Here is a 288,358-nt window from a genome sequence, read left to right on the forward strand (position 1 = left end):
AGAGTAAAAAGCTTAAGGAGGCGATAGTACAAAGAACACATGACCAATCAAGTTTGCAAAGCAGTGAAGAAAGCATGAGAGATGGTTAAAAAGATAGAGGCGTTAAGACATGAAGTTAATTCTATAAAAGAATATAGACAGCACCTACTGAACTTCTTAGATGAGGTCAAAGATCATTATGAGCAAGTCAAACATTTTTATGGATATAATTCTAGGATAATAAATCTCATGTAACAAAAGTTGTATAAAATCAATAAAAATTTTTTAGTGTTAAAATTTGTCTGAGAGTAAATATCTCCCAATTGCATTCATGGATAATGTGCATTACTTTTTTTATTTATTTTTAAAAAATAAAAAATAAAATTTTCAACATAAGGCATTCTGATTTTTAAAAATTTGTGGTAATAAAGATTCAAAAATAGCTTACCCACAAAAAATTTTGACTTAACTTACTCGCCATTCATATAACACCATAGCTCAAACAAGAATCATAGAATAAGAATAAGCTAGTCGATTTGAAAAGATGTAGAAAGCTTAATAAAAACTAAAAAGGGATATTGATGAGATAATGGACATGCTCAAAAACTTTGATAAAAGAAAAATGACAGAAGAAAATTTTAGCTTTTAAGAACAATCACTAGATATGATGGATCTTATATATCCTTTAGGGTTTGAGTCACAACTAACTCAACCTTTTTAAAGACCTAGAGTGTAAATTCTTACTCTTGAAAGATATCCTAACTCTTATCCAAGAATGACATCCACACTTGTTTCAGGATAATTTCAAAATTTCACTAATTTTGTTATGATTGAAAAACCACTTGAGCTAATCTTGGTTCATGACTTGGATGGTCTCAAGGAAAGAGAAAAGTTAGGGATAGAGACACCTAAAAAAGTGAAAGATATCAGTGTCTAACTGAAGATGAAAATATTAGAAGAAAGATTTAGGGCTGTAAAGGGAATGAAATTTTATGGCTCCACAGATGCAACCGAGCTTTATTTGATCCCAAATGTGGTTATTCTACCTAAATTTAAGGTCTTTAAATTTGGAAAATATGATGGCAAGAAATGCTCAATAACTCATGTCACCATGTATTGTCGTAAGATGGTAGCACATGCTCGTGATAAGAAGTTGCTGATGTACATGTTTAAAGATAGTCTTACGAAATTTACAGTTAGATTGTATGTTCAACTAGACAGAACTCATATTCATTTCCTGGTAAAAGCTCACAAGGGCGTTCTTTACACAATATCAGTATGTCATGGATCTAGCTCTAGATCATCTATCTCTACAAAGTATGAAAAAAAATAAAAAGCTTTAAAAAGTATGCATAGAGATGGAGAGATATGACCACACAAGTGTAACTTCCCCTCACTGAGAAAGAAATAACTGTCTTTTTTGTGAACATTTTGAAAGTACCTTACTATGAAAGACTGATAGGTAATACAACCAAGAACTTTGTAGATATGGTGATATCAGGTGAGATTATTAAAAATGCTATAAAAAATGGTAAGCTTGATGCAGGAGAGACAAACAGAGCAAAGAGAGGCAGTGCTCCCAAAAAAAAAAAAAAACCTAAGCGGTGAATTATATGGCGTAATAGTTCAAAAGCTTTGTGCCATACCTAGTACCAGTCTATCAAACTCATTACCTTTCCATAATAATGTTAAATCCATTTCTTATCCGTATTAGACATACTAGCCATTACAACAACCAACTTATCCACTTCAGTTTCAGCCATCATTTCAGACACCTACCCATTCATACAATCATTCTTTTACACTTACTAGACCAGAATGGAGACCCAATCCAAGTAGTGGTCTGAAAGTACTAAGAAATACCCAAGAAAAAACTACTTTTGAACTTATCCCTATGACATACATCAATTTATACCTTTGACTTGTTAAGAAACATTTATTAGACTTTGTTATTGTCGGACCTTTGAAACCTTCATTTTCTAAATGGTATGATCCCAATGCACATTGTGATTATCATTATAGAAACCTAGGTCATTTTATAAAAAATTATACTATTTTGAAATGTAAAGTGTAAGGTTTAATTAATGAAGGGGTGTTAAATTTTGATACCACCCAATAAGGGACTTCAAATGTTAATGGGAACCTTCTATCGAACTATACTAGACTATCAATAAATGTTTTGATTGATGGACAAGCAAGCTACATGAAAATAGGAATAGATAAAGTTAAAACTCTGATGACTAAAGTGTTTAAAGCTTCAGTCAAGCTAATATGTTGAAATCAATAGACCTTCACAAATGCTCTGGAACAATTAACTTAACTGAGAGCTATGGCTATCATAAAGGGGTTTTAAGGCATTCTATTAAGAATTGTGACCAATTTTATCAAGAGGTGCAAAAATTGATGGATATAGGTCATGTAGTATTTTATGAAGAAAAAAAAAGATTTGATGAAAGCTAAAGTGTCTACCATTAATAAGTTTGTGCATAAACTAAAAATAATCTATTATGTTGAAAAGCCAATCCTAAGGCCAGAAAAGCCTATCTTCCAACTAATAGTGACAATTAGAGTTCTTACCTTATTTTTATATCAAAATGATAAAAAAATACCATAAAAGTATCATTATGATGTTGTGATCAATCTAGATACTACAAACGTAATGGGCATAGGAGGTATGACTCGAAGTAAAAGATGTTACAATCCTAAAACACTAGAGAAAGCATGAAAAGAAAAAGTAAAGGTCAAAAAAGAAGAGAAAAGTTAGAGTAATCCTATGATAGTCTCCGATAAAAAATGCCAGAAGTTGGTCTCTGAGAATAAAACTTGTGAATTTTTAAACTAATAAAATATAGTGAGTATAGCATGATAGAATAGTTGAACAAGATACTAGTTATAATTTTGCTATTATCATTATTGCCAAGCTCAAAGTCTCATCGTAATACTTTATTGAAAGTGCTTAATCAAGCATATGTGTCCCATAATATATCTGTTGAATACGTGAAACAACTTGTCAATAATTTGATATTTTCAAACTACATCTCTTTCAATGATGAAAAGATTCCTTCTAAGGGACAAGAAGTACTAAGGCTCTTTACATTACTATAACATGCAAAAGTCATATAATGGCTAAAATTTTGATAGATAATGGTTCATCAATTAATGTTATGCCTATGACTACTTTGACAAAACTACCTGTTGATGGATTTTACATGATGCTTAGTCATATGGTAGTTCAAGCTTTCAATGGGACCCAAAGAGAGGTGCTGAAAGATATTGAAATGCCATTGCAAGTTAGCCCTTACATTTTCAATGTAAAATTTCAAGTTATGGATCTTTCGCTCATATAGTTATTTATTGGGTAGGCCATGGACTCATATGATAGGTGTTGTTCCATCCTTATTACACTAGAAAGTCAAATTCATTATTGATTGAAAGCTCACATGTGTGGTAGGAGAAGAAAATTTACTAATAACTTAATTGATAAATATTCTTTATGTAAAAGTAATAGATGAAGCCCTTGAGTGCTCTTATAGATTTTTTGATATTGCTAAAACAACATATGTAGCTGAAGGATCTAAATTATATTCACCGTACTTGTCTACGACTACTAAAATGGTCGTTAAATAGCTCACTAGAATGGGATGACAACCTGGAACAGGACTGGGGAAGAACTTGCAAGGAATCATAAAGCCACTAGGATTATATGACAAGAAAAATAGATTTAGCTTGGGATATAAACCAACAAGAAAGGACAGAATGATAATGGTGAACAAAAAAAAAAGAAAATGGCTAATCTCGAGGGATATGAGCCAAAGTCAAAGCCAATGGTCATTTTGTACCTTTATGATTCTTTTCATTCAAGAGGATATATTTTTCCAAATTCACTTGAAGCCCCACGTGTAGAATTGATGGAAGCTTTTTCTAAGCTGACCATTCATATAGTGGATAAGAAAAAAAAAGAGCCAAAATGAAAAATTGTTTGTGTGCCTATATCCTTCAAATTTTGAGTTGAATAATTAAAAAGTCATAGAGTTGCTTGTTATTTTATCGACTTTTGAAAAGTAATGTGTTGTGAAACTTTAAATCCCTAATTGCTTATTTTATGAGCATTAAGAGATCTTTTATGTTATAATTCAAGTTTATCATTTTAATAAAAGACTTAGAAGATGTATCCATATTTCTTCTATTATTTTCATTTTCATTTGCTTTCCATTTTTCCTTTATCATTTTCTTGCCATTTCACTTTTGTGTGCCAGTATTTTCTTTATGCCACCCATTTGTATGGTCTCAAATAATGAACACAAAGATAATCACGACAATAATCTCAGATTCAATTTCAAAAGCCCAATTTATGTTGACGAACTTGATGATGAAAAAGATTCATATAATTACATATTACCTTTTGATTTATTAAAATTAATAGAACACGAAGATAAAACAATTAAGCCCTATCAAAAAATTATCGAATTAGTAAATTTAAAGAATGATGAAAATAGAAAAGAGGTTAAAATTGATGTGTCTCTTTTATCAATTGAAATCCAAAAGCTAAAAAAATTGCTTCGAGAATATATGAATGTGTTCACATGATTTTACTAAGATATGCCAGGACTCAGCACTAATATTGTAGAGCATAAATTACCTTTTAAACCAAAATGCAAGTTGGTATAGCAAAAGGTAAAGTGTATGAAGCTGGAGATGCTGTTTAAAATTAAAGAAGAAGTCAAAAAGCAATTTGATGCTGAATTTTTGAAGGTGGTAAAATATCCTGAATGGGTAGTCAACATAGTGCTAGTTCTTAAGAAAGATGAAAAGGTGAGAATGTGTGTTGATTATTGAAACCTGAATAGGGCAAGTTCTATAGATAACTTTTCTTTGTCCTATATTGATACTCTAGTGGATAATATTACCAGGCATTCCACATTTTCCTTTATGGATGGCTTTTCAAGCTATAATTAGATCAAGATGGCTTGTGATGATATGGAAAAAATAACATTTATGACCATGTAAGGGACATTCTATTACGAAATTATACCTTTTGGGTTAAAAAATGCTGGCACTACTTATCAAAGAGCAATGGTGACTCTATTTCATGACATGATGCACAAATAGATAGAAGTATATATGGATGATATGATTGTAAAATCTCGTAAAGGAAAGGATCATGTAGTTAATCTTAAAAAGTTATTTGATAGGCTAAGCAGATTCTAGCTAAAGTTGAATCATGTCAAATGTACATTTGGTGCTAAGATAAGAAAACTATTGAGCTTTATGGTCAGTGAAAAAGGAATTAAAATGGATCTGGATAAGATATAGGCCATCCAGAACTTATCTCCTCTACGTACCCCAAAAGAAGTGTGAGGCTTTTTAAGGAGATTGAATTATATTACTTGTTTCATCTCTCAACTCACAAGTGCAATTTCATTTTCAAGCTTCTTAGAAAACATAACCCAGAAGAATGGAATGATGAATGCTAAGAAGCTTTTGACAAAATTAAAGAATAATCAAATCTACCCATTTTGGTGTCATCCGTTATGGGGAAACCTTTAATTTAATACTTAACAGTGTATGAAAATTCAATGGGATGTGTGTTAAGGCAAAGAGATGAAACCAACAAAAAAGTACAAATAATCTATTACTTGAGCAAGAAGTTCACTGATTATGAGTCCAAGTATTCACTATTAAAAAAGATATGTTGTGCGTTGGCCTGGATAGTTCAAAGGCTTAGACAATACATATTTTATCATACTACTTAGCTCATAACAAATTTGGATCCCATTAAGTATATCTTTGAGAAGCCTTCATTGATAGGAAGAATAGCACAATGAGAAGTTATACTTTCAGAATATGATATTGTTTATATGACTTAAAAGGGTATTAAAATGAGTGCAATAGTTGAGTTTCTTATCGATCGTGCAACCAAAAATTATGAGCCCATGAAACTTGATTTTTCTGATGAAGATGTGATAGTCATTGAAGAAAATAAACATGTTGGGAAGTCTTGGAGAATGTATTTTAATGGAGTTGCTAATGAGGTCATGGTATTATAGTAATTTTGATATCTCCCAATGAACACTATTATCCCATCATGGCTAGATTGAATTTCAACTGCATAAATAATATGGCTGAATATGAGACTTGTTATGGATCTGCAAGCAGTAATTGAAAGAAAGATCAAAGTGCTTAATGTATTTGGAGATTCAGCCTTGGTCATTTATCAGTTATGAGATGAATGAAAAATGAGAGATTCCAAGTTGCTTCGATATCATAAATACATATCCAAGTTGGTTAAACAATTTTAAAAAATTTAGTTTGAGCATTTACTTAGAGAGGAGAACCAAATTGCTGATGCATTGGCTATTCTAGTTGTAATGATCAAAATAGATGTAAATAGTGAGATCTAACCCATCAAGTTGGATATGAAAGATGTACCAACACATTGCTCAAGTGTCGAAGAAAAAATTGATGGGAAGCCATGGTATCATGACATTATGCAATACATAAAAAATCAATAATACCCAAAGTATGCAACAAAAAATGATAAAAAGGCAAACAAAAGGTTAGTTATGAGTTTTTTTTCTTAATGGAGATGTCCTTTATAAAACGAGTTGAGATCAAGTGTTCTTACGATGTGTGAGTGCAGCTGAAGCAAAAAGAATTATTGAAGAAGTACATGACGAAGTCTATGGGGCATATGTAAATGATCATATGATGGCTAGACAAATCATAAAAATTGATTATTATTGGTTGACAATGAAAGTTGACTATATTATTATGCTAGGAGATGTCATAAGTGTTAGATTTATGTAGACAAGATTCATTCTCCTCTATTAGCATTACACATTTTAGCACCTCCATGGTCGTTCTCTATGTGGGATATGGATGCCATTGGTCCTATCACTCCAAAAGCTTCGAATAGACATAAATTCATCTTTGTGATGATTAATTAATTCAAAAAATGGGTAAAAATAGCATCGTATGCTAATGTGACTTGATCCATGGTATACAAGTTCATAAAAAAAGAAGATAATATGTAGATATGGGATTCCATAGATGATTATTTTTGATAATGCCAAAAACTTGAACAGTAAAATGATGAATAAAGTGTGCACTCAATTTAAAATCCATCATTACAATTTCGCATCATATCGTCTAAAAATGAATGAGGCAGTAGAAGTTGTAAACAAGAATATCAAAAGAATCTTGGAAAAAATGACTAATACTTACAAAGATTGACATGAAAAGTTATCTTTTGCCTTGCATGCTTATAAAACATAAGTTCAAACATCTATTAGGGCTATCCCTTTCTTTTTGGTTTATGTAATAGAAGCTGTGCTGCCAGTTGAAGTAAAAATTCTCTCATTGAGAGTTCTGATGAAAGTAGAGCTAGAGAAAGTAAAATGGGTTCAAAATCACTATAAGCAGTTAAACCTCATTGAAGAAAAAATACTTACAGCATTTTGCCATGGTCAATTGTATCAAAAAAAGATGATGAGAGCACATGATAAGAAAATTCACCCTTATTGCTTTCGAGAAGGAGATTTAGTGCTAAAAATAATCCTTCCAAATCAATATAATAATCAAGAAAAATGGACACCAAATTGGGCAAGCTTGTACATGGTGAAAAAGGCTTTTTCTAGTAAAACATTGATTTTAGTAGAAATGGACGAAAGTGATTTACCTACTCCAATAAATTCAGATGCTGTAAAAAATATTTTACTTGAAAAAAATGAAAAAAAAAAGAAAAAAGTTAATAAAAATGACATATCTAAGCTGAAAACCTATAAAAGACAACTAAGACGTGGAAGAGAAGCATTATTAAAAGAAAACTTTACAGCACATAGGCAAGTGTAGTTTGACAGATTCTAAAGAATCAAGGAAGTCATCTGGTTGAGTTTTGGAGAAAGAAACCAAGAATAATTTGTTCATGATTATCTTGTAATCATTACCTGGGTACCTTTGTTCTTACCCAAACACTTTTGTTGCCATGTACTTGTTATTAGTTCAATGAAATATGCTTTCTTTCCTTTGGAAATAATGTATATCTATTGTTTTATCTCAATTCATCATCTTTGTTCACCTTACCAATAAATAGGAGAAATGTGTGATTGTATAAGTTTTTGTCTTGAAATTAAAATGATGAAAATAATAATATGGAATATCTCAACATTACCTTTTAAAGTCTAAAAAGGCAGATGAAAATGATGAGAAAAACATGACAAAACATTGATATTATAGACTTCTAAAAAAGAAAAATATTGTTAAAAAAGAATACAATGGTTAGATGTTAGAAACAATTTGGTCCCATGGCAATTGTTGAGAAACAAAAAGGTGAGAGATTTCAAGAACTTTGTAACACAACTGGAAATGAATGATTTTGATTGCATTACATCTAAAGCACTCAGTGCATGCATCCATGAGCAGTTATAATAAGGATGATGACTTTTCCTAATGAAAAACAAGATTTTGATCTTTAAGTAAAGATAATAATCAAACAAGAAATTTCAAAGGAGAGAGATTTGCTTGTTTAAAGATGAAAAATCAATTTCGAGAAAAGATGAAATTTTTAAAGTTGTTGAGCCTTTGCTTATAGGAGCCTTTTCCAGAATAAAATTTTTAAAGCTGTAGAGTCTCTACTTAGAAGAGCTTTTCTAAGATAAATTTTTTAAAGTTGTAGAGCTTCTATTTAGAGAAGCTTTTTTCAAGATGAAAAATTTAAAGTCATAGAGCCTCTGTTTCAAGGAGCTTTTTTCAAGATGAAATTTTTAATGTCGTAAAGCCTCTGCTTGGAGGAGCTTTTTTCAAGATAAAATTTTTAAAGTCGTAGAGCTTCTGTTTAGAGGAGCTTTTTTCAAGATAAAATTTTTAAAGTCGTAGAGCTTCTGTTTAGAGGAGCTTTTTTCAAGACGAAATTTTTAAAGTTGTTGAGCTTTTACTTAGAGCAACTTTCTCAAGATGAGTTTTTAAAGTTGTTGAGTCTCTACTTATAAGAGCTTTTCTAAGATGAAATTTTTAAGTTTTAAAATTGTTGAGTTTCTGCTGAGAGAAGCCCTTTTAAATTTAAAAAAAAAAAATTTTGAACATTTGTTTAGAGAAGCCTTTTCAATTTTTGACAAATAAAAAAAAGATTTTATGCTCAATGTTTCTTTTTTTCGAACAAAATGATTGCTTGTTTGTCTTTGTCTTATTCATGATTCTCAGAAATAGACAAAAAGGGACAATTATTATATCCATTTTGTCCGATACTACTACTACTAGTATTATTATTATTATTATTATACTTTTTTTCCTTTTTCTCTTTTTCTTTTCTTTCTGATCTATTTGACAAAATCTAGGTGCATTAAATGCACCTTCCCCCAAATCCACAATCTCAGCCACCGCCAACCATTGGCAACCACCTGACACCTTGCCTAACTTAGCAGCATAAAATTTGACCACCAAAAGTCTATTAAGTCAGTTAAAAATCTAGGATTTGAATCTAAAAAAATATAGGATTTGATCCTAGAAAGCTTTATAAATAGCGTTTATTTCCTACACAAAAAAGGGAAGAAAAAAAAAACCTTGCCAAATTTTTTAAAAAAAGTGTTTTGTAAAAAAAAAAAGAAAATACCAAACAAAAACCACAGTCCCTAAGGTAGGGGAACTTAGCGCCAACATAAAAGAAAGCAATGAAAAAAAAATTTTTGGATGAAACTTTCAATCTTGATCTAGACCATACATGGTGATTTCTCACAGAAAAGAGGTCAAATCAAGACTTAGGAGGCCATAGGGATTTTTCTAGTGAAATTTTAGAATTTTTTGATCACCTACAAATGCGATCAGCAACTACCAATGACGATCGGCACGACAAACAATGACCGACAGAGGGCAACTAAAGAGAGAAGGTCTAAGAGAGGAAAAAAGTAAAAAGAGAAAAAACTAGAAAAAATGATTTAAAAAGATTTAGGCTTTTTTATAGAAATTGTCAAAAGCCAAAATGCTGTCATTTCAATAAGCGTCAAAACGACGTCGTTTTTAGACTTAAGGATCTGCGTGTTAGCCCATGACCCGACCCAAGGTTTATGCACCCAACCTAGTGACCCACTTCTCCCTTTGACTTCTGACTGATCAAATTAAACTGGCCCAAATTGGATCAGACTGGTACCAAATCGTTGAACCGACCAAACTAACCCAGACCAATATTGATCAAACCATTGACCGATCCAGTTCAAGTTATTTTTTTTTTTAAATTTTTATATTATTTTTATTATTTTAAATGTTATTATTAGTATTTATGCATATTAAAAAGTTTAAATTTGTTAGAATAAATTTTTGTTGAAATAATAAAAAATAAATAATGAAATATATAGTTAAAATTTTTTATAATTTTGTTAATTTAAAAATAAATCTTACAAAATAATTGATAAAAAATTAATAAAAAATAGTATGAATAAAGAAGAGTAAAAAAGTCAAAAAATGAAAATTTTATCCGATGATGAGATTCAAAGGCATTTCAAGTAGTGATACCTATAAAATCTCTAAGTGAAAAGATTATTTTTTTAATACTACCAACGTATTGAAATATTTATAAAAAGTTTTCATTATAATAGAAAATTTCCTTTTTTTTGCTAAAGTAGTAAATAAATTAACTAATTTGTTAAAAATAAAATAATAAAGTAATAATAAAGAATGGGAAAAAAGGAAATATTATCCAAGGATGGGATTTTAAAAGTATTTTGAGTAGTGATGCTTTACGAAATCTCTAGGTAAGAAGATTTTTTTAAATGTTGCCATGTATTAGAATATTTATAAAAATCTTTAATATGATAAAATTTTCTCTTTTCTTCATTAAAAAAATTTAATAATAATTCAATAAATAAAGTCAATAAAATTTAAAAAATAAAATAAAATATGTGTATCAACATATTAGCATTTTGCATTGCATGCATAGTATAGTTTTTATGAAAAGTAAATTCGAGCATCCAAGGTTGAGATTCTAAAGTATTTCGAGAAGCGATCCCTAAAAAATCTCTAGGTGAGAAAGAATTCTTCTAATTTTACCAACATACTAGAACATGTTAAGAACTATTTCAATAAAAAGGTTCTAATTTATTTTTTCTGAATAAATATGTAATAATAGATAATAAAAAATATTAAAAAAGAAAAAAGAACCAAAATTTTAATAAAAAAATCAAGGAAATTATTTTTCAAACACTAAAAATAAGATTATTTTTATCAAAATCAATGGATAACACGTAAGTAATTGGTACTATTTTAAACGGGTGCAATGTGGGTGTAATCCTTTTCCACATATAACCAACTTTCGGATCCAGACTATTTCGTTGATCCTAAAATTATCTTTTTAATAAATTTTAATTAATTTTAAGATTTTATTAAAATGATATGTTTTAATAGGTGGCCAATCGCATCTAGCCAAAAAAAATTAGATGCAGCTTTATTTTCTCTTTTTTTTTCCTTTCGTTTTCAAATTTGTCGAACGGACACAAAACCGTTATGACAATATACAAATTGAATATTTATAAATTTTCTTAAAACATAATCCATACAAAGTAAATTCTATAATCATTCCAAAGTAAAATTTCATATTTTGACAAACAATGGATATATAAATATTTTATTATAAAATTATATTTAAAAATCAAAACAATATCAAATCATATTTCAAACTCTTAACAAAGAAATCATATATATATTTTGCATGCTTATCCTGATTTACAAAACAAATGGACAAAACAATATATATTATATATTTCTACTTTAAATATATTAAGGTTGATTTTTAGGGACATAAAAACCGAAGGGATATCAAATCACTTACTTGATGCTTTAAATCGAAACTTAAACAGAGCAAATTACTTAATTCTCTTAATATCTTAACAATTTAAGATATATTTAAAAATAAAAATTTAACCCAAAACATAAATTTAACAAAGAGAACCTTCCTTGGGTCATCCTAGGCAAATTGGGTTATGTGGTAACCTTTTCGACAATTTGAAAGTATTTTCTTTTAGCATATAAAACATTTTCTTTTAATATAATAAAATGTTTAAAATTGAGTAAAAATATGAAATTAAGGATTAAAACATAAAAATCAGTAGTAATATAAATTTTTACAAATATTTAATTTTTAACATTTAATAGTAATTATTTTTTTGTAAATCTAAATATAATTTAATAGCCTTTTAATAATACTAATATATGTAATTAATACAATAAAACATATTAAAACAAGTAAAAATTCATTAAAATATGGCAGGATGATATTGACAAATATGGCAGAAAATTGGTGACTTTTGCCTACCCTTATACTCAAATCACCTTTGATGAGTTCACCGGAGAACATATGAAGCGAAGTGAAGCATTCACAGCTATTCAAAACTATCTCAGTGGAAAGTCCACTGCGTCTGCTAAGAGGCTTAAGGCTGATGCTGTCAAAGATAGCCAGTCTCTAGTCCTTAGCATGGATTATAATGAGGAAATTGCTGATGAGTTTCAAGGGGTGAAAATTTGGTGGTCTTCAAACAGAACTACTCCAAGATCAATGCAATTCTCAGTTTTTCCTGGAGTGGATGAGAAGAGGTACTACAAGCTCACAGTTCACAACAGGCACAAAGAATTCATTACCGAGTCTTCTCTTCGTCATGTGTTAAACGAAGGGAAAGCAACTGGAAGAAAAAACCGCCTGCGAAAGCTCTACTGTAACATTCCTAGCAAGCACTGGAACAGTTACAATCAGATCAAATGGAGCCATGTAGCTTTTGAGCATCCTGCTACATTTGATACTTTGGCAATGGATGCAAAGAAGAAAGAGGAAATCAAGAATGATCTCATCAAGTTTAGAAGCGGGAGAGATTATTATGCAAGGATTGGAAAGGCTTGGAAACGCGGATATCTCCTTTATGGTCCTCCAGGCACTAGCAAATCAACCACCATTGCCGCTATGGCTAATTTTTTGGAGTATGATGTTTATGATCTTGAACTTACTGCAGTCAAGGATAACACAGAATTGAGAAAGCTTTTGATTGAGACATCAAATAAATCAATCGTAGTGATTGAGGACATTGACTGCTCTCTTGCTCTTACTGGCCAAAGAGAGAACAAGAAGGAGAAGTCCCAGAAGAAAAAAGATGATAAAGAGATGGGTCCAATCACTGAGATGGTAAAAGAAGAAGAGGAGACAACAGATAGTAAGGTTACTTTATCAGGGGTTTTGAATTTCATTGATGGACTTTGGTCATCATGTGGGGGTGAAGACTCATTGTTTTCACCACTAATTATCTGGAGAAGCTTGATCCAGCTCTTATAAGGAGAGGAAGAATGGACAAGAAGATAGAAATGACTTATTGTTGCTTTGAAGCATTCATGGTGCTTGCAAAGAATTACTTGGAGATTGATTCTCATACACTCTTTGAAGAAATTACTCATTGTTGTGTACAACCAGGATGACTCCTGCAGATGTTGCCGAGAATTTGATGCCGAGGTTGGATAATGAGAATGAAGAAATGCGTTTGAATAGACTAATTGAAGCTCTTAAAGCTGCAAAGGAGGAAGAACTAGGAAAGAAGGAAGAGGAAGAAGCTAGTAGGCCAAAGGAGAAGTAACAATCCAATAAAGAAGGGGAAGAAAAGAATGGTCCGCTGAATCTGTCAAAGAAGATGAAAACATCAGCTAATGAAGTAAAAGAGAATTGTGTTGCAGCCAACGAAGTGATACAGAAATGGTGTCATTCCATGAAGCTGATCACAAGTCGTGAAGATGGGGTTTGGCTTTCGAGCAAGTTAGTGGCAATTCTAGTAGCTTTCCACAAGCCTAGCATTTGAATAAGTCTATTAGAGACTTCAGCAGGATATTGTAGCCATTAGCCAGCTGAATTGTATTTAATTTGTCTTTTAATGTGATTTCTAGTTCATGATAACATATGGCAGAAACATATACCAAGTAGACGTTTTGCTCGGAATGGATACAATAAATTGCCTTAAACTATCTATTGTTAATATTGTTTTCTCCTCTATCAGAAATAAGGAAGAACAATAGAAAAAAAGAAAAACTTGTGTGCATCTGACGCAGCCATGAAATAATTTATAAAAATTGGTCTTGAATTATTTGTGAAACAAAAATTATTATGGTAATTTGCTGAAAGATTTACTTTGGTAAATTGTCATCCTTTCCTGTTACTTTATTTACCTTTAAAGAAGTTAATTATTTCGAGCTTTGATCAAGAAAAACTTCCATTGAATACTTGCTAAAACTTTTTCGAAGGTGTATTTATTGTGGCAGAGATCAGTGGCTCCCTCAACAACCATTCAATGAACAGGGCTACTTTTTGACCATATGTGAAAGAAAATTCTGACCACGTCCAGCCATTATGACATATTTGTCATGTTACACAGTGGTGCATCAAACTCAGAAATTAATTGCCCCCTAACAATTTTCTATTAGGTAGGCCACCATGACATATTTGTCATGTTACATCATGGTGCATCAAACTCAGAACTTAATGTCCCCCTAACAATTTTCTATCAGGTAGTTTGTTCCTGGCGTATTTGGGGATTTCGTCAGTAATATCTGTTCAATGAAATTCTAATGCCCCTAAAAGAAAAAAAATCCCTGTGAGCCTTATAGGTTCCGAAATTGAAATTCAAGTCATCAAAGCTCTTATTTCCTGTTAATGGAGAGCTTTTATAAGCTCCGACGCCGAATAGATTAATGCTGACTAAAACAAGCAAGTTGGAGACTTTTACAGTGAAAATAAATGACTGTGATTTGTTTCTCCAAAGGACATTAGGAATTTTGGGGAGAAAAATATCAGTACTCACAGTGTGAAAAGTTCAAACTTGTACAGCAAATAGCGAGCACTCATCTCCACACTATATAACACTCAATAGTAACTCAGTTCAGCAGCTCATAACTTCAATAGTTACTAGTTACAAAGAGTTCCGAGAAGGAAAAGGAAAAAAAAAAAAAAACAGGACAGTGATGATGATGATGATGATGGGAGAAATGTGGTCTTTTGTACGATCAGCCATGGTAAGAACAACTAATCGATATCAGAGTTGTGGTTGGAGAAACATGATGCAGAGGTTTTCATGCTTTGCCCTTTATGAAGCATTAAAAAATCTACGATTCTTGATGACCAAAAAGTCTGTTTTCCTTGAAATTTAAAACTATAGTAAGGTTTTTTTTTTTTTTTTTTTACCAAAAAAAAAATCAAGTTTTTCATGGCTGCTTCGTAAAACATATATGAAGCAGCAATGAAAAACTTATTTTTAAGAAAAATTAAAAATTTAGAGTTTTTCTTATATATTTATAAAAAATAATTAATTAAAAAATTTTACATTGATAATTTAATTATTTACATTATATTAATTTTTTTTTATGATTGTTCTTACTTTTAGCTATGTTTATAATTGTCATTACTTTTTCTTAGTATATTATGACATTTTTTACTTATTAAGTCAAATTATGTTAATTTTACGTTTTTTCCACTTTTTTTTAGATATTATCTACTTGTTTTTTATTCTTTAATTATTTTCCTTATATATTTAAAAAATAATAATTAGTTACAATTTTATATTATCAATATAATTATTTATGTTACAATAATATATTCTTACAATTGTTCTTATCTTTCGTATATTTCGAATTATCATAATTCTTTCTTAGTATGTTATAACATTTCTTACTTATTTTATGTCAAATAATATTAATTTTATGTTTCTTCTTACTTGTTTACATTACTAATTTATTTTATAATTTTTAGCTATTTTCCTTATATATATATATACAAAAACAATAATTAATTAAAAATTTACATTACCATCATAATTATTTATATTATAATAATATAATTTTATTATTGTTCTTATTTTTTATTATGTTTAGAATTGTCATAACTCTTTCTTAGTGTTTTATAATATTTCTTATTCATTTTACGCCAAATGATACTAATTTTACGTTTCTTATTTATTTGCATTATCAATTTATTTTTTTAATTTTTAACTATTTTTCTTATATATTTATTGGAATAATGATTAATTAAAATTTTATGTTGTCAACATAATAATTTATTTTATAATAATATATTCTTACAATTGTTTATATTTTCAACTATGTTTAAAATTGTCATAATTGTTTTTTAATGTATTATGACTATTCTTACTTATTTTACATCAAACAATACTAATTTTATGTTTGTTTTCACTTGTTTACTTTATCAATTTATTTTTTAATTTCTATCTATTTTTCTTAAATATTTATAAAACAATAATTAATTAAAATTTTACTTTATCAATATAATTTCTTACATTATAATAATATTTTATTATGGTTGTTCTTATTTTTCATTACGTTTAGAATTGTTATAACGCTATTTTGGTTTATTATAACAATTCATACTCATTTTATGCTAAATGATATTAATTTTATATTTTTTTCTCACTTGTTTACGTTACTAATATGTTTTTCTAATTTTTAAATATTTTTCTTATATGTTTTAAAAAAATAATTAATTAAAAATTTGAGTTAGCAACTTAATTATTTACATTACAATAAATTTTTTTTATTATTGTTTTTACCTTTAATTACGTTTAGGATAATAATGGCTCTTTCTTAATGTGTTACGATTTTTTTTTTCAGTTTTACATTAAATGATACTCATTTTACATTACCTATTTATTTTTTAATTATTAGCTATTTTCTTTATGTATTTAAAAAGTAATAATTAAGTAAAATTTTACGTTGTTAACATCTTACTACTTTATTTTTTAATTTATAGCTATTTTCTTTATATATACAAAAATAATTATTAATTAAAATTTGACATTATCATCATAATTATTTATGTTATAATAATATATATGTTTATTCTTACTTTTCGATTTGTTTATAATTATTATAATTCTTTCTTAATGTGTTATGATTTTTTTTACCTATTTTACGTCAAATGATATGAATGCTATATTTTTTCTTATGTATACATGGTATCTATATTTTTTATTTGTTAGATATTTTTCTTATATATTTATAGAAATAATAATTAATTAAAATTTTACGTTGCTATGTTAGTTATTTACATTTCAATAATATTTTTTTATGGTTGTTTTTACATTTTATTAAGTTTAGAATTATTATAGTTCTTTTTTAAGTGTTACAACACTTTTGACATATCTTATATTAAATAACACAAATTTTATGATTCCTCTCACATGTTTACATTAATAATTTTTTGATTAATTTTTTAAAAATATCATTTATTTTACATTAATTTTTATCCTTAAATGTTTTTTTAACTATTTTCTTATATATTTATAAGAAAATAATTAATTTAAAATTTACATTATTAACTTAATTATTTACGTTAAAATAATTCTTTTAATGTTTCTTCTTACATTGAATTATGTTTAAAATTTTTATAATTCATTTTTTAACATGTTAAGATACTTTTATCTCATTTTACATAAATTAATACAATTTTTATTATTTCTCTCATTTGATTATGTTAATAATTTTTTTATTTTTATTTTAAAATATAAATTCTTTTACATTAATTTTTATCTTTGAAAGAAATTTTTTGTTAATATTTTAAATTTCTTTAGAATTATTTTTATAATATTTTAAACTATTTTTGAAGATGCAAATTACTTTAAAAATTTTTAAAAAGGAATATTTTTAATTATTTTTGTTTTTTTTGAAGTAATTTCATAAATATGTAATAAAGTGAAAAATAAAAACTATTACATAAAGTGAAAATTATTGAAATTATATATAAGATTTTATAAATTTTATTTTGCAATCTCATTACTTGAGAAATATGTTTTATCTTTTTCTATTTTAAAATTTAATCAATAGTTGATATTTAATTATATAAATTTAATGATTATTATTTGTTGACCTTATTCTAAGGACTAGAAAACTTAAACTTATTATAAAAATCTCTTTCATCCCTTTGCCCCAAACAATATGTTAACTGCTGATTAATAAAGAATATTCTTTTGAAAAATTTAGGCAAAAAGATCAAAAGAATTTAAAACAAAGATTTAATTATAATCAATTAAAATTTTAAATATTTATTTTCATCAAATAAAATTTTATTAAATGAAAATTGATTAATCATTACTATTCATTTTATCAACTCAACGATTAATTAAAACAAAAATAGATATTTAAGTTTTTAATTAAAAAATATTCAAAGATTTAATTGATTTTAAATAAAAAATAAAAAATTAGTTAATTATAATAATTTATTAAAAAATCAAATAATTATAAAAAAATTAAAAAACCTTTTTACCCTTTTTTAAAAAAAATTTCCTTTCAACACATCTGAAAAAAAATGCAAAGGGTTTGTCCGTGTTCACTCATCGTGACATCATATTCAATATATCATGTGTACCAAATCCTAAGGCTGCCCGACCAGTTAGAGTTCTTAGGGTCTAGGATCGGACTTCGAGTCTATTTATTAATTATGATGAAAAAATTGGTGATCAGATATTATTACCCGAAAACTACACTTATCTAAACTGATTTTCAAGAATCAAACACACCTAGGTTTATTCTAATGTTCAATTTTACATATATTCTAAAAATTCATTATGATATATATATATATAAGTTTATATTCATATTTATAAAATATTTTAAAAATAAAATTATAAAATTTTGAAATTAAAATGATTACTAACTCGAAAAGTAACTTATTCTTTTGTTGTGTAGTGGAAGTGGTACTAGTACACTTGTGAAGGAAAATAAGATAGAAGTCCAAGCTGGCGGCTATCATTATTGATTTAATTACCCCACTAAAAAACTTTTCCTGGCTGACAAAGTTAAAGAAAAATAAGTAAAGACTGAGACCTTGGCTTCCTTATCCATTGTTGTTTCTTGAATGATGTTGGAAGCTAGTCAGAAGATTTGGTGGGAAAATTTATAACTTAAATCATCAAGCCACAAGCAATTATCTCTTTTCTATATATTTTTAGCAGCTGATACATGCATTTTTACGTAAAAAAAATTTCAATAATTTTCAAAAAAAGAAAAAAGAAAAAGAAAGAGTAGAGCAAAAATCATGGTGAAGGGAGAAATTTGGTTGAATCTAGGCTTAACCATGGCACCCATAATATTCATGTATGCCATGTCCCGACAATACTTCCCTCCTCAACTTCAGGTCTATGTCTTTCGATATAGTAAAAAGCTCTCGAATTTTACGTATCCTTACATTCATGTAACCTTTGATGAATTCATATGTGAAAGGATGAAAAGAACTGAGGCCTTGTTGGCAATTCATAATTATCTCAGTGGCAAGACATCTGCCTTTGCTAAGCGACTTAAGGTTGATATTGTTAAAAAAAGGTAAATAAGAGAAAAAAAATAAAAAAAAATTTTGATTTTGAGGCATGAAAAATATTTTTTTAAAGATAATTATGTTTTTATAATATAATAAAACCTTAAACTCTCCAATCAAAAATAATAAAAATAATTATATTGAAAAATTTATTTATAATGAATGAACAAATATAACTTCTATTTAGATTATTATAATCTTTTGTATAATCATTGTTGGGCCTAAATTAATAAACACAATAACGCAAAAGTAATATATCGTAATAAACCCAAAGTAATAGATAACAATTAACAATTAACAACGTATGAAAAATAAAGCACACCAATATTTACGTAAAAAATCCTCCAGTGTAAATAAAAAAAATCATAGACCACTAAAAAAATCTTCACTATCAAATAATTGATATACGAAATTCTTTTTTAAAACTAGAGCTAATCAACAAGTAGATAGATAATTGAAGAAATCTTATCAAATAGGTGACTTAATAAATACACTATGGATTTGTTCCTAGAGAGCTTCAAACCCGATCTTTACTGTTCAGAATGTAGAACTCTAAATCATAAACCTGCTGACAAAATTTCAACTTAATTGGATCATAGATTGACTTCCGTTCAACCAACTCTCCTTTCTCTCTTTTCTTTCTATTTTTTTGGCTTTTTTTCATTCTCTTGGTTTCAACGCCACCACATTCTGTTTCTCTATTACTCAGCCCCCCTTTTTATTGTTTAAGGCTTTATATAAGTAGGGTTTTCTTAGGTCAAAGACAAAAAAAAAAAAGGCTTTAGGCCTTTTACTTGGCCAAAACCAATGGAGCTAGACTTCATTATTCCTAACAATTTCCCATTCCAACCCTAGTAGGAGGAGATTTAATACTATAACAATTTCATTTGAAAATTACCCTGGCCAAAGAACACATTTCGGTCAAGTTACTACAGAGCTCAAATTTTTTCTTAAAAAATATCTTAGTCAATATATCTGCTACATTCTCATCAGTATAGACTTTTTTTAATAGTATCTGCTATTCCTCAATCACCGAACGTAACCAATGATATCTAACATAAATGTGCTTCATTCTAGTATGATACATGGCATTCTTGCTCAAATCTAAAGTATTTTGGCTATCACAAAATATCACATACCCTTTCTGATTTAATCTTAATTTAAAAAGAAAATGTTTCATCCAATGCATTTTTTTACTTGCTTCGATTGTTGTAATATACTTAGCCTTTGTAGTTGATAAGGTAACACACTTCTGCAACTTAGATTACCAAGAAACAGCTCCTTTTACAAAAACGAACAAATATCCTGAAATAGATTTCTTATCATTAAGATCACTTGCTATATTAGCATCAATAAACCCTTTTAAAACTGGTTATGAAACTTCATAACTTAAGCATATTTTAAGGTACCCTTCAAATATCTAAAAATTCATTTCAATGTTTTTTAGTGAACCATTCCTAGATTAGAAAGAAAATTGGTCACTACACCAACTGCATGAGTAATGTCAGGTCGTGTACAAGCCATAAGATACATTAAAGAACCAACTACAGAAGAATAAAAAATTCTAGACATAGTGAGTTGCTCTTCTTTAGTCACCGGACAAGATGTCTTACTCAGATGAAAATGGTTGGCAAGTGAATTGCTAACTGATTTAGCATGTTGCATGTTGAATCTACTAAGCGCTCATTCAATATGCTTTTCTTGTGACAACTATAGCTTTCCAACTTTTCTACCCTGGATAATGTCTATACCGAGATCTGTTTTATTGGATCTAAATCCTTCATGTCAAAGCACTTAGGCAATTATTCTTTCAACTTGTGAACCATACTAGTATCTTGTCCCACAATCAATATATCATCAACATATAATAAGAGAATAATGAAGTTATTATAAAATTTTTTTTGACATATACACAAGGATTTGCTGTCATTTTTTTATAGCTGTGGCTTATCATAAAAGAATCAAACTTTTTGTACCACTGTCGCAGAGCTTGTTTTAAGCCATACAAGCTTTTTTTAGTTTGCAAACTAAGTGCTTTTTTTCATTCACTTTAAAACCCTTAGGTTGATTCATATAAATGTCCTCTTTCAAATTACCATGCATGAATGCAGCCTTGTCATCAAGTTACTCAATCTCAAGATGCAAACTAGCTGCTAATCTCAGTACCACTCGAATAAAATTTATTTTCACAACTAGAGAGATGATCTCATCAAAATCGATGCTTGGTTTCTGAAAAAAACCTTTCACCATCAATCTAGCTTTGTACCTCACTAGTTTGTTACTATCCTTTTTCAACTTGAACACCCATTTATTCTTCAATGGCCTCATCCCTTTTAAAAGTTTAACAAAATCATATGTACTATTTTTTCACAATGACACCATTTTTTCTTTTATTACTTTTAACTAGTGCTCTCTATCCAGAGTAGTCTACACATCTTAGAAGCTCTCTAGCTCATCTTAACTAATAGCTAACTTGGATAACTGGTATATGACTTGTGCTCTCTAGTAGATCTTTTGGCTGAGACTCTGTTTCACTAGATGTTGAAAGGTAGCTCTCCTTGTTTAACACTTTCTAGTGGAGATGATTGCTCACTCTACTCAACACTTTCAGGTAAAAAAGATTGCTCATTCTATTCAAAATTGATTGCTTCTGACTCATCACTAATTGTGGCTGGCTCATTCATATTCTCAAGTTCTGTTTTTTGCTCATTTTGACCATCTGTGGCTCTTTTCTATGAAACCCTTATTGGTATTAAAACATCACACTCAACAGTAACCTGTATAGTCTTTTTATTTTTTTCAAGGTTTGCTATGGTTTTTTTTTATGGAAAAGTATATTTCTGCTTTCAACTGTCTTTATTTTCATTGGATCCAATATCCTGTAGTCAAATTTTTTTATCACCATACCCTATAAACACACATTATGTGGCTTTACTGTCAAGTTTTGACCTTTGTTTTTCTGGCACATGCATAAATGCTTTACAATCAAAAACTTTCAAGTGAGAGTATGAAATATCTTTTCCTGTCCACACTCTTTCTGGAATGTCAAAGCCCAAAGAAACTGATAATGTTTTGTTAAGTAAATAATAAGTTGTGTTGACTGTTTCACCCTAGAATAGCTTTGGTAATTTTACCATCTTCAACATACATTTAATTCTTTTCACAATGGTGCAATTCATCCTTTCAGCTACACCATTATGCTACGGTGTTCCAGGTTTTGTCATCTTCTGCCTAATCTTTTGCTTTAAATAATACTTTTCAAAGTCTTCAGGTGTGTATTCCCTACCATTATCAGTCTGAATACACTTTAAAGGTAACAATGTCATCATTTCCACTATGGTATGAAAATTTTAAAAATATTACAACACCTAGCTTTTGTTTTTCAACATATACACCTAAGTTTTACGAGAAACATCATCAATAAAAGTAGTAAAATACCTGCTATCACCTAATGACTCAACCTCAATATAACCACATACGTCATAATGAATCAATTTTAATTTATTTATTTTTCTCTAAAAACTCTTAAGAAAAGAAACCCTACGATGCTTGTCAAATAAATAACGATCACATGAATCAAGAGACATACTTTTAGTCAATAGAATAAGAGATTGCTTTGCCAAAACTTGTAATTTTTATCACTCATGTGTACCAGCCTCTTATACCACTTGTTTACTGAGGCATCATCCTCAATGGCATTTATCTAGTTACTGTTCAGTTGCATCTATATCTTATACATTGTATAGTATAGTTTTTCCTTTGTAACTACTATAGATCATTCGAGAAGCTTTCACTGCCCATTCTTTTATTGACTCTTATATCATTCTTTATCAAGGACATTAATAGCAAACAAGTTCATTCTCATTTCTGAAATGTGTTTGATATCTCTCAAAGTCAACATACAACCTGTACTAGTTTTTACAATAGTATCACCCATCCCAACAATCTACGGTACACTATTGTTTCCCATCTTAGTGTAATCAAAGTCTCTTACTTGGTAAGTTGTAAACAACTATTTCTTAAGAACACAATGATATATCACTTTTATGTCAATTATCCACTTAATGTCGATATCACCAGCATGATAACAATTACTATGTGTACAAATCAAAATAACTGATTAATATTTGAATTCACTGTTGCAACATTACCATCATCTGAACTCTTATCTTTCTTATATTTTCTCATACTTTAAGAGCTTGCAGTATCACTTTATATAACCTAGTTTACAACAATGAAAACACTTAACTTTATCTTTGGACTTAGATCTATGTTTAGACTTACTATAGCATTTCAAGTTCTGACTTTCGTCAATGTTTCTACCCTTGTTCTCTATAACCAAAGTTTGATTCTCAATGTTTAAATCTTTTCGTCTTGTTTTTTTATTAAGTATATTATCATTTACCATCTCCAATATCACTTTGTAATTAAGAGCTCCATTAAGAACAATCACAGCTAGAGTATTCCAGCTGTTTGGCAATAAACCTAAAAGAAACAACGTATTCATTTTATCATTCATTTTAAATTTTATAGTAGTCATCTGATTAAATATATCTTGAAAATCACTCAAGTACTTTATAATCGATCGTCCATCTCTGTACTGTAAAGTTGTAAGCTTTTTAATAAGCATAACTTTATTTATACATGTTTTTCTCTCATACAATACTGTCAATTTTTTTCAAATAGTATAGGTATCTGTCTTCTGCACTACATGATGGAATACGCTAGTATCAACCTATTTTTTTATTATAACCAACATCTTTATGCCTAACTTCATCTAGTTTTTATCTTTCATATCTATTGATTTAGCCAAATCACGTAATATCGACTCATATAAATCATTGTAGTATAAATAATCTTCCATCATAAGCTTTCAAATTAAATAATTTAATGCTGTCAATTTTATCATAGAACCTGTATCACCTTTCATGATCTCAAATAGAATTTATTTCTGTCTTGGGCTACTTTTTTAACTATGTCTCAAAATAACCCTTGCTTTTATATCACTAGTTGGGCCTGAATCAATAAACACAACAACATAGAAGCAATATATCGCAATAAACTCATAGTAATAGACAACAACCAATAATCAATAATGCAAGAAATATAAAACATAAAAAATCCTATAGTGTAGAAAGAAAAAATCACGGACCACTAGAGAAATCTCCACTATCAAATAATGCATATACAAAGTTCTTCTCTAACTAAGACTAGAGCTAATCAATAACTAGAGAGACAATTCAAAAAATCTCATCAAATAGATAACTTAACAAATACACCATAAATTTTTTCTTAGATAGTTTCAAACATGATCTTCACCGTTTAGAATGCAAAACTCTGAATTATAAACCTGTTGAGAAAATTTTAGCTTAATTAGACCACTAATCGACTTTCGTTCAACCAACTCTCCCTTTTCCATTTTCTCTATATTTTTCCTAGCTTTTCTTTTTTCTCTTGGTTTCGACACCACCACCTTCTATTTCTCTATTACACAGCCCCTTTTTATTTTTTAAAGCTTTAAATAAGTAAGGCTCTCTTAGGTTAAAGTAAAAAAAAAAAAGACTTTAAGCCTTTTAATTTGCCAAAACCAATAGGGCTAGACCCCACTCTTCCTAATAATTATGACCTTTATGAATAATAATCTATTTATATTCAAAGAGGTATGACCATTTGTCATATGATAATTATTTTTGTTCAAATATAGTTATTAAAAATATGAATAAAATTAATTTTTGTATTAATTTTAGTTATCAATAATTAAAAATTTCTATCCAATGTGAGATATACCATAATCTAAACTATAAACAATCCTTCACTAGTTCAAAATGTTTGTGCTTAATTTTTAACTTTTCACACAAATAAATATTATGAATATAAGAAAGTTTCGATTTAAACCTTCATTTAGCATATATATCTTAGAATTCTAACGAAGTTGATGGCATCCGCTGATTAGACCTCAACTTCTAGTGTTAGAATTAAAGATATAATACACATAATACTTATTTATTCTTTTGTTAGAGGTTTATAACTTTCTTTAAAACTATTATGGCTAGGTGTTTATTTTATTCATAAATATTTACAGTTGTTTACATATCAATAATTAATTAAAAATTGACATTATAATAGTAATTATTTACTTTATAATAATATATATGATTATTCTTACTTTTTGATGTGTTTAAAATGTCATAATTCTTTCTTAGTGTGTTATGACTCTTCGTACCCATTTTACGCTAAATGGTATGAATGTTATGATTTTTTTCATCTATTCATGTTATCTACATTTTTTATTTTTTTTATATATTTTTTTTATATATTTATAAAAATAATAATTAATTAAAAGTTTGCATTGCTATATTAGTTATTTACATTTCAATAATATTTTTTTACAATTGTTTTTACATTTCATTGAGTTAGAATTATCATAGTTCTTGCTTAGGTGTTATAATACTTTTAATATATTTTATGTTAAATAATGTAAATTTTATGATTCTTCTCACGCGTTTACCTTAATAAATTTTTGATTAATTTTTTTCTAAAATACCATTTATTTTACATTAATTTTTATCCTTATATGTCTTTTTAACTATTCTGTTATATATTTATACGAAAATAATTAATTTAAATTTACTTTATTAAATTAATTATTTATGTTAAAATAATTCTTTTGACATTTCTTCTTATATTCAATTATGTTTAAAATTTTCATAATTCATTTTTTAGCGTGTTAAGATACTTTTATCTCATTTTACATTAATTAATATAATTTTATTATTTTTATCATTTGATTATGTTAATAATTTTTTTATTTTTATTTTTAAAATAGAAATTCTTTTAAGTTAATTTTTTTCTTTGAAAGAATTTTTTATTAATATTTTTAATTTCTTTAGAATTATTTTTATAATATTTTTAACTATTTTCAAAGATGGCAATTACTTTAAAAAATTTTAAAAAGGAATATTTTTAATTATTTTGATTTTATTTTGAAGTAATTTCATAAACATGTAATAAAGTGAAAAATAAAAACTATTACATAAAGTGAAAATTATTTAAATTGTGTATAGGATTTTATAAATTTTGTTTTGCATTCTCATTACTTGAGAAGTATGTTTTGCCCTTCTCTATTTTAAAATTTAATCAATAATTGATATTTAACTATATAAATCTAATAATTATTATTTGTTGATAATGCTAAAAAACTTAAATTTACTATAAAAATCCCTTTCATCCCTTTGCCCCAAAGAATATTTTAACTTTTAATTAATAAAGAATATTCTTTTGAGAAATTTAGGCAAAAAGATCAAAAAAATTTTAAAGAAAAATTTAATTATAATCAATTAAAATTTTAAATATTTACTTTTAACTAACTAAAATTTTATTAAATGAAAATTGATTAATATTCATTTTACCAAATCAACGATCAATTAAAACAAAAATAGATATTTAAGTTTTTAATTAAAAAAATTTAAAGATTTAATTGATTTAAACTAAAAAATAAAAAAATTAATTAATTATAATACAATTTTAAAAAAATCAAATAATTATAAAAAATTTTTAAGATATTTTTACCCTTTTATAAAAAAAGAAATTTCGTTTCAACACATGTGAAAGAAAATGGAAAGGGTTTGTCCATGTTCACTTATTGTGACATCATATTTAATATATCATGTGTACCAAATCCTAAGGTTGCTTGACCAGTTAGAGTTTTTAAGGTCAAGCATTGGATTTTGAGTCTATTTATTAATTAACCTAGGAAAATATTGAACATAGTGACTCAAATCTCACAAGAAATTTGTTTAAAACTTGTTAGATATTATTTAATGGACAAGAAGACTTGCAGAAGAAGAATTTTAAAAGAAAATAGATTCTTAATAGACAAGTTTGTATGGTTATAAATATGTGAAGTCTCTGTAGGGTTAGGTATAAGAAAAAGATGCAAGAGAGTTATAAGATTTTTATGGGATAGATACCTTATAAGACTATTACAGATTGACATCTTATGAGAGTATAGGTTTGTATAGTGCATAAGAATGGACTAGAAAAGATTGAGAAGATCCACATAGGTATGATATATGGGTATATATGGATATGCATTTGGTTGTGTTGAAATTGTTTACATAAGTATGTGTTTATTTAGGTTGAGAATACTCAATAGGACTAGAGAAGATTGAGAGGGTCTATGGGTATTGATTGTTGAGTAATTGATATGTTTTTATATATATTTATAATTCTTTACAACTAATGGATCTCATTTCTTATCCGTGGACGTAGGTTACTTAAACCAAATTACATTAAATTGTTGTCTCTTGTCTGATTGATTGATTATTTGATTTTGCATCCACTAGTGTGATGGGATTGAGGCTTTTAGCCTAACAAGTAGTATCAGAGCTGAAGGTTTAAGACGTGAGAAGAGTTGAAGGTTTGAGCTATAAAAAGAGGTAAGTTTAGAAGAGCTCAATTCAAGAAAAGAGTTTGAGTTTATATTTTAAAATTTGAGGATCAATTTACATGAAACGAGAAGACACACAAGAGAAAATGATTATGAGACTTTCATTGCAGGTGAAGCCAAACATATCTAACATAAAGATAAATGATTTGATGAAATTTGAGTTAAGGTGGAGATTATTGAGAATAGTGACTCAAATCTCACAAGAGATTTGTTTAGGATTTGTTAGATATTATTTGATGGATAAGAAGACTTGCAGAAGGAGAATTATAAAAGAAAAAAGATTCTTAATAGGCAAGTTTGACTTGCAGAAGAAGAATTCTAAAAGGAAATAAATTTTTAATAGGCAAATTTGTATGGTTATAAATAAGTGAAGTCTTTATAGCGTTAGGTATGTAAAAAGGATGTAAGAGAGTTGTAGAGTTTTATAGGATAGACACCCCATAAAACTACTAGAGATTTACGTCTTATGAGTATGTAGGTTTGTATGATGCATAAGAGTGAACTAGAGAAGACTGAGAGGGTCCACATAGGTATGATGTATGAGTGCATATAGATATGTGTTTGGTTATATTGAAATAGTGCACATGGGTATGTGTTTATTTGGGTTGAGAATACTCAATACGACTAGAAAAGATTGAGAGGGTCTATGGATATTGATTGTTGAGTGGTTGATACGTTTTGATGTATGTTTGTAATTCTCTATAACTAGTGGATCTTATTTCACATTCATGAATGTAGATCAATTAGACTGAATCATATTAAATTATTATATTTTGTATGATTGATTGATTGTTTGATTTTGTTTTCACTGGCTTGGTTGATTGGAGGCCATTTGGCTTAACAAAAAAATTTGAAGCAACTCCTTAACTTTTTCAAAAGTATACTTCATCTTAAATGAGCAGAATAATTTTCTAATACCAACAAATTGGTGATAAGATATTATCACCTAAAAACTATACTTATCTAAACTAATTTTCAAGAATCAGACATAAATAGGCTTATTCTAATGTTCAATTCTACATATATTCTAAAAACCAGATATATATATACATACAAGTTTATATTCATATTTATAAAATATTTTTAAAAATAAAATCATAAAATTTTTAAATCAAAATTATTAATAACTTAAAAAGTAACTTTTTCTTTTATTGTGTAGTGGAAATGGTACTAGTACACTTGTGAAGGAAAATAAGATAGAAGTCTAAGCCGTCGACTATCATTATTGAGAAGTCCAAGCCGGTGGCTATCATTATTGATTTAATTACCCCACTAAAAGACTTTTCCTTGTTGGCAAAGTTAAAGAAAAATAAATAAAGACTGAAACCTTGACTTTTTTATCCATTGTTGTTTCTTCAAGGATGTTGGAAGCTAGTTAAAAGATTCAATAGCCATGGTGGGAAAATTTATAACTTAAATTACCAAACCACAAGCAATTATCTCTTTTCTATATTTTTTAATAGCTGACACATGCATTTCTACGTAAAATAATTTTCAATAATTTGCCAAAAAAAGAAAGTAGAGCAAATATGATGATGAAAGGAGAAATATGGTTGAATCTAGGCAATAAAAATGATAAATTTGATGCATTTTCATGACATTTCTTTTGTGAACCACCGTTATATACTTTTACCTTTTCACATCTTTTCACTATATCCATTCTTTGATTTTGAATAATGAATGTTCAGATAGTCATGATAATAATTCAGATTTGATTTTGAAAAATCATTCATGATGATCTTATTAATAAGTTGAGATTGTTGATTCATTGAGATTGCTGAATAAAAAGAAGATAAATCTAGTAAAAAATTTAGAAGTAATGCAACATATGATCTTTACAATTGTTCATTCACAAGTCTGCTCTCAATCAATAAATATTATTCATTGAGAGTATTCATGTTTGAGATGAGAAATGGTCATTTTTATTCTATCCTTAAAAAAAAATTACCATTTGCTACCTTATTTAAACCTCTTAAAATTTTTTTTTGAGGAACCTTAACCAAGGATCACCCCACATTGGGGGCAAAGTTTGAGAAGCTTGTTTATCCTTAGTGATTTCAAGGGCAAAGCCCTGTGGTGCTCAAATTTTTCTTGAAAAATAATGAAAAAAAAAAGAAAAAAAAGATTAGAAAAGAAAAAAAAAAGAAAAAAATGAAAAAGAAATTGATGGGGTTAAGGTGCTTTACATGAAGAAATGATTCTTGGTTTGATTACCCTTCAAATACAATTTTGGATTGTTTTATCGATTTCTTTTATAACCTTTTACCCTAGCCTATGTTACGTCTCTTCAAAATTTATTTGGATCGAATGCGAATACTTGAATTTGAGAATCATGAATTGAACTAAGGTAAATTTGCCAATGGATTGTTTGGGATTTTGATTGAATTATCATTAATGGATCAAAGAAAAAAGAAATAAGAAGAAAAGATGAGAAAGAGGTATGAAAAAAAATTGATGAAAAATGAAAAAAAAAACAAAACAAACAAAAAGCACAAAAAAAGAGAAAAGGGAGAAAAAAAAGAAGACTTAAACTGAAAACTCGAAAGGTTGGTTTAAGTAAAGATGTAAACTTAGAGAAACAACTTCTTGTGAAGGTCCCAAGAATAAAGATGATTAGCTCAAAAATAAAAGATATTGATGGAATGTGTTTTTGAAAGAGAATTCTGAGTTAGAGTTCAAAAATTGTCTGAACAATAATTATTTTAGATGTTGATATCCTATTTGAATAGTCATAGTTTTTACCTTTGTTCACCTTTCATTTGTTGTTGACCATATTTCTTTTTGATAATGAAAATCCATTTTTCTTATTCTTTACCTAGTGTACATCCTTTAAATGAATTAAGGAAGTGAAAGAAGCTCAAATAGGTGATTTGAAAACGGCAAATGAGATGATTTAGTGATGAATATAATAATGGGTTGGTCAACATAACTTGTGAGTTGGGATTAGATATAAAAAATAACATGGATTAAAAGATGGGATGTGTTTTGAGATCGTTAATGCTGATAAGTTAAGAAAGAATATATGAGCTAGTGGAGTCTTGAGAACCTTACTATCGCAATTGTAATTTCATGACATTGATTTAGTAATACCTATATTACATGCATTTTGTTAAATCCATGATAATCGCATTTACATCACAATTGGGGCATGCATGTGGAACACATTTGAATCATTGTATGACATTTGCATTTGCATCATTTAGTGAAAATCTGGATTGTTGTATTTAGTAGGCATTTGCATTATTAGTATGATGTTTATTTTTGTTGGGAGAAAATATTTGTCTTTTGATTCCTCGAATGAGAAAGATATTTCATTTTTGGACAAGGAAAAGTTTCTAAACTTCTAAAGTTCTAGAGCTTGGTTTAAATGAGCTTTTTTAAATATGAATCCTAAAATTTTTTGAATAAGAATCTTTGAATTCTGGAGATGAGCCTTGAAATTTTTGATTTGAATCCATGAATTTGTTTATCTAAAACTTTAAATTATTTGAATACGAGTCATTAAATACAATTTGTGAATCCTTACAAACTTGAAAATTCTTATGAACTTGAAATTCTTAAAAGCTTAAAACTCTTGCAAAACTTGGAATTCTTGCAAATCTTTGTGAATCTTGATTTTTTGCAAATTTTGAAATCTTTGTGAATTTTTTGCGAAACTTGGAGTATTGGGATCTTTCAACTTTTGTTGTGGAACCTTGTAAATTTTTGAATTGTCAAATTGTGAATATTTGGATTTCAGGCTAGAAATTTTGAATTTTATTTTCAAACCTATGGTTCAATCTTAGTCATTCGTTTTGATCTCGACTCAGTCCAAATCATTTTATTTTCAGATCTACGGTTCAATCTTGGTCACTCATTTCAATCTTAATTCAGTCCATATCATTTTATTTTTCTAACTCATGATTCAATCTCGGTCACCTATTTTTAGTCTTGGCTTAATTTAGATCATTTTTACTTTTTTGTCTTATAGTTTAATCTCGGTCACTTTTTCTGATCTCAGCTCAGTCCAAATTATTTTATTTTTCTGACTTGTGGTTCAATCTCGGTCACTCGTTTCAATCTCGACTCAATCCAGATTATTTTATTTTCTAACCTGCGATTTAATCTTGGTCACTTGTTTCGATATCAACTCGATCCATATCATTTGATTTTTTTGACTTGTAGTTTGATTTCGATCATCATCTCAGCTCAATCCAGATCACGATTTAATCTTGATCACTCATTTCGATCTCGGCTCAATCCAAATAATTTTATTTTCAAACATGTGATTTAATCCAGGTCACTCATTTCGATCTCGACTCAGTTCAAATCATTTTATTTTTAGACCTATGGTTCAATCCCAATCACTCATTTCAATCTTAGTTCAATCTAAATCATTTTAATTTTCTAACTCGCAGGTCAATCTCGATCACTTTCATCATCGTATTTTGACACACTTCTATTGCTTTTGACCTTAACATAGTTAAGCTATTCTCACATCCTGATTCGACTTCAGTTTTCAGGTCTTGATAGAATGGTTATCTAGATTTTTGCATCATTTCTGTTTCATAGGGATGTGTAAAGATGGGCAACTGTAGATATCCATTTTATCTAAGGTACAATCAATTTCTTGATTCGAGTCTTTTCAAGATCGTCGAGTATTTACTATTATTATTATTATTATTATTATTATTATTGTTGTTGTTGTTGTTGTTGTTGTTGTTGTTATTAAAAAGGGTTAAAAATCTCAAGAATGAAATCAGGGATCTTTGAAATCAATCCTGAAAACCTGTTTGCATGAAATTGGAAATAAATCAAGGCATTGACTGGAATCATTTTTAAAACCTAATCTCAGATGATCAAACTGGTGATTGAAAGTGAATTAATGCTTGCTAAATTAAAGGGAATTAAATTCTTTTATAAACTAGAATTGATCAACATATAAGGGGGGCTTTGGATTCATCCTAGGTTACTTTATTTTGGATTCATGTTGTCTGAATATTTTGTCGGTTATTACAAGAAGTTCTTTGGATTTTGGTTCTGGAGTCTTCGTTTTTTTAGGTTTGGTTTATTTTTTGGGAACTCGATTTGAGTTTTTGGGTTTGATTCCCTTTTTTGTTGGTTTCTGAGATTTTTGTTGGAATGTTCTATTAGTTTTGAGATCTTCTAATTTAAATTTGAAAGAAACTGAGTTTTTCTAGAAAAAGAATTAGGTTTTTTAGGTTTAGAATGAATTTTTCGATGGAGGGGTTTGACTTTTTAGGTGAGATTCACGACAGTCAGATTTTGGGTTCATCTGGTTTTTAGAAAAACTTGAAGTTTAGGATGGCTGTTTTAATTTCATGGCGACAAAAATCTAGATTTTTGGCTAGAATCTGGGATACTTTAAAGTTTTTGGTAGAGGGTAAGAGAAAGGTCAAAGAAATATTTTTAGAGAGACAAGGGAATAAGCTGGCTTTTAAGGAAAGAATCAGAATTTTGGTTTTCATATGACATCAAAATGACAGCATTTTGAACAACTTTGACTTGTGCATGAACCTGTTGACCTGCGCATGACCTGTGTGTTGGGCCCAACCCGATCATCGGTTTTCTTTTTTCTTTTCATTTTCTATTTACATTTCTATTTATTTTTTTTTATAGATTTTCTTATTTATTTCATTTTACTTGTTTTATTTTTTATTAAGTATTGTACTTATTTTTAAATTAAATGATTTAGTACTTTTATAAATTTCGTTCTTTAAAAAAATAAAAAATGTGTAATAAAAAAATATTTTTAAAAACGAATTTATGAATTCTACCAAACTATTTTCTTCATGAATTTATATTTTTTGTAGAATTTATTAAACTATTGAAGAATTTCATAAATTGATTACATAAAAAAATTATTATTAAAATATTTTGTATCCTACCAAACTATTAGAAGATTTGTATCTTAAATTAAATCTTACCAAATTATTGAAAGATTTAACATATTTTATAAAAAATAATCTTATAATAAAATCTCTCTAAACTATTGGAGAATCTGCATCAAAGTAAATCTTATCAAACTATTGAAATATTTTGCTGATCACTTTTTTAACTAAAATTTAAATGAATTCGACGACGAAGCTTCTTCAATGTGGGACACTAGTCTCCCTGAATGCTTTTGAGGTGAGAGAATGATCTTAAATTACTACCAAACTATTGGAATAATTTTCAGACTAATTTTTAATATTAAATATTTTGGTAAATCATAAATATGGTTAAGGCTTGGATAATTTGAAATCAAATTGGTACTATCATTTGGATGGTCACTGTGAGGGTGCTATAACCTACCTTATGCATAATCACACTCTTAAATATGAAATCTAGTGTCATGAACTAAAATCTATTATTTAAAGATACTTACGTCAATCTTGGGACTCTTTTTTAAATATGACAGATTTGATCAAGTAGCTAATCACACCAAAACAAAAAAGATTAGTGATGACTCCTTAAGTTTATTTTTAATGATAGGTCAACGGATATATACATTAAGACACATAGCATCTTAATACACATAATATAATTTCTAGTTCAATAAACAATTTCCAAATTTTTTACTTTAAATTACTATAAAAGTAGTTCATTAACAAGTACAATACACAACAAGAAACAAACAACAAAATAATCAACAATTTTCACCATCTTTAGCTTTTTAGGTAACATAGTGATCTAAACGGGGGATCAATTGGATTTCTACAAATTTTTTCCAAGCAATGATTTCAAGATAATTGAATGAGGACTTAAAAGAAATATAAAAAATATGGTATAGTTAACAATAAATAGATGAACTTGAATAAAATATAAATAACAATGAATGTAAAAGGTGTAGGGATAGATAAATAAAACACAATAATTTATAGATGTTTAGTATTTCTTCATAAGGCATGTATGTCCCTTCTTTTGGCTATTCACACCAAGCTTCAATTCACTAATCTTGAATTGAAAAAATACAATCTTATCTTTTTCTAAGGCTTAAGATTGCAACCTAAGACTCCTTCCTTTTCTAGGCTAAGTAGCAACATCTCAACCTCACAAATTTAAGAAGATACCTCACCTCTTGATTACAAAATTACTAAAATAAAATGCAAACAAAAACACCTTTCTAAGATTTAATGTTTGCCTTATGAAGTAAAAAAAAATTCATAAATGAATGCAATAAAAATGTATTGGATATAACAAATACAAAGATATAGACTTTAAGCTCTAAAACTCTTGGTTTCTTTTAGAGATTTTGATGTATGGCTTGTTGGTACTTTTCTCTCTTGTTTCTTTAGACTTCTTGATTTATTGGAATATCCAATTTATAGAGGAAATGAGTTTGTAGCCGTTGGGATGGTTTAGTTGAGAAAATGCCTATTTAAAAAAAAAAAAACTAACCTTTAAAGACAAATTATGAAGAACCCAATCAATCTTGTAATGGAAATGATCGATTGGTTCATGTAGAAAAGGCCAATTTCATGCTTAAAACAACCACTCGATCAATCCTTTCATACAAAGCATCAATCTTGCCTATGGGGTAATTGACCCCCTATATAAGGTTATCGATCTTTTTTGGCATTTTGAAAACCAATTTGCTTTTTGACCAAAAATCAATCCTTTACAAAGAGGATCAATCTTGTCCTTTAAAACCCTGACTAATTGATCATATACTATAAAGGATCGATTGGTTTTGCTAAAAATTTATCTTGGAAGCTTTCTAGATGAAAAACCAATGATTCCCTAAAGGAAGAGATTGATCTTGTAAGCCAGGGGATCAATTTATAACCTAAGGGATCGATTCTTTTTTTCTCAACATGCACCCAAAATGTTTTCAAATAAGGAAAGAAGTTGGTTTTTTATGTTAAAACATTCTTCACTTGATAAAACACTTACAAACATTTTCTTCTTAAGTTCAAAACATACTTCCAAGTTTTAGTAGATTAAACATTATTTTGTAAACAAATTTTATATTTAGTACAAGATAATAAAAGATAAAAAGCAATGTACTAAATAATTCATCTTGCAAAATCACTATCAAGTTTATTTAATTTAATGTTTTATCATTTCAAAATAAAGATCAATTTAAAGCTAACAATCTTTTTCTTTTTTATATAACAAAACTTGAAGATAAATTTGCTTGATAAGAAATATTGAAAAATATTTTAGGGTTTTGAAAGCCATTTTCAAAAATCATTTTACAAAAACTCTCTTTAAACAATGCTTACCAAAACTCAATATATTTTTCCTCAATTAATCCATCAACCTAATCCAACATAACTTAACAAACATATGTTAAACAAATATAACAATTAAGCACAAACATATACATATACATCACAAAGCATATAATATAATTAAGCACACACAAGAACATATGTACATCAAGCATAAGCAAATTTGTCCACATGATATTTTCTCTTTTTTTGTCATAGCAAAAAGATATGTGCAAATAAACAAAGAGGTATTAACAAATATATTCATAAAATATTTTTTTTTTTGTTTAAGCTCTTTATATCAAATGCTATAAGCATTCAAGAAAAACTATCTATCTTTTTTTTTGGTAATTATAAAAGAAAGAGAGATTAATTCAACACATGAGACAAAATGTATGATACCAATAATATTAAAAGTATAATGAATGCATGTATTCAAATGTAATATGAACAAGAAGTTTACATATATGTATTCAAACACAAGAGTATAAATGTATTCAATTTTAACATTTTGGCACAAAATCATTCATATTTACTACATAAAACTTATGAGTAAAATGATAGAATAATGAAATGCATGCAACTCATAAATCATGTTCTTACAAAATGTACTTAGAATTTAAAACATCAATATTATTTGAGCATTTATTCAAGCACACATATTTAAGCTTGTACCAAATATTAAAGATACCATTTGTTAAAGATATGTTATCACAAATCATACTAATTGTTATCACAAAACGAATATTAATCTAAGCAAAATTATAAAATTTTTTCTCTTTTGAACAAAAGAAGAAGTGAAATAATTTAAAGCACAAACTTATACCAAATGTTAAGGATATCAATTGTTAAAGATAAGTTATCACAAATCATACCAATTGTTATCACAAAATAAATCATTTTAATCTAAGCAAAATTGTAAATTTTTTCCTCCTTTTAACAAAAGAAGAAGTGAAACAATTTAAAGCATGCAATTTTTGCAAAAAAGGTATAAGCAACAAGGATAGGCATACTAAACAAGTATCAATAAAAGTTTTAAAAAATTCATTACTAATTTTGTCCAACAATTTTCATAGAGTTAACATATTTTATGCATATGAAAGATTTAATCAATACATGTATAAATAATAAAAATAATTTTTCATAAGCATATCCTATCTAATCAAGAACCATAAGCTCATGCATATATAAAAAAGCATCAATACTAATGAGCAAAGAGGTTCAAATCATCATGTTAAAATAAAAAATTATGCAAGCATGTTTTTCTAACATGATAAACATATATGTTATAGTAAAGAAATAATAAAAGCATAACTGTTCAAATATATTCCTAAATATTTCAATGTAAAGCAATATATTAAATCCAAACATATGCAAGTATCCAAATATATATTTCAATCAAAATTATACAAGTATATGCAAAAATATTTCAAATCACATATAACAATATACTAATGAAGATACCAATATTTTGGTATAATGTGGTGTATGCTATCGCAATATTTTCAATCAATAAACATGTACAATAAAATTTCAAATCATAAGTTCATAGTCTGAGTCAAAGCAATTTAAAGATCAAGAATGCAATATATTCAACTCATAGTTATGTTCAAAGATTATCTTAAACAAATATTCATGCATGAAAAACTATTAATCTAAAAAACAATAAAAAACTAGGCATTAGTATTAATTAAAGTGAATTAATCAATTGAAGCTTTTAAGAATATTAAAACAATATCTACCAAAATTGCTATACTTGAAACTCAAAAAGAATGTTTACCATTCATGCTCATTTTCAAGTTTTCCTTGCATGGACTTAAAAAAATTCTTGACAAAAAATATTTATTAGTAGCATCAAGATATCAATTGATAAAAATTATACCAATTATTAGAAAATGAATTTCATATTCTAAGTCATTATAGGTAAAAGAAAATTTAATTACTAAACACAAATAGCCAATTGCAAGGGAAATATAAACCTAAGCTAAGGGGCCATGTATCAAATCAAATAGCTCAAGGATGGCATAAAAGCAAAAGTTTTTAAGTAATGTGTAAAAATCAAACTTTATAGATCATTTATGGACACAAAGAAAATATATTCAATAATCATGTATATTCAAGAAATCACAAAAAAAATATCAAAATCAATTTTAAGCCATATGAAAAATTTGAAGCATCAGGTAAGACATATTTATAATTCAAACATATTAAGAAAATTTTAGTACAAAAGCATAGATATGTTAACACAAATCATAGGCCATAATCAATAATGACTTAAGGCAAACATAAGCCTCATAAGAAAATTATTTACTTAAATCATGTTGGAATCATTTCAAGTCAAGCTAAATTATACTTATCATATAAGCACACACTTGACAAGAACAATAGATGAACTAACAACACATATCATTTTAAAAAAAGTAGTTCATTAATGCATTAAAATAAAAAATCAATAGATATATCAATTGATCACAAAATTAAGCATACTTAAAAAATATTAATAAATCAATTAAGTACAAAATAATCAGGTTTCAAAAGTATTTCACAAAGTTAAGACAAAAATAATTTATCATTTCAAACCATTAACGGTAAGGTCAAGTTGAATAAACGATTATATAAGTATATATCTTGACCAAAGCTATAGATGAACCAAGAATCAATGTATTTTATTTAAGTATATAAAGTTTATCAATTGATCAACACAAGAGAGGAAATAAATCTTGAATTAATAAAGATAAAGAATTAAAGCATATTTCAATATTATTTTATAAGAAATCAAGAGATAAACAATTAAGAATAAAACAATCAAGTTTAAAAAATATTTCACAAGATCCAGACATTATAAATAAGTTGAGCAATTTTAAGCATCATGGTCATATGAGCATTTTTAACAAATATAAATCAATATATATCATACAATATATGCATTAAGACCAAAAAATACTTATTCAACATGCTAAAATCATTCAAAAAATATATATATTTATGCAAAATACAATAGGATAAATCATTCAAAATTTAATGTTTCCAAGATTTTGATTTTTATACTTTGAAACTCATTTTTGCTTTAAAAATATCATGATAAATCTTAAAACTAGTCAAACTTATTTTTAATCATCTTGAACAATTCCAACAAATTTCAAATAACAAAACAAAATTGTTCAAGTAGTGATTTGGCTTTAGAAACATGAAAATAAAAAAGTCAACTCTTAACTCTCATATTTCCTAGAAAAAATCTACTAAGATAGGAAAATATGTTACAAATATATTTTAGGCTCTTTAAACTATTTAGAAAAGTTTTAATATCACAATATGAAATTGTCCAAATGGTTTTACACCCATATATGTTCAAAAATATGATTTGATCTTTTAAACTCTAAAAACCTTTGAAACTTGCATGTAACATTACGAAAAATTAAAACCAATGCAAGTTATCAAGTTTCTTTGTTTAAGCATGTTTAAAACATTGAATACAAGATATTCAAATTCATTTTATACTTAAAAACTTGCTAAAACAAAATTTCACATTTTAAAACTTGACTCTAGCAAAAATTATTTTTAAAATAAAACATTAAAATTTCAAAATCATTAAGTTTTGAGTGCTTCTACTCCTCCTAAGTTTGTGTATAAATACAAAAACAATTAAGCACATAACTTAATCACATCAAGCATTAATAATAATTTCACAAGGCATGATATCATTAATATCCAACATGCATATACATAATCATGCACTTAAGAGCAAAACTAAGTTTACATTCAATTTAAGCGAATATTTTTCAACCTTTATCAAACAAATTTGGCATATTCAAGATATATTAACAAGGCATTTTTTTATAGGTTTTGATTTGATTATGTTTGTGAAAATCTTAAAGAGTAATATTTTGAACCTTTAGTTGCTGTTTTAAGATTTTTAAGATTCTCTTAGATGTTTAGATGTTCAAACTTTTATAATTAGCTATTTATAACTTTAACTAAATATTTTGGGATTCATGAATATTTAAGTATTTCATTTTTGCGTTAAAAGATACTAAATGCTATGAACTTTTTGTTTCTAGAAACATTTGTCTCATTTAAATATTTTTTTATAAGTCTTAGTATCTATCTTATCTTGCATATCTGTAAGATCACATCTTGTAGGAGTGCGGCATCTATTATGTCTCAGTTTAGGTGTGACAATTTCAATCTAAGGTTTTTTTGTAGCAAAGTTGAGTAGTGGTTTTAAAGAGGTTTTTGCTAAGTTTTGGCCCCTTTCTAGAAAAATCTCCCTTCTATAGTATTTTTAGGCTCTAATTATAAAGCCAACTTAGAGTTCTTAATCCTAAACTTTGTGGGATTATGGAAGACTTTCCATCCTTGAATTGCATTGCAAAATTTGGCATGGTAGGGTGAGCAATCGACTGCTCGAATTCAACAACTGAATTACTTGAATTCGGTTGTTCAAAGTTTTCTACTTTTTTTACTTTTTTCTTTTTTTTAGATTTTTTTGTTAATTTTTTTAAAGAATAAATTTGGAATCAGGTCGAAAAAATAAAAATAAAATTGACATTAAGAAAATGCTTTTTGGCTCAAAAATTAAAGCTCAAATATCTTGGACAATGGGATATCAAGCTCGAATCATTAGAATTAAATTTAACTATAATTCAGCATGGATTAATAAACCCAAAAGATTTATTAGGACAATAATTAATTGAAATGTTCAAACAATCTTAAATCAATGGAAATCATTTAGCAAATTGCTTAAAGCCAATTTTAAAATCAATCTAGATGGTGTCTCCGACAATTTAAAAGTTACGACATAACAGAGAGGATTGTATGCTTCATGTAGTCTGACCACAACAGTTCATCTATATCATTCAACAATGAATAGAAGTTTTCCATGTCTGCACTTGGATTTTCCTTGTTAACTCTTATCTTATTAACATGAGAAATATCTACCATAAAATCAGGATAGATAGCATCCATACCTATTCTAGTATATGAATTTTCAATTCTTACTTCATTAATTAGTTCAAAGATATCTCTGTTTATTTATGGTTGTCCTATTTCTAACTATCCATATGAGCTCTAACTCATATAATCAAGAATAAATCCCTTATAATAAAGGAGCTCACGTATAGTGTCCATTTTTAAAAATCATTTTTCTCACATTAGGCATAAGGACACCTAATTTTTCAATTACTTACAAAAATGGTTGAAAAAAAGTATATCTAATAAATTTCTTCACACCATCGCAAAAATTTTGACTAATGTATCCATTTACATTTAAATGATAGGCGATATTTGTCCATTTTTTTAACCTAATTGAATCATCATAAAGGTTCAACAAATATAACTATTAGTATCTTAAATTGAAATGTAAGCAATTAAAGTTCTATAAAGCAATTATTGGTATATTTTACAAAATACCTAAAAGATAACATGAGGTAACTATTGGTTGACTTTAACAAATAGACCATAAATGGTAGCCTAAGTCTTAAAAAATTCATCATGCATACTATAAAACCAACATTTTTATTAGCTTTGAATTGAAATAAGATTTTAATATAACAAAACATTAATTTAAATTTATCATTTTATTTTCAAACTCACTCATTTAGTAATTTTCCTTAACATTGTTTTTGAATCAATTCTTGAAAAATTACTAAATATTATTGGACCTCATTTTTTTTCTCAACAATTCAAACTCTTAAATGAATATCATTTGTAAAAATATGTTTGAGAAAAATCAACCCTTTTTTCTTGATAAAAAATATCAAAATATACAATTTTGGGAAGAAAGAATCGATCCCCCATTTCCAAAATGCTCTTCTATTGTTTTTCAAGCATAAGGATTGATTCCAAGGTCGATCCCCTCAAGTTACGATGCTCATTTCATCAGTAATTCCAGTATTAATTTGTCAAATTCTTGCCTCATATTCACTTATAGAATACCGATGAACTTTTTCCATCAGTAAATTCTATTAATATTCCATCAAAATTCCATTAGTGTTTCCATGGCAATTTTATAGTTATGATTCATCGATAAACCATCAACAATCTGTTGGTAATTACCTACGAAAAATTTTCGTTGATAAAAATTTTTAGGTATTGAACAATTTTCTTGTAGTTCAAAGAAGTGAAGGAAAATGGTGTTGCAGCCAACGAAGTGAAAGAAAATGGTGTGGCAGTCAAAGAAGTGAAATAAAATGGTGTAACCAATTAATCAATGAAGTACATATCTGTGTGAATTTCAAGCTGCTAGGATGTTAGGATTGCGTTGATCACTGTTTATATTGCTATTTTGTAATGGTTTGTGTTGTGCTGCCATAGTGTTGCTATTGTATTGTATTTGCCTATTTGGTAGGGGTGTACAGTGTCTTGAATTGGATTGTAAAACAAGAATAACATCAAGTTTGATTTGAACGAGGATTTAATTTGGTAATTTCCCATCATTTCTTATTGTAAGTCAATATTGATAGTTATATTGGGAAATAGAAATTCAGTTTGTGTATCTATTGGTTCAACATCAAGTGCAATGTGGAATCTTTGGTTGTTTTAAGATTAATTCATGGCAACCACCCCAACTTTCCTTCTTGTTCTGGAACCAAAATTCCAATTCAAAAGGACTGAAGGGAACTCTCAAGTATCAATTTAATGACATAAATGTAACTAAACATAGTAAAATCTTATGAGCCTATGATTAAGAAATATGTACAAATTGTTTCAAATACCAAAACTGCGAGTCCACTGTGTCCGCTAAATGCACATATTGGTACCTGAAAAAAAACTTGGTGTTTCCAGCTTTAATCAAGCATACTTCATTTACAACACTTTCCAATCAAAGCTGATTTTCCAAAGGGCTGTTTATCTATCTACAGCTATGTTCAAGACATGACAAGTTCCTTCCTCCCTTCAACAAGCCTTTAATGAGAATGAAATTATAATGACATCCATATGCACGGTTCACCTTTCGACACACCTAAACTTACAGTTCGGACAAAAAATTTAAAAGATATAGTGTGTGCTAGTCTCTTAACTTATTAGATTTGATTTTTAAGTATCAATGCAGGCAATTTGCTTGTTAATCTAGAGTTCAAATCTTTAGACCCCTTGCTTGACACTAAAAAACGAAATGTTTAAGAACAGATTATGTATGTACACTTTTTTTTTTTTGTAATAGGAGATCAGCAAGTTGTCATAGATGGTGACTAAAACGTAAACAATTGGTAAGTTGAGACCTTCCTGAAAGTTCATATGCAAAGGAAATTAGCTACTCCATGAAGACCAAGACTGAACAAAGAAAGGCCCTTTGACTTCATTTGATCAAATGAAGTCTATCTGTCTCTTTTATGACATTGAAATTTGGTAGAAATTTCAGTAGTAGTAGTGAAATTTCAGTACCTATCTGTTTACTCTATATATAGCAGTTAATTCAGTTTTGCAGCTTATTACAAAAAAATACTACAAAATTTAGAGTTCTCAGAGGAGATAATGATAGAAGAAAAAAATGATGAATGAACTGGTGTCTAACCTAGGCTCAGCCATGGCAACTCTTACCTTCGTTTATTCCACGGTAACTTTGGTATTCCTTTATGCCTTGTTTCGAGAGCACTTCCCTCAACACCTACAAGATGATATTGACAAATATGGCTGAAAACTGGTGACTTTTGCCTACCCTTATACTCAAATCACCTTCGATGAGTTCACCGGAGAACATATGAAGCGAAGTGAAGCATTCACGGCATTTCAAAACTATCTCAGTGGCAAGTCCACTGCGTCTTCTAAGAGGCTTAAGGCTGATACTGTAAAACATAGACAGTCTCTAGTCCTTAGCATGGATTATAATGAGGAAATTGCTGATGAGTTTCAAGGGGTGAAAGTTTGGTGGACTTCAAACAGAACTGCTCCAAGACCAATGCAATTCTCAGTTTTTCCTGCAGCCGATGAGACGAGGTATTATAAGCTCACAGTCCACAACAGGCACAAAGAAGTCATTACTGAGTCTTATCTTCGTCATGTGCTAAACGAAGGGAAAGCAATTGGGAGAAATAACTGCCTGCGAAAGCTCTACTTTAACAATCCTAGCCAGCACTGGAACGGATATATGCAATCAGACCAAATGGAGCCATGTAGCTTTTGAGCATCCTGCTACATTTGATACTTTGGCAATGGACGCAAAGAAGAAAGAGGAAATCATGAATGATCTCATTAAGTTTAGCACGGGAAGAGATTATTATGCAAGGATTGGAAAGGCTTGGAAACGTGTATATCTCCTATATGGACCTCCAGGCACTGGCAAATCAACCATCATTGCTGCTATGGCTAATTTTTTGAAGTATGATGTTTATGATCTTGAACTTACTGCGGTCAAGGATAACACAGTTGAGAAGGCTTTTGATTGAGACATCAAATACATCAATCATAGTGATTGAGGACATTGACTGCTCTCTTTCTTCTATTGGCTAAAGAGAGAACAAGAAGGAGAAGGAGAAGTCCAAGAAGGAGAAAGATGATAAAGAGATGGGTCCAATCACTAAGATGGTAAAAGAAGAATAGGAGACAACAGATAGTAAGGTTACTTTATCAGGTTTTGAATTTCATCGATGGACTTTGGTCATCATGAGGGGGTGAAAGACTCTTTAATTTCACCACTAATTATCTCGAGAGGCATGATCCAGCTCTTATAAGGAGAGGAAGAATGTACAAGAAGATAGAAATGACTTATTGTTGCTTTGAAGAATTCAAGATGCTAGCAAAGAATTACTTGAAGATTCATTCTCATCCACTCTTTGAAGAAATTGGCTCATTGTTGGGTACAACCAAGATGACTCCTGCTGATGTTTGCAGAGAATTTGATGCCGAGGTTGGATGATAAGAATGAAAAATTGTGTTTGAATAGAATAATTGAAGCTCTTAAGGCTGCAAAGGAGGAAGAACTAGGAAAGAAGGTAGAGTAAGAAGCTAGTAGGCCAAAAGAGAAGAGAAAGAGAACAACAATCTAATAAAGACGAGGAAGAAAAGAATGATAAGCTGAAACTGTCAAAGATGAAAACATCAGCTAATGAAGTAAAAGAGAATTGTGTTGCAGCCAACGAAGTGATACAAAAATGGTGTCATTCCTGTTGGGCAAAAAGCCTCCAATCAAATCAAGTCAGCGGAAACAAAATCAAATAATCAATCAATCACACAAGAGACAATAATTTAATGTGATTCGGTCCAACCGACGTACATCCACTGATAAGAAACAAGATCCATTAGTTGTAGAGAATTACAAACATATAATCAAATCATCAACCTCATTCAACAATCAATACTCATAAGACATTCTTAATCTACTTTAGTCCGATGCAGTATTCTTAACCCAAACACATACCCTTATGAACCCATGCATTATACCTATGCAAACCCTTTTAGTCTCATCTAGTTCACTCACATGCACTATACTTATGTGGACCATCTTATTCTCCTTTAATCCACTCAAACATATACACCTATAAAGATGTTAATCTTCTGTAGTCTTATGATGTGTCTATCCCATAAAACCCTACAATTTACTTACATATTTTTCTCATACCTAATCCTATAGAGACTTCACCTATTTATAAGTATACAAGCTTGCTTATTTAGAATCTCTTTACTTTTAGAATTCTTTTTTTCAAGTCAAACTTGTCTATTAAGAATCCTTTTTCTTTTAGAATTATTTTTTTGTAAGTCTTCTAGTCTATCAAGCAATATTTAACAAATTTCAAACAAATCTCTAATGGAATTTGAGTCACTATTCTTAATAATTCCATGAAGTAGATCATAAGTCATGAAGATTGGGTTTGGCTTTCATGCAAGTTAGTGGCAATTCTTGTAGCTTTCTATTAACCTAGCATTTGAATAAGTTTATTAGGGACTTTAGCAGTATATTGGAGCTATTCGCCAACTGTATTGTTTTTAGTTTATCTTTAAATGTGGTTTCTAGTTTCTAGATAACATATGGTAGAAACTTATTAGCAAGTAGACTTGTTTTGCTTGGAATGGATACAATAAATTGCCCTAGACTATCTATTATTAACATTGTTTTCTCTTTTCCATTAGAAATAAGGAAGAACAGTAGAAAAAAAGAAAAACTTGTGTACATTGAAAGCAACCATGAAATAATGTATAAAAATTGGTTTTGAATTTTCTGTGAAACAAAAAGTACTTTAGGGTAATTTGCAGAAAGATTTATTTTGGTAAATTGGCATCCTTTCCTATTACTTTGTTTACCTTTAAAAAAGTTTAATTGTTTCCAGCTTTGATCAAGAAAAGCTTTTATTGACTACTTGCTAAAACTTTTTCGAAGGAATATTTATTATGGTAGAGATCAGTAGCTTTCCTCAACAAACTCAGAACTTAATGTTTCATTTGTTGGAAAATCAATACGCACGTGTAACACAATACACATAAATAATAAAATAAACCCAAAACAAGAATAATAACACACAAATATATTTGTTTTAGTCAAACCCAAAATAACCTACTATATATTTAATCCACTAACAAATAAATCTTTACAATTATGAGACTGTTGAATGAAAAAAGTCACCTAAAACTCTTTACTCAAAATGCAACACAAAACCCAATTACACCATTAAAATAGCATCTCACTTAGCTATTCTCTTGGTATTTAAATATCTGAAATTACTAAATTAAAACTAAAGCATCTTATTTATAATGGTTAAATCCCTTACTAAGCTCTCAATGTAGGATACAAGACAAGCTCTTAGATTATGGGATTCAAAGCAAACCCCAACAAATCTTCCATTGACTTGAATATCCAAAGGCTTCAATAGTATTTGTAAAGCTAACATGTTTGCCCTTTTTTTTTTTCCTTCATGATAGGAATCTCAGCAATTAAGCCTCTATTAAACATGGACAAGTGATTTTTAATCCTATTCTCTTGTAGAATCACACTACTATTCTTATACACTTTAAATCAATTATTACTATTATAGTATGTATACCCTGAAAGGCTAACTCATCCAAAGTAATCAAATTGTAACTACAACTTGGTATATACCTTACATGACGAAGTGTCTTAACAACTCAATTGTAAGATTTAAGGTGAACATTCATAATGCCTTGAATCTATACTTTTTCATTGTTGGCAATCACAACATCTCCATACTTCTCATTCTCTTCCAATTCCACAAAATAACTCCTATCATTGTATACATAACAACTCTTATTATTATAGACATGGACTATAACAGCTAAATCTAAAACCTAACCTTTATCACATTTCAAATTTCAAGTCTCATCTATACAAGTTGTTAAAACAACATCATCATCATCAGACATAACAATAGGGATGTCACTTTATCTTTCATCCAATTTTTTCTCATTATTCATTTTTTTGAAAATAGCCATATCTTTTCTTAGCTGCTTGCAGTGCTCTTGTATATGTCCCATTTTACAACAATAATAATATTTTATATTATTGTAATCTTTGTCTCTTAACTTGGATCTCCTTCTTAATTTATTAATCATCTTTTGAGTTATTTCTCAATCAAAACCTTATGCAATTAGTGTACTCCTTTTGGGTGATGAGTTTTGTATTCCTATAAATTTTTCATTTTTAAGCAAAAAAATAATCACATTTTCTAACTTCAAAGTAAACTTACCCACCAAAAAAGTATAAACTCAAGGTTTATAAGACTTTAGCAAAGATGACAACAGAATTAAAGCCTTCTCTTCATCTTTTAACTCATCAATAGAAATCACCAACAATTGAAAAACTAACCTATTAAACTCATTTAGGTATTTATGAATACTCATATCTTCTTTTATCTTTAAAGAATACAGATTCATTTTCAAACATAATCAATTAGTTAATTACTTCGAAGCATAAATATCCTTAAGCTTATCTCACAAGGAATACTCCCAGTCAACACATTATATTTTACCTCTGCAACTAGTGCCATTCTAATAATACGAACAAAGTTTTTTTGAATTTTATTTTTATTACAGTTAAACATTCCCTTAGACTAACTATTGTTTGATCTAATTCTTATTGTACTAACAGATTTTGAATCGTACTTTATCATGATATAAGAATCTCGCTCTATTACCACTTGTACTAATAGATCTTGAATTGTACTTTGTCATAACATAAAAATTTCGTTCTAATACCACTTGTTAGAAAATCAATATGCACATGCAGTACTAACATACACAAACAATAAAGCAAGCCCAAAATAAGAATAAAACATACAAATACAATAGAGCAAGCCTAAACAAGAATAAGAACATATTAATATATTTGTTTTGACTCAACTAAAAATTACTTACTCTAAATTTAATCTATTAATAAATAAATCTTTATAATTGTGAAACTTCTGAAATGAAAAAAACAATTGTGAAACTTCTAAAATGAAAAAAAATCACAAAAAGCTTCTGACTCAAAATTTAACCCAAAACTCAATTACACTCTTTTAATAACCTATTTACTTATCTATTTTCTTGGTGTCTAACTATCTAAGATTATCAAATTAAAATAAAAATATTTTATTTATAAGGGTAAAACTTCTTATAATTTTACTAAACTCTCGATGTGAGATACAAGATAAACTTTTAACTCTTATAATTTTATTAACTTTCGATATGAAATTATAAGATTCAAAACAAATGCCAATGCCCTTAACAATTTTCAATAAGGTAGGCCATCATGACATATTTGTCATGTTACATACACGGTGCATCAAACTCAGAACTTAATGTCGCCTGACAATTTTCTATCAGATAGTTTTGTTCCTGGTGTATTTGGGGATTTCATCTGTAATTTCTGTTCGATGAAATTCTAATGCCTTCAAAAAAAAAAAAAATTCCCGTGATCCTTACACGTTTCGAAATCGAATTTCAAGTGATCAAAGCTCTTATTTCCTGTTAATGGAGAGCTTTTATAAGTTCCGAAGTCGACTTGATTAATGCTGACTAAAACAAGCAAGTTGGAGTCTTTTACGGTAAAAATAAATGAATAAATGAATTAGTACTCCAGGGAAGATCAAGACTGAGTAAAGGAAGACCTCAGTTGCTTTGGATCACTATCAGCAGCTCATAACTTCAAATAGTTATTAGTTACAAAGAATTCTGAGAAGAAAAAAAAAAAAAAAAAAACAGAACACTGATGATGGTGGGAGAAATGTGGTCTCGTGTAGGATCAGACATGATAAGAATTTTTTATTTGAAAATTCAATAAGTATCAAAGTTATGATTTGAGAATTATCATGATACAATCATAAAATTTGATGCAGAGATGATGGTTCGAGGATTTGTTGGGGCTGTATTGTTGTGAAATTTATAGTATGTAAGAGGAGATTTGCTACAAAAAGGTATGAATTATTTCTCAAAATGATCCAACGATGTTTCAACGAATTTTTTTGATATGGGCGAGAGTTTGTGTTGATGAATATCTGAAAGTAGCAGGTACGGATCTTTGTTAATAAGAATTGAGCACCTCGAAGCTATTGATTTACGTAGTCATAAATGTAAATTGCCTTTATTGTATGCTCTGCATAGCAAACCCTGTTAGTGTTGAATATTGAATTCAGCTTTTTCTTGTCCAATCCAAGTACAATTTTATCTTTCACATTTTTCAGATTTACACTAATGACACCCTTATTCCTCGTAACTTAAGAAGTAAGAAAAAAATAAAAAAAAATACAAATCAATTTGCAATTGTAAGTATTTAGCTTGATTTAGATCGATTTTTTTATTGAATTTAAATTAAATTAAGAAATTAACAGCATATATTAATTTTTAATTGAATTTTAAATTAAAAAATAAAAAATTGAAAAAAAATTATTTATATATATTAAAAAGTATATAAAAATAAATTATATATTTTTATTAATATTTATATATTTTAATGTTTATAAAATAAAAATAATTATTTTATACTTAATTCTATTTAGATATTTTAAAAAGTATATTAAAATAATATATAAAAATATACATATAAATATAATAAATTAATAAATTAAATCAAACTAATAAAATTTAATTCAATTTAAATAAAATTAAATTATAAAAAAATTTAGTTCAAATTCAAATTAAATTTTAAAAACTCATAATTTTATGTATTATTTTAAAAAATTAAATTTAATCCAATTCAAATATTATCTTCCTCTTAAATTTCAATAACTCAGTAACCTCTGATACAAATTATGATTTGAGCTTAAGTATAAATCTTGGGTTTGAAACTTTTGATTTATTTTGGAATTATGTATTTTTGTCAATATAACCCAACATCAAATCAATCACGTGCTGTCCTAGTCATGCTGACTGGAAACAGAAAATAACTCTTAAAAAAGTTTCTATTTTATTGACCTTTTTTTCTTACAGGTCGATGTACAATGTCCCACAGCTGGAAATGTCATTGTCTATCTAGCCCACGAAGGTGGAAATGTTCATCAAATTTTTTAAATCACATGGGTTAGCTTTTGGTAGTAACAAATGGAGAATCCACAGTTTTGAGTTGAAAGAATCTTGGACTCTTAAACCATTTGTTTCTTTATTATTGTTTTCTTTTTTCCAAGGTTAGATTTTCGTTGGCTTTTTATTTTAAAATTAAAAAAAAAAGACTTTTTGGTCATCAAGAATTGCAGATTTTTTAATGCATCATAAAGGGTAAAGCATAAAAATTTCCTAGCAAGTAAAGGAGGTTTCTTGTTGATCATGGCTTCGCAACAGTTGCCATATCATGAAAACATTGTGGAAACAAGATTTTGACACACTTTGCTTGAAGTTTCTGCCTCCCGCTCCATAGTCAAGCTAATTGAGGTAAGAAGAGCTTCTAAAAGTTCTTCATCCCCGCCTCCCCACCCCAAGAATATGCTAATTGCTGATTAACAAAGAATGTTCATTTGTCAACAAGGATTCATTTTATTTTTTTGACGTAAATGTTTTGAGTTTGAATTTAATTGATAATTATTTATTAAAATTATTTTAAATGTATAATTTAAAATATTTATTTTTAAAATTATAAAATATGATATATTTTATTTTAATTTAAAAAATTTAATAATTTTTTTATTTTAAAATTTTCATAACAATAAAAAAATGTTTCTTTAAAAATTTAGGCAAAAATAAAAAAATTTTAAATAAAAATTTAATAATCAAGCAAGTTTTTATCATTTTATTATAATTAATTAAAAATTTTAAATATCTTTTTTCATTAACTGAATTTTTAATAGATTAAAATTGATTAACCGGTAATATTCATTTTATTAAATCAAAGATCAATTAAAATGAAAATAAATACTTAAAATTTTAATTAAAAATTAAAAATTAAAAATTATAATTAATTTAGAATAAAAATAAAAAATTTAATTAATTATAATAAAACATTAAAATTTTAAATAATTATCATATTTTTCTTTAAGACCTTTTTACCCTTTTATAAAAAAATTTACCTTTCGACACATTTGAAAGAAAATCTACATGGTTTGGCTATGTTCGAGCATTGTGACATCATTCCAATACGTCATTGCACCAATCATGGCTGCGCGACCTGACAGAGCTCTTAGGGTCAAGCATTAGACTTCGAGTCTACTTATTAATTATGGAAGGAAGAGTCGAAGCAACTTCTTAATTTTTTCAATACTACACTTTAGCTTAAATGAGCAAATTAATTTTCTAATACCAATAAATTGGTGATCAGAATATTATCAAATGAAAACTAAACTGATTTTCAAGAATCAGACACATCTAGGCTTATTTTAATGTTCGATTCTGCATCAGGATATTCTAAAAGTTCACTATAATATATACATAAAAATTTATATTTATATTTATATTTATAAAATAATTTTGTTAAATAAAATCATAAAAGACAAAATTTTATGTAACACTTGTCCAAGCTGCGGCCATCATTATTGAGTTGATTACCCCACCAAAAGACTGTCCCTAGCTCACAAAGACTAAGAAAAATAAATGAAGACAGAGAGCTTGACTTATCCATTGTTGTCTCGTCAATGGTGTTGGGAGCTAGTCAGAAATTTCAGCGATGGTGGGATTGTTTATAACTTAAATCATCACAAGCAGTTATCTCTTTTCTATATATTTTTGACAGTTGACACACTTCTACATAAACAAAATTTCAATCATTTTCAGAAAAAAAGAGAGAGTAAAGCAAAAATGATGATGAAGGGAGAAATGTGGTCGAGTCTCGGCTCAACCATGGCAGCCATAATGTTCATTTATGCCATGTTCCGACAGTACGTCCCGCCTCAACTTCAGGACTATATCTCTCGATATAGTAAAAAGCTGTCGAATTTGATGTATCCTTATGTTCATATAACCTTTGATGAATTCACTGCTGAAGGGATGAAAAGAAGTGAGGCCTTCTTGGCAATTCAGAACTATCTCAGTGGCAGGTCATCTGCCTATGCTAAGCGACTTAAGGCTGATGATGTTCAAGATAGTCAGCCTTTTGTCCTTAGGATGGATTATGGTGAGGAAATCACTGATGAGTTTAATGGAGTCAAGGTTTGGTGGGCTGCAAATGCAATATCCTCAAAACCACAACAGTTTTCATCTTATCCGGCTTCCGATGAGAGGAGGTTCTACGTTCTAAAGTTCCATAAACGTGACAGGGATTTCATCACTGGGACTTATCTCATTCATGTCTTGAATCAAGGGAAGGTTATTGCAGCTGATAAACGGCAGCGGAAGCTGTACTCCAACAGTGCAGGCTACGGTTGGTCTGGTTTCAGAAGTACTAGATGGACACATGTAGATTTTGAGCATCCAGCTACATTTGATACTTTGGCAATGGATGCAAAAAGGAAACAGGAAATCGAGAAGGATCTTATCAAGTTTAGCAAGCGGAAGGAGTACTATGCTAAGATTGGAAAAGCTTGGAAGCGTGGTTATCTGCTTTATGGTCCTCCAGGAACTGGCAAATCTACCATGATTGCTGCCATGGCTAATTTTTTGAATTATGATGTGTATGATCTTGAGCTTACTACAGTTAAGAATAATGTAGAACTGAGAAGGCTTTTGATTGAGATATCAAATAAATCTATCATAGTGATAGAGGATATTGATTGTTCTCTTGATCTTACTGGTCAAAGAGAAAAGAAGAAGAAGAAAGATGAGAATGAAGAGATGGATCCAGTTAGTAAGAGGGCAAAAGAAGAGGAGAAAAAGGATAGTGACGTCACTTTATCAGGGCTTTTGAATTTTATTGATGGACTTTGGTCTGCTTGTGGGGGTGAAAGAATCATTGTATTTACTACCAACCATGTTGAGAAGCTTGATCCAGCTTTGATAAGGAGAGGGAGAATTGACAAGCGCATTGAAATGTCCTATTGTCGTTTTGAAGCATTCAAGGTGCTGGCAAAGAATTATTTGGACATTGATACTCATCCACTTTTCGGAGAAATTGGCAGATTGTTGGAGGAAACAGATATGACTCCTGCTGATGTTGCAGAGAATTTGATGTTGAAGTCAGATGAAGAAGAAGATGAGACTTGTCTGAAGAATTTGATTGAAGCCCTTAAGGCTGCAAAGGAGGAAGCAGGAAAGAAAGCTGAGAAAGAAGCTCTTCTGAAGGCGGAGAAAGAGCAGAAGGAAAAGGATCAATCTGTTCAAGAGGATGTCAAACAAGATGCAACATCAGCCAAAGAAGTGAAAGAGAATGGATTCATCCATTAACTAATAGGGCCATCTTCATCTTCAGTTGGTTCCTACCAATTTTCTTCCTATATTTGTGTTATGTCTCTGCCTATCCATATCTATATTTATTCCAAAAGTAGTCTTGCATATATTTACTTCTAATGGCTGCAATAAAATTTAGATGGGGGTGATATTCAGGTGCTCCAAATTTAATCATCTGCACTGAAGTTTCAGAATTAGTTTCGGTTTCAACTTTGTTTAATCCCAAATTCTGAGCTCTTTTTGAATCAGCATAAATTCCTTTCAGATCCAATTTCTAGTTCTTTCAAGTCTAGAGTTTATGCAACTTTGAGGCACCAGGTATAGACATATTGTCAATTTGTTATACAGCGGAAGTGGTGCCATTGCTAAAAAAACCAATTAGGTTTCATCAATGTTGTTCTGTAAGAGTGCCTTAAAAGCTTACCATTCACTTCAGATAATTGTAATGACTCTTCCTTCTTTCTAAGGGCCTAATCAAAATGCAAAGCCAATTCTTAATCATGCTTGTGCAAGAAAACAAAATTTCTGGAATCTTGCTTTGATTAAAGTATTCAGAAAGCAATACAACGGATTTTTTTTTTAAGTAGCCAACAGATGAAGACAATACATATTTTAGTTTATAAAATCATCAAGTTTCACATATATTTGCCAGCTTTCGGTGCTGTGTTGGTCGATGTTAGTTGTAATCAACATATTTAACCTCCCTAATCACCTTCATGCTACGTTTAAAAACATGACTACATTATTTTAGTTTCTGTAATTTTCTATTATTTCCCTTTTTGTTTCCTTTATGCTAAAATATTTAGTTCCTTGGGATAACTGATGCCTTTGAAAGCTAAGTGCTGCATCCGTTTATTATCTTATCTAGTCAGAAGGCACCGAAAGATACTAGTTTTCTAAGGAAGTAGAAAAAGAAGTTGAGGCAACCTTCAATAAAATAATATGTTTAAGGCAACTTGATCTAGTTCAAATGACCCTTCATGTTCCTTAAAGGAATTTTACTGATGACTCCATAAACCAAAAATGTCAAGTCCATTTCTTACTTTTATGCAATAATTTTGTATTATGATGATGATTATGAAGTACAAGTATTACCCTTTTATTGTTTTCTGCTACAAGAACTAAACTTTGTTTATTGCTGCCCTCAGCAGTTTACATAGTGATGAAACACAGGGCCAAAGCATGATATCAACATATCAGCTGAGATTTATTAGCATACATTAGAAGTTTACCTAGTGGTGAAACACAGTAAGGGGTGTGAGTAAACGACACAGAATCTATAGTGCACAGAATCTGATTAAAATGGACAGAATCTGATTAAAATGGACACAGCTATCCCATGAAATTGTTTTCTGTCCGTCCCAAAGCTCATAGCAGGCATCTTTTTCCTTATTGAATACAGAGAAGTAGCTTCATGTGTGAATGGTGAAGGTTACATACATTTAACAAATATAAAAGGTCCTGCAGCTGTGGGGTAGAGGTCACTGCTTTTCAAAGCAATGAGAACTTAAAGAAATAATTTCAAAAGCTAAACCAGCCGAATTTCTGCATAAAAGACAGAATTTGGTAGCTTTTAAAAAAGGCCAGAATAGCAGTAAGCTGATCTGTGGATTTTCCTTGTTTATAAATATATATTTATTTATTTATTTTCAAGTGTATAATACACCTTAGCCAAAGAGTATAGTGTTTCATACCCCAAATTTTCCCTGGAAGGAGAAAAGAAAGATGGTAATTGGAGAGTCATGGGCTCAAATAGGATCAACCATTGCTGGTTTGATGTTTGCGTTAGCTACATTACAACAGTTTTTCCCTCTCCAACTTCGAGTCACTCTTGAACAGTTTGTTTTAGCCACCCTTCAGCAGTTTTCTTTTGTCCAAAAGTTTTGTGATAAGTTGGTTAGTTTTTTCTCACCATATATCACGATCACATTTCCTGAATACTCTGGTTACTGGAGCAACCAAGGTTACACTGCCATTGAAACATATGTTGGGGCCAGATCAACCACCGAAGCTTCACAGCTCAAAGGTAGCCTGATCAGAAATAGTAAGGCTCTTGTCCTGACAAGAGATGACAGTCTCGGATGAATTTGATGGGGTCAAGGTCTGGTGGGTTTCAGGCCCTTCCACTTATACTAGTTCCGAGGACAAGTATTACCAGCCCATCTTCCATAGACGCCACCGTGATTTGATCACAGGGCCATACCTGGATTATGTTCTGGAAGAAGGCAAGGCGATCGAGGCCAGGAATAAGCTGAGAAGGCTTTACACCAACAATCCTAGTGAGAACTGGAGTTCTTACAAGAAGAACTTGTGGAGTGACATAGCTTTTGAGAACCCAGCAACATTTCAGACATTAGCAATGGATCCTAAGAAGAAGGAAGAAATCATCAATGACCTGGTGACATTTAGTAAAGGAAAAGATTATTATACCAAGCTTGGAAAGCCTTGGAAACGATGGCATCTCCTCTATGATCCACCTGGAACCGGTAAGTCCACCATGATTGCTGCCGTGGCTAATCTTTTGAATTATGATATCTATGATCTTGAGTTGACAACAGTTAAAAATAACACTGAGCTCAGGAAGCTATTGACTGAAACATCAAGTAAGTCTATAATTGTGATTGAGGATATAGATTGCTCCCTGGATGTAACTGGTCAGAGAAACAAGGAAAGAGCAAAAAGCAGTGAAAATTTGGGGCATGATCTGAATTGTAAAAGAGAGAAGGAATCTGAAAATGAAAAGACCAGTAAAGTTACACTTTCTGGACTATTGAATTTTATTGATGGTACTTGGTCAGCTTGTGGAACTGGCAGGATCTTAATGTTCACTACTAATCATGTAAACAAGCTTGATCCAGCTCTAATTCGCCGAGGGCGAATGGATTTGCACATTGAGCTATCATATTGCAGTTTTGAAGCATTCAAGACACTAGCCAAGAATTACTTGGATCTTGATTCACATGACTTGTTTGAAAACATTGGCATTTTGTTGAAGGAAACAGACATGACTCCAGCTGATGTTCCAGAGAACTTGATGCCAAAGCGTGAGAAGAAAGATCCAGATTCTTGTTTAGAGAGCCTGATTCAAGCTCTTGAGGTTGCCAAAGAAAATAAAAAGTTGAAAGCTGATAAAGAAAAGGCACTCAAGGTCAAGAAAGAAGGAAGAACCAAGAAATTTTATACTAGTTTGATTAAGAAAAGATGGCCGTTCTAGGCTTAATTGATGACTCCAATCAGATTAACAATTTAGTTAATTTCAGCTTCTCATGTTTAGTGTTTTTGCACATTTCATTCTGGCTAGGCTTAAAATTGACTCTGAACATATGCAAGCTATATATCAAGTAAAAAAAAAAGATTACCTTTTCCATTATGTTGATATTTTTGTCATTTCGCAAACAGATTTGTGCCAGAGAAAAGGCAGGCTGAATATGATTCCAAAAGCTTTAGTGATAGAATTACAGTTGTCTCCAAAAACAGATGGTCTGATTTGCATTTTTACCATTAAACTTTTTAGGATATAGTTACCTTGCCTTTCCCATTGTTACTCTTTGCCTTAAGGACATGCTTATCATTTTATTTTATTTTTTACAAAAAAAGGTGGTAGCATGAAAAAAAAAATTGAAAGTGCTGAAATTTGAATATCATATCTATCGGACATCATCTTAAAAATGATTAGATAAACTAATTGAATTAAATAAAAAAAAAATCTAATGGTCTTGTTTTCTCATTCTCCTAAACAAAAGAAAAAAAAGGGAATTAATTTTATTTGTGTGGTAAGCTTCTTCCATGCTAAATGGGGCTTTCAGCATTGTTGAACACATGTGAAATACTAAATAAAAACATTTTTCTCACTTGCTTCCTTTGCCACCAAAACAACCCTCTCCCAAACACAATTTCCTTGCGTTGATATGATAATTAATAGAAATAATAAAATAATTCATATTGGACAGTTTTTGATTTATTTTGATTCGATAATGTTATATATATTTTAAATCGGAGGTAAGGTCGAAGGTAGATCGGTTTTCTTTAAAATTGGGTTTGAGTCAAAGTGAGTTAGGTTATACTACCCCAACCAAGATATATAAAAAATATTTTTTATTATTTATTTAATTTTTATATTTATATGTATTATATTAATAAAATATTATTTAATATTAATTTATATATAATTAATATATAATTTATATTTAAAAAATTATTTATAAATATTATACTAAATTAAAATTATTAAATTAATTTCGAATTAAATTGGTTACGATTTATGAATTTATGGATCGAATAAAAAATAATAATATTTTGATGTCACGTTGGATCAAAGTCGAGTAAAAACTCATTTTTAACTCGACTCATTGCCATACTTAGCCATTAATCAGTCTTTGAAATACCTTTACTCTCCACTCATAAATACAAATATCAAGATTTCAAATCAAGTATGGATCATTCATCTCCTTTTTCTTTCTCATTATATGTTTGACAAACTTCCTAACCCTAGAGGCTATTTTTATCTAAGTTAAAGCAACTCTTTGATATTGCTATATTTGGAGTAGTTTAGGAGGTAGAAAGATGTATTAATAGTAATTGCTACAAGTTCTCATTATATTTGACAATTTTAAAAATATAATAAAAATGATATAATATCGATACAATTTAAAATTTTTGTCAAAATTGGGTTTAGCAAAATCTAAAAAAATTATGTCTTGTACTTGATATATCGACTAGAGAAGAATGAAATAGTTCACATGGATTGAAAATACTTCATAGGATTATAAGAGAATAAGAAGGTACATGTGTAATTTTGAGAGTATGTTTTGATTGATTTCATGTATTTATAATTTTCTATAACTAGTTAATCTTTTCTGTCGTTCGTGAAGGTAGGTAAGTTGAGTATCGAACAATGTTAAATTATTCTCTTGTGTGGATGTTTTATATTTTGATTTCACTTTCGCTTGCTCGATTTGCTAATTGAATCAGGGCTCTTGGCTCGACAACTGGTATCAAAGCCATGTTTGAAGCAAATGTGGATGGGATACCTGACAACTGGTATCTAAACAAAGGTTTGAGATGTGGAAAGAAGTAAGCTTGGAAAAGCTCGATTCAAGAAAAAAGTTCAAGTTTAAAGTTTGAGATATTAGATTGTATATAAAGTTTGAAGACACACGAGAAAAAATGATTAGGAGACTTCTATTACGTGTAGAGTTGAGCATATCTAACATAGGCATGCAAGTTTAAGTGGATTAAAAGAGAATAAGAAGGTTCATATAGGTATATTTGTTTGTTTAGATTACGAATACTTCATAGGATGAAAAAGTCCATAAATATTGTTTAGGATTGAGTGTTGATTAATTTGATATATTTATAATATTTTACAACTAATGAATTTTTTCTATCATCTGTAAAGATAGACAAATTGAATGTCAAACTATATTAAATTATTATCTGGAATGTTTTATGTTTTGATTTCGCTTTTACTCGTTGGATTGTTTAGTTAAACGAAGGCTTTTGGCCCAACATAAAGTTCCGTCACCTTGTGACAAGAAAATTTTTTTGCCCTATTTCTTTCTGGTCATAGTTTTCCCTGATGTTCTTCACGAGTATGCAAAGCTAGTTTCCATTTCTAATTTTGCATTCGTTGTTCTTTCAAAAATTATTCTATGTTTGACAAAATTTGTTAATTTTTAAATCAACAAATTTATTCATAAATTATAGCTTTCATTAATTTATTTTTATATTTAGTTTAATTCAACTAAAATTAAAAATATATTATATAAAATTAAATTACTTAAAATTTTAATTCTAAAAGTGTTAAAAATGATTAACTAAAATAGTCGTATTAATTTTTTTATAAATTTTATAAATGAATTTTTTTTTTATTATTAGACTTCTTTTTATAATTAGACTAAAAAAATGTTTAAATGATTTACTAAAATACCTTTAATATAAATTTTTAATTCCAAAAAATGTTAAAAGTAATTGATTAAAATACCATTATTAAATTTTTTCTATAAATTTTAATTTAAATGAATTTTCGTATTGGACTTCGCTTTTATAATTAGACCCATTTAAGACACAAAATACAATTTTTATATCAAATAAAAATACAAATGAAACAAGAACAAAACTTATTATGTACATAAGAGTAAGATATTTATATGAAATTTATTTCTTTATCGTTAAGAAATTAATTACACATGTAGTTTATGTTGATCAATAAATTTATTAAAAATAATTATAATTTAATCATTGAAGTATATTTATTTTTTTCTATTTTTTGCCTTTCAATTTTTTGTTTTAATTTATTTGCTAATTATATATGTATGTTAATAATTTTATTGTTTGTATGTTTTATAGGTTAATTATTTTATCATTGATAACATAATTAAATCTTTTTACTTTCTTGAAATAATTCCTTAATATATATCACTTTTATAATTTAACCTGACTTCTATAATTAGTTTCCTTTTTATATATATTTTTAGAATTTGATAATTGTTATTTCCATAAACAAAAACTAATATAAGATCAAATGCAATTGAATTGCACATCCATCACCAACAATTAGTATTATATTATTCATTAAACACTTTGAATACTTCAATTAGATTTTTATCCATAGAATTAGATGATTGAGGAGGTGATGAAGTTACCAACAACTTAGAACCAAATTGTTATAAGAATCATTCATATTGATTTTTTCTATCTTAAGATGATTTCATTTTTCTCAATTGTGTTAAATTGCTTATTTTTTTTCATCTAAGTGGTTGAATGATTAAACGTGAATTATTTTTAGTAGAGAATTATCAAATAAAATAAGATTAATTATTTTTTGTGAATTCTTTCAATGTGTGACAAAATTTATTGGAACCATCTTTTAATGTGTTTATGCTAAAATTATATTCATTTATGAAAATTTGTATTTTAATACTGAAAATAAAGTCATTATAAATTGTATATGTGCTATATAATAAGTTTATTGTTTGGAGAATTGGAATTTCTTTAAGAAAAGATGACAAGTACCTAGGTTAGGAATTTATTTTATTTCATTTTAAATTTTAAAAAAGAAAATTTAAGTTTTTAATTGGTAGAGCATACAATTACATTTAACCAATGAAGCATCAGTAGAAGATTATCCTACATGAAAAAAAAAAAAAAAAAGATGAAAAATTTACTAGTTATGCATATCTTTATCTTCTCCATACAAAGTGAGTGCTATATGATGTTTTAATGAAGAATATGCAAATGTATTGACTTCAATTTTTTTTTTTTAAGATTTAATATGAAACTCTTTTATTAGGACAAACATTATATACTTCTTCATTTTCTTCATTATATTAGTTAAAGAGTGTTTAGTGTTGTATCAAAATTTTTAAGATTATCGTATTAGTTAATATTTGTTTAAAAGCATTGAAATTCATCAAATTAATTATTAGTATTACATTTAATATAAAAATATTATTATAAATTATAATTTAACTAAACTTAAAAGTGACTTAAAATATTAATTAACAAAATTCATTTGATAAATATTTATTTAATTGTGTGTTTTAGAATTTTAATCATTTTTGAATTTTGGCCTTTTTATTATTTGAGTAGTGTTTTAGACTTAAAATCAGTGATTTATTTGGTTGAGTAAGTTTTTTCATTTACTTCTATCCATAGTATAGTTTTTTATTCACTTATACACATGAGAAAATTTAACTCTATAATTGGTACATGCTTATCTTTGTTTAAAAAATTGAATTCAAATCATCTTAAATCCAAATAACAAAAGAATTATACTCAATTACTTATAATTGCAATTTTACTTTAAAAATATGAAGCGAAGTGAAGCATTCACAACAATTCAAAACTATCTCAGTGGCAAGTCCACTGCGTCTGCTGAGAGGCTTAAGGCCGATGCTATAAAAGATAGCCAGTCTCTAGTCCTTAGCATGAATTGTAATGAGGAAATTGCTGATGAGTTTCAAGGGGTGAAAGTTTGGTGGACTTTAAACAGAATTGCTCCAAGATCAATGCTATTCTTTGTTTTTCCTGTATTTGATGAGAAGAGGTATTATAAGCTCACATTCCACAACAGGCACAAAGAAATCATTGTTGACTCTTATCTTTATCGTCTACTAAACGAAAGGACAAGCAATTGGGAGAAATAACTGCTTGCGAAAGCTCTACTCTAACAATCCTAGCCAGGACTAGAACGGATATATACTGTAGATACCCAATTTGGTCCAGGCCCGGATCAATTGGGCCTGGTCTAAATGAGGCAAAATGACCTATTTTATTTTTAGTTTTATTATTTTTATTTTTGTTATTTATATATATATATATTATCTAATAATATATATTTAGTTATCCATTAATATTATTTTTTATTATTTATCTATTAATGTATATATTTTTTATATTTATCTATTATTATTATTATTATTTTGATTTATCTGTTCTGAATTTTATTTTAATTATCATCTTATATACATAATTTTCAGTTCTAGAGGAAGTTTTCTGCCATGAATCAAGGGGTTGAAAGAATTTGGATTGGATTCAAAGAATGAATCCTAGCTCCAGAGGGAATTGGGATTGATTAGAAACTCTTCTGAAATAGAACCCAAGCACACACAGACGACAGAAAACATAGAGAGGTGAAATCAGAGGCAAAAGTAGTGTTAGAGGCAGTTTAGAGCTTTTAGGAAATTTTTTGAATTTTTTTGGAGAGTTTTTCTGAAAAATTTTAGAAATTTTATAGAATCCGGTGAAAATTTTCAGCGAAATTCAAGTTTTTCAGTGATTATTCCGACCAAAAACCCAGTTTTCGATGGAAAAACCCAGTTTTTGGTGAGAATTCCACCGGTGTTTTTCACGGGTAGAGAAAAGGATGAGAAAGCTGAAGGAAAGAGAGAGAGAAGGAAGTGAGGTAGTCTATGGAAGAAACAGAAGTTGGAGCCTTTTATAGTGCCAAAAAATGATATCGTTTTATGCTTAAGAAAACACTAAGATCCGCGCGTTCCCATTCGGGTGACCCGACTCGTAGCATTAACCCGCTTTTGACTCAGGTTCGACCCGTGCCTCAATCGACCTTTTCAGTCGAGTCGAGCCACCAAGGCGCGTCATTCGAGCCGTAATTTCTATCTTGAGTCGAGCCGTTTTCAGTCGAGCTGAGCCGTTCCAAAGATTTTTTTTTCTTATTTATTATTATTATTATTATTATTTATTGATTAGATTAGAATTATTTGATATTCCTTATTTTATTTTATTTTATTTTTTTAAATGATTTTGTTTAAATAAAATTCTAAAAAAATATTTTTGAGGAAAAGTTGAAAGTATCAATTTTTCTTAAAATAAGTTTTTTTAAAAAATATTTTTTAGAAAAAGTTGAAAGTATCAATTTTCCTTGAAAATAAGTTTTCTAAAAAATATTTTTGAGAAAAAGTTGAAAGTATCAATTTTCTTTAAAAATAATTTTCTAAAAAAATGTTTTTGAGAAAAAGTTGAAAATATCAATTTTTCTCAAAATTAAAGTTTCAGAAAAATATTTTGGGAAAAAGTTGAAAGTACCAATTTTTCTAAAAAGAAAAAAATATTTTAAGGAAAAGTTGAAAGTATCAATTTTTTTTGTACAAAAGCAATGAGTTTTTGAAGAGAAAAGGATTTATATCTAAAGCTGAATCATTATTCTTTTTTTTCCATTTTATTTCTTTTCCTTTTTGAATTTTTTTTAATGTTAAATAATCCGATGATAGAGCCTCTGCAAGTGAAATAGTAGTTTCCTTGCATACTCTTGAGGTGAGAGAATTTTTTCAATTTTTTGCTAAAAGTATTAAAGTCAATTGAGAATAATTTCTAATAATTAATTACTTGGTAAATTTTTAAGGCTTATTGGATAACACAAAATTAAGTTGGTACCATCTTTTGATGGACGTTGTGAGGGTGCTACAATCTTTCTCACACGTAACCCTACTTCCAAACCCTATTCTGGTTAGTAGACTTGAACCTATTCTTTTAGCGACCCTTAGGCTTAGGTGTTCCTTAAAAAGATGGATTCCTTAGGTGACCAATCACACATAAATAAAAAGATTAGTGGCGACTCCTCAAATTAATGTCTAGTGATGGATCCCCGGATCTAAACGTTATAACAGTTTGGTGACTCCCCTGGAGACGTCTAAGAGTCAGGCCAGTATATAAATTTGTGTTATCCAAAAGCCTAATAAAATTGAACCTTTTTGTATAGATTTTTTTATTCATTCATGTTTATTTACTTTATTAATTATGTCATTCATATGCATATACATAACATGAGCTTTATACTCGAACTCCATCCCTCTAGGAGGGAGTAAAGTACCTATTGCTTTCGTGAAGTTTAATGCCTCTATAGTGGCTAGTGAAATACTCCCACTCAAATTGAACCTTTTTTCGCTTGTAGCCTATAATGGGTGAGGATTATGGTGCCTTACTAGTCTGTGATGGACAATGATGTAAGGAGCAATTTGGGAACCTTTAGACTTTAACCTCAAACCACATATAGTGAACCTTAAGAGTGCCTAACCTATAGATAGAGCCATCATCCTTCCCTTTTAGAATTGACCAAAAGCATAAGGTTCATTTCTCTTATTTTGTGTGATGTTTTAATTTACTTAGTTATTTATTTATTCTTTTTTTTTTGGCATACTAACATTTTCTCTCCTTCTTTTGCATTGGTTCATGCTCATATCATAAAGTTGCATAAAGAACATTTGCTTGAAAGATGATCTTCAACAAAAGTTTTTTATGGACTCCACAGAACGATTAGTTTGCTCCTCATCTGTATTAGCTCCTTATGAGCTACCCAATGAAGTAAAAATCCAGTTAGAAAAGATGCAACTAAAGATGGGGTATTGTTTACCAATCGACTATGATTCTATCTTGTCTCAAGAAACATCTATCCTTCTCAAATAAAATAATCTAAAAGAATTGGTTGATATATGGAAAAAGATGAGCCCAGCTAGACAAGAGAAGTTTTTCTAGAGACATGGGCATGTAGCACACCTTCTTGCAATAGTTGTCAATGATCAACTAATTAGAGTTGTAGTGTAATTCTAGGATCCTGCATACAAGTGTTTCCTCTTCAATGAAGTTGATATGACACCAACCATCGAAGAATATTCGATTTTGTTGGGTTTACACCTCAAGGCTCCTGATAAGATATATGTCAAAAAACACAAGTCAAGATTTCGTAAGGATTTAGCTCGACTCATGGGGATAGACAAAGAAGTCATGGATTCTCATACAAAGAAGAAACAAGAACAGGTTTGCCTATCTTTGAAGTTCTTTCATGAGTTTCTAGTGCAACATGCCAACGAAGAACGGGGGTTAGATGTATTTGTCTTAGCTATATACGGAATAGTGATATTTTCAAAGGTTTTAGGTTATATTGAAATAGCGATGGTTGACTTCTTCGAGAATGTGATCAATGGTTATAACCCTTCAACGGTAATATTAGCAGAGACTATTAGATCTTTGAGTTACTGTCGTCAAAATGAAAGGCGTTTTATTGGCTGAATACAATTATTATACTTATGGATGAAAAATCACATCGAATGGAAAAAATATGTTTTCTCTAAGCTTTATGTCCGTAATCGAGCTCCAATCAAGGAATTCTGTGAAAGTGGGTGGTCAGAACAAAAGTCTAAAAAGATGTCGATAGCTTTTCTACAAAAATTAACCAGTGTTGAAGTAAGATGGTTGGTCCCGTAGATGAATCGTGAACTTATGCTGTATTAATATGGAGATAATACTGTAGTCTTACTTTTGAGTTTATATAGAGCAACAAGTTATACACCACTTCTAGTGAGAAGGTAGTTTGGGGTAGAACAGTTTATTCCTATGACGCATGGGCTTCATCAGTTAGATTTCTCTTACAGTGAGTCAAAAGCATTTCAGAGGATAAATGAGATGATTAAAGCATGAAAAAACCCTCGAAAAGTGAGTCATGGATCATTCACTGATAAATTCACCTTTGGATACTTGGTTTGGAGAGCAAAATGAAGATAGAAAATGGTATTCACTTATGAAAGCTCTCAACCACCAATAAGAGAAAAGCTTGAAGAAATACCATCAGAATTGAAGCTTGCAACAAAGGAATTTAAATCCGAAAAAGATAAGTTAAAGCAAGAGTTCAAAAACTTTGAGAAGAGAAGGATAAATGAAATAAAGAGCCGAAAAGCATGAACTCAAAGTTTGCAAGATTGCTAGGAAACGTGACACAGCTGTCCAAGACTTATCAGAGTTACACCATAAACATAAGAGGTTGTATGTGAGGGTACAAGCCAAAGAGATAATAATTGTTGAGCTGACTGAAGAGAATGCAAGATTGAAACAAGAATATGCTGAATTAAAAGAACAAAGTACCTAAGTATAGACAGAGAATAACATGTTGAATAGCTACTTAAGCAGGTTAAGATAAAGTTAAATGAACAATAAAACCATATTGCTACATTGGTTAGAAAGCATAGAGAGTTATCATACTAAGTCTGATGTGATAAAAGAGAGAACTTAGGAAGATAGAAGTACGTTGAGCACCTAATGACCCAAATTTGTAAAGGGGTATGCAAGATAAGAGAGATGGTAGAAAAGGCAGAGGCATTAAAACAAGTGGTGGCCCAGTAGGAGAATATGGACAATGTCTCTTAAACTTTATTGAGGAAGTCAAGGCCCAGTATGAGTAGATCAAATGATTTTATGGTTATATAAACTCAATGTAAATAAAAGTTTTTTGGAATAAATGAAATCTTTTAGTTAAGCACCATCTTAAGACAAGTGTTCTTTACATACATGCATTTTCATTCATTACATTCTCATTCATTACACTTAATAAAGTAACCATGATATAATCATATAAATTTGTTAATCCTAAAAATATGGTATTCAAGGTTCAAGGATAGCTCCATCCAGTAAGGACTCTACCCACAGGTATAACACAAGAGCCAGAGCTAGACAAATGAAGCAAAAAAACTCTCACAGATTTGAAAGCTGAAAAAACATAGGAAAAGATTGAGAATGAGTTGAACAAGATTTTAGATGCTCTCAATAAGCTGAACAAGGGAAAAAGAATAGAAGAAAATATAAGCCAACAAGGCCCCCTATCACAAAAAGTGGTCGACCCTTTATATCATTCAGGTTTTGATCAACAACAAGCCCAGCCCACACAGGATATTCCGCTACAACAGTTCACATATCTTGTATACCTCGAAATACCATCAGTGTCGAATCCAGGGTATTACCGTAGCTATGTAAATCCTGTCTTTATTGCAAAAATAGTAAAACCGATTCAAGTTCCTGATCTAGATGACTTAAAAGAGAAAGAGAAAAAAAAGCAAAGGTGGTGGAATCTCAGGAAAATTCAAAGATTAGTATGCTTGAACAAAGATTATAGGCTGTAAAAGGGATTGGATTTTATGGTTCTATTGATGCTGCTGGGCTGTGCTTAGTCTTGGATGTAGTCATTCCACCAAAGTTCAAAGTGCCAAAGTTTGAGAAATATGATGGTATAAAGTATCCAAAGACTCACATTACTATGTATTGTCAGAAGATGGCAGCCCATGCCCATAATAAAAAAACTATTAATGCATGTCTTTTAAGATAGCCTTATAGGCTTTGTTGTTAGGTGTTATGTCCAGCTGGATAGAACTCGTATTCATTCTTGAAGTGATATGGCCCATGATTTCATTAGTCAATATCGACATATTATGGATTTGATTCCTGATCGTTTATCTTTACAAAACCTAGAGAAAAAGACAAATGAATCTTTTAAAGAATACACCCAGAGATGGAGAGATGTAGCTTCTCAAGTGTAACCTTTTCTGACTAAGAAAGAGACTATAGTGCTGTTTGTTAACACTTTAAAATCTCTCTATTATGAAAAAATGATAGGGAATGCAACCAAAAATTTTATTGACATGGTGATTTTAGGAGAAATTATTGAGAGTACCATCAAGAAAAGCAAGTTAGAAGAAGGTGAAACATCCAATAAAAGAGCCCTAGAGAAAAAAGAGACTGAAGCTCAGGTTGTGAGCTTTGATAGATAGTAATTCGAGAGTTATCAACCCTACTCACCACAAGGATACATTCCATATTATCCTGCTGTAAATAACACTTTCCCTTACCCATACCAACCATTCGCGCAGTCATCTTATCCTCAAATATATCAACCTCTTCTTAGGCCTCAGAATACCACATATGGTCCTAGCACTCAACCTACTTCAAGACCTCAAACCTGTCTAACCAACCCAATGAAAGGTTATCGGGAGCAATGAACCACTCATGAAAAGCTTGTATTTAATCAAATCCCTATTACCTATACAGAGTTATATCGTGAGCTTTACAACAGTCATTTGATTGCTCTTAATAAATTAGAGCTACTCAAGCAACCTTACCCTAAGTGGTATGATCCCACAGCCCATTATGACTATCACTATAGGATTACTAGTTACTCCACTGAAAATTGTATTACTTTGAAACACAAAGTGCAACGACTGATCAAGGATGGAATGATTAGTTTTGATACAAGAGGGGTAACTACACCAAATATTAGTGGCAATCCTTTGCCTAATCGCAATGTGAATGCTCTGAGTAATAAACAAAAGTGCTATCTGAAAAAAAGTGACAAATATTAAAATACCTTTCAGTCAGCTACTTGATGTTTTGTGGAAAGCTGACATGATACAACCAGTAAGTCCACATAGTTATCATGGAATGTATATAGCAGGCACTAGTTGTAAATATCATAATAAGGCAGCTGGTCACCCTATCGAAACTTGTGAGCAATTTTTCCAAGAGGTACAAAAGCTTTTGGATTCATGCCAATTGAAAGTCTATGAAAAGGAAGAAGTTTCAAAAGATATTGAAGTATCCATGATTGACAAGCATGCAAAATTATTTCCAAAATTGGTGACAATTCATTGTGGGAACAAGCCAAAGTTAGTCCTAGATAAACTCATTCTTTGACTGGTAACTTTTAAAGTTTTGACTCCCTTCCTATATAAAGAGGATAAAGCTATACCTTGGAAATATGGTTATGATATAATGGTTCAAAGGCAAAAAGAGAATGTCTCTAAGACTGACGCCTCCAATATAACTGGTGTAGGGGGTATTACTCGAAGTAGAAGATACTACACTTCAAAAATATTAAAAAAGGCTAAAAGAAAGAAAGCTAAGGTAAAAGAAGAACGAAATAACCCTGAAATGGAACTTAAAAAGGATTATTCGAAGTCGGTGTCAGAAAAAAAGGCGTGTGTATTCTTAAAATTGGTAAAACATAGTGAATATTCAATTGTTGAATAGTTGAACAAAATGTCAGCACAAATCTCATTATTATCACTACTATTGAATTCAGAATCACATTGAAATGCCCTGTTGAAAGTATTAAACCAAGCATATATGGCACATAATGTATTTGTTAAATATGTGAACCACCTGGCTAGAAATTTAGTTATGCCAAACTATATTTCATTCAATGGTGATGAGATTCCCTCACAGGGAAGAGGAAGTACCAAAGCTCGCATATCAGAGTCCAATTCAAGAGCTATATCATGGCTAAAGTTTTTATTTATAATGGCTTCGCTATCAATGTCATACCTATGTCAACTATGGCAAGGTTACCTATCGATTACTCTCATGTGAAAGATATTCAAATGATAGTATGAGCTTTTGATGAGACTAGAAGAGAAGTTCTGAAAGATATCGAGATGCCCTTATAAATTGGGTCGTGCACTTTTAATGTAAAATTTCAAGTACTGGATATCTCTCCGTCTTATAGCTATCTACTAGGAAGGCCATAGATTCATATAGCAGGAGTTGTTCTTTCTACTATTCACTAAAAAATTAAGTTCAATATGGAAGGCCAGTCAGTGATAGTGTTTAGGGAGAAAAACATACTAGTGACCTAACTTTTGAATGCCCCATATGTGGAAGCTATCAAAAAAATGAAGAAGTGTTCCTATTGATCTTTTGAACTAGTTAATTTTGTAGGTGAAAGACTTAAAAATCAATCTTTTTCAAGGATAGTGATGAGCTAAATCATCAATAAGGGTTGGTATCCAGGATTAGGGTTGGGCAAGAACTTACGAGGAATAAGAGAGCCCCCGACGTGGTAAACAATAGTGAAAGGCTTGGCCTAGCTTATGAAGCAGTAGAATGAGAGATCAGGAGAAAACCAACAGGTAAAATAGCAAGATTAATGATCATCCCACACTTGTATGAGACTTTCAGGTCTAGAGGATTCATGTACCCAAATGCAGAAGAAAATTATGAGCAAAGTATGGAAAAGGGATTCATCCAGTTAACCATCTATGCCATTAAAGATGAAATGATGTTTAAACAAAAAGGGTGGGTTCACCCTTGTCCGTCAGATCACAAGCTGAATAATTGAAGTATCATTAAAATACCTTTTAGTCTTGAGATCAATCCAATGTAATTATACCTCCCAATAGCTGTTACCTAAGGCATTGGAATGATTTTTCTTGTTTGGGCCATTTATCTTTTATTATTTTAATAAAAATTAAGACATTTTCATTCATTTTTTCTTGTGCCTTCATTATTATCATTTTTCCATTTTTTCAAGCACATCTGGCCAACATATCCTATTTCATTCAATTTCAGGTCCTTAAATAAACATGAAGATAATTATGATAACAATCAAAAGGTTAGTTTTGAGAATTCAATTAACACTGATGAACTTGACAATAAAGAGAATTCTAAGGAATATGTTATGCCTCTAGACCTAATGAGATTGATTGAACAAAAAAATAAGCCAATTGAGCCTCATTAGGAGATAATTGACTTAGTGAATCTAAGAGATAAAGAGAATAAGAAAGGTGTCAGAATTGGCACTTCACTTTCATCAGGAGATAGGTAACATTTGGCAAATCTACTTTAAAAATTCATAGATGTATTTGCTTGATCTTATCAGGATATACCAGGGCTGAGCATAGAGATAGTAGAGCACAGATTGCCCCTAAAGCCAGAATGTAAGCCAGTATAATAGAAACTGAGGTGAATGAAGCCTAAAATGCTACTAAAGATCAAAGAAGAGGTGAAGAAACAGTTTGATGCAGGTTTTCTATAAGTGACTAAGCATCCAGAGTGAGTAACTAATATAGTACCAATTTTTAAGAAAGATAAAAAGGTATAAATATGTGTAAACTATCATGATTTGAATAGGGCTAGCCCAAAGGATAACTTTTCTTTACCTCACATTGACACACTGGTAGATAACACAGCTAGGCATTCAATTTTCTCCTTTATGGATGGGTTCTCAGGGTATAATCTGATAAAAATAGTTGCAAATGATATGGAAAAAACTACTTTCGTGACTATGTGGGGAACTTTTTGTTACAAAGTCATGTCTTTTGAGTTAAAAAATGTTGGGGCAACATACCAAAGGGCTATGGTGATGCTCTTCCATGATATGATACACAAAGAGATTGAGGTATATGTGAATGATATGAATGTAAAATCTTGTGAAAATGAAGATCATATCACCAACCCTAAAAAGTTATTTGAGAGATTGAAAAAGTTTCAGCTTAAGTTGAACCCAGCCAAGTGCACCTTTGAGGTAAAGTCAGGGAAGTTACTAGGCTTTATGGTTAGTGAAAAAAGGATTGAAGTCGATCCAAACAAGATACAGGCCATTCAAAATTTGTCACTTTCGAGTACACCAAAGAAAGTTCGAGGTTTTCTGGGAAGATTGAACTACATTTCTCGGTTCATCTCTCAATTTACCTATAAATGTGATCCCATATTTAAGCTTCTCCTTAAGAATAATCCTAGAGAATGGAATGAGGAATGCCAAGTGGCTTTTGATAAAGTTAAGCAATACTTATCAAATCTTCTAGTGTTAGTGCCACTTGTTCTAGGGAAACCCTTAATTTTATACTTGACATTGTGTGAGAATTCAATGAGATGTGTGCTGGATAGCAAGATAAGTATAATCGAAAAGAGAGAACTATTTACTATCTGAGTACAAAGTTTACAAAATATGAATCCAAGTATTTCTCATTAGAGAAAATGTGTTGTGCATTAGCATGGACTGCCAAAAGACTCAGAGAGTATATGCTCTATCATACCACATGGCTCATAACAAAACTAGATCCAATTAAATACATCTTTGAGAAGCCCTCTTTGTCTGAAAGAATTGCTAAATGGCAAGTAATGCTCTCAGAATATGATATTATATATGTAAGCCAAAAGATAATAAAAGAGAATGTTATAGTGGAGTTCCTTGCAGATCGTGCTACTGAAGAATATAAACCAATGAGATTGGAATTTCTTGATGAAGATCTAATGACTATTTTCCAACTGGAGAAGAGAAAGTATGAAGAAAAGTATTGGAAAATATATTTTAATAGAGCTACCAATGCCTTGGGACATGAAATTGGGGCAATTCTAATCTCTTCAGAAAAATAATACTATCCTGTAATAGCAAGGTTAAATTTTAATTGCACAAATAACATTGCTGAATATGAGGCATGTGTCATGAGTTTACAAGCTGCTATAGATAGAAGAGTGAAAGTATTAAAAATGTTTGGAGACTCAGCTCTAGTTATATATTAATTAAAAGGAGAATGGATGACGAGAGATTCAAAACTCGTTCCATATCATAAGTATATTTTAGAGTTGATAAAGTAGTTTGAAAATATCCAGTTTGACCATTTACCTCGAGAGAAGAATTTGGTTGTCGACGCCTTGGCTGCTCTGGCTGTAATGATTCGAATTAATGACAATACTAACATTCAGCCCATCAGGCTAGATGTTAAGGATATGCCAGTTCATTGCTCCAATGTAGAAGAAGAAGATGATGGGAAGCCTTGGTATTATGATATCTTACAGTATATTAAAGATCAATAATACTCAGTTCAAGCAATAAAAAATGATAAAAGAGTCATCCGAAGATTAGCTATGAGCTTTTTCTTGGATAGAGATGTTCTGTACAAAAGAAGCTGTGATCAAGTGTTACTGAAATGCGTAAGTAAGGCTGAAACAAGAAAAATCATTGAAGAGGTACATGATGGAATATGTGGGGCACATGTTAGTGGACACATGATGACAAGATAGATCATGAGAGTAGGGTACTATTGGTTGACAATGAAGAATGATTGTATTGATTATGCTCATAAATACCATAAATATCAAATATATACTGATAAGATCTATGCTTCACCATTTGTTTTACATGTTTTGGCACCACCTTGGCCATTCTCAATGTGGGGCATAAATGTTATTGGTCCTATCACCCTAAAAGCTTCTAATGGGCATAGGTTTATTTTTGTGATGATAGACTACTTCACTAAATGGGTGGAAACAGCATCATTTGGGAGTGTGATACAGTTTATGATCTGTAAATTCATAAAAAGAGAAATTATTTACAGATACGAACTTTCAAAAAGAATCATTTCAGATAATACCAAGAATCTAAATAACAGAATGATACAAAAAATATATGCCCAGTACAAGATCAAGCATCATAATTCGGTGCCATACCATCCGAAAATGAATGGGGTAGTTGAGACAGCTAACAAGAACATAAAAAGAATTCTTGAGAAGATGACCAAGACTTATAAAGATTAACATGAAAAATTGTCATTTACACTGCATACATATTGTACGTCAGTGCACACCTCTAATAGGATAACCCCATTTTCTTTGGCTATAGGATGAAAGCTGTACTACCATTAGAAGTAGAGATCCCATCCTTGAAGTTTCTAAAAGAAGTTGAATTGAAAGAAGCTGAATGGATGCGAGAATGCTATGAACAGTTAAATTTTATAGAAGAAAAGAGATGGATTATATTATGCCATAGTCAACTATATCAAAGAAGAATGATAAAGGCTCATAACAAAAAAGTTCAATCCCATTACTTTTGAGAAGGAGAGTTGATCTTGAAAAGAATCCTCCAAACCCAGCATGATAATAGAAGAAAACGGACTCCGAATTAGAAATGGCCATATGTGGTGAAACGGACTTTCTCGAGTGGAGCACTGATACTGACTGAGATGGATGAAAATGATTTATCCCATCCTTTAAATTCTGATGTTGTGAAGAAATACTATGCTTAAAAAGAAAAAAAAAAAAGAATGAAAAAGGAGGACTCAAGGCGAAAACCTTAAAATGACAGTTTAAGTCATAGGGGGTTTATCTAAGTTAAAAACTTGAAAATGCCGCTTAGATAAGGAGAATATAGCATCAAATCTAAAAATTCATTAGTCGTAAGGCTAGTAACTTCGAAGGAGCTCTAAGTTGTTAAATGCTTCAGATGATTGGGTTTTCAGAAAAACCTTAAGATGTGTTATCATGATTGTCTGATTGTTCATTTTTGGGCATTGTCTCCTTATGCCTATTTTTGTAATTCTTTCTTGGCCAAAGTTTGCCAACATTTTTGCTAATAAAAGACATTCTACTTCACTCTTTATGTACCTTTTTTGTTGATTGTTTCCTAATTATTCTTATTCTTTTCTCATTAATGCCTTGTAATGGAAGAAATGTGTGAATACATTTTTGCTTTTTGATATTGAAATAATGATTGATAAATAAATAATAACATGAAATATTACTACATTACATTGGAAAGGTCAAGAGTGATAAGATAAATTTGAGATGTACAGTTCTTGATAAGGACATTGAATTTAGAAAGAGATTACCTGCAGAAAGGATACTAGAATTAAATAAAAAGATGATTAAGAGTTACGCTGACTTAGTCTTTGAAAAATCAAGAGTTCGAGGCCCAAGAAAAGAGCTTGAGAAACTTGAGTTCCACAATTGAATAGGAATTAATTAGCCAATATTTGCATAGCATGCATTGAATTTCACATGCATTGCATAGCATACAATACATTCAAGAAAATATAGTGCATAAATTCAAGAAGCAAGGGTATTCCAAAATCTCAAATAAAAAAGATAGATGTGAAGACATTTTCAAATTTGAGAAAAAGTTTGTCAGGTAAATTTCTAATCCTTGAAATAGGATATCTCTCGATATCAGGATTGATTTGTAAGACCTTTGGGCATAATCTCCTGAAATTCCTTCAAACATGATTTTTAACTCTGGACATAATTGTCAAGGAGCATTTACTTTCAAAGTTATGGTGCCTTTGTTTAAAAGAGCTTTATTTATTTTTTCAAAGTCGTTGAGCCTCTGTTTAGAGGAGCTTTGTTTATCTTTCCAAAGTCGTTGAACCTTTATTTAGAGGATCTTTATCTATTTTTTCAAAGTCATTGAGCCTCTATTTAGAGGAGCTTTATTTATTTTTCAAAGTCGTTGAGCTTTTATTTAGAAGAGTTTTGATCAAAATTTTAACAAAAAAAAAAAGCAAAAAATATCCAGTTGAGTCTTGAATGGGTGTCTACGTCTTTGCACAATTCTTGTTTCACAGAAAATGTGCAAAGCGGGGTAGTTGTAGACACCCAATTTGGTCCAGGCCCGGATTAATTGGGCCTAGTCCAAATTGGGAAAAATGGCCCATTTTATTTTTATTTTTAGTTTTATTATTTATATATATTTTTATCTAATAATATATATATTTAGTTATCCATTAATATTATTTTTTATTATTTATATATTAATGTATATTTTTTATATTTATTTATTTTTTTTATTTATTTGTTCTACATTTTGTTTTAATTATCATCTTATGTACATAATTTTCAGTTCTAGAGGGAGTTTTCTACCGTGAATCAAGGGGTTGAAAGAATTTGGATTTGATTCAAAGAATGAATCCTAGTCCCAGAGGGAATTAAGATTGATTAGAAACTTTTCTAATCAATCCCTATAAATAAGTGTTGAAACAAAACCCAAGCACACACAGATGGCAAAAAACACAGAGAGGTGAAATTAGAGGCAAAAGCAGTGTTAGAGGCAGTTTAGGAAATTTTTTGATTTTTTTTTTTTTAGAGTTTTTCTGGAAAATTTTTAAAAATTTTTCAAAATCCAACGAAATTTTTCGACGAAATTCAAGTTTTTCAATGATTATTTCGGCCAAAAACCCAGTTTTTAATAGAAAAACCCAATTTTCGGTGAGAATTCCATCGGTGTTATTCACGGGTAGAGAGAAGGAGGAGAAAGCTGAGAGGAAGAGAGAGAAGGAAATGAGGTAGTTTGCGAAAGAAACAGAAGTTAGAGCCTTTTATAATGTCAAAAAATGACGTTATTTTATGCTTAAGAAAACCCCAGGATCCTTGCGTTCCCATTCGGACGACCCGACCTATAGTGCCAACCCACTTCTGACCCAGGTTTGACCCGCGCCTCGGTCGATCTTTTCAGTCGAATTGAACCACCAAGCCGCATCATCCGAGCCATGATTTCTATCTTGAACCGAGCCGTTTCCTAATCGAGTCGAGCTGTTCCAAAGGTTTTATTTATTTATTTATTTATTTATTTATTTATTATTATTATTATTTATTAGATTAGAATTATTTGGTATTCTTTATTTTATTTTTATTTTTATTTATTTTATTTTTTTAAACGATTTTCTTTAAATAAAATTTCAAAAAAAATATTTTTGAGAAAAAGTTGAAAAAGAAAAAGTTGAAAGTATCAATTTTTCTTGAAGATAAGTTTTTCTAAAAATATTTTTGAGGAAAAGTTGAAAGTATCAATCAAACTAAATGAAGCCAAGTAGGTTTTGAGCATCCTGCTACATTTGATACTTTGGCAACGGATGCAAAAAAGAAAAAGGAAATCATGAATGATCTCATTAAGTTTAGCATGGGAAGAGATTACTAAGCAAGGATTGGAAAGGCTTGGAAACATGGATATCTTTTTTATGGTCCTCCAGGCAATGGCAAATCAACCATCATTGCTGTTATAGCTAATTTTTTTAAGTATGATGTTTATGATCTTGAACTTACTGTAGTCAAAGATAACACAGAGTTGAGAAGGCTTTTAATTGAGACATCAAGTAAATCAATTATATTTGATTGAGGACATTGACTGCTCTCTTTCTCTTACTGGCCAAAGAGAGAAAAAGAAGAAAAAGGAGAAGTCCAAGAATGAGAAAGATGATAAAGAGATGGGTCTAATCACTAAAATGGCAAAAGAAAAAAAGAAGACAACAGATAGTAAGGTTACTTTATCAGGTTTTGAATTTCATTGATGGACTTTGGTCATCATGTGAGGGTGAAAAACTCGTTAATTTCACCACTAATTATCTCAAAAAGCATGATCCAGCTTTTATAAGGAGAGAAAGAATGGACAAGAAGATAGAAATGACTTATTGTTGCTTTAAAGCATTCAAGATGCTAGCAAAGAATTACTTAAAGATTCAATTTCATCCACTATTTGAAGAAATTAGCTCATTGTTGGGTACAACCAAGATGACTCCTGTTGATGTTACAGAGAATTTGATGCTGAGGTTGGATGATGAGAATGAAAAATTGTGTTTGAATAGACTAATTGAAGCTCTTAAGGCCGCAAAGGAGGAAGAACTAGGAAAAAAGGTAGAGCAAGAAGCTAGTAGGCCAAAAGAGAAGAGAAAGAGAAGCAACAATCCAATAAAAACAAGGAAGAAAAAAACGATCCACTAAAACTATCAAAGATGAAAACATCAGCTAGTGAAGTAAAAGAGAATTGTGTTGCAGGCAATGAAGTGATATAGAAATGGTGTCATTCTTGTTGGGCAAAAAGCCTCTAATCAAATTAAGTCAATGGAAGCAAAATTAAATAATTGATCAATAAAACAGGAAACAATAATTTAACGTGATTCGATCTAACCGACCTACATTTACAAACAAAAAATAAAATCCATTAGTTGTAGAGAATTACAAACATATAGTCAAATCATCAACCTCACTTAACAATCAATACTTATAAAACATTATCAATTTTCTCTTGTCTTATAGAGTATCTCAACCTAAACAAACACATACCCTTGTGCACCCATTTGTCATACCTATGTGAACTCTTTTAGTCTTTTCTAGTCCACTCATATGCACTATACCTATGTGGACCATTTCATTATCGAGAAGTCCACTCAAACATACACACCCATAAGGACTTTAATCTCCACTAGTAATAAGGGCTATCTATCTCATAAAACCTTACAATTTTCTTATATTTTTTCTCATATCTAACCCTATAAAAACTTCACCTATTTATAAGCATATAAACTTGCCTATTAAGAATTTTTTTCCTCTTAGAATATTTTTTTGCAAATTTTCTTATCCATCAAGCAATATTTAACAAATTCTAAACAAATCTCTTATGAGATTTAAGTCACTATTCCCAATAATTCCATGAAGCAAATCATAAATCATAAAGATTGGGTTTGGCTTTCGTGCAAGTTAGTGGCAATTCTAGTAGCTTTCCACTAGCCTAGCATTTGAATAAGTATATTAGGAACTTCAGCAATATATTGTAGCTATTAGCCAACTGTATTATTTTTAGTTTGTCTTTAAATATGATTTCTATTTTCTAGTTCATTATAACATATGGCAAAAACTTATTACCAAGTAAACTTGTTTTGCCTAGAATGGATACAATAAATTACCTTAGACTATCTATTATAATGTTGTTTTCTCTTCTCCATAAGAAATAAGGAAGAACAATAGAAAAAAAGAAAAACTTATGTGCATTGGAAGCAACTATGAAATAATGTATAAAAATTGGTCTTGAATTTTTTGTAAAACAAAAATTATTTTAGGGTAATTTGTAGAAAAATTTATTTTGGCAAATTGGCATCCTTTCCTATTACTTTATTTACCTTTAAAGAAGTTAATTGTTCCGAGCTTTGATCAAGAAAAGCTTTAATTGAATAATTGCTAAAACTTCTTTAAAGGAATATTTATCATGGCAGATATCAGTAGCTTTCCTCAACAACCATTCAATGAACAGGGCTACTTTTTGAACCATATGTAAAAGAAAATTTTGACCATGTCCAGCCATTATGACGTATTTCTCATGTTACACCATGGTGCATCAAACTCAACTTAATATCCCTTTTGTTAGAAAATCAACATACACACACAGCACTGACACACAAACAATAGAGCAAGTCCAAAATAAGAATAAAAAAACATAAATATATTTGTTTCGACCCAACCTAAAATAGCCTACTCCAAACTCAATCCACTAACAAATAAATCTTTATAATTGTGAGACTTTTGGAATGAGAAAAGTCACTAAAAACTTTTACTCAAAACTTAACCTAAAACCTAATTACACTATTTTAATAACCTATTACTATTCTCTTGGTGTTTAATTATCTAAGATTACCACCTAAAACCAAAACATCTTATTTATAATGGTAAAACCTTTTATAACTTTACTAAACTCCCAATATAGGATACAAGACAAACTTTCACTCTTATAACTTTACTAACTTTCAATGATGGATTATGAGATTCAAAGTACATCCCTACAATTCCTCTCTTGATTTGAATCTCTAAACACTTCAATAGTATCTGTAAAGTTAACATGCTTACCTTTTTTCTTTTCCTTTATCATAAAAATCTCAATAACTGAGCCTCCATCAAGCATGTACAAGTGATTTTTGACCTTATTCATTTATAGAATAACACTACCATTCTTGTACACTTTCTACCAATCATTACTATCATAGTATGTGTACCTTTGAAAAGCTAATTCATTCAAAGCAATCAAATTGTAACTATAACTTAGTACATACTTTACATGACGAAGTGTTCTAACAACTCCATTATGAGATTCAATGTGAACACTCTTAATGTTTTGAATCTATACTTTTTCTTTGTTGGCAACCATAATATCTCCATACTTCTTATTTTTTTCCAACTTCATAAAGTAACTCCTATCATTATAGACATGAACTATAGTAATTGAATCTAAAACCTAACCTTTATCACATTTCAAAGTCTGAGTCTTATCCACACAAGTAATCAAAATAACATCATTATCATCAGATACAACAACAATAGTATCATTTTTTTCTTCATTTCATTTTTTTTTATCATTTATCCTTTTGAAAATAACCATATCCCCTCTCAGCTTCTTGCAGTGCACTTGGATATATTCTTTTTCATTACAATAATAACATTCTATATTACTTTAATCTTTGTTTCTTAACTTAGATCTCCTTCTTAATCCATCAATCTTTTTTTGAGTTATTTGATTAAAACCCTTTACAGCTAGTGCACTTCCTCCAGGTGATGAGTTATATGTTCCCATAAACCTTTCATTCTCATGTAATAGGGTAGTCACATCATCCAACTTCAAAATAGACTTATCCACCAATAAAGTTTGAATTAAAGGTTTATAGGACTTCGGCAAAAATGACAATAAAATTAAAGCTGACAAACTTTCACTCTTATAACTTTACTAACTTTCAATGATGGATTATGAGATTCAAAGTAAATCCCTGTAAATCCTCTCTTGATTTGAATCTCTAAACACTTCAATAGTATCTGTAAAGTTGACATGCTTACCCTTTTTCTTTTCTTTCGTCATAAAAATCTCAACAACTGAGCCTCCATCAAGCATGTACAAGTGATTTTTGACCTTATTCATTTATAGAATAACACTACCATTCTTGTACACTTTTTACCAATCATTACTATCATAGTATGTGTACCCTTGAAAAGCTAATTCATTCAAAGCAATCAAATTGTAACTATAACTTAGTACATACTTTACATGACGAAGCGTCCTAACAACTCCATTATGAGATTTAATGTGAACACTCTCAATGCTTTGAATCTATACTTTTTCTTTGTTGGCAACCATAATATCTCCATACTTCTTATTTTTTTCCAACTTCATAAAGTAACTCCTATCATTATAGACATGAACTATAGTAATTGAATCTAAAACCTAACCTTTATCACATTTCAAAGTCTGAGTCTTATCCACACAAGTAATCAAAATAACATCATTATCATCAAATACAACAACAATAGTATCATTTTTTCTTCATTTGATTTTTTTTATCATTTGTCCTTTTGAAAATAATCATATCCCCTCTCAGCTTCTTGCAGTGCACTTGGATATATTCTTTTTCATTATAATAATAACATCTATATTACTTTAATCTTTGTTTCTTAACTTAGATCTCCTTCTTAATCCATCAATCCTTTTTTGAGTTATTCGATCAAAATCATTTACAACTAGTGCACTTCCTCTAGGTGATGAGTTATATGTTCCCATAAACCTTTCATTCTCACACAATAGGGCAGTCACATCATCCAACTTCAAAATAGACTTATCCACCAACAAAGTTTGAATTAAAAGGTTTATAGGACTTTGACAAAGATGATAATAAAATTAAAGATGACAAACTTTCACTCTTATAACTTTACTAACTTTCAATGTTGGATTATGAGATTCAAAGTAAATCCCTGCAAATTTTCTCTTGATTTGAATCTCTAAACACTTCAATAGTATCTGTAAAGTTGACACGCTTGCCTTTCTTCTTTTCTTTCGTCATAAAAATCTCAACAACTAAGCCTCCATCAAGCATGTACAAGTAATTTTTTACCATATTCATTTGTAGAATAACACTACTATTCTTGTACATTTTCAACCAATCATTACTATCATAGTATGTGTACCCCTAAAAAGCTAACTCATTCAAAGCAATCAAATTATAACTATAACTTAGTACATACTTTACATGACGAAGCGTCCTAACAACTCCATTATGAGATTTAATGCGAACACTCTCAGTGCTTTGAATCTACACTTTTTTTTTATTGGTAACCATAATATCTCCATACTTCTCATTTTTTTCAACTTCATAAAGTAACTCCTATCATTATAGACATGAACTATAGTAATTGAATCTAAAACCTAACCTTTATCACATTTCAAAGTCTGAATCTCATCCACACAAGTAATCAAAATAACATCATTATCATCAGATACAATAACAATAGTATCACTTTTTTTTTCATCTATTTTTTTCTTATCATTTGTCCTTTTAAAAATAGCCATATCCTCTCTCAGCTTCTTGCAGTGCACTTAGATATGTCATTTTTCATTACAATAATAATATTATATATTACTTTAATCTTAGTTTTTTAATTTAGATCTCCTTCTTAATTCATCAATCCTTTTTTAAGTCATTCGATCAAAACCCTTTATAACTAGTGCACTTCCTCCAGGTGATGAGTTATATGTTCCCATAAACCTTTCATTCTCACGCAATAGGACAATCACACCATTCAATTTCAAAATAGACTTATCCACCAACAAAGTTTGAATTAAAGGTTTATAGGACTTCGGCAAAGATGACAATAAAATTAAAGTCTTCTCTTTATCTTCAACTCATTAACAGAAATTGTTAGCAATTGAGAAACTAACTTATTAAACTCATTCAGGTGATTATGAAGACTAGCACATTATTCCATCTTTAGAGAATATAAATCCACTTTCAAACATAGTCTGTTAGTCAACAACTTTGAAGCATAAATACCCTCAAGCTTATCCTACAAATTCTTCAAAGTATTCTTAATCAACATATAATACTTTACCTTTAAGGCTAGCACTAATCTAATAGTATAAACTATTTTTTTAAAAATTTGATTTCAATTACTATTAGACATTCCCTCTAACTTACTACTCTCTAATGTTTGCCTTCAAGCTTGCTACTCTCTAATGTCTGATCAGGTTTATTACTCTCTAATGCCTAATCCAATATTTGCTGTACTAATAGATCTTGAATTGTATTTTGTCATAACATAAAAACCTATCCACCAACAAAGTTTGAACTAAAGGTCTATAGAATTTTGGCAAAGATGAAATAGAATTAAAGCCTTCTTTTCATTTTCTAACTCATCAACAGAAATTACCAGCAATTGAAAAACTAACCTATTAAATTAATTCAGGTGATTATGAAAACATGCCCTTTCTTTCATCTTTAAAGAATACAGATCCATCTTCAAACATAATTTGTTAGTCAATGACTTTAAAATATAAATATTCTTAAGCTTATCCCACAAACTCTTTGGAGTATTTTTAGTTAACACATTGTACTTTACCTCTAGGGCTAGCGTTAATCTAATAATATGAATAATTTTTTCTTGAATTCTATTCTAATTACTATCAAACATTCCATCAGACTTACTATTCTTTAATGCCTACCCTTAAGCTTACTACTCTCTAATGCTTGATCAGGTTAACTACTCTTTAATGCTTGATCCAACACTTATTGTATTAACAAATCTTGAATCGTATTTTATCATTATATAAGAACCTACCTACTAACAAAGTCTAAACTAAAGGTTTATAAAACTTCAGTAAAGATAACAATAGAATTAAAGCCTTATCTTTATCTTTTAACTCATCAATAAAAATTTTCAACAATTGAAAAACTAACCTATTAAACTCATTTAGGTGATTATGAAAACTCGCACTTTCTTTCATCTTTAAAAAATATAGATCTGTCTTCAAATATAATCCGTTAGTCAATGACTTTGAAGCGTAAATACTCTCAAGCTTATTCCACAAACTTTTTGAAGTACCTTATTTTACCTCTGGGGTTGGCGTCAATCTAATAGTACGAACAAATTTTTTTTTAATTTTATTCTAATTATTGTCAGATATTCTCTCAAGCTTATGACTCTTTAATGTTTGATTCAACCCCACATGTTGGAAAATCAATGTGCATGTGCAATATCAACACATATAAACAATAGAGCAAGCCTAAAATAAGAATAAAAATATACAAATATATTTATTTCAACCTAACCCAAAATGGCTTACTTCAAACCGAATCCACTAACAAATAAAAAGTAAGCCTAAAATAAGAATAAAAATACATAAATATATTTATTTCAATCCAACCCAAAATTACTTATTCCAAACCCAATCCACTAACAAATAAATATTTATAATTGTGAGACTTTTAAAATGAAAAAAGTCACAAAAAGCTTTTTACTCAAACTTAACCCAAAATCTAATTACATCATTTTAATAGCCTACTCACTTAGCTATTCTATTGGTGTCTAACTATCTAAGATTGCTAAATTAAAACCAAAGCATTTTATTTATAATGGTGAAACCTCTATAACTTTACTAAACTTTTGATGTGGCATACAAGACAAATTCACAACTTTTATAACTTTATTAACTTTTGTTATGGGATTATGAGATTCTAAGCAAATCTAAACAAATCTTCCATTGACTTGAATCTCTAAACGTTTCAACAATATCTATAAAGCTTATATGCTTGACCTTTTTCTTTTCTTATGACATGCTTGCCTTTCTTTTTTTTTTTTTTCGTCACATGAATCTCAGTAACTGAGCCTTCATTAAGCATATATAAGTGATTTTTTATCGTATTCTCTTATAGAATCACACTACCATTCTTATACACTTTTAACCAATCATTACTATCATAATATGTGTACCATCGAGAAACTAACTCATATAAAGCAATCAAATTATAATTACAACTTGATACATACCTTACATGTTAAAGCGTCCTAATAACTCCATTGTGAGATTTAAGGTGAATACTCCTAATGTCACGTCCCGAATCGAGACATAACATGGCCATATTACCTTGAAAAAAAATCCCAAAGTAATACGAAGCCTTCTTTCTTAAACATTCTAAAATTCTTCAATAAAATAATCTATCAAGTAAAATTCATATCTTTAATCCAACTGATGATACATCTTTATATATCTAAATACAAACCATATAAAATACAAAACTGCCTCTTAAAATCTCATTGGCCAACATATTCTCCGACGATTAAGTAATCTTACCTATTTCATCTTCTAGCTTCATACAAGACTAACCAAACTTATCACTTAATCATCTATAAAGAAAAAGTAAAAGGGGAATGAGCAAACCACAGCTCAGTAAGTATAGGCTCACATACCTTACCAGATCAAGCATCGTTTTCTTACACATCATATAGATCATTCAAAATATTTATCAAATCATAATATCAAAACATCTCAATATCATCATTCTGTCAAACATTTCGTAAATTCATAAATCATTGTAAAATATGTTATCATTCAAATATCGTAGTCAAACCAAATCATGGATCAATCATTAAAAATCATCTTAAATCATCATCATCATTCAAATCGTTAGCTACGGTCACTGCTATAACCCGTGACATTGGCCGTATCGACAATTTCATTCTCATGATCATTGCTAACTATTATAACCCGTTAGCCAGGGCTTACGCTAACTACTATTACCCGTTAGTCAGGGTCGTAGAACTAGTTCTGGTGTCGATGATCCCACTTTCCAGGGATATAAAAACGTAGCTATCACAAAATCATTCTTTAAACATAAATCATTTTCTCATTTCATTCATAAGCATGATCCATCATTTATATAGAGAAACACAAAATAATCATATGCTTGATCTTATTTTCATACATCGAAAATAATAAAATAAAATATTCATTCATTTAGAAACATACATATATACATAGATTCAAAAACAAGCAAAGTGTGTGAGATTCTACTTACCTTCTTCTGATTCCACCACCTAATTTTTCTCTCTCAAAATTTAGTGGCCTATTCAAGATAATTCCAACATAAAAATAATTAATCAACCCATTTGAGGCCACTTATACCAAAACAATTAAGTTACACAATAGTTAACTTAACTAATTAATACTGGCAGCCTGACCTCTTTTCATTAAAATAGTCATATCTCAATATATCCAAATCAGAATTATGATCTCTTTAATGCGTTAGAAACTAGACTTAATAAGCTTTCTAACCATGTATGGCACACCTTGTAATTCCTTGTAGATTAGTTATAACAATTTTTGAAATCCTCATCATATACTGCTGCCAAACAGACTGTATACCTTCTAATAAAAATTATATATTTATTCACAGGAAACTCCAAATTCAATTCCGCTTGTTTCATTGGAAAGTAGACTCAATAAGCTTTCCAAAAATATATGGCTTAATCTGTAAATCCTTGTATACGAATTAGGAAGAATTTCGTAATTCAACCCTAATGCTGCTGTCTTACAGCCTGTATATCTTTAAGTTAAAATTAAACAACTCTTCACAGAAAACTCAGATTTGACTTTTGTTTATTTCATTAGAAACTAGATTCAAAATGCTTTCCAATGATATATAATAATCACAGCAATAATCTATCCATTAATACAAAATTCTATTTTAATTCATTATTACAGATCATAACATCTCATCGAAAAATAGAATTTCTCCTTCAATCTTTAAAAAACTCAAATCCTTACTTTCAGCCTTCAAACACCATTCAATAATCATCAATAAATCTTAAGAACATGAAATAAATAAAGCCCAGTAATTTGCCCAAATAGATCATCAAGATTAATGAAGAATTTCATGATTTTTCTTGGTTTTTCTCTCAAAATTTCAACTCTAAATAATAGCAATCAACTTGATATTTCTTTTCAAATAAAAAGAAAGCATGTACTCACCTTTAAGGGATTAACTTGATTGTAGCCTCTGATTGTGAATCTCCAACTTGATTTTTCATATTCTCTAACCCTAAGGAAGATAAAAAAAAAGAACTCTATTTTCTTTCTGTTTCACGATAGGTAAGTTTTCTTTCATCTAAGACTTCAACCATTTTTCTTTTATTAAATAATATCTTAATAAACTTATGGGCTTTAGTATTAGTCTAGCCCAATTATTGTTTGGGCTGGGGTATTACACCTAATGCCTTGAATATCTCCATACTTCTTATTCTCTTTCAACTCCACAAACCAACTCTTAACATTGTAGACATGGATTGTATTAGCTAAATCTAACATTTAACTTTATCACATTTAAAAGTCTAAATCTTATCCACACAAGTCGTTAAAATAATATCATCATTATCAAAGATAATAGCAACAATATCACTCTTTCTTTTATTCGATTTTTTCTCATTATTCACCCTTTTGAAAACATTCATATCTCTTTTCAGTTTTTTGCACTTGGATATGTCCATTTTCAATATAATAATAACATTCTATATTATTGTAATCTATGTCTTTTGACTTGGAAATCTTTCTTGATCTATCAATCCTCTTTTGAGTTTTTTTTAGATCAAAATTCTCTACAGCTAGTGCACTCCCTCCAGGTGATGAGTTTTATTTTCTCATAAATTTTTCATTCTCACACAACATGGCAGTCATATCATCCAACTTTAAAGTAGACTTACCCACTAACAAATTCTTAACTAAAGGTCTATAGGACTTTGGCAAAGATGACAATAAATTTAAAGCTTTCTCTTCATATTTTAACTCACAAACAAAAATCGACAGCAATTGAGAAACTAATCTATTAAACTCATTTAGGTGATTATGAATTCTCACACCTTCTTCTATCTTTAAAGAATACAGATCCATCTTCAAACATAATCTATTAGTTAACAACTTCGAAGTGTAAATACCTTCAAGCTTATCCTACAAATTTTTTGGAGTACTCTAATCAACACACTATACTTTACATCTGGGGCTAGCGTCAATCTAACAGCTTTTTTTTTAGTTTTATTCTAATTACTGTTAGATATTCTTTCAAGCTTACTACTCTCTAATGTCCGTCCTCAGGCTACTACTCTTTAATGCCTAATCCAACCATTGTTATACTAACAAATTTTGAATCGTACTTTGGCTGATCTAACCCTTGTTGTACTAATGCTTGATCTAATATTTGTTGTACTAATAGATCTTGAATTGTACTTTGGCTGATCCAACCCTTGTTGTACTCTAATGCCTGCCTTAGGTTTATTACTCTCTAATACCTGATCCAACCCTTATTGTACTAATGCCTGATCCAACCTTTGTTGTACTAATAGATCTTGAATTATACTATGTCATAATATAAAAATCCTTGCTCTAATACCACTTGTTGAAAAATCAATACGTACGCGTAGTACCGATACACACAAATAATAGAACAAGCCCAAAACAAAAATAAGAACATGTAAATATATTTGTTTCGACCCAATCTAAAATGATCTATTCCAAACTCAATTTACTAACAAATAAATCTTTATAACTTTGAAATTTTTGGAATAAAAAATATCTTAAAAATCTCCTTACTTAAAACATAACTAAAAATCTAATTATACCATTTTAATAGCCTACTCACTTAACTATTATTTTAATGTTAACTAAAACTAAAGCATCTTATTTATAAAAGTGAAACTCATTATAACTTTATTAAACTCTCGATGTGAGATACAAAATAAATTCTCAACTCTTATAACTTCATTAACTTTCGAAATGAAATTATGAGATTCAAAGCAAACCTCGAGACCTTTGACAATTTTCTATCAGGTTGGCCATTATGACATATTTGTCATGTTACATCATGGTGCATCAAACTCCGAACTTAATGTCCCCCTGACAATTTTCTATCAGGTAGTTTTGTTCCTGGTGTATTTGGGGATTTCGTCTGTAATTTCTGTTCAATGATATTCTAATGCCTCTAAAAAAAAAATCCCTGTGAGCCTTACAGGTTCGAAATCGAATTTCAAGTGATCAAAGCTCTTATTTCCTGTGAATGGAGAGCTTTTATAAGCTCCAAAGTCGACTGGATTAATGCTGACTAAAATAAGCAAGTTGGAGTCTTTTACAGTAAATAAATGAATAAATGAATTAGTACTCCAGGGAAGATCAAGACTGAGTATAGGAAGACCTCAACTGCTTTGGATCGCTATCAGCAGCTCATAACTTCAAATAGTTATTAGTTACAAAGAATTCTGAGAAGGAAGAAAAAGAAAAAAAGAACAATGATGATGATGGGAGAAATGTGGTCTCATGTAGGCTCAGACATGGTAAGAATTTTTTATTTGAAAATTTCAACAATTGGTATGGTTCGAGAATTATCATGATACAATCGTGAAATTTGATGCAGAGATGATGGTTAGAGGATTTGTTGGGGCTGTATTTTTGTGAAATTTAAAGTATGTAAGAGGAGATTTGCTACAAAAAGTTATGCGTTATTTCTCAAAATGATCCAATACGTTTCAACGAATTTTTTTGATATGGGTGAGAGTTTGCGTTGATGAATATCTGAAAGTAGCAGGTACAGATCTTTGTTAATAAGAATTGAGCACCTCGAAACCATTGATCTACGTAGTCATAAATGTAATTTTCCTTTATTGTATTCTCTGCATAGCAAACCCTCTTAGTGTTGAATACTGATTCAGCTTTTTCTTGTCCAATCCAACTACAATTTTATCTTTCACATTTTTCAGATTTACACTAATGACACCATTATTCCTCATAACTTAAGAAGTAATAAAAAAATCAACAAAATAAAAATCAATTTGAAGTAGTAAGTATTTAGTTTGATTTATATCGATTTTTTTCTTTATTTAATTTGGATTAAATTAGAAAATTAGCTACATAAATTAATTTTTAATTGAATTTTAAATTGAAAAATGAAAAATAGAAAAAAATCTATTTAGATATATTAAAAAGTATAGACAAATAAATTATATATTTTTTTATTTTTTATAAAATACAAATAATTATTTTATACTTAACTCTATCTAAATATTTTAAAAAGCATAATAAAATAATATATAAAAATATAGATATAAATATAAAAATCGATGAATTAAATCAAACTAATAAAATTTTATTTTATTTAAGTAATATTGATCATATAAAAATTTAATTCAAAATTTAAAAACTTATAAATTTATATAATATTTTAAAAAATTTAATTTAATTTAATTCTATTCAAATATTATCTTCCTCTTAAATTTCAATAACACAGTAACCTGTCATACAAATTATGATTTGAGCTTAAGTACAAATCTTGGGTTTGAAACTTTTGAATTATTTTTTATTTAAGAACTTTTATAAATAAAACCCAACATCAAATCTACCACAAAATATTATCTGGGCTGTCCTAGTCATGCTGACTGGAAACAGAAAATAACTCTTAAAAAAAGTTCTACTTTATTGATCTTTTTTTCTTACAGGTCAATGTACAATGTCCAACAGTTGGAAATGTCACTGTCTATCTAGCCCACGCAGGTGGAAATGTTCATCAAATTATTTAAATCACATGGTTTAGCTTTTGGCAGTAGCAAATGGAGAATCCAAAGTTTTGAGTTTGAAAAAATCTTGAGCTCTTAAGCCATTTGTTTATTTGCAAAATCTTTATTGTTTTCTTTTTTTCCAAGGGTAAAGCATAAACATTTCCTGGCAAGTAAAGGAGTTTTCTGGTTGATCATGGCTTCGCAACAGTTGCCATATCATGAGAACATTGTGGAAACAAGATTTTGACACACTTTGCTTGAAGTTTCTGGTTCCAGCTCCATAGTCAAGCTAATTGAGGTAAGAAGAGTTTCTAAAAGTTCTTCATCCCCGCCTCCCAACCCCAAGAATATGCTAATTGCTGATTAACAAAGAATGTTCATTTGTCAACAAAGGGATTCATTTTATTTTATTTTTTTGATGTAAATATTTTGAGTTTGAATTTAATCGATAATTTTTTATTAAAATCATCTTAAATGTATAATTTAAAATATTTATTTTTAAAATTATTAAATATAATATATTTTATTTTAATTTAAAAAATTTAATAATTTTTTTATTTTAAAATTTTCATAACAATAAAAAAATGTTTCTTTAAAAATTTAGGCAAAAATAAAAAAATTTTAAATAAAAATTTAATAATCAAGCAAGTTTTTATCATTTTATTATAATTAATTAAAATTTTAAATATCTTTTTTCATTAACTGAATTTTTAATAGATTAAAATTGATTAACCGGTAATATTCATTTTATTAAATCAAAGTTCAATTAAAATGAAAATAAATACTTAAAATTTTAATTAAAAATTAAAAATTAAAAATTTTAATAATTTAGAATAAAATTAAATTTAATTAATTATAATAAAACATTAAAAATTTAAATAATTATCAAATTTTTCTTTAAGACCTTTTTACCCTTTTATAAAAAAATTTACCATTCGACGCATTTGAAAGAAAATCCACAGGGTTTGGCTATGTTCGAGCATTGTGACATCATTCCAACACGCCATTGCACCAATCATGGCTGCCCGACCTGACAGAGCTCTTAAGGTCAAACATTAGACTTCGAGTCTACTTATTAATTATGGAAGGAAGAGTCGAAGCAACTTCTCAATTTTTTCAATACTACACTTTAGCTTAAATGAGCAAATTAATTTTCTAATACCAATAAATTGGTGATCAGAATATTATCAAATGAAAACTAAACTGATTTTCAACAATCAGACACACCTAGGCTTATTTTAATGTTCGATTCTACATCAAGATATTCTAAAAATTCACTATCATATATACATAAAAATTTGTATTTATATTTATAAAATTATTTTTTAAAAATAAAATCATAAAAGACAAAATTTTATGTAACACTTGTCCAAGCTGGCGGCTATATTATTGAGTTGATTACCCCACCAAAAGACTTTTCCTAGCTCACAAACACCAAGAAAAATAAATGAAGACAGAGAGCTTGGCTTATCCATTGTTTGTCTCGTCAATGGTGTTGAGAGCTAGTCAGAAATTTCAGCGATGGTGGGATTGTCTGTAACTTAAATCATCACAAGCAGTTATCTCTTTTCCATATATTTTTAACAGTTGACACACTTTTACATAAACAAAATTTCAATCATTTTCAGAAAAAAAGAGAAAGTAGAGCAAAAATGATGATGAAGGGAGAAATGTGGTCCAATCTAGGCTCAACCATGGCAGCCATAATGTTCATTTATGCCATGTTCCGACAGTACTTCCCGCCTCAACTTCCGGACTATATCTCTCGATATAGTAAAAAGCTGTCGAATTTGATGTATCCTTATGTTCATATAACCTTTGATGAATTCACTGCTGAATGGATGAAAAGAAGTGAGGCCTTCTTGGCAATTCAGAACTATCTCAGTGGCAGGTCATCTGCCTATGCTAAGCGACTTAAGGCTGATGATGTTCAAGATAGTCAGTCTTTTGTCCTTAGCATGGATTATGGTGAGGAAATCACTGATGAGTTTAATGGAGTCAAGGTTTGGTGGGCTGCAACTGTAAGATCCTCAAAACCACAACAGTTTTCATCTTATCCGGCTTCCGATGAGAGGAGGTTCTACGTTCTAAAGTTCCATAAACGTGACAGGGATTTCATCACTGGGACTTATCTCATTCATGTCTTGAATCAAGGGAAGGCTATTGCAGCTGATAAACGGCAGCGGAAGCTGTACTCCAACAGTGCAGGCCACGGTTGGTCTGGTTTCAGAAGTACTAGATGGACACATGTAGATTTTGAGCATCCTGCTACATTTGATACTTTGGCAATGGATGCAAAAAGGAAACAGGAAATCAAGAAGGATCTTATCAAGTTTAGCAAGCGGAAGGAGTACTATGCTAAGATTGGAAAAGCTTGGAAGCGCGGTTATCTGCTTTATGGTCCTCCAGGAACTGGCAAGTCTACCATGATTGCTGCCATGGCTAATTTTTTGAATTATGATGTGTATGATCTTGAGCTTACTACAGTTAAGAATAATGTAGAACTGAGAAGGCTTTTGATTGAGATATCAAATAAATCTATCATAGTGATAGAGGATATTGATTGTTCTCTTGATCTTACTGGCCAAAGAGAAAAGAATAAGAAGAAAGATGAGAATGAAGAGATGGATCCAGTTAGTAAGAGGGCAAAAGAAGAGGAGAAAAAAGACAGTGAGGTCACTTTATCAGGGCTTTTGAATTTTATTGATGGACTTTGGTCTGCTTGTGGGGGTGAAAGAATCATTGTATTTACTACCAACCATGTTGAGAAGCTTGATCCAGCTTTGATAAGGAGAGGAAGAATGGACAAGCGCATTGAAATGTCCTATTGTCGTTTAGAAGCATTCAAGGTGCTGGCAAAGAATTATTTGGGCATTGATACTCATCCACTTTTCGGAGAAATTGGCAGATTGTTGGAGGAAACAGATGTGACTCCTGCTGATGTTGCAGAGAATTTGATGTTGAAGTCAGATGATGAAGAAGAAGATGAGACTTGTCTGAAGAATTTGATAGAAGCCCTTAAGGCTGCAAAGGAGGAAGCAAGAAAGAAAGCTGAGGAAGAAGCTCTTCTGAAGGCGGAGAAAGAACAGAAGGAAAAGGAACAAGCAGAGAAAGAAGAAAAGGAAAAGGATCAATCTGTTAAAGAGGATGTCAAACAAGGTGCAACATCAGCCAAAGAAGTGAAAGAGAATGGATTCATCCATTAACTGATACGGCCATCTTCATCTTCAGTTGGTTCCTACCAATTTTCTTCCTATATGTATGTTATGTCTCTGCCTATCCATATCTATATTTAGTCCAAAAGTAGTCTTGCATATATTTGCTTCTAATGGCTGCAAGAAAATTTAGATGGGGGTGATATTCAGGTGCTCCAAATTTAATTTTCTGCACTGAAGTTTCAGAATTAGTTTCGATTTCAACTTTGTTTGACCCCAAATTCCGAGCTCTTTTTTTGAATCAGCATAAGTTCCTTTCAGATCCAATTTCTAGTTCTTTCAAGTCTAGAGCTTATGCAAATTTGAGGCATCAGGTATAGACATATTGTCAATTTGTTATACAGGGGAAGTGGTGCCATTGCTAAAAAAACCAATTAGGTTTCATCAATGTTGCTCTGTAAGAGTGCCTCAAAAGCTTACCATTCACTTCAGATAATTGTAATGACTCTTCTTTCTTTCTAAGGGCCTAATCAAAAAATGCAAAGCCAATTCTTTATCATGCTTGTGCAAGAAAACAAAATTTCTGGAATCTTGCTTTGATTAAAGTATTCAGAAAGCAATACAACGGATGTTTTTTTTCAGTAGCCAACAGATGAAGACAATACATATTTTAGTTTATAAAATCATCAAGTTTCACATATATTTGCCAGCTTTCGGTGCTGTGTTGGTCGATATTAGTTGTAATCAACATAATTAACCTCCCTAATCACCTTCATGCTACGTTTAAAAACATGACTACATTATTTTAGTTTCTGTAATTTTCTATTATTTCCCTTTTTGTTTCCTTTATGCTAAAATATTTAGTTCCTTGGGATAACTGATGCCTTTGAAAGCTAAGTGCTGCATCCGTTTATTATCTTATCTAGTCAGAAGGCACCAAAAGATACTAGTTTTCTAAGGAAGTAGAAAAAGAAGTTGAGGCAACCTTCAATATAATAATATGTTTAAGGCAACTTGATCTAGTTCAAATGACCCTTCATGTTCCTTAAAGGAATTTTACTGATGACTCCATAAACCAAAAATGTCAAGTCCATTTCTTACTTTTATGCAATAATTTTGTATTATGATGATGATTATGAAGTACTAGTATTACCCTTTTATTGTTTTCTGCTACAAGAACTAAACTTTGTTTATTGCTGCCCTCAGCAGTTTACATAGTGATGAAACACAGGGCCAAAGCATGATATCAACATATCAGCTGAGATTTATTAGCATACATTAGAAGTTTACCTAGTGGTGAAACACAGTAAGGGGTGTGAGTAAACAACAATTACAGTAAAACAGTTTTCACAGAGTGGTGAAATATTTTGAGCAAGAGTGTAACCCAATGGAAATGATATTCTTGTTCTTGGCATGAAGTGCATTTATCATCATAATTACATGTCTTTCTAAACAAGGAACTTGGTGAAAGGGACACAAAAAATATCTTCAAAAGCTAGAAGTAGAAAAATGGAAATCTCATTACAGGTTGGTCTTTTTTCTATGTACATTTTATCCTAACAGGTCAGACAACAATTTCCCATAGATAAAATGTCATTATTCAGTTCGTTGGACAAGTTCCACGATAACTCTTTCTGGTGTTACCCAGTGACTGATATAAATTTGACTAAAAAAGAAACTTGAATTTAACATTTGCAATATTGTCATACAAATTGTATGTTTAGTCACAATTTGGCTGCCTGAGCATTGAGAACACACTTGGAAAGTGTTTTTCTTTTAAAAAAGAACATAGAGTTTAACTTATAGTAGTTTTTCTTTTTATTACTTCTATAGTGCACAGAATCTGATTAATATGGACACAGCTATCCCATGAAATTGTTTTCTGTCCGTCCCAAAGCTCATAGCAGGCATCTTTTTCCTTATTGAATACAGAGAAGTAGCTTCATGTGTGAATGGTGAAGGTTACATACATTTAACAAATATAAAAGGTCCTGCAGCTGTGGGGTAGAGGTCACTGCTTTTCAAAGCAATGAGAACTTAAAGAAATAATTTCAAAAGCTAAACCAGCCGAATTTCTGCATAAAAGACAGAATTTGGTAGCTTTTAAAAAAGGCCAGAATAGCAGTAAGCTGATCTGGGGATTTTCCTTGTTTATAAATGTATATATTTATTTATTTATTTTCAAGTGTATAACACACCTTAGCCAAAGAGTATAGTGTTTCATACCCCAAATTTTCCCTGAAAGGAGAAAAGAAAGATGGTAATTGGAGAGTCATGGGCTCAAATAGGATCAACCATTGCTGGTTTGATGTTTGCGTTAGCTACATTACAACAGTTTTTCCCTCTCCAACTTCGAGTCACTCTTGAACAGTTTGTTTTAGCCACCCTTCAGCAGTTTTCTTTTGTCCAAAAGTTCTGTGATAAGTTGGTTAGTTTTTTATTACCATGTATCACGATCACATTTCCTGAATACTCTGGTTACTGGAGCAACCAAGGTTATACTGCCATTGAAACATATGTTGGGGCCAGATCAACCACCGAAGCTTCACATGTAACACCCTGTGTGGATAAAGAATGATATATATGTAGAGATTTAATCCCAAACTTATGAGACGTCTTTTGTGGGACAAAATCGTAAGACCTTCGGGTCAAAGCGGACAATACCTTGCAGGTTGGGTGCGAGTCTCTACAAATAGTATCAGAGCGGTTACTAATCCGCAGTTGCGGGAGTCACTAAGTGTTACACGATGGACTTGACTTGACAGAGACGTCAAGCAGTAAAGGTGGAGAGATTGTAACGCTCCCAATCCCACATCAAAAGGATGTGTGGATAAGGAATGATATATATGTACAGATTTAATCTCAAACTTGTGAGGTCCCTTTTATGAGACAAAACCGTGAGACCTTCGGGTCAAAGCGGACAATACCTCGTAGGTTGGGTGCGGATCTCTACATCACAGCTCAAAGGTAGTGTCATGAGCCACCCATGTATAGGGCCATGGCCGGGTAGATCCTTTGTGCTAGGAAAAGTGTCCCCATTTCAAACATTGTAACGGTTACTGGTAGCATAGCTCTAAAAGTTCTAAGGCTCTTTAGGGGGGTGCGCCAGCAGCGTAGTGTTGGGCTGTCTCACCGGGTGCTATGCGAGCTTAGGCCACCCACCAAGGGCTGCCCCCTAGCCCTGGTGATGGTGAGAGGTCTCGATGTATGATTCCCGTTTATAATATAATTCACCCCGATTGAATGCCCGATTGTTGCCTCGATGTGTTTCTTTCTTTTTCGATGTGAATGTGCCTTGTTGTGTGTATGCTTGAGATTGACCTCGATATATTGTGCCTTATTATGAATGCTTGAGACTAACCATTGTTTATGGTTATTTGTTCAGATCTCGATCTATTGAAGGCTGACTTGGGTGGAAGCGTTCATTCAAATGCCACACGGGCTAGTGCTTGTTGAGAGAAAGCTTAGTCCGTGACACGTGGTATCAGAGCACGGTTGAGAAGTGCTAGAGAAATGGATGAGATGGTCACAAGTGGTGGACCGAATTATCAGCAGAGAATTGAGGAACTTGAGGCCGCGGTGGCCGCAATGAAAACTCATATGGTGACAAAAGACCGAGTGAGGGAGATCGAGACAACCCAGCGAAAGTTGTCCGATACTCTCCATAATGTAAGCGAAGAGGCTAGAGATGCCTTGAACATTCTCCAAAAGGAGTTTGAGGAGCTCAGGGCCCAGTGAGCATCCTACAAATGGCTGTGGCCAGATCGGGTTCGAGCTCGATGGACAGGGGACAAAGGCCCAAGGTGCCGGAGCCTCGATGCTATGAGGGGGCAAGGGATGCTAAGGAACTTGAGAATTTCTTGTTTGACATGGAACAATACTTTCGAGCTGTACACACAAGTTCAGAGGAAGACAAGGTGACAATAGCATCGATGTACCTCGCAGGGGATGCCAAGTTGTGGTGGCGCTCCAAGTTTATCGATGACGAGTGCCTGATTAAGACTTGGACGGATCTGAAGCGAGAATTGAAAAATCAGTTTTTTCGGAGAATGTGGAGTATATGGCTCGAAGGAGACTTCGAGAGTTGGTGCAAACCGGAACGGTGCGAGAGTTCGTAAGGAACTTTTCTACCCTGATGCTGGATATTCGGGACATGTCCGAAAAGGACAAGATGTTCTATTTTCTTGAGGGCCTCAAGTCGTGGGCGAGGACAGAGCTACAAAGGCAGAAAGTGCAAGATGTGGCCACGGCCATGGCTGCAGTGGAACGTCTTCATGATTACAATGATGGCTCCTTAAAACGGAAAAATCCTCCATCAACTGGCAGTAGCTTTAACCTTGGGAGTGGGGGAAAGATAACTAGGTTGGACCGACCCTTCAGTGGGGGATCAGACAAAAGGTCTTTTGGTCGAGATAGCACCCAGCCCAAGACAAACAACGCAGGGATTTTCAAGCCTAGGCAATCGCTAGCTTACTTTCTTTGCAAGGGGCCGTATCGAGTGGCTGAATGCCCGTACCGAGGAGCCCTTAATGCCTTAAGGACTTCATCCCAAGAGTCCGCAAAAGCGCCAAAAAGCGTTGAAGAAGCTGAAGATGAGCCAGCCAGGATGGGTTCAATAAGGTTCCTCAGTGCCCTCCGCACCCAATTGAACACTATAAAGAAAGAGCAAAGTAGAGGCTTGATGTACGTGAACTTGACGATCAATGGGAAAGCCACCAAGGCCATGGTGGATACGGGTGCGACCGACGCTTTCATCACACCAGAAGAAGCAAAAAGGTGTGGTCTTCAGATTAGTAAAGACTGTGGGCGAATGAAGACGGTCAATTCGCCAGCCTTTGCGATCAGTGGAAGCTCGAAAAGTGTGACAACCCGATTGGGCCATGGGAAGGGAAGGTAGACTTCACAGTCTCCCCTATGGATGACTTTGATGTCGTTCTTGGATTGGACTTCATGACGTTGGCTCAGGTGATCCCTATCCCCGCTGCTAGTTGCTTGTTGTTCTTAAGAGAGCACCCATGTGTGGTGCCAGCCAATATCTTGCCAAAGAGTGGGAAGAAAATGATTTCAGCTTTGCAATTCAAGAAAGGGGTAAAGAGAAAGGAACCCTCTTTTGTGGCCATGCCGATCTACAAAGAAGGGTCGAAAGTAGAACCAATACCCGATGGCGTGAAAAAAATGTTGGAAGAATTCGGAGAGGTGATGCCAGAGATGTTGCCCAAAGTTTTACCCCCTCGACGAGCAGTGGACCACGAAATTGAGCTCCTCCCAAGAGCAAAACCCCCTGCTAGAGCTCCCTATCGTATGGCCCCGCCAAAGTTGGCCGAGCTGAGAAAATAGTTAGATGAGCTTCTACAAGCCGGGTTCATCCGACCATCAAAGGCTCCTTTCGGAGCGCCAGTGCTATTCCAGAAAAAACATGATGGGAGTTTACGCTTATGTGTTGACTACAGGGCCCTGAACAAAGTCACCGTAAGAAACAAATATCCTATCCCGCTTATAGCCGACTTATTTGATCAATTGAGTAGGGCCAAGTACTTCTCCAAATTGGACCTGAGATCTAGATACCATCAGGTCAGAATTGTTGAGGGAGATGAGCCAAAGACCACTTGTGTAACACGGTATGACGCATTTGAATTTCTTGTTATGCCCTTTGGACTAACCAATGCTCCTGCCACATTTTGTACATTGATGAATCAGGTGTTCCATGACTACCTTGACAAATTTGTAGTCATTTATTTAGACGATATAGTGGTGTACAGCTCCACCTTAGAAGAACATCAAGAACACCTACACCAGGTATTTAAAAGGTTGCAGGACCACTGGTTATATGTAAAAAAGGAGAAATACGCGTTTGCTCAGACCCAAATCCACTTCTTCGATCACATTATCGAACGTGGCCACATTCGAATGGACATGGAAAAGGTTAGGGCCATTAAAGAGTGGACTACACCAAAGAATGTTAGTGAACTCCACTCATTTTTGGGACTAGCCAACTATTATAGAAGGTTTGTGGAAGGATACTCTCACAAGATCACGGTCCTCACGGAGTTATTGAAGAAGAAGCATAAATGGTGTTGGACCAACGAGTGCCAAGAGGCCTTTGAGAGATTGAAAGATGCTATTATGAAAGATCCCATCTTAGCTCTCCCCGATATTGAAAAGCCTTTTGAAGTTCAGACGGATGCATCAGATTTTGCTATTGGAGGTGTGCTTTTACAACAACATCACCCGATAGCATTTGAAAATAGGAAGCTAAGCAAAGCGGAGAGGAAATATACGGCCCAAGAAAAAGAGCTCCTGGCGATGGTTCATTGCTTGAGGGCTTGACGACATTACTTGTTGGGTTCACACTTTGTCGTGAAGACGGACAACACAGCCGTTAGCCACTTTCTCACCCAACCAAGGCTTACGGCAAAACAAGCTAAGTGGCAAGAATTTTTAACGGAGTTCGACTTTCACCTTGAGCATACCGCTGGAAAGACCAATCAAGTGGCGGATGCATTAAGCAGGCGACCAGAGTTGGCGGCCCTCAGAAGAATGGCCCCAATGGCAACTAGTAGAGCCACTACAGACATTCATAAGTTGATTGGAGATCATCTAGGGAAGGACCCGCAAGCCTGTGCCATCTTGAAGCTAGTGAAAGAAGGGAAATCCAAATACTTCTGGCAAGAAAATGGTGTCTTGTGGACCAAGGGGCCTCGAGTGTTTGTGCCGAGAGCAGGAGGGCTGAGACAAATACTGATGAGGGAATGCCATGACACCCCATGGGCGGGACACCCAGGCTGGCAACGCACTTTAGCGTTACTGAAACAAGGATACTATTGGTCCCACATGCGACAAGATGTGATGGACTACACGAAGACTTGCCTCATTTGCCAACAAGACAAAGTAAAAAAAAAGAAACCTGCGGGCATGCTGGAACCATTACCGGTACCCACCAAACCGTGAGAAAACATCTCCCTCGTTTTCATTTCGAGCCTACCCAAGGTTGAAGATCTTAGAACTATCTTGGTGGTAATTGATCGGTTCTCCAAGTATGCCACATTCATCCCCGCTCACAAGTATTGTACAGCAGAAGCCACAGCTTGACTATTGTTTAAACATGTGGTCAAATATTGGGGCCTCCCTCAAAACATCGTCAGTGATAGAGATTCGAGATTCACGGGGTCCTTTTGGAGGGAACTTTTCAAGATTTTGGGGTCCCAACTCAACATCTCTTCGAGCTACCATCCTCAGACCGATGGCCAAACGGAATGTTTCAATGGATTGTTGGAGGAATATTTAAGGCACTTTGTCCGAGCCAACCAAAAGGACTGGCCTTCATTGTTGGACGTTGCTCAACTCTGCTTCAATTCCAACAAGAGCTCTTTCACTAACAAGAGCCTATTTGAGGTGGTTACTGGACAACTACCAAGGCTACCCCACACTTCCTTGGAATAATATGAAGGAAAGAATCCGAGAGCTTTCAACTTCAGCAAGGAGTGGAAACAAAACACAGAGATTGCACAAGCTTACTTGGAGAAGGCATCAAAGCGGATGAAGAAATGGGCAGACAAAAATCGCAGAGCTCAACAATTCTAAGTTGGTGATTTGGTTCTGGTCCGACTAGTTCCAGAACAAACCAGGTTCTTGAGAAAAAGAGATCATAGACTGGTGTACAAATATGAAGGTCCAGTAAGGGTCATTTCCAAGGTGGGAAACGTTTCTTACAAAATTGACCCACCGAAGTGGATGAAGGTGCACCCAGTATTTCATGTAAGCAACCTGAAGCCTTTTCATGTAGATCCTACAGATATTAGTCGAAGGGAGCCAACTAGAGCCGCCATCACCATGAAGCCACCCTCAGAGCGTTGAGTCGAAGAGATCTTAACCGACAGGGAAACTAAGATATCTCGAAGACTAGTTCAGGAATACTTAGTGAAGTGGGAGGGCTTAGGACTAGAAGAAACCAGCTGGAAGAGAGAACACGACCTCCAGAGATTTCAAAGGAAGATTGAAGAATTTCAAGCCAGCAAGTCGACGAGGACGTCGATAGAATAGGTGGGGGAGGATGTCATGAGCCACCCTTGTATAGGGCCATGACTGGGACTTAGGTTGCCATGAGCCACCCATGTATAGGGCCATGTCCGGGTAGATCCCTTGTGCTAGGAAAAGTGTCCCCATTTCAAACATTGTAACGGTTACTGGTAGCATAGCTCTAAAAGTTCTAAGGCTCTTTAGGGGGGGTGAGCCGACAGCGTAGTGTTGGGTTGTCTCACCGGGTGCTATGCGAGCTTAGGCCACCCACCAAGGGCTGCCCCCTGGCCCTGGTGATGGTGGCAGGTCCCGATGTATGATTCCCGTTTATAATATAATTCACCCCGATTGAATGCCCGATTGTTGCCTCGATGTGTTTCTTTCTTTCTCGATGTGAATGTGCCTTGTTGTGTGTATGCTTGAGATTGACCTCGATATATTGTGCCTTATTGTGAATGCTTGAGACTAACCATGGTTTATGGTTATTTGTTCAGATCTCGATCTATTGAAGGCTGACTTGGGTGGAAGCGTCCATTCAAGTGCCACATGGGCTAGTGCTTGTTGAGAGAAAGCTTAGTCCGTGACAAGTAGCCTGATCAGAAATAGTAAGGCTCTTGTCCTGACATATGACAGGAAGGTCTCGGATGAATTTGATGGGGTCAAGGTCTGGTGGGTTTCAGGCCCTTCCACTTCTACTAGTTCCGAGGACAAGTATTACCAGCTCATCTTCCATAGACGCCACAGTGATTTGATCACAGGGCCATACCTGGATTATGTTCTGGAAGAAGGCAAGGCGATCGAGGCCAGGAATAAGCAGAGAAGGCTTTACGCCAACAATCCTAGTGAGAACTGGAGTTCTTACAAGAAGAACTTGTGGAGTGACATAGCTTTTGAGAACCCAGCAACATTTCAGACATTAGCAATGGATCCTAAGAAGAAGGAAGAAATCATCAATGACCTGGTGACATTTAGTAAAGGAAAAGATTATTATACCAAGCTTGGAAAGCCTTGGAAACGAGGGCATCTCTTCTATGATCCACCTGGAACCGGTAAGTCCACCATGATTGCTGCCGTGGCTAATCTTTTGAATTATGATATCTATGATCTTGAGTTGACAACAGCTAAAAACAACACTGAGCTCGGGAAGCTATTGACTGAAACATCAAGTAAGTCTATAATTGTGATTGAGGATATAGATTGCTCCCTGGATGTAACTGGTCAGAGAAACAAGGAAAGAGCAAAAAGCAGTGAAAATTTGGGGCATGATCTGAATTGTAAAAGAGAGAAGGAATCTGAAAATGAAAAGACCAGTAAAGTTACACTTTCTGGACTATTGAATTTTATTGATGGTACTTGGTCAGCTTGTGGAACTGGCAGGATCTTAATGTTCACTACTAATCATGTAAACAAGCTTGATCCAGCTCTAATTCACCGAGGGCGAATGGATTTGCACATTGAGCTATCATATTGCAGTTTTGAAGCATTCAAGACACTAGCCAAGAATTACTTGGATCTTGATTCACATGACTTGTTTGAAAACATTGGCATTTTGTTGAAGGAAACAGACATGACTCCAGCTGATGTTCCAGAGAACTTGATGCCAAAGCGTGAGAAGAAAGATCCAGATTCTTGTTTAGAGAGCCTGATTCAAGCTCTTGAGGTTGCCAAAGAAAATAAAAAGTTGAAAGCTGATAAAGAAAAGGCACTCAGGGTCAAGAAAGAAGGAAGAACCAAGAAATTTTATACTAGTTTGATTAAGAAAAGATGGCCGTTCTAGGCTTAATTGATGACTCCAATCAGATTAAGAATTTAGTTAATTTCAGCTTCTCATGTTTAGTGTTTTTGCACATTTCATTCTGGCTAGGCTTAAAATTGACTGTGAACATATGCAAGCTATATATCAAGTAAAAAAAAAAGATTACCTTTTCCATTATGTTGATATTTTGTCATTTCACAAACAGATTTGTGCCAGAGAAAAGGCAGGCTGAATATGATTCCAAAAGCTTTAGTCATAGAATTACAGTTGTCTCCAAAAACAGATGGTCTGATTTGCATTTTTACCATTAAACTTTTTAGGATATAGTTACCTTGCCTTTCCCATTGTTACTCTTTGCCTTGAGGACATGCTTATCATTTTATTTTTTTTTTTACAAAAAAAGGTCGTAGCATGAAAAAAAAAGTTGAAAGTGCTGAAATTTGAATATCATATCTATTGGACATCATCTTAAAAATGATTAGATAAACTAATTGAATTAAATAAAAAAAAATCTAGTGGTCTTGTTTTCTCATTCTCCTAAACAAAAAAAAAAAAAAAGGAATTAATTTTATTTGTGTGGTAAGCTTCTTCCATGCTAAATGGGGCTTTCAACATTGTTGAACACATGTGAAATACTAAATAAAAAAAATTTTCTCACTTGCTTCCTTTGCCACCAAAACAACCCTCTCCCAAACACAATTTCCTTGCGTTGATATGATAATTAATAGGAATAATAAAATAATTCATATTCGACAGGTTTTGATTTGTTTCGATTCGATAATGTTATATATATTTTAAATCGGAGGTAAGGTCGAAGGTGGATCGATTTTCTTTAAAATTGGGTTTGAGTCAAAGTGAGTTAGGTTATACTACCCCAACCCAGATATATAAAAAATATATTTTATTATTTATTTAATTTTATATTTATATGTATTATATTAATAAAATTATTATTTAATATTAATTTATATATAATTAAGATATAATTTATATTTAAAAATTATTTATGAATATTATACTAAATTAAAATTATTAAATTAATTTCAAATTAAATCGATTACGATTTATGAATTTATGGATCGAATAAAAAATAATAATATTTTGATGTCACGTTGGATCAAAGTCGAGTAAAAACTCATCTTAACTCAACTCATTGCCATACTTAGCCATTAATCATTCTTTGAAATACCTTTACTCTCCACTCCAAGCCAATAAATACAGATATCAAGATTTCAAATCAAGTATGGATCATTCATCTCCTTTTTCTTTCTCATTATATGTTTGACAAACTTCCTAACCCTAGAGGCTATTTTTATCTAAGTTAAAGCAGCTCTTTGATATTGCTATATTTGGAGTAGTTTAGGAGGTAGAAAGATGTATTAATAGCAATTGCTACAAGTTCTCATTATATTTGACAATTTTTAAAATATAATAAAAATGATATAATATCGATACAATTTAAAATTTTTGTCAAAATTGGGTTTAGCAAAATCTAAAAAAATTATGTCTTGTATTTGATATATCGACTAGAGAAGAATGAAAGAGTTCACATTGATTGAAAATACTTCATAGGATTATAAGAGAATGAAAAGGTACATGTGTAATTTTGAGAGTATGTTTTGATTGATTTCATCTATTTGTAATTTTGTATAACTAGTTAATCTTTTTTGCCGTTCGTGAAGGTAGGTAAGTTGAGTATCAAACAATGTTAAATTATTCTCTTATGTGGATGCTTTATATTTTGATTTCACTTTTGCTTGCTCAATTTGCTAATTGAATCAGGGCTTTTAGCTCGACAATTGGTATCAAAGTCATATTTGAAGCAAATGTGGATAGGATACCTAACAACTGGTATCTAAACAAATGTTTGAGATGTCGAAAGAAGTAAGCTTGGAAGAGCTCGATTCAAGAGAAAAGTTCAAGTTTAAAGTTTGAGATATTAGATTGTATAAATTTTGAAAACACACGAGAAAAAATGATTACGAGACTTCTATTGCGTATAGAGTTGAGCATATCTAACATAAGCATGCAAGTTTAAGTGGATTAAAAGAGAATAAGAAGGTCCATAAAGATGTATTTGTTTGTTTAGATTACGAATACTTCATAGGATTAAAAAAAAATGAAAAAGTCCATAAATATTGTTTAGGATTGAGTGGTGATTAATTTTGATATATTTATAATATTTTACAACTAAGGAATTTTTTCTATCATCTGTAAAGATAGGCGAATTGAATGTCAAACTATATTAAATTATTATCTGGGATGTTTTATGTTTGCATTTCGCTTCTACTCGTTGGATTGTTTAGTTAAATGAAGGCTTTTGGCCCAACATAAAATGTCGTCACCTTGTGACAAGAAAATTTTTTTGCCCTATCTCTTTCTAGTCATAGTTTTCCTTAGTGTTCTTCACGAGTATGCAAAGCTGGTTTCCATTTCTAATTTTGCATTCGTTGTTCTTTCAAAAATTATTCTATGTTTGACAAAATTTGTTAATTTTTAAATCAACAAATTTATTCATAAATTATAGCTTTCATTAATTTATTTTTATATTTAGTTTAATTCAACTAAAATTAAAAATATATTATATAAAATTAAATTACTTAAAATTTTAATTCTAAAAGTGTTAAAAATGATTAACTAAAATAGTCGTATTAATTTTTTTATAAATTTTATAAATGAATTTTCTTTTTTATTATTAGACTTCTTTTTATAATTAGACTAAAAAAATGTTTCAATGATTTACTAAAATACCCTTAATATAAAATTTTAATTCCAAAAAATGTTAAAAGTAATTGATTAAAATACCATTATTAAATTTTTTCCATAAATTTTAATTTAAATAAATTTTCTTATTGGACTTCGCTTTTATAATTAGACCCATTTAAGACACAAAATATAATTTTTATATCAAATAAAAATACAAATGAAACAAGATCAAAGCTTATTATGTACATAAGAGTAAGATATTTATATGATGTTTATTTCTTTATTGTTAAGAAATTAATTACACATGTAGTTTATGTTGATCAATAAATTTATTAAAAATAATCATAATTTAATCATTGAAGTATATTTATTTTTTTCTATTTTTTGCCTTTCAATTTTTTGTTTTAATTTATTTGCTAATTATATATGTATGTTAATAATTTTATTGTTTGTATGTTTTATGGGTTGATTATTTTATCATTGATAACATAATTAAATCTTTTTACTTTCTTGAAATAATTCCTTAATATATATCACTTTTATAATTTAACCTGACTTCTATAATTAGTTTCCTTTTTATATATATTTTTAGAATTTGATAATTGTTATTTCCATAAACAAAAACTAATATAAGATCAAATGCAATTGAATTGCACATCCATCACCAACAATTAGTATTATATCATTCATTAAACACTTTGAACACTTCAATTAGATTTTTATCCATAGAATTAGATGATGGAGGAGGTGATGAAGTTACCAACAACTTAGAACCAAATTGTTATAAGAATCATTCATATTGATTTTTTCTATCTTAAGATGATTTCATTTTTCTCAATTGTGTTAAATTGCTTATTTTTTGTCATCTAAGTAGTTGAATGATTACACGTGAATTATTCTTAGTAGAGAATTATCAAATAAAATAAGATTAATTATTTTTTGTGAATTCTTTCAATGTGTGACAAAATTTATTGGAACCATCTTTTAATGTGTTTATGCTAAAATTATATTCATTTATGAAAATTTGTATTTTAATGCTGAAAATAAAAAACATTATAAATTGTATAGGTGCTATATAATAAGTTTATTGTTTTGAGAATTGGAATTTCTTTAAGAAAAGATGACAATTACCTAGGTTAGGAATTTATTTTATTTCATTTTAAATTTTAAAAAAGAAAATTTAAGTTTTTAATTGGTAGAGCATACAATTACATTCAACCGATGAAGCATCAGTAGAAGATTATCCTAAGTAAAAAAAAAAAAAAGATGAAAAATTTACTAGTTATGCATATCTTTATCTTCTCCACACAAAGTTAGTGCTATACGATGCTTTAATGAAGAATGTGTAAATGTATTGACTTCAATTTTTTTTTTTTTAGATTTAATATGAAACTCTTTTATTAGGACAAACATTATATACTCCTTCATTTTCTCCATTATATTAGTTAAAGAGTGTTTAGTGTTGTATCAAAATTTTTAAGATTATCGTATTAGTTAATATTTGTTTAAAAGCACTGAAATTCATCAAATTAATTATTAGTATTACATTTAATATAAAAATATTATTATAAATTATAATTTAACTAAACTTAAAAGTGACTTAAAAATATTAATTAACAAAATTCATTTGATAAATATTTATTTAATTGTGTGTTTAGAATTTTAATCATTTTTGAATTTTGGCCTTTTAATAATTTGAATAGTGTTTTAGACTTAAAATCAGTGATTTATTTGGTTGAGTAAGTTTTTTCATCTACTTCTATCCATAGTATAGTTTTTTATTCATTTATACACATGAGAAAATTTAACTCTATAATTGGTACATGCTTATCTTTGTTTAAAAAATTGGATTCAAATCATCTTAAATCCAAATAACAAAAGAATTATACTCAGTTACTTATAATTGCAATTTTACTTTAAAAATATGAAGCGAAGTGAAGCATTCACAACAATTCAAAACTATCTCAGTGGCAAGTCCACTGCGTCTGCTGAGAGGCTTAAGGCTGATGTTGTAAAAGATAGCCAGTCTCTAGACCTTAGTATGGATTGTAATAAGGAAATTGCTGATGAGTTTCAAGGGGTGAAAGTTTGGTGGACTTAAAATAAAACTGCTTCAAGATCAATGCAATTCTCTGTTTTTCCTGTAGCTGATGAGAAGAGGTATTATAAGCTCACATTCCACAACAGGCAAAAAGAAATCATTACTGATTCTTATCTTTGTCATTTGCTAAACGAAGGGAGAGCAATTGGGAGAAATAACTGCCTACGAAAGCTCTACTATAACAATTTTAGCCCGGATCAATTGAGCCTGGTCTAAATGGGGCAAAATGGCCCATTTTATTTTTAGTTTTATTATTTTTATTTTTGTTATATATATATATTTTATCTAATAATATATATATATATATTTAGTTATCCATTAATATTATTTTTTATTATTTATCTATTAATGTATATTTTTTTATATTTATCTAGTATTATTTTTTTTTTATTTATCTGTTCTGAATTTTATTTTAATTATCATCTTATGTACATAATTTTTAGTTCTAGAGAAAGTTTTTTGTCGTGAATTAGGGGGTTGAAAGAATTTTGATTGGATTCAAAGAATAAATCCTAGTCCCGAAGGAAATTGGGATTTATCAAAAACTCTTTTGAAATAGAACCCATGCACACACAGACGACAAAAAATACAGAGAGGTAAAATTAGAGGCAAAAGTAGTGTTAGAGGCAGTTTAGAACTTTTAGGAAATTTTTTGAAATTTTTTTTGGAAAGTTTCTTTGAAAATTTTCCAAAAATTTTCCAAAATCCAGTGAAATTTTCGACTAAATTCAAGTTTTTCGGTGATTATTTTAGCCAAAAACCCAGTTTCTAGTGAGAATTCCACCGGAGTTCTTCACGAGTAAAGAAAAGAAGGAGAAAGCTAAAGGAAAGAGAGAGAAGGAATGGAGGTAGTCTACGAAAGAAACAAAAATTGGAGCCTTTTATAGTGCCAAAAAATGACGTCGTTTTGCACTTAAGAAAACCCCAGGATCTACACGTTCCCATTCGGGTGACCCGACCCGTAGCACTAACCCGTTTCTAACCCAGGTTCAACCCGCGCCTCAGCCAACCTTTTCAACCGAGCTGAGCCACCAAGCTACGTCATCCGAGCCGTGATTTTTGTCTTGAGTCGAGCCGTTTCCCAACCGAGCCGAGTCGTTCCAAAGATTTTTTTTTTCTTATTTATTTATTATTATTATTATTTATTGATTAGATTAGAATTATTTGATATTTTTTATTTTATTTTTTTAAAAATGATTTTCTTTAAATAAAATTTCAAAAAAATATATTTTTGAGGAAAAGTTCAAAGTATCAATTTTTCTCGAAATTAAAGTTTCAGAAAAACATTTTGGGGAAAAGTTGGAAGTACCAATTTTTCTAAAAAAAATGTTTTAAGAAAAAGTTGAAAGTATCAATTTTTCTTGTACAAAAGCAATGAGTTTTTGAAGTGAAAATGATTTATATCTAAAGTTGAATCATTATTCTTTTTTTTTTCATTTTATTTTTTTTATTTTTTGAATTTTCTTTAATGTTAAATAATTCGACGGTAGAGTCTCTGCAATTGAAATAGTAGTTTCCTTGCATACTTTTGAAATGAAAGAATTTTCTCAATTTTATGCTAAAAGTATTAGAGTCAATTGAAAATAATTTCTAATAATTAATTATTTAGTAAATTTTTAAGGCTTATTGGATAACACAAAATTAAGTTGGTACCATCTTTCAATGGGCGTTGTGAGGGTGCTACAACCTTTCTCACACGTAACCGTACTCTCGAACCCTATTCTGGTTAGTAGACCTGAATCTATTCTTTTAGCGACCCTTAGGCTTAGGTGTTTCTTAAAAGGATAGTTTCGTAGGTGACCAATCGCACCTAAATAAAAAAGATTAGTGGGGACTCTTCAAATCAATGTCTAGCGATGGATCCCCAGATCTAAACGTTATGACAGTTTGGCGATTCCGCTGGAGACGTGTGAGAATCAGGCCAGCAAATAAATTTGTGTTATCTAAAAGCCTAATAAAATTGAACCTTTTTGTATAGATTTTTTATTCATTCATGTTTATTTACTTTATTAATTATGTTATTCATATGTATATGCATAATATGAGCTCTATACCCGAACTCCGTCCCTCTAAGAAGAAGTAAAATACCTATTGCTTTCATGAGGTTTAATGCCTCTACAGTGGCTAGCGAAATACTCCCACACAAATTGAACATTTTTCACTTGTAGCCTATAATGGGTGAGGATTAGGGTACCTTACTAGTCTGTGATGGACAATGATGTAAGAAGCAATTTGAGAACCTTTAGACTTTAACTTCAAATCACATATAGTGAACCTTAAGAGTGCCTAACCTATAGATAGAGCCATTATCCTTCTTTTTTAGAATTGCCTAAAAGCATAGGGTTCATTTCTCTTATTCTGTGTGATGTTTTAATTTACTTAGTTTTTTTTTTTTTTTTGGGCATACTAACTTTTTCTCTCATTTTTTTGCATTAGTTCATGCTCATATCATAAAGTTGCATAAAAAATATTTGCTTAAAAAATGATCTTCAATAAAAGTTTTTCATGGACTCCACAGAACGATTAGTTTACTCCTCATCTGTATTAGCTTATTGTGAGCTACCCAATGAAATAAAAATCCAGTCAGAAAAGATGCAACTAAAGATGAGGGATTGTTTACCAATCGACTATAATTCTACCTTGTCTCAAGAAACATCTATCATTCTCAAACAAAATAATCTAAAAGAATTGGTTGATATATGGAAGAAAATGAGCCCAGCTAGACTTTTTTTCAGAGACATAGGCATATATCACACCTTCTCGCAATAGTTATCGACGATCAACTAATCAGAGCTGCAACATAATTCTAGGATCTTACATACAAGTGTTTCATCTTCAATGAAGTTGATATGACACCAACCATCGAAGAATATTCAACTTTGTTGGGTTTATACCTCAAGACTCCTGATAAGATATATGTCAAAAAACACAAGTTAGGATTTTATAAAGATTTGGCTCGATTTATGGGGATAGACAAAGAAGTCATGGATTCTCATACAAAAAAGAAACAAGAACACGTTTGCCTATCTTTGAAGTTCTTTCATGAGTTTCTAGTGCAACATGCTAACAAAGAACAGGGGTTAGATGTATTTGGCTTAGCTATATGCGGAATGGTGATATTTCCAAAGGTTTTGGGTTATATTAAAATAGTGGTGGTTGACTTCTTCGAGAGTGTGATCAATGGTTGTAACCCTTCAACGGTAATATTAGCAAAGACTATCAGATATTTGAGTTACTGTTATCAAAATGGAGGACGTTTTATTGGCTGCATACAGTTATTATACTTATGGATGAAAAGTCACTTCGAATGGAGAAAAGGTGTTTTCTCGAAGCTTTATGTCCGTAATTAAGCTCTGATCAAGGAATTCTATGAAAATAGGTGGTCAGAACAAAAGCCTAAAAAGGAGTGGATAGCTTTCCTACAAAAATTGACTAGTGTCGAAGTAAGATGGTTGATCCTATGGATGAATCATGAACCTATACTGTATCAATGTAGAGATAATACTGTGGTCTCACTTTTGGGTTTATAGAAAGTAACAAGTTATACATCACTTCTAGTGAGAAGATAGTTTGGGACAGAACAGTTCATTTTTATGACGCATGGGCTTCATCAATTAGATTTCTCTTACAATAAACCAAAAGCATTTTAGAGGATGAATGAGATGATTAAAGCATGGAAAAACCCTCGAAGAGTGAGTCCTAGATCATTCATTGATAAGGTCACCCTTGGATACTTGGTTTGGAGAGCAAAATGAAGACAGAAAATGGTATTCATTTATGAAAGCTTTCAACCACTAATAAGAGAAGAGCTTAAAGAGATACCATCAGAATTGGAGCTTACGACAAAGGAATTTGAATCCGAAAAAAGATAAGTTAAAGCAAGAGATTTAAAAACTTCGAGAAGAGAGAGATCAATGGAAAAAAAGAGCCAAAAAGCATAAACTCAAAGTTTGCAAGATTGCTAGGAAGCATGACACAGCAGTCCAAGACTTATCAGAGTTACACCATGAACATAAGAGGTTGTGTGTAAGGGTACAAGCCAAAGAGATAACAATTATTGAGCTGATTGAAGAAAATGTAAGATTAAAACAAGAATATGCTAAATTAGAAGAAAAAAGTACCCAAGTATAGACAGAGAATAACATGTTGAATAACTGCCTAAGCAGGTTAAGACAAAAATTGAATGAACAAGAAGATCATATTGCTACATTGGTTAGAGAGCATAGAAAGTTATCATACCAAATCTGGTGTGATAAAAGAAAGAACTTAAAAAGATAAAAGTACATTGAGCACCTAACGACCCAAATTTTTGAAGGGGTATGCATGGCAAGAGAGATGGTAGAAGAGGCAGAGGCATTAAAATAAGTGGTGGCCCTAGTAAAAGAACATGGACAATGTCTCTTAAACTTTATCGAAGAAGCTAAGGGCCAGTATGAGAAGATCAAACAATTTTATGATTATAATTCTAAGATGATAAACTCAATGTAAATAAAAGTTTTTTGGAATAAATGAAAATTTTTAGTTAAGCATAGTCTTAAGGCAAGTGTTTTTTGCATACATGCATTTTCATTCGTTGCATTCTCATTCATTACACTTAATAAAATAACCATGAGATAATCATATAAATTTGCTAATTCTAAAAATATGGTATTCAAGGTTCAAGGATAGCTCCATCCAGTAAGAACTCTGCCTACCGATATAACATAAGAGCCAGACCTAGACAAATGGAGCAAGAAAAGCTGGAAAAAGCATAGGAAAAGATTGAGAATGAGTTGAACAAGATTTTAGATGCTTTCAATAAGATGAATAAGTGTAAAAAAATAGAAAAAAATACAAGCCAATAAAGCCCTCCATCACAAGAAGTGGTCGACCTTTTGTATGCTTTAGGTTTTGGTCAACAACAAGCTCAGCCCATACAAGATATTTTGTTACAACAATTCCCATATCTTGTATACCCTGAAATACCATCAGTTTTAAATCCAGGGTATTACCATAGCTATGTAAATCCTATCTTTACTGAAAAGGTAATAGAATCGATTTAAGTTCCTAATCTAGATGACTTGAAAGAGAATGAGAAAGAAAAAGCAAAGGTGGTGGAATCTCAGGAAAATTCAAAGATTAGTATGCTTGAACAAAGATTACGGGCTATAGAAGGATTGGATTTTATGGTTCTATTGATGCTGATGGGCTGTGCTTAGTCCTGGATGTAGTCATTCTACCAAAGTTCAAAGTACCAGAGTTTGAGAAATACGATGGTATAAAGTGTCCGAAAACTCATATTACTATGTATGTATTTCAAGATAGCCTTACAGGATCTGCTGCTAGATGTTATATCTAGCTGGATAGAACTCGTATCCATTCTTGGAGTGATATGGTCGATGATTTCATCAGTCATTATCGACATATTATGGATCTGGCTCCTGATCGTTTGTCTTTACAGAACCTAAAGAAAAAGACAAATAAGTCTTTTAAAAAATACGCCCAGAGATAGAGAGATGTAGCTTCTCAAGTGCAACCTCTTTTGACTGAGAAAGAGACTACAGTGCTTTTGTCAGCATTTTAAAATCTCTCTATTATGGAAAGATGATAGGGAATGCAACCAAAAACTTCACTGACATAGTGATTTCAGGAGAAATTATTGAGAGTGCTATCAAGAATGGCAAGTTGAAAGGAGGTGAAGCATCTAACAAAAGAGCCTCAAAGAAGAAAGAGATTGAAGCTCAGGCTATGAGCTTTCATAGACAGTAATTCGAGAGTTATCAACCCTACTCACCACAAGGATGCCTTCCATATTATCCTGCTGTGAATAACACTTTCCCTTACCCATACCAACCATTCGCACAGTCGTCTTATCCCCAAACATATCAACCTCTTCTTAGGTCTCAGAATACCACATATAGTCCTAACACTCAACCTACCTCAAAACCTCAGACCCGTCCAGCCAACCCAATAGGAGGTTCTCGGGAGCAACGAACCACTCTTGAAAAGCTTGTATTTGACCCAATCCTTATAACCTATATAGAGTTATATTGTGAGCTTTACAACAGTCATCTAATTACCTCTAGTAAATTAAAGCCACTCAAGTAACCTTACCCTAAGTGGTATGATCCCACAACCTATTGTGACTATCACTATGAGATTGTTGGTTACTCCACTAAAAATTATACTATCTTGAAACATAAAGTGCAATGACTGATCAAGGATAGAATGATTAGTTTTGATACAAGAAAAGTAACTACACCAAATGTTAGTGGCAATCCTTTGCCTAATCACAATATGAATGCTCTGAGTAATGAACAGAAGTGCTATCTGAAAAGAAAAGTGACAGATATTAAGACACCTTTTAATCAACTGTTTAATGTTTTATGAAAAGCTGACATAATACAACTAGTAAGTTCGCACAGCTATCATGATAGGGCAGGCACTAGTTGTAAACATCATAATAGAACAGTTGGTCACCCTATCAAAACTTGTGAGCAATTTCTCTAAGAGGTATAAAAACTTTTGGATTCATGCCAGCTGGAAGTCTATGAAAAGGAAAAAGTTTCAAAATATGTTGAAGTATCCATGACTGATAAGCATGCAAAATTATTTCCAAAGTCGGTGACAATTCATTGTGGGCATAAGCCAAAATCAGTCCTAGATAAACTCATTCCTCGACTGGTAACTTTTAAAGTTTTGATTCCCTTCTCATATAAAGAAGATAAAGCTGTACCCTAAAAATATGGTTGTGATACAGTGGTTCAGGGGCAAGAAGAGAATGTCTCTAAGACTGACACCTCCAATATAATTGGTGTAAGGGGTATTACTCGAAGTAAAAGATGCTACACTTCAAAAATGTTGGAGAAGGCTAGAAGAGAGAAAGTTAAGGTAGGAGAAGAATGGAATAACCCTGAAATGGAACCTGAAGAGGATCGTCCGAAGTCAGTGTTAGAAAAAGAGCCATGTGTATTTCTAAAGTTGGTAAAACATAGTGAATATTTAGTTGTTGAACAATTGAATAAAATGCCAGCACGAATCTCATTATTATCACTGCTATTGAATTTGAAATCACATCGAAATGCCCTACTAAAAGTATTGAACCAAGCATATATGGCATATAATGTATCTGTTGAATATGTGAACCACATAGCTAGAAATTTAGTTATGCCAAATTATATTTCATTCAATGATGATGAGATTTCCCCACAGGAAAGAGAAAGTATCAAGGCTCTGCATATCACAGTCAAATGTAAGAGTTATATCATGGCTAAAGTTTTTATTGATAATGGCTCCGTTATCAATGTCATACCTATGTCAACTTTGGCAAGGTTACCTATCGACTACTCTCATGTGAAAGACAGTCAAATGATAGTGTGAGCTTTTGATAAAACCAAAAGGAAATTTTTGAAAGAAATTGATGTACCCTTATAAATTGGGCCGTGAACTTTTAATGTGAAATTTTAAGTAATGGATATCTCTCCATCTTATAATTGTCTACTAGGAAGGCCATGGATTCACATGGCAGGTGTTGTTCCTTCTACTCTTCACAAAAAAATTAAGTTCAATATGAAAGGCCAGTTAGTGGTAGTGTTTAGGGAGAAAGACACTAGTGACCCAACTTTTAAATGCCCCATATGTGGAAGCTACCGAGAAAATGGAGAAGTGTTCCTATCGATCTTTTGAACTAGTTAATTTTATAGGTGAATGACTTAAAAATCAATTTTTTTTAAGGATACTGATGGGCCAAGTCATCAATAAAGGCTGTTATCCAGGATTAAGGTTAGGTAAGAACTTACAAGGAATAAGAGAGCCCCTGACAGTGGTAAACAATAGTGAAAGGCTAGGCTTAGGGTATGAAACAGCAGAATGAGAGATCAGGAAAAGACCAGCAGGTAAAATAGTAAGATTAATGATCATCTCACACTTGTATAAGACTTTCAAGCCTAGAGGATTCATGTACTCAAATGCAAAAGAAGATTATGAGCAAAGTATGGAAAAGACATTCGTCCAATTGACCATCCATGCCATTGAAGATGAAATGGGGTTTGAACAAAAAGGGTGGGTCCACCCTTGTCTGCCAGATCATGAGCGAAACAATTGGAGTATCATTAAAATGCCTTTTAGTCTTGAGACCAATCTAATGTAATTGTACCTTTTAATAGCTGTTACCCAAAGCATTGGGATGATCTTTCTTGTTTGAACCATTTATCTTTTGTTATTTTAATAAAAATTAAGAAGGATGCATTTTCATTCATTTCTTCTTGTGCCTTCATTATTGTCATTTTTCTATTTTTTCAAGCATATCTGACCAATATATCCTATTTCATTCAATTTCAAGTCCTTAAATGAACATGAAGATAATTATGATAACAATCAAGAGGTTAGTTTTGAGAATTCAATTAACACTGATGAACTTGACAATGAAGAGAATTATGAGGACTATGTTATGCCTCCGGACCTAATGAGATTGATTGAACAAGAAAATAAGCTAATTGAGCCTCATCAGAAGATAATTAATTTAGTGAATCTGAGAGATGAAGAGAACAAAAAAGGTGTCAGAATTGGCACTTCACTTTTATCATGAGATAAGTAATGTTTGGCATATCTACTTCGAGAATTCATAGATGTACTTGCTTGGTCTTATCAGGATATGTCAGGGTTAAGCATAGAGATAATAGAGCACAGATTGCCCCTAAAGCCAGAATGTAAGTCAATCTAATAGAAACTGAGGTGAATAAAGCCTAAAATGCTACTAAAGATCAAAGAAGAGGTGAAGAAATAGTTTGTGCAGGTTTTCTACAAGTGGCTAAGTATCCAGAGTGGGTAGCTACTATAGTACCAGTTCCTAAGAAAGATAGAAATGTACAAATGTGTGTAGACTATCCTGATTTGAATAAGGCTAGCCTAAAGGATAACTTTTTTTGCCTCACATTGACACACTAGTAGATAACACAGCTAAGCATTCAATTTTCTTTTTTATGGATGGGTTCTCAAGGTATAATCAGATAAAAATGACTGCAGATGATATGAAAAAAACTACTTTTATGACTATGTAAGGAACCTTTTATTACAAAATCATGCTTTTTGGGTTAAAGAATGCTGGGGTAACATACCAAAGGGCCATGGTGACACTCTTCTATTACATGATACACAAAGAGATTGAGGTATATATGGATGATACGATTGTAAAATCTCGTGAAGATGAAGATCATATCACCAACCTTAAAAAATTATTTGAGAGATTAAGAAGGTTCTAGCTCAAGTTAAACCCAGCCAAGTGCATCTTTGGGGTAAAGTAAAAAAAGTTACTAGGCTTTATAGTCAGTGAAAGAGGGATTGAAGTTGATCTAGACAAGATATGGGCCATTCAAAATTTGTCACATTCGAGTACACCAAAGAAAGTTCGAGGTTTTCTGGGAAGATTGAATTACATTTCTTGGTTAATCTCTCAGCTTACCTACAAATGTGATCTCATATTTAAGCTTTTCCGTAATAATAATCTTAGAAAATGGAATAAGAAATGCTAAGTGGCTTTTGATAAAGTTAAGTAATACTTGTCAAATCCTCTAGTATTGGTGCCACCTGTTCTAGGAAAATTCTTAATTTTATACTTGACAGTGTGTGAGAATTCAATGAGATGTGTGCTGGGGCAGCAAGATGAGTCTAGCTGAAAGGAGAGAGCTATTTACTATCTGAGTAAAACGTTTACAGAATATGAATTTAAGTATTCTTCATTTGAGAAAATGTGTTGTGCATTAGCATGGACTATCAAAAGACTCAGATAGTATATGCTCTATCATACCACATGGCTCACAGTAAAATTAGATCTAATTAAATACATCTTTGAGAAGCTTTCTTTATTTGAAAGAATTACTAGATGGCAAGTAATGTTCTCAAAATATGATATTATATATATAAGCCAAAAGATAATAAAAGAAAGTGCTATAGTGGAGTTTCTTGTAGATGGTGCTATTGAAAAATATCAACCAATGAGATTGGAATTTTTTGATGAAGATTTAATGACTATTTTCCAACTGAAGAAGAGAAAGTATGAAGAAAAGTATTAAAAAATGTATTTTGATGGAGCTGTCAATGCCTTGGGACATGAAAGTGAGGCAATTCTGATTTCTCTAGAAAAATAATACTATCCTGTAACAGCGAGGTTAAATTTTAATTGTATAAATAACATCGCTGAATATGAGGCATGTATCATGCATTTACAAGCTGTTATAAATAGAAGAGTGAAAACATTAAAAATGTTTGGAGACTCAACTCTAGTTATATATCAATTGAAAGGAGAATGGGAGACAAGAGATTCAAAACTCGTTCGATATCATAAGTATATTTTAGAGTTGATAAAGCAGTTTGAAGATATCTAGTTTGACCATTTACCTCGAGAGGAGAATCTGGTTGTCGATGCCTTGGCTACTATGGCTGCAATGATTCGAATTAATGACAATACTACCATTCAACCCATTAGGCTAGATATTAAGGATATGCCAGCTCATTGTTCTAATGTAGAAGAAAAAGAGGATGGAAAACCCTGGTATTATGATATCTTCAGTATATTAAGGATAAACAATATCTAGTTCAAGCAACAGAGAATGATAAAAGAGTCATTCGAAGATTAGCTATAAGTTTTTTCCTGGATGAGGATGTTTTGTACAAAAGAAGTCATGATCAAGTGTTACTGAGATGCATAAGTAAGGTTGAAGTAAGGAAATCATTGAAGAGGTGCATGATAGAATATATGAGGCACATGTTAGTGGACACATGATGACAAGACAGATCACGAGAGCAGGGTACTATTGGTTGAAATAGAGAATGATTACATTGACTATGCTCGTAAATGCCATAAATGTCATATATATACTGATAAGATCTATGCTCCACCATCTGCTTTACACATTTTGGCACCACCTTGACCATTTTCAATGTAGGGCATAGATGTCATTGGTCCTATCACCCTAATGGCTTTTAATGGGCGTAGGTTTATTTTTATGATGATAGACTACTTCACTAAATGGGTGAAAGCAGTATCATTTGGGAGTGTGACACGGTTCGTGATCCGTAAATTCATAAAAAGAGAAATTATTTACAGATACGAACTTTTAGAAAGAATCATTTTAGATAATGTCAAGAATCTAAATAGTAGAATGATGAATGAAATATGTGCCCAGTACAAGATTAAGCATCATAATTCGGTGCCATACCATTAGAAAATGAATGAGATAGTTGAGGCAACTAACAAAAACATAAAAAGAATTCTTGAGAAGATGACTGAGACTTATAAAGATTGGCATGAAAAGTTAACATTTGCACTGCATACATATCGAATGTCAGTGCCCACCTTTACTCGGACAACCCCATTTTCTTTGATCTATGAGATAGAAGTTGTACTACCAGTGGAAGTAAAGATCTCATCTTTGAGGGTTCTAAAAGAAGTTGAATTGAAAGAAGCTGAATGGATACGAGAACGCTATGAACAGTTAAATTTCATAGAAAAAAAGAGATGGATTGCATTGTGTCATGGTTAGCTATATAAAAAAAGAATGATAAGGGCTCATGATAAAAAAATTTAACCCTGTTACTTTCGAAAAGGAGAGTTGGTCTTGAAAAGAATCCTCTCAACCCAACACGATAATAGAAAAAAATGGACTTCGAATTGAGAAAGGTCGTATGTGATGAAACGGGCTCTCTCGAATGAAGTACTGATACTGACTAAGATGGATGAAAATGATTTGTCCCATCCTCTAAATTTTGATGCTGTGAAGAAATACTATGCTTAAAAGAAAAAAAGATAAAAAAAAAAAAGAATGAAAAAGGATGACTCAAGGCGAAAACCCTAAAAGGATGGTTTAAGGCATAGGGGGTTTATCTAAGTTGAAAACTTGAAAAGGTAGCTTAGATAAGGAGAATATAGCATCAAATCTAAAAATTCATTAGTCGTAAGGCTAGCAAATTTGAAAGAGCTCTAAGTTGTTAAGTTCATCAGATGATTGGGTTTTCAGAAGAACCTTGAGATGTGTTATCATGATTGTCCGATTGTTCATTTTTGGGCATTGTCTCCCTATGCCTATTTTTGTAATTCTTTTTTGGCCAAAGTTTGCCAACATTTTTGCTAATAAAAGACATTCTACTTCACTCTTTGTGTGCCTTTTCTGTTAATTGTTTCCTAATATTCTTATTCTTTTCTCATTAATGCCTTGCAATGGAAGAAATATGTGAATACATTCTTACTTTTTGATATTGAAATAATGATTGATAAATAACTAATAACATGAAAGATTACTACATTACATTAGAAAGATCAAGAGTGATAAAGGCAAATTTGAGATGTTCAGTTCTTGATAAGGACATTGAATTTAGAAAGAGATTGCCTGTAGAAAGATACTACAATTAAATAAAAGAGATGATTAAGAGTTACGGTGACTAGGTCTTTGAAAAATCAAGGGTTCGAGGCCCAAGAAAAGAGCTTGAGAAACTTTAGTACCACAATTGAATAGAAATTAATTAGCCAACATTTGCATAGCATGCATTGAATTTCACACGCATTGCATAGCATATAATACATTCAAGAAAATATAGTGCATAAATTCAAGAAGTAGGGGTATTCCAAAATCCCACATAGATAAGACAGATGTGAAGACATTTTTAAATTTGAAAAGAAGCTTGTCAGGTAAATTTATAATCCTTGAAATAGGATATCTTTCGGTATCAAGATTGATTTGTAAGACTTTTAGGCATAATCTCCTGAAATTCTTTCAAACATGATTTTTAACTCTAGACATAATTGTCAAGGAGCATTTACTTTCAAAGTTATGGTGCCTTTGTTTAGAGGAGCAATTTATTTTTCAAAAGTCATTGAGTCTCTATTTAGAGGAGCTTTATTTATCTTTTCAAAGTCGTAAAGCCTCTATTTAGAGGAGCTTTATTTATTTTTTCAAAGTCGTTGAGCCTCTATTTAGAGAAGCTTTGTTTATCTTTCCAAAGTCGTTGAACCTCTGTTTAGAAGAGCTTTATCTATTTTTTCAAAGTCGTTGAGCCTCTGTTTAGAGGAGTTTTATCTATTTTTCTAAAGTCGTTAAGCCACTATTTAGATGAGCTTTATTTATTTTCTAAAGTCATTGAACCTTTATTTAGAGGAGCTTTGACCAAAATTTTAACAAAAAAAAAAAAAGCAAAAAATATCTAGTTGAGTCTTGAATGGGTGTCTACGTCTTTGCATAATTTCTGTTTTACAGAAAATGTGCAAAAAGGAACAGCTATAGATACCCAATTTGGTCCAGGCCCGGATCAATTGGGCCTGGTCCAAATTAGGCAAAATGGCCCATTTTATTTGTATTTTTAATTTTATTATTTTTATATATTTTTATCTAATAATATATATATTTAGTTATCCATTAATATTATTTTTTATTATTTATCTATTAATGTATATTTTTTATATTTATCTATTATTATTTTTTTGATTTATTTGTTCTAAATTTTGTTTTAATTATCATCTTATATACATAATTTTCAGTTCTAGAGGGAGTTTTCTACAGTGAATCAGGGGGTTGAAAGAATTTGGATTGGATTCAAAGAATGAATCCTAGTCCTAGAGGGAATTGGGATTGATCAGAAACTTTTCTGGTCAATCCCTATAAATAAGTGTTGAAACAAAACCCAAGCACACAGACAACAAAAAACACAGAGAGGTGAAATCAGAGGAAAAAATAGTGTTAGAGGCAGTTTAGAACTTTTAGGAAATTTAAAAAAAAAATTTTTTAAGAGTTTTTCTGGAAAATTTTTGGAAAGTTTTCAGAATCCGATGAAATTTTTTTACGAAATTCAAGTTTTTCGGTGATTATTTCGACCAAAAACCTAATTTTCGATGAGAATTCCACCGGTGTTCTTCACAGGTAGAGAGAAAGAGGAGAAAGTTGAGGGGAAGAGTGAGAAGGAAGGGAGATAGTTTGCGAAAGAAATAGAAGTTGGAGCCTTTTATAGTGCTGAAAAATGACGTCATTTTACGCTTAAGAAAACCCTAGGATCCACGTGTCCCCATTCGGGCAACCTGACCCGTAGCGCCAACCAGCTTCTGACCCAGGTTCGACCCGCGCCTCAATCGACCTTTTCAGTAGAGTCGAGCCATCAAGCCGCATCATCTGAGCCGTGATTTTTGTCTTGAGCCAAGCCGTTTCCCAACCGAGCTGAACCATTCCAAAGGTTTTTATTTATTTATTTATTTATTATTATTATTTATTGATTAGATTAGAATTATTTGGTATTCCTTATTTTATTTTTATTTTATTTTTTAAAAATGATTTTCTTCAAATAAAATTTCAAAAAAAATATTTTTGAAGAAAAGTTGAAAGTATCAATTTTTCTTGAAAATAAGTTTTTCTAAAAAATATTTTTGAGAAAAAATTAAAAGTATCAATCAGACTAAATGAAGCCATGTAGCTTTTGAGCATCTTACTACATTTGATACTTTGGCAATGGACCCAAAGAAGAAAAAGGAAATCATGAATGATCTCATTAAGTTTAGCATGGGAAGAGATTACTAAGCAAGGATTGGAAAGGCTTGGAAACGTGGATATCTCTTTTATGGTCCTTCAAGCAATGGCAAATCAACCATCATTGCTATTATGGCTAATTTTTTTAAGTATGATGTTTATGATCTTGAACTTACTGCGGTCAAGGATAACACATAGTTGAGAAGGCTTTTGATTGAGACATCAAGTAAATCAATCATACTGATTGAGGACATTGACTGCTCTCTTTCTCTTAGTGGCCAAAAAAAGAAAAAGAAAAAGAAGTCCAAGAATGAGAAAGATGATAAAGAGATGGGTCTAATCACTAAAATGGCAAACGAAGAAGAGGAGACAACAGATAGTAATGTTACTTTATTAGGTTTTGAATTTCATTGATGGACTTTGGTCATCATGTAAGGGTGAAAAACTCATTAATTTCACCATTAATTATCTCAGAAAGCATGATCCAACTCTTATAAGGATAGAAATAATGGACAAGAAGATAGAAATGACTTATTGTTGCTTTGAAGCATTCAAGATGCTAGCAAAAAATTACTTAAAGATTCAATCTCATCCACTGTTTGAAGAAATTAGCTCATTGTTGGGTACAAACAAGATGACTCCTACTGATGTTGCAGAGAATTTGATGCCGAGGTTGGATAATGAGAATGAAAAATTGTGTTTGAATAGACTAATTGAAGCTCTTAAGGCCACAAAGGAGAAAGAACTAGGAAAAAAAGTAGAGGAAGAAGCTAGTAGGCCAAAAAAGAAGAGAAAGAGAAGCAACAATCCAATAAAGACAAAGAAAAAAAATGATTCGCTGAAACTATCAAAGATGAAAACATCAGCTAACGAAGTAAAAGAGAATTGTGTTACAGGTAATGAAGTGATACAGAAATGGTGTCATTCTTGTTGGGCAAAAAGCCTCTAATCAAACTAAGTTAGTGGAAGCAAAATCAAATAATTGATCAATCAAACAAGAAACAATAATTTAACGTGATTTGGTCTAACCGACCTACGTCTACAAACGAGAAATAAAATCCATTAGTTGCAAAGAATTACAAACATATAGTTAAATCATCAACCTCACTTAACAAGCAATGCTCATAAGACATTATCAATTTTCTTTTATCCTATAGAGTATCTCAATCTAAACAAACACATACCCTTGTGCACCCATGCATCATACCTATGTGAACTGTTTTAGTCTTTTCTAGTCCACTCATATGCACTATACCTATGTGGACCATCTCATTCTCAAGGAGTCCACTCAAACATACACACCCATAAGGACTTTAATCTCTCATAGTCATATGGGGTGTTTATCTCATAAAACCTTATAATTTTCTTACATTTTTTCTCATATCTAACCCTATAAAAACTTTACCTATTTATAAGCATATAAACTTGCCTATTAAGAATCATTTTCCTCTTAGAATATTTTTTTTACAAATCTTCTTATCCATCAAGCAATATTTAACAAATTCTAAACAAATCTCTTATCAGATTTGAGTCACTATTCCCAATAATTCCATGAAGCAAATCATAAATCTTGAAGATTGGGTTTGGTTTTTGTGTAAGTTAGTGGCAATTCTGGTAGCTTTCCACTAGCCTAGCATTTGAATAAGTATATTAGGAACTTCAATAGTATATTGTAGCTATTAGCCAGCTGTATTATTTTTAGTTTGTCTTTAAATGTGATTTCTACTTTCTAGTTCATTATAACATATGGCAAAAACTTATTACCAAGTAAACTTGTTTTGCCTGGAATGGATATAATAAATTACCTTAGACTATCTATTATAATGTTGTTTTCTCTTCTCCATAAGAAATAAGGAAAAACAATAGAAAAAAAGAAAAACTTATGTGCATTGGAAGCAACTATGAAATAATGTATAAAAATTGGTCTTGAATTTTTTGTAAAACAAAAATTATTTTAGGGTAATTTGTAGAAAGATTTATTTTGGCAAATTGGCATCCTTTCCTATTACTTTATTTACCTTTAAAGAAGTTAATTGTTTCGAGCTTTGATTAAGAAAAGCTTTAATTGAATAATTGCTAAAACTTCTTTAAAGGAATATTTATCATGGTAGATATCAGTAGCTTTCCTCAACAACCATTCAATGAACAGGGCTACTTTTTAAACCATATGTAAAAGAAAATTCTGACCATGTCCAGCCATTATGACATATTTGTCATGTTACACCATGGTGCATCAAACTCAGAACTTAATATCCCTTTTGTTAGAAATCAACATACACGCACAACACTGACACACAAACAATAGAGCAAGTCCAAAATAAGAATAAAAACACATAAATATATTTGTTTCGACCCAACCTAAAATAACTTACTCCAAACTCAATCCACTAACAAATAAATCTTTATAATTGTGAGACTTTTGGAATGAGAAAAGTCACCAAAAACTCTTTACTCAAAACTTAACCTAAAACCTAATTACACCTTTTTAATAACCTATTACTATTCTCTTGGTGTTTAACTATCTAAGATTACCACCTAAACCAAAACATCTTTTTTATAGTGGTAAAACCTTTTATAACTTTACTAAACTCCCAATATGGGATACAAGACAAACTTTCACTCTTATAACTTTACTAACTTTCAATGTTGGATTATGAGATTCAAAGTAAATCCCTGTAAATCCTCTCTTGATTTGAATCTCTAAACACTTCAATAGTATCTGTAAAGTTGACACGCTTTCCCTTCTTCTTTTCCTTCGTCATAAAAATCTCAACAATTGAGCTTCCATCAAGCATGTATAAGTGATTTTTGACCTTATTCATTTATAGAATAACACTACCATTCTTGTACACTTTCAACCAATCATTACTATCATAGTATGTGTACCCTTGAAAAGCTAATTCATTCAAAGCAATCAAATTGTAACTATAACTTAATACATATTTTACATGACAAAGCGTCGTAACAACTCCATTATGAGATTTAATGTGAGCACTCTCAATGCTTTGAATCTACATTTTTTCTTTGTTGGCAACCATAATATCTCTATACTTCTTATTTTTTTTCAACCTCATAAAGTAACTCCTATTATTACAGACATGAACTATAATAATTGAATCTAAAACCTAACTTTTATCACATTTCAAAGTTTGAGTCTTATCCTCATAAGTAACCAAAATAACATCATTATCATCAGATACAACAATAGTAGTATCACTTTTTTCTTCATTTGATTTTTTCTTATCATTTGTCCTTTTAAAAATAGCCATATCCCCTCTCAGCTTCTTGCAGTGCACTTGGATATGTCTTTTTTCATTACAATAATAACATTATATATTACTTTAATCTTTGTTTCTTAACTTAGATCTCCTTCTTAATCCATCAATCCTTTTTTGAGTTATTCGATCAAACCCTTTATAGCTAGTGCACTTCCTCTAGGTGATGAGTTATATGTTCCCATAAACCTTTCATTCTCACGCAATAGGGTAGTCATATCATTCAACTTCAAAATAGACTTATCCACCAACAAAGTTTGAATTAAAGGTTTATAGGACTTCGGCAAAGATGACAATAAAATTAAAGATGACAAACTTTCACTCTTATAACTTTACTAACTTTCAATGTTGGATTATGAGATTCAAAGTAAATCCCTGCAAATCTTCTCTTGATTTGAATCTCTAAACACTTCAATAGTATCTGTAAAGTTGACACACTTGCCTTTCTTCTTTTCTTTCGTCATAAAAATCTCAACAACTGAGCTTCCATCAAGCATGTACAAGTAATTTTTTACCTTATTCATTTGTAGAATAACACTACTATTCTTGTACATTTTCAACCAATCATTACTATCATAGTATGTGTACCTCTGAAAAGCTAACTCATTCAAAGCAATCAAATTATAACTATAACTTAGTACATACTTTACATGATAAAGCATCGTAACAACTCCATTATGAGATTTAATGCGAACACTCTTAATGCTTTGAATCTACACTTTTTCTTTATTGGTAACCATAATCTTCATACTTCTCATTTTTTCCAACTTCATAAAGTAACTCCTATCATTATAGACATGAACTATAGTAATTGAATCTAAAACCTAACCTTTATCACATTTCATAGTCTGAGTCTCATCCACACAAGTAATCAAAATAACATCATTATCATCAGATACAATAAAAATAGTATCATTTTTTTCTTCATCTAATTTTTTCTTATCATTTGTCTTTTTAAAAATAGCCATATCCCCTCTCAGCTTCTTGCAGTACACTTGGATATGTCATTTTTCATTACAATAATAACATTCTATATTACTTTAATCTTAGTTTCTTAACTTAGATCTCTTTCTTAATCTATCAAACCTTTTTTGAGTCATTCGATCAAAACCCTTTATAACTAGTGCACTTCCTCCAGGTGATGAGTTATATGTTCCCATAAACCTTTCATTCTCATGCAATAGGACAATCACATCATCCAATTTCAAAATAGCCTTATCCACCAACAAAGTTTGAATTAAAGGTTTATAGGACTTTGACAAAGATGATAATAAAATTAAAGTCTTCTCTTTATCTTCAACTCATTAACAGAAATTGTTAGCAATTGAAAAACTAACTTATTAAACTCATTCAAGTGATTATGAAGACTAGCACATTATTCCATCTTTAGAGAATATAAATCCACCTTCAAACATAATCTGTTAGTCAACAACTTTGAAGCGTAAATACCCTCAAGCTTATCTTACAAACTCTTCAAAGTATTCTTAATCAACATATTATACTTTACCTTTAAGGCTAGCACTAATCTAATAGTGTAAACTATTTTTTTTTTTTAAATTTGATTTCAATTACTATTAGACATTCCCTCTGACTTACTACTCTCTAACGTTTGCCTTCAAGCTTACTACTCTCTAATGGCTGATCAAGTTTATTACTCTCTAATGCCTGATCCAATATTTGCTGTACTAATAGATCTTGAATTGTATTTTGCCATAACATAAAAATCTACCCACCAACAAAGTTTTAACTAAAGGTCTATAGAATTTTGGCAAAGAAGAAATAGAATTAAAACATTCTCTTCATCTTCTAACTCATCAACAAAAATCGTCAACAATTGAAAAACTAACCTATTAAACTAATTCAGGTGATTATGAAGACATGCACTTTCTTTCTTCTTTAAAGAATACAAATCCATCTTCAAACATAATTTGTTAATCAATGACTTTGAAATATAAATATCCTCAAGCTTATCCCACAAACTCTTTGGAGTACTTTTAGTTAACACATTGTACTTTACCTCTGGGCTAGCATTAATCTAATAATACGAATAACTTTTTCTTGAATTCTATTCTAATTACTATCAGACATTCCCTCAGACTTACTATTCTTTAATGCCTGCCCTTAAGCTTACTACTCTCTAATGCTTGATCAGGTTAACTACTCTTTAATGCTTGATCCAACACTTATTGTATTAACAAATCTTGAATCGTATTTTATCATAATATAAGAACTTACCTACTAACAAAGTCTAAATTAAAAGTTTATAAGACTTCAGTAAAGATAACAACAAAATTAAAGCATTATCTTTATCTTCTAACTCATCAATAAAAATTTTTAGCAATTGAGAAACTAACCTATTAAACTCATTCAGGTGAATATGAAGACTCACACTTTCTTTCATCTTTAAAAAATACAGATCCATCTTCAAATATAATCTGTTAGTCAATGACTTCGAAGCGTAAATACTCTCAAGTTTATTCCACAAACTCTTCGAAGTACCTTATTTTACCTTTGGGGTTGGTGCCAATCTAATAGTACGAACAATTTTTTTTTAATTTTATTCTAATTATTGTCAGATATTCTCTCAGGCTTACAACTCTTTAATGCTTGATTCAACCCCACATGTTGGAAAATCAATGTGCATGTGCAATATCAACACACATAAACAATAGAGCAATCCTAAAATAAGAATAAAAATATACAAATATATTTATTTCAACCTAACCCAAAATGGCTTACTTCAAATCGAATCTATTAACAAATAAAAATTAAGCCTAAAATAAGAATAAAAATACAAAAATATATTTGTTTCAATCCAACCCAAAATGACTTATTCCAAACCCAATCCACTAACAAATAAATATTTATAATTGTGAGACTTTTAAAATGAGAAAAGTCACAAAAAGCTTTCTACTCAAACTTAACCCAAAATTCAATTACACCATTTTAATAGCCTATTCATTTAGCTATTCTATTGGTGTCTAACTATCTAAGATTACTAAATTAAAACCAAAGCATTTTATTTATAATTGTGAAACCTCTATAACTTTACTAAACTTTTGATGTGGCATACAAGACAAACTCATAACTCTTATAACTTTATTAACTTTTGTTATGAGATTATGAGATTCTAAGCAAATCTAAACAAATCCTCCATTGACTTGAATCTCCAAATGCTTCAACAATATCTATAAAGCTTATATGCTTGACCTTCTTCTTTTCTTGTGACATGCTTGCCTTTCTTCTTTTTTTTCGTCACATGAATCTCAGTAACTAAGTCTTCATTAAGCATGTATAAGTAATTTTTGACCATATTCCCTTGTAGAATCATACTACCATTCTTATACACTTTCAACCAATCATTACTATTATAGTATGTGTACCCCCGAGAAACTAACTCATCTAAAGCAATCAAATTATAATTACAACTTGATACATACCTTACATGTTGAAGCGTCCTAATAACTCCATTGTGAGATTTAAGGTGAATACTCCTAATGCCTTGAATATCTCCATACTTCTTATTCTCTTTCAACTTCACAAACTAACTCTTAACATTGTAGAAATGGATTGTATTAGCTAAATCTAACATTTAACTTTATCACATTTAAAAGTCTAAATCTTATCCACACAAGTCGTTAAAATAATATCATCATCATCAAAGATAACAGCAACAATATCACTCTTTCTTTTATTCGATTTTTTCTTATTATTCACCCTTTTGAAAACAGTCATATCTCTTTTTAGTTTTTTGCACTTGGATATGTCCATTTTCACTATAATAATAACATTCTATATTATTGTAATCTATGTCTTTTGACTTGGAAATCTTTCTTGATCTATCAATCCTCTTTTGAATTTTTTTTCGATTAAAATCCTCTACAGCTAGAGCACTCCCTCCAGGTGATGAGTTTTATTTTCTCATAAATTTTTCATTCTCACACAACATGGCAATCACATCATCCAACTTTAAAGTAGATTTACCCATTAACAAAGTTTGAACTAAAGGTCTATAGGACTTTGGCAAAGATGGCAATAAATTTAAAGCCTTCTCTTCATATTTTAACTCACAAACAGAAATCGACAGCAATTGAGAAACTAATCTATTAAACTCATTTAGATGATTATGAATTCTCGCACCTTCTTTTATCTTTAAAGAATACAAATCCATCTTCAAACATAATTTATTAGTCAACAACTTCGAAGCGTAAATACCTTCAAGCTTAACCTACAAATTCTTTGGAGTACTCTAATCAACACACTATACTTTACCTCTGGGGCTAGCGCCAATCTAACAGTTTTTTTTTTAATTTTATTTTAATTACTGTGAAATATTCTTTCAAGCTTACTATTCTCTAATGTCCGTCCTCATGCTACTACTCTTTAATGCCTGATCCAACCATTGTTGTATTAGCAAATCTTGAATCATACTTTGGCTGATCCAACCCTTGTTGTACTAATGCTTAATTTAACATTTGTTGTATTAATAGATCTTGAATCGTACTTTGGTTGATCCAACCCTTGTTGTACTCTAATGCCTGCCCTTAGGCTTATTACTTTCTAATACCTGATCCAACCCTTATTGTACTAATGCCTGATCCAACTTTTGTTGTACTAATAGATCTTGAATTATACTTTACCATAACATAAAAATCCTTTCTCTAATACCACTTATTGAAAAATCAATATGTATGCGTAGTACCGATACACACAAATAATAGAATAAGCCCAAAACAAAAATAAGAACATATAAATATATTTTGTTTTGACCCAATCCAAAATGATCTATTCCAAACTCAATTTACTAACAAATAAATCTTTACAACTTTGAGATTTTTGGAATAAGAAAAATCTTAAAAATCTCTTTACTTAAAACTTAACCAAAAATTCAATTATACCATTTTAATAGCCTACTCACTTAACTATTATTTTAATGTTAACTAAAACTAAAGCATCTTATTTATAAGGATGAAACTCATTATAACTTTATTAAACTCTCGATTTGAGATACAAGATAAATTTTTAACTCTTATAACTTCACTAACTTTCGAAATAAGATCATAAAATTCAAAGCAAACCTCGAGACCTTTGACAATTTTCTATCAAGTTGGCCATTATGACATATTTGTCATGTTACATTATGGTGCATCAAACTCAGAACTTAATGTCCCCCTGACAATTTTCTATCAGGTAGTTTTGTTCCTCGTGTATTTGGGGATTTCGTCTGTAATTTTTGTTCAATGATATTCTAATGCCTCTAAAAAAAAATCCCTGTGAGCCTTACAGTTTCGAAATCGAATTTCAAGTGATCAAAGCTCTTATTTCCTGTGAATGGAGAGCTTTTATAAGCTCACGAGATTAATGCTGACTAAAATAAGCAAGTTGGAGTCTTTTACAGTAAATAAATGAATAAATGAATTAGTACTCCAGGGAAGATCAAGACTAGTATAGGAACACCTCAATTGCTTTGGATCGCTATCAGCAGCTCATAACTTCAAATAGTTATTAGTTACAAAGAATTATGAGAAGGAAGAAAAAGAAAAAAAGAACAATGATGATGATGGGAGAAATGTGGTCTCATGTAGGCTCAGACATGGTAAGAATTTTTTATTTGAAAATTTCAACAATTGGTATGGTTCGAGAATTATCATGATACAATCATGAAATTTGATGCAGAGATGATGGTTAGAGGATTTGTTGGGGCTGTATTTTTGTGAAATTTAAAGTATGTAAGAGGAGATTTGCTACAAAAAGTTATGCATTATTTCTCAAAATGATCCAATGACGTTTCAACGAATTTTTTTGATATGGGTGCGAGTTTGCGTTGATGAATATCTGAAAGTAGCAGGTACAGATCTTTGTTAATAAGAATTGAGCACCTCGAAAACATTGACCTACGTAGTCATAAATGTAATTTTCTTTATTGTATTCTCTGCATCGCAAACCCTCTTAGTGTTGAATACTGATTCAGCTTTTTCTTGTCCAATCCAACTACAATTTTATCTTTCACATTTTTCAGATTTACACTAATGACACCATTATTCCTCATAACTTAAGAAGTAATAAAAAAATCAACAAAATAAAAATCAATTTGAAATAGTAAGTATTTAGTTTGATTTATATCGATTTTTTTCTTTATTTAATTTGGATTAAATTAGAAAATTAGCTACATAAATTAATTTTTAATTGAATTTTAAATTGAAAAATGAAAAAAAATCTATTTAGATATATTAAAAAGTATATACAAATAAATTATATTTTTTTAATTTTTATAAAATACAAATAATTATTTTATACTTAACTTTATCTAAATAATTTAAAAAGTATATTAAAATAATATATAAAAATATAGATATAAATATAAAAATCGATGAATTAAATCAAACTAATAAAATTTAATTTTATTTAAATAATATTGATCATATAAAAATTTAATTTAAATTTTAAAAACTTATAATTTTATATAATATTTTAAAAAATTAAATTAAATTTAATTCGATTTAAATATTATCTTCCTCTTAAATTTCAATAACACAGTAACCTCTCATACAAATTATGATTTGAGCTTAAGTACAAATCTTGGGTTTGAAACTTTTGAATTATTTTTTATTTAAGAATTTTTATAAATAAAACCCAACATCAAATCTACCACAAAATATTATGTGGCCTGTCCTAGTCATGCTGACTGGAAACACAAAATAACTCTTAAAAAAAGTTCTACTTTATTGATCCTTTTTTCTTACAGGTCAATGTACAATGTCCCACAGTTGGAAATGTCACTGTCTATCTAGCCCACGCAGGTGGAAATGTTCATCAAATTATTTAAATCACATGGTTTAGCTTTTGGCAGTAGCAAATGGAGAATCCAAAGTTTTGAGTTTGAAAAAATCTTGAGCTCTTAAGCCATTTGTTTCTTTGCAAAATCTTTATTGTTTTCTTTTTTTCCAAGGGTAAAGCATAAACATTTCCTGGCAAGTAAAGGAGGTTTCTGGTTGATCATGGCTTCGCAACAGTTGCCATATCATGAGAACATTGTGGAAACAAGATTTTGACACACTTTGCTTGAAGTTTCTGCTTCCAGCTCCATAGTCAAGCTAATTGAGGTAAGAAGAGCTTCTAAAAGTTCTTCATCCTTGCCTCCTCCCCCCCCCCCCCCCCACCCCAAGAATATACTAATTGCTGATTAACAAAGAATGTTCATTTGTCAACAAAGGGATTCATTTTATTTTATTTTTTTGATGTAAATATTTTGAGTTCGAATTTAATCGATAATTTTTTATTAAAATAATTTTAAGTGCATAATTTAAAATATTTATTTTTAAAATTATTAAATATGATATATTTTATTTTAATTTAAAAAATTTAATAATTTTTTTATTTTAAAATTTTCATAACAATAAAAAAATGTTTCTTTAAAAATTTAGGCAAAAATAAAAAAATTTTAAATAAAAATTTAATAATTAAGCAAGTTTTTATCATTTTATTATAATTAATTAAAATTTTAAATATCTTTTTTCATTAACTGAATTTTTAATAGATTAAAATTGATTAACCGGTAATATTCATTTTATTAAATCAAAGTTCAATTAAAATGAAAAAAAATACTTAAAATTTTAATTAAAAATTTAAAATTTTAATTAATTTAGAATAAAAATAAAAAATTTAATTAATTATAATAAAACATTAAAAATTTAAATAATTATCAAATTTTACTTTAAGACCTTTTTACCCTTTTATAAAAAAATTTACCTTTCGACACATTTGAAAGAAAATCCACAGGGTTTGGCTATGTTTGAGCATCGTGACATCATTCCAACACGCCATTGCACCAATCATGGCTGCCCGACCTGACAGAGCTCTTAAGTCAAGCATTAGACTTCGAGTCTACTTATTAATTATGGAAGGAAGAGTCGAAGCAACTTCTTAATTTTTTCAATACTACACTTTAGCTTAAATGAGCAAATTAATTTTCTAATACCAATAAATTGGTGATCAGAATATTATCAAATGAAAACTAAACTGATTTCCAACAATCAGACACATCTAGGCTTATTTTAATGTTCGATTCTACATCAAGATATTCTAAAAATTCACTATCATATATATACATAAAAATTTATATTTATATTTATAAAATTATTTTTTAAAAATAAAATCATAAAAGACAAAATTTTATGTAACACTTGTCCAAGCTGGCGGCTATATTATTGAGTTGATTACCCCACCAAAAGACTTTTCCTAGCTCACAAACACCAAGAAAAATAAATGAAGACAGAGAGCTTGGCTTATCCATTGTTTGTCTCGTCAATGGTGTTGAGAGCTAGTCAGAAATTTCAGCGATGGTGGGATTGTCTGTAACTTAAATCATCACAAGCAGTTATCTCTTTTCCATATATTTTTAACAGTTGACACACTTCTACATAAACAAAATTTCAATCATTTTCAGAAAAAAAGAGAAAGTAGAGCAAAAATGATGATGAAGGGAGAAATGTGGTCCAATCTAGGCTCAACCATGGCAGCCATAATGTTCATTTATGCCATGTTCCGACAGTACTTCCCGCCTCAACTTCAGGACTATATCTCTCGATATAGTAAAAAGCTGTCGAATTTGATGTATCCTTATGTTCATATAACCTTTGATGAATTCACTGCTGAATGGATGAAAAGAAGTGAGGCCTTCTTGGCAATTCAGAACTATCTCAGTGGCAGGTCATCTGCCTATGCTAAGCGACTTAAGGCTGATGATGTTCAAGATAGTCAGTCTTTTGTCCTTAGCATGGATTATGGTGAGGAAATCACTGATGAGTTTAATGGAGTCAAGGTTTGGTGGGCTGCAACTGTAAGATCCTCAAAACCACAACAGTTTTCATCTTATCCGGCTTCCGATGAGAGGAGGTTCTACGTTCTAAAGTTCCATAAACGTGACAGGGATTTCATCACTGGGACTTATCTCATTCATGTCTTGAATCAAGGGAAGGCTATTGCAGCTGATAAACGGCAGCGGAAGCTGTACTCCAACAGTGCAGGCCACGGTTGGTCTGGTTTCAGAAGTACTAGATGGACACATGTAGATTTTGAGCATCCTGCTACATTTGATACTTTGGCAATGGATGCAAAAAGGAAACAGGAAATCAAGAAGGATCTTATCAAGTTTAGCAAGCGGAAGGAGTACTATGCTAAGATTGGAAAAGCTTGGAAGCGCGGTTATCTGCTTTATGGTCCTCCAGGAACTGGCAAATCTACCATGATTGCTGCCATGGCTAATTTTTTGAATTATGATGTGTATGATCTTGAGCTTACTACAGTTAAGAATAATGTAGAACTGAGAAGGCTTTTGATTGAGATATCAAATAAATCTATCATAGTGATAGAGGATATTGATTGTTCTCTTGATCTTACTGGCCAAAGAGAAAAGAATAAGAAGAAAGATGAGAATGAAGAGATGGATCCAGTTAGTAAGAGGGCAAAAGAAGAGGAGAAAAAAGACAGTGAGGTCACTTTATCAGGGCTTTTGAATTTTATTGATGGACTTTGGTCTGCTTGTGGGGGTGAAAGAATCATTGTATTTACTACCAACCATGTTGAGAAGCTTGATCCAGCTTTGATAAGGAGAGGAAGAATGGACAAGCGCATTGAAATGTCCTATTGTCGTTTAGAAGCATTCAAGGTGCTGGCAAAGAATTATTTGGGCATTGATACTCATCCACTTTTCGGAGAAATTGGCAGATTGTTGGAGGAAACAGATGTGACTCCTGCTGATGTTGCAGAGAATTTGATGTTGAAGTCAGATGATGAAGAAGAAGATGAGACTTGTCTGAAGAATTTGATAGAAGCCCTTAAGGCTGCAAAGGAGGAAGCAAGAAAGAAAGCTGAGGAAGAAGCTCTTCTGAAGGCGGAGAAAGAACAGAAGGAAAAGGAACAAGCAGAGAAAGAAGAAAAGGAAAAGGATCAATCTGTTAAAGAGGATGTCAAACAAGGTGCAACATCAGCCAAAGAAGTGAAAGAGAATGGATTCATCCATTAACTGATACGGCCATCTTCATCTTCAGTTGGTTCCTACCAATTTTCTTCCTATATGTATGTTATGTCTCTGCCTATCCATATCTATATTTAGTCCAAAAGTAGTCTTGCATATATTTGCTTCTAATGGCTGCAAGAAAATTTAGATGGGGGTGATATTCAGGTGCTCCAAATTTAATTTTCTGCACTGAAGTTTCAGAATTAGTTTCGATTTCAACTTTGTTTGACCCCAAATTCCGAGCTCTTTTTTTGAATCAGCATAAGTTCCTTTCAGATCCAATTTCTAGTTCTTTCAAGTCTAGAGCTTATGCAAATTTGAGGCATCAGGTATAGACATATTGTCAATTTGTTATACAGGGGAAGTGGTGCCATTGCTAAAAAAACCAATTAGGTTTCATCAATGTTGCTCTGTAAGAGTGCCTCAAAAGCTTACCATTCACTTCAGATAATTGTAATGACTCTTCTTTCTTTCTAAGGGCCTAATCAAAATGCAAAGCCAATTCTTAATCATGCTTGTGCAAGAAAACAAAATTTCTGGAATCTTGCTTTGATTAAAGTATTAAGAAAGCAATAAAACAGAAATTTTCTTTCAGTAGCCAACAGATGAAGACAATACATATTTTAGTTTATAAAATCATCAAGTTTCACATATATTTGCCAGCTTTCAGTGCTGTATTGGTCGATATTAGTTGTAATCAACATATTTAACCTCCCTAATCACCTTCATGCTACATTTAAAAGCATGACTACATTTTTTTAGTTTCTGTAATTTTCTATTATTTCCCTTTTTGTTTCCTTTATGCTAAAAAATTTGAGTTCTTTGGGATAACTGATGTCTTTGAAAGCTAAGTGCTGCATCTGTTTATTTTCTTATCTAGTGAGAAGGCACCAAAAGATATTAATTTTCTAAGGAAGTGGAAAAAGAAGTTAAGGCAACCTTCAATATAATAATATGTTTAAGGCCACTTGATCTAGTTCAAATGATCCTTCATGTTCCTTCAAGGAATTTTACTGATGACTCCATAATCCAAAAATGTCAGGTCCATTTCTTACTTTTATGCAATAATTTTGTATTATGATGATGATTATGAAGTACAAGTATTACCCTTTTATTGTTTTCTGCTACAAGAACTAAACTTTGTTTATTGCTGCCCTCAGCAGTTTACATAGTGATGAAACACAGGGCCAAAGGATGATATCAACATATCAGCTGAGATTTATTAGCATACATTAGAAGTTTACCTAGTGGTGAAACACAGTTAGGGGTGTGAGTCAACAACAATAACAGTAAAATAGTTTTCACAGAGTGGTGAAATATTTAGAGCAAGAGTGTAACCCAATGGAAATGATATTCTAGTTTTTGACATGAAGTGCATTTATCATTATAATTACATGTCTTTCTAGACAGGGAACTTGGTGAAAGGCACACAAAAAATATCTTCAAAAGCCAGAAGTAGAAAAATGGAAATCTCATTACAGGTTGGTCTTTTTTCTATGTACATTTTATCCTAACAGGTCAGACAACAATTTCCCATAGATAAAAGGTCATTATTTAGTTCGTTGGACAAGTTCCACGATAACTCTTTCTGGTGTTACCCAGTGACTGATATAAATTTGACCAAAAAAGAAACTTGAACTTAACATTTGCAATATTGTCATACAAATTGTATGTTTGGTCACAATTTGGCTGCCTGAGCATTGAGAACACACTTGGAAAGTGTTTTTCTTTTAAAAAAGAACATAAAGTTTAACGTATAGTAGTTTTTCTTTTTATTACTTCTATAGTATACAGAATCTGATTAATATGGACACAGCTATCCCATGAAATTGTTTTCTGTTCTTCCCAAAGCTCATAGCAGGCATCTTTTTCCTTATTGAATACAGAGAAGTAGCTTCATGTGTGAATGGTGAAGGTTACATACATTTAACAAATATAAAAGGTACTGCAGCTGTGGGGTAGAGGTCACTGCTTTCAAAGCAATGAGAACTTAAAGAAATAATTGCAAAAGCTAAACCAGCCGAATTTCTGCATAAAAGACAAAGAATTTGGTGGCTTTTAAAAAAGGCCAGAATAGCAGTAAGCTAGTGAAGTTTCTGTGGATTTTCCTTGTTTATAAATATATATATATTTATTTATTTATTTATTTTCAAGCATATAATACACCTTAGCCAAAGAGTATACTGTTTCATACCCCAAATTTTCCCTGAAAGGAGAAAAGAAAGATGGTAATTGGAGAGTCATGGGCTCAAATAGGATCAACCATTGCTGGTTTGATGTTTGCTTTAGCTACATTACAACAGTTTTTCCCTCTCCAACTTCGAGTCACTCTTGAACAGTTTGTTTTAATATGGACACAGCTATCCCATGAAATTGTTTTCTGTCCTTCCCAAAGATCATAGCAGGCATCTTTTTCCTTATTGAATACAGAGAAGTAGCGTCATGTGTGAATGGTGAAGGTTACATACATTTGACAAATATAAAAGGTCCTGCAGCTGTGGGGTAGAGGTCACTGCTGTCAAAGCAATGAGAACTTAAAGAAATAATTCCAAAAGCTAAACCAGCCGAATTTCTGCATAAAAGACAGAATTTGGTAGCTTTTAAAAAAGGCCAGAATAGCAGTAAGCTGATCAAGTTTCTGTGGACTTTCCTTGTTTATAAATATATATATATTTATTTATTTATTTTCAAGCATATAATACACCTTAGCCAAAGAGTATAGTGTTTCATACCCCAAATTTTCCCTGACAGGAGAAAGAAAGATGGTAATTGGAGAGTCATGGGCTCAAATAGGATCAACCATTGCTGGTTTGATGTTTGCTTTAGCTACATTACAACAGTTTTTCCCTCTCCAACTTCGAGTCACTCTTGAACAGTTTGTTTTAGCCACCCTTCAGCAGTTTTCTTTTGTCCAAAAGTTTTGTGATAAGTTGGTTAATTTTTTCTCACCATATATCACGATCACATTTCCTGAATACTCTGGTTACTGGAGCAACCAAGCTTACACTGCCATTGAAACATATGTTGGGGCCAGATCAACCACCGAAGCTTCACAGCTCAAAGGTAGCCTGATCAGAAATAGTAAGGCTCTTGTCCTGACAAGAGATGACAGGAAGGTCTCTGATGAATTTGATGGGGTCAAGGTCTGGTGGGTTTCAGGCTCTTCCACTTCTACTAGTTCCGAGGACAAGTATTACCAGCTCATCTTCCATAGACGTCACCGTGATTTGATCACAGGGCCATACCTGGATTATGTTCTGGAAGAAGGCAAGGCGATCGAGGCCAGGAATAAGCAGAGAAGGCTTTACACCAATAATCCTAGTGAGAACTGGAGTTCTTACAAGAAGAACTTGTGGAGTGACATACCTTTTGAGAACCCTGCAACATTTCAGACATTAGCAATGGATCCTAAGAAGAAGGAAGAAATCATCAATGACCTGGTAACATTTAGTAAAGGAAAAGATTATTATACCAAGCTTGGGAAGCCTTGGAAACGAGGGTATCTCCTCTATGGTCCACCTGGAACCGGTAAGTCCACCATGATTGCTGCCATGGCTAATCTTTTGAATTATGATATCTATGATCTTGAGTTGACAACAGTTAAAAACAACACTGAGCTCAGGAAGCTATTGACTGAAACATCAAGTAAGTCTATAATTGTGATTGAGGATATAGATTGCTCCCTGGATGTAACTGGTCAGAGAAACAAGGAAAGAGCAAAAAGCAGTGAAAATTTGGGGCATGATCTGAATTGTAAAAGAGAGAAGGAATCTGAAAATGAAAAGACCAGTAAAGTTACACTCTCTGGACTATTGAATTTTATTGATGGTACTTGGTCAGCTTGTGGAACTGGCAGGATCTTAGTGTTCACTACTAATCATGTAAACAAGCTTGATCCAGCTCTAATTCGCCGAGGGCGAATGGATTTGCATATTGAGCTGTCATATTGCAGTTTTGAAGCATTCAAGACACTAGCCAGGAATTACTTGGATCTTGATTCACATGACTTGTTTGAAAACATTGGCATTTTGTTGAAGGAAACAGACATGACTCCAGCTGATGTTGCAGAGAACTTGATGCCAAAGCGTGAGAAGAAAGATCCAGATTCTTGTTTAGAGAGCCTGATTCAAGCTCTTGAGGTTGCCAAAGAAAATGCAAAGTTGAAAGCTGATAAAGGAAAGGCACTCAAGGTCAAGAAAGAAGGAAGAACCAATAAATTTTATACTGGTTTGATTAAGAAAAGATGGCTGTTCTAGGCTTAATTGATGACTCCAATCAGATTAAAAATTTAGTTAATTTCAGCTTCTCATGTTTAGTGTTTTTGCATATTTCATTCTGGCTAGGCTTAAAATTGACTATGAACATATGCGAGCTATATATCAAGTAAAAAAAACGATAACCTTTTCCATTATGTTGATATTTTGTCATTTCACAAACAGATTTGTGCCAGTGAAAAGGCAGGGTGAATATGATTCCAAAAGCTTTAGTGATAGAATTACACTTGTCTCCAAAAACAGATGGTCTGATTTGCCTTTTCCCCATTAAACTTTTTAGGATATAGTTACTTTGCCTTTTCCATTGTTACTCTTTGCCTTAAGGACATGCTTATCATTATTTTTTTTTTACAAAAAAGGTTCTAGCATGAAAAAAAAATGTTGAAAGTGCTGAATTTGAATATCATATCTACGGGACATCATCTTAAAAATAATTATATAAACCAATTGAATTAAATAAAAAAAATCTAAAGGTCTTGTTTTCTCATTCTCCTAAACAAAAAAAAAAAAAAAAGGGAATTAATTTTATTTGTGTGGTAAACTTCTTCCATGCTAAATGGAACTTTAAACATTGTTGAACACATGTGAAATACTGAATAAAAAAATTTTTCTCACTTGCTTCCTTTGCCACCAAAACAATCCTCTCCCAAACACACTTTCCTTGCGTTGATACGATAATTAATAGGAATAATAAAATAATTCATATTTTACAGGTTTTGATTTGTTTTGATTCAATAATGTTATATATTTTTTAAATCAAAGATAAGGTCGAAGGTGGATCGGTTTCCTTTAAAATCGAGTTTGAGTCAAAGTGAGTTATGTTGTACTATCCCCACTCATATATATGTATATAAATATTTTTTATTATTTATTTAATTTTTATATATAACATGATAATTCAACTATATATTAATTTTTGTGGATATTAGAAGATCAAATTATATCAAAAGTTATTAAATTTTACTTATATTAGACTAAAATTAAAATTATATTGTTAATTATTATTGTTATATTATTATTATATTCAATAAAAATATTTGTTAAATTAAATTTTTAAAAATAAAAATTATACATATGTCAAAAATGAGTAAATTTATATCAGTTAAAGCAACTCTTTGACATTGCTAAATTTGGAGTTTCCAATAATCTAAGTTTTTAAGCATTCGGATTTTGGGTTCTTGTATTAGTATTTTTGTTTAATTCATCTACACACCCTTAAGTATGATTCTAATTAGCAAATATATTTAAAATCAAACTCATTTAATTTATAGTTATTGAGAATAAAAAAAAGAGAAAAAAACAAAAGATCGGTTTGCTTGAAACTCATGTTGCTTGAAAATTATCAAATTACCTGTCATCTATTCTATATATTTAATGTGTGAATCTTATCAAATTGAGTATCTAAAACTCAAATTATCTATGATCTTGCTATAGTTTGACCAACTGGACAATCGATCATTGGCATTTATATGAGCCAATTTCAAGTCAATTTTTCTTGAGATCATGAATCTTTGCCTATTTTCTTTCCGATTGAAAAGTGTTGGCTCAAGTGGTCGAAAGAAAAAATATGGCTCAAAACAAATGAAAAAGAACAAAAATAAAGAAACCTTTTTTTTGGTAAAAAATAATAATAATAAAGAAACCTAATTACATTACAAGAAATCTAACATATACTGATGCTTAAAAAACTATCGATAAAATCAAAAAATCTGACAGTATAGCACAATAAACCCTATACTGACAGTCAAAATGTATATTTTGATAAAATTTTAACTGTCAATACATCCCTTATCAGTATAGACCTATATTGACGATTTTTAAGGTATCGAAATAGCTCGTAAAAATATATTTATGGTTCAAGATCGTTAGTAAATGTATATATATTGGTATAGTACCTATTATGTGTTTCACTATTATACCTTTTACCAATGGTTAATACCTATTAGTATAGACTTATATGTTTTAATTTTTATATTTTTATGTTCAAGATCGTTAGTAAATGTATATTTATTGGTATAGCATCTATTGTGTGTTTCACTATTATACCTTTTACTGATGGTTAATACCTATCAGTATAGACTTATATATTTTAATTTTTCTTTCTTATACTGACAATTAATGCTCGTCAGTAACCGTTAGTATAAACTTGTAATTTTTTTACGTATACTGACACTTAAAGCCCATCAGTATAGATTTATACGTTTTAATTTTTTTACCTATAGCAACGGCTAGTGTCCGTTAGTGTAGACTTATATTTTTTTAAATTTTTATTATATTTTATTGACAATTGGTGACTGTTAGTATCGCATAAAATATTTCAACAATCAAGTGCATCAATATAAATGTTAAGACTTTGGTAAATTTTTTTTTAAAATTATATTTTCAATTATTAATATTAATTTATTTATAATCACAATATGATATGTTTTCATATAAACAAAAATAAAATAAAATAAAAGATATTTAATAACATTAAAACTACAAGTAAATTATTTATAATCCATAAACTTAGTATAAGTGAAAAACTAAAGTCATTGTACTAAGTTTGATAAAACAAACATCAATAAAACAAATATAGATAAAGAGTTATGCCACTTCACCCTAAAAAACACAATCATAAGTTTGAACCACCAGACACCCAAAGACTTTTTGATCACCTTAAACTTCAATAAAACTTTGAACAAGATAATCTTAAAAAATTTATAAACGAACAAACAATTGCAAAACCACCTCAATAAGAAAAAACATACATGCACCTATTACAAACCCTTTCCAAAACTAAAACATTTTAATTTATACAAAATATCACAAGTCTTGAAAAAGTTAACAAGTGTAGCCACATCATATAACTAACAAGCTCAATGAACCTAGCTCACTAATAGTATTCAATATACCAATCAAGCATCACAAAACACAATAGCCTTCTTTCAACAAAGTGTATTACATCCAAAACAAAACCAAATCCCCCTACAAACATAATGCTTAGAGTAAATAAATAACTTCCTAAAATAAAAGATCCCATCATAGATTTCTACAAAGAAGCATCTGCATAGCATAAAAAATCTAATTAGAATTCTTGTAAATTATCTTATATATACATAAGGTAAGAAGGTAATCATCCATTCATATACTAGGAAAAATAATTTTATAAACATCTTATTCATTCATATATACAAAAGGTAATCATCCATTTATATACCAGTAAAAATAATTTTATAAACATCCTATCTACTAGTGTAATGCATGAATGAACAAGAAATAACCTAATTTACATGTGTAATCTCCCCATTCTTTTAGTTTAATTTCAAATAATAACTTAATGAAACTAACGTAAGATTATTTTAGTCAACAGAACTATAATTAAATAAATATTCTCACTATAACATTCAAGTTTACAACTATAGAGCATGCTTACATCATAAGAAAACCTTTTCAAAGGAAAAAAAAAAAAAGGCAAGAAACCTTTTCAAGGGAAAAAGAGCATGTTTTAAATCATAGTGTAATTCAATTATTATGGCAAAGTTAATGTTTCAAGAACACAATTATATGATTCAAAACATAGATTCAAAATTGATTCTGGCACTATATCTTGGGGATCATTTTCTGCATCATTCAAACTCTCTTTCCACCTAGAAGTGCCATATTTTGAATATATTTATTCATTTGTCTTATCCTTCTAAAACAACATGCAATCATTGAGATAAGTATAGAGTTTTTCATATCCTAAACTTAAGGTAAAAATCATCTTTTTCAAGTCTTGATAAGAATTTAATAATGTATTACCCTATAGTAGAGCAAGTGTTAAAACCTCTGACAATGTATTGAAAGATTTATTTGTCCAACCATTAAAACACCTAATGTGGAACAAATAGATTACAAAAGAAAACTTTGTGAAGCTTTTGCAATTTGGATATAGTTTCTCCTGTACATATTTAAGTAAACCATAAAACTTGTCACTATCAATTCTATGACCATGGTGTTGCTTTCCACTAGTCTTTTCAGCTTGTATGTTACCTACATCAACATTCATAGCTTTTTCAACCATCATATCATGTAATAAATCATGAATGGCAAGACCTAGCCCTTTTTCTTCGTCATTAGTTATTTTAGTAAGTAAACATGCATCCTAGACTTCCATGTGAAATACCTATCAAACATATCCTTTGAGAAAACCATTACATATTGTGTGATCAAATGCATATTTTTTATAAACTCTAAATGTGTTGACATATTTAACATAAGGACACCATTTTTTTTTTCATTTTTAGATGATATTGCAAAGGCAAAGTCTAAAAAACTAGTGAGTCTTTTTATAAATTCTTCACTAGCTCTTGACGTGAGATTTATCCACTATTTATCCATAGAATGTAAGATGATTTGCCCTAGTAATAAAATTATATTTAATTACTCGAAACATATCATCTCTTAAAAAACTTAAAAATTGAAGTAAACTTGACAATAGCAATGAAAGTTATCTAAAAAAGTCAATTATTAGTAAGTAATTTATTTTATACATACAACCAATCAAAGCTATCTAAATATCAAAGTTATTTGTTTTATAAGTCCACCTTTTTGTCCCAATCGAAAAGACAACCATAAAAGCAAAGAGATTTCAAAGAAAAGCAATAATAATAATAATCATACATAATAAAGTAAAAAACTAGGATGAAAGGAAAGTATAACACCATGCATCTAAATGACAGGAAAATAGTTAATGTAATAATAATAATAATAAATATTCACAATTGAATGTATCATCTCTTACCAAAAAGATTCCAAAGAAAAGTAAATGTTGAACTCAAAATACTATGTGAATGTAGACTTAAAAAATCAATTTTTTAATAATCAATAACAAATTTAAAAACAAATAGCATGTAAAACTTAAAGATCTATCATATTATGTCATTATTTTAAAAACTTAAATTAAAACAATAGCATTTAATTTAAGCACTAAATAAAATTTGACTATGTAAGCATAGTGTCACATTTTCATTAAGAATAATATTTTAGATGTACCTTTATAATTAAACTTATGTATTTAGGAAAAGCACAACCAAAGAAATAAGAAATGTGACTAAAGGTTGCTTTGCATCTTGCACAAGCTCTAGAATACTGCACAAAAAAAGAATCTCATTATACTACCAAATGCTAGCACCATATATTTAATTGAAAAAGCCAACTACCAAAAATTATACAACCATCATATATGTAGTATTTGATTACAAATGCCGCCACAATGTAAATAATTATATATTTTTATTATATATATTTAATAGAAAAATCCAAACAATAAACAATTATATATAATGTAAACAATATATAAACAATTATATATAATCTAAACAATTATATAAATCTTATTATGCTACCAAATGTTGGTACCATATATTTAATTAAACAAGCCACCATATATATAGTATTTGATTACAAATGCCACCACCATATAAACAATTATATATTTTTGTTATATATATTTAATTGAAAAAGCCAAACAATAGATAGTTATATATAATCTAAACAATATAAACAATTATATATAATTTAAATAGTATGTAAATAATTATATATAATTTAAACAGTATGTAAACAATTATATATAATCTAAACAATTATATAAACCTTATTATGTTGCCAAATGCTTTATTATATATATTTAATTGAAAAAGCCACCATATATATAGTATTTGATTACAAATGCTGCCACCTTAAATCACATTTTTATTATAAACAATTAATTAACTTATTTACAAATGTTGATATATATTTGTCAGTAGATAATAGATTCTGTATTCAATCAAAATTGTAGATTTTTCTTCCTCACTTGACTCTTCAAGAAACCATCAATAAAAATAGAAAAACATTATCCCTGGTGATAGAACGAAAATCAAAGATGCTGTCATAAAACTACATGCAACTAAGGCAATGTTGCTTTGGATAGGGTTTGTGAATGGGAAAGAAAAAAAAATGACAAACCTATTACCATCACAAGATCAGTTTCGATTGAATAAGTAAGAGAGTGATAACGGATAGAAGGAAAGTAGCTCAAAACAAAAATAAGGAAGCTACAGATGTGAAATAAGGTTACCAATGTAGGGTTATCTGGGTTTGGGTTTTAAGAAAATAGGGCATATTTGAGTAAAGCTGTGAGTGAAAGAGATATGAACGGCAAGACAAGCTAAATGCAATAAGAGATACAAGACAAATTGACAAGAAATCAAGGTAATTAACATTGAAATTAACAAGGCATAAAGTGGGATATAAACTTAAACAAAACAACAAATAAAAGGCTAAGAATGAAAGTGCATTTTAAGCTAAATAAAGGCTAGAAACTGAGCTAAATTGAACCACCAAAATATCATGAAAACAACCTACATCCTAGAAGGCATATATATACACACTTAGAAAACTTGATGCAATTACACATGAAAATTAACCTATATGCATTACGTTAATCTAACATGAAATTGAAGGGTTTGAAAACTTAAATTTACATTATCTAAATGCTAAAAAAAAAAAAAAGATTAGGCATAATCAAAACAAAATCTAAAAAATAAAAATTTAAAGCAACACATAATAACTACCACCACTAAGAACCTAAAATTAAGAGCTGAAAAATTTAAAAGCAAGTAAGAAAACTAAATATAATAACTTTGCATCAATATAAAGTAAATTAATCAAACAAATGAACAAGGAAGACAAGTTCAAATAATCGAAAAAGTTGAAAACAGAACTGGAATGAAAGTAGAGTATAAACATGAAAATAAATTAAAGAAAAATATTAAATAGTTGATTCAAGTGCAAAGAACTTCTTAGGAGATTTCTCTACCTAATAGCTACCTTAGACCATTCTTATCAAGTCCCAACCAGCCATAAAATAACTTATAATTGCAAAAGGACAAAATCTAGGCAAATTATAAAAACTATGTAGAAATGGGGGATTTTTGTAAGGAAAACAAAGTTTTAAAGCTTGAAAATTTAAACAAGGATTTTAGCTACAAAGTTAAAAAGATCAAAGGCGAGAGAGAGTGAGATGAGATGAGCTTCAGGCAAGGGAATGACTGAAAGGCAAGGTAAGGATGATGAGAGCAAAATTTTCACTACTTTTGTTTTAATAAAATTATATATTTTTTCTTAAAGGTTTTCATGCCTAAGACGTTGGAGCATAAGGACTTGTTTAAGTTTTTTTTTAAGCATTAATTCAATTTGTCTTACATATGTATCATTCTTTGGAGAGAATATTTTATATAAAAATATTATTTTATAAGAAAAACTTTTACAAATAACATAGAAAAATATTTATGCCCAATACATGGGGGCATTTGGTTTGTAGAATCATAGATTCTGAAAAAAAGTGTAATCCCTAGAAAAATGTGATACTTGGGGTTTTCTTCCATTTTTAGGGCATACTGTGTTCAAATGCACTCATTTGGTTTAGGAGAACCCACATATATTAAATCTTAAATAATTACTATAATCTCCTTGGCATATATGATAGTAATTTAAATAATCTAATTTTTAAGTAATGGAGTTTATTCAAAGCATTTTTGACTAAAAAAACACCTTGAATTATCTTTAGAAAATCTTGGCATATGGTTATTCAAGGAGTTTGTGGCAAAAAACGTTTTGAATAATCCATAAAAAATTTTTATAAGGGATTATTGGTGTTTTCTACCAAAAATGCCTTCAATAATCCTCAATTTTTTTATGAGGGGATTATTCAAGGCATTTTAGCCAAGAAAAAGCCTTTAATAATCCCTTACAAAAAATTACATAGGGTTATTGAAGGTATTTCAAGCAAAAAATACCTTGAATAAGTTTCCTTTAAATTTTTATGAATGGATTATTTAAAATATTTTTTACCAAAAACACCTTTAATAATCTCCTTTTTTTTTTAGATTATTTAAGGCATTTTTGGTTTGAGGCATTTTTGCCTAAAAAACATCTTGAATAACCTTTTACAAAAAATTGAATGGAGTTATTAAAGGCATTTTTGTCTAAAAATACCTTGAATAATCCTTTTAAATTTTTATGAGTGGATTATTGAAAGTGTTTTTGACCAAAAATGCTTTTAATAATCTCCTCCCATTTTTTTTGAGATTTTTCAAGATATTTTTGTGTGAAAACGCCTTATATAATCCTTTAGAAAAAAATTGAATGGGGTTAGTCAAGGCATTTATGGCAAAAAATACTATAAATAATCCCTTTCAATTTTTATAAGGAGATTATTAAAAGTGTTTTTAGCCAGAAAATGCTTTGAATAATCCTTTACAAAATATTGAATGAGGTTATTGAAGGCGTTTCTAGCTAAAAATATCTTGAATAATTCATGGATTATTTAAGGTATTTTTGACAGATTATTTAAGGTGTTTTTGATAAAAAAAAAAAAAGCTTTCAATAATCCACAAATTATTCATTAATATTTAATTATAAATTTATTAATTAATATAATACTTACAAATTTTATTTAAAACTTATTATCATTTAAAATTAATTAAGTTAAAAATTTTATTTATTAATAATTATAGTTTTTTATCAAATTATAGCTTTTGAAATTTTTATTAGAAGGAAATATTATGAATTAATATTTTTAAAAAGGAAATTAGGAATAAATATTTTTTTGAGCTTATATTGGTGATTATTATAACCGTCAGTATGTAACATATTTATATTGATGAATATTTATATATCGTCAAAAAAGTTTACTTATATCGACGGTTATACAAAGTATTGGTATAGGCATTATCTATACTGATAGTAATAAAAATGTGTCAGTATAGATACTTTTTATTTACATAATTTGACCGTCAATATGGATAAGTGCCAGTATATAGTATATTTTATTGACGAATAATTATATACCGTCAGAAAAAGTTTATCTATATTTACAGTTATATCAAGTATTAGTAAATATATGATATATTCTGATGATATTAAAAAACCATTAATATAAGTCTCTTTTACTGACACAATTTTACCGTCAATATAACCAACCGTCAATATATAAAAAATTTCTTGTACTGTATGTATATAATTGAACCTCTTCTTCTTGCAATCCAAATTTATTTGAATATATATATATATATATACATGTATACACACACACACACACACACATATATATATGTTAATTTAAGGTTTCCATTCTCACAAGTGGGGAAAATGTATAGGTCATTTATGCAAAATTTTGATTTTTTATTTTATTTAAAATAAAAAAGAGAAGTAAAAAATTGAATTAGTATGTATTTTTGCTATAGTCATTTATCATGTGAAAAATTACTCATGACGCAATTCTTCAAAAGAAATGAAAGAAAGGAAAATAAAAGAAAGGAAACCTTTTTTAAGTTTTCAATATACCCCTATAAGATCAATGTACTGCTCCCTAGATCTTAGTGATATAATTGATAAAAGCATTTGTTTTGCTAATTGTTAACATCTTTTCATTCCATTTTGACTAAACCAGGAATTATTTGCACAATCAATTAAATCAAAAACTTCAAAGATTTGCACCTAATTTATAAAATATTTTTTATTTTGATTCAAAAATTTTATAATTTTATCTCATAAAAATATTTTAAAAGTACAAATTTAAATATTTATATATAGACTATAATGAATTCTTAAAATATCTCTATTATGAAATTAACATGTTATAAGAACATTTCTTCTACAGTGATTTATTAGTGGCATCTCTCTCCTTAAAGGATACCAAATTGAGATGTGATTGTCATGACATAATCTTTGGGTCATTGAAATATAAAAAAGTGTTCAATAAAAAAAAAAAAAACTTTGGCCAGATTCACCTGCTCATCAATTTACAATTTAGTTTTCTTGTCCTTTAATTTGTAACGGTGAAAAGCAACAATTGATCATTATTCATTTTTTTTCCTAACTAATTACATTATTGACTTGCTTTTCTTTGTTGGATATGTATTAAAAAAAAAAAGCAAAAACCTTCATGTGCTGTAAACGAGCAAAAAGCAAAAAAATAGTATGACAATTAAGCTATGATGTAATGGACCCAGACCTAGTCATTTCATTATTTCAACAAAGCATCTTAAAAAATTATTGTCAGGCTTTTCATACTATGAGGGTTTTGCCAAGTATGATTTCTTGATTCCCTTTATTAATCAAGTTTCAACTATTAATTTTGAAATTTCATATGTACTTCCATTATAATAAACATGCATGGAAAATGCATCACTTGGATGCCTAGTACAGGGAAAATGGCACAACATTCAAGGACCACCTAAGAGAGGGGAAAAATCCTATTCTCTATGGCACATATTTTCTTGTAGATGAGAGCTGTGGATCTTGGATCAGTAGGTCCAATCTATTATATTTTTGTTTATGTTTGTAATCATGCTGATGCAAGCCGTGTTAATATTTGATCGGTTTATCTGTAGCACTTATATCACAGTGATGTACAATTACTAAAGTTTTTTGTTTGTGACTTGGTTTACTGACATCTGAATCCAAGGCTAGTCATCCAAGTAAATGTTGTTGATGGTGATAACTTTTAACTAGGAATATGACGATTCATTATTAATAAAATTAATAGATCATAAAAGTACGAAAACTGTTCAGTGTCAAAAGTGGCACATGCAAGAGGAAATTGGCCGGCATTAATATAAACAGTAGATTTTTTTTTTTCAGTCAAATAATTAATGTTATTCATAATAATAACAGCAGTACAATAGGCTTTCCTTGTTACCAGCAGAAAGCTTTCCATTACAACAACACCGCATAATAATAACAATTAGAGATATGATGACATGAGTTCTCTTGATTCAGACTTGCTAATCTCTTCATCAAAGTTCTGTTAATTTTGGTGCATTTAATTTACACTGCTTGAATGCTAATTCATTTTAATAATTACAAGTTTAATTCGGAGCGAGAGGAGATATTATATACAGAATTTTGAGTTTAATTAAAATATTGGATATTAAAATTAGTCACGGCTTCAAAAATGTTAATCAATTGTAACCATCCAAAATTAAAATTAGGTGTAATCATTTGTATATTCGAATTATATTTATTTTATATTAAATATATATAAATAAAAATTGTTATATCATATTTTATGTTAATATGTTAATATAAAAATTATTTTTAAAAATTTTTAAAATCCATTTAATTTTTATTAAAATTTTAAATTATTTTTATACTAATTTTATATAGTATTTACTTTTTAAACGATTTGAAAATCAAGAAGCAAAAGGCAAATGTGAAACGAAAAAATTCTGTAGGCGGGGTTTCACGTGATTGTCATTGATTGACTCGACCAGGTGAAACTTGTCAAAGTTTTTTGAAACCAAATTATGATGCAACTTTTCACTGTGCTTTCACTTTGATTAGAACTACCCCCACCTTTCAGATTCACTCCTAACCTATTAAGCAAACATCATTTTCAATAAATCCAGTGATTCGTATATTTACAAAATATAAAATATTAAAATTTATATATTTATATTATGTTTAATTTAAAAATTATATATTATAATTTATATAAATTTAAAAATATAAAATGTATATTTTAAAATTTATATGTAATTATTATTAAAATTTTAAATTATATTATTTTTTTATTTTTTAATGTTATATTCATATTATACCATTATATTATGTTTTAAATTGAACTAATTTTCAAGGTCTCTAGAGACGGATCTTCTCTGATCGTGTTATATGGCCAAAAGAATTTTTGAAACTTTCTTTAATATAGTAAAGTTGAATAAAAGGACAATTTGCCCAACAGCAAATAACCCACTTTTTCTTTCACACGTACGCAAGCAAAAATTTTGCCTATATTTATATGCATAAAGGGTCTTCATCGACCTCTCAGAAATTCTCAGAAATTTCAAGACTAATGGAAGCAATAGTGGAGATTAAAGCTAGATATGAAGAGTTGCATGGGAATCCTGTCGCAAGGGAGATGGTGCATATTTCATTTTATGTGTGGAGTCTGGAATCTGGATTTGTCCAGGCAATGTTTTGAGATAGGCATCATCTCTTTGGGCCAGGATTCCAGGTAATCTCTACTGCTATCAGGGTTTCTTGGTCTATATTGCTTACTTTATCTGCAGAGTTGACAAGGTTGGTGCACTATATCTATCTGATCTTTGATCTCCAACACTAATTTTTTTACAACAAATTTTCTCGATGCTTTTCAAACGTATTTGTTTTTTAAATTAATCTTTTTCAAACCATAACAGTAATGTGAAATTATGCCTTACTCTAACATAGAAGAACATGAAAAACACAATAACACGAGCGGACATATCAACCCTGTCTCACCTTTTTCAAACAATAAAATATTTGAATGATTTAGCAATGCCCTACTAAAACACTAAAAATTTTGAGTAAACGGAGTTCTTGCCTGATCTATGGCTGATAAAATTGCCATGCATGCATAGTAATTTTAATCCTCTTTTCCCCCTGGAAACAGCAGAGCTTTTACCAATTCACCTGCTACCCCAAAGTCAGTGTTTAATTAGAATAAAGTGATCTTCTTGCCATCATAATCCTCGTATTTATATATGACGATCTCTCCAGTATTTAAAAAAATGAATGAATATGATGTTCATTTAGTAATATTGATCAATCACTCATATTCATAGCCATTACTATGTTAAACTAGCTGCTATAATATTTCAAATTAACAATTCATAACTCTTGAGCTACTCCAATTAATAAGCTATATTATCTCCTTTTCAAACTAAATGCCTATTCAATTTAGTTAGTATATATCCTGTCAATCGTACAATCCATCCTTGTTCTTGATGAAATAATGAGCTTAGTCCCTTTATTAATGTTATGTCAACATGATCAATTGCCAAAAATTTTAAGTTAACGGGCAAAATTTAATACTTTAAGAGATTGAACTTGATTCAACAATTTATTGATGCATAAAGACTTAATTTTGACAAATTAAAATAGAAGGAATAAATCCATCATTTCAATTAAGTATAGAGATGAATTGTATAATTTGACCTATATATCCCCATTTTTACAAAATTATGCCTATAATTAGTTTTTGGTTCAAATTTCCCTTACGTTAAAAGGTCAAAAATGCCCTTCAATTATAATTAAATAATCATTTAAACTCTCAACATTTTATTACAATTAATTAAATCCTTAATATTTTATTTTGACTCCGTTAAATCCTTAATTAGACAAAATCTAATCATATGAAAAAATTGAATTAAGCAATTCTCGAATTATAGTCAATTGAACTCTTAGAGGAATCTTAGAGAGAAATTGATAATAGAAAATAGAAAATAAAAAAACAAAGAAAAAGAAAAAGATTTATTTTATTCTCACATATATTAATTGTGCAATGTGATAAACTTTCATTTATTTTATTGATGTTACATAAAATTTTATTTTAGTTGAAAAAAATTATTTTCATTTAAATAAAAAATTAATTGAATGCAAATAACTATTAGAAAAGTTGATTGATTACAATTAAAAAAAATAAGGGTTTCGATGATTTTTCAGTTATAGTTCAGAGATTTTTTTTTATACTCTTTAGCCTTTCCCTTATTATATATCTTGACTAAGCAACTAATAATTTCCAAAGAATTTGTGGAAAAGATAGATAAAGTTAACTCTTTCATTCTTATTTTCTCATTTGCTTTTAAGGAAACAAAATCAAATTCAATTAAGTAATATTTAATTATTTATACATGTAATTAAGTAAATTACAAGAATGCTTCCTATGAGAAATGAATAAGATGCTCAACTTTGTTGAATATTTGAGTATGGAACCTTTAGGTTTTTCTCATCACCTTCCTGGTAGATATTTCATTGAAATTCCACCGGCCATTATGGAGTAAATTATTAGAAAATTATAATTCTAGAAAGAAACAAATTAAGTCAAGTCTTTTGCACCATATATAGTTGTGGTGGGAAGAGGGTCAGCAAGAATGAAAGTGAAGGAGAAAAGTAAAACAAGAGAGATAAACAGAAGCTGAAGGTCTCTTGTCGCAGGAAGGTTGACACTGGCTAGCCCTTGTCTCTTAGTCTTGGCAATTTAAGCTACCCAGTGTCATCCTCCAGTGACACGAAACCTCGCAATTTCTTAGCTAAATTTTCTTCTTGGTATCTGCTTCCATACTTACTAAAGGTATGCAACTTATTAGTTATAATTATAAAAAGCATTTCACAAAAATGAATTTAAGTTTATACATATATATTATAATAAATTCTCATAATATCTTAATGTGAGATGATAGCATTTTGAAATTCAAATCTCCACACATGTAGTTTTCTCTTCTATTCCAAACTATAATCTCTTTTGTATAATAAATGAAAGAAGCTTTTATGGTCATGTAATTGCAATAATTGTTATTTAGTGAAGTTTAATCGGTTAGTTAGCGAAAACAGTAGTAAATTTCCACACTAATTAATATATGCTCACTTTCGGCGAACATTAGAAAAATTTTTGGGCCCACAAAAACCGTCCAAATTTCTTTACCAATCCCATGAAAATAAATTGATCTCAAGTATCATAAACATAATCATTTAGTTGTTACAAAAGCTATGAAAGAAAGAAATTTAATAAAGTTTAAGTTCATAGCATAACCATAGTCATTCAGTTGTTACAAAAGCTATGAATTCAAACTCGCCAGAAGCAGAGCTGGTCTTTAATTTGCCAGGGAAAGAATGGGAAATGCTATGATGCAATCTAATTCAAGAGTTCATTTTGGGTTTCGACTAACTCTGGATGTTATTGTTATTAATCAGGCTTTAGATTCTTCATGTAATGGGCTGCTTTTATTGGATTAGATTAGAAGGTTGAACTAAGCTCTCTAGACACTTAAGTATTAAGAATGAACTTACGAAGTGTCTGTTGCATCAAGCATTTGATTTAATATTGGAGCATTATGTGATATTCAAAGAACAAAAGAAGACGAAAAATGAAATGCGAGTGAATTAGATCGATTCTCTCTTATATCAATCCAAAAAAAAAAGAGCTACCACTTGCTTCATTTATTATTGGAAACTTGAGAATCTAATTAACATATGTCAACCTGCCCATGGGTCAGGTTGGGTTACAATCAATTGACCTTGTAGAAAACTTGTCGAAGGCTTGATCTAGCCCATCAAGTCTAGAGGTTCGAAATTATTTTAAAAATTATTTTTAATATTTTAATATATTTTAAAATTAAAATTAAATAAAGATAAAATGTATTAGTAAAAAAAACTTTCGGTACGAATCAAGTGGACCTCTAAAACTCATAACAGGTAGTCCGACGACTCGTGGATAGATGCAATTATATGCCTTCTTGAGCGTTTATTTTTGAACTTTTGATCAATTATTTTTCTGTCTGACGATATCACATGTGAGGCAAGCTACGGCTGTATAATTTGTTGTACGCTTTGGCGTAATCTTCATTAATTAATTATATTATATAAACCCATGTTTTCAAAGTCCACAATTAAGAAGGAAAAAAAGCTACTAAAGCAAGTATGGGCTCAAACAAAACATGGGAAAAAAATTTTTTTAAAGCTCGATGATAAATGGGGGACACCTAATCCTAAGCTTAATTATGGGACTTGTTTAATCAACCACTTGCAAATTAACTAATCTTGAATGGAAACTGTAATTTCATGTTTCATAATTTAACAACAACCCTGGTTGAAGATGCAGTCTGCTGCCAAGATGATTTCTCACTATTGCAAAAGACCATATTTTATGATAAAATTTAGCTTCATCTCGGGAACTATCTTTCTAGGGGAAGCAAGAAAGAGAACACTGCAGCAGAGAATATAAGAATAGAAACGCCTTTGGCTCTATAACTAAATATAGCAGGTGCCTAGAGAAATGAGAGGAACAGCGTCTCTTTGCTATAGGAGTTACCGGCTGCTTTCGTGTGGAAATGTCCCAAAGAGTACTGCAACAAGCGTCCGGTTGGTGGCGGCCTCTGGGAAGTTAATATTATTCCTCATCATTCTCTTTTTCGTTCAAGCATGCATCTTCTCTTTGGGATAGTACTGGTTTTTGATTTGGAATTCGATCTATTGTAGGATAAGACTCTAATTTTCAGTTTTCATCAAATATCTTAGCTAGAACTAATATATGATATATATAAAAACCAAGTTAGTTTTGTACCATTTTTAAATTTATAAATAAAGAAATTAAAATATATCTCATTTTTTAATTAATTTTTTATTTTTAATATATTTTTAAAAATATATATCCTTCTATTAATTTCATTGGTGAAAATGAAATAATTTCTTAATCGAGAAAATCTAATTATTGGATATGATATCAAAGAGAAAAATGCTTCACCTTCTAGGCATGTGTATAACATTAATTATAATTAATTAATCATCATTGTAGACATCCATTTATGTTCGGGTTCAGTTGGGATCGATTTGTTTTAGTTTGTGTATTATTATTATATTATATAATATTATATTATCTTACTATTATAGTATAGTATATTATATGATATAGTGTATTATATTATTATTATCATTATTATTATTATTTTATTATATTATTATCATTATTATTATACTTTACTGTTATTTTTTTTATTTTTCCTTTTCTTTTCTCTTTGACCGATAATCCAAGAAATTGAAATTCAGAGATTCAATGCAGTCAAAAGACTTTAATTCATAATCAAAGGGATTTTTTAATCAATCCAAGAAATTAGCAATGAACCTAGACATATGTTGAGGTTTGGGTAAAATCAAATCCTAAGATTCAAGCCTATATTAATTCAGTCCGTTTTGTAAACTTGTTCTAAGACTGCTTATAAGTTGAACTAGCATTAAAGAAGACCGGACAAGGGGTGGATTTTAAGGAAAAACGATTGATTTTGGGAGAGTGAGTGTTTTGAAAATTTTTTTGGCAATAAAGAATTTCTAAGGAGTTTAGATTTTTGTTTGGGTTCGATATGAAGTTTCTAGGTTGGGATTTGGGTTTCTGGAAGTTGGTTTAGGATTCTAGATTTTTTCTAAGAAATCTAGGAAAATTTAGGGAAATTTAGGTTTTTTTTGGAAATTTCTAAGTTTTTTGGGTTTTTTAGGATGAACGTAAATTTTTTGATGAATTTTCTGGCGATTGATTGAATTTTTCAACCACATTCCGACCAGTTTTTCAAAAACCAATGGGTTTTTCAATTTTTTGTTAAATTTTTTGATGACTTTTTCAGAAACTAGTGGAGTTTCCAATTTCCAATTGAAGTTTTTGGTTGAATGTTATTGGACACTTTAGAGAGAAAGGGAGAGGAAATTAAGATTAGAGAGAGAGTCGCTGGGGAATTTTAAGGAAAAACTTAGGGACGTGACCTTTATATAGTGCCAAAATGACGTCGTTTTGAAAGCCCCAAATCCGTGCGTCTATCCGATAACCTGCATGAAAATCCACGTGTAGATCCGACCCATTTCGCAATGTTTCCTTTTCCATTTTTATTTTATTTTTTGATTTTCATTTATTTTCATATTTTAAACTTTATTTTATTTTCAGTTTTTTTTTATCTTATCTTATTTTACTTGTTTTTTTATTTATTTTATTTAGTAATTCAATATTTATAAAAAAAAAAAGAAAAAAATCCTTTTTTTTGGAAACTAGATGAAGTAGAAAAAAAATCTTTTCTAATAAGGTTTAAAAAAAAGAAATCTTTTTCAAATAAATTTATGAAATCCGCCAAACTATTAGAAAAGTTCATAAATCAGTTTTCAAAAAAATAAAAAATAAATAATTTTTATCTTCTAAACTATTAAAGAATTGTTTTTCAAATTAAGTCATATCAAACTATTAGGAACTTAATGAAATTCACAAAATTTTTTACAAATATTTTTGCAATAAAATCTCAGCAAACTATTGAGAGATCTGTCTCAAAGTAAGTCCTACCAAGCTAATGGGAGATTTTATTAATTTTTTGGAATAAAAATAAATTAATAAATCTCACAATAAAGCCTTTTTAAAATGGGATCCTAGTCTTCATGAATACTATTGAGGTGAGAGATTTATCTTAAATTACTATCAAACTATTGGAATAATTTTAAGATTAATTTTCAATATTAAATAATTTGATAAATTACAAATATGAACAAAGCTTGGATAATTTGAAATCAAATTGGTACTATCCTTTGGATGGGTGCTATAAGAGTGTTATAACATTCCTCACACGTAACCGTACTCCCTAACCTAAACTCTGATTTTGTAGATCAAGATCTACTATTTAAAGATACCAAGTTAATTTTGAGACTCCTCTTTAAATAGAAAAAATTCAATCAAGTGATCAATCACACCTAAACAAAAAGAATTGATGACAATTTTTTTAATTCATATCTAGCGATAGATCTACAAATCTATACGTTATAACGACCATCATCATCCAAAATGACATCAATTTATGAGACAATTAAGCTGATTAGATTATTGTAATCATTATTCTGTCCAACTGTTTTTTGGTTGATAATAAAACAAATCATTACAAATAAAATTGTCCTGGATTTGAAGGCTTTTATTGTAGTTTATTAGAATTTATTCCAAGCCATTTCTCTTACTTCCCCTTACCCTGTAGCTATAAACTTGGATGTTTAGATGAATTCCTAAAGCTATTGAACAAAAATCAAGTAGTAATAAAATCTGTCAAAAATGAGAATCCAAAAACCAAGAATCAGCCGATGAATTGCTACATTCCATGCATATTCCTCCAGGATGACTGAAGAAACTGTGAACTATATATGTGTAGAGGGAAATTGAGCAAATTGAGCAGGAAATTAGGCAAAGAAATTACAGCAAGAGATGCAGAGGGACTCGTGTCACAGGAGAGGTGACGCCTACTGCCATCAAAGAGCCATGCTTGTTCAATTTGAATAGAAAGCTTCATCTCTATTGGAATGAAGTCCCCTTCAATTTCTTCCATCAAGGTGAATACTCCTCTTTCAGTTTCTTCCATTAAGGTGAATACATTATACTTGAAAAACTTCAAATTATTTTTCTCATGTTGATCAGAGTTAAGCACTTACTTTTTATTTTGATGACAGAAAATTTTGTATAGGTAATTACTATTTTTCTTATTGCTAATAGTATCTTGTAACTAGAGATGGTAATATGGCAATCAAATCAGGTTTGGGTCAAGTCATTTTGAGTTAAATAAAACTCAAGTAATCTAGAGTTTAAAATATTAGATTTTAAAATCAAATCAATTTAAGTTTGAATAATTTTGAATTAATTTTTCTAATCTGTATTCAAGTAATTTCATACTTGAATTAAACATGTTTAATTAGGACATGAAAAAAAATTTTGGATAGAAAACAATTAGTTAGGCCGCTCGAGCGATAATTGTTGCTCTCATTTCAAAAATTTTTTTTTTCTCCCTACCCTTTTCTTGTGCGATTCTGTTGGTGCCCTCCTCTTGATCTCTTAGCAAAAAAATAAGAAAGTAAAGTCATGTTGGAAGAATCAATGTCGACTGTACCTTCTTCCATCCGGGCTTCTATGTTGAACTGGTTTATTCCACTTGTTTTCTTTTTGTTCCTCAACCTTACAATTGGTACCTTTTGTTTTACCTCCAATTTATGTCTCCTCTTATATCATAAAAATTTCATATCTCTCTTTACATAAATCCAATTTATCAATGTAATCTAGCATCTCGATGTGTGATTGTGCAAGGAAGTCGGTTGAGAGAAAACAAACCGAAGGAGAAAGAAAACAAAGGTAAGAGAGAAGTCAAAAGCTGACATGGCATTATGTGCTTATGTGGCTAAAAAAATTTTCTATTTTAAATAACAAGAATAAAAATACCGTATTTTGGGAAAAAAAACTCGATAAACAACCTAGCTACATGGGACCGATGGTATTATTGTTTTTGTTCAGCCGACATCAACTCTATCCAACCTTAGTGTTTTAACCTTTCATTGACAAATATTTAGACATTGTCGTTATGGAGAGTTAATACTAGTTTTTAATCACCCACTTGGATTTTTGGGTTCTTGTTTTAGTATGTTTCTTTGATTCATGTACGTAACCTTAAATATGGTTTTAATTAGCAATATACTCAAAATCAAACTCATTTAATTTATAGTTATTGAGAATAAAAAAAATGGAAGATTGTTTTTGCTTGGAACTCATATTGCTTGAAAATTATCAAATTACCTGTCAACTATTATATATCTTTAATGTGTGAATCTTAACAAGTTGAGTATCTAAAACTCAAATTATCTATGATCCTGCTATAGTTTGATCAACTGGATCGATCATTGGCATTTATATGAGCCAGTTTCATGTCAATTTATCTCGTGATCATGAATCTTTGCCTAGTTTCTTTTCGGCTAAAAGGAGTTGGCTCAAGTGGTCAAAAAAGAAAAAAAGAATAGCTCAAAACAAATGAAAAAGAACAAAAATACAGAAACCTCTTTTTGGTTAAAAAATAAAGAAACCTAAGTACCTTATGTCTTCGTATAATTGAACCTCCTCTTCTTGTCCAAATTTATTTGAATCTATATATATATACATATATATGTATGTATGTATGTATTTACTTCTCTTATTTATTTTACATAGTATGTACTTTTGGTATAATCATTTATCATGTGAAAATTTGTCTTAATACAATTCATTAAAAATGAAAAATGAAAAAAGGAATATTAAAAGAAAGGAAACTTTGTTTTCAATTTTCAACATACCCCCATAAGATCAATGTAATGCAGCCTAGATCTTACTGATTTAATTGATAAAAGAACTTGTTTTACTAATTGTTATCATTTTCTTTTTTACATTTTGACCAAACCTAGAAGTATATACACAATTAATTAAATTAAGAACTTCGGAAATCTACATTTAATTTACGAGATATTTTTATTTTGATTTAAAATTTTTATAATTTTATTTCATAAAAAATATCTCATAAATACAAATTTAAATACTTAAATATATACTATAATGGATTCTAAAAATATTTTCAATACAAAATTGAAGCAATTCAAGCACATTTCTTATAAAGTGATTTATTAGTAGCATATCTCTCCTAAAAGTAGACCAAATTGACATATGATCGTCTCAACATAATCTTTGGGTCATTGAAGCAAAAAAAAAAAAATGTTCAATAAAAAAACACTTTGGCCAGATTCATCTGCTCATCAATTTACAATTTAGTTTTCTTGTCCTTTAATATGTAATGGTGAAAAGAAACAATTGATTATTATTCATTTTCTTTTCCTAACTAATTACATTACTGACTTGCTATTCTCTATTAGAAATGTTAAAAAAAAAAAACGAGCATAAAGGAAAAATTTACTAGCACTAGTAAACTATAATGTAAAGGACCTAGACCTAGTCATTTCATTATTTCAACAAAGCATATTAAAAAGTTACTGTCAGCCTTTTTATTTTCTGAGGTTTTTGTCAAGTATGATTTCTTGATTTCCTTTATTAATCATGTTTCAACTTTTAAATTTGAAATTTCATATGTACTTCCATCATTATAAACAAAAGCGCGGACTGTTGAGAAAAAAAAAAAAAAAAAGACATATCGCCCCTCAAACATGAGGGCTCATGGCCCCATAAAGTTTTAACAATTCTTAGAATATATATGCTTAAATTGGACCATTTTAAATTAAAATTATTTGTTTTATTTATTTATTTATAATTTAATTTTATGCATTGTAATTCTAGAAGGATTAAAATCATATTAATATTTCTATATTTATTATACTCATTAATCACTATTTACATTACTCATAATCAATAATCTTAGATCATCTCAATTTCTTCTAGTTTTATGAAGTATTTTTAACTTAAATAAACACATACATATATGTATCCATACATCATCTCTAGTGGATCTTCTCTCCTCTAATCCATTTATAAACATTTAAACATATACATCTATAAGACGTTAATCTTCAATAGTCATATGGGGTGTCTATCTCATAAAATCATATAGTTCTCTTAGGATTTTTTTCTGTAAGTTTTCTTTTCTATCAAATAATATCTAATCAATATCAAACAAATCTCTTATGAGATTTGAGTCACTATTCACAGTAATTTCTACTTTAATTTAAATTCCATCATTCATCAATTTCATAATAGACATGCTTAACTCCACCTACAATGAAAGTCTTATAATAATCTTTTCTTATGTCTTCATTCTTCATACTAATCAATTCTTAAAATATAAACTCGAACTCTTTTTTTAAATCGAACTCCTCTGAACTTGCCTCTTCCTATATCTCGAACTTTTGGCTCTAATATCACTTGTAAGAATCACAATAACTCTGATACCACTTGTTAGGCAAAAAACCCCAGATCAATTAAACATCCAACATAGCAAAACCAAAACCAAAACCAAATTATCAATCAATCACATAAGAGACAACAATTTAATGTGATTTGACCAATTGACTTGCATCCATAGATGAGAAAAAAGATCTACTAATTATAGAAAATTACAAAAATTCATCAAATCAAACAATCATAATAATACCAATAGACCCTCTCAATCTTTGATAATCTTATAAAGTATTCTCAAACCAAACAAATAAATACCAATATGCACTTATGCAACATATCTATATGGACCATCTTAGTCTCTTTTAGTCTACTCATGAATATTCAAACATTGATACCCATAAGATGTTAATTTCTAGTAGTCTTATGGTTTGTCTATTTTATAAAATCTTACAACTTTTTTACATCTGTTTTAATACTTAACCTAGTAAAGACTTCATATATTTATAAGCATACAAACTTATCAAATAGGAATATTTTTCCTCTAAGATTTCTTCTTCTGTAAGTTTTTTTGTCCATCAAGAAATATCTAACTAATCTCAAAGAAGACTTTTATGAGATTTGAGTCACTATTCACAATAAAAATTAAATTATTTTTTAGTTTTTTTAGCAAGACTCTAAATTTTCAACCAAGTATAAGTGCAATTTTTTCCTTTTCTTTATAACTTACTGCAATTTTTCCTTTTTATATAATTTTTCTACATTTAATTTTACTCTCAATCTTTATTTCATGTTGCCCTATAAATTTTTCAAAAAAGAAAAAAAAAAGGATTAAAACCACTTTATAAAAATTTTGATCATAACATTAAATCTCAAAGTTTTAACTTAATTCTTTTAAAAATAACATTTAATTTTCTTGTTTCAAGAAAAATATATTGTTTAAAGATTAATTGATTGATATTTTTTAATTTTAAATTATTAAAGAAATAAAAATAAATTTTTTGTAATTCATTGAAAATTTATGAAATTAGGAATTTTACCATTAATTTGAAAGTATTGGTACTTTTTAAAAATTTAATATTGTCAAAATAATTTTTTTATTTTATAATTTTATGAGCTTATTACTTTTTATTATTGGTATATCGTTTATACTTGATTTTAAGCACTCACTTAAATTTTTAGGAGCAAACACTCTATTTAATCCAGAACCCAAATCAATTGGGCTTAGACTTTTCGAGTCCAATTTTTGAATTTTTGAATTTTTTTTCATTTTGATCTTTATTTTTTATTTTTATTTTTTGTTATTTTATATTGTAGATGCCCCATTTAATCTAGGGTTAATTTTGTGTTTAAGGATTAAATGTTTGTAGGTCAGGTTCTTTATTTTTTTGTTATTTTCTATTTTATTTTTTGAGTAATTTGGTTAATTAAAAAAAAAACAATAAAAAAAGATGGAGTTTAACCAAGATTAAAAGAAAGGCAATAGACCCAATTGAAATATGAGTGTATTCGAAAGGGGTTTGGATTAAAAAATTCAAGGTTAAGTTTGATTAGGAGATTGTAATTAAGAAATTTTATCCTTGTGTAATTAGGATTAAAAGGCTTATAAAAAAATCACATTAGTAATCGCAAAGAGAGATTAGAGAGAGAATTGGAAACAATTAGACAAAAAAAATCAAAAAGAAAAACAAGAAAAAGAAAAACCATTTGGTAAAAAAATGAGTAGGAAAAAAAGTTTTTGGGCAGTGTTATTTTATTTCGATTTGTTGGGAAATTTTGTTGGTTAGATTATAGGATTAATTAGGAATTAAGGGAGTTTAGATTTGGTAAAAGAAAAATGGAAGAAGAAGTTCAACTTTTTGTTTTTTTTTTTACTTTTTTGGGAAAATTTGGGAATTTTTTAGGTTCCTTGAATTTCGGTTGAATTTTTTTACTATTATCTTGTCGGTTTCTACATTTTTTTGCCATGACCTAGGTTGGGTTGAACTTTCTGGTTGGCATTCAAATAAATCAAAGAAAAGTTAGAGGAGTGTCATTTGGAGAAAGAAAGCCAATGAGGAAAAGTGAAGAAAATGAAAAAAATAAGCCTTATATACCTCCCCTAAATGATGTTGTTTAGAGCTTAAAAAAATTTCAAAGATCCGTGCTTGATCTGACTTTAACCCACGCGCCTACCCAGGTAAGACCCGACCCATTTGTCATAACATCTTTTGCCTATTTTCTTTGTATTTTTTGTTTGGATTTTTTTATTTGTTTTGGATTTTTTATTTTTTATTTATTTTTGGCAATTATTTATTTATTGTTAGGTTTATATATTTGCTTAATTAATTTGTAAAGTAAAATAAAACAATTAAGGATAAGTAAAATTTTGCCTAATGATGAAATTATAAGAAAGTTATGGGCATGTAAATTTTTTGGAAATTTCTAAGTAAAAGGATTTTTTCTAAATTCGATCAAAGCGTTGGAGGATTTAAAAATTGATATCAATATTAGAAATTTTATTTATTTTTGATTTGGAAAAAGATTAAAATTAGGAACAAATTATGATGATTTTATTTAATTGCACACTTGACTAAATTGTGATTACATGTTTATTATATTTTTTGTATGTATTTTATTTTAGTGAATTGTGTATTTTATTATGTATTGAATTCCATAAAATATTTAATAAATCTAACGATAGAACCTTTTCAAGGAAATGAGCGTATTACTTAAATACTCTTGAGATGAGGAATATTTTTAGGGAGTGACCAATGTATTAGAGAAAACCTAAAAATAAATCCAATATTTAAATATTTAAATTAACAAAAATAAATAAATTAATAATAAGAATAAAATAGAGACCACTTTAATAAAGGCTAAAAAGATAATTTAAGATTAATTAGTATCAATTTATGGGCATTATGATAATACTATAAATTTTCTTACATGTAATTGAACTCTCGTATTTAATTTTGTTTAAAAGACCAAAACTAATTCTTTTGAGGGACTTTTATTCAAACTTAGGATACCCTTAGACTAAATAGATTCACTTAGATGACCAATCACACCTAGTTAAAAAAGATTATGGTGGCTCTATACATTGTGTCTAATAATTTAGTTCTAAAACTTATGCACATTATGACATACATATCTTTTATCTTTGTTTATTTTACCTTTATCCTCTATTATTTGATTATTTCAAAAAAAAAAAAAGGAAAAAATCAATTTAAAAATTTTGGAGGTTATCTTTTGGTAATAAGCCTCGTCAAAAAAAAAAGAAAAAATAGGGATTAACTTTAGGTATGATCCTTGGTTTTGTTTAAAACAAGTATATTCCTAATTGAGTTAGGACTTTCTTCATTTTACTATATAAATGGATTGGCATTTTAATAGTGAAAGAAGGTGCACACGAACAAACAAAGCCAAAACTGAGCAAGACTCAACAATCAACACCAATTCTTAGCTAGCCTACTATTGCCCGAAACCACTCATTAGCCAAATTTTCATTAAATCCCTCTATCAATTCTCCATACCCATTACCTACTGTCACAAACATAGATACCATACACACAGAGACTTAGATACGACAATTCAGCATTAGTTATTGTCGTACCAAAAGGCTTAATCCAATAACCACCTCATTTTCACACACACTAGTTCACCATTGCCACAGACCACCACCAATCCTCATCTGCTTCCTTTTCCAGTAACTAGTTCCCACAGCCACCATCTATCACTACTGTTGAGACAAATTGAATTTCACCCTATTGATTCTGTTGCCACCTTTAACAATCGAACTAGTACTCGAACCCTTATCGCATTGATTCCCTCAAATCACTGTTACAGTTCCTTTTATCTCAGCTACTGCCACCATCGAAAGACCAAGAACTACTAAACCCAGCAACAAACACAACCAAGCCATTACACAGAATGAAAAACCCAGACATAATCAAACCATAAAGCTTCAAACAAATTAAGAACAACCCAACAGCCACCCACAATAGCCCTACACTGCGGAGACCAAAGTCATCTGTGAGTTACAACGACAACCGTTGTTACCACTAATAGTCCAAACTCTTTAACCCAAGATCTACACAACAGCAAAGAAAAAGCTGCTCAACATAAGAAAATGGAAATGAGAGGACTCTTTCTTAGATTTTAGGTCCAAGGTGTTCAAGAGAGATTTAAGCCCTTAAATTTGGCAATGAGGAAGATTCGAAGGAGAGGAGAAACATACCTCACTCTGAAGCTAGCGATTGGTAAAGAAGGGAGACAAAACTATAACTCCAAGCTCAGTAAGTTTTTTAAGAAACCAGTTCAAGAATGTAAAAGAAGAGACCAAGATGAGTTCATGGAGTTCTTTTGGAAGAATTTTTGTTGTCAGTAGACAGCTGACAGCAGTGGCTATATGGTGGAGCAACATCCGAATCTAGGATTTGGAAGAACTTGGCTGATGTTCATTTATTTCTTATAAAGAGAGATTTGAAGAATTGGAAAGTAAAGACAGAGAGAGAGAAATAAAGTGAAAATGACAAAAAAAAAAGAAAAGGATTTTACACTACAAGAAAAACGGCACCATTTTGGGTAAGGGAAACTAGGTTCCCTTTAACCCACTTTAGTAGTTCGTGCTTCAACCTAGGAAGAACTCGACCCATATGCAACCCGATTTTGTTGCTTAAATGCTAGGCTAATTTCCTAACCGTTGAGCCAAGGTAAGCTTCCAAGTTTGTAAGCAATTAAACCAGTCTTGAGCCAAACTGGTTTTTTAGTCGCTGAACCTAGCAATAAGCAATTTTGGTATATATTTTTTTTTACATTTTGTATTTTATTTAATGTTTAAGTAAAAATTGTTTAGTTTGAATAAAAAAAATCAAATTCATAAATCTTACTAAATTATTGGTGGGTTTAAATCTCAAAATTAGATGTTATCAAATTATTTAAAGGTTTAGTTATTTTTTAAAAACAAAACTTTCAATTCTATTAAACTTTTAAAGGATTTAAATCTTATAATTAAATTTTACCAAACTATTAGAAGATTTAATGATTTTTTTTCTTGACATGTATTCATAAATAAATTTTCAAGTAAAAATCCCACCAAACTATTAAAAGATCTACCTCAAAAATAAAATCTTACCAAATTATTAGAAGATTTTATTGATTTTTAAAATAAATTAATTCCTTAAAAAATACATTAATGAATCTGATGACAGAACCTCTTCAGTGAAAAACACTAGTTTTAATGAATACTCTTAAAGTGATGAAATTATCTTAAATTACTACTAAATTATTGAAGTAATTTTAAGATTAATTTTTAATATTAAATTTATTTAGTAAAAGTGCAAGTATGTTTTAATGCTTAAATAACACGAAATCAACTGGTATCCTCATTCGGATGGGTTTTGTAAGAGTGCTATAACTTTCTTCACACATAACCATACTCTCAGATCTAGTTTTAGTTTCATAGAATAGAATTTACATTTTAAAGATATTCGAGTCAAGTTTGAGATTTTTTTTTAGAATGGTACATATTCAGTTAGATGACTAATCGCACTTAAACAAAAAAAATTAGTAGCAACTTCTAAAGTCAAGTCTAATTATAAATCTATGAATCTATACGTTATGACATTGAGTTCTTGTTTTAGTATTTTTCTTTGATTCATATATGTACCCTTAAGTATGGTTCTAATTAGCAAATATATACACAATCAAACTCATTTAATTATAGTTTTTGAGAATAAAAAAAACATGAAAGATTGGTTTGCTTGGAACTTATATTGCTTGAAAATTATCAAATTATTTGTCTACTATAGTATAAATTTAATGTGTGAATCTTAACAAGTTGAGTTTTTAAAACTCAAATTATTTGTGATTCTATTATAATTTGATCAATTGAATAATAAATGTAAATACTTAATTTTATCCGTAATGATTTAATCATATTTAATAGTAATTTAAGTTTGTGCGCATCAATTTTGATCGATTTGAAAGTTTTTATCATTTTTAGGCCTATCACATAGCTCATTCTATGGCCAATTTAAAAATCCCAAAGAAAGAATCATGATTATGTTGATGGACCCAAAAACGGACCCAAAACAACAAAGGGGAAAAATAGAAATGCCCTTGTTACATAGCCCAATATGACTCGATTGTTGAAAGCCCAAACTGAAAAAACGCAAAGAAAGAATGAAGACAGAAAACAGTTAAAGCCCAAAACTGAAAAAAAAGCCAGCAAAACGTGACCCAGCTAAACCGAAGGAAAGGAAAGGAGGCCCATCCACGTGACTGCATGCATGAAGGAGACACTCAGTTGGAAACAAGCTCGTGGCTTACTACACCAAAAACGAGCTGGGACCTGCGAAATACAAACAAAGCAAAACTGTCTGTAAAACACTAAAGGAGGTGGTCTGCGTAAAAAGAAAACAAACGAGACAGTCTGCTAATGGGGAGAGGGAGCTAGTGGCAGGATACAAAAAAACAAAACCAGAAAAACTTGGGGAGCAAGGAGAGAAGGACTCTTGGGCAGTATAAAAACAAGGCTCAGCGGGAAGAACAGAGGCGGCTGAAAAAAAAGGAGGAAGGCGAAAAAAAAAAAACAGAGAAAAAGAAAGACTTTCGGGCAACCATAAACAAAAAAAAAAAGTTTTAAGGAGCCAAAAAAAAAAAAGAAAAGAGAAGGGTTTTGGGAACCGAAAACAAAAAAAAAAAAGAGAGAGAGAGAGGTTTTTCGACAAAGAAAAGAGAAAGCTGAGGGTTTCTTGGGGAGCCAAAAACCGAGGGAGAAGAAGGAGGTCTTTAACAAGGCAAAACACACGAGAAGGGAGAAAGCTTCGCAGAAAAAGGAAGCTGCTTGGCCAAAAACAAAAAGAAGCCTCTGCTTTGGGAGCAAAACAGGGAAAGGTAATCTTGCTCTTGCTTCTCACGTTTTTGTTCACGCACACGGAGTCATTATCATGCTTCCCCTTTAAGTTTTAAGGAAAAAAACCCTCTTGCATTCCATGTAAGGCAAACATGCATCCTATGTCAAGAAAAACATAAAAAAGATAAACTCTCCAAATGAACAAACGAGATGATGGACAAGAGGGCTTTAGGCTTCCTTTTGTCTGGTATGAAGTAACTGGGAAGAATAAAAAGGAGCTTTTATTTAAAAAAAAAAAAAAAAGCATTCTAAGCTAAGGGAAGGAGGTAAAAGCTTAGGTAGGTTTAAAACTAATATAACTGTCTCATTGTAAAGATTTTCGGTTTGCCTTCCTACTGTCCCTCACAGAGTCTATGCCTGCGTCCATTATCCATGTTCTTTTCTTAAGAAAACAGATGACTTTTTAAAACCTAAGAAAAGGAAGTTTGAACTAGTTTGAAAACCAAGCAAAATGCTTTCTGAGGATGCTTAGGATCTGGTACAAGTCAGGATGAAAGGGTTTCGGTTTTGTTTTAGTTTACTATACATAGAGAATTACAGCTCATTCTTTTGGTTTCTATTTGTTTGATATGTGATGAAAGGAAGTCCATTTTTCTTTTGAAACCGAGAACTACTTATAAAGCATAGAAAATGGGTTTACAAAAGCTTCAAAGGCTGAAAAAAGGGGTCTGTTTCCAAACCCAGTTTCTGTTAGTAAATATGAGAAAAATAGAAATAGTAAGAAAGAATAAAATATGGTTTTGAAGCGTGAATAACACTATTTTAAAGACAATTATGCCTATAGGATACAACAAAGCCTTAAAACTTTCTAAATCAAAAGTAATGAAAATAGTTGTACTGAAAGATTTATTTATAATGAATGAATAGATATAAATTTTTATTCAAATAATTATGACTTTCTATATAATCATGATCTTTATGAATAACAATCTATTTGTATTTAAATAGTTATGACCATTTGTCATATGATAATTATTTCTGTTCAATCATAATTATTTAAAATATGAATAAAATTAATACAAAAACTAATTTTATTCATCCATAATTAAATCTTTCTATCTAATGTGGGATACACTACATTCTAAACTACCAACAATCCTCCACTAGTTTGGAATGTTGGTGCTTAATCTTTAACCTTTCACACAAATAAATATTATGAATACAAGAAGGTATCTTTTAATTTAAACCTTTAATTAGCGTATATACCTTAGAATTCTAGCAAAGTTGATGATGTCTGCAGATTAAACCTTAACTCCTAGTGTTAAAATTGAATATATAACACACATAATATTTATTTAATATTCTGTCAAAGGTTTATAATCGTTTTAGCACTATTATGGCCATGTGCTTATCCTTATTCATAAACATTTACAAGAAAGTTTCTAATTTTCTTGTTGAAGTGGCACCACTTCTATGTTTATATAGGTGGAGTTTCTTATTTATGTCTCTATTGCTATAGACATTTAATTATAAACTCTATTAAGAGTTCAATCTCATCCTCCATTTATGCAATGGCTTACACTAGTATTCCAAATATTTAGAATGGGTTGACTAGTGCTTACAGACACATAGCAATAACTTATTGTTACCTATTAAACTTTGCAATTAGAGGTTACTAATTCAAAGTTAGGCTCTCATTATTGGTGTCTAAAAGGAATTTTAAACCCATTCCACTTGTAGTGCTTTTTACCAAATTTTTAGGTAGCGCCTTGGTAAGAGGATCTGTTAAGTTGTTAGCAGATTTAATATATATGATGGTAATTACTTCATTTTTTTTTATCAATTCTCTGATATAGTCATGTCTTAGACTAATATGTCTAGATTTTTTATTATAAATTTCACTATAAGCTCTAAACATAGTAGCTTCACTATCAAAATACAAGGAAATGACTATCATTGGTTGTGGCCACAACTCTATATCTATTAATAAATTTCTTAGCCATTTAGCTTTCTTGTCTGCTGCGGCTAAAGCTATAAATTCAGATTCCATAGTCGAATGTGAAATGCAAGTTTGTTTCTTAGATGCCCAACTAATTGCAACACCTCCAAGGGTAAACATTCATCTTGAAGTGGATTTATTATCACTTATAGTAGTGATTCAACTTGCATCTGAATATCCTTCCAAAATAGTTAGATCTCTAGAATAAAATAAGTCAAAATCTTTAGTTCTTTTAAGATAACCTATAACTCTTCCTATGGCTTTTCAATGACTTATGCTAGGCTTACTTGTATATCTCGATAACTTGCAAATGGTAAAAGCTATATCAGGCCTAGTATAATGCATAACATACATAATACTTCCAATAGCACTAGCATATTCAGGTTGTGCAATTATATAACCTTGATTTTCTGTTAATTTTATACTTGTATCATATGGAGTATTGGTTTCTTTTATATTGAGATACTTAAATTTATTAAGCAGTTTCTCAATATAATAACTTTGATTAAGAATAAAACCCTTATTATATCTCTTAACTTTAATTCTCAAAATGGTATCAATTTCATTCAAATCTTTCATTTTGAAATTAGAAATCAGATACCTTTTAGTTTCATTTATGCCAATCATATTAGTACTAAAAATTAGCATATCATCCACATAAAGACATATTATAACTCTATATTCTTTAGTAAATTTTGAGTAAATGCATTTATCTGCTCCATTATGTTTAAAACCATTAGCTATTATGATTGAATCAAACTTTTCATGCCATTGTTTAGGAGCTTGCTTTAGCCCATAAAGTGACTTAATTAATTTACAAACTTTATTCTCATTACCTGAAAGAATAAAACCTTCTAGTTGTTTCATGTATACTTCTTCCTGTAAGTCACCATTTAAAAAGGTTGTCTTAACATCCACTTGATGCACATGTAGTTTATAAATGAAAGCCAAAGCTATAAGAACTTTAATGGACGTTATTCTAGCTACTGGAGCATATGTATCAAAATAATCTATGCTTTCTTTTTGTTTAAAACCTTTTGTAACTAATCTTGCTTTAAAAGTTTGGACAGAACCATCTGTATTATATTTCTTTCTAAACATCCATTTACATCTTATAGGTTTAGAACCTGGAGGTAAATCTACCAAGACCCATGTATTATTGGACATGATTGAATCCATTTCATCATTAATATCTTCTTTCCAAAAAGTAACATCTCTTGAAGTCATAGCTTTATTAAATGTTTTAAGGTCTTCATTTATATTTAGTAGAATTGATATTTTTTTAAGCACTTTGGTTCTATTTCCTTTTACTATGAATACTATAAAATCTGAAAAAACAAAATTAGAAGGTAAAAGATTCTCTTTTCTAACTCTTTTGCTCTTTCAAATTTTAATAGAATCACTACTTTCTTTTCTTTTTTTCCATTTGTAGGAATCATTTCAATTTGTTTCTCCATATCAATTTTGGTATCACATATAAACTTATTTTCAAAAAATTTTACATTAATAGATTCAACAATAACATTAGTATTTAAATTAAGAAGTCTATATGCTTTTGAATTCTGTGCATAACCAATAAAAATACTTTTAATACCTCTAGGTCCTAATTTTGATTTATGAGGATGAGGTATTTTGTAAAAGGCAATGCACCCCCACACTTTAAAATAATCCAAATTTGATTTTCTGTCATGATTTCAAAGTTTATATGGTGTTTTTAAGAATTTCTTTAAAAGAATTCTATTATGTATGTGGCATACTGTTAAAAGTGCCCCTCCCTAAAGATTCAGAGGTAAATTAGCATTTAACAACATACTATTTACCATATCAACTAAGGTTTTATTTTTTCTTTTGGCTAAACCATTTTGTTGGGGTGCATAAGGGGCTATCTTTTGATGAATAATTCTATTACCTTCATAAAAAGAGAAAATGAATCTAGAAAATATTCGCCACCCCTATTTGTTCGAAGAATTTTGATTTTCTTCTCCTTTTAATTTTCAACAACTGATTTATATTCTTTGAATTTATCAAAAGCTTTATCTTTTGTTCTCATTAGATATACAAAAGTATAACGAGAACTATCATCTATAAATATTATAAAATACCTTTTTCCTCTCCTTGTTAATAAACCATTTAACTCACAAATATCAAAATGTATAAGTTCTAATAATTTTGTATTTCTTTTAGTTTTAGGAAAAGGTTTCTTAGTCATTTTTGCTTTGACACAGATTTCACATTTAATGTCATGATTTTTCTGGTATGTTATATAACCATGCTTCATCATATGATTCATATAATGATAATTTAAATGTCCTAATCTAGCATGCCATAAAGAAGAAGAATGCTCTACAATATAAACAGAAATATTATTTGTTTCATCAATGCTTAGTTTAAACATACCATCATTGGAATATCTTTTTCCATTATTTTTGGAAACTATAACTTTATCAAACTCTAGTACAATCTTAAAACCTTTCTTACATAACAGATTTACAGATACAAGGTTCTTTCAATCTCAAAAACATGAAAACATTAATTAAAGTTAATTTCTGCCCTGAGGTGAATTTTAATTCAACCGTTCATTTTTCAATCACTTTGGCAGGAACATAATTTTCCATAAGGATGTTTTATGATCTCTTGCATTCTTCATAAGTCTTAAACTGCCTTTTGTTGTTGCAAACATGAATTGTTGCACCAGAATCTAGCCATCAAATAGAAGACTTATTTACAGTAGCCATATGAACTTTGATGATCATTCCAATTTAATGTCAGTCACCATTGCAACAATTTCATTAATTTTTTGCTCAACCAGATTTGCCTTGCTATCAGAACTAGAACCAATCTTAATTCTAGCATTTTTAAATCTGTAATCTTTAATCAAATGTCCTTTCTTTCCATAATGGAAACACATTTTATTCTTGTTAAATTTGGATTTCTTAAATCCATTCTTCTTAACTTTAAAATTGTTTTAAAATTTACTAAAAGAGTTGTGAGTTTTTCCAAAATTTTGTCCACTCACATAGTTCATATTGAAACCTCCAAGGAAGAGTGCATCTCTTGCATGATTTTCTGCTTCAATCTATATGTGAGTATGAAATTCTTCAATAGTGAAAGTATTTGTTGAATGCAGAACTTTCTTCTTATATCCATTCTATGAATGAGGAAATTTTGACAAAATAGCTCTAACTTGAAGTGAATCAGAAACTTTAATTTCTAGCTCACTTAACTTAGAAACAGAAATTTACAACTCGTGCACTTGGTCCATGATTGGTTTATCATCAGTTATTAAAAATTCAAAATATTTCAAAGCCAAAAACCTATCCGTACCTTTCTTTTCGCTCATGTAATTATGTTCAAGAGCAGTCCATATCTCTTTTTGGTGCTTTCATATTTTTGTATAGGTCATATAGACGGTCAGATAATGAATTCAAAATATAACCTCGATAGATTAATTCATTTTTTTCACGTTTACTTCTTGTTGCCTTAATAGCGTCAGAATCTTCAAGAGTTGATTTTGGAATTGGTTCCAAATTTGGATTAAGTACATAAAACATCTTCAATGCTGTTAATAAAAAAACCGTTTTGTCCTTCCACCTCGTGTAGTTTGATCCATTAAAATGATCAAGTTTGATTACATCTTGATTTTGAAAATGAACCTTTATGCTTGATTCCAAATCCATAGCAGCAGTAGGGACAATAGTAGATGTAGTATCCATAATTGCCTTTAAATTGTTAGTAAATTTGAAAAAAACAAAAATAGTAAGCAAGAAGAAAATATGACTTTGAGTCGTGAATAATACTATCTTAAAGGTAATTATGCCTATAGGATACAACAAAGCCTTAAAACTCTCTAAATCAGAAGTAGTGAAAATGGTTATACTGAAAGATTTCTTTATAATGAATGAACAAATATAAACTTCTATTTGTCGTAACATCTAGATCCGGGGATCTATCGCTAGACATTGACTTTCAGGGAGTCGCCACCAATCTTTTTTATCTAGGTGCGATTGGCCACCTAAAGAATCTGTCCTTTTAGGGAACACCTAAGTTTAAGGGCCCCTAAAAGAATAGGTTCAGGTCTACTAACCAGAACAGGGTTCGAGAGTTCGATTACGTGTGAGGAAGGTTATAGCACCCTCACAACGCCCATCAAAAGATGGTACCAGCTTGAATTTGTGTTATCCAAAAGCCTTAAAATTTTACCAAGTAATTAATTATTGGAAACTTTTCTCAATTGACTCTAATACTTTTAGCAGAAAATTGAGAAAATTCCCTCACCTCAAGAGTATGCAAGAAAAACTACTGTTTCACTTACAGAGGCTCCGTCGTCGGATTATTTAAAGAAAAAAAACAAAATCAAAATTAAGATAGAAAGGAAGGAAAGTATGATTTTTTTAGGGAAAATTGATACTTTCAACTTTTCCCCAAAAATATTTTTTGGAAATTTCAATTTTCAAGGAAAATTGTTACTTTCAACTTTTCCTCAAAAACCCCTTTTTTGAAAATTTATTTCTAAGGAAAATTGATACTTTCAACTTTTCCCCAAAAATATTTTTTTTTGAAATTTTGATTTTCAAGGAAAATTGATACTTTCAACTTTTCCCAAAAAATACTTTTTTTTTGGAATTTTTTTATTTTTATTTAAATAAAATAAAATAATAAAAAATAAATAAAAAGAATATTACATAAACCTAATCTAATAAATAAAAAATAAAAAATAAAATAAACAAATAAACAAAGAAATAAAAAAAATTTAAAAAAAAAATTCAAAAAAAAAAACCTAGAGCGGCTCGGATCGCGGCTCGGCTCGGCTCGGCTCAAGGAAGAGAAAACGGCTTGGGGGAGCGGCTTGGCGGCTCGGCTCGGCTTGGCTCGGCTCGGAGTGGGCTGGCACGCGCGGGTCAGAAAGCGGGTCGACACCCGGGTCGGGTCGGGTTATGGCAAAACGCGCGGATCCTCTGATTAACTTAAAGCCAAAACGACGTCGTTTTGGGAGGGTATAAAAGGCAATCCCCTTCATTTTTTCGGCAGAACGCTTCTCCCTCTCTCTCTCTTCTTCTTTTTTTTCTCTCCCTTCTCTCTAGAAAATGAAGAACACCGGTGCCGGATTCTGGGAAAGTCGCCGGAATCTGGAAATTTCGCCGGAAGCTGGCCGGAAAGTCGCAGGTTTCTGGGATTCTTTGCCGGAAACTGGGCAGGTCGCCGGAAACTTCAATGTTGGCCGGAATCTTCGTCGGAATTTTCGCCGGAATCTGGAAATTTCCCAGAAATTTCCAGAAAAAATTTTCGCCAAAAATTTCTAAAAAATTTTTCTCACTCCCAGAACACTCCTAAACTTTTTCTAACTTCCTATACGCCTCCTTTTCTCTCAAATCAGTAGCTTTGCTTACTGTTTTCTGTCCTTTTGAACTGTTCCAGGAGGTGCTTTATATAGGGATTGATCAGGAGTTTCTGATCAATCCCAATTCCTCCTTGGATGGGAATTCAATCTTTGAATCCCACTGGACTCTTCTGATTGAATTCCCACTTCCAATGGGATTCTTCAACCTTCAATCTCAGCCCTCCAAAATCAAAATAAAAAAAAACTAGATAATTAGAAAAGAAAATCAAAAATTAAAAATTAAAAAATAATATCAGATAATTTGGGAAAAAGAAGATAGAATTAACAGATAATTAAAAAAAAATAATAACAAATAAGATAAACCCAAAAATATATTACACAAAAAAAAAATAATAATAATATATAACTATATAAATATAAATCTAATCTGAATAAAAATAAATAAATAAATAAAGATATACATAATAATAATAATAATAATAGAATACATAAAATACAAAAGAAGAAAAAATATACAGGATTGAAATGGGCCTTACCCATTTGGGCCAGGCCCAATTGATTTGGGCCCGAACCCAATTGGGTGTCTACAGCTGCCCCTCTTTGCACATTTTCTGTGAAACAGAAATTGCGCAAAGACGTAGACACCCAATTAAGACTCAACTCAACATTTTTATTTTTTGATTTTTTTTTATTTTTGTTTTTATTTTTTTTGATTTTTTGATTTTTTTTGATTTTTTTTGTTTTTTTGTTTTTTTGTTTTTTTGATTTTTTTGATTTTTTTGTTTTTGTTTTTGTTTTTTTCTTGTTTTGTTTTTTTTTGTTTTTTGTTTTTTGTTTTTTTTTTTTGCCGAAGCTCCTCTAAACAGAGGCACCACGACTTTTGAAAAGTAAATTGCTCCTCTAAACAGAGGTATCACGACTTTGGAAAGTAAATTGCTCCTCTAAACAGAGGCACCACGACTTTGAAAAGTAAATTGCTCCTCTAAACAGAGGTAACGGAACTTTGAAAAATAAATTGCTCCTCTAAACAGAGGCAACGGAACTTTGAAAAAATAAATTGCTCCTCTAAACAGAGGCAACGAAACTTTGAAAAATAAATTGCTCCTCTAAACAGAGGCACCACGACTTTGGAAAAATAAATTGCTCCTCTAAACAGAGGCAACGGAACTTTGAAAAATAAATTGCTCCTCTAAACAGAGGCAACGGAACTTTGAAAAATAAATTGCTCCTCTAAACAGAGGCAACGAAACTTTGAAAAAATAAATTGCTCCTCTAAACAGAGGCACCACGACTTTGGAAAAATAAATTGCTCCTCTCAACAGAGGTACCACGACTTTGAAAAAATAAATTGCTCCTCTAAACAGAGGCACCACGACTTTGGAAAAATAAATTGCTCCTCTAAACAGAGGCAACGAACTTGGAAAGTAAATACTCCTAAACGATCATGTCCGAAGGAGTTGAAAGTTGTGTTTGAAGGGATTTCAGGAGATTATGCCCAAAGGTCTTATAAATCAACCCCGATACCAAGAGACATCCTATTTCAAGGATTAGGAACTTACCTGACAAGTTTCTTCTCAAACTTGCAAAGTCTTTTCATATCTGTCTTTTTCATGTGGGATGTTGGAACACCCCTGCTTCTTGAATTTGTACACTATACTTTCCTGAAAGTAGTGTATGCTATGCAAATGCATATGAATTTCAATGCATGCCATGCAAATGTTGGCCAATTAATTCCTGTTCAATGTATGGTACTCAAGTTTCTCAAGCTCTTTTTTTTTCTTGGGTGTCAAGCCCTTTGATTCCTCAAGGATCCAATTGCACTGCTCTTCTAAGATCGAACCAGTGTGACTCTTAATTATTTCTTCCATTCATATTCTTCCTGTAACAAAAAATCTCTTCCCAAATTCAATGTCCTAATCAGGAGCTGAACATCTCGATTCTACCTTTATCACTCTCGATTTATTCAATGTAATGTAAAAATCTTTTTATGTTGTTATTCATTCATCAATCATTATTTTTAACTCAGAAAGGGAGAATGCATTTACACATTCATTCCATGATGGGGTATTAAGAAGAAAGGGATATGAATGGTAGGAAAACAGTCATCAGAAAAAGGAGCAAAGAATAAAATGTTTCTTTATTAGCAAATGTCGGTAAACTTTGGCCAAGAAAGAATTACAAGGATAGGTATGGGGACAAAGCCCAAAATGAACAATAAGATAATCATGATAACATATCTCAAAGTTTTTTCTGAAAACTCAACCTTCTGATGTATTTAACAACTTGAAACTCTTCTGAATTTGCTAACCTTCATATCAGCAGACTTTCAGATTCGATGCTGTATTCTCCTTATCTAAGCCGCCTTTTCAGGTTTTCAACTTAGACAAACCCCCTATGACTCAGACCGCCCTTTTGGGGTTTTCGCCTTGAGTCTTCCTTGTTCACTTTTTCCTTTTTTTCCATTTTTTCTTTTTTTCATTTTTTCATTTTTTTCATTTTTTCATTTTTCATTTTTCCATTTTTTCATTTTTTTTTTATTTTTTCATTTTTTATTTTTCCATTTTTTCATTTTTTTTCAAGCATAGTATTTCTTCACAGCATCAGAATTTACATGATGGGGTAAATCATTTCCATCCATTTCAGTCAATATCAACGCTCCATCCGAAAAGGCCCGTTTCACCACATACGGCCCTTCCCAATTCGGAGTCCATTTTCCTCTACTATCGTGCTGGATTGGGAGAATTCTTTTCAAAACCAACTCTCCTTCTCGAAAGCAACGAGGTCGAGTTTTCTTATCATGAGCCCTCATCATTCTTCTTTGGTATAGCTGACCATGGCACAGTGCAGTCAATCTCTTTTCTTCTATGAAATTTAACTGCTCATAACGTTCTCGAATCCATTCAGCCTCTTCTAACTCAACTTCTTTTAAGACTCTCAAAGAGGGGATCTCTACTTCCACTGGTAGTACAGCCTCCATCCCATAAACCAACGAAAATGGGGTTGCCCCAGTAGAGGTACGAACTGACGTTCGATATGCATGCAATGCGAATGGCAACTTCTCATGCCAATCTTTGTAAGTCTCGGTCATTTTTTCCAAAATCCTCTTTATGTTCTTATTGGCTGCCTCAACTGCCCCATTCATTTTTGGACGGTATGGTGCCGAGTTATGATGCTTGATCTTATACTGAGCACATATTTCTTGCATCATCTTGCTATTCAGATTCTTGGCATTGTCTGAAATGATTTTCTCCGGAAGTCCATATCTACAGATGATCTCTTTTTTTATGAACTTGCAAACCACAGAGTGGGTCACATTTGCATATGAAGCTGCTTCTACCCATTTTGTGAAGTAATCTATCATCACAAAAATGAATCTGTGCCTGTTAGAAGCCTTTGGGGTGATTGGACCAATGACATCCATGCCCCACATTGAAAATGGCCATGGTGGTGCCATAACATGTAAAGCAGACGGCGGAGCATGAATCTTATCAGCATATATCTGGCATTTATGGCATTTACGAGCATAGTCAATGCAATCATTCTCCATCGTCAACCAGTAATATCCCGCTCTCATAATCTGTCTTGCCATCATATGTCCACTAGTATGTGCCCCACATATTCCATCATGCACCTCTTCAATGATTTTTTTCGCTTCAGTCTCATTTACACACCTCAATAGTACTTGATCCTTGCTTCTTTTGTAAAGGATATCCCTGTCCAGGAAAAAGCTCATAGCCAATCTTCGGATGACCCTTTTATCATTTTCTGTTGCATGAACTGGATATTGCTGATCCTTGACATACTGTAAGATGTCATAATACCAGGGTTTTCCATCTTCTTGCCCCTCTACATTAGAACAATACACTGGTATATCCTTAACATCTAACTTTATGGGCTGAATGTCAATGTCCTCATTAATTCGAATCATTGCAGCCAGAGTAGCCAATGCATCAGCAATCACATTTTCTTCTCGAGGTAAGTGATCGAACTGGACATCTTCAAATTGTTTCATCAACTCTAGAATATACTTATGATATGGAACGAGTTTTGAGTCTCTCGTCTCCCATTCTCCTTTCAACTGGTATATAACTAGAGCTGAGTCTCCAAACACTTTCAGTGCTTTCACTCTTCTTTCTATAGCAGCTTGCAGGCCCATAACACATGCTTCATACTCAGCGATGTTATTTATGCAATTAAAATTTAACCTCGCTGTTACAGGGTAGTACTGTTCTTCTGGAGAAATCAAAATTGCCCCAATTCCATGCCCCAAGGCATTGACAGCTCCATCAAAATACATTCTCCAACATTTTTCTCCATGCTCCCTTTCTTCCAGTTGAGAAATAGCCATCAAGTCTTCATCAGGAAATTCTAGCTTCATCGGCTCATACTCTTCAGTAGCACGATCTGCAAGAAATTCTGCTATAGCACCCCCTTTTATTGCTTTTTGGCTCACGTATATAATGTCGTATTCCGAGAGCATTATTTGCCATCTAGCGATTCTCCCAGACAAAGAAGGCTTCTCGAAGATGTACTTAATGGGGTCCAATTTCGCTATGAGCCATGTAGTGTGATAGAGCATGTACTGTCTAAGTCTTTTGGTAGTCCACGCTAATGCACAACACATTTTCTCCAATGAAGAATACTTGGATTCGTATTCAGTGAACTTTTTACTCAGATAATAAATAGCTCTCTCCTTTCGATTAGCCTCATCTTGCTGCCCCAGCACACATCTCATTGAATTTTCACATACAGTTAGGTACAAAATTAAAGGTTTTCCTGAAACAGGTGGCACCAATACTGGAGGGTTCGATAAATATTGCTTGATTTTATCGAACGCCTTTTGACATTCTTCATTCCACTTTTCAGGATTATCTTTACGGAGAAGCTTAAAGATGGGATCACATTTGTAGGTAAGCTGAGAGATGAACCGAGAAATGTAGTTTAATCTACCCAAAAAACCTCGAACTTCTTTTAGTGTGCTAGGAGGTGACAAATTTTGGATGGCTCGTATCTTGTCGGGATCGACTTCAATTCCTCTTTCATTGACTACGAAGCCTAGCAACTTCCCTGACTTTACCCCAAAGGTGCACTTGGTTGGGTTTAATTTTAGCTGAAATTTTCTCAACCTCTCAAATAACTTTCTGAGGCTGGTGACATGATCTCCATCCCCACAAGACTTTGCAATCATATCATCTACATACACTTCGATCTCTTTGTGCATCATGTCATGGAAGAGTGTTACCATGGCCCTTTGATATGTTGCCCCAGCATTTTTTAACCCAAAAGGCATGACTTTGTAGCAGAAAGTTCCCCACATGGTCACAAAAGTAGTCTTTTCCATATCATCTGCAGCCATCTTTATCTGATTATACCCCGAGAAACCATCCATAAAGGAGAAAATCGAATGCTTAGCCGTGTTATCTACTAGTGTGTCAATATGAGGCAAAGGAAAGTTATCCTTTGGGCTAGCCTTATTCAAGTCCCGATAGTCCACACACATTCGTACTTTTCCATCTTTTTTAGGAACTGGAACTATATTGGCTACCCATTCTGGGTACTTAGCCACTTGTAGAAAACCTGCATCAAATTGTTTCTTCACCTCCTCTTTAATCTTTAGTAGCATTTCGGGCTTCATTCGTCTCAGTTTCTGTTGAACTGGCTTACATTCTGGCCTTAGAGGCAATCTGTGCTCCACTATCTCTGTGCTCAGCCCTGGCATATCCTGATAAGACCAAGCGAATATATCTACAAATTCTCGGAGTAGGTCTGTCAGTTGTTGCCTATCTTCAGATGAAAGTGAAGTGCCCATTCTGACCTCTTTCCTATTTTTTACATCTCCCAGATTCACTAAGTCTACTAACTCTTGATGGGGCTCAATCAGCTTATTTTCTTGTTCAATCATCCTCATTAGGTCCGGAGGCATAACATATTCTTCAGAATTCTCTTCATTATCAAATTCATCAGTGTTAATTGAATTCTCAAAGCTAACCTCTTGATTGTTATCATGATTATCCTCATGTTCATTTAAAGACCTGCAATTGAATGAAATGGGATATGTTGGCAAGATGTGTTTGGGAAGATGGAAATAATGAAAACACAAGAAGAAATGAATGAAAATGCATACTTCCTAACTTTATTAAAAATAATAAATGATGAATGGCCCGAACAAAAAGATCACCCCAATGCCTTGGGCAATAGCTATTGGGATGCTACAATTACATTGCATCTAAATCAAAAGTCGGAGGCATCTCGATAACACTCCAATTGTTCAGCTCATAATCTGGTGGACAGAGACGAACCCACACTTCTTGATTTACCCTCACCTCATCTTCAACAGCATTAATGGCTAACTGGGTAAAATCATCTTCCACACTTTTTCTAGCATCTGGGTTCATGAATCCTTCAGGTCTGAAGGTTTCATACAAGTGTGGGATGAACATTAGTCTTGGTGTCTTTCTTGATGGCCTCCTTTTGACTTCCCACTCTGCCATCTCATAGCCTAAGCCTGCCCTATCGCTATTGTCTGCTATTGTTGGAGGTTCTTTAATTCCCCGTAAATTTTTGCCTAGCCCTAGTCCTGGACACCAGCCTTTATTGATGACTTGGCTCACCACTATATTTGAAAAAGGCTGATTTTGGAATCCTTCACCTACAGTATTGACCAATTCAAAAGATCGATAGGAGCATTCCAATGCTTCTTCAACAGCCTCTACATATGGAGTGTTCAATGGTTGAGTCACCAGCATGTCTTCCTCCCCAACTACTACTACCAATTGACCTTCTACATTGAACTTGATCTTTTGATGTAAAGTAGAGGGCACAGCTCCTGCCATGTGAATCCATGGTCTTCCTAATAAACAGCTGTAGGAAGGAGAGATGTCCATCACTTGAAATTTTACATTGAAGGTGCATGGCCCAATTTGTAAGGGCATCTCAATATCTCCCAGGACTTCTTTTCTGGTCCCATCAAAGGCTCTCACAATCATCTGACTATCTTGCATATGAGAATAGTCGATGGGTAGCCTTGCCAAAGTTGACATAGGCATGACATTGATGGCTGAACCATTATCGATAAGGACTTTAGCTATGATATGGCTCTGGCACTTTACTGTGATATGCAAGGCCTTAGCATTTCTCTTTCCCTCCAAAGAAATCTCATCATCACTGAATGAAATGTGATTTGGCATGACTAAGTTTCCAGCCAAGTGATTCACATATTCAACAGACACGTTATGTGCCACGTATGCCTGATTCAACACTTTCAGCAAGGCATTCCGATGTGGCTCTGAGTTCAGCAACAGTGATAACAATGAGATTCGAGCTGGCATTTTATTCAACTGTTCCACAACTGAATATTCGCTATGTTTTACCAGCTTCAAGAATTCACAAACCTCCCTTTCTGATACTGGCTTTGGCTGATCTTCTTCAGGCTCTATCTCTGGATTATTTCGTCTTTCTCCTTCTTTAGCCTTCTCCCTTCTAGCCTTTTCTAGCATTTCTGGGGTGTAACATCTCCCACTTCGAGTAATGCCTCCTACACCAGTAATATTGGAAGCATCAGCTTTGGAGACCTCTTCTTTTTGCCCCTGCACTACAGTGTCACATCCATATCTCCAGGGCACAGCTTTATCATCTTTGTATGGAAAATGAGTCGGGACTTTAAAAGTTACCGACCTAGGGAGGAGCTTGTCTATGACTGATTTTGGTTTGTTTCCACACCGAATTGTCACTGGTTTGGGAAACAGCTTTTCAGGCCTATCAGTCATGCACACCTCAGCATTCTTCAAGCTTTCTTTTTCTTCGTAGACCTCCATCTGATGTGAATTCAAAAGTTTTTGCACCTCTCGGTGAAACTGTTTACAGGTCTTAATGGAGTGGCCTCTTGCCCCACTATGATACTTACAACTAGTACCAGCTATATATGCTCCATGATAGCTGTGTGGACTTACCAGTTGTATCATGTCTGCTTTTCGTAAGACATCAAATAATTGATCGGGAGGTGTCTTAATATCTACCACCTCTTTCTTCACTTGGCGCTCATGCTCTTCCCTCATAGCATTCACATTATGATTTGGCAAAGGATTGCCACTAACATTTGGTGCAGTCATCCCTCCAGTATCAAAGCAGATCATCCCATCCTTAATCAACCGTTGCACTTTATATTTCAGGGTAGTGCAATTTTCGGTGGAGTGACCAGCAATCCCATAATGGTAGTCACAGTGGGCAGTGGGATCATACCACTTAGGGTAAGGTGGCTTGAGGGGTTCCAATTTACTTGGAGCAATCAAATGATTGTTGTAGAGCTCCTTGTATAATTCCGTATAGGTCATGGGAATAGGGTCAAAAATAGGTCTTTCGCGAGTGGTTCGTTGCTCCCGCGAGCCACCAGCAGGGTTAGTTGGGCGAATTTGTGGTTTTGGGGTAGGTTGAATGTTAGAACTGTACATGGTGTTTTGGGGTCTATGAGAGGTTTGATAGGTTTGGGGGTATGGTGGTTGGTATGGGTGAAAAGAAGTGTTATTTACAGTGGGGTGATAGGGCAGATATTCTGGTGGGGGGTAAGGCGAATAACCCCTAAGTTGCTGTCTATCAAAGCTCACAGCCTGAGCTTCAGTTTCTTTTTTCTTTGGGATTCTTTTGCTAGATGCTTCATTCCCTTCTAGCTTGCCATTCTTGATGGCACTCTCAATGATTTCTCCCGAAATTACCATATCGGTAAAATTCTTTGTTGCATTCCCTATCATCTTTTCATAATAGGGAGGTTTTAAAGTGCTAACAAATAGCACTGTAGTTTCTTTCTCGGTCAGAGGAGGTTGTACCTGAGAAGCAATATCTCTCCACCTCTGGGCATACTCTTTAAAAGATTCGTTTGCCTTTTTCTCCAGATTCTGCAAAGACAAACGATCTGGGGCCAAATCGATGATATGTCGGTATTGACTGATAAAGTCATGTGCCATATCGCTCCACGAGCGAATGCGAGTCCTGTCCAGCTGAACATACCATCTGGCCGCAGAGCCAGTAAGACTGTCTTAGAAAACATGCATCAAGAGTTTCTCATCCTGTGCATGAGCTGCCATCTTCCTGCAATACATGGTGATGTGGGTTTTGGGGCACTTTGTACCATCATATTTTTCAAATTTTGGTACCTTGAACTTATGGGGGATAACCACATCAGGAACTAAGCAGAGCCCAGCGGCATCTACTGACCCATAGAAGCTAAATCCTTCCACAGCCCTTAGCCTTTGCTCTAGCATGCTAATCTTGGAACTTTCTTCAGCCTTTACTCTCATCTTTTCCTTCTCCTTCTCTTTTAAATCATCTAGATCAGGAATTGGTTCTACTGCCTTTTCAGTGAAGACATGATTTATATAGCTATTATACTGCCCGGGGTTGAAAGTCGATGGCATTCCAGGATATGTTGGATATGCGAAGTGTTGTGGTGGGACCTCTTGAGCAGACTGAGCTTGAGGTGGGCCAAAACCTGGAGGGTACAGGGGGTCAGCTATTTCTTGTAATGGGGGAATTTGCTGGCTTGTACTTCCTTCAACTCCTTTTCCTTTGTTCATGTTATTAAGAGCCTCCAGAATCTTGCTTAGCTCACCCTCAATCTTCTCTTGGGCTTTCTCTATCTTTTCAAATCTTTGGGAATTTTCCTGCTCCATTTGCCTTACTCTGAATCTGGTGTTGAATCGATGAGTAGGATTTTCGCTAGACGGAGCTATCCTGGAACCTTGAGTACCATATCTTAGAATCAGTAAATTGGCATGATCATCACATGGTTATTTTGTAAGCGTAATGAATGAGAATGCAATGAATGAGAATGTAATGAATGAGAAATGCATGTATGCAAAGAACATTTGCCTCAAAACGGTATTCAACTAAAAAATTTCATTTATTCCAAAAAAACTTTGGTCTACATTGAGTTTATCATCCTAGCATTATAGCCATAAAATTGTTTGATCTGTTCATACTGGGCTTTGGCCTCTTCTATGAAGTTCAAGAGACGCTGTCCATGTTCTCCTACTGGGGCCACCACTTGTCTTAATGCCTCTGCCTCTTCCACCATCTCTCTTGCCTTACGCACCCCTTTATGAATTTGGGCTGTTAAGTGCTCAATGTATTTCTGCCTCCCTAAGTTCTCTCTTTTACCACACCAGACTTGGTATGATAATTCTCTATGTTCTCTAACCAATGCAGCAATGTGGTCTCCTTGTTCATCCAACCTTTGACTTAGCCCGCTCAAATAACTGTTTAGCATGTTAATTTCTGCCTGTGCTTCAGTACTTTCTTCTTCTAATTCGGCATACTCTTGCTTCAGTCTTGTGTTTTCCTCAGTCAGCTCGACAATGGTTATCCTTTTGGCCCTTTCTCTCACACATAGCCTCTTATGCTCTTGGTGTAACCTTGCTAGATCTTCAGTAGCTGCATCACGTTCTCTAGCAATCTTATGAACTTTAACTTCATAATTTTCAGCTCTACCTTTCCACTGGGCTTTTTCTTCTTGAAGTTCTTGAATCTCTTTCTTTAACTTGATCTTTTCAAATTCAAACTCTTTTGTTGCCAGCTCTAACTCTGATGGTATCTCTTCAAGCTTTTCTTCTGTCGGTGGTTGAGAGACTTCATAAGTGAATACCATTTCCTGTCTTCTCTTTGTTCTCCAAACCAAGTAACCTGGAGTGACTTTTTCAGTGAATGGTCCAGGACTCACTCTTTGGGGATTTTTCCATGCTTTGATCATCCCATTCATCCTCTGAAATGCTTTAGGCTCACTATAAGAGAAATCTAACTGATGAAGCCCATAAGTCATAGGAAGAAACTGTTCTCCTCCCAATTGTCTCCTCACTAAGAGCGGTGCATAATTCGTCACTCCCCATAAACCTAGAAGTGGAACCACTGTATTATCTCCACATTGGTATAACATAGGCTCTCGATTCATCCATGGGGCTAACCATCTCACCTTGGCACCTTCCAACTTTTGCAAGAAAGTTATCCATTCTTGTTTAGACTTCTGCTTTGACCACCCACTTTCACAGAACTCTTTGATCGGAAAGCGATTACGGACATAAATCTTCGAGAAAGCCCCATTTTCTTGTTCAAAATGGCTTTTCATCCATACGTACAATAGCTGTATGCATCCTATGAAGCGCCCTCCATTCCGACGACAATAACTCAAAGATCTGATAGTCTCTGCTAATATTACCGTTGAAAGATTACAGCCATTGATCACACTCTCAAAGAAATCAACCACTGCTATCTCAATATGTCCCAAAACCTTTGGAAAGATTACCAGTCCGTATATAGCCAAGGCAAATATGTCTAACCCTCGTTCTTCATTGATGTGTTGCATCAGAAACTCATGAAAGAACTTCCAAGGTAAGCAAACCTATTCTTGTTTCTTCTTTGTATGAGAATCCACAACTTCCTTGTCTATCCCCATGAGTTGAGTCAGACTTTTACGAAATCCTGACTTATGTTTTTTGACATATATCTTGTCAGGAGTCTTTAGATGCAAACCCAATAAGACCGAATATTCTTCTATGGTGGGAGTCATATCAGCTTCGTTAAAGATAAAACACCTGTATGCAGGATCCCAGAATTGTGTTGCAGCTCTAATTAGTTGATCATCAACAGCCACTGCTAGAAGGTGTGCTATATGCCCATGCTTCAGACAAAACTGCCCTTGTCTTGACAGACTCATCTTTTTCCAGATGTCGACCAAATCTTCTAAATTGTTCTGTTTGAGGAGGACAGATGTTTCTTGAGACAGAGTAGACTCATACCCAATTGGCAAGCAATCTCCCATCTTCAATTGAGTCTTTTCTGATAGGGCCCTTACTTCATTAGGTGTCCCACAGGGTGCTAATACTGATGAAGAGCAAACTAGGCGTTCATTGGTGTCCATGAAAAAAATTTGTTGAAGACCGTTTTTCAAGCAAATGTTCTTTTATGCAACCTTATGATATGCGTATGAACCAATGCAAAAGAAATAAGAAAAAGGTTAGTATACCCAGAAAAAGAACAAATAACTAAGTAATTTTACACATCACACATCACACAAAATAAAAGGGATGAATCCTATGCTTTTGGTCAATTCTAAAAAGGAAGAGTGATAGCTCTATCTATAGGTTAGGCATTCTTAAGGTTCACTATATGTGGTTTTAGGGTCAAAGTCTAAAGGTCCTCAAATAGTTCCTTACATCCTTGTCCATCACAGACTAGTAAGGCACCCTAATCCTTACCCATTACAGGCTACAAGCGAAAAATGTTCAATTTGAGTGGGAGTATTTCGCTAGCCACTGCGGAGGTATTAGACCTCACGAAAGCAATAGGTACTTTACTCCCTCCTAGAGGGACGGAGCTCGGGTGTAGAGCTTATGTTATGCACATGCACATGAATGACATAATTAACAAGATAAATAAACAGGAATGAATAATAACACATATATACAAAAATGGTTCAATTTTATTAGGCTTTTGGATAACACAAATTATTTGCTGGCCTGACTCTCAAAGTCCCCAGTGGAGTCGCCAAGCTGTCGTAACATCTAGATCCGGGGATCTATCGCTAGACATTGACTTTCAGGGAGTCGCCACCAATCTTTTTTATCTAGGTGCGATTGGCCACCTAAAGAATCTGTCCTTTTAGGGAACACCTAAGTTTAAGGGCCTCTAAAAGAATAGGTTCAGGTCTACTAACCAGAACAGGGTTCGAGAGTTCGATTACGTGTGAGGAAGGTTATAGCACCCTCACAACGCCCATCAAAAGATGGTACCAGCTTGAATTTGTGTTATCCAAAAGCCTTAAAATTTTACCAAGTAATTAATTATTAGAAACTTTTCTCAATTGACTCTAATACTTTTAGCAGAAAATTGAGAAAATTCCCTCACCTCAAGAGTATGCAAGAAAAACTACTGTTTCACTTACAGAGGCTCCGTCGTCGGATTATTTAAAGAAAAAAAACAAAATCAAAATTAAGATAGAAAGGAAGGAAAGTATGATTTTTTTAGGGAAAATTGATACTTTCAACTTTTCCCCAAAAATATTTTTTGGAAATTTCAATTTTCAAGGAAAATTGATACTTTCAACTTTTCCTCAAAAACCCCTTTTTTGAAAATTTATTTCTAAGGAAAATTGATACTTTCAACTTTTCCCCAAAAATATTTTTTTTTTGAAATTTTGATTTTCAAGGAAAATTGATACTTTCAACTTTTCCCAAAAAATACTTTTTTTTTGAAATTTTTTTATTTTTATTTAAAGAAAATAAAATAATAAAAAATAAATAAAAAGAATATTACATAAACCTAATCTAATAAATAAAAAATAAAAAATAAAATAAACAAATAAACAAAGAAATAAAAAAAAATTCAAAAAAAAAAACCTGGAGCGGCTCGGATCGCGGCTCGGCTCGGCTCTGAGTGGGCTGGCACGCGCGGGTCAGAAAGCGGGTCGACGCCCGGGTCGGGTCGGGTTATGGCAAAACGCGCGGATCCTCTGATTAACTTAAAGCCAAAACGACGTCGTTTTGGGAGGGTATAAAAGGCAATCCCTTTCGTTTTTTCGGCAGAACGCTTCTCCCTCTCTCTCTCTTCTTCTTTTTTTTCTCTCCCTTCTCTCTAGAAAATGAAGAACACCGGTGCCGGATTCTGGGAAAGTCGCCGGAATCTGGAAATTTCGCCGGAAGCTGGCTGAAAAGTCGCCGGTTTCTGGGATTCTTCGCCGGAAACTGGGCAGGTCGCCGGAAACTTCAATGTTGGCCGGAATTTTCGTCGGAAAATTCAAACTTCGCCGGAATTTTCGCCGGAATTCTCACTCCCAGAACACTCCTAAACTTTTTCTAACTTCCTATACGCCTCTTTTTCTCTCAAATCAGTAGCTTTGCTTACTGTTTTCTGTCCTTTTGAACTGTTCCAGGAGGTGCTTTATATAGGGATTGATCAGGAGTTTCTGATCAATCCCAATTCCTCCTTGGATGGGAATTCAATCTTTGAATCCCACTGGACTCTTCTGATTGAATTCCCACTTCCAATGGGATTCTTCAGCCTTCAATCTCAGCCCTCCAAAATCAAAATAAAAAAAAAACTAGATAATTAGAAAAGAAAATCAAAAATTAAAAATTAAAAAATAATATCAGATAATTTGGGAAAAAGAAGATAGAATTAACAGATAATTAAAAAAAATAATAACAAATAAGATAAACCCAAAAATATATTACACAAAAAAAAAAAATAATAATAATAATATATAACTATATAAATATAAATCTAATCTGAATAAAAATAAATAAATAAATAAAGATATACATAATAATAATAATAATAATAATAGAATACATAAAATACAAAAGAAGAAAAAATATACAGGATTGAAATGAGCCTTACCCATTTGGGCCAGGCCCAATTGATTTGGGCCCGGACCCAATTGGGTGTCTACACTATTTAAATAGTTATGACCTTCTATATAATCATAACTTTTATGAATAACAATATATTTATATTTAAATAGTTATGACCATTTGTCATATGATAATTGTTTTTGATCAATTATAATTATTTAAAATATGAATAAAATTAATACAAAAACTAATTTTATTCATCAATAATTAAATCTTTTTATCCAATGTGGGATCCACTACATTCTAAACTACTAATAATTTTATTTTTATTTTTTTCCTATCATCGAGGATTCATAACCTGTATTTGCATTTTTCTGGGTTTAAGGTTACAAGAAGGCGTTTTTAAGCAAACTAAGTTTCTTCAGAGAAAAAGGGAAACCACCTCTTCATTTTGGGACATCATTCTTGCACTGTTCATCTCGATTGAACAACGGCAACCTTGGCCACTGTTTCATCACCTCTGTCATTGGTTTTTTTTCATGTGTTTTGGTCCCTTAGCTTCCTTAGCTTCACTTCATCTCTTGCACTACCTTTTAGCTAGTTTAGGACTCAAATATGAGAACAGATATGCTGGTATGAAGGTGAAAATGAAAATAAAACCATGATGCCCTGTTTTGGTTGATAGTCATTTAACTTTGAGCTTTCTAACAAGGGTTCTCTCATCTTTCCTCGTTTAGTTTTTAACAGTTTTTCATAGCTAATTACTTTAGATAAAAAAAAGTTGAAAATGTTAATAGTTTAGAATGTGGTCCATCCACATTGGATAAAAAGATTTAATTATTAATGAATACATTTAATTTTTTGTATTAATTGTATTCAAATTTTAAATAATTATGTTTGAATAGAAAAATTATTATATAATAAATGGTCTTAACTATTTGAATATAAATAGATTATTATTCATATAGGATATGATTATATAAAAAGTCATAACTATTTGAATATAAGTTTATGTCTATTTATTGTAAATAGATCTTTCATATAACCATTTTCACTACTTTTTCTTGGAGAGTTTTGAGGCTTTATTGTATCCTAAAGGTATAATTACGTTTAAAAAAGTGTTATTCACGCCTCAAAGCCAAAATTCTTATATATTATTTCTCTTCTTTTATTTATTTGTTTCTAACAATTTAAAGATAATTATAAGAAAGTTATATTTCGCACGAGGAAGATACAAGAAAAAAAAATTGGCATGAATTGGAGATCAATATTAGAGGAAGCTCAAGGTGTTAAAGGATTAATATTTCTATGGATCAAAATGTTAATTTTCATAAAGATTTTCATTAGAGGTATATATTTTATTTTTGTATAATTCTTGGTAAGAAAATTGATTGAATGAGATAAACACGTTAACAATTAATTTCATTAGTGTGTAAAGTCAAAACACAATATGCAAAATATTGATTATATTGCATAAGTTTATGCATATTCTGAAATTGGCTCCATAATTGGGTTTAATGAATTATATTATATCTATTTAAAAAATCGATGCTTATAAAGACTGGGATGGGAAATAGCCTGAAAACATAAAAGAAGAAAACATGAATTGATCTACGACCAAAAGAATTATCACTTATTATCAAGTAATGAATTAAATTGGGTTCTAATGGATGGTCAATTGTTTAATTGTCATATCTTGTTATATAGAATAGGAAAATTGTCACATGATTTCAATAAAACAATCGAAAATGGGTAAAAGAATTTATCATGAAAATTCATATGTATGTGCATAATATATACAAAAAATAAGACCTGGCTGCAAGATTAGTTTTATTTTCAAATCATGGCACCAAAATTGAGATAATAAGTTAAGTCAAGCTATTTGTATGAATCTATCTTTGTTGGTCATTTATAAATCAAAGGTTGATTTTTTTTAAAAAAAATTATTATTGGTTCACAATTGGTGTTTTATATATTAATTGGTGGATAATAAGCTAAATAATTATTATTATCAGAAACATGGGCAATGTGACATGTGTTTGCCTACGAAGTGTGTTCACTAGAAGGGATTTTACAAAATAAAATTTTATTGTGAACAATCACAAAGAAAAAACAAAATATAAGGTACAACTCAATTTGTGTTTGATGGGCAAAACAAGTAAGACAAATAAACTCAAGAATTTGGTATATAAATAATCCTATTGTATAACTATGATTGATGAAATTAGCTTACAAAAGGTAAGGGATTAAAGAGATGCTTGTTTAAAAAGAAAATATCAAACTATTATAACTATGAGGTTTATAAAGTTTTGGGTTCTGAATTATTATTCCCGTTGATGATAGCATTTATAAATTGTTTGAATTTGTAATGTAATAAGTTAATGTAAGTTTCTTATATGCAATGACTATATAATTTTATGAAGAATTATGGCAGGTGATAATGTAAAATACATTATGTATGTATATCTATGGCATCCCTATATTTTTTAAATTTTATGTTAGTATCACTAACTAAAATTTGGCCAACAATTTGGGCTAATTAGATGATTGACTAAAAGAAAAAGGCATCTCATTAAAAAATATTGAATCATTTGTTGGTTATTATCATTTTGAATAATGCTCATCAATGTTTAATTAACCATGTTTATAAATTAGAAACGAAGATGCAAATTCAATGTTGCAAAGGCACTGGTAAATATATGTGTTTAATTCTATTTTGTGATGGCATTAAGAACATTGGTACAGTTTACAATATATTAAGAAAATGAAATGAATGGGATAGAATTTTCTTTCTTATACATATAAGAAGGATATATAGGGACTATGGAGATAGAATGCTATCATCCAATTTACACATTATTGGTTAAAGACATTGAAAACATTTTTGCTTTTTGTACAAAAAAAAATGGCCATTTACAAGCTGTTAAAATGAAAATTGCCCAAGTTTCCATGGTTTTCAATAGTTTCATGACAATGGTAAGGATGTGGCTAGTTATATATCATCTTAACATATGAGCTTAGATAATAATTTGGCTTGAGAAAGTTGTAAGCCTTGAAATTAGTCAATCAATGATTTAACCAATGCAAATTCATCATGAGTTTTTGCATGAAATATGAGTAGAACTCATATTATAATTATTGTTTATGCTATTTTATGCAAAGGAATTTTTTTATTCATGTTTCATGACTTGCGTTGATATGGGAGTTTAGATATGAACATATTTATCATAAAATGATTATGAAAGTATTTGAACTTGGAGTTAAATATACTATGGACTCTTATTGTATATAAGTATATTGGTCCTACGAAGAAAGTTTGAATTTATTATATATAAAAAAATGTTATGATTAAATAAAAGTGGTAAATAATAGAGATATATACTTTGGCTACACAATGGTGGAGAAATAAAGTTTTCACAAAATTTTGAAATCAAGTTTAAAGGTTTCAATAGTCATGAACTTGGAATTGGTTATTGGGCAATTAATATATGTATGGGAAATTTGTGATAATATTTGAAATAGCTAGTTTTCACTAAAAGCCATCATTATAAATGAGATAACTTCAATAACCAAATCTACATAATTTGTAGGTATGATGTGAATTTTTATGGTTGGCTTAAAATATCTATAAGCCAAACTTGATACCACAATCTTGATCATATTGTGATAATTTTTTGTTATGTATATGGTCTAATTCATGGATTGTACAAATGATTTATCATTTATGGTTTTATTAAAAGTTTTAAAATATAGTGAAAATTTTAAAGTATATTTACTTCAGAAATCATAAGTGATTCAAAGATCTTGGGAATATGAAAACTTTTATAATAGTAAAAGGAATGCTATTTGATCCATTTAGGTGATGGAAATGGTATTATTCATGGTAATAAAAATTGTTAACAATGTCTATGATGAAATAGATTCATATAGTATTTATGAATTAATATAAAAAATCTTAAAATGAGACTAGTATTTATGAATTAATATAAAAAGCCTTAAAATGAGACTATAAAAGCATAATTATATCTGAAATCTACTTATTAATGTAAACTCTTGTATTGAGATAAAATATAAAACTTTTAAAACTTTTATAAAAAAAAAATTAAGATATCGAATATTTGCTAGTTATCTTTCACTATAGGTGAATTTTAAGGCTTCTTATTTAAAACAAAAAACCACCAAATAATGAAAAAACAAAATGAAATGACAACTTGATTAAGTATATATGGTATCTTGATAATTAAATGAGACAATTCTTTAATAAAAGAATGCATACTTGCACATAGTAGGAGTGATAAAAATAAAAAAAAATAAAAATTACCACTATAGTGTTGTAAGATTTTAGTATAATTTTTTTAGCAAATTATACAAGCTAATAAGTTTGATATACCTATTAAATTAAAATCATAAAAAGGTCTTTAAAAATCTTATAATAGTAAAAGGAATGCTATTTGATCCATTTGGGTGATGGAAATGGTATTATTCATGGTAATAAAAATTATTAACAATGTCTATGATGAAATAGATTCATATAAGTATTTATGAATTAATATAAAAAGTCTTAAAATGAGACTAGTATTTATGAATTAATATAAAAAGCCTTAAAATGAGACTATAAAAGCATAATTATATTTGAAATCTGCTTATTGATGTAAACTCTTATATTGAGATAAAATATAAAAGTTTTGAAACTTTTATAAAAAAGAAATGTTAAGATATCAAATATTTGCTAGTTATCTTTCACTATGGGTGAATTTTAAGGCTTCTTATTTAAAACAAAAAACCACCAAATAATGAAAAAATAAATGAAATGACAACTTGATTAAGTATATATGGTATCTTGATAATTAAATGAGACATTCTTTAATAAAAGAATGCATACTTACACATAGTAGGAGTGATAAGAATAAAAAGAAATAAAAATTACCACCATAGTGTTGTAAGATTTTATTATAATTTTTTAGCAAATTATACAAGCTAATAAGTTTGATACACTTATTAAATTAAAATCATAAAAAGGTCCTTAAAAATCTTAAAAGGACTAAAATGGTTTAGTTTATTCATTGAGTTTATCCAATTATACTAAAAGTATAATTGTAGTAAAGATGTATAAAAGTATGAAAATAGAATGATTGAAATTTATGAGTATAGAGTTGTGACCACAACGAATACTAGTTATTTCTTAAAATGATAAGAATGAGACAATAATATCTAGAGCACATAAATGATATACAAAATAAAAAGTTTGGATATATTAGTCTAAAGTAATTATATTAGATATTCAATCTCAAGTGAGGGTAGTTACTATAAAAGAAAATTGAATTTCAAAATTTTTGGTTAGTAGTGCTACAAATAGAATGGATTTAAACATTTATTATTAGACACCAATAATGGGAACCCAATAAGAAGAATTGAGGTTTCTCTTATAAATATTTATGAATAAGATAAACACATGACCATAATAGTACTAAAGTGATTATAAACCTCTGACAGAAGAATAAATAAGTATTATGTGTGTTATATTTTCAATTCTAACACTAAGAGTTGAGATTTAATCTACGAATACCATCAACTTCGTTAGGTTTTTAAGATATAAACGCAAATTGAAAGTTTAAATCAAGATATACCTTTTTATATTTATAATATTTATTTATATGGAAAGTTAAAAATTAAACACCAATATTCCAAACCAACGGGAGATTGTTTATAGTTTAGAACGTAGTGCATCCTACATTGGATAGAAAAATATAATTATTGATGAGTAAAGTTAATTTTTTGTATTAATTTTATTCAAAATTTAAATAATTATATGTGAATAGAAATAATTATCTTATGAAAAATGATAATAACTATTTAAATATAAATATATTATTATTCATAAAAGTCATAATTATACAAAAAGTCATAATTATTTAAATAAGAGTTTATGTATATTCATTTATTATAAATAGATTTTTTAGTATAACTATTTTTTATTACTTCTACTTGAAAAGTTTTGAGGTATTGTTATATCTTAGAGATATAATTACTTTTAAAAAAAAAGTATTCTACACGTCTCAAAGCCAAAATTCTTTTTTGTTATTTTTCTTCTCTTATTTATTTTTTTCTAATAGAAAATTCACTACTCAACATTTTAGCAACATTTTACTTCAAAGTCTGTTTGCTTTAGTTTTGGTATACAGTAAGTTTTTCTTTCATTTTTTACTGTCAGTTGCTTAGGTATTTCATTCTTATCTCCCTTGGTTTTGGTTGATGTGTTTTATGCTGAGTTATTTATTTAAATCCATTATTGTTCAAATAATTAATTGTCATATTTTCCTTTTCACTTAGCTTAGCTCTAATTTTAAGATCTGTGTGCCTTGGTTATTATGATTATGTATCGTTTTGGGGTACTTTGATGTTGTTTTTGTTTTCCTTCTTGGCTTTTAGTTATTAAAAGTGTCGAAATAGTAATAATAGTAATATTGAAAACAAATAAAAATAAAAAATAAATATTTAAAAAAAGAAAAAAAAGGAGAAAAAAGCAATATACTTATATATATATATATATATATACATATGAATGATCTTGGAAACCTTGCCTAGATATTAGAAGGAATCCAGATCATTTTTTGAAATACTGATTTTCTTAAAATTTGCCAAGATATTAAAGAATTAAAAGAAATTTTACTTCATAAAAAATGAATAAATAGTCCTAAAAATAAATAAAAAGACTTGAATGGGCTAATCACTTCGACTGCATCATTTATGGCATATTGTGTTCATTTTATGGCACTTTGTTTCCTTATTTTCTAGCTTATATATTATTGTAATGCAAATATCTTTAAAATATTTTGTTGCCATATTCACTACATATGTTATTAACTGCATAATGTTTAAAAAATATTTTTTTTATTAAAAAGAACAATGATTATGAAAACTTTGTCTAGATATTGGAGGGAATCCAAATTATATTTTGAAGGATTAATTCCCTCAAATTTTGCCTAGATATTGTGGAATTAAAGAGAATTTTCCTTCATAAGAATAAAAAATAAAATTTATTTCATTCTTAATTTCCTTTTAAAATATATATAATAATATTAAATAATAATGGAAATGATAGAATGCAAGGCAAATGCATGTAAAGTAAGGTCATGTTGGTTCGTTGATCACATTGGCATTATTTATTTATCTTGTATTGCATTGTGTCTTGGAATAAAAAATATTAGGTGGTATTTCAATACTTTTGAAAATTTGTTCTCATATACAAAAAAAAAAGGTTAATATACCCACATAAAAATAATTGTTAAGACATTGCCTAAATATTAGAGAGCTTTTCAATAATTACTTTTCATAGAGGAATATTAAGTTGAATTTTAATGAATATCGTAAGAATTGTAAGTAGAGAAATATTTTTTGAAATTTTACTTAGATATTGATAAATTAAAAAATGTTTTGATACTAAAGATTCCCATCTTATTCCTAAATGGAAGATTTTTTATAAAAATGAATTACAAAGAAAACTTAAGTTGGTATTGGATAATTCCTCACTTTCAAAACATTAACAAATGGTGATTTTTTAAATTTGTTTTTTTTTTTAAATAAAAACTAATATTCCCAAATAAAAATAATTTTTGAAATACTACCTAAATATTGAAGGACTTTTCAATAATTATTTTTTATAAAGGAATATTATGTGAAAATTTTGAGGAATTAATATGAAAGTCCTAAGTAAAGAGATATTCTTTGAAGTTCTACCTAGATATTAAAAAATCAAAAAATATTTCGATACTAAAGATTTTTATCTTATTTTTAAACAAAAAGATTTTTTTAAATAGAAAACGAAAATTTTACCAAAAAAAATTGAATGAATCATTTTTTAATATTAGAATTAAGACCATTTTATCAATAATTAGGAAAATATATGATCAATTGATACCATTTTTAAATTGAGCACTATGGGGTGTTAATCTTTTTTTATACATAATTGACTCCTGATCTTAGCTTTGCTTTTCATAGATCAAAATATTTTTTTGATAAATTTTAAACTTATTTTATTATTTTATTAAAAAAAATAAATTTTTTAAATGACCAATCACACTTTTAAAAAAATTGGTGACGATTTCCTTTATTTTAAAATTTTTAAAAATTTTTTGTCTAAGAATTCTTAAAACTATTATGATAATTGATCATTGGCATTTATTTAAGCCAGTTTCATGTCAATTTTTCTCATGATCATGAATTTTCGCCTAGTTTCTTTCCGACTAAAGAGGATGTCTCAAGGGTTGGAAAGAACAAATGATAGCTCAAAACAAATGAAAAAGAACAAAAATAATAAAAAAAAACTCCTTTTGGTTAAAAAGTAAAGAAACCTAAGTACCTTATGTCTTCTTATAAATGAACCTCCCCTTCTTGGGGCCCAAATTTATTTGAATATATATATATATATATATATATATTTGCTAATTCAAGGTTTCCATTCCTCTCAAATCGGGAAAATGTATAGGTTGTCTAGACAATTTTCTTTAAAATAAAAAAGAAAAGTAAAAAATTCAAGTAGTATTTACTTTTGGTATAGTCATTTATCATGTGAAAAACTTTTCTTAACGCAATTCTTCAAAAAAGAAAAATGATAAAAGGAATATTAAAAGAAAAGAAACTTTGTTTTCAGTTTTCAACATACCCCAATAAGATCAACGTACTGCTTCCTTGATGTTATTGATCTAAGTGATAAAAGAACTTGTTTTACTAATTTTTAACATCTTTTCTTTCCATTTAAACCAAATTTGGAATTATATGCACAATCAATTAAATTAAGAATTTCAAAAGTTTGCATTTAATTTATGATATATTATTTATTTTAATATAAAAATTTCATGATTTTATTTTATAAAAAAATATTTCATAAATACATATTTAAGTATTTACGTATATATTATAATAAAATTTTAAAATATCTCCAATATAAAATTAAAGTATTACAAGAACATTTCTTTTACAATGATTTATTAGTAGCATATCTCTCCTAAAAGGATACCAAATTGACATATGATTATCATGACATAATCTTTGGGTTATTGAAACACAAAAAATGTTCAATAAAAAAAAAAATCTTTGGCCAGATTCATCTGCTCATCAGTCTACATTTGATCATTGCTCATTTTCTTTTCCTAACTAATTACATTATTGACTTGCTTTTCTCTAATGTGCTGTAAACAAGCAAAAAGGAAAAATTACTATTACTAGTAAAATATGATTTAACGGACCTAGACCTAATCATTTCGTTATTTCAACAAAGCATCTTAAAAATTGTCAGTAGTCTTTTCATTCACTGAGGTTTTGTCAAGTATGATTTCTTGATTTCCTTTATTAATCATGTTTCAACTTTATTAAATTTGAAATTTCATGTTTACTTCCATTATTATAATCGAGGGCGGACTGCTGAGAAAAACAAAAAAAAAAGCGGACCGTCCCTCAAGCATGAGGGGCCACGGCCCCTAAAGTTTTAACAACTCTTAGTATGTATATGCTTAAATTGCACCCTTTTAAACTAAAATTATTAATTTTATTTATTTTTTATTTCATAATTTAATTTTTGCATTGTAATTTTAGGGGGAATAAAATCATATTAATATTTCTATATTTATTATAGTCACTGATCACTATTTATAATTATTTAAAATCAAGAGATTTATAAAAAATTTTAAATCACAATAATGTAAATTTAACAAAAATTAAATTAATGTTTTAATTTTTTTTAAAAAGACTCCAAATTTTCAACAAAATATAAGTGCAATTTTTTCCTTTTCTTTATAACTTACTACAATTTCTCCTTTTCATATAATTTTTATTGTTTAATTTTACTCTAAATTTTTATTTCATGTTATCCTATAATTTTTTGAAAAAAAAATTCAAACCACTATATAAAAAATTTGATCATAACATTGAGTCTAAAAGTTTTAACTTAATTCTTTTAAAAATAACATTTAATTTCTTGATTCAATAAAATCATATTGTTTAAAGTTTGATTTATTTATATTTTTAATTTTAAATTATTAAAGAAAAAACTATTTTGTAATTCATTGAAAAATTATATAATTAGTAATTTTGCTATTAATTTGAAGGTATTGGTATTTTTTAAAAATTTAATATCATCAAAATAATATTTCTTTTTTATAATTTTATAAACTTATTACTAATATATCATTTATATATATAATATTAATATGTCTTGTCAAATAAAATATAATATTAATTAACTTTTTAAAAATTAAATATTAAAATTCGTCACTAATTATAAATATGGAAAATGCATTACTTGGATGCCTAGTTCAGGCAAAATGGCACAACATTCAAGGAACACCTAGAAATGGATAAACAGGGGGGAAAAGAGCACAACTTCCATTGTCTACCGCACATATTCCTCTCGTAGATGAGAGCAGTGAATCTTGGATCAGTAGATCCAACATATTATATTTGTGTTAATGTTTGTAAACATACTGTGTTAATATTTGATCAGTTTTTCTGCAGCAATCATATCATAATGATGTGATGGATACAATGTATTGGGCAGAAAACAGTATGAATAGACACAGGAGAAATTTCTTGTTTTTGACCTATTTTACTGACATCTGAATCCAAGGCTAGTCATCCAAGTAATTATTGTTGATGATGGTGAGTTTTAACTAAGAATATGATGATTCATTATTAGTCAAATTGATAGATCACATAAGAATGAAAATTGTTCACAGTCAAAAATGGCACATGCAAGAGCAGATTGGCAGGTATTAATATTACGAGTTATGATAACATGATTTTTTTTTTATTCAGATTTGCTAATTTCTTAATCAAAGTTCTGCTAATTTTGGTGCATTTAGTTTGCACAACTTGAATGCCAATTCATTTTAATAATTACAAGTTTAATTTGGAGGGAGAGGATATATTATATATAGGATTTTGAGTTTAATTGGAATATCCGATATTGAAGTTAGCCACGACTTAAAAAATGTTAATCAATTATAACCATCCAATATTAAAATTAGACATAATCATTTATATTTATATTATATTTATTTTGTATTAAATATGTGTAAAATATAAAAATTATTATATTATAATTCATATCGATAAATTACGTATGAAAATTATTTTTTTTTTAATTTTTTTAAAATTTTAAATTATTTTTTATTAATTTTATGTTGTTTTCAAAATTATCAATTTTTAAGTGAAATGAAAATGAAGAATTAAAAGCAAACATGAAACAAAACGATTCTTTATGCGGGGTTTCATGTGATTGTCATTAATTGACTTGACCAGATGAACTTGTCAATATTTCTTTGAAACCAAATTATGAAGCAACTTTTCATTGGTTAAGCAAACATTATTTTCAATAGAATTTATGAAATCGTTCATTTATATTATGTTTTATATTATATGAAATATATAATGTATATTTTTTAAGTTAAATTTATATAATGTTATTGTTAAAATTTTAAATCATATTATTTTTATATTTTTTATTTATATCATATTCATATCATATCATTATATCATATTTTAAACATTCTCTTATCGTGTTATATGGCCAAAAGAATTTTGAAAACTTTCTTTAATAAAAGTTGAATAAAAGGACCCAACTGCAAGTAACCCACTCTTTCTTTCACATGCACGCAAGCACAAATTTTGCCTATATATATAAAGGGTCCTCATCGACCTCTCAGAAATTTCAAGATTAATAGAAGCAGCGATGGAGATTAAAGCTAGATATGAAGAGTTGCATGGGAACCCTGTCGCAAGGGAGATGGTGCATATTTCATTTCATGTCTGGACTCTGGAATCTGGATTTGTCCAGGCAATGTTTTGAGATAGGCATCATCTCACTGCGACAGGATTCCTAGTAATCTCTACTGCTATGAGGGTTTCTTGGCCTATATTGCTTGCTTTATCTGCAGAGTTGACAAGGTTGGTGCACTATATCTATCTGGTCTTTGATCTCCAACACTCAAATTATTTTACAACAAGTTTTCTCGATGCTTTTCAAAATATTTTTTTTAAATTAATCATTTTCAACCGTAACAGTAATGTCAAACTTAGAAGAATATGAAAAACACAGTGGCACGAGCGGACATATCGACCTTGTCTCTCCGTTTTCAAAATATAAAATATTTGAATGATATAACATTGCCCCTACTAAAACATTAAAAATTTTGAGTAAATGAAGTTCCAGCCTTATCTATGGCTGCTAACATTGCCATGCATGCATAGTAATTTTAATCCTTCTTTCCCCTGGAAACAGCAAAGTTTTCACCAACCCCTGCTATGCCAAAATCAGTGCTTAATTAGAATAAAGTGATCTTCTTGCCATCATAATCCTTGTATTTGTATATGCCGATCTCTCCCGTATTGAAAAAAAAAAAAATGAATATGGTGTTCATTTAGTAACGTCAATCATTCATATTCATAGCCATTACTAAATTAAACTAGCTGTTATAATATTTCAAATTAACAATTTATAACTCTTGAGCTACTCGGATTAATAAGCTATATTATCTCCTTTTTCAAACTAAATGCCTATTTAATTTAGTTAGTATATATTCTGTTAAATCGAACAATCCATCCTTGTACTTAAGTGATATAATGAATTTAGTCCCTTTATCAATGTTATGTCAACATGATCAATCGCCAGATTTTTTAAGTTAATGGTCAAAATTTAATAGTGTTAGCAATTAAACTTGATTCAACAATTTATTGATGCATAAAGACTTAATTTTGACAAATTACAATAGAAGGAATAAATCCATCATTTCACTTAAGTATAGGGATGAATTGCACAATTTGACATATATATCCCCACTTTTACAAAATTATGCCTATAATTAGTTTTCGGTTCAAAATTTCCTTAGGTTAAAAGGTTAAAAATGCTCTTGAATTATAATTAAATAATTATTTAAGCCTTTAACATTTTATTGCAATCAATTAAATTCTTAATCTTTTAATTGGACTCTATTAAACCGTTAATTAGATGAAATCTAGTCATATGAAAAAATTGAATTAATCAATTCTTGAATTACAGTAAACTGAACCCTTAGAGTAATCTTAGAGAAAAAGTGAAAAAAGAAAATAGAAGATACAAAAGAAAAAGAAAAAGAAAAGAAAATGAAGAAAAATAAAAATAAAATAAAATTTAATTTAATTTTCACATATATTAATTGTGTAATGTAAACTTTTATTTATTTTATTGATGTCATATGAAATTTTATTTTAGTTGAAAAAATTATTTTCATTTAAATAAAGACTTAATTAAATACGAATAAATATTAAAGGAGTTGATTGATTACAATAATAAAACAAAAAAGAGTTTTGATGATTTCTTAGTTATAGTTCAGAGATTTTTTTTTGGGTACCTTTAGCTTTTCCCTTATTATATATCTTGACTAAGCAAGTAATAATTTACCCAGAATTTGTGGAAAAGATAGATAAAGTCAAGTCTTTCATTCTCATTTTCTCATTTGCTTTTAAGGAAACAAACCATGTAAGTGATAAATTTCAATTAAGTAATATTTAATTATTTATACATGTAATTAAGTAAATTACAAGCATGCTTCGTATGAGAAATGAATAAGAAACTCAACTTTGTTGAATATTTGAGTATGGAACCTTTAGGTTTTTCTCATCACCTTCCTGCTAGATATTTCATAGAATTTTTTTTTTCCTTTTGCTTTAAATCATTGAAATTCCACCGGCCATTACGAAGTAAATTATTAGAAAATTATAATTCTAGAAAGAAAAAAAATTAAGTCAAGTCTTTTGCACCATATATAGTTGTGGTGGGAAGAGGGTCGGCAAGAATGAAAGTGAAGGAGAAAATAAAACAAGAGAGATAAACAGAAGCTGAAGGTCTCTTGTCGCAGGAAGGTTGACACCGGCTAGCCCTTGTCTCTTAGTCTTGGCAATTTAAGCTACCCAGTGTCACCCTCCAGTGGCAATTTCTTCTTGGCATCTGCTTCCATACTTACTAAAGGTATGCAACTTATTAGTTATAATTATAAAAATCATTTCACAAATATGAATTTAAATTTATACATATATATTATAACAAATTATCATAATATCTTAATATGAGATTGTAGATTTTTGAAATTCAAATCTCAATACATATAATTTTTTCTTCTATTCCATACTACAATCTCTTTTTTATAATAAATGAAGGAAGCTTTGATGGCCATGTAATTGCAATCATTGTTATTAAGTGAAGTTTAATCGGTTAGTTAATGAAAGTAGTTGTAAATTTCCACACTAATTAATATATGCTCACTTTCGGCGAACATTAGAAAAATTTTTGGGCCCACAAAAACCGTCCAAATTTCTTTACCAGTCCCATGAAAACAAATTGATCTGAAGTACCACAAACATAATCATTTAGTTGTTACAGAAGCTATGAAAGAAAGAAATTGAATAAACTTTAAGTTCATGGCATAACCATAGTCATTCAGTTGTTACAAAAGTCATGAATTCAAACTCACCAGAAGCATAACTGGTCTTCAATTTGCCAGGGAAAGAATGAGAAATGCTATGATGCAATCTAATTGAAGAGTTTAATTTGGGTTTCGACTAAATCTGGATGTTATTGTTATTAATCAGATTAGAAGGTTGAACTAAGCTCTCTAGACACTTTTAGGTACTAAGAATGAACTTATGAACTGTCTGTTTCATCAAGCATTTGATTTAATATTGGAGCATTATGTGATATTCAAAGAACAAAAGAAGACAAAAAATGAAATGCGGGTAAATTAGATCGATTCTCTCTTATATCAACAAAAAAAAAAAAAAGTTATCACTTGCTTCATCCATTTATTATTGGAAACTTGAGAATCTAATTAATATATCATATGTCAACCTGGCCATGGGTCAGGTGGGGTTCCACTCGATTGACCTTGTAGAAAACTTATCGAAGGCTTGATCTAGCCCATCAAGTCTAGAGGTTCGAAATTTTTTTAAAAGAATTATTTTTAATATTTTAATATATTTTAAAATTAAAATCAAATAAAAATAAAATTTATTAGTAAAAAAATTTTGTTTAGGTAATTACTATTTTTCTTATTGCGAATAGTAAATTGTTACTAGAGAAGGCAATATGGCAATCAAGTCAGATTTGAGTCAAATCATTTTGAGTTAAATGAAATTCAAGTAATCTAGAGTTTAAAATATTAGATTTTAAAATCAAATCAATTTAAATTTGAATAATTTCGAATTAATTTTTTCAATCTGTGTTCAAGTAATTTCATATTTGAATTAAACATGTTTAATTAGGACATGCAAAAAAAATTTGGATAGAAAACAATTAGTTAGGCCACTCGAGTGATATTGGTTGCCCTCATTTCAATTTTTTTTTTTCCTCTCTACCCTTATCTTGTGCGATTCTGGTGCCCTACTCTTGATCTCTTAGCAAAAAAATAAGAAAGTAAAGTTATGTTGGAAGAATCAATGCCGACTGTACCTTCTTCCATCCGGGCTTCGCCGTTGAGCTGGTTTATTCCACTTGTTTTCTTTTTGTTCCTCAACCTTACAATTGGTACCTTTTATTTTACCTCCAATTTATGTCTCCTCTTATCTCATAAAAAATTCATATCTCTCTTTACATAAATCCAATTTATCAATGTAATCTAGCATCTCAATATGTGATTGTGCAAGGAAGTCGGTTGAGAGAAAACAAACCCAAGGAGAAAGAAAGTAAGGGTAAGATAGAAGTCAAAAGCTGACATGGCATTAGTGCTTATGTGGCAAAAAAAAGTTCTATTTTAAGAAACAAGAATAAAATACGTTATTTTGAACATAAAGATTTCTAATAACCTTATTTTGGGAAAAAATTCGAAAAAAAACCTAGCTATATGGGACCGATAGTATTATTGTTTTTGTTCAGCCGACATCAACTCTATCCTACCTGAGTGTCTTAACCTTTCATTGACAAAGATTTAAACGCTGTTGTTATGGGGAGTTAATATTAATTTTTAATCACTCACTTGGATTTTTGGGTTTTGTTTTAGTATTTTTATTTGATTCATGTACGTATCCTTAAATATGATTTTAATTAACCAATATACTCAAAATCAAACTCATTTAATTTATAGTTATTGAGAATAAAAAAAATGGAAGATTGGTTTGCTTGGAACTCATATTGCTTGAAAATTATCAAATTATCTGTCAACTATTATATATCTTTAATGTGTGAATCTTAACAAGTTGAGTATCTAATACTCAAATTATCTATGATCCTGCTATAGTTTGATCAACTGGATCGATCATTGGCATTTATATTAGCCAGTTTCACGTCAATTTATTTCGTGATCATGAATCTTTGTCTAGTTTCCTTTCGGCTAAAAGGAGTTGGCTCAAGGGGTCAAAAAAGAAAAAGAAATATAGCTCAAAACAAATGAAAAAGAACAAAAATAAAGAAACCGCTTTTTGGTTAAAAAATAAAGAAACCAAAGTACCTTATGTCTTCTTATAATTGAACCTCCTCTTCTTGTGGTCCAAATTGATTTGAATATATATATATATATATATATATTTACTAATTTAAGTTTTCCATTCCTCTCAAATGGGGAAAATATATAGGTTGTCTAGACAATTTTGTTCTTTGTTTTTAATTTTCTTTAAAATAAAAAAGAAAAGTAAGAAAATTCAAGTAGTATGCACTTTTGGTATAGTCATTTATCATGTGAAAAATTTCTCTTAACGCAATTCTTCAAAAAAAGAAAAATGAAAAAAAATGAATATTAAAAGAAAATAAACTTTGTTTTCAGTTTTCAACATACCCAAATAAGATCAATGTAATACAATCTAGATCTTGCTGATTTAATTGATAAAAGAACTTGTTTTGCTAATTGTTATCATTTTTTTTTTTACATTTTTACCAAAACTAGAATTATATGCACAATTAGTTAAATTAAGAACTTTGGTGATTACACCTAATTTATGAGATTTTTTTATTTTGATTTAAAAATTTTATAATTTTATCTTATAAAAATATCTCATAAGTACAAATTTAACTATTTACATATATACTTAAGTATAGATTCTTAAAATATCTTCGATATGAAATTGCAGCAATTCAAGCATATTTCTTATAAAATGATTTATTAGTAGCGTATCTCTTCTAAAAGGAGACCAATTTGACATGTGATTGTCTCAACATAATCTTAGGGTCATTGAAGCAAAAAAAAAAAGTTCAATAAAAAAAAAAACTTTGGCCTGATTTATCTGCTCATCAATTTACAATTTAGTATTCTTGTCCTTTAATATGTAATGGTGAAGAGCAACAATTGATCATTATTCATTTTCTTTTCCTAACTAATTACATTATTGACTTGCTATTCTCTATTGGAAATGTTAAAAAGAAAAAAAAAGGCAAAAACTCTTATGTGCTGTAAACGAGCATAAAAGAAAAAAATTACTAATACTAGTAAACTATAATGTAAAGGACCTCGACCTTGTCATTTCATTATTTCAACAAAGCTTATTAAAAAGTTATTGTCAGCCTTTTCATTTTATGAGGTTTTTGTCAAGTATGATTTATTGATTTCCTTTATTAATCATGTTTCAACTTTATTAATTTTGAAATTTCATATGTACTTTCATTATTATAGACAAGGACGGACTGCTGAAAAAAAAAAAAAAAGGTGCATCGCCTTGGCCTCCTAAAGTTTTAATAATTCTTAGAATATATATGCTTAAATTGGACCCTTTTAAATTAAAATTATTTATTTTATTTATTTTTTGATTTCTTAATTTAATTTTATACATTGTAATTTTAAAGGGATTAAAATCATATTGATATTTCTATGTTTATTATACTCAACAATCACTACTTACAGTATTCATAATCAATATTTATAGATTATCTTAATCACTTCTAACCCTATAGAATATTTTCAACCTAAATAAATACATACATATATGTACTCATGCATCATATCTAATGGACCTTCTCTCCTCTAATCCACTAATCCACTAATAAACATTCAAACATACACACCTATAATATGTTAATCTCCAGTAGTCTTATGGGGTATCTATTTATAAAATCTTATAACTTTTTTACATCTTTTTCTCATACATAAATCTATAAAAATTTCACCTATTTATAAGTATACAAACTTGCCTATCAAGAATCATTTTCCTCATAGAATTCTTTTTTTGTAAATCTTCTTGTCCATCAAGTAATATCTAACCAATATTAAATAAATCTTTTATGGGATTTGAATAATTATTCACAACAATCTCCACCTTAACTCAAATTCCATCATCTATTGTTATAACATATAGATCCTAAAATCTATCTCTAGATTTAACAAATGAATGGAATCACCACCAATCTTTTTATTATGTGTGATTGGCCACCTAAAGAATCTATTCCTTTAAGGAGCTTCTAAACTTGAAGAAGGATCCCTAAAAGAATAGGTTCGAGTCTACTAACTAGAACAAGGTTCAGAAGTCGTTTACATGTGGAGAAGGTTATAGCACCCCTATATGCCTATCCAAAGGATGGTACCATTTTATTTTAAATTTATCCTAGGGTCTCGATTCTAATGGTTTTAAGTTTATATGTTAAATATTAGAAATAATTTATAAGATTCTTCCATCAATCTGGTAGAACTCTTTAAAATATTTTCTCACCTCAAGAGTATTAAAGGATCTTGTTGGATTTCTTGAAGAGGCTCCGTCATCGGAAAAGCTTTTGTTAGTTCTATTTTTTTGTTGAAAATATATCTAATTATTCCACCATTTGGACCAAATTAGAAATATTTTCTTATTTTGAATTTCTAAATAGGCCCTTTAAAAAAATAGGTTCGAGTCTACTAACCAGAATAAGGTTCGAAAGTCGATTACATGTGGGGGAGGTTATAGCACCCCCACATGCCTATCCAAAGGATGGTACCATTTTATTTTAAATTTATCCTAGGGTTTCGACTCTAATGGTTTAAAGTTTATATGTTAAATATTGGAAATAATTTATAAGATTCTTCCATCAATCTGATAGAACTTTTAAAAATATTTTTTCACCTCAAAAGTATTCAAGGATCCAGTTGGATTTCTTGGAGAGGCTCTGTCGTCGAAAAAGTTTTTGTTAGTTTTATTTTTTTGTTAAAAATATATCTAATTATTCCACCATTTGGGCCAAATTAGAAATATTTTTTTATTTTGAATTTCTAAATTTTTTCACCATTTGAGCCTATTTAGAAATTTTTTTTCCTTGGAAAGAAAATAATATGACAATTATTTTTATTGAAATTTCATCTAAATTATTCAACTATTTGGGTCAAATTTAGAAAAAATATCTCACCTAGAGATTTATTAGGAATTTACCATTTGAAATTCCTAAGAATCTCATCCTTGGATAATTATCACATATTTTTAACCAAATTTTATTTGGAAAAGAATACAATTATTTATATTAAATTTTCATCTAAATTATTCCACCATTTCGGCCAAATTTAGAGAAAAATTCTCACCTAGAGATTTCTTAGAAAATTTACCATTTGAAATTTCTAAGAATCACATCCTTGGGTAATTTGTATTTAATTCCAAAATTTTATATTGTTTTATGTTTTTTTATTTTTTTATTTTTTTTGGTTTGAAAATAAATATTAATTATTGTTATTGAAACTTTATCTAAATTATTTCATCATTTGAGACAAATTTAGACAATCTCTCACCTAGGAATTTTACAAAAATTCATGATTTGAAATTTTTATAAATTCCATCATTAGATAATTAATATTCATTCTCAAAATTTATATCTTTTATTTTTATTTTTCCTAAATTAAATCATGCAAAAAATACTCCTAAAAATAAATAACACATAAAAAAATAAATTAATTAAACAAATAAATAAATAAACAAATAATAAAATACAAAAAAAATTACTAGCTCAACTTGGGGGGATTCGACGTGGCTCAGCTTCAAGCACAAAGAATGGCTCAAGGGAGGCGACTTGGCGGCTCGGCTTGGCTTCAAGGACTGGCGAATAAACGGGTCAAAAACGGGTTGACGTTCGGGTCGAGTTGTCTGCTAGAAAACGAGCGGATCCTGGTCCTATTTTAATATGCAAAACAACGCCATTTCACGCCTATATAAAAGCCAAAATCCTTCTTTTTTCCAGATTCCCTTTCTTTCCCTTTCTTTCCCTCTCTTTCTTCTTTCTCTTTTTTTCTCTCTCTCTCTAAAGTTGAAGATTTCGGTTGAATTTTCACTGGGAACTGGAAAATTGCATCGAAAAGTCGCTGAAAACTTCAAGTTTGCTGAAAAAATCTGAAAATTTTCCAAAAAATTTTAAAAAATGCCAAAATTCAAGAAAAAAATCCTAAAAATTCTAAAATCACTTTTGCTTTTCCCCACCCTTTTTTGCTTCCATTTTCTGTATTTCATGTGTTTTTTCAAGCTTACCTAAGCTCTTGTATTTATAGGACTTTAAGGCCACAAAATCCCAGTCCAAATAGAAATCCCAATTCCCTTCAATTTGTTAGTCTCACTTAACCTCTCCCAATCCTTCCAAACTCCTCAACCTAATATTTTACACCAATTCAACCTCCTCTTTTTTGTTTTTTTCATTTTAATTAATTAACAAAACCAAAAAGTAGACCCTGGACAGATTGGGTATCTACAACTGCCCCTCTTTACATGTTTTCTATGAAACAGAAATTATGCAAATATGTAAACATCAAAACTCAACTCGATACTTTTTTTTTTTTTAAATTTTGTTTAAAGCTCCTCTAAATAAAGGCTCAACGACTTTGAGAAAATAAATTGCTCCTCTAAATAGAGACAACAAAACTTTGAAAAAAATAAAATGCTCTTCTAAATAGAGGCAACAAAACTTTTGAAAAAAATAAATTGCTCCTTTAAATAGAGGCAATAGAACTTTGAAAAAATAAATTGCTCATCGACAATCATGTCTAGAGGAGTGATAGATCATGTCTGATGGAAACTCAAAGGTTCACAATTTGAGTTTGCAATTCAAAGGTTCAGATTCGCAAGAACTTTTTAACTTTGCCAAAATTTATTGAAATTTGATTGTCAAAATTTTAGTTTTTCCAGAATCCAAATTTGCAAGGTCTCAAGATTCGTATTTGCAAATTGTAAGACTTGCATCCAATAAATTTCACAGTTGCTCATCTCAAAGATTCTCATTTGAAACTTGAAGTTTTCATTTGAAAATTCTAAAATTCTCATTTGAAGATTTCTATAAAATTTTCATTCAAGAACTTAAAGATTTTCCTTTGACGATTCACAATTTCACCTTTAAAGCCTTCATCCAAAGATTCAGAATTTCTTTTTCAGATGACTTCCGAACTCAAAATTTAGCATGTAATGAATGTCATGATCAATGATGCGAGTGCTTTCTTAATGATGTAAATGCAACAACAATCGAGATCCTCATAATGCCATATTCTTAACAATGCAGATGTAATGCATGTAAGGTAGATGTCCATGTCATAAAATTCTAACTAATTGTGGTACTCAAATTTTTCAAGCTCTTCTCTTAGGGCCCAAAACCTTCACTCTTCAGGTACTAAGACCAAATCAATGTAATTCTTAATCATTTCTCTCATTAAATTCTCATCTTCTCCTTTCAAGAAATTTTTTTCCAAATTCAATGTCCTTATTAAGAACTGAACATTTCAAATTTACCTTTATCACTCTCAACCTTTCTAATGTAATGTAAAAAATTTTCATGCTATTATTCATTTATCAATCATTATTTCAATCTTAAAAAGTAAGAATGCATTTATACATTTCTTCTATTGTAAGGTATTGCAGAGAAAGGAATAAGAATGGCTAGGAAATAATCAACAGGAAAGACACACAAAGAATGAAATGGAATATCTTTTATTAACAAGAATGATAGCAAACTTTGGCTAGTTCGCAAAGAAAGAATTACAAAAATAGGTATAGGGTTAAGCCCAAAAATAAACAATCAAACAATCATGATAACATGTCTTGAAGTTCTTTTAAAAAAAATCAACCACCCAATACACTCAATAAATTAGAACTCCTTAGATCATGCTAACCGTTTTGTTAATGGACTTTCAAATTTGATGCTGCATTCTCCTTATTTAAGCTACCTTTTTAGGTTTTCAACTTAGATAAACCCCATTTTGACTCAAATCGCCCTTTTGAGATTTTCGCCTTGAGTCTGCCTTTTTATTTTTCATTTATTTTTCTTATTTTTCTTATTTTTTTTAAATTTTTCCTCAAGCATAGTACTTTTTCATAACATTAGAATTTATAGGATGAGGTAGATCATTCTATCCATCTTAACTAATATCAATGCTCCGTCAGAGAAAGCTCATTTTATGACATATGACCCTTCTCAATTCAGAGTCCATTTCTTTCTATTATCATGCTGACTTGGGAAAATTTTTTTCAAGACCAACTCTCTTTTTTGAAAATAATGAGGTCATACTTTTTTATCATGAGCCCTCATCATCTTTCTTTGATATAGCTGACCATGGCATAACACTGTCAATTTTTTTTTCTCGATGAGATTCAATTGTTCATAATGCTTTCTAATCCATTCAGTCTCTTTCAATTTAACTTCTTTTAGAACCCTTAAGGATGGGATCTCTACTTTTACTGGCAATACAGCTTTATCCCATAAACCAAAAAAAATGGGGTTGCCCTAGTAGAGATACGTACCAAGGTTTGATATGCATGCAATGCAAATGGTAACTTCTTGTGTCAGTCTTTATAAGTCTTAGTCATCTTCTCAAGAATTTTTTTATATTTTTATTAGCTGTTTCAACTACCCCATTCATTTTCGAACGATATGACATCGAATTATGGTGCTTGATCTTGTATTGAGCACAGATTTCTTGCATCATTTTTTTATTCAAATTCTTGGCATTATTTGAAATGATTATCTCTGAAAATTTATATCTGTAAATGATTTCTCTCTTTATAAACTTGTAGACTACAGATCGTGTCACACTTCCAAATGATGCTATTTTCACCCATTTTGTGAAGTAATCTGTCATCACAAAAATGAACCTATGCCTATTAGAAGCTTTTAGGATAATAGGGCCAATGACATCAATGCCCCATATAGAGAATGGCTAAAGTGGTGCCAAGACATGTAAAATAAATGGCAGAGCATGAATCTTATTAACATAGATCTGACACTTATGATATTTTTGAGCATAGTCAATACAGTTGCTCTCTATTATCAACCAATAGTACCCTACTCTCATAATCTATTTTATCATTATATGTTCATTAGCATGTGCCTCACATATCCCATCATGCACCTTTTCGATAATTTTATTTGCCTCATTGTTATTTACACACCTCAACAATACTTGGTTATGGCTTTTTTTGTAGAGAACATCTTCATTCAGAAAGAAACTCATAGCTAGTCTTTGGATAACCCTTTTATCATTCTTAGTTGCCTGGATAGGGTATTGTCGATTTTTAATGTACTATAAGATATCATAATACTAGGGTTTCCCATCTTTTTTCTCTTTTATGTTAGAGTAATGAGTCGGTATATCCTTGACATCTAACTTGATGGGCTGAATGTTAGCACTATCATTAATTCAAACCATTACTGCTAAAATAACTAAGGCATTATCAATCAAATTCTCTTCTCAAGATAAATGATCAAATTGAATATCTTTAAATTGCTTGATCAACTCTAGGATATACTTGCGGTATGGAATGAGTTTCAAATCTCCCATCTCACATTCTCTTTTCAACTGGTATATAACTAGAGCTGAGTTTCCAAACACTTTTAATGCTTTAACTTTTCTACATATAGCAGCTTGTAAGCCAACGACACATGCCTCATATTCAACGATTTTATTTATGCAATTGAAATTTAACCTCACTGTTATAGGATAGTATCGTTCTTCTGAAGAAATCAAGATTGCCCTAATTCCATGTCCCAAGGCATTAGTAGCTTCATCAAAATACATATTCCAATAGTTCTTTTCATGCCCTTCTTTTTCTAGTTGGAAAAAAGTCATCAAATCTTCATCAAGAAATTCTAATCTCATCAATTCATAATTTTCAGTAGCACGATCTACGAAAAACTCAGTTATGGTATTTTTTTATTACTTTCTGGCTCACATATATGATATCATACTCTGAGAGTATTACTTCCCATCTAGCAATTTTTTCAGATAAAGAGAGTTTCTCAAAGATGTATTTAATTGGATCCAATTTTACTATGAGCCAGGTGGTATGATAGAGCATGTATTGTCTGAGTCTTTTGGTGGTCCAAGCTAATGCACAACACATTTTTTCCAAAGAGGAATACTTGGATTCGTATTCTATGAATTTTTTACTCAGATAGTAAATACCTCTCTCCTTTCGACTAGACTCATCTTGCTGCCCTAGCACACATCCTATTGAATTCTCGCATACCGTTAAATATAAAATTAAAGGTCTTCTTAGAATAAGTGGCACGAATACTGGAAGATTTGATAAGTATTGCTTTATCTTATCAAAAGCCATTTGGCATTCCTCATTTCATTCTCTAGGGTTACTTTTTCACAATAGCTTAAATATAAGATCATACTTGTAGGTAAGCTGAGATATGAATCGAAAAATGTAGTTCAATCTTTCTAAAAAACCTTAAACTTCTTTTAATGTGCTTAGAGGTGACAAATTTTGAATGACTTGTATTTTATCTGGATCGACCTCAATTCCTCTTTCACTGATCACAAAGCCTAACAACTTCTTTGACCTTGCTCTAAAGATACACTTGGCTGGGTTTAGCTTGAGTTAAAATTTTTTCAACCTCTCAAATAACTTTCTAAGGTTGGTGACATGATCTTCACCTTCTTGAGATTTTACAATCATATCATCAACATACACCTCAATCTCTTTATGCATCATGTCATAAAAAAGTATCACCATTACTTTTTGATACGTTGCCCTAGCATTCTTTAGATCAAAGGGCATGACTGTATAGCAAAACGTTCCCTAAATGGTCACAAAAGTGATTTTTTCTATGTCATCTTCAACCATCTTTATTTGGTTATATCTTGTGAACCCATCCATGAAAGAGAACATTGAATGCTTGGTTATATTATCTACCAACGTGTCAATATGAGGTAAAAAAAAGTTATTCTTTGGGCTAGGCTTATTCAAATCATGATAATCTACACACATCTATACTTTTCCATCCTTTTTAATAATTGATACAATGTTGGCTACACATTCTAGATACTTAGCCACCTGTAAGAACCCTGCATCAAATTGTTTCATCACTTTTTCTCTGATCTTTAGCAATATTTTAGGTTTCATTTACCTTAATTTCTGTTGGACTGGCTTACATTCTGGCTTTAGGGATAGTTTATGCTTTACTATTTTTATACTGAGCCTAGACATATCTTGATAAGACTAAACAAATATATTTATGAATTCTCGAAGTAGACTTTCCAATCATTGTCTATCTGTAAATGATAGTAAAGTGCTAATTTTAACCTCTTTCTTATCCTCCTCATCTCCAAAATTCACCAATTCAATTATTTCTTGATGAGGCTCAATTGGTTTACTTTTTTTTTCAATCAACCTCATTAGGTCTGAAGAGATTGCATATTCTTTAGAGTCATCTTCATTATCAAGTGCATTAGTGTTAATTGATTTTTCAAAATTAACCCCTTGATTATTATCATGATTATTTTTCTGTTCTTTTAAGGACTTGAAATTGAATAAAATGGGATATGTTGGCAAAATGTATGGAAAAAATAAAAAATGAAAGTACTAGAAGAAATGAATAAAAATGCATCCTTTCTAATTTTATTAAAATAATAATAGATAAATTACCCAAATAAGAAAGACCACCTAAAGGCTTTGGGCATAAGCTATTGAGATGTTCAATTACATTGAATCTGTATCAAAGATAGCAGGCATCTTGACAATGCTCCAATTGTTCAGCTCATAATTTGGTGGACAAGGACGAACCCATGTTTCTGGCTTGTACCCACTTTCGTCTTCAATCGCATTAATGGACAACTCAGTAAATGTCTTCTCCATGCTTTGTTCTAAATCTTTCTTCGCATCTAAGTACATGAATCTTCCAGGCTTGAAGGTCTCATATAAGTGTGGGATGATCATTGTTGTCTTGTTAGCTTGTCTTCCCTTAATTTTCCAGTCTTCAATTTCATAACTAAGACCTAGTCTCTCCCTATTATCCATCATTGTCAGAGGCTCTCTTTTTCCTTGTAAATTTTTACTCAAGCTTACTCTAGGATACCAACCTTTATTGATGACTTGACACATCACTATTTTTGAACATTATTGGCTTTTAGGTCCTTCATCCATAGAGTTGACTAACTCAAAGGACCGATAAGAGCATTCCATTACTTTCTCAGTAACTTTTACATATGAAGCATTCAAAGGCTAAGTTACCAACATATCTTCTTCTCCAAACACTACCACCAACTGACCTTTCACATTGAACTTAATCTTTTGATGCAAGGTAGAAAGAACAGCCTCTACCATATGAATCCATGGCCTTTTCAGCAAACAACTATAAGATGAAGATATATCCATTACTTGAAACTTTATATTGAAAGTGCATGGTTCAATTTGTAAGAGCATCTCTATGTCTTTCAAAACTTTTCACCTGGTCCCATCGAATACTCTGATAACCATTTGGCTATCTTTTATATATGAGCAATCAACAGGTAGCCTTGCCAAAGTTGACATAGGCATAACGTTAATAGCAGAACCATTGTGATGAGGACTTTAGCTATAATATAGCTCTTGCACTTGACAGTGATATGCAGAGCCTTTATGCTTTCTCTTCTTTTTAAAAGAATCTCATCATCACTAAAGGATATGTAATTTGGCATGATTAAGTTTCCAACTCGGTGATTCACATACTTAATAGATATATTGTGTGCCACATATGCCTAGTTCAACACCTTCAGTATGGCATTTTGGTGTGGTTCTGAATTCAATAGCAATGATAATAATGAGATTTGCACTAGCATTTTATTTAATTGTTCCACCACTAAATATTTATTACGTTTTATCAGTTTCAAGAATTCACAAGCTTTATTTTTTTACACCAATTTTGGATAATCTTTTTCAGGTACCAATTTTGGGTTATTCTTTTCTTCACCTTCCTTGGCCTTTTCTTTTCTAGCCCTCTTCAGCATTTTTGGAGTATAGCATCTTCTAGTTTGGGTGATGCCACCCATACCAGTTATATTGGCAGCATCAGGCTTAGAGACATTCTCTTCCTGCCCCTAGACTATTATGTCATAGTCGTATTTTTATGGTACAGCCCTATTGCTCTTGTAAGAGAATAGAGTATGGACTCTAAAGGTTACTGGCTTGGATGTGAACTTGTCTATGGTTGACTTTAACCTATCCCCATAATAAATTGTTAACAACCCTAAAAATAGTTTGGATGGCTGATCGATCATAGATACTTTAACATTATTTAAATCCTTCATTTTTTCATAAAATTCAATCTGGTATGAATCCATGAGCTTTTGTACTTCTTGGCAAAATTACTCACAAGTTTCAATAGAATGACCAGATGCCCCACTATGGTATTTACAGCTTTCACCTACTACATATGGTCTATGATAAGTATATAGACTAACGGGTTGCATCATATCGGCTTTTCATAAAGCATCAAATAGTTAACCGAGAGGGGTTTTAATTTTTGCCACTTTTTTTTCAGTTAACGATCCCATTCCTCACTTAAAGCATTCACATTATGATTTGGTAAAGAATTACCACTAATGTTTAGTGTAGTTACCCCTTCTATATCAAAATTGATCATTTTTTCCTTATCAGTCATTGTACTTTATGCTTCAGGGCAATACAGTTCTCAGTGGAATGGTCAGCAATCCCATAATGATAATCACGATAGGCCATGGGATCATACCACTTGGGGTATGGTGGCATGGGTGGCTCTATTCGATTATGAGCAATTAGATAATTATTGTAGAGCTCATGGTATAACTCTATATAAGTCATGAGAATTGGATCAAATATGAGTTTTTCATGAGTAGTTCGTTGCTCTCATGAATTACCCATTGGGCTAGCAGGATAAGTTTGAGGTCTCAAGAAAGGTTGAACATTGAAATTGTATATGGTAGCCAGAGGCCTGAAAAAGAGTTAGTAAGTCTGAGGGTAGGATGGCTGTGGATTTGGTTGGTATAGATACAGAGAAGCATTATTCATAATGGAATAATTTAGAGAGTAACCCTGTAGTATGTAGGGCCAATGACTTTTGAACTGTTGTCTATCAAAACTCACAGCTTGAGCTTCAATCTCTTTCTTCTTTGGGGCTCTTTTAGTAGATGCCTCCCCTCATTTTAACTTGCCATTCTTAATGACACTCTTAATAATTTCGCCAAGGATCACCATATTGACAAAATTTTTTATTACATTCCCTATCATCTTTTCATAATATAGAGATTTCAGAGTATTGACAAATAACACTATAGTTTCTTTTTCAATTAGAGGATGTTGCACTTGAGAGGCTATATCCTTTCACCTCTGAGCGTATTCTTTAAAAGACTTATTTGCATTTTTCTTCATATTCTGCAAAGATAAGCGATCAGGGGCTAAATCCATGATATGCCAATATTGATTGATAAAATCATGAGTCATATCACTCTAAGAACGGATGTGGGTTCTATCTAACTGAACGTATCACCTAGCAGCAGAACCAGTAAGGCTATCTTGGAATACATGCATTAGTAGCTTTTCATTATGAGCATGGGCTACTAACTTTCGATAATACATGGTAATATGAGTCTTTGGGCATTTTGTAATATCATACTTTTCAAATTTTAGCACTTTAAAATTTGGAAAAATAACCACATTTGGGACTAAGCAAAGCCCAGCAGCATCAATAGAACCATAAAAACTAATTTTTTCCACAACCTGTAACCTTTGTTCTAACATACTAATCTTTGAGTCTTCCTGAGATTTCACTTTTATCTTTTTTTTCTCTTTTTTTTTTCAATTCATCTAGATCAAGAACTTGAATCGGTTTTACTATTTTTTTAGTAAAGATAGGGTTCACATAGCTATGATAATGCCCTATATTAGAGGCTAATGGCATTTCAAGATATGTAGGATATATGAATTGTTATAGTCAGACCTTTTATGTAGACTGAGCTTGAGATGGACCAAAACCAAGTGGATATAGAGGGTCAGTCATTTCTTGTGATAAAGGGCCTTGTTGGCTTATGTTCTCTTCTATCTTTTTTTTTTTTTATTTAACTTGTTGAGAGCATCCAAAATCTTACTCAACTCACTTTCAAGTTTTTCTTAGGCTTTTTCTATCTTTTCAAGTCGATGAGAGTTTTCTTGCTCTATTTGTCTAGCTTTGGCTCTTGTGTTGTATTGATGAGTGAGGTTTCTATTGAATAAAGCTATCTTTGAACCTTGAGTATCATAATTATATGATTATTAGAAATGATGTGTTTTATGTATGATATGTAAATGTATGCATGAAATATACTAATATTTGCCATATCACCATTATTGATAAAAGAAATCTTTACCTAAAACTTTATTTATTTAATAAAATTTCAAAATTACATCCTTATAAAGTCAAAGCAATATTCTAAAGTCCTAAACATCATCCTTTACTTTTAATGTCTTCTTATGAACTTTCTAACTTGCTGGTAATGATTTTGTGCTTCATCAAGCAATTGTTACCCATGAGCCCCTACTGGTTGCACCATAACCTTCAAATCTTTCACTTTTTTTTTCCATTTTTGATGCTTTATTTGCATAAATGCATAGCTAATCAAACAAATGCCTTAGATGCCTTTGTCTTTTTGTGCACATGTCTTTCCACAGCTTACTTTGTTTAGCTTGTCTCCTGTATTCATCAGACAAGGCTTCTACTTATGTTGTGCATCGATCCACAATCTCTTATAGCATCTAGCTATGTTTGTGTGCCTTAGCAGTGGCCTTTTGTTCTTCTTCCACCCTTGCTTTTAATAATTCATTTTCTTTTAAAAGTCAGGCAAACTCAGGTGTAACTGATGAATGTGTCATGTCTAGATCATTAAATAAAGCTCTCCACTAATCTTTCTGCTCTGTAAGGCTTTGGATTTTCAGCTCTTGAAGCTTGAACTTTTTTCCATTTCTAACTTCAGTCACTTATTTTCTTATTCTAACTCGTCTTTCTCAATTTAAAGCTTTCTTTTAGCCTTTTCTACTTTGAATAAAAGATCTTGAAAAATTGACTTTGGGAAGTGACCTATTTTTTTACTAGGAAGCACAATGTTCTTACCCTTCATTGCATGCCACACATTATATTATGGGGTGACGTCGTAAATAAGCCTTCTTTGATTAACCCTAGTACTTTGTTTCCATGTCTTTTTGATCTTTTCAACCATTTCATATGCCTCTTTATCAATGAATGAGAACTCTCACTAATTAAGTCCATAGGTTTCTAGAATGAACTGTTCACGCCCTGATTGTCTTCTCACCAAAGTTGGGGCATAAGCAATAGCACCCTATAGGCCTAATAGGAATACCCACAACTAATCTCCATAACTATACAACACTATGTCATGACGCATCCAATGTGCTCTCCACACTATCCTTTAACTATCAAAAGTTTAAAAATAGGAAATCCATTCTTCTTTTGACTTTGCTTAAGGTTATGTGCTGTAATAAACTCCTTTAATGAGACTCTGAAATGAAGGTATGGTTTATGAAAGTGACTTTCTTTGTATTCAATGTGACTCTTTATCCATACATATAGTAACTGTATGCACCAATTGAATCAACCCTTACCATTACTAAGATAAAAGTTTAAAGAACGAATGGTTTCAGCCAAAATGGTTGGTGCTGCATTGACTTGGTATCCTAACTAATCAACAAAATCTATCATTAGGACATCGACATACCTGATGACTTTTGGGAAGATCACCAATCCATATAAAGTGATAGCCACAGCCACTAATCCCTGATCATCATCTATATGCCCCTGGATGAAATCTCACAGAAAATTTTACGGGATAGCCTTACTTTCACCTTTTATCTTGACACATGCATCAATTTGAGGCAAGCAAAGTCTAAGTATTTGCACTAGCTTTTTATGATAGCCCACCTTATTGAACTAGTTAATCTTGTTTGGGTTTGGCAAATCAAAGTGAAGTAAGACTACATACTCTTTAATTGTGGGCACCATATCCACTTCATTAAAGATAAAATATCTATAAGAAGGATCCCATAACTGAATGATGGCTCTAATTAGATTATTTTCTACATTCACCTGAAGCAGTGAAGTTATGTCTTCATATTTGTTCTCAAATGCCTCTTGTCTTGCTCTACTCATGCATCCTTAGACACTGCCTACATCGGCTAGATTATTTTGCTATAACTCGAAATGAACTCTCTCGGGTAATGATGAGATAAAATCTTTAGGCAAGCAATCTCATTATTTTCTTTGATCCTTCTTTGACTTGATTTTTAGTTTATGAGCAGACTCATAATGAACTAATGCAGACTTTGATTGCTTTTGGCTTTCCATGAATGTAAGTGAGAGATCTAATTCATCAATAACTAACATGTGGTAAATATTTCTTATATGAGCATGATGCAAATGACAATGGTTAAAACATGAACATGATGTGAACATGGAAATGATGCATAGAATGAAATGATATGGAAATGTTAAAACATGAGGATGAAAATGATGCATAAAATCAAACAAAATGGTTAGATAACAAATTGTTCCTTCTTGTGTCCTAATTTTGGGTTATATCTATTAATAGGTAGGAAGGGCTCTATCTTAGGTCAGTTTTTCAAATGTACACTATATGCAGGATTAGATAATTTTGACCGCTAAAGGTTTTCAAATTGTTCTTTACATCATTATCCATCATAGACTAGTAAGGCAGTCCAATCCTCAACCATCACAGGCTATTAACGAAAATGATTCAATTTGAGTGGGAGTATTTCGTTAGCCATTGCAGAGATTATCATCTCACAAGAGCGGAGGTACTTTACTCCGTCCTAAGAGGAACAGAGCCCGAGTATAGAGCTCATGTAATGCAAATGCAAGTGATAATGTGCGTGAAGGAACATATAAGTTTTATGCCCCAAAAAAATCAAATAAAAGTCAAAAAAAGAAAAAATGTTAGTAAACAAATAATTACAATTTAAAATCATTAGACCAAAGAATAGGATAAATTCAAAAGTTATGGCTTGACTCTCTAGCATCCCTAGTGGAGTCATCAAACTGTCATAACATATAGATCCTAAAATCTATAGCTAGATTTAACAAATAAATGGAGTCACCACCAATCTTTTTACTAAGTATGATTGGCCACCTAAGGAATCTATTCTTTTAAGAAGCTCTTAAACTTGATGAAGGATCCTTAAAAGAATAGGTCCGAGTCTACTAACCAGAACAAGGTTCGAGAGTCGGTTACATGTGAGGAAGGTTATAACACCCCCACATGTTCATCCAAAAGATGGTACTATTTTATTTTAAATTTATCCTAGGGTCTCGGTTCTAATGGTTTTAAGTTTATATGTTAAATATTGGAAATAATTTATAAGATTCTTCCATCAATCTGGTATAACTTTTAAAAATATTTTTTCACCTCAAGAGTATTTAAGGATCTTGTTAGATTTCTTGAAGAGACTCCGTGTCGGAAAAGTTATTGTTAGTTTTATTTTTTTGTTGAAAATATATCTAATTATTCCACCTTTTGGGCCAAATTAGAAATATTTTCTTATTTTGAATTTCTAAATTTTTCTTCCATTTGACCCTATTTAGAAATTCTTTTTTTTCCTTGAAATAAAAATAATACGATTATTTTTATTGAAATTTTATCTAAATTATTCCACTATTTGGGCCAAATTTAGAGAAAATTTCTCACCTTCAGATTTTTTTAAAAATTTACCATATGAAATTTTTAAGAATCTTATCCTTGGATAATTTGTATTTAATTCTAAAATTTTATATTGTTTTATGTTTTTTAAAATTTTTTAATTATTTTTTGTTTGAAAATAAATATTAATTATTTTTATTGAAACTTTATCTAAATTATTCCACAATTTGAGACAAATTTAGACAAAATCTCTCACCTAAGAATTTTATAAAAATTCACCATTTGAAATTTTTATAAATTCTATAATTGGATTATTAATAATAAATTCTATAATTGGATTATTAATATTCATTCTCAAAATTTATATTTCTTTATTTTTATTTTTCCCTAAATTAAATCATGCAAAAAATAGTCTTAAAAATAAATAACACATAAAAAACAAATAAATAAAATACCAAAAAAAATGAACGGCTCGGCTGGGGGGGATTCGGTGCAACTTGGCTCCAAGCACAAAAAACGGCTCGAGGGACGCGACTTGGCAGCTCGGCTCGGCTCCAAGGATCGACGGGTAAGTGGGTCAGAAACTGGTTGGCGCTTGGGTTGGGTCACCCGCTAGAAAACGCACAGATCCTGGTCCTTTTTTAATCTACAAAATGACGTCGTTTCACACCTATATAAAAGCCAAAATCCTTATTTTTTCCAGATTCTTTTTCTTCCCCTCTCTCTCTTCATTCTCTTTTTCTTTCTCTATCTCTAAAGTTGAAGATTTAGGTTGAATTTTCACTGGGAACTAGGAAATTGCACTAAAAAATCATTGAAAACTTCAAGTTTGCCGAAAACTTTTGTCATAATTTGGAAATTTTCCAAAAAATTTCTAGAAAAAAATGCCAAAATTTGAGAAAAAAATCCTAAAAATTCTAAAATTACTTCTGCTTTTCCCTACCCCATTTTGCTTCTATTTTCTTTATTTCGTGTGTTTTTTCAAGCTTACCTAGGATCTTGTATTTATAAGACTTTAGGGCTACAAAATCCCAGTCCAAATAGAAATCCCAATTCCTTTCGATCTTTTAGTCTCACTCAAGTTCTTCCAATCTGTCCAAACTCCTCAACCAAGTATTTTACACCAATTCAACCTTTATTTTTTCATTTTTTTCCATTTTGATTAATTAACAAAACCAAAAAGTAGAACCCGAATAGATTGGGTGTCTACATCTATCAATTTTCATAATAGGCATGCTTAGCTCTACCTACAATGGAAGTCTCATAACAATATTTTCTTGTGTCTTCATTCTTCATACCAATCAATTCTTAAAATATAAACTCTAACTCTTTTCTTGAATCAAGCTCTTCTAAGTTTGCCTTTTCTCAAATCTCAAAATTTTAGCTCTAATACCACTTATAAGGATCATGATAGCTCTGATATCACTTGTTAAGCAAAAAGCTACAAATCAATTAAACATCAAGCATAGCAAAAGCAAAACCAAACTACCAATCAATAATACAAGAGACAACAATTTAATATAATTCAACATAACCGACTTACGTCCATAGATGAGAAAAAAGATTCATTAATTGTAAAAAATTACCAATATACATCAAATCAAAACTCATAAACAATACCTATAAATCTGTTTGATTTCCTCTAATCCTATGGAGTATTTTTAATCCAAACAAACGCATACCAATGTGCACATATGCAACATATCTATGTGGACCCTGTCAATCTCTTTTAATCTATTTATAAACATTTAAACATACATATCCATAAAATGTTAATCTCCGATAGTCTTATGGGTTATCTATTTCGTAAAACCTTATAACTCTCTTACATTTTTTCTCATACTTAACTATGTAGAGATTCAACCTATTTATAAGCATACAAACTTGCTAATCAAAAATCATTTTCCTCTTAGAATTCTTCTTCTGCAAGTATTTTTGTCAATTAAGGAATATCTAATCATTTTAAATAAATCTTTTATGAGATTTGAGTCACTATTCATAATAAAAATTAATTAATTTTTTAGTATTTTTAGCAAGACTCCAAATGTTCAACCAAGTATAAGTGCAATTTTTTCCTTTTCTTTATAAATTACTACAATTTTTTTCTTTTTATATAATTTTTTACGTTTAATTTTATTCTAAATCTTTATTCCATGTTGTTCTTTAAATTAAAAAAAAAAGGATTAAAACCACTTTATAAAAAATTTGATCATAACATTGAGTCTCAAAGTTTTAACTTAATTCTTTTAAAAATAACATTTAATTTTCTTGTTTCAAGAAAAATATATTGTTTAAAGATTGATTTATTGATATTTTTAATTTTAAATTATTAAAAAAATTTTAAAAGTTTTTTAATTCATTGAAATTTTGTGAAATTAGTAATTTTACCTTTAATTTGAAAGTATTGGTACATTTTAAAAATTTAATATTATCAAAATAATTTTTTATTTTATAATTTTATGAGCTTATTACTTTTTATTATTAGTTTATCATTTATACTTGATTTTAAGCACTCTATTGAATTTTTAGGTGTAAACACCTTATTTAATCCAGAGCCAAAATTAATTGGGCTTAGACTTTTTTAAGTCCAATTATTGAATTTTGGAATTTTTTTTCATTTTGATCTTTATTTTTTCATTTTATTCTTTTTATTGTAATTTTTTTATTATTTTAGATTGTAGACACCCCATTTAATCCAAGGTTAATTTTGCGTTTAAGGATTAAATGTTTGTAGGTTAGGTTATTTTTATTGTTATTTTCCATTTTATTTTCTAAGTAGTTTGGTTAATTTTAACAAAAAAAAAGGAGTTTAACCAAGATTAAAAGAAAGGCAATAGACCTAATTGAAATAGGAATGTATTTTAAAGGGTTTTGGATTAAAAAATTCAAGGTTGAGTTTAATTAGGAGATTGTAATTAAGAAAATTTTATCCTATTGTGATTAGGATTAAAAGGCTTATAAAAGGATCTCATTAGTAGTTGTGAAAAGAGATTTGAGAGAGAATTAGAAACAATTAGCAAAAAATAAAGAAGAAAAGCAAGAAAAAGAAAAAGTATTTGGTAGAAAAATGAATAGGAGAAAAAGTATTGTGGGTAGTGTTGCTTTCTTTCAATTTTTTTGGGAAATTTTGTTGGTTAGATTATAGGATTAATTAAGAATTAAGGGAGTTTAGATTTGGGAAAACAAAAAGAGAAGAAGTTCAACTTTGGATTTTTTTCTTAGACTTTTTAAAGAAAATCTAGGAATTTTTTAGGTTTCTTGAATTCCGATTAAATTTTTTTAATGACTTTCTTGTTTGTTTTTGCATTTTTCACTGTGATTTAGGCTTTGTTTAACTTTTTGGTTGGCATTCAAGCAAACCAGAGAGAAGTTAGAGAAGTGTCAATTAGAGAAAGAAAGCCAAAATAGAAAAGTGAAGAAAAAGAAAAAAAGAAACCTTATATACCTTCCCTAAATGATGTCGTTTAGGGTTTAAAAAAATTTCAAAGATCCGTGCCTGATTTGACTTCAACCCACATGCTTACCCAGGTTAAACTCGGCTCATTTGTCATAAAATCCTTTTACTATTTTCTTTGTATGTTTTGTTTGGATTTTTTTATTGTTTTAATTTTTTTGAAATTTTGGAATTTTTATTTATTTATTGGTAATTATTTATTTATTGTAAGGTTTATATATTTGTTTAATTAATTTGTAAAGTAAAATAAAACACTTAAGGATAAACAAAATTTTACCTAATGATGAAATTTTAAGAAAGTTATGGGCACGTAAGTTTTTTGAAAATTTCTAGGTAAGAGGGCTTTTTCTACAATCAAAGCATTGGAGGATTTAAAAATTGATCTCAATATTATAAATTTTATTTATTTTTTATTCGAAAAAAGATTAAAATTGAGAACAAATTATGATGATTTTATTCAATTGTATGCTTGACTAAATTGTGATTGCATGTTTATTATATTTTATCTATGTATTTTATTTTAGTGAATTGCGTATTTTATTATGTATTAAATTTTATAAAATACTTAATAAATTCGACAATATAACCTCTTCAAAGAAACAGACATATTACTTGAATACTCTTGAGATGAGTAATATTTTTAGGGGTGACCAATGTGTTAGAGAAAACTTAAAAATAAATCTAATATTTAAATATTTAAATTAACAAAAAAAAATAAATTAATAATAAGAATAAAATAGAGACCACTTTAATAAAGGCTAAAAAGATAATTTAATATTAGTTTGTACAAATTTATAGGCATTGTGGTAATGCTATTACCTTTCCTATATATAACTGAACTTTCGAACCCAATTTTGTTTAGAAGACGAGAACCTATTCTTTTTAGGAACCTTTAGTGAAACTTAGGATAACCTTAAAATGGATAGATTTACATAGGTGACTAATAACACCTAATTAAAAAAGATTATGGTGACTCTATATGTTGTGTCTAGTGCTTTAGTTCTATGACTTATACACATTATGACACATATATCTTTTATTTTTGTTTACTTTACCTTTATCCTCTATTATTTGATTATTTCAAATATATATATAAAAAATAAAAAAAGAGGAAAAAATTGATTTAAAATTTTAGAAGTTATCTTTTGGTGATAAGCCTCGTCAAAAAAATTTTAAAGATTAACTTTAAGGATGATCCATGGTTTTGTTTAAAACAAATATGTTCTTAATTGAGTTAGGACTCTCTTCATTTTACTCTATAAATGGATTGGCATTATAAAAGTGAAAGAAGGTGCACATGAACAAACATAGCCAAAATTGAGCAAGACTCAACAATCAACACCAATTCCTAGCTAGCCTACTATTGCCCATAACCACTCATTAGCCAAATTTTCATTAAATGCCTCTACCAATTCTCCATACCCATTACCTACGATCACAAACATAGATACCATACACACACAGAGGTAGATACAACAATTCAATATCAACTATTATTATACCAGAAGGCTTAATCTAACAACCATCTCATTTTCATACACGCTAGTCCACCATTGCCACAAACCACCTCTAATCCTCATTTGGTTCCTTTTCCACTAACTAGTCCCCATAACTACCATCTATCACCGTTATTGAGACCAATTGAATTTCACCCAATCGATTCTGTGGCCACCTTCAACAATCGAATCTAACCAACCAATACCCAAACCCTTATTGCATCAATTCCCTCAAATCACTGTTATAGTTCTTTCTATCTCAGTTACTGCCATCATCGAAAGACCAAGAACTACCATGCCCAACAACAAACACAACAATGTCATTACATAGAACAAAAAAACCTAGACATAATAATGCCATAAAGCCTCAACCAAATTAACAAAAATCGAACAGCCACCACAACAACCCCACATTGTGAAAAGCAGAGTCATCTATGAGTTACAACAACAACCATTGTTACCACTAATAGTTCAAACTCTTCAACCCAAGATCTACACAACACCAAAGAAAAAACAACTCAACATAAGAAAACAAAAATTAAGGTTGGCAATAGGTCGGGTCAGGGCGGATTTTTGTTTGCCTCAAACTCGATCCGACTTTATATTCATCAAACCTGAATCCGACCTGAAAATTTTTAATTTTTTATTCATACCCAAACTCGATCTGATCCAATATTATATAAATCATACCCGACCCTACCCAAAATTAATAAAATATTATTTTTTAAATATTAATATTTAAATATATAATTATATAAATATATAATTAAAAAATTAAAAAATAATTTTTATATAATATCGGGTCAGGTCGGGTTTGCCTAAAACCCGAACCTGACCTGAAATCCAATTTTCAAAAGAAAAAATTGACCCTATGAGGTCGAGTTAGGTCAGAACCCATCGAAGGCAGGTTGGGTTGTCAACCCATACGAAAATGAAAAAATGACTTTTTCTTCGATTTTGGGTCTAAGGTGCTCAAAAGAGATTTAAGCCTTTAAATTTGGCAAGGAGGAAGATTCAAAAGAGAGGAGAAACATAACCAAATTTGCAGGCTAGCAATGGATAAATAAGGGAGACAAAATTGTAACTCTAAGCTCAATTTGATAAAAACTAGCAAGTTTTTAAAGAATCTAGTTAGATAATGTAAAAGAAAATACCGAGACGAGTTCGTGGAGATCTTTTGGAACAATTTTATTCCTCGGTGAACAGTTGACAGCGACGACTATACAATGGAGCAACATTAGAATTTAGGATTTGGAAGAACTTGGACGATGTTCATTTATTTCTTATAGAGAGAGGTTGGAGAATTAGAAAGTGAAGAGAAAGAGAAAAATAAAGTGAAAATGAAAATAAAAGAAAGGAAAAAAGAAAAAGGACTTTGTACCATAAGTAAAACAACATCGTTTTGGGTAAAAGAAATCAAGTTCCCTTTAACCCACCTTAGTAGTCCGCGCTCCAACCTAGGAAGAACTCAACCCATATGCAACCTGATTTTGTTACTTAAATGTTGGGTTAATTTCCTAATTGCTAAGATGAGCTAAGCTTCTAAGTTTCTAAACAATTAAACAAGTCTTGAGCCAAGTCGATTTTTTAGCCGTTGAGCCTAGCAATAAGCAATTTTGGTTTTTTTTTTTCTTTTTACATTTTGCATTTTATTTAATGTTTAAGTAAAAATTGTTTAATTTGAATAAAACTAAAAAAAATAAATTCATAAATTCTACCAAACTATTGACAGATTTAAATTTCAAAATTAAATGTTACCAAATTATTAGAAGGTTTAATTATTTTTGTTTAAAAAATAAAATTTTTAATTCTACCAAACTATTGGCAGGTTTAAATCTCAAAATTAAATGTTACCAAACTATTGGAAAGTTTAATTATTTTTATTTAAAAAACCAAATTTTCAATTCTACCAAATTATTAGATGATTTAATCTTAAAATTAAATCTTACCAAACTATTGAAAAGTTTAATTATTTTTTAAAAACAAAATTTTCAATCCTACCAAACTATTGGAGAATTTAAATCTTAGAGTTAAAATTTACCAAACTATTGAAAAATTTAACGATTTTTTTTTCTTAAGCTGTATTCATAAATAAATTTTCAAATAAAAATCTCACCAAACTATAGGAGGATATACCTAAAAAATAAAATTTTACCAAATTATTAAAGTATTTTATTGATTTTTATAATAAATTATTTTTAAAAAAATACATTAATGAATCTGAGGATAAAATCTCTTCAACGAAGGACACTAATATTCATGAATACTCTTAAAGTAACAAATTATCTTAAATTATTACCAAACTATTAAAGTAATTTTAAGATTAATTTTTAATATTAAATTTACTTAATAAAATTGCAAGCATGTTTTAAGGTTTGGATAACACGAAATCAATTGCTACGCTCATTCGAATGAGTGTTATAACCTTTCTCATATATTACCATGCTCTCAGACTTAATTCTAGTTTCATGGATTAGAATTTAAATTTTAAATATATTTGAGTCAAGCTTAAAACTTTTTTTTAGAATAATACAGATTTAGTTAGGTGACTAATCGCGCCTAAACAAAAATCCTTCGAATAGGTGCTATAACCTTTCTCATATATAACCATGCTCTCAGACTTAAATTTAGTTTCGTGGATTAAAATTTAAATTTTAAAGATATTTGAGTCAAGCTTAAAACCTTTTTTTAGAATAGTACAGATTTAGTTAGATGACTAATCGTGCCTAAACAAAAAAAGATTGATTGCAATTTTTAAAGTCAAGTTTAGCTATAGATCCATGGATTTATGCATTATGACACTAGATTCTTGTTTTAGTATTTTTCTTTGATTCATATACGTAACCTTAAGTATGGTTCTAATTAGCAAATATACCTAAAATCAAACTCATTTAATTTATAGTTTTTGAGTTAAAAAAAATGAAAGATTGGTTTACTTGGAACTTCGTATTGCTTGAAAATTATCAAATTATTTGTCAATTATTCTATATATTTAATGTGTGAATTTCAACAAGTTGAGTATTTAAAACTCAAATTATTTGTGATTCTGTTATAGTTTGATCAATTGAACAATAGATGTAGTACACCTAATTTTGCCGATAATGATTTAATCATTTTTTACGATAATTTAGGTTTGAATACATCGATTTTGACCAATTCAAGGGCTTTTGTCATTTTTAGGCTGGTCACATAGCCCATTCTATGGCCTATTTAAAAAACCCAAACAAAGAATCATGATTATGTTGATGGACCCAAGCACGAGCCCAAAATAACAAAGGGAAAGGAAAAAGAAATGGCCCTTGTTACATAGCCAAAAATGGCCCCGTTATTGAAAGCTCAAACCGAAAAAAAAAAAATGAAGGCAGAAAACAGAAAAAGCCCAAAATAAAAAAAAGCGAGCAAAACATGACCCAGCCAAACCAAAGGAAAGGAAAGGAGGCCCATCCACGTGAATGCATGCATCATGAAGCAGACACTCAGTTGGAAACAAGCTGGTGGCCTACTACACCAAAAACGAGCTGGGACCTGCGAAATGCAAACAAAGCAAAACGGTCTGTAAAAATGACAATAGCAAGTGGTCTGCATAAAAGGAAAACAAACGAGACAGAGTTTGCTAATGGAGAGAGGGAGCTAGTGGCAGGATACAAACCAGAAAAACTTGGGGAGCAAGGAGAGAAAGGCTCTCAGGCAGTATAAAAACAAGGGTCTGTGGGAAGAACAGAGGGGGTTGAAAAAAAAAGAGGAAGGCGAAAAACAAAACAAAAAAAAAAAAAAAACCAGAGAAAAAGAAAGACTTTCGCGCAACCATAAACAAAAAAAAATGTTTTAAGGAGCAAAAAAAAAAAAGAAAGAAAAGAGAAGGGCTTTGGGAATCGAAAGCAAAAAAAAAAAAAAAAAGAGAGAGGTTTTTCGACAAAGAAAAGAGAAAGCTGAGGGTTTCTTGGGGAGCCAAAAACCGAGGGAGAAGAAGGAGGTCTTTAACAAGGCAAAACACACGAGAAGGGAGAAAGCTTCTCAGAAAAGGGAAGCTGCTTGGCCAAAATAAAAAAGAAGCCTCTGCCTTTGGGAGAAAAACAGGGAAAGGTAACCTTGCTCTTGCTTCTCACGTTTTTGTTTACGCACATGGAGTCATTATCATGCTTTCCCTATAAGTTTTAAAGTAAAAAAACACTCTCTTGCATTCCATATAAGGCAAACATGCATCCTATGTCAAGAAAAACATCAAAAAGATAAACTCTCCAAATGAACAAACGAGATGATTGACAAGATGGCTTTAGGCTTCCTATTGTCTGGTATGTAGTAGCTGGGATGAATAAAAAGGAGCCTTTATTTTTTTTTAAAAAAAAAGCATACTAAGCTAAGGGAAGGAGGTAAAAGTTTAGGTAGGTTTAAAACTAATATAACTGTCTCATTGTAAAGATTTTGGGTTTGTCTTCCTTCTGTCCCTCACAGAGTCTATGCCTGCGTCCATGATCCATGTTCTTTTCTTAAGAAAACAGATGGCTTTTTAAAACTTAAGAAAAGGAAGTTTGAACTAGTTTGAAAACCAAGCAAAACGCTTTCTGAGGATGCTTAGGATCTGGTACAAGTCAGGATGAAAGGGTTTCGGTTTTGTTTTAGTTTACTGTACATAAAGAATTAAAGCCCATTCTTTTGGTTTCTATTTGTTTGATATGTGATGAAAGGAAGTTTTTTTTTCTTTTGAAACGGAGAACTACTTATAAAGCATAGAAAAAGGGTTTACAAAAGTTTCCAAGGCTTAAAAAAGGGGTCTGTTTCCAAACCAAGTTTCTTTTTTTTCTGCCATCATCGAAGATTCATAACCTGTATTCGCATTTTTCTGGGTTTAAGGTTACAAGAAGGAGTTTTTAAACAAACTAAGTTTCTTGAGAGAAAAGGGGAGGCCACCCCTTCATTTTGGGACTCCATTCATGCACTGTTCATCTCCATTGAACAACGGCAGCCTTGGCCACCGTTTCATCGCCTCTGTCATTTTTTTTTTTCGTGTGTTTTGGTCCCTTAGCTTCCTTAGCTTCACTTCATCTCTTGCACTACCTTTTAGCTAGTTTAGAAGTCTAATCTGAGAACAGATATGCTGGTCTGAAGGTGAAAATGAAGATGAAACCATGATGTCCTGTTTTGGTTGATAGTCTCTCGGCTTTGAGCTTTCGAATGAGGGTTCTCTCATCTTTCCTTGTTTAGTTTTTCGCAGTTTTTCAGCGTAGCTAATTACTTTAGATAACAAAGAGTTGAAAATGTTGTTAGATTAGAATACGGTGCATCCCACGTTGGATAGAAATATTTAATTATTGATGAGTAAAATTAATTTTTTATATTAATTTTATTCAGATTTTAAATAATTATATTTGAATAGAAATAATTATCTTATGATAAATGATCATAATTAATTAAATATAAATATATTATTATTTATAAATGTTATGATTATACAGAAGGTCATAACTATTTGAATAAAAGTTTATATCTATTAATTCATTTTAAATAGATCTTTCAGTATAACCATTTACATTATTTATGCTTTGAGAGTTTTAAGGTTTTATTGTATCTTGAGGTATAATTGCCTTTAAAAAAATGTTCTTTATGCTTTAAAGCCAAAATTTTTTTCTATTATTTCTCTTCTCTTATTTATTTTTTCTAACAATTTAAAAGCAATTATGAGAAATTTATATTTCACATGAAGAAGATATAAAGAAAAGAAATTAGCATGATTTGGAGATCAATATTAGCAGAAGCTCAAGATGTTAAAGGATTAATATTTTTATGGACCAAAATATTAATTTTTATAAAAATCTTCATTAGAGGTATGTAGTTTATTTTTTGCATAATTGTTGGTAATAAAATTGACTGAATAAGATAAATACGTTAACAATTAATTTCATTAGTATGTAAAGTCAAACCATAATATGCAAAATACTGATTATATTGCATAAGTTTATGCATATCCTAAAATTGGCTCCACAATTGAGTTTAATAAATTGTATTATATCTATTTAAAAAATCAATGCTTATAAAGACTGGGATAGAAAATAGCTTGAAAACATAAAAAAAGAAAACATGAATTGATCTATAACCAAAAGAATTATCACTTGTTATCAAGTAATGAATGAATTGGGTTTTAATGGAATAATTGATTATTTAATTATCATGCCTTGGTTATATATAGAACAAGCAAATTATCACATGGTTTCTATAAAACAATTAGATATGGGTAAGGAAATTTATCAGGAAAAATTTGATGTAAGTGCAGAATATATACAGAAAATAAGATTTGGCAGCAAGATTAGTTTTACTTTTAAATCATGGCACTAAATTTAAGGTAATAAATTAAGTCAAGCTATTTGTATGGTTCTATCTTTTTTGGTCATTTATAAATCAAAGGTTATTTTTTTTTAAATTTATTATTGGTTCAAAATTTGACTAGTGTTCAATTTTCATGAAACCAATTAAATATAAATTGATGTATGTGAATAATTATTATTAAGATATGGTGTTTTATAAATTAATTGGTGGATAATAAACCAAATAATTATTATTATCAAAAGCATGGGTAATGTGACAAATATTTTATCTACTGGGTGTATTACACAAAAAGTGATTTTACAAAATAAAATTTTATTATGAACAATCACAAAAAAAAAAAAAATTTAAGGTACAACTCAATTTGAGTTTGATGGCAAAAACAAGTAAGACAAATAAACTCAAGAATTTGGTATATAAATATTCCTACTATATAACTATGATTGATGAAATTGGCTTACAAAAGATAGGAGATTAAAGAGATGTTTGTTTGAAAAGAAAATATCAAACTATTATAACTATGAGGTTTATAAAGATCTGTGTTCTAAAACATTATTTCCATTGATGATAGTATTTATAAATTGTTTGAATTTATAATGTAATAAGTTAATGCAAGTTTGTTATATGCAATGAATATATAATTTCATGAAAAATTGAAGCATGTGGTAATGTAAAATATATTAAGTATGTACATATATAGCATCCCTATATTTTGTAAATTTTATGTTAGTATCACTAACTAAAATTTGGCCAACAATTTGGGCTAATTAGATGATTTATTAAAGGAAAAAGCATGTTATTCAAAAATATTGAAGCTTTGCCAGTTACTAGCATTTTAAAGGATGCCCATTAATGTTTAATTAGCCATGTTTATAAATTAGAAAAGAGCATGCAAATTCAATATTCTAAAGGCATTGGTACATATATGTGTTTAATTTCATTTTGTGATGGCATAGTGAATATTAGTACAGTTTGTCATATATTATGAAAATGAAATGAATAGGATGAAATTTTCCTTCTTATACATATAAGAAAGATATGCACTATGGAGATAGAATGCCATCATCCAATTAAAAAATTATTAGGTAAAGACAATAAAGACATTTTTTATTCTTATACCCGAAATAATGGCTTTTTGTAAGATGTTAAAATGAAAATTGCACAACTTTCTGCAGTTTTCAATAATTTCATGACAATGGCAAGGATGTGGGTGGTTGTATACCATCTTAGCATATGGGCTTAGATAATAATATTGGCTTGTGAAAGCCGTAAACCTTGGAGTTGGCAATCAATGATTTAACTAATGTAAATTCATCATGAGTTTTTGTATGAAATATGAGTAGAACTCATATTATAATTATTGTTTATGGCATTTTATGAAAATGATTATTTGGATTCATGTTTCATGAGATATGTTGATATGGTGATTTAGATATGAATATATTAACCACAAAATGATTGTGAAAGTGTTTGAAATTAGAGTTAAATATACTATGAACTCTTATTGTACATAGGTATATTAGTCCTATGAGTAAAGTTTGAATTTATTATATATCCAAAAATGTTATAACTAATTAAAAGTGATAAATAATAGAGATATATACTTCGGTTGCACGGTGGAGAAATAAAGTTCTCACAAAATTTTGAAATCAAGTTTAAAGGTTTCAATGTCATGAACTTTGAATTAACCATTGGGCAATTAATATATGCATTGAAAACTCATGATAACATTTGAGATAGTTAGTTTTCACTAAAAGCCGTAACTATAAATGAGATAATTTCAATAGTCAAAATCTACATGATTTGTAGGTATGATGTGCATTATTATGGTTGGCTTAGATAGCAATAAGCCAAAATTGATGCCATAATCTTGATCACGTTGTGGTAATTTTTTGTTATATATATGGTTTAATTCATGAATTGTACAAATGATTTATCATCTATAGTTTTATTAAAACTTTTAAAATATAGTGAACATTTTAAAGTATATTTATTTTGAAAGCCATAAGTGATTCAAAGATCTTATGAATATGAAAACTTTTATGATAGAAACATGAATGCTATTTTATCCATTTGGGTGATGGAAATGGTTTTGTTCATGGTAATAAAAATTATTAACAATGTCCATGATGAAATAAATTCATATAAGTATTTATGAATTAACATAAAAAGTTTTAAAAGGAGACTATAGAAGCATGATTGTATTTGAAATTTGTTTATTGATGTAAACTCTTATATTGAGTTAAAATATAAGAGTTTTGAAACTTTTATGAAAAAGAAATATTAATATATAGAATATTTGCTAGTTATCTTTCACTAAGGATGGGTTTTGAGGCTTCTTACTTAAAAAAAAAAAATCAAATAGTGAAAAGATAAATAAAATAGCAACTTGATTAAGTATATATGAAATCTTGAAAATTAAATGAGACATTCTTTAATAAAAGAATGCATACTTGCAGATGGTGGGGTGATAAGAATAAAATAAAAATAAAAATTGCCACCATAATGTTATAAGATTTTAGTATAATTTTATTAACAAATTATACAAGCTAATAAGTTTAGTACACTTATTAAATTAAAATCACAAAAAGATATTTAAAAATCTTAAAATGACTAAAATGGTTTGGTTTATTTATTGAATTTATCCAATTGTACGAAAAGTATAATTGTATTAAAGATGTATAAAAGTATGAAAATAGAATGGTTAAAATTTATGAGTATAGAGTTATGGCCATAACCAATACCAATTATTTCTTAAAATGATAAGAATGAGGCAATAATATCTAAAGCATTAAAATGATATGCAAACTAAAAAGTTTGGACATATTAGCCTGAAGTGATTATATTAGAGATTTAATTTCAAGTGGGGGTAGTTACCATAAAAGAAAATTGAATTCCAAAATTTTTGGTTAGTAGTACTACAAGTAGAATAGATTTAAACCCTTACTATTAGACACCAATAACGGGAACCCAACTTTGAATTAATTAGTAACATTTAATTACAAAGTTTAATGGGTAAACACAAGTTATTGTTATATGTCTATTAAGCACTAGCAAAATCCATTCAAATTTTAGAAACTAGTGTGATCCATTGCATACTCTTAATGGAGTTTTAAACATCTAAAGTAATGGAGACATAATGAAACTCTACTTATATAAACATAGAAGTGGTACCACTTCAACAAGAATAATTGGGGTTTTTCTTGTAAATATTTATAAATAGGATAAGCACATGGCCATAATATTGCTAAAGCAGTTATAAACTTCTGATAAAAAAATAAATAAGCATTATATGTGTTATATCTTCAATTCTAACATTAGGAGTTGAGGTTTAATTTACAGATACCATCAACTTCGTTATATTTCTAAGATATATACGCTAATTAAAAGTTTAAATCGAAAGATACTTTATTATATTCATAATATTTATTTGTGTGAAAAATTGAAAATTAAGTACCAACATTCTAAACTAGTGGGAAGATTATTGATAGTTTAGAATGTAGTGTATCCCACATTGAATAAAAAGATTTAATTATTGATTAGTAAAGTTAATTTTTTGAATTAATTTTATTCAAATTTTAAATATATGTTTGAACAAAAACAATTATCATATGACAAATGGTCATAGCTATTTGAATATAAATATATTATTATTCATAAAACTCATGATTATATAGAAGGTCATAACTATTTGAATAGGAGTTTATTTTTGTTTATTCATTATAAATATATCTTTTAGTATAACTATTTTCACTAGTTTTGTTTGAAGAGTTTTGAAGCTTTTTTGTATCCTAGAGGTATAATTGCTTTTAAGAAAATGTTCTTTACACCTCAAAGCCAAAATTCTTTTTTATAATTTATCTTCTCTTATTTATTTTTTTCTAACAAAAAATTTACTACTCAACATTTCAATAGCATTTTTACTTCAAAGTTTATTTGCTTTAGTTTTGGTATATAATAAGTTTTTCTTTCATTTTTTATTGTTAGTTGGTTAGTTATTAATTATATTTCCCTTGGTTTTGGTTGATGTGTTTTATGCCATGAGTTATTTATTTAAATCCATTATTGTTCAAATAATTAATTGCCATGTTTTCCTTTTCACTTAGCTTAGCCCTAATTTTAAGATCTATATGCCTTGGTTACTATGATTACGTATAATTTTGGGGCACTTTGATGTTGTTTTTGTTTTCCTTTTTGGCTTTTAGTTGTTAATGGGGTCGAAATAGTAATAATAATATTAAAAAGAATAAAAAATAAAAAATAATATTAAAAAAAAAGAAAAGAGAAAAAAGGAATATATATATATAATGATTTTGGAAACACTGCCTAGATATTAGAATGAATCCAAATCATATTTTGAAATATTGATTTTCTTAAATTTTGCCAAGATGTTAGTGAATTAAAAGAAATTTTACTTCACCAAAAATGAATAAGTGTTCCTAAAATAAAAAAAATAAAAAAAACTAGAATTGGCTAATCACTTCAACCGCATTATTTATGGAATATTGTGTTCATTTTATGGCACTTGTTTTCCTTATTTTTTGGCTTATATATTATTGTCATGCAAATATCTTTATAATATTTTGTTGCATATTCACTACATATTTAATTGTTCTTAAACTACATAATGTTTTAAAAATATTTTTTATTAAAAAAATAAATGATGATTTTAGAAATATTGTCTAGATATTGAAGGGAATCCAAATCGTATTTTAAAAGATTAATTCTCTCAAATTTCATCTAGATATTAGAGAGTTAAAATGAATTTTCCTTCATAAGAATAAAAAATAAATTTTATTTCATTCTTAATTTTCTTTTAGAATATATATAATATAGGGCAAGTGCATGTAAATGAAGGTCATGTTGGTTCGATGATCACATTGGCATTATTTATTTATTTTATTGCATCATGTCTTGGAATAAAAAATGTGAGTTGGTATTTCAATAATTTTGAAAGTTTGTTTCATATAAAAAATGGTTAACATACCCACGTGAAAATAATTATTTTCAATAATTAATTTTCATGGAAGAATATTAAGCTAAATTTTAAGGAATACTGTGAGAATTGTAAGTAGAGAAATATTTTTCAAAATTTTGTCTAGATATTGAAGAAATAGAAAATGTTTTGATACTAAAGATTCTCATTTTATTCCTAAATGGAATATTTTTTTTATAAAAATGAATTAAAAATAAAACTTAAATTGGTATTGGATAATTCCTTCACTTTTAAAAAATTAACAAAGGGTGATTTTTGAGAATTGTTTTTTAAATAAAAACTAATATTCATAAATAAAAATAAAATTTTGAAATCCTACCTAGATATTAAAGAACTTTCAATAATTATTTTTTATAAAGAAATATTATTGAAATTTTTGAGGAATTAATATGTAAGTCCCAAGTAAAGAAATATTTTTTTGAAGTTCTATCTAGATATTAGAAAATTAGAAAATATTTTGATCCTAAGGATTTTCATTTATTCCTAAATAAAAGTCTAAAAAAAAAAAGAAAAAGAAATTTTTACCAAAAAAATTTAAGGGAATCATTTTTTAATATTAGAATTAAGACCATTTTATCAATAGTTAGGAAAATATGTGATCAATCGATACCATTTTTAAAATGAATACTGTGAGATGTTAATCCTTCCCTACATATAATCGACCCTCGATCTCAGCTTTGTTTTTCATAGATCAAAATATCTTTTTGATAAATTTTAAATTTAATTTATTATTTTATTAAAAAAATAAATTTTTTTATGACCAACCACACTTTAAGAAAAAAAAAAAAAGGTGATGATTCTCTTTGTTTTGAAACTTTTTAAAATTTTTTGTCTCACAATTCTTAAAATCATTACGATAATTGATTATTGGCATTTATTTAAGCTAGTTTCATGTCAATTTTTCTCATGATCATGAATCTTTGCCTAGTTTCTTTCCGACTAAAAGGGAATGGCTCAAGGAGTGAAAAGAACAAATGATAGCTTAAAACAAATGAAAAAGAATAGAAATAAAGAAACCTCATTTTGGTTAAAAAAGTGAAGAAACCTAAGTACCTTATATCTTCTTATAATCGAATCTCCTCTTTTTGTGGTCCAAATTTATTTGAATGGGGAAAATATATTTGTTAATATAAGGTTTCTATTTCTCTCAAACGGGGAAAATGTATAGGTTGTTTAGACAAAATTTTGTTTTTTTTTTATTTTTTTAATTTTCTTTAAAATAAAAAAGAAAAGTAAAAAAAATTCAAGTAGTATGTACTTTTTGTATAGTCATTTATCGTGTAAAAAATTTCTCTTAACACAATTCTTCAAAAGAAAATGAATTAAGGAATATTAAAAGAAAATAAGATCAATGTATTGTTTCCTAGATGTTATTGATTTAATTGATAAAAGAACTTGTTTACTAATTTTTAATATCTTTTCTTTCCATTTTGACCAAATCCGGAATTATGTGCACAATCACTTAAATTATGAATTTTGAAAGTTTGCATTTAATTTACTGTAGACACCCAATTGGGTCCAGGCCCAGATCAATTGGGTCTGGCCCAAATGGGTAAGCCCAATTTAATTTTATCTTGTATTTTTTTTTCTTCTTCTTTTGTATTTTATGTATTGTATTATTTATTATTATTATGTATTAATATATGTATATATTTATTTATTTATTTTTTGTTAATATTTATGTGTATTTTATTATTTATGTATTATTACTAATATGTATATATATTTTTTATCTTTTTTATTTTATTTATTTTTGTATTTTTACTTATCTAATTATATATCTGATATTTTTTTTATTATTATTTTTATCCTATAATATCTTTTGATTTATCTTTTCTAATTATCTAGTTTCTTTTTTATTTTGATTTTTATTTTGGAGGGCTAGGATTGAAAGTTGAAGAATCCCACTGGGAGTGGGAATTCAATCAGAAAAGTCCAGACTGGATTCAAAGATTGAATTCTCGTCCAAAGGGGAATTGGGATTGATCAGAAACTCCTGATCAATCCCTATATAAAGCACCTCCTGGAACAGAATGACACACAGAAAAACAGTGAGCAAAGCTATTGAATTGGAGAGAAAAGAGGTGTTTAGAAGAGTTTTCGAAGGCTAAAGAAGTTTGAGAAGTGTTAGGATAGCTGTAGGGATCAGAAATAATTTTTTAGAAATTTTTGTCGAAAAATTTTTCTGGAAATTTCTGGGAAATTTCCAGATTCCGGCGAAGTTTGAATTTTCCGACGAACATTCCGGCCAACCTTGAAGTTTCCGAAGACCAGCCCAGTTTCCGGTAAAGAATCCCAGAAACCGGTGATCTTCCGGTGACCTTCTGGCGAAATTTCCAGATTTCGACGGTTTTTTCCAGAATCCGGCATAAATTCCACCGGTGTTCTTCGGCCTTTTAGAGAGAAGGCAGAGAAAAAGGGAAGAAAAGAGAGAGAGGGGAGGAGTATTCTGTCGAAAAACGGAGGAAGGTGCCTTTTATACCCTCCCAAAACGACGTCGTTTTGGCCTTAAGTAACCCACAGGATCCGCGCGTTTTGCCGAACCCGACCCGAACCGAGCGTCGACCCGATTCTGACCCGCGCGTGCCACCCCCTCCGAGCCGAGCCGAGCTGAGCCGAGCCGAGCTTCCAAACGGCTCGCCCGAGCCGTTTCCCTGCCTTGAGCCGAGCCGAGCCGCTCCAGGTTTTTTTTTCTTTTTTTTGGAATATTTTTTATTTATTTGTTTATTTGTTTTATTATTTCATTTATTTTTTTTAGATTAGATTTATTTAATATTTTTTATCTTTATCTTATTTTTATTTTTGTTTTACCTTTCTTTATATTTTATTTTTATTTATTTCTTTATTTATTCTATTTTCTTTAAATAAAAATCAAAATTTCCAAAAAAAAAATATTTTTAGGGAAAAGTTGAAAGTATCAATTTTCCTTGAAAATCAAAATTTTCAAAAAAAATATTTTTAGGGAAAAGTTGAAAGTATCAATTTTCCTTAAAAATAAAATTTCAAAAAAAGGATTTTTGAGGAAAAGTTGAAAGTATCAATTTTCCTTAAAAATAAAATTTCAAAAAAAAGAGATTTTTGAGGAAAAGTTGAAAGTATCAATTTTCCTTAAAAATAAATTTTCAGAAAAAGGATTTTTGAGGAAAAGTTGAAAGTATCAATTTTCCTTAAAAATAAAATTTCAAAAAAGGATTTTTGGGGAAAAGTTGAAAGTATCAATTTTCCTTGAAATTAAAATTCAAAAAAATATTTTTGGGGAAAAGTTGAAAGTATCAATTTTTCCTGAACAAGAAAAATCCTTCTTTTCTTCTATTTTGATCTTGATTTTTCTTTAAATAATCCGATGACGGAGCCTCTGCAAGTAAAACAGTAGTTTTTCTTGCATACTCTTGAGGTGAGGGAATTTTCTCAATTTTATGCTAAAAGTATTAGAGTCAATTGAGAATAATTTCCAATAATTAATTACTTGGTAAAATTTTAAGGCTTTTGGATAACACAAATTCAAGCTGGTACCATCTTTTGATGGGCGTTGTGAGGGTGCTATAACCTTTCTCACACGTAACCGAACTCCCGAACTCTGTTCTGGTTTATAGACCTGAACCTATTCTTCTAGGGACCCTTAAACTTAGGTGTTCCCTAAAAGGACAGATTCCATAGGTGGCCAATTGCACCTAGACAAAAAAGATTGGTGGCGACTCCCTAAAGTCAATGTCTAGCGATAGATCCCCGGATCTAGACGTTATGACAGCTTGGCGACTCCACTGGGGACTTTGAGAGTCAGGCCAGCAAATAATTTGTGTTATCCAAAAGCCAAATGAAATTGAACCTTTTTGTATATATGTGTTATTATTCATTCATGTTTATTCACTTTGTTGATTATGTCATTCATATGCATGTGCATAACATGAGCTCTATACCCGAGCTCCGTCCCTCTAGGAGAGAGTAAAGTACCTATTGCTTTCGTGAGGTCTAATGCCTCCGCAATGGCTAGCGAAATACTCCCACTCAAATTGAACATTTTTCGCTTGTAGCCTGTAATGGGTAAGGATTAGGGTGCCTTACTAGTCTGTGATGGACAGGGATGTAAGGAGCAATTTGAGAACCTTTAGACTTTGACCTTAAAACCGCATGTAGTGAACCTTAAGAGTGCCTACACCTAGGATAGAGCCCTTTCTGCCCAATGATAGATATACCCTGCAATTAGGACACAAAAAATGGTGGTTATCTAATCATTTTGATTGTTTAACTTTGTGTATTATTTTTATCATATGTAACATTATGCACCAGCATCACTTTCATCTCATCCATGGAACTAACTATGTTGTTTGTCTGATTGTATGCATCTGTATTATTTTCATGATCATTGTTTTAACACAATCATTTGCATTCATTTCATACTAGATTTCATTCAGAAAAATGTACATTTCATTTGTGTATCAAAGCATCATACATAAGGCACAGCATAACATTTCTAATCATAAGTATGGTACTCAAGGTCCCAGGATAGCTCCATCTAGCGAAAACCCTGCTCATCCATACAACACAAGGTCCAGAGCAAGGCAAATGGAGAAAGAAAGTTCTCATAGATTTGAAAAGCTAGAAAAAGCTCAAGAGAAGATTGAAAGTGAAGTAAGCAAGATTCTGGAGGCCCTTAATAACATGAATAAAGGAAAAAGAGTTGAAGGAAGTACAAGCCAGTAAGAAGTGGCTGACCCTTTGTACCCTCCAGGTTTTGGTCCACCTCAGGCCCAGTCTGCTCAAGAGGTCCCGCAACAATATTTCACACATCCTGAAATGCCATCAGCTTTCAACCCAGGGCAGTATAATAGCTATATAAATCCTGTCTTCACTGAAAAGGCAGCAGAACCAATTCCTAATCTAGAAGAGAAAGAGAAGGAAAAGATAAGGGTGAAAGCTGAGGAAAGCTCTAAAATTAGCATGCTAGAGCAGAGGTTACGGGCTGTGGAAGGATTTAGCTTTTATGGGTCAGTTGATGTTGCTGGGCTCTGCCTAGTTCCTGATGTGGTCATCCCTCATAAGTTTAAAGTACCGAAATTTAAAAAATATGACGGTACAAAGTGCCCTAAAACCCATATCACAATGTATTGCCGGAAGATGGCAGCTCATGCTCATGATGAAAAACTCTTGATGCATGTCTTTCAGGATAGCCTTACAGGCTCAGCAGCCAGGTGGTATGTTCAGCTAGACAGAACCCACATTCGTTCTTGGAGCGATATGGCTCATGACTTCATCAGTCAATATCGACACATTATCGATTTGGCTCCTGATCGTTTGTCTTTGCAGAATCTGGAGAAAAAGTCAAACGAGTCTTTTAAAGAGTACGCCCAGAGATGGAGAGATATAGCTTCACAGGTACAACCTCCTCTGACAGAAAAAGAGACCACAGTGCTGTTTGTCAGCACTTTGAAGCCTCCTTATTATGAAAAGATGATAGAGAATGCAACAAAGAATTTTGCCGACATGGTGATCTCTGGAGAAATTATTGAAAGTGCCATAAAAAATGGCAAGTTGAAAGGAGGAGAAACCAAGAAGGCATCAGAAAAGAAAGAAGCTGAAGCTCAAGCTGTGAGCTTTGATAGACAACAATTCAGGGGTTATCAACCCTATCCATCCCAAGGCTACTCTCCATACTATCCCGCTGTGAATAATGCCTCATCCTACCCATACCAGCTAGCTCCACAACCATCTTATTCATCCACTTACCGCCTTAACATTCAAGCTCCTATAAGAACCCAAATTCGTCCTACTAACCCAGTAAGTGGCTCACGAGAACAACGGACTACTCGAGAAAAACCTGTATTTGATCCAATCCCTATGACTTATACAGAGTTATATCGAGAACTCTATAATAGCCACTTGATTGCCCCCAGCCATGTGGAACCACTTAAATCACCCTATCCAAAGTGGTATGATCCTACAGCCCGTTGTGACTATCATTATGAAATTACTGGCCATTCTACTGAAAATTGCACTGCTTTAAAGTATAAGATGCAACGGTTGATCAATGATGGAATGGTAAGTTTTGATCAAGGAAAAGCAACAGCACCTAATGTTAGTGTACTGAGCGAAAGTCAAGAACAGAAATGATCCGGAGATTCATAATGAATTGAGGGGCAAGATGTCAATAGAGATTCTTCACCTGATCGCATAGGGGGACAATTTTAAAAAATGAAGATAAGGCTGGTTGAAGGTTTCTTCTGTCATTTTAGGATTTCTTTTCAAATAATGTTAGATTTTTTTTTTTTTTTGCAATATGACTTCACTTGTTATCATTTTAATAAAGGCAAGTCAATGCATTTCATTACATTTTCTCTTTCACTCGACCATTATTCTATGCCCTGTTACCTTTCATGACTTTACATTCCCATTCTTAAATTTCAGATGATGAATATTTAGACAATGATAACAATGATTCTGGGATTTAATTTTGAGAACTCATCCATATTAATATGAGAAGATGATTCGAGCAAAAATAAGCTGTTACCAGAGGTGAAATAAATATGTCTTGAAGATGTGTAATCTTTTATACAAGTTCATGAGCTTTGTTCAATAGATGATGTTCAAGAAAGGTATTCACAATTGAGATGAAAAATGGCCATCTTTCTTTTACCATTTGAAAAACCATTTATTGTTACCCCTTTGAGCTTATCATTTTTTTAAGAACCCCAACCAAGGATCACCCTCTACACTGGAGGGTAAATTTTGAAAAAAAAAAAAAAAAAAAAACACCACAAAAGGTCTCAAAAATGGAAAGAGAAAGAAAAGCAAAAGAAAAATAAATGCCACACATGACTTGGGGCAAAGTAACGAGAATCCTTTGTGTGAGGAAAGAAAAAGTAGTGAAACGATGTGGGGCAAAATGCCAAGTTGTATCGAATGATTCTTTGGTTTTGAACCTTTTTAATACATATTTTGAGCCTATTATATCCATTTTTATGACCCTTCACCTTGGCCTACGTTACAACCTTGAAAAGTCCATTTGGATCAAGTGTGAATACCCAACTTGAATGATCATAGGTTGAGCAAAGACATGCTCATGATGAAGCAATGGAATCATGCTACATGAAAGATATCAACAATGGATGAAAAATGAGAAAAGAGAAAAAAAAAAAAGAAAAAAAAAAGGGGAAAAATGAGAAAATGAAAAAATGAAAAATGAAAAAAGAGATCCAAATTGAAAACCTGAAAGGGTAATTTTGGTACCCAAAAAAAAAAAAGATCCAGGTCAAATGGCTCACATGAATGGAAGATCAAAGATATCTAAAGATTCCTCAAAGACTGGGGCAAAGTTCGCCAAGCTCAAGTTGACTTCAACAGTAAATGGAATAAGTTTTTGAAAAAGAATCCTAGATTAATGTTGAAAATTGTCTGAATATTCATCATTTGGACATACCATTCACCCCAATGACATGTATCCAATTTATTTTGTTTCCCATTTGTTTTGTACCAAAACAGATCTTCATTATTTATCTTTACCATAATTCACCTTGTGTTCTCTTATCATTACACCCTTAGAATGAATTGAGAAAATGCTTGATTGCATTGTATTTGTCAGGATTTGAAATGATAATGAATGAATGAATATGTGCTTAAAAGAGTCTTGCATTCATTTGAAAAGAAATCTAAGATGATGGTGGAGACAAAATGAAGAAATGGTAGAAACCTAGAGGAGATGATTTAGAAAGATATATGATGTGATCAAATGAAGAAATGGGACAGTGATACAATCAAGTGATGAGTACGAGGATGAATTGGTCGATATGACTTGCAAGTTGTGATTGAATGATGAAGACAAAATCTGTTTTGGAAAGGTTAATGCTGAGACACCTATGAGTAATGACCCAGTGATGGTGGATGAAACTTGTTTTGAAATTTGCTAGTGCTGAGAAATTCATTCAATGATGGTCAAGGGATGATCGATTGATGAAGCTTATTCCAAAGTATTGAGAAACTGAACAAGGAAAAAATGTGAGTGACAAGGACAATTGAGAGCTACACTGGTTCGATCTTAGAAGAGCAGTGCAATTGGATCCTTGAGGAATCAAAGGGCTTGACACCCAAGAAAGAAAAAAAGAGCTTGAGAAACTTGAGTACCATACATTGAATAGGAATTAATTGGCCAACATTTTCATAGCATGCATTGAAAATCATGCACATTGCATAGCATACACTACTTTCAGGAAAGTATAGTGTATAAATTCAAGAAGCAAGGGTGTTCCAACATCCCATATGGAGAAGACAAATATGAAGATATTTTGCAAAATGGAGAAGAAACTTGTCAGGTAAGTTCCTAATCCTTGAAATAGGATGTCTTTTGGTATCAGGGTTGATTTATAAGACCTTCGGGCATAATCTCCTGAAATTCCTTCAAATACAATTTTCAACTCCTTTGGACATGATTGTCAAGGAGCAATTTACTTTCAAAGTCCGTTGCCTCTGTTTAGAGGAGCTATTTACTTTTCCAAAGTCGTGGTACCTCTGTTTAGAGGAGCAATTTACTTTTCAAAGTTCGTTGCCTCTGTTTAGAGGAGCAATTTACTTTTCCAAAGTCGTGGTACCTCTGTTTAGAGGAGCAATTTACTTTTCAAAGTTCGTTGCCTCTGTTTAGAGGAGCAATTTACTTTTTCAAAGTCGTGGTACCTCTGTTTAGAGGAGCAATTTACTTTTCAAAGTTCGTTGCCTCTGTTTAGAGGAGCAATTTACTTTTTCAAAGTCGTGGTACCTCTATTTAGATGAGCAATTTACTTTTCCAAAGTCGTGGTACCTCTGTTTAGAGGAGCAATTTACTTTTCAAAGTTCGTTGCCTCTGTTTAGAGGAGTAATTTACTTTTCTAAAGTCGTGGTACCTCTGTTTAGAGGAGCAATTTAATTTCTAAAGTAGTGGTGCCTCTGTTTAGAGGAGCAATTTAATTTCCAAAGTTCGTTGTCTCTGTTTAAAGGAGCAATTTAATTTTCAAAGTTTGTTGCCTCTGTTTAGAGGAGCAATTTACTTTCCAAAGTTGTGGTACCTCTGTTTAGAGGAGCAATTTACTTTTCCAAAGTCGTGGTACCTCTGTTTAGAGGAGCAATTTACTTTCCAAAGTCGTGGTGCCTCTGTTTAGATGAGCAATTTACTTTCAAAGTTCCGTTGCCTCTGTTTAGAGGAGCAATTTACTTTTCCAAAGTCGTGGTGCCTCTGTTTAGAGGAGCAATTTACTTTTCCAAGTTCGTTGCCTCTGTTTAGAGGAGCAATTTACTTTTCCAAAATCGTGGTACCTCTGTTTAGAGGAGCAATTTACTTTCCAAAAGTCGTGGTGCCTCTATTTAGAGGAGCAATTTATGTTTCTCAAAGTCGTTGAGCCTCTGTTTAGAGGAGCTTTGGTAAAAAAAAAAAACAAAAACAAAAAAACCAAAAAATGTTGAGTTGAGTCTTGATTGGGTGTCTACGTCTTTGCGCAATTTCTGTTTCACAGAAAATATGCAAAGAGGGGCAGCTGTAGACACTCAATTGGGTCCAGGCCCAGATCAATTGGGCCTGGCCCAAATGGGTAAGCCCAATTCAATTTTATCTTGTATTTTTTTTTCTTCTTCTTTTGTATTTTATGTATTGTATTATTTATTATTATTATTATGTATTAATATATGTATATATTTATTTATTTATTTTTTGTTAATATTTATGTGTATTTTATTATTTATGTATTATTACTAATATGTATATATATATTTTTTATCTTTTTTATTTTATTTATTTTTGTATTTTTACTTATCTAATTATATATCTGATATTTTTTTTATTATTATTTTTATCCTATAATATCTTTTGATTTATCTTTTCTAATTATCTAGTTTCTTTTTTATTTTGATTTTTATTTTGGAGGGCTATGATTGAAAGTTGAAGAATCCCACTGGGAGTGGGAATTCAATCAGAAGAGTCCAGACTGGATTCAAAGATTGAATTCCCGTCCAAAGGGGAATTGGGATTGATCAGAAACTCCTGATCAATCCCTATATAAAGCACCTCCTGGAACAGAATGACACACAGAAAAACAGTTAGCAAAGATATTGAATTGGAGAGAAAAGAGGTGTTTAGAAGAGTTTTCGAAGGCTAAAGAAGTTTGAGAAGTGTTAGGATAGCTGTAGGGATCAGAAATAATTTTTTAGAAATTTTTGCCAAAAAATTTTTCTGGAAATTTCTGGGAAATTTCTAGATTCCGGCGAAAATTCCGGCGAAGTTTGAATTTTCCGGTGAAAATTTCGACGAAGTTTGAATTTTACGACAAAAATTCCAGCGAAGTTTGAATTTTTCGACGAACATTCCGGCCAACCTTGAAGTTTTCGGCGACCAGCCCAGTTTCTGGTGAAGAATCCCAGAAACCGATGATCTTCCGACGAACTTCCAACGACCTTCCGGCGAAATTTCCAGATTTCGACGGTTTTTCCCAGAATCCGGCATAAATTCCACCGGTGTTCTTCGGCCTTTTAGAGAGAAGGCAGAGAAAAAGAGAAGAAGAGAGAGAGAGAGGGGAGGAGTATTCTGCCGAAAAACGGAGGAAGGTGCCTTTTATACCTTCCCAAAACGACGTCGTTTTGGCCTTAAGTAACCCACAGGATCCGCGCGTTTTGTCGAACCCGACCCGAACCGAGCGTCGACCCGATTCTGACCCGCGCGTGCCACCCCCTCCGAGCCGAGCTTCCAAGCCGCTCGCCCGAGCCGTTTCCCTACCTTGAACCGAGCCGAGCCGCGCCGATAGCCGAGCCGCTCCATGTTTTTTTTTTCTATTTTTTGGAATTTTTTTATTTATTTGTTTATTTGTTTTATTATTTCATTTATTTTTTTTTAGATTAGATTTATTTAATATTTTTTATCTTTATCTTATTTTTATTTTTGTTTTACCTTTCTTTATATTTTATTTTTATTTATTTCTTTATTTATTCTATTTTCTTTAAATAAAAATCAAAATTTCCAAAAAAAAAATATTTTTAGGGAAAAGTTGAAAGTATCAATTTTCCTTGAAAATCAAAATTTCCAAAAAAAATATTTTTAGGGAAAAGTTGAAAGTATCAATTTTCCTTAAAAATAAAATTTCAAAAAAAGTATTTTTGGGAAAAAGTTGAAAGTATCAATTTTCCTTAAAAATAAAATTTCAAAAAAAAGAGATTTTTGAGGAAAAGTTGAAAGTATCAATTTTCCTTAAAAATAAATTTTCGGAAAATGGATTTTTGAGGAAAAGTTGAAAGTATCAATTTTCCTTAAAAATAAAATTTCAAAAAAGGATTTTTGGGGAAAAGTATCAATTTTCCTCGAAATTAAAATTCAAAAAAATATTTTTGGGGAAAAGTTGAAAGTATCAATTTTCCCTGAACAAGAAAAATCCTTCTTTTCTTCTATTTTGATTTTGATCTTGATTTTTCTTTAAATAATCCGACGACGGAGCCTCTGCAAGTGAAACAGTAGTTTTTCTTGCATACTCTTGAGGTGAGGGAATTTTCTCAATTTTCTGCTAAAAGTATTAGAGTCAATTGAGAATAATTTCCAATAATTAATTACTTGGTAAAATTTTAAGGCTTTTGGATAACACAAATTCAAGCTGGTACCATCTTTTGATGGGCGTTGTGAGGGTGCTATAACCTTCCTCACACGTAACCGAACTCCCGAACTCTGTTCTGGCTTATAGACCTGAACCTATTCTTTTAGGGACCCTTAAACTTAGGTGTTCCCTAAAAGGACAGATTCCATAGGTGGCCAATCGCACCTAGACAAAAAAGATTGGTGGCGACTCCCTAAAGTCAATGTCTAGCGATAGATCCCCGGATCTAGACGTTATGACATTTACGATATATTTTTCATTTTAATTTAAAAATTTTACGATTTTATTTTATAAAAAATATTTCACAAATACAGATTTAAGTATCTTCATATATATTATAACAGATTTTCAAAATATCTCCAATGTGAAGTTAAAGTATTACAAGAATTTTTCTTATACGATGATTTATTAGTAGCATAACTCTCCTAAAAGGATACCAAATTGACATGTGATAATCATGACATAATCTTTGGGTTATTGAAACATAAAAAAAGTTCAATAAAAAAAAAATCTTTGGCCAAATTCATCTGCTCATCAATTTACATTTGATCATTGTTCATTTTCTTTTCCTAACTAATTACATCATTGACTTGCTTTTCTCTAATGTGCTATAAACAAGCAAAAGGAAAAAATTACTAATCTTATATAAATATATAAAAGCCAAAGCTTTTGGCAAAAATGGAAAAAATCTTATGTGAACGCCTTAAAAGTTGACATGTGAACAGTTTTAAAAATTATTACTTGACATTTAATAATTAAAATGCATGTTATTTTATTCAATACATTTTTAATTTAAAAATAATTCAAAAAACTAAATTGATTTATATTTATGTTTTTATTATTAACTTTAAATCACTCTCAATTCAATTCATATTAAAAGTATTAAAATTTTAAAATTTTTTTAATTTGACAAATTAAATCAATCAATATATACTTAATAAATTAATAAATACTATAATTACAATTATAAAATAGTTGATTCTCTAATCAATTATTTGATATATTTATATTTGATTAAATATAGTATCTAATAATTGATGTATTTCATATGTAAATATATAAAGCACATATAATTCAAAAAAATAACTTGATTATATTTATTTTTTATTATTGATTTTAAACATGTTATTGATTTCATTTGATAAAATATTAATGCATGTTGATTTAATTTATTTTTATTTGTAATGTTTTATAATTTTATTATTTGATATTAATGCACGTTGATTTAATTAAAATTTAATTTGTTTTGTTGTCATTATTAAATTTAATTTTTTTTATTGTTCTAAATTAAGGGATCTTTAAATGTTAATGGGTGAATAAAATATTTTAATATCAATCAACTTGCCATTGTTAAACCATTATTCACTCATAATTTTTATTATTTCAACATTAACTTTCATAATTTAAAATTATCTTATTAATTGATTATATTTATGTTGTTATTATTGACTTTAAATCACTTTCAATTCAATTCATATTAAAAATATTAAATTTTTAAAAACTTCTCAATTTGACAAATTAAATCAATCAATATATAATTAATAATTTAATAAATACTACAATTATAATTATAAAATAATTGATTCTCTAATCAATTATTTGATACATTTATATTTGATTAAATATAGTATCTATTTGAGTAATTAATATATTTTATGTGTAACTATAGAAAGCAAATATATCAAATTAATTCTCCATAATTAAATTAATGGAATAAAATATTTTATTAATTTATATTTGATTGATAGATTTATATTTCATTTATATGATTTCATTTAATTTCATTTGATAAAATATTAATGCACTTTGATTTCATTTGTAACTTTTTATAATTTTAAAATCTAGATATTAATACATGTTGATTTAATTAAAATTTAATTTGTTTTATTTCCATTAGTAAATACAATAAATTTAATTTGTTTTATTATTCTAAATTAAGGGATCTCTAAATATTAAAGACAAAATAAAATATTTCAATATGAATTAACTTGTCATTTTTAGACCATTATTCACTTACATTTTTTATTATTTCAATATTAAGTTTCATAATTTAAAATTATCTTATTAATTAACCTACAACACACATTTTGTATAAGTAGCTCTAGGTTAAGCATAATGTATCTTTAACCACTTTTCATTAATTTTATATCTTTTGATCACTACTTAACTCTATTTTAATTTTCTCTCTAATTTTCACTTTGTATCGTTTCTTGGTCTATATTATTGCTCAAAGGTTATTCTCTTTTTATACTTATATTTTATATTTCTTAACTCTGATATTTGTTTTTTTTTTAAATATTTTTTGTTAATGATTAATTTAAAGATGATTAGGTATATACAGATAAAGTCTTTCACCAGTAGAGTCACTATCATAAAAGTTGATATCACTTTTGGTTAATATTATGTGTCACATGGGTGTAACAAGAAACTATCTAAAATTAATGGAAATTTTCAATGTTATTCTTGCAATGTTGATGTCCCTAATCCAACTTCAAGGTAATTAGTATTTACATTTTTTATACTTGATACATAAAAAATTATTATTCCATGATGATAATAAAAGCATTTTAAATTATTATATTATATTTATAATTATAGAAATTTGTATTTTTTTATAGGTACAAGTTGAATATTAAGGCATATGATAATTCTGAAAGGGTGATATTCATACAATTTAATACAAAAGTTAAGGATTTAATTAATAAATATATTGACGATCTTTATGAAATATTAGTTAAGGTATTGAATGAAAATTTATTTTAATATTATTTAATATTTAAATTAATGGAATGATATATTTATACTTATGATTTAGAAAAATAGAGATTATAAAATTCAAAAAATATTTGAAGATCTTAAAGGTAAAACTTGTGTGTTAGAAACAAGGACAACCAAGTATAATCTTGGTACAAGTAGTACTAAATTTACAATGAATAAGGTATATTACTTTGGTCCTCAGTTTGAATGTAAAAAATTATTAGAAGGGGTATATATAAGCTTATTATAATGATTATGTTTGTTATAAGGTTATATAATCTAGATCATAACTTAATTGTTGTCAAATTACAAATTATTATTTTATCTATCTCTTCACCTTAATTTGTGAAATCTATCGACTCATTCAATAAAATGACACCTACTTCAAAGATAGCAAGAAATATCGAAGAATCAATTGTTGTATCTTCGCTTCAATAACAACTTATGGAACAATCTTTCATGAAAAAAGTTTGTAGACGAGATTGATTTTAAGCATGAAATTTTTAATTTTTTGAAATTAAAAATATTATTGTCTTTTGTTTAGAAATTATTTGAATTTAATAAATTATAGTTTGAGTTTTTTTTAGAACTGATGATAATTGCATAAGTGTATTCAATATGTAATTATTTTATTTTGTTATATTAAAATATATAAATTTAAATAAAAATGATTATATAAATTATGAGTTGTTCATAAACTTCATAGCTTATATTATCATTTAAAACAATTTATATTTATATAAAATTTATTGATATATAAATATATTTATGTGCATCGCATGGATTTAAAACTAGTACTAATAAAATATAATGTATTGGACCTGGACCTAGACCTAACCATTTCATTATTTCAACAGAGCATCTTAAAAAGTTATTGTCAGTCTTTTCATTCTCAAAGGTTTTTGTCAAGTATGATTTCTTGATTTCCTTTATTAATCATGTTTCAACTTTATTAAATTTGAAATTTCATATTTACTTCCATTATTATAAACGAGGGCGGACTGCTGAGAAAAAAATAATAAGAGTGGACCGTCCCTCAAGCATGAGGAGGCCACGGCCCCTAAAGCTTTAACAACTCAGAATATATATGCTTAAATTGCACCCTTCTAAACTAAAATTATTATTTTATTTATTTTTATTTCATAATTTAATTTTTTGCACTGTAATTTCAGAGGAAAAAAATCATATTAATATTTCTATATTTATTACAGTCACTATTTACAATTATTTAAAATCAAGAGATTTATCAAAAGTTTTAAATCACAACAATGTGAATTTAACAAAAATTAAATTAATGTTTTAGTTTTTTTAACAAGACTCCAAATTTTCAACCAAGTGCAATTTTTTCCTTTTCTTTATAACTTACCACAATTTCTCCTTTTCATATAATTTTTATCTATTAATTTTACTCTAAATCTTTATTTCATGTTATCCTATAATTTTTTTTTAAAAAAAAGATTAAAACCACTATATAGAAATTTGATCATAACATTGAGTCTAAAAGTTTCAACTTAGTTCTTTTAAAATTAACATTTAATTTTCTTGATTCAATAAAAATATAATGTTTAAAATTTGATTTATTTATATTTTTAATTATAAATTATTAAAGAAATAAAAAATATTTTTGTAATTCATTGAAAAATATATAATTAGTAATTTTACTATTAATTTGAAAGTATTCGTATTTTTTAAAAATATAATATTTTTATTTTATAATTTTATAAACTTATTACTTTTTATTATTAATATATCATTTATACATGTATTAATATTAATACATCTTGTCAAATAAAATATAATATTAATTAACTCTTTTAAAATTAAATATTAAAATTCTTCACTAATTATAAATATGGAAAATGCATCACTTGGATGCCTAGTTCAGGCAAAATGACACAACATTCAACGAACACCTACAAATGGATAAACAGAAGGGGAAAAAGGGCACAACTTCCATTCTCTATGGCACATATTTTTCTTGTAGATGAGAGCTGTGGATCTTGGATCAGTAGATCCAATATATTATATTTGATATGATGGATATATTATATTATCTGTAGCAATTATATCATAGTGATATGATGGATACAATGTATTGGGCACATCACAGTATGACTAGACACAAGAAACGTTTTCTTGTTTTTGACCTAGTTTACTGACATCTGAATCCAAGGCTAGCCATCCAAGTAATTATTGTTGATGAAGGGGAGTTTTAACTAAGAATATGATGATTAATTATTAGTCAATTTGATAAATCATATAAGGATGAAAATTGTTCACTGTCTAAAATGGCACATGAAACAGGAGATTGGTAGGTATAAATAAAACGAGTTATGATAACATGATTTTACTTGATTCAGACACGCTAATTTCTACATCAAAGTTCTGTTAATTTTGGTGCATTTAATTTGCACTGCTTGAATGCTAATTCATTTTAATAATTACAAGTTTAATTTGGAGGGAGAGGATATATTATGTATAGGATTTTGAGTTTAATTGGAATATCCGATACTGAAGTTAGCCACGGCTTAAAAAATGTTAATCAATTATAATCATCCAATATTAAAATTAGATTTACTCATTTATGTATTTATATTATATTTTTTATTAAATAAATATAAAATATAAAAATTATCGTATTATAATTTATATCAATATATTAAATATAAAAATTATTTTTTAAAATTTCTTAAAATTATATAATTTTTATTAAAATTTTTAATTATTTTTATATTAAGTTTATACCATGTTTAAAATTATTAATTTTTAAGTGGAATGAAAATGAAGAGTTAAAAGCACATGTGAAACGAAAAAATGCTTTATGCGAGGTTTCATGTGATTGTCATTGATTGACTTGAACAGATGAACTTGTCAATATTTCTTTGATTATGATGCAACTTTCATTGGTGCTTTGACTTCTATTAGAACAATGGCCCCCCGCCGCCGCCGCCCCTCCCCCCTCCCCCCCGCCCCAATTCAGTTCTTGTCGTTCAAGTAAACGTTACTTTCAAGAGAACTTATGAATTCTTATTTTTTATTATTTTATATAAAAATTATATATAGTAATTTATATTAATATAAAATATATATGTTTATTAAATTTATATAATGTTATTATTAAAATTTTAAATTATATTATTTTTATATTTTTTATTTATATTATATTGGTTTCATATCATTATATTATATTTTTAATTATTAAGTTTAATTTTCAAAGTCTTTACATACACAATTTTTGAAACTTTCTTTAATATATAAAAGTTGAATAAAAGGACAATTTGCCCAACGACAAGCAACGCGCTCTTTCTTTCACATGCACGCAAGCACAAATTTTGCCTATATATACACATAAAGGGTCTTCATCGACCTCTCAGAAATTTCAAGGCTAATGGAAGCAGTAATGGAGATTAAAGCTAGATATGAAGAGTTGCATGGGAACCCTGTCGCAAGGGAGATGGCGCATATTTCATTTCATGTGTGGACTCTGGAATTTGGAATTGTCCAGGCAATGTTTTGAGATAGGCATCATCTCACTGCGACACGATTCCTGGTAATCTCTACTGCTATCAGGGTTTCTTGGCCTATATTGCTTGCTTTATCTTCAGAGTTGACAAGGTTGGTGTACTATATCTATCTGATCTTTGATCTCCAACACTATAATTTTTTACAACAATTTTTCTCGATGCTTTTCAAATGTTTTTTTTTTTTAATTAATCTTTTTCAACCGTGACAGTAATGCCAAACTTAGACTAATATGAAAAACACAATGGTACGAGCTGATATATCGACCCTGTCTCTTATTTTTCAAACAATCACTTATATTCATAGCCATTACTAAATTACACTAGCTGCTATAATATTTCAAATTAACAATTCATAACTCTTGAGGTACTCTAATTAATAAGCTATATTGTTTCCTTTTCAGACTAAATGCCTATTCAATTTAGTTAGTAAATATCCTGTCAAATCCTACAATTCATCCTTGTACTTAGTGAAATAATGGATTTAATCTCTTTATCAATATCATGTTAACATGATCAACTATCAAATTATCTAGGTGAACGTCAAAATTTAACACTATTAACGACTGAATTTGGTTCAACAATTTATTGATGTATAGAGACCTAATTTTCACAGATTAAAATAGAAAAAATAAATCTACCATTTAAACTCAAGTATAGGGATAAATTGTACAATTTTACTTATATATCCCACCTTTTACAAAATCATGCCTACAATTAGTTTTTTGTTCAAATTTCCCTTAGGTTAAAAGGTAAAAAATGCCCTTAAATTATAATTCAATAATCTTTTAAATCCTTAATATTTAATTACAATTAATCAAATTCTTAATCTTCTATTTCAATTTAATTGAACCCTTAATTAGATGAAATCTAGTCATGTGAAAAAATTGAATCAAGCAATCTTCAAATTACAATTAATTGAACCCTTAAAGGAATCTTAAAGAAAAAGTGAAAAAGAAAATAGAGAAGAAAAAAAAGAATATTTTATTTTATATTATTTATATATATTAATTACGTAACTAACAAATTTTTATCTATTTTATTGATATCACATGAAATTTTATCTTAAAAAAAATTAAAGATGTTAATTTTTTAAATTTAAATAATGGTTTAATTGAATGCAAATAAATATTGAAGAGATTGATTGATAAGAATAAAAAGTAAGGATTTGGATTTTTTTTTAATTACAGTTAAGAGCTTTTTATTCCTCTAGCATTTCCCTTATTATATATCTTGACTAAGCAAGTAATAATTTCCAAAGAATTTGTGGAAAAGATAGATAAAGCCGATTCTTTCATTCTCATTTTCTCGTTAGCTTTTAAAGAAACGAACCATGTAAGTGATAAATTTCAATTAAGTAATATTTAATTATTTATACATGTAATTAAGTAAATTACAAGCATGCTTATGAGAAATGAATAATATGCTCAACTTTGTTGAATATTTGAGTATGGAACCTTTAGGTTTTGCTCATCACCTTCCTGGTAGATTTTTCATAGAAACAATTTTTTTCCTTTTGCTTTAAATCATTGAAATTGCACCGGCCATTATGAAGTAAATTATTAGAAAATTATAATTCTAGAAAGAAACAAATTAAGTCAAGTCTTTTGCGCAATATATAGTTGTGGTGGGAAGAGGGTCGGCAAGGAGAAAAGTAAAACAACAGAGATAAACAGAAGCTGAAGGTCTCTTGTCGAAGGAAAGTTGACACTGGCTAGCCCTTGTCTTTTAGTCTCGGCAATTTAAGATCCCCAGTGTCACCCTCCAGCGACACGAAACCTTGCAGTTTCTTTGCTAGATTTTCTTCTTGGCGTCTGCTTCCATACTTACTGAAAGTATCCAACTTATTAGTTATAATTATAAAAAGCATTTTACAAATATTAATTTAAATCTTTATATATATATATATTATAATAAATCCTATCGTGAGATTGTAGCAATACAAAGCTCTCTTATCTAATATATATAGAAGAATCTAAATTTTATTAAAGATCAACTCGAAATTTAATTTAATTGGTTCATGAAATACTCTTAAAATATGACATATAAAAAATTTAAAATTCAAATCTCAACACATGTAATTTTTTTTATTCCAAATTATTGCCTCTTTTATAATAATAAATAAATAAATGAAGGAAGGAAGCTTTTATGATCATGTAATTGCAATAACTGGTTATTAAGTGAAGTTTACTGGTTAGTTAATGAAAATTTTTGTAAATTTCCACATTAATATATGCTCACTTTCGGCGAATATTAGAAAAATTTTTGGGTCCACAAAACCGTCCAATTTTCTCTACCAATCCCATGAAAATAAATTAATCTCAAGTAACATAAACATAATCATTTAGTTGTTACAAAAGCTATGACAGAAAGAAATTTAATATAGTTTTAAGTTCATAGCATTACCATAGTCATTCAGTTGTTACAAAGCCAGAAGCATAGCGGGTATTCAATTTGCCAGGGAAAGAATGGGAAATACTATGATGCAATCTAATTGAAGAGTTTAATTTGGGTTTCGACTAACTCTGGATGTTGTTGTTATTAATCACGCTGAGATTCTTCATGTGATGGGCTGGTTTTATTGGATCAGATTAGAAGGTTGAACTAAGCTCTCTGGACACTTTAAGTACTAAGAATGAGCTTATGAAGTGTCTGTTGCATCAAGCATTTGATTTAATATTGAAGCATTATGTGATATTCAAAGAACAAAAGAAAACAAAAAATGAAATGCGGGTGAATAAGATAGATTCTCTCTTATATCAATAAAAAAATAATAATAATAAAAGAGCTACCACTTGCTTCATCCATTTATTATTGAATACTTGAGAATCAAATTAACATATAATATGTAAACCTGCCCACGGATCAGGTTGGGTTAAACTCAATTGACCTTGTAAAAAACTTGTCCAAGGCTCAATCTAGCCCATCAAGTCTAGAGGTTTAAAAATTTATTAAAAATATATTAAAATATTAAAAATTAGGTTTAAATTTTTTTAAAAAATTTAACATTATAATATTTTAGTATATTTTAAAATTAAAATTAAATAAAAAATTCTGTTAGTAAAATAAATTTTCGGTCTGAATTAAGTCAAACTCTAAAACTCATATCGAATAATCCGACTCGTGATAGAGGCAATCATATGTCTTCTTGAGCGTTTATTTTTGAACTTTTGTTCAATTATTTTTCTGTCTGACGATGTCACATGTAAGGCAAGCTACAGCTGTATAATTTATTGTACACTCTGGTGTAATCTTCATTAATTAATTATATGATATAAACCCACGTTTTCAAATTCCACAATTAAGAATGAAAAAAGCTAGTAAAACAAGTATGGGCTCAAACAAAAGATGGGAATTTTTTATTTTTTAAGCTCAATGATTAATGGGGGACACCTAATGTTAAGCTTAATTTTGGACTTGTTTAATCAACCACTTGCAAATTAACTAATCTTAAGCGGAAACTTTAATTTCATGTTTCATTATTTAGCAACAACCCTCGTTAAAGATGCAGTCTGCTGCCAAGACCAAGATGCTTTCTCACTACTGCAAATGACCATATTTTAGGATAAAATTTTGCTTCATCTCGGGAACTATCTGTCTAGGGGAAGAAAGAGAACGTTACAGCATAGAATATAAGTACAGGAACCCCTTCGGCTCTACAACTAAAATATAGCAGGTGCCTAGAGAATACGAGAGGAACTGAGTCTCTTGCTTTGGTGTGTAAATATCCCGAAGAGTACTGCAACCAGCGTCCAGCCGGTGGCGGCCTCTGGGAAGTTCATATTATTCCTCATTCTCTTTTTCGTTCAAGCATGCATTTTCTCTAGGGGACAGTACTGGTTTTTGTCTTGGAATTTTATCTATTAATGTAGGATAAGATTCTAATTTTCATTTTTCATCAAATATCTTAGCTAGAACTAAAGTATGGTACATACCAATCGAGTTTGTTTTTGATACTCGCTAGTATATCATTTTTAAATTTATAAATAAAGCAAAGAGAATAAAACATTTTTTTAATTAATTTTTATTTTTAATATATTTAAAAAAATTATATCATTTTAATAACTTTTCCTGTCAAAAAGAAACAATTTTTTGAACGAACAAATCCAATTATTGAATATGATATCAAGAGAAAGTTGCTTCACATGCTAGGCATGTGTACAACATTAATTATTGTAACTAATTAATCATCATCATCATCATCATCATCATCATCATCATCATCATCATCATCATCATCCAACATGACATCAATTTATGAGATAATTAAGCTGATTAGATTAGTGTAATCATTGTTCTGTCCAACTGTTTTTTCTTTGACAATAATAAAACAAAACAAATAAAGTTATCCTAGATGTGCAGGCTTTTATTGTAGTTTATTAGAATTTATTCCATGCCATTTCTTTTACTACCCTTTACCCTGTAGCCATAAACTTGGATATTTTGATGAACTCATGAAGCAATTGAACAAAAAAGCAAGCAGGATGAGATAATAAAATCTGTCAAAAATGAGAATCCAAAAACCAACAATCAGCCCATAAGCTGCTACTGTCCATGCATATTCCTTCTGGATGACTGAAGAAATTGGGAACCATATATACGTGAAGAGAAAGTGAGCAGGAAATTGAGCAAAGAAATTACAGCAAGAGATGTAGAGGGACTCCTGTCGCAGGAGAGATGACGCCTACTACCATCAATGAGCCATGCTTGTTCAATTTGAATAGTAAGCTTCATCTCTCTTCGACTGAAGTCCCTTTCAATTTCTTCCATGAAGGTGAATATATTATACTTTGAAAAACTTCAAACTCGTTTTCTCATGTTGATCAAATTTAAGCACTTTTTATTTTGATGACTGAAAATTTTGTACAGGTAATTACTACTTTTCTTATCGCTTATGGTATCTTGTAACTATAGATGGCAATAGAGCAATCTAGTCAGGTTTGGGTCAAATCATTTTAAGTTAAATGAAACCCGAATAATCTAAAATTTAAAGTATTAGATTTTAAAATCAAATCAATTTAAGTTAGAATAATTTCAAATTAAATTTTCCAATGTGTTCAAGTAATTTCATATTTGAATTAAACATGTTTAGGTCATTGATCTTTTCTAATCAATTCAAGTTGGTCGAGTGCATATTAAAACCAGTTTGAATGAATTATAATATTTGAATCAGCTTTGTTAGAATGAGTGGTGTTCAAGTAATTTTATATTTAAATTAAACATGTTTAGGTAATTGATTTTTTCTAATCAATTCAAGTTCATCGACTTCAAGTTGAAACCAATTTGCATAAGCTTTGTAGGATTCACTTACATGATTATAGATATTACAAGTTGAGTATTCTCAGCTCACCTCTTCAACTAGGCTAAATTTTTTCAGGTATCACACATTCTTGTTGAATGAAATGAGAAAGGACTACATCTCCTAACTGTAATGCAATGAAATGAACTGAAAACCCACAATTTTTAAGAGGGTAATTACACTGCCTAAGAGAGAATTCTTGTGGTAATTTTCCAAGCCATTTATGAGAAGAAACTCATTAATTTGTGTACTATATTTTTTAAGTAACTCTTTGTTGACTATTGTTTAAGGATTGTTATTCATCTTTCCTTTGTTTTTATTTAGCGAAAAAGGATTCTTAAAATTTGCCCAATACATTCTCTCCCATGACAAGTTCGAAGTTTCAGTTGAGCTTAATTATATCAATTTTCCGCCACAACAAGAATCAAGCACTATGTCCCTTGAAAAGACTAACAAAAGGAGCAGGAAAAAAAAGGTTCCATTAAGATGGCAACTTAAAATATGGTTAACAACCCAAAAAATCAAGCCATGAATTTTGCAGTGTTTTCAGGGAAAACAGACCAGATATAGAAATTGTGATCAAAGCAGAAGGTTTTTCTTTTCGGTTCACGTGATTCAGCGCCAAAGACAGCAGTTGCTCAGCCAGGAATTCTTTATTGATGTTCAGCTATCTATTTAATTTGAAATAAATACAATCATGTAATTGTCAGGAAATACTCAAATTTGAATGAGATAATATTAAATTTCAATAGGAGTACAATTAAAATTTTTTCTTCAATTTGTCATAGTTACAAAACACTACAAAAAAGATATATAAGATTTCAGTGGGGGCAACTGCAACTGCCCTCCATTTCCAACATTGTAAATCCGTCTTCGATCACAGCTCTATAATTGATACCCATCAGTGATTCTATCTTAATTGTGGTACTATCTAAACCAGAGATATCGTGTGTACTTCCTGTCCTAGATCAGAAGGAACACTGAGTACTGGATTGCATAATTTTCATCTTCTGATACAACTGTAATTCAAAATCAATTGGCATGAATGCCTCCCTTGGCAAGTTTCCATTCGTATTATTTGCATTGCCGCGGTCTGAAATTGTCATTGGATAGAAGAGAGCTGACCAAAGTTTCCAACCTTTTTGCTCCAGGGCCAGGCCTGATGACTGATCTATTGCCAACAACAGAACAAGGATCAGTCCCATTTTTCCCATTTCCTGCACACCATCCACCAGGAGTAAGCATGTCCGGACCCCGAGACAAGAGATCAGAGTCAATTTTGTCAAGGACTGGGTCATCCTGAGGGAACTTTCTTGCACAAGGGGCATTGCTGTGAATCATCCGTTACATGTCAGCAAGCCTGAGGTGATGAGGATGCTGCTTAGGAGGGTTATCCCTCGATATAAAGTGGAGATCACTGTTTACCGTAGTGTTACGGAATTCTTGAGCATTAAAATGACAGTGTGGAAGTAACCTTCTGGAGAAGATAAAAAATTTGCATAGTACATGACTGTTCGAGGAAGGTTTTCCCATTCCCAAATGCAATGATCGATAGAAGGATGAGAAAGTGCCATCCAAGCAGAACCTGTTATAAAACAAGAGGTACATGTCAGAGATACCAGCTAATTCAGATAACAGTGGACATTAATGGCTGTCTAATAGATTCTTGCAACAAGGTAGTTCATGAGATAATAGTGGACATTTTGCCAATATCAACGAGCATATTTCCAGATGTAATTGACTACTTCATGAGAATATTCCAATATTTAGACTTAAACCAGCTTATGTTTCTTCACATTAAGGACACTAAATTAGAATATATTTTCTCTAATGCAAATAGCCTTGGCATAACCATAGTAAACATGCAATATCAGTAAAACCAATTTTAAAATGAACGCCCAAGATGCATATTTCTGCAAAGAGACTTTCAATTTCTATGTTTTTTAGGGGAAGTGAGATGGTGAACTGATAACCATGGACTTCACCACATAATTGACAGGGGTCCAGTCAAAAACTCCCTGATCAATTCAACATGTTTAATGGCTATTTGGAAACAAAGAAAAGATAAAAGTAAAAATAATTTAGTCGACAAGGTATTTCTGCCTATTGCACTAATTTTCCCGAATGTTTCTCACTAGAAATTCCTTGTTCCCAGCAGCAAGCATTCTTTGTGTGCATTTATATGAGGCTGCAACCAATCACCTAAACAAGTGACGCAGTGTAGACATGCCATTCTAAAAGTCTTTATCTGTTCACTTTCTTTGGAGAAAAAACTCCAAAATCTTATGATAATATGTGAAGCATTAAAAAGAAAACAGTCATCCTCTAAATTTTCAAATCAATAAACTGCTTTCAGACAATTCAAAAGCAGAAGAGAACATGAAAGGGGAAGTTGTTTGTTCTCCATAATCCACCCAATTGACCTCAATTCAAATGTTAAATCTGTTGGTCTTTGAAACCCATATCAAGAAAACATAACAATTAAATTTGTATCATCTTTAACTTTGACCTCTAATTTGCTCAAGAAAGAATCACCAAGTGAAAAATAGATTCCAGTTTCAAACTTAATTCCACTAACCTAACAATATAAACAAATTTATTCAGTGAGAGTTTATCTAAAAGGATTATTCAAAACAGTCAGAGATCATTATATAATCAGCAACTATGCCCACAAATATGAAACAGATTCAACTGATGCATAGAAAAGACTAAATAGAATGTCTATCTAAACAGAACTAATCTAAAAATGACAAATAACAAGACCACCAAAATTCCCACAACTAAATATAATGGCTAACACAACACTTCAAAAAAGTTGGAGCTTTCAGCATCTTTACCTGTAAAGAGTTTGAATGCAGTAGGCACACTTCTCCTCTCAGAAACCCAAAACACATCAGCTTTTTTCATACTATACAACCCTGGATCTATAATAACTGGCTTAGCCCTCTGAAACCTGCCATTACAACAATAAAACCCCAGGAATCAATCAGTTTCCAAAAATAAAAGATACCCAAAAAAGGAAACTCTGAGGAAAAATAAAATTTCAATGCTTTAAAAGTACTCACTCTTTCCATCCAATATTGCTTGTAGATCAATGAAATTCAGTTCCCTTGGCAAGTATGAAAATGTGTGTAACAGCTCTAAAGATAGCCAAAATCCCAAAGCCAAATGTCAAAAGTGCAAAGTTAAAAACGCAAAGAAATCTTTTTTCCAATACCCAATTCCAAAAAAGAAAGGGAAAAAGGGTAATTTTTACTGAAAATGGGGAAAAGGTCATTTTTAATAACCAAAATCAAAGATAAAAAAAGGGAAAAATCAATTTTTGGAAGATCCAACTCACCATCTTGAGTAATCAGAAGCACTAAGATTAATAAACCAATCCCAATCTCCACCTTCATTCAACAAAATATCTGCAGCATGAAGCGTATTAGCAACCATGGTAGGACCTCTATAAGTAACCAAATTAGCTTTCACAATCATCCTAACATTTCCAACTTTGTCAAACACTTGATGATCTTTCATAAACTTCTCCAGATCAAACCTCTCTTCAGAGCTAGATCCCGGTCAAGATGGAATACGTATTGATTCAAGGGATGGTAAAGGGCTAAAAGGGTCCTTCTCAGCACGGCGGAGCCTGAAATGAGGTAGGCGAAGCGGGGAGGTGGAGGGAGGGTGGAGATAGGTATGGGCTTTAGTTTGTTCTCCACGAAAGGAGAGGAACCACCGATTACGGCGGAGGAACGGTAGAAGAAAAGGAATGGGAGCCATCAAAAGAGGTTAAGGTTGTTAAAAAGAGTAAAAATAAGGAAACAAGGGAACTAACAGCTAATGGGAATATCCATTTACGCCCAATTGCTTTATTATTGTTGTGACGAAATTGCGTGTAATAGGTTTTTAATCTCTTCATTTCTTCTTTCCATTTTAGGTTTTTTTCTCTCCTTTTCTCTTGTTTGGATTGGAAGAAAGGATAAAAGAAACTTGAGAGCTGATATGTGAGAGTTAAATTTGCGGCTTTAGGAGTGAAATTTAAGAGAGTTTTACAGTTTTGTTACGTGTCAGGTACGGAAAAGGAAAACTTTTCGCCATGAAAGGGGGAATTCAGGACAGATTAATTAAGGGGCGACTTAACGGGGAACTATGATGATTTTGATGGCAATTTTGAGTAGGGTGAGCAAGGATAATGTTTTTCCAGGTATAAACGAACAAAGCTTGCTTTCCGCTAACGGCTTAGGAATATTTTCTATTTTTATCTATTTGTATTGGTTTAATAAATTTAACAAATAATTATAAATAATATTTTAAAATTTAGTAATTAAACTAATAGATCATAAATATAATAAATTTTATTAATATCAATTCGTTTATATCTTAAAAATGTAAATAAATAAAGTATTTGACAAATAATTTATAAACAAGTTCGATTTTTGTTAGTTTATATTTGTTAATTAAATTTAATAATTGATCATAAATAATATTTTAATATTATTTAATTAAACAAATAGATCACAAATATAATATAATTTATTTATATTAATTCATTTATATCCTTAAATTTGGATCCAATTATTTCAGATAAAAATATTCAAGAAGTTTTTGTATGATTCATTTGAATTTTACCTTTTGATTATTCGAATTGATCATTTTGGATTCACATTATTCGATTTTAAAATCAAATCCATTTAAAGTTGAATTTTTTTTAATTGGTTTTTCTAACTGTTTGGTGTAAATATTTAAGTATGAGTTAACTTAAATTTGAATCAATTTGAATTTGAGACGAACGGGTTAAGATTTGTCGATTATTTGTGATTAAATTGAATTTGGATCAAGAATAATGAATTAAGTTTGATGGTTTACTTTCTGTTTAATCTTTATTTGTGATTGAGTTGAGTTCAATCAAAGACCACCTATGTCAAAAATGAAGATTTCCACAATCAAAATTGAAATTTTACAATTTAATCAAGATGAAAACGAAATTCCTACTTAAGTATAATTTTTTTTTAATTAAGGCAAACTTCAATATACAAATCTTTTTAAGGAAGAAGTTAATCCATTTTCGTTTGTTAATTAGATTAGCTTGGCTTAGAATTAGATTGTTTAACGTGATTGATAACCCTAAGCATTTAAAAGAATTGAAAAGATTAACTACCATGAATTATTTTTTAATAAATTTATGTCATGCAATTTTAAATCATCAATAATAATTGAAGAATAAGGCGGACCCTAACCAAAATGCGATATCACTAATCCTAATCATACACTAATTTCTAAATCATTCAAGTGAAAAGGAAGTGATACAAGTCAAGGCTAATGATAAAAGTTAAATATATAAAATAGATTGCATCTTGAAAATAAAGAAAATAGGTTGTATATATTGAAATTTAAATTTCAGACCTATTAGATATTACATCTTAAAATTAATAGTACGAATAAACTAGGTTAAACCCTTGGTTCATATAAAAGTTTTCTTTTATTCATGCTACTTATCTTACTGAATTTAATTCAAATTTTTGTATTACTTGATATGACATACAATTATTGTATAAATTCAAATATAAATTCATGGATAAGTCAATTAATTCATAAATGATATATTACAATCAAACCAATAATTATATGTTTTGTTAAGGAATATAAAACTTTATGACAAAAGTGATGGGACTGAGTTTTTTTTTTTTTTTCTTTCTCTAAGTAAGAATAAGATGAAGCTATCACTAAATTAATTTTTCAAAGTTTAATTTGAGTTTTGCTTTAGGCCATTATTCTTGACATAGATGCAAAATCTTCCCCCAACATTATTCTAAAAGTTGTTTATAAAATATTTTTAATGTTAGACCCAATAGAAAGATGATAGAGATGGTCTTCTATTAAGGTATTTCTTTCAATAAGTTGGTTTACTTTAGAAACAGTGTAGAACTTGGAAACAGTGTAGAATTTGGAAAGACCGAAAAAGGAGGAAGTTTAAGTGAAGAAGCTAGAGAAATGAGAAGATGAATTAGTCCTACTATGAGGATAGGTTTTTCAAGTAAAGTCATGAGAAAAATCCAATTGAAAATTTACATTTTTCTTGGAGACATTGATGATTTTAGCTGAAGGTGAAGCACAATCAATGTAAAAGTCCAATTATTTCAAAGTGTAACAAGTCTAGAAGAGATAAGTTCATTGACAAAGAAAATTATACACATAATTTAATGATTTATGCTAATAAAAATTACGTATAAGGATCAAATTGCATAATTAATCATTAAAATCATGATCTCTTTAAAAAAAAATTTCATTTTAGATATCTTTTCTCAACCTATAATTATAAGGATAAAAGTTTCCAAATTTTAATAGCCTATAGCCTAGCTTTGAAGGAAAGTTAATCTAGAAGATAAAAACAATTTGTCATTTGGTTTTTGACAGGTGATAATGAAACTCTTAATGAGAGTAACCAAAGAACTTAAATACTTATTTCTCCTTGTTTGGCTTTGAATAAAAAAATCATATAAATAAAATCCATTTTATTATAATTGAATGGACTTCCTTTGAGTTAGTTTCCAGTAGAATTGCTTTATTCCATGTACATTTTGGTCATACTATTATAATATATATCTAATTTGTAAGATATTTAATTAATAGAGTGATTGAAATGCCAAAGACTGCATCAAATAAATTAACCTTTTAATTTGAAATATATTCATAATCATTTTTCCCTTTGAGGTAAATCTCTCTATGGATTAAACAAGACCTGATTGACCTCTCAAAAATCTATCTAAAATGTGATCGGACTTCACTCATCAAGTCTAAAGATTTAAAAGTTTTTTAAAATATATATATTAAAATATTAAAAAAAAAAGTTTTGTTAACAAAATATCATTTCAAACCTGATTCAAGTTTTAAAATTTATGTTCAAACCAACCTGCGAACGGGTCTACTTTGAAGGAACCAAAGGAAATTTGACCAAAATTAGAAGCAGGCAGAGAAAAAGAGTTATATGTAAAAACTAGAAAATCTGGTTGCCTAACTCGATTTGTCCCTAGTCAAATTCATATTCTTATTGATTGAAACAGAGGTTTTGTTTTCTTAACATTCAAACTAATTGACCTACCAAACCTAACTGGCCTGCTGTCATCTAATTTTTATGCATAATTTTCTTTGTTTCCTACATTTTAAGTGTAAAGTTTCGGCTGATGAGTGAACAAAGACAACAATTCTAAGAAGCGAATGACAAGTTAATCAAGTTGGCTTTTGATGCTGGAGCAACTAACTAGAGATGCTGCCCCAATAAAAATGAAGAATTTGAATTTTATATATAGGTTCCAAAAGCAGTCAAATATAATTTCTTTAATCTCTCAATCTTGGTTAATAATAAATTTTGATTTTTTTTAAAATTTTTTTGGATGAAGGAAGTTAGCATTCCATCATCCAAAGAAGCAGAATAATCTGCTACTGTCAGTATAAATGAGATAGTTCTCAAAATCTCAAACAAGTAATCAAATTACACAGCATTAACAGGAATGAAACCCCAGCAGCTTTCAAATACTCTTCTGTTATTCGATTTATCAGAAATGGCAGGAAGGTGTGCAATCTTCATGCCAATATCTGCAAGTATTTATTAATTTCTAGCTCCCGAGATGTGATATATACAAGCAGACCAGGATAATCAAAGGATCAAGGATGCCAGTTACCTTCCCCTAAAAGTCTTAGTAGCCCAAGTGAATTCAGTAAACCAATCCCCAGGCTCCCTTTGGATGAGAGATAGATACACAAAATCCAATTCCAGATCAAAGTGCATTCAGTTATCCATTCATGCATCATTGATTTGTAATGTATCAAAAATCCAACGCATGCATTCATTTATTCGTTCATGTCTCCATGTTAAGATGGTTTTTGGCATAGACACCTAGTAATGTATCATTCTAAATGTGGCAAAAAGGAGTAAGGATACCTCGATCATCAGAGAATCTCAGACAGTCTACCCGCTATCCATATAATACTCGTGCTCAAGCAAGGGTTATGGAGTAAGAACAGGCTAGCCAAAAGGTTGAAAAAGCTTAAGTGGAAATCAAGGGAGAGTTAGAAAGAATACTGGATACGCTTATGAACATGAACAAAGGGAAAGGAGTAGAGGAGACTCCCAATTTGCAACACCGTCCATCCCAAGATGTTTTGGACCCGTTCTATCCTTTTAGATTCAGCCCTTATCATGCTCAAACTTTTCAAGAGGCTCAAACACAACAACTCCTTTTCTCTAGGGCACATCCACAAATGCCATATGCATTTCTCCAAGGACAATGCCAAACTTTTACTAATCTTGCTTGTGGTGAGAAAGTATTTAGTCCTGTTCAAGTTCCTAATTTAGGAGATCTTAAAGAACAACAAAATTTTCAGATGATTTGAGCTGACGGAAGTGGAATTTTATGGGGTTTGAAATCACGGTTTTAGATTTGGATCTAAACTTTTATGAGTTGTTTTTGAAAAATCCAACCCGATAAAATGTGAAGAGGGAATGGGAGGAGCTTGAAGTTGAATTTTGAAAAAAATCCGTTGCCAGCGAACGGTAGGTGATGGCGGAGGAACGGTGAAGAAGAGGCTGACATTTAATATTAGAGAGAGTTGTGAGAAAATGGGAGAGTTTAGAAAAAAAAAAAAAATTGAAGGTTTTATATTAGCCTGTAGAGAAGAGATGAGAGAAAAAAAAAATGAAAGGGGCAATGAACTTGTGACATGTAGATAGACTAAGAGATGGTCAATGGGGAGTTGAAATGAGTAAAATTAATGGTATAGATAATAAATATACGTTAGAAATATCCATTCAGTTCAAACAAATTAACAACCCTTTGATCTCTACTCTCCATCTTTTCTGAAAAAAAAAAGAAGCAAAAAAGCTATTATGAAGATGATCTTGACTGAGGAAGGAGGGGGAGTCTAGAACCATAGCTAGCTAGGCGCTATCTCTCCTCCCAGTAGATAACCTCACTGCTTTCAGACTTAATTTTATGCTTATCTCCCTTGGATTTTTAATGCCTGCATGTAAGAAAAATAAGAATGTAGCTGGTTTGTTGCAAGAGATATGTACCAGGCATGCAACTGTTCTCACTATTTATTCTTTATTCTTTTCTGATCTCTTCTCTTAACTCAAGTGTCTTCTGACTTTCTTCTCTTGACAGATCTAATAGACTCACGAACTCAATCTCTGGCTAACTCTACCCTTACCGAACCTAAAAGTGCATCAACAGAAACAATAATTTAAAAAAGCAATAATAACAGACAAAGATATATAAATGACTATACAATTTTTTATTCAAGCTCATGGGAATTGCAGAATTAAAGAATAAATTCAAATATTGTAAAAGTAGCCAACCTGTTTAATTTCTTTTCCTCTATTCAAGGGTTGAATTTTATTTTAAAATTTGTTTTCTACTTCAAATGCCTTAACATGCCTTTTCTGTTGTTTCTTGGGTCCGCTTCCCTAGGGCTCAATAATTAATCTTCTTGTTTGCCATTATTAGACTGTGTCATCAAGCAATTTTTTGATTAACAACAGTATAATTAACCTTGTTTTGCTGGCTTCAACAATGCTTATAAAGTGGTATCCAATACTTACAAGCAAATTATGTATGAACTGTTTCCTTTCTGAATGTGCTTCTGCAGGTTATAAGCATATATGTACACATTGTGCCTAATTGACTAGGTTCCTGCGAGAAATTTTTACTTTCCCATCTTCTGTTTCAGCTTTCCTAGAAGTGTAAACATTTAATAACCTGAGAGTGACTAATAGAGTTTGACTTCCATTCTCTATGGCACATATTTTTCTTGCAGATGAGAGCTAGTGGATACAATATTATATTTTTCTATATGCTTGTCAGCATATCGATGGCACTTATATATATCAAAATGATGTGATGGATATATATAATTATATATAGGTAAGCAGAATATTCAATATGAACTGAGACACAAGAAAGCTTACTTGGTTCACTGACATCTGAATCCAAGGTAGCCTAGTCATCCAAGTAATTTTTGTTGATGATGATGAGTTTTAACTATGAATATAATGATTGAAAATTGTTCACTGTCAAAAATGGCACTTGCAAGAGGAGATTGGTAATGGTAGGTATAGGGTGGTGAGCCAAAACTAGCTAGATGAGTTTTCTTGATTCAGACTTGTTAATTTTTTTTGTTGCGTCTGAAGCAATAATTACAATAATACAGAAGTAATAGATAACAATCAATAATCAAATACGTAAGAAAAATAAAGCACACCAAGATTTACGTAGAAAACCCTTCAGTGTAGAGAGAAAAAACTATGGGCCACCGAAAAAATCTTCACTATCAAATAATAGTTATACAAAGTTCTTCTCTAGCTAAAACTAGAGCTAATCAACAACTAGAGAAACAATTGGAGAAATCTCACCAAATAAGTAACTCAACAAATACACCATGGATTTGTTCCTAGAGAGCTTCAAACCCGATCTTCACCGTTCAGAATGTAAAACTCTGAATCATAAACCTCTTGACAAGGTTCCAACTCAATCGGATCACGGATCGACTTCCATTCAACCAACTCTCCCTTCTCTTTTTTCTCTCTCTGTTTTTTCTAGCTTTTCTTCTTTCTCTGCTTGGTTTTTGACACACACCTAAAACAACTCCACCTCTTTTTTATTAAGTAGCTAGGGCTCTATGAAAAATAAAAGATCAAGGCCCATGGCCTTTACTTGGTCCAAAACCACTTACATGGGACTGGACCCCATTTTCCTAACAATCTCCCCCTCCAGCCCCATTAGGAGGAGATTCATCACTATAGCAGTTTCATTTGGAACTTACCTTGACCAGGGAACTCATTCCGGCCAAGTTACTACAAAGCTCAAGCTTTTCCTTGGAAAGTTTAACAAGATCATAAGTACCATTCTTTCGTAATGACTCCATCTCTTCTTTCATTGCTTTTAACTAGTGCTCTCTATTCGAAGTAGCCTGCACATCTTGGAAGCTTTCTGGCTCCCCTTCACTGGTAACTAAAATAAAATCTGAACTTGGATACCTGGTAAATGACCTGCACTCTCTAGTAGATCTCTTGGGCTGAGACTCTATATCACTTGATGCCGAAGGTAGCTCCCCCTGCTCAACACTCTCAGGTAGAGAGGATTGCTCCCTCTGCTCAAAACTAATAGCATTTGGCTCATCACCAACTGTAGCTGGCTCATTTATATCCCCAAGTTCTGTTTCTTGCTCATTTTCACCATTTGTGGCTTTTTCCTGTGGAATCCCTGTCGATGTTAAAACATCACACTCAACAGTAACCTGTGTAGTCTTCTCATTTTTCTCAAAGTCTGCTATGGTTTTTTTTTCATGAAAGACCACATCCCTGCTTTTGACTGTCTTTCTCTTTACTGGATCCCATATCCTGTAGCTAAATTCCTCATCACCATATCCTACAAACACACACTGTGTAGCTTTACTGTCAAGCTTTGATCTCTGCTCTTTCGGCACATGCATGAATGCTTTACACCCAAAAACTTTCAAGTGAGAGTATGAAATATCTTTCCCTGTTCACACTCTTTCTGGAATGTCAAAGCCCAAAGGAACTGATGGTGACCTGTTAAGTAAATAACAAGCTGTGTTGACTGCTTCACCCCAGAATGGCTTTGGTAATTTTACCATCCTTAACATACATCTGACTTTTTCCATAATGGTGCGATTCATTCTTTCAGCTATACCATTATGCTGCGATGTTCCAGGTTCTGTCCTCTCATGCCTAATCCCATGCTTTAAGTAATACTCTTCAAAGTTTTTAGATGTGTATTCCCCACCATTATCAGTTCGAATACATTTCAAGGGTAACCCTATCATCCTCTCAACCATGGCATGAAATTTTTAAAAATACTGTAGTACCTGACTTTTGTATTTCAACATATACACCCAAGTCTTACGTGAAACATCATCAATAAAAGTAACAAAATATCTGCTACCACCTAATGACTTAACCTCAATAGGACCACATATGTCAGAATAAATTAATTTCAATCTATTTTCTTTTCTCTGAGAACTTTTACGAAAAGAAACTCTATGATGCTTACCAAACAAACAATAATCACATGAATCGAAAGACATACCTTTGGTCAAGGGAATGAGAGACTGCCTTGCCAAAACCTGTAACCCTTTTTCACTCATGTGTGCCAGCCTCCTGTGCCACAAGTTTGCTGAAGCATCATTTTCAACGGTATTTACCTAGTTACCGTTCAATTGCATCTATGTCTTATACATTGTGCAGCATAATTTTCCCCTTGTAACTACCATAGATCCTTTGAGAAGCTTCCATTGTCCATTCTTTTGTCGACTTTCATATCCATCCTTATCAAAGACATTAATAGCAAGCAAGTTTATTCTCATATCTGAAATATGTCTGACATCCCTCAAAGTCAACATGCAGCCTGTACTAGTTTGTACAATAATATCACCAATTCCAACAATCTATGACACACTCTTGTTTTCTATCTTGGTACAACCAAAGTCTCATGCTTTGTAAGTTGTAAACAACTCTCTCTTAGGAACACAATGATATGCCGCTCCTGTGTCAACTATCCACTCAATGTCGGGATCACTAACATGATTACAATCACCATGTGTACAAATCAAAGTAATGAATCACTATCTGAATTTACTGCTATAACATTACCATCATCCGAACTCTTGCCTTTCTCATTTTTTCGCTCTTGCTTTAAGATTCTACAGTTTCATTTTATATGACCTGCCTTATCACAATGGAAACACTTCACTTTACCTCTAGACTTGGATCTATGTTTAGACTTACCATGACCTTTTGAGTCCTGACCTCTGTCGATGTTTCTACCCCTGTTCTCTGTGACTAGAGCTTGATTCCCAGGGTCTACATCTTTTCGTCTTGCTTCTTCATTAAGCATATTGTCTTTTACCATCTCCAATGTCACCTTATAATCAGGAGCTGAATTAAGAACAGTCACAACTAGAGTATTTCAGCTGTTTGGCAATGAACCCAAAAAAAAATAACGCTTTCATTTTATCATCCATCTTAAGCTCCATAGTAGTCATCCGATTAAATATATCTTGAAAATCACTAAAGTGCTCTGTAACAGATCGTCCATCCCTGTACTGTAAAGTTACAATCTTTTTAACAAGCATAACTTTATTCATACCAATTTTTCTCTCATACAATGCTGTCAATTTTTTCCAAACAATGTGAGCATCTGACTCCTGCTACATGATGGAACACGCTAATATCAACCCATTTTCTGATTGTAGCCAGCGTCTTTCTACCTAGCTTCTTCCAGCTTTCATCTTTCATATCCGTTGATTTAGTCGAATCACCCAATACTGGCTCATACAAATCTTTACAGTATAGATGATCCTCCATCATAGGCTTCCAAATTGAATAATTCGATGCTGTCAATTTTATCATGGAACTTGTATCACCCTCCATGATCTTAAACAGAATTTACTTCTATCCTGGGTTGCTTCTGTATCGATGTCTCAAAATAACCCTCGCTCTAATACCACTTGTTGCGCCTGAAGCAATAATCACAACAATACAGAAGCAATAGACAACAATCAATAATCAAATACGCAGAAAAAATAAAGCACACCAAGATTTACGTGAAAAACCCTTCAATGTAGAGGAAAAAAACCATGGGCCACCGGAAAAATCTTCATTATCAAATAATAGTTATACAAAGTTCTTCTCTAGCTAAAACTAGAGCTAATCAACAACTAGAGAAACAATTTGAGAAATCTCACCAAATAAGTGACTCAACAAATACACCCTAGATTTATTTCTAGAGAGTTTCAAACCCGATCTTCATCGTTCAGAATGTAGAACTCTGAATCATAAACCTCCTGACAAGGTTTTAACTCAATCGGATCACGGATCGACTTCCGTTCAACCAACTCTCCCTTCTCTTTTTTCTCTTTTCTTTCTCTGCTTGGTTTGCGACACACACTTAAAACAATCCAACCTTTTTTTTATTAAGTAGCTAGGGCTTTATGTAAAATAAAAGATCAAGACCCATGACCTTTACTTGGTCTAAAACCACTTACATGAAACTGGATCCCATTTTCTTAACAATTTCTTCATAAAAGCTCTGGTGCATTTAATTTTCAGTGCATAATTGTTCAAGAATTTGCTGAATCTTCTAAATCGTCGTAAATATCATGTTTGGATAGACTCTAAGAAATTATATACATGAAAAAATTCAGAAAACACTTGTCCCTTAAGAAAAGTTAGCCACCGCTTGAAAAATGCTAATCGAAGATATTATAACTAATCATTGAAATAAGGAACAAAAAGGGCATGTTAAACCAAAAATTCTTTGGAGGTTTCAAGTGATTGTCATTGATAGATTTGACCAGCTGAAACTTGTCAACATTTTGAAACCAAATTATGATGCAACTGATCATTTCTCCTATCCGTGACCGCATCATTGCCTTTTGTGAACTTTGAAAACATTCCAAGAAATCTTTATGACTTGTCATTTGTGATTGGACTTTGATCAGAACAACAACCACAGATTTAGTCATTCTCTTTTAACCAATAGTTATTTTCAAGATCTGAACAGGCAAACCTCTGACGTGTTATATTGGCTACAGAAATTTTCAAACTTCTTTAATAAATGTTGTGTAAAAGGACAATTTACCCTAGAGAAAGCAACCCACTCTTTCTTTCACATGCATGCTCGTACAAATTTTGTCTATACATATAAATGGTCTTCATCTCTCAGATATTTCAAGACTATATATCTCAGTTTGCGAAAGCAGTAATGGAGATTAAAGGTAGAAAGGAAGAGTTGCATGGGAATCCTGTCGCAAGGGAGATGGTGTATATTTCATTTTATGTGTGGACTCTGGAATCTGGATTTGTCCACGCAATGTTATGAGATAGGCATCATCTCTCTGCGCCAGGATTCCAGGTAATCTCTAATGTTATCAGGGTTTCTTGTTCTTGCTTTATTTGCGGAGTTGACAAGGTTGGTGTGCACTATATCAATCTGATCTTTGATCTTCAAAAAAGTTTATGCATTGTTTTTTCAGTATCTTGAGTCATATTTGAGAGTTGAGGCTTGAATTTTATGGTTTATTTCATTCTATGGATTCTTTTGGTTCATATTTCATTCTTTAGTCAATAACTATCCTGATCAAATGCACAATATTTTTTTTCCTTTTCTTAACAAATTATGGTTTCTGCATTGCTACGACAAGATGAAGCTAGCTAGTAATTGGTGCAGCTCTGTGGTTTTCCACCAACATCTTACATGAACCTTGTTATACTTAAACTAATTTTCAAGCCTGCGCTTCGCGGAAGTAAAACAAAATTATATACTTGTGATTTAACTAAAATAAAATTATGAATTATTTTTCATTCTTATTCTACACTCCACAGCTTTTCCAACAGAGATTACAACCATTAAATTTAAGGGACCTCACACGCCAAGCACCAACACCAACAAACCTGCCACAGGGAAAGAGAATGTCAGAATCAGAATGTAATCCCAAGAACCAAGTATATAGTATACGTTAAAGCACATGGAAATATATTCAAAGGGTTGCCAAGCAAAGATGAAATGAGATGATGGCTTACATTTCCTTAAATTCAGATCCGGCTCTATAGAAGAAAGGTACCCTAGCTTCACCAGCAACAGCCGTCAAGGCTCAACAAATGAAATCTATTATTGTAAGTATGGATAGACGCACGTGCAACATGCTTCAAAGGATCTTCCTGAACCACTAACAGCTAAGAGAGCTTGTATGGTGGTTAAGATATATGTGCAAAAACTCCTTGCCATATGTAAGCGACCATTAGTGATAATATAAAAGGAAGATCTTACCTTGGCTAGCAGAGTTTTTCCGGTTCCAGGTTCTCCAGTCAAAAGGATACCCTGCAGTTTAGTTGTGAATAAGATAATAAAACCAGAACATTAACACACCCTTTTAGTCCAAAAAGTGAATGAATCAAAGCATACGAATTTCAGCACCCTGATTCACATAAAAATGCAGAATCACTCACTATGGACTAAACAATGGACTAAAAACGTATAAACCGTTTGTTAAATTTTCTCCCTCCTATGCAAAATGTATGAAGAACAGAACCTAGAATCTCTAGCCAATTCCCTTCCCAACCCTATCGCTAAGCTAACTGGACTTCAGGCGGTTTCTTGATATATTTGGTTTTCCTGGCACAGAAACCATTGATATATATTCTAGTCTTTCTCTCTTTTCTAGCATGCCCTTGAGAAAAATAAAATTTAGAGAGCCACATGAAAACCAATCACATGGAGTAAAACAGACATAATGTAACCACTTTCAAACACCATACACAAACCTTTGGCAACTTCCCCCTAAGGCGGGTGAACTTTGACGGGTTTTTGAGATATTCCACTACTTCCTTAAGCTCTTGTTTTGCATCATCACAGCTTTTAACATCCTTAAATGTTTTAACATTCTGCCAATAAAGTAATTAACGAGGGAAAAAATGATAATCCAAATTTCCAATAAATAGCCCTAATCCATCCATACCAAAACTAAAGTTGCATTTCACTTGCATAGTCTGCAAAACAGGTTCTTGATCAGCATTTATCTGATAAAGGATGAAGTTTTACCAAATTATAATAGTTTCCCTTTTGTCATGAATGCTTTTCAATTAGAATATTCTGCCATTGCCCAAACTTTTCATCTTACTTAACCAGTCCAATATAATCTACTTAACCTGTTCCACCCACGCAAATTGGAAATAGAAATGCAGTTGTCAAATGCAATAAAATGCATAGCCTTGATTTAGACTGCAACCAAAGGCATCGATGGTAATAAAAAGTTATTACCGGAAACTGTGAAGACATTATCATTAGCAAAATAATTGAAGTGATTTGTTGACTGTAATAACAAAATATATGTCCTGTCACCCTTGAACAATCATGGTTGGAAACTAAACTGCAATCCTATTGATTATAATGTAAAAACCTAATACCTACAATATATAGCTATCAAAAATAAAAAGCTTTACCAACATCATAATCTTAAACTCATGTCTTTCCTTTTTTTTTTTTCCTGTTTCGATATTCACAGAAAATAAAGGCTTCTAGCTTAAAACACCAATATGAAGAAAAAATAATAATAACTGTCTCATACAAGAATGGTGAAGGAAAAAAAAAAGAAAAAAAGATTACAGTTTCTTAGTATGAAATGAGTAACAACTTGAAAGACCTCTCTTACTCAAAATTAATATAATCGTTCCTTCTTTCAACATCATCATATAACAAAAGTAAATCCTATGTTTTCATCATCATATGTACGAAAACTGTTGGAAAACATTAGCTTACTCCTATGCTATGATCAAGCAATCTCAGAATGGGCTAATACTTTCTTGGCAAATTTTTTATCAAATTTAAGTTATCTCACGGTTTCTTATATTCAACAATGAAACGAAAACAATAAATACAGAATGCTAATATTCTCTAATAGTTTTCCTACATTCAACTAAAACACTGTAAAAATAAGAAATACACTTTTCATCTCACAAATATTATAAAACAACAAATACAGAATGCTAATGTTTCCAGCAGCAATGAAGACATTATTCAAAACTTGCAACAAAATTCTAACAACAATCTTCAATCTCTCATCAGAGAATGTTACATTCACAACATGTTTGTCTTAACTATTAACTTTATAACTGTAATTTTCTAAAAAATCAACCATTTTAAGGATAAAGAAGTAGAAAAAAAAAAAAAAACCCAGCTTCACCAATTAAGAATTTCATCCTTTTCCAAAATTTTAGATTGGCAGTTGGCAAAAAAAAAACAATGTAAAGGTATCATATTTAGGTTATTCATCAGAGATTATCTATCTTGAAGTGCTAGATAATTGAACTTCAAATCCACAAAAATTTTTAGTGTTGTGATTATAAATGGAATGAATTATGTTTGTTCATTAAAATGGCCATGTCATATTTATCATAGTTTCATATTGTAAGTCTCCAGTTTCCACCTGCAAAAATTACTTCATTTTCTATGTCATAGTTATCATAAATTTACAATTAACTATGAAATTGATTGACTTTTATTGCCTATCATTTCTTGACGTTTTATGCTCTGAGATTAATAAGACCTAGAATTGAATAACTAATTTCCCAATCTAAAGCATCAAACTGTTATTATGCACATAAATTGTCCAAAAAGCAAATAGATTATTGTTACCCACAGAAAGTAGAATAAATTGATTCTCTAATTATATATATCATTGTATATTTCATTGAGAGTAACTAGTAAAAAAAAAAAATTCTAGCTGAGTAGAGGTTTCCCTATAAATCCACAAAAATGGAATTGAAACTTAGATAGAAGACTTCAATTCTCTATTAACTATACACATAAATCACATTATAAAAAGAAAAATTAACCAAACATTTTCAGTACAAAGATAATATTAAATAATATCACATAACAAAAACATATCGAACTTATATGATTCTTACGACAACTCTTAACAACTCCCAATAACATCAAAACCCAACAATCAATTTCTCAACTGTTTAAATTCATAAAAAAAAAATTTTTCAAACTATAAAATAAAACTAATAAACACAACAAAAATTCATTTTCATCCAAAACAATAACATGTAAAAATAAAATTTTATAAAAAAATACATTCACAATAATATGCAGAACTTTCAACCACAAAATCTAAAAATAGATTCAACAATAAAACGAAAACATTGACAATCAAACTAAAAAAAAAAAATTTCATATTCAATGACCAAATAAAAAAAATCGTACCCAAAAACAATTAAAAAAACAAAAAAGCAAAGAAAAAGGAAATAAAAAATTCACAAAAAAATGCAAAGTACCTTAGACGCTAAAACAGAAAGAGACAAATAGAAAAAGACATAATAAAAATATGTCAAATAAAAAAATTTAAAAATTAAAAATAAAAATATTTATCAAAAACAAAAATAAAAACAAAATAAAATCAACAGCTATCAAAAAAAAAAAAAAAAGCACACGACTCCTCACTAAAATCAACGAGATAACAACGTACGTGGCAGCTTAAGAACCTGAGAGATTCTTTTCTTATAGGGTATATAAAATCAGAAACATTCTTGCCGTCATCTCATCAGTGTCCACAGGTGATTTCATGGTAGACAACCAGCTGTCAAACTAATTGTATTATCCATCATCCACAATGGCGAACTGGGGCCCAAAAATTTTGGAAGCCTCTGACGCCAAATAAGGAGTTAAAAAGAAACCATGGTAGAAGAATGGAAGAGGATAAACTAAAAAGCACTAATAGCTCAATCTGAAGGTTAGGGTCTAGGCCTCTAGCCAAAAACAAAGTTGAAAGTTTAAGAGTCAGAGCTGAGAGTGCACCTGATGATTCACATGATAAATCAAGCTAGAGACATGAATCACAAGAAATGCAATTACATACTTAGGGCAATTGCATAAGCAAGTGTCCCAAGTATTTTCCAACGCTTTAATATATATTATATATTATAATCATCTTAAATATATTTAAATCAAATGAAAATTGAAGTGGTTCTCACATTAAATTTGTTATTTGTTTAATTTTATTTTTTCATTTTTATCTTAATTTTATGTTAGAATCTAATAGAAATTAAAATTATATTACTATTTATCTATTTATTATACTCATAATTATTATTCACAATTTCTTTCAAGTAACAAATATTAAGTCACATTCATGTAAATTTAAAAAGATTAAGTTTTCAATCAAGTATCAAAAAGTGTATTAATTTTTTTACTATATTGCACTTACTTTTTTATATCCTTACTTTTTTAATAAATATATATATATATATATAATTTTAGTTGACCCCTCCTAAAATATCAAGATCCGTCACATGGCCCCACCTAAAGTTTATATATTATAATTTTTGTAATATTTGTATGATGTTTATAAAACATTAAAACTATTCATCTATTTTTGGATTCTATTTTGAATATATAAATATAACATTACTTCTTATATATACATATATATATATATATATTACACATTCTAAAATTATAAAGGGAATATAACTATTTTTAGATTGAAGTAATTTTAAGAAAATCTAAAAATTAAATTCACAATTATTTATTCTTTTTATTACAAATTAATGTTAATTTACTGAAATAGTATTAAAAATGACTTATTTATTACTTTTTAAAATCATTTTTTAGATATTTTATTTTCTCACAACTTTTTTTCACAATAATGTCAAATACTTAAAAATTTTTAAAACAAAATTTATTACAATAATTTTTAAAATACTTTTCGAACCTAGCTTTTTTTTAATGAAACTTTCTCAAACCTAATATCAAACTAGGCTAACTCCAACTAACTTTGACGTAAAATATGAAAAACACAATGGCACAAGTTGACATATTGACCCAGTCTCACCTTTTTCAAACTATAAAATATTTGAATGATATAACATCAGTCTCTCGTATTCATGCCATTACTAAATTAAACTAGCTGCTGCAATTTTTTCATCCGCGTAAATCCCTTGCCACCCACTAATTCTCTCTTCGGTCATCCTTTAGCTTCAGCAATTCATCCCACAGCGTCTCTTGTCTTCTTGACCACTCGGATCATATGCGTTTACAATTTCATCCCATATACAGAACAAACCTCCTGATCTCCCCTCCACAGAAGTGAACGCCCAATCATTGAGGGTCAAATTATTTCCAATTTGGTTTCCTGCAGTAGTATCTTTTCGAGGTTGAGTGTTCTTATCTATCATGCCACCTGAGATTTCCTGAACGTTCCATGACAGTAATCTCATTATATATACACACCCAAGGGACATCAATGAGACATTAATTAATTAGTGAATCTGTTACCAGTCATTCCTACTTCACCACATTAATCAACAAACAGAACACCAACATTATTCAATTTTATAACAACTCACGGGCCCTTCCATTTCACTCCAATCTATTTCTGTAACCTCTAAGAAACAACCATCGTTTTCATTTACATTTCCCATACTCATGCTGGAAGATTGAGATTCGCACCCAAGCTCCCTTGGTTCTCTACTCCATTTGTTCTCAGCTTCTCTATCAACTAAAATTGTTTCGTTTCCAATGCCATTTTGTTAGGCTCTAGATACCTGATCATTATTGCCCTCATCTCGTGACACTCCTTCCCCTTCCTTCAAATTTTTTGTAGTAGAGTTAACCTCTTCAACTTCCTCCTTCATGGAATCCAATTTTGCTACGACCATCATCTGATTCTATATTCTGAACAAATCCAAAATTCGCCCATTGTTTGATAGTCAAGTCAACTTCTAATACTCTAACTGGATATACTTTATCTCCAACTTATTAACTGAATAGTATCATCGATTTTGGCTAATGAATCTGTCATAACTTGCATAAATCCTCTGGCAAAGGAATCAACCTTTAACGACTCGTCATCCGAGGGAATAAACTTTCCCTAACAACTAGCAATATTTTGAAAAATACCTAAAATTCAAGCGTGAAATGGCACTGCATAACAGGCAACACAAGTACTACCGGACAAGTTGATTTTATCAGACCAGATTTCAATATTTTCGAACCATTTAGTTAAACCTCCCCAATTTTTCCTTTTCATATCTTTGAAGTTTCAAGCATTATCAAACGTAATAAAAATAGAACTAACAGAAATCTTCATGACAAAACCACTTATTCCATCATTATGAATTTTATTAGAAAGCATTCGTATTTCAACAGGCTTATTACAACGCCCAACACGCTTCTTCCCAGCTAGTGCAGCTTTTCTTCATCAACCATCCTTAGACATTGTTTCTCATTCTTCAACTCATCACTTTGTTAAGCATCCAACCTAAAACCAATTGACTATAAATGGAGGGACCCAACTTGAATATAAGACTACAGAAAATTATATATTCATTAGATATAAAATAACACCACATTAATAGATTCCCATCACATGTAGGTGGAGATAGAAGAAGCTTACTACGTGACAGGTTTAGAAAAGGTAACATAAAAAAATCTTGGCTTGATACTATGTTAAGCATCTAACTTAAAACTAATTGATAATAAATGGAAGGGCTCAACCTGAATATAAGATTATAGGATATTGAATATTTATTAGATGTGGGATAACACCACACTTACAGGCCCCCATCATATGTAGGAGAAGTTGGAAGAAACCTTTCACATGATAGATTTGGAAAGGACAATGGAAAGAAATCATGGTTTTGATGTCCTATTAAGTATCAAACCTAAAACTAATTGGCTATAAGTGGAGGAGCTCAACTCAAATATAAGACTATGAGAAATTGGATATTTATTAGATATGGAATAACAGCACACTTGTGACACCCCAATCTTATATTGGGAGACTTTGAGGATCTATTATGATATATAAGTAAAGGCTTAAATCCAAATTTATGAGGCACTTTTTGTTAAATAAAATCGTGAGACTTTTGGATTAAAGAAAATAAAATCTTGCAGGTTAGGTGTGAGTCTCTATAAATAATATCATAGTAATCATCGATCAGATGGGACAGGAGCTAAGTGCAACATGGTGGAAGCTATCTCTAAAATCTTAATGTCTAGTATGATCTTATGATCTGTGTGTGCTTTGTGATTTGTGAATGCTTTGTGTTAAACATGACTGGAATGTCAAGTTTTAACAAAAGGAGTTTATGATACTCCAATCCCACATTGAGATATTATAAAGATCTATTATGACATATAAATTGAGATTTAAACCCAAACTTGTGAAGTGTTTTTTGTAGAACAAAATCGTAAAATCTTTGGATCAAAATAAACAATACCTCGTAGATTGAGTATGGTTCTCCACAACACTAACACATTTGACATAGATTTTCTTTATCTATATAGTTTAAACCATTCTAACCTGACGTGGATGGAACATTTTTGTTTTGTTTCATTAGCACCCGTAGGTAAAACCATAAAGAATTTTTCTCATTCACCTATTGACTTACATTTTGATCTCTCATGATGTAGCCTCATTGTTTATTCTCACCATGAACACCCATATTCACAATATCACCGTGCTTTCTATTATTTATTTTCCATAATTATTTTTTCTTATTTTTAGGTCCCATGTTTACTTTTTTTCCTTTGATTTTTTTTCAAAAAGATGTCTTAGTATTAAACCTAGCTAGATGCACCCCAATCTTATTTTCCATTAACCAAACTCTATTAAGATTCTATGCAGGTCTTCTCGCTTCACCCAATGATGCATAGCATACAAATCAGATCCTTCTGCCACTTTTGTTTCTTTTCTTATGGATAAACACATTTACCACCAACCCCAATAGAATGTAAATGCTTTTCAACCATTTTCAATGAACATTCTGAAGAAGATTGTTCAAAAAAAAAAAAATAGTTACCATTGACTTCTTCTCGCTATTGAAATATGGATTCATGACACCTCTAACCAAAATGAAATTTCTAGCTATGAGTGAGAAATTTCAATTAAGTAATATTTAATTATTTATACGTGTAAGTAAATTACTAGCATGCTTCCTATGGGAAATGAAGAAGATGCTCAACCTTTAGGTCTTTCCCATCATTTTTTCCATATATTTTTCATCAAAATTTTTTTCATATTTAAATTTTTTAGAATTTGAATTTATTTTTTCTTAGCACGTTCTTCATAGATTTTTCTTTAAAAGAAATGTTTTGCTTTTTCTTTAAATGATGAAATTATACTAGCTAATATGTTGTAAATATTAGAAAATTAACATTCTAGAAAGAAATAAAGTCAAGTCTTTTGCACTACATTAGTTGTGGCAAGGAAAGGGCAAGCATGAAAATGAAAGAGAAAAGCAAAACAAGCGAGATAAAGAGGAGCTCGAGGTCTCTTGTCTCAGAAGGTTTAACACTGGCTAGCCTTTGTCTCTTAGTCTTGGCAATTTAAGTCGCCCCAATGTCATGCTTTAACAACACGAAACTTTACAACTTCTTTGCTAGATTTCTTATTTTGGCATTTGATTCCAAAATTATTCAAGTTATACAACTAATTGTTTATTATTAATGCTAATTAACCATAATAATATCTTTTTTATATATTTTTGAGAAAGAAAGTTCAAACTCACTCTTCGAACAAAAAATACATGCGTATACTATTAAACTAAATGTTCAAATGTTACTTACTTTATAGTATCACTTAGTCCTCAAAATATTCAATTTTTTTTTAACTTTTCTTTTCACCATAACTTAAGTTTTTTTAATTAGATTTTTTTATAATTTTTTAATATGCTATTAATTTTGTTTATGAAATCTAAAAACTCTACTAACAATAAATTAGATAATTTCTCTAACTTTAAATCTTAAATATGTTGTTTTATATTTTCAATATATATATAGGCATCTCATACAGATGAAATGAAAGTTACCTTTAGCTATGCATTGATCTTGTGTAAACAAGTCATAAGTGGGTATATAGTTTTCCAAAAAAAGAAAATATAATCACAAACTATTTTTTCTTCTATAATCAATGGGAATAATAAAACCGTAGCATTGCAAAATACTATAACTGAGTTACATTAATTTGAATAAGTATATATGCATAGAGATTTTAGGATTAGGGTAGTTTAGAAAAGACTACTTTATGTTTGGATTAAGTGCTTATCCTACAAATTGAAAGTGATAATCTACGTAAAGAATATTGCATAAAAAATAGCAAAGATTTATAGTAGTTCACCCTCAATATGAGAACTACGTCCATTTTTAGAATAGCGATAAAAATTTTACTATGATGAAGATGAGAAATTACAAAGGAGAAGAATTATCTCACTTTTTATATTTTGCACTAGCTCTCTAACTCTTTCTATCTCTTGTTTCTCTTACTTTTTACTTCTTCATTTGATACTTACACACTAAAGCATAAACTAAGACCTTCTTTTATAGATAGTGTTTTATCCTTCTATTAATGACAACTTCTATCAACCAACCTTCACCATCTCCTACTAACAATTTACAATTAATGGTGAGAGTTACAACAACCAATTTTCATCTCCAATAATAAATTAAAGTTGAATTTGTCTCCAAATCTTCTAACTTAAAGATTAATTCATTGTCAACTTTCTTTTCATGCAACAATCATGACTTCTAGTTATTTAGTAGAAAAGTCCAACTAAAATTGCACACAACTTTAGTTTCTCAATTGTTACAAACTTTGTTAACATATCAGTTGGATTCTGATTCTCTTAAATCTTCTCAAGTACTAAGACACTATCTATTAAAGTTAATCTTATAAAATAATATCAAACTTGTATATGCTTTGCTAAATAGGATTTTTTGCTAAATGAATGACACTCTAACTATCACAATGCAACACACTTCTATCAAACTTGTGACCAAGTTCATCTAAAAAAGATTGCAACCATATCATCTTTTTACTAGCTTGTCATCGCAACATATTCTACCTTAGTAGTGGAAAAGTGCAACTAAATTTTGCAACTTTAAAACTCAATTGATTGTTGTACCACCTAGTGTGTAAACATAACCGATAGTACTCTTTCTACTATCTATATCACTAGCCATATTAGCATCAACATAACCATACAATCATCAGTTTGATTTGTTAAAAAATAGAGCTAGATTTATTGTACCTTTAAAGTATCTAAGAATCCATTTAATTATCTCCCAATGTTGTTTTTTGGGATTACTCACATATTTGCTCACAATTCCGACTATAAGTGCTATGTCTGGTCTAGTACACACCATGCCATACATAAAACTGGTAATAGTAGAGACATAAGGTACTTTAGCCATGTAGATTTTTTCTTGCTCTGTTGTGAGTGATTGATTTCTAGACAATTTGAAATGACTAGTTTGAGGAGTTCTCACAGGTTTTGCTTCATCTATGTTGAATCCATAGAACAGTTTCTCTATACATTCTTCTTATGATAGCTTAAAGACTTATTTATTTCTGATAATTCTCATTCCAAGGATTTATTTTGCAGCATCAAAATCTTTCATTGAAAATTCCTCTAATAGCTTCTTTTTCAATATTTCAATATCTTATATGCTTGATCAATAATTAATATATCATCAACATACAACAAAAGTATAATG

General features: G+C 30.4%; 1 protein-coding gene and 10 pseudogenes across 5 annotated transcripts; 10 read left to right on the forward strand and 1 right to left on the reverse strand.

Annotated features, from left to right (window-relative positions):
* Nucleotides 1-1,105: 1,105 nt before the first annotated feature.
* LOC111316273 (AAA-ATPase ASD, mitochondrial pseudogene) lies at nucleotides 1,106-13,795 on the forward strand (annotated as a pseudogene).
* A 29,647-nt stretch (nucleotides 13,796-43,442) lies between these two features.
* Nucleotides 43,443-44,910, forward strand: LOC111316274 (AAA-ATPase At3g28580-like; annotated as a pseudogene).
* Nucleotides 44,911-51,922: 7,012 nt separating this feature from the next.
* LOC111316668 (AAA-ATPase ASD, mitochondrial pseudogene) lies at nucleotides 51,923-53,797 on the forward strand (annotated as a pseudogene). Its single transcript, XR_016333293.1, has one exon. The product of XR_016333293.1 is annotated as an AAA-ATPase ASD, mitochondrial pseudogene (transcript).
* Nucleotides 53,798-55,201: 1,404 nt separating this feature from the next.
* Nucleotides 55,202-57,115, forward strand: LOC149511822 (AAA-ATPase At3g28610 pseudogene; annotated as a pseudogene).
* A 4,158-nt stretch (nucleotides 57,116-61,273) lies between these two features.
* LOC111316275 (AAA-ATPase At3g28580-like) lies at nucleotides 61,274-77,206 on the forward strand (annotated as a pseudogene).
* A 13,811-nt stretch (nucleotides 77,207-91,017) lies between these two features.
* On the forward strand, nucleotides 91,018-92,948 carry LOC149511823 (AAA-ATPase At3g28580 pseudogene; annotated as a pseudogene). Its single transcript, XR_016333087.1, has one exon. The product of XR_016333087.1 is annotated as an AAA-ATPase At3g28580 pseudogene (transcript).
* A 143-nt stretch (nucleotides 92,949-93,091) lies between these two features.
* Nucleotides 93,092-103,036, forward strand: LOC111316670 (AAA-ATPase At3g28610 pseudogene; annotated as a pseudogene).
* A 4,084-nt stretch (nucleotides 103,037-107,120) lies between these two features.
* On the forward strand, nucleotides 107,121-122,729 carry LOC149511824 (AAA-ATPase At3g28580-like; annotated as a pseudogene).
* Nucleotides 122,730-131,903: 9,174 nt separating this feature from the next.
* LOC111316672 (AAA-ATPase At3g28580 pseudogene) lies at nucleotides 131,904-135,258 on the forward strand (annotated as a pseudogene). Its single transcript, XR_016333099.1, has 2 exons — nucleotides 131,904-132,158; nucleotides 133,502-135,258. The product of XR_016333099.1 is annotated as an AAA-ATPase At3g28580 pseudogene (transcript).
* Nucleotides 135,259-135,953: 695 nt separating this feature from the next.
* On the forward strand, nucleotides 135,954-139,480 carry LOC111315955 (AAA-ATPase At3g28610-like). Its single transcript, XM_022917980.2, has 2 exons — nucleotides 135,954-136,554; nucleotides 137,825-139,480. Exon 2 carries the CDS (start codon nucleotides 137,836-137,838, stop codon nucleotides 139,327-139,329), a length of 1,494 nt encoding a protein of 497 aa, XP_022773715.1. The 5' UTR covers nucleotides 135,954-136,554; nucleotides 137,825-137,835; the 3' UTR covers nucleotides 139,330-139,480.
* Nucleotides 139,481-262,998: 123,518 nt separating this feature from the next.
* LOC111315956 (beta-glucuronosyltransferase GlcAT14A-like) lies at nucleotides 262,999-266,499 on the reverse strand (annotated as a pseudogene). Its single transcript, XR_016333324.1, has 4 exons — nucleotides 265,636-266,499; nucleotides 265,361-265,435; nucleotides 265,133-265,248; nucleotides 262,999-263,880 (listed from the first exon to the last, which is right to left on the reverse strand). The product of XR_016333324.1 is annotated as a beta-glucuronosyltransferase GlcAT14A-like (transcript).
* Between the last annotated feature and the right edge of the window lie 21,859 nt (nucleotides 266,500-288,358).

Source organism: Durio zibethinus, chromosome 24 (assembly GCF_047325235.1).
Source record: "Durio zibethinus cultivar Kanyao isolate XHJ-2024 chromosome 24, ASM4732523v1, whole genome shotgun sequence".
In the NCBI taxonomy this organism is placed as follows: domain Eukaryota; kingdom Viridiplantae; phylum Streptophyta; class Magnoliopsida; order Malvales; family Malvaceae; genus Durio; species Durio zibethinus.

What these genes read in the sequence shown, in the direction of transcription:
- LOC111315955 (XM_022917980.2), top strand. Translation starts at nt 137,836, where the DNA reads ATGGTAATTGGAGAGTCATGGGCTCAAATAGGATCAACCATTGCTGGT.